General features: G+C 30.4%; 13 protein-coding genes and 1 long non-coding RNA gene across 28 annotated transcripts; 5 read left to right on the forward strand and 9 right to left on the reverse strand.

Annotated features, from left to right (window-relative positions):
• Positions 1-1,597: 1,597 nt before the first annotated feature.
• LOC130450865 (uncharacterized) lies at positions 1,598-9,653 on the reverse strand. Its single transcript, XM_056789542.1, has 3 exons — positions 9,296-9,653; positions 5,996-6,272; positions 1,598-4,024 (listed from the first exon to the last, which is right to left on the reverse strand). The coding sequence occupies exons 1-3, from the start codon at positions 9,567-9,569 to the stop codon at positions 3,520-3,522; spliced, it is 1,056 nt and encodes a 351-aa protein (XP_056645520.1). The 5' UTR covers positions 9,570-9,653; the 3' UTR covers positions 1,598-3,519.
• A 1,285-nt stretch (positions 9,654-10,938) lies between these two features.
• LOC130451368 (G1/S-specific cyclin-D2-like) lies at positions 10,939-23,966 on the reverse strand. Its single transcript, XM_056790346.1, has 8 exons — positions 23,576-23,966; positions 21,834-22,079; positions 20,812-21,111; positions 19,170-19,222; positions 14,898-15,020; positions 14,690-14,845; positions 14,121-14,285; positions 10,939-11,625 (listed from the first exon to the last, which is right to left on the reverse strand). The coding sequence occupies exons 2-8, from the start codon at positions 22,039-22,041 to the stop codon at positions 11,299-11,301; spliced, it is 1,332 nt and encodes a 443-aa protein (XP_056646324.1). The 5' UTR covers positions 22,042-22,079; positions 23,576-23,966; the 3' UTR covers positions 10,939-11,298.
• A 2,902-nt stretch (positions 23,967-26,868) lies between these two features.
• LOC130451369 (endoplasmic reticulum aminopeptidase 1-like) lies at positions 26,869-44,826 on the reverse strand. 2 transcript variants are annotated; one of them, XM_056790347.1, is made up of 15 exons: positions 44,528-44,826; positions 42,790-43,035; positions 41,932-42,120; positions 41,048-41,333; positions 40,312-40,492; positions 36,820-37,045; positions 36,359-36,519; positions 35,659-35,907; positions 35,165-35,323; positions 34,191-34,422; positions 33,787-33,967; positions 33,169-33,390; positions 32,825-33,097; positions 32,375-32,597; positions 26,869-30,476 (listed from the first exon to the last, which is right to left on the reverse strand). In XM_056790347.1, exons 1-15 carry the CDS (start codon positions 44,565-44,567, stop codon positions 30,333-30,335), a joined length of 3,012 nt encoding a protein of 1,003 aa, XP_056646325.1. In that variant the 5' UTR covers positions 44,568-44,826; the 3' UTR covers positions 26,869-30,332. The 2 variants fall into 2 exon arrangements, with proteins under 2 accessions (XP_056646325.1, XP_056646326.1); XM_056790348.1 differs by having other exon boundaries at positions 26,875-30,476; positions 42,790-42,945.
• Positions 44,827-47,336: 2,510 nt separating this feature from the next.
• Positions 47,337-68,008, reverse strand: LOC130451771 (transcription initiation factor IIA subunit 1-like). 2 transcript variants are annotated; one of them, XM_056790997.1, is made up of 6 exons: positions 67,554-68,008; positions 55,590-55,758; positions 52,551-52,754; positions 50,326-50,757; positions 47,993-48,300; positions 47,337-47,606 (listed from the first exon to the last, which is right to left on the reverse strand). In XM_056790997.1, the coding sequence occupies exons 1-6, from the start codon at positions 67,581-67,583 to the stop codon at positions 47,499-47,501; spliced, it is 1,251 nt and encodes a 416-aa protein (XP_056646975.1). In that variant the 5' UTR covers positions 67,584-68,008; the 3' UTR covers positions 47,337-47,498. The 2 variants fall into 2 exon arrangements, with proteins under 2 accessions (XP_056646975.1, XP_056646976.1); XM_056790998.1 differs by having other exon boundaries at positions 50,485-50,757; positions 67,554-67,999.
• Positions 68,009-69,595: 1,587 nt separating this feature from the next.
• On the reverse strand, positions 69,596-76,238 carry LOC130451772 (uncharacterized). Its single transcript, XM_056791000.1, has 2 exons — positions 76,112-76,238; positions 69,596-70,430 (listed from the first exon to the last, which is right to left on the reverse strand). Exons 1-2 carry the CDS (start codon positions 76,128-76,130, stop codon positions 70,180-70,182), a joined length of 270 nt encoding a protein of 89 aa, XP_056646978.1. The 5' UTR covers positions 76,131-76,238; the 3' UTR covers positions 69,596-70,179.
• A 93-nt stretch (positions 76,239-76,331) lies between these two features.
• LOC130451773 (protein unc-79 homolog) lies at positions 76,332-139,327 on the forward strand. 5 transcript variants are annotated; one of them, XM_056791003.1, is made up of 32 exons: positions 76,332-77,216; positions 89,349-89,468; positions 90,286-90,447; positions 92,149-92,319; positions 92,751-93,020; positions 93,619-93,848; positions 95,398-95,612; positions 96,127-96,404; positions 98,183-98,324; positions 99,055-99,355; positions 100,600-100,771; positions 101,688-102,007; positions 108,529-108,684; positions 111,405-111,519; positions 112,309-112,630; positions 113,696-114,035; positions 114,661-114,862; positions 114,960-115,151; positions 119,039-119,113; positions 120,399-120,898; positions 121,073-121,214; positions 121,933-123,054; positions 123,661-123,985; positions 126,503-126,657; positions 126,718-126,812; positions 129,829-130,191; positions 130,717-130,833; positions 132,423-132,587; positions 132,729-132,901; positions 135,276-135,519; positions 137,430-137,693; positions 139,110-139,327. In XM_056791003.1, the coding sequence occupies exons 1-32, from the start codon at positions 77,114-77,116 to the stop codon at positions 139,305-139,307; spliced, it is 7,749 nt and encodes a 2,582-aa protein (XP_056646981.1). In that variant the 5' UTR covers positions 76,332-77,113; the 3' UTR covers positions 139,308-139,327. The 5 variants fall into 5 exon arrangements, with proteins under 5 accessions (XP_056646981.1, XP_056646982.1, XP_056646979.1 ...); XM_056791004.1 differs by having other exon boundaries at positions 76,349-76,435; positions 101,643-102,007; XM_056791001.1 differs by having other exon boundaries at positions 76,357-77,216; positions 101,643-102,007.
• On the reverse strand, positions 139,297-146,309 carry LOC130451774 (conserved oligomeric Golgi complex subunit 2). Of its 3 annotated transcripts, XM_056791008.1 has the most exons (7): positions 144,979-145,162; positions 144,697-144,924; positions 144,174-144,437; positions 143,403-143,540; positions 141,925-142,367; positions 140,251-140,428; positions 139,297-139,477 (listed from the first exon to the last, which is right to left on the reverse strand). In XM_056791008.1, the coding sequence occupies exons 1-7, from the start codon at positions 145,021-145,023 to the stop codon at positions 139,412-139,414; spliced, it is 1,362 nt and encodes a 453-aa protein (XP_056646986.1). In that variant the 5' UTR covers positions 145,024-145,162; the 3' UTR covers positions 139,297-139,411. The 3 variants fall into 3 exon arrangements, with proteins under 3 accessions (XP_056646986.1, XP_056646985.1, XP_056646984.1); XM_056791007.1 differs by lacking the exons at positions 144,697-144,924; positions 144,979-145,162 and adding exons at positions 145,650-145,846; positions 146,160-146,309 and having other exon boundaries at positions 143,403-144,437; XM_056791006.1 differs by having other exon boundaries at positions 143,403-144,437; positions 144,979-146,252.
• A 6,852-nt stretch (positions 146,310-153,161) lies between these two features.
• Positions 153,162-166,906, reverse strand: LOC130450645 (N-alpha-acetyltransferase 35, NatC auxiliary subunit). The gene is made up of 11 exons (XM_056789150.1): positions 166,515-166,906; positions 166,388-166,461; positions 166,061-166,209; positions 164,640-164,863; positions 160,632-160,957; positions 159,371-159,552; positions 158,381-158,554; positions 158,075-158,215; positions 156,362-156,540; positions 155,083-155,290; positions 153,162-153,566 (listed from the first exon to the last, which is right to left on the reverse strand). The coding sequence occupies exons 1-11, from the start codon at positions 166,526-166,528 to the stop codon at positions 153,162-153,164; spliced, it is 2,076 nt and encodes a 691-aa protein (XP_056645128.1). The 5' UTR covers positions 166,529-166,906.
• On the forward strand, positions 166,811-184,606 carry LOC130450644 (catenin alpha). 2 transcript variants are annotated; one of them, XM_056789148.1, is made up of 13 exons: positions 166,811-167,645; positions 171,233-171,786; positions 171,851-172,054; positions 172,857-172,886; positions 174,913-175,028; positions 175,242-175,660; positions 177,294-177,595; positions 177,744-177,813; positions 177,988-178,055; positions 178,113-178,294; positions 181,870-182,110; positions 182,256-182,372; positions 183,484-184,606. In XM_056789148.1, exons 1-13 carry the CDS (start codon positions 167,360-167,362, stop codon positions 183,646-183,648), a joined length of 2,754 nt encoding a protein of 917 aa, XP_056645126.1. In that variant the 5' UTR covers positions 166,811-167,359; the 3' UTR covers positions 183,649-184,606. The 2 variants fall into 2 exon arrangements, with proteins under 2 accessions (XP_056645126.1, XP_056645127.1); XM_056789149.1 differs by lacking the exon at positions 172,857-172,886.
• A 3,513-nt stretch (positions 184,607-188,119) lies between these two features.
• LOC130451345 (polyadenylate-binding protein 1-like) lies at positions 188,120-202,626 on the reverse strand. 2 transcript variants are annotated; one of them, XM_056790310.1, is made up of 5 exons: positions 202,208-202,626; positions 193,473-194,039; positions 192,325-193,026; positions 189,191-189,427; positions 188,120-188,437 (listed from the first exon to the last, which is right to left on the reverse strand). In XM_056790310.1, the coding sequence occupies exons 1-5, from the start codon at positions 202,398-202,400 to the stop codon at positions 188,283-188,285; spliced, it is 1,854 nt and encodes a 617-aa protein (XP_056646288.1). In that variant the 5' UTR covers positions 202,401-202,626; the 3' UTR covers positions 188,120-188,282. The 2 variants fall into 2 exon arrangements, with proteins under 2 accessions (XP_056646288.1, XP_056646287.1); XM_056790309.1 differs by having other exon boundaries at positions 192,295-193,026.
• Positions 202,627-208,183: 5,557 nt separating this feature from the next.
• On the reverse strand, positions 208,184-222,819 carry LOC130451346 (polyadenylate-binding protein 4-like). 2 transcript variants are annotated; one of them, XM_056790311.1, is made up of 5 exons: positions 222,302-222,819; positions 216,422-216,988; positions 213,492-214,223; positions 210,138-210,374; positions 208,184-209,120 (listed from the first exon to the last, which is right to left on the reverse strand). In XM_056790311.1, the coding sequence occupies exons 1-5, from the start codon at positions 222,492-222,494 to the stop codon at positions 208,966-208,968; spliced, it is 1,884 nt and encodes a 627-aa protein (XP_056646289.1). In that variant the 5' UTR covers positions 222,495-222,819; the 3' UTR covers positions 208,184-208,965. The 2 variants fall into 2 exon arrangements, with proteins under 2 accessions (XP_056646289.1, XP_056646290.1); XM_056790312.1 differs by having other exon boundaries at positions 208,302-209,120; positions 213,522-214,223; positions 222,302-222,678.
• LOC130451348 (uncharacterized) lies at positions 217,040-220,969 on the forward strand. Its single transcript, XR_008910709.1, has 2 exons — positions 217,040-219,802; positions 220,143-220,969. It is a non-coding gene; the product is annotated as an uncharacterized LOC130451348 (long non-coding RNA).
• Positions 222,820-223,285: 466 nt separating the features above from the next.
• LOC130450745 (SAFB-like transcription modulator) lies at positions 223,286-237,386 on the forward strand. 3 transcript variants are annotated; one of them, XM_056789352.1, is made up of 13 exons: positions 223,286-223,364; positions 223,438-223,614; positions 224,319-224,391; positions 225,894-226,069; positions 227,198-227,243; positions 227,744-227,852; positions 230,411-230,687; positions 230,749-230,979; positions 231,080-231,187; positions 231,429-231,820; positions 232,865-233,211; positions 233,269-233,410; positions 237,118-237,386. In XM_056789352.1, the coding sequence occupies exons 2-13, from the start codon at positions 223,492-223,494 to the stop codon at positions 237,236-237,238; spliced, it is 2,145 nt and encodes a 714-aa protein (XP_056645330.1). In that variant the 5' UTR covers positions 223,286-223,364; positions 223,438-223,491; the 3' UTR covers positions 237,239-237,386. The 3 variants fall into 3 exon arrangements, with proteins under 3 accessions (XP_056645330.1, XP_056645328.1, XP_056645331.1); XM_056789353.1 differs by lacking the exon at positions 223,286-223,364 and adding an exon at positions 235,749-235,864 and having other exon boundaries at positions 223,375-223,614; XM_056789350.1 differs by having other exon boundaries at positions 223,337-223,614.
• A 16,742-nt stretch (positions 237,387-254,128) lies between these two features.
• Positions 254,129-284,093, forward strand: LOC130451462 (NGFI-A-binding protein homolog). Of its 2 annotated transcripts, XM_056790482.1 has the most exons (8): positions 254,129-254,613; positions 269,783-270,215; positions 271,761-272,210; positions 273,740-273,896; positions 280,337-280,345; positions 281,961-282,043; positions 282,378-282,465; positions 283,628-284,093. In XM_056790482.1, the coding sequence occupies exons 1-8, from the start codon at positions 254,382-254,384 to the stop codon at positions 283,820-283,822; spliced, it is 1,647 nt and encodes a 548-aa protein (XP_056646460.1). In that variant the 5' UTR covers positions 254,129-254,381; the 3' UTR covers positions 283,823-284,093. The 2 variants fall into 2 exon arrangements, 1 of the variants encoding a protein (XP_056646460.1); XR_008910736.1 differs by lacking the exons at positions 280,337-280,345; positions 283,628-284,093 and adding an exon at positions 281,528-281,600 and having other exon boundaries at positions 282,378-282,430.
• Positions 284,094-287,358: the final 3,265 nt, after the last annotated feature.

Below are 287,358 nucleotides of genomic sequence, written 5' to 3' on the forward strand. Positions count from 1 at the left end.
ATGTTTGCAATAAACTTTATTACTGTGCAGAATGCACATTTATTGGTAAAATACATGTTCTATTAAGACAACTTCATTTCACGAGAATCATTTTATACGTAAAGTGGAACAAAAAATGGTTTCTAAAAGCTACCAAAAAAATGCATCTGCATTCTGAAGTAGATAGTATTTCGAAATAAAATTGGATACAACATCGAAGTTGAAGAATCTAAAAGTATTGATTTCAAATTACATTCTGGAATCTGACAATTTTTAGTTAGAAGCCATTATATTCTGAAATGTTGGCAAAATATAAATTTGACATTGACATAGTATACGGTGCATTCTAAATAGGGCATATATCATATATCTGCCAATAGAATGGAATAAGTCAGAGGAACATACATGAGATTCAAAAATATTTTCAACCATAATTTCTTAAAAACACATTAATAAGATTATACATGAAGTCAAAAAAACTGTTAAAAAATATATAAAGTGAAAAACACATTGACTATCAAAATATAAAATTGAGAACATCTATTAAAAAAAATATATGAAAATATGCAGAAGTAAAAAAACCGAAGCAAAATTAAAAAGCATGTATGTATGAAAATTTTAATAAAACTATATTATCAAGTGGTTGTTTAGAAAAATATTCATTAAAAATAGAATTATGGTAGAAAATTTTAAAAAAGTCGAGACAAATTTTGAAAGTTAGTTATGTTTTTTATAAGCAAAAATTTTATTATTAAAGAAATGAAATAATTTATAAGGAAAAATAAAATAGGAAAAGATGAAAATAGGAGAGTGGAAACGGGTTCATAAATTGGAAAAATTATGTAATAAAAGCACAATTTGGAGGCCAGCTGGAAATTTGAGAATTCAAAAAAAATAACTATAAAGATTTATGGAGAAATTTTAGATTTCTTATATTTCCCCTAATTTGGTTATTTTTATATTATTGGAATTATACTTTTCAATAACAATTGGCGTACTCATATAAGGTGTGTGAAAACAAATTATTACTTAAAAATTTTGACAATTATTTTTACAATAAACTAGAAAATATATTTTTCCAAAGAATAACTGAGTTCACGGGGCAAAACATTCATATTTGAAAATACTTTAAATATAAGGTAAAATTTAAAAATATGATTGTGTCTGGAGTTAATTTTCAAAATTCTTTTCAATATTTTGAAGAAAAAAAATCAATTGACAAGTAAATTATATGAAATTAAAAACATGAAAAGCTGTTAGTAGTGGCAGAGACTGGAGATTTTAAATAGAATTGGAAAGATTGAATGTGGAGAAGTAGAAATGCGTCTATAGATTTATAGAATTGAATAAAATAATGAGAGGGGATATGGAGCAATAGTGGTGGTAGCAAATCGACATGAGCATTTTTTATATTCACTTGTAGAGAGTGTAAATACCAATGATTTTTGAGGAAGTTTTAAATAAAAAACAAAAACTCGGTATGTTTGTGTGGCCAGATAAATGGATATTCTAAGTTCAAAAAGTTAATATATATATATATATATATATATATATATATATATATATATATATATATATATATATATATATATATATATATATATAAACTAACGTCGACAGATCACAACGTGAAATATTTTTGCAAATTCTATTTTAATGGCCACAACCAACTAATCTGTAAGATCTCTATTTGTTCCTCTCACTACACATTTCAAGTCAATTTATCCATATTGTATATATTTTTGATAATTCCTTTATATCTCTCTGTTCGACGAGTTACTCGCACTGTATCAAATAAATAATTTATATTAGTACTAGAGAATAAGTAATTTACCTCGAATACACAGAAATTAGGATGTGTATTATTTAAATTGTATCATTTTATAATTGAGGCAACTAGACAAGCATGAATAGTGACACACGACATTACTTTTAAAAGAAATTTAGCTACATTAATACAGTTACTAAAATTATTTCCTGAAAAACATTAGAATTTATATATAATAAAAATTTATGTCAGATGTCAAATTATGCAAATAGCTGTTCAAAAAAATTTAGTTACAAGTACCGATTTCATGCCTCAATGCCATTATCTAAACAAACAGATTACACTAATCTATCATATTTTCATATATACATTGGTTTATGTTCTTAATTGATATTTTTCATTTCAAGTACTCCCTCAAATTCAAAGGCTGGTAATAGACATCATTATTTCAATATTAAATGTGTCTGCATTAAAAAAATATTGTTTACAAGTGCATTATAACTTCTCTTGCGTTTCACCACCAATATATTATTTTTTGCCAGAGATTTTCTTGGACAAGTAAAGTTCATATTTCTTGCCTCTCCTAATAAACCCCAAATATTTTATTTTTATTGTGAGCTACTTTTCCCGACAATTTTGTACTTGATGCTCTATCCAGAAATTTAATTTTACTTATTTAGTGTTGTTTCTTGCTTTTACACAGTACATTTAGTACAGCTTTCTAATGCTCCAGAAAAGACTAATATGTCAGCAATGAAGTGCTTATTCATTAAATTTCAACCAATCTCTAAACATCTCTTGCTTTAACTTTACTGACATTTATTTAGTTGTAATTCATATTTAAATCGAAATAGTCTTGAGTCTTCAGCTTCTCAAATTATTAATCGAAAGTATGAGATCGATACCGTAACAAAACTTTTAATGGAGCAAACTCCTACTATTACTAAAAACCGCAGTTTCAACCATATATAAAGTAAGTTATGAGTATAAATATGTAAAATTAGTCTCATGCTAATTATCAATAATACTTGCAAAAAGATGTCCAAGTCATCACTAAGTGATTTCATACAATTATAAATAAACATGCCTTCAAAAAAATATCATTGTTAGCAATAAGTTTCAGTGCCGCAGTAGATTCTCGTCGAGTTAACCTAAGTACGACAGTTCACTCGTCAATTAAGGTCCTTTTGCCTTGCGCTAGGAGTGTTCAATCTAGAGGCGGGGCTGTCAAAACGCGTAAAAAAGAAGAGAGAGTGTACACAGTAATTTCAGCATTGCTAGTGTCATTTTAGTGTAGTTTGCGTCTTGTCAGAATACTTTCGAATTAGAGTGAACATGATCGGCGCTCGGGTCATCTCGGCTTACTGCCAGGATTGTCTTACAAGTACTTCTCTTGTTTTCAATTTTACAATGGAACTAACTAACTTTATTAAACGAAGCAAATACTTTTTCAACTAACCTAAGTAAATTAGTGAAGTACTACAATATTACTTCGTGGAATCATTCAAATAAGTATATAGTTTTAGTTTTGGCGTGTTATTATATAGTTAAATCGGTATTTACACTGAGGAATGAATCTTTCACTTTTGTTTGTTTATTTTTACTACAAATCACAGTGAGATTGTTTAGGCAAATAATTTTAAACAATAAAATTTTCTCTAAACAAATGCATGCAAAAATTAAAATGGTAGTTTTTTAAAGACATGTCACCCTGAAAGTAACCTATAATATATCTCGTTAAATATCACTTTAGCCTGAAAAAATATTTTATATTAAACCCTATAATTAATGCTGTTCTTTAGCTCTACTAGGGCCATTGCTCCTTGAATTTCTTCACTTGAAATTTCCTTACTTTTTCCACCTTGGACACATACAAGGACAGATGGACGATTCTGTTTTTCACATTGCTCTTTCTTTTCAGTTTCTGTGCAAGGTTCATCTCCCCAATTTATAGGTAAAGCTAAATCATTGGTAGATTCCCAGCGAGTTTGATTTTGAACTGCTTCCCTTAACCATCGTTTTTTTGGTAATTCTGAAGGAGTACTTTTAGGTGATGCCTCCTGCATGTCGAAATCTGAATTACTAGAGTTAAAATTTGATATGTCATATTCGAGGTCAGACTTTGGTGAGTTTTCTATATCATCTAATAGACTGGATTTTGAGCAATGTGAAAAATAAGATGAACTTGCACTACTGTAGACTGAATCGTTTAATTTGAATATGGATTTTTTTGGAGTTGTATCTAAATTCTCATTGGAATTGGACGATTTATTTCTTCTGTAAATATAAAATAATCGAGGTCAATTATTGTTATCATTTTTCTTGGTATCAAACACTATGTGAGAGAAATGGTTTTACCAAAAATAATAGTAAAAGAAATAAAACTTGAAAGATATTTTCTGATATTGAAGAATTGATGTGAACTTTCATTGTATCTAATATTTTTAATCCTTATGTACTATATTTTTTAAAATTATAACCTTATGCATATTAAGATATAAACAGTCGAACTTCTATTAAATATATAAAATTTGATTTTCCTGCAAAGTGGATAACCAAAACAAAAAAATTCCAGTATTTGATATTAGTTATATGTTCATGACTGAAAGAGATTGAATATTACATTTGACTTTCAAACGAGTAGGAGCATTTTGAAATCGGAATAAGTTGGTAGATTTCTTAGCCCTATTCAAAAGTATTAATTCTCCCCGGTTTCTGTGTTATATAAAAGGAAAAGACTGCTAATGGTTAACGAAGCTGTGTAGAAGAGATCTCTCTGAAGCTTTGGTGATCTGGATGAGATCAAAGGTGACTAAATATCTATTCCTTACCAGTCTTTTTTTATATTCAAAGCTAATCTGGCATCTTATTTAATTAAAACTCGATTTCGAAAATATCGCCCAATTGCACTCCCTCTCACGTTATCTAAGATCATAGAAATATTGGTTTTATAATTTCTGTTTAAATATAAAATACTTACTACCCATCAACTTGGGTTTTTCAGTAACAAATGCACAAATGATGCTATATTCTCCCTCCTAAATAATGTCTACTCTAGCTTATACAGCCATCATTCCACTGCAACAACTTTTTGTGAGTTTTCTAAGACTTTCGATTGTATTAATCATAATATTTTAATCAACAAATTGTGGTACTACAGTTTCAGAGAAACACATGGTTTGCAAGGCAATAGAATGTGTAGTGCCCCAAGGCTCAGTACTAGGCCCTATTTTGTTTCTTCTGTTTATAAACCACATCGCCTATCTAGACATCAGTGGTAAAATATGTATTTTTGCAGACTACATTAGTTTCTCTTGGAGCAACTCAGATCTCATGGCACTTCATAGGACCATATCTAGTCACCTAATCACCCTTAAATGGGAGTTACATATTGCCACATTATCTAAAAAATTAAGTTCCTCCTGTTTTGCACTGAGATCGGTTACCAAAGAACTGAACTTATCCACCTCCTTAACAGTTTATTATGCCTTTATTGAGTCGCACCTTCGATATGCCCTTCCATTCTGGGATAACAAAACACAAAAGAGAGCTGTTAGATATTTACACGGACTAAACAGCAGAGCTCACTGCCGGGACTTCTTTAAAAGATTAAAAATTCTGACTCTTCCTTCCTTATTCATATTTGAATCTGTTTGCCTAATTTGTAAGCATGCTTCTCCAATTTCAGAAAGGTCGTCGCACAGGGAACGCGGAGCACAATCTTTATCTACCTACTACACGTTGAGAATTAATTTTGTTTTGTTTACAATTTTTTGACAATAAAGCATTTCTCTCTCTCTCTCTCTATTATATATATATATATATATATATATATATATATATATATATATATATATATATATATATATATATATATATATATATATATGAAAATAGGAATAGTTGATAATACATTTGAATACAGTATTTGTATAAGAAAATATGAACATGGTACAATAACGTTACATTTTCATTGGTTTTCACATAGTTTGAGACCAGCATGTTGAAATAAACGGGATAATTAATAATATATTTTCATGTTTGCAAATTTCAACAGGATTCTTGATATATTACAAATTATTCAAGCATTTAACAGTATAAGAAAATATATGGATCCAAAAGTTTTATTTATATTCCATTACTTATACACTAAATATTTGTATTATTATTTTACACAAATTTCCTCTTTATTATAAAAATGGGATAAATCATGTTTTATGTATGGTAAACTATCAACTAATAAATTACCTGTCCCAATTGTTAAGCCATTCTTTGACTTCGGCGTTATGAGCATCATCATACTTCTTATTCAGGTTAGGTTCATGTTTGGCATTAAATCTCTTAAGAGTATATTCAGGATGATCTGGGCAATGTCGATTGGCATGTGTGAAACTCCTAGTACAGTTTGGGGCTGCACAAACAAAAGGTTTCTCCCCTGTATGCAACCTTTGGTGGGTTTTAAGTTGACCAGACTGTGCAAATTTACGAGTACATCTGGGATAATCACATACATATGGTTTTTCACCTAGATAAGAAAATTTAGTTTAAATCATTTGAATGTCATACCACTTATCTGTAGATATTTTCAAGTTTTATTATTTTGCTACTTTAAACTGTAATTTTTTTTAGATACATGATTTAAGAACACAAATTAAAATTTATTCAAATTTGTTATTAACTAAATAGAAAAGGAGTATTTACTACTATACTTAAGTGTTGACATTAATTAACGTTCATTTCTTCTCACTATGAAGTCCTACAAGTTGGCCCCCTAGATCTCCTGACATAACTCTCCTAGACTTTTACTTTTGGGGTTTTGTCAAGAACGAGGTCTATAAAAGAAGATATACGAATCTGGCCGAACTTCAATATAGTTTCAGACACATTATAGCATCCATCAATTGCAAAAGAGTTTTAAAAGCTATGCAACATGTACTAAAGGAGACTCGAAAATGTATTGAACAAAACGGCGATATTTTTGCACATTTAATCTAGTTTGTATTTGTTTTTTTCATACTGTAATAAAATATTTAGATTATACTTGAGTTTTATCTCTGCTTACTTGTTAAAAAAATAAATGTCCACAGCCAACTTGTTAGAGAGATGAAAGTTAATAAGTTGGTTATTTTTAGATTTAGACTAATGCTGTAAAAGAGCTTTTATATCTGTGAATAATTTGGAAAAGTTTGAGCCAAAAATATACAGGGTATTCTATTAAAAAATTCTGTTTATCCGATTTACTCAAAAACGGTATAAGCAATTGTTTTTCGGTTTTCACCATCTTAATCACCTAAAAAAAATACTACTACTTCGCTAATTTAACTGACTTTGTATCTAGAATATTAAAAAAGTTAGCAATAGTGCGCACTTAATTTGAAACACCCTGTATATAGTGCGGTCCGTGAGTTTGTAGCCTAATATGAAAGAAAACTGTGATTATTTTTCAATATATTCTCCTTTTATTTCCACAAATTTTTCAAAACGTCTGACTAAAGCTTCTATGCTACTATAAAAATATGATGCATTTTTTGGCACCTTTCCTATTTTTGGCACAGGCTCTTGTTTCTGATGCCACTCATTGGAATCTCTTTTGAATGTCAGACCATAGTTTCATCATCCGTTCCAATTAGATTACACTTTCTTGGTTATCGTGGCAAAGCTCTAAAAATCGCTCACAACATTCTACTCAATGCTGACTTTACACTGAGCTGAGAATTTGAGGCACCCACCTTCCACTAATTTTTGTAATATTTGAATGCTCATGTAGGAACCTTAGAACACTTGTTTTGGAAATGCCGGTCTGTGCTGCAATTTCTTGGTTTTTAGATGCTGGTCCCTTAGAACAAGTTCTTCTAATAATTCAATGTTTTTTGGAATAGTCACCATTACACGACCTCCCAAAGACGCCACTAGTAAAACAATTCAAACCAATTCTCAATTCTGAAAAATGATGGACACAAGTCCACTCTGTTTTTGTATTTGTCAACATGACTGAGTGGTCTTTGAGCTCAAATATAATAAAATTGTGCTTGAAGAACTGAGAAAAAACATAAATAATGTTATAAATTTCAAATATACAGCCAGGATCATAAAAACTAAAATCAACCACATCTGATAAAATAAAACTTGCTGCACGGAAGAGATAATCTTAAAGACGACGTAGGTTTTCACCCTATTGCAATTTTGATAAAGAGGCATTATTATTTCAATATTGAAAGTGATGTTGGCTATGTACAATATAATGGAACAATGCATGCCAGTGAACTGGGATTGATTTTCCAGCCTGATTATAGTATAAAGCAATATTCTACTGCTCATTTATTTTTATTTTCCGAAAAAGTTTCGAATGATTTATCTTTGAAAAGTGGCTAAAAATAAGGGGGTTACAAAATAAAAAAAGTTTAATCTTCATGAAGGTAACATGTTAGATGTAATTATGAAGGACTGTCACACCCATTCAAATTTAAGATAAGACAGAAATCAAAATGTTATAAGTAAACATATTACCAAGTACACACTGGGAGATCAGATAGTGCACTCTAACAGCAATATAGTGAATTGGGGAATTGCATATAAGTATATGTCAAATAATTTGTTTAGGTAAATGGATTTCATTAGGAGAAGATAATTTAGAGATTTGGAATGAACTCATATCCTAGGTAAGTGATGTTGCATTTTACCACTTGTATGTTTATCAAAAGTTATATAATTGCAAAAAGTCTAATCTGAATTATGGTAGTAAACATTTCATTGTAGCTTCCTTCTCTTATCTATTTAATCCAATTCATTGAATGTTGGGCTTTTTTCTCTTTGTTTTGGAATATTCACCCAATATTTGTGTTTGCCAATTTTATACCAGAGTATTTTTATTTCACATGTAGTAAGAACATAAATTTTTGAAAAACCATGGTTTGTATAATTTATGTCAACATTCAATTTCTCAATTTGATTTACAAGTTTAGAATGTTACTACTAAGAGTTACATAATTCCATTCAATATTAGTTTATTAAATAGTTTACAAACCAAATTTTTTGAATATATTCAGAACAAATTGACAGAAATATATAGGCACATAGAATGTAAGGAAAAATTCAGTTTCCTCTATTGGCTAAATATTTCTGTTTTACCAATGAGGTTCATGAATGAGTTATTGCATGTAAAATTAATAAAATAAATATGCAACATGGTTAACTTCTAGCATTTATATAAATGTTCCAAACTTTAAAATACAGTAAGATATAAATGAAGTACTATTAACTTTAACTACATATAGGATTCCATGAGTCTATAAACAGGCTAGTCTTATAATAAAAGGGTTATTTAATTTTTAGAATAACATAGCAGTTTCAACTATACAGAAAATATGTTAAGATCTTATACAAAAATAATATCTTTATTAACTATATGCTTCAATTCGTCGATTTAAAGGTCATCTTTAGTTTATTAGAAACCAAAATATTGTTATTACCTGTATATTCATGTTACTCGAGACATTTAAATATGGAGTAGTATACACAAACAGGTATTTAAAGTTCATTTGCCCCTACCTGTATGAGTTCTTAAATGGGCCTGTAGCGACTTTTCTCTAGGAAAAACTCTTCCACAGTATTTACACTTAATAGAACTTGGAGACGTAGAGCCCTCTAAAATGAGAGTACTTAATAAATCAGCGTTGGGTCTTCCTCGTCTTGATTCTCCAGAAGTACTTCCTTTGTCTGCTGAATTCGAGGATTGTGATTTAAGTACACGATTGTCTGGTGTCAATTTTATACCACTATCATCCTTGGATCCCAATTTATTCCGTTTGGGTGTTTGATACATAGTTTTAAGTTATTCATTTAACTTTTTAACTCATTTTCTTACAAATCACCAACATCCACATTAAGTCAATCAAAACAAACAGACAGAAGACAGATGTCGCTCCAAAATGGAGGGAATTGCATGTCTAATAATTGTTTTAGAATATTACAGGTGGCACTGTACAATGTTTGTCAAATTACTAATACGGAAAATATAAGTTTCATTGAATTTTTGACTAATTTGTGAGTTTATTGTTTTCATTATGTTAAATAGTATGTTGATAGATTAAAATAAATAAAAATTGTAAAATACAGACTTAAAGATAAGGCTTCCGGCATCCGTTATTTAACTCTTGAATGTGGAACAGGAAGTCGATACAGTAGTAATCTGTAATTTATTGTTTCTAGTAATTGATTAATAATACTTTTTTGATATAGGTGATATAGAATAATAATTTTGTCATTTTTCGTCCAGATCATATACAGTTTGGCTTAACTTTTTTTTGGGAAAAATAAAATAAATATTCGTAGTATGAACACCCAATTTCAAATTAGTATAGTTTGTACTTCTGGAAGTTATTCGTTCATAAACGTGACAGTACGTGGGATGTAGAAAACCTTTGAATATCTTAAGATGTACTGAAAAAATTTCTTACAAAAGTCTTAAACAAACAAAAACATTGAATATGAATATGTAATCTTAAAATGGGAGACGACATTAATAAAGTATGTTTAAACAACTGTTTATGCTTATATATAAAATAAAAGAGCTGCATTAATTAAAATTATGTGAGCGAACTAAATTGCAAATTGCCGAATGGAAATGTCATACATATATCAAAATTTTTAAACATACTTTTTTACCTCAAATCTAATTTTTTTAACAACAGTTTAAGGAGTTCCTTATGGTATTGGGAAAATCTAAATCAACATTGATTTCCAATGGGATTTTGTCTAGTGTTAGTATTTCATTCAGAAATTGTTGCAATGGTTATCTAATGAGATATCTTTATATAATTGGAAAAAGAAAATTTATATAGAAAAGTAAAGTATGTTGAAAAAATGATTTTTGAGAAATATTCACCCTTGGCTCTTTTTATTTCAAAACGTTACTTACTTTAAAAACAAGACTAATACATAAGACTTAATAAAAACCTACCAGAAGTTTTTCCAAAAGTTTCACATATTTGGTTCGATTTTCTTTCGATTTTATTAGTATTGAAAATATTATTCTACTTTTCCGAAAGAAAAAATTAACCCCATTCCATGTTAAAATATAAACCATACAATATAAAACACACAGAAACATATTTTACATATTGTGTCATGTTTCAATTGTCTTGGTCCACTCTTTTATTTAGTAAATTGTTTGTGTGATTCAATAATAGGGATTCCAGGTAAGTCGACTTGAAATTAAGTAACGGAATAGAACACCGCTGTTATATAATTTATTACTAATCAAATTTATAAAAACAGTAATTAAATAAGCAATACATTAATCGAGTACAAAGTGCCCAAGATAATTTGATGAAGAGAAATGTCAAAACAAAGCTACAAAAAGAGTTTTAATAGTGACCAAAACTCCCGCACAGAGTTTCAAATTTAGATTCTTGATATAAAAAATTATTAACATTTGCAGTCCAGCTCCAAATAATTTTCCGTTGTATAGTGATTCGTTGAAACATAGTTAAATATCCTTGAAAACAGTAAATAATCAAACTTGAGCAAAGTAGTAGATAATAAAACATCTTTCATGTCTTTTTTTGATTTATAAGGTCTTCTCCACCAACAATCCACTTATAATGCTTATATTTATTGAAAATTGTTAAAGACAGTTGATCTTCCTTCAAACTTCGCAGTTGAGAAATAATGGGCTTTTTGATATTTCTACACAAGTGATATTCTTCTGGAGATATATTTTCTTCGAAATAATTTTTGGCTTTCTCAGACAAATCAGTGTGGAAGCACTGCAACGCTATGATTATACATGCTATTGCGACGATGCTGCATGGTATAGATGAATATTCATTTACGTGGACTGCGCAATCCAGGATGAAATATACAGATATATAAACATTCTGAAAAAAAAACACATTTGAATTATGTGGTATAAAAGTAACCATGATATAGATTTATTTAGCAATAATTTGATATTGAAGTACACATTTATTCTTTCTCTAAATTGCATAATGAATTTAATCTTCAGTTTGAGAGTACAGTAATGGGATTGATGAAGGTGTTAAAGAGTCACCTTATAAAGAATCACATTTCCAGATTTCCTTATACATGGATATCATACAAAAATAATTTCTCTAACTTCTTACTCCCTAGACCTTTTTATCTGTTTTTCTTGATGAATCATTTTTATTTTAGGTCTCTTTTGATAGAAAATGAGTTTGAAAAAACAGGTAAAAATTGACGTTTCGATATATTTCAATCTTTATTAAAATATATTTTTGATATTGACAATTTGGATAGTTATATAAATCAATACATCAACATGAATATTAAAATAGATATCTATTTTAAACACAATGAATAATTTTTTTATCCTTAGTTGTAATATCTCAAAAATAAGTAACAGTCCTCAATTAAATTATTCATATTTACATTGGAATTTCTAAAATATAATTATAAATTTTACTCAATTGCTTAGGTCTTTTTCGTGTTTAACAGCTGCTTTGTTTATATGCGTGGGCACCATTTCTAAAATTTTTTTTATTAGATTTCGTTTCAAGAATTTTTAAAATTCTATAATTGAATTATGCTATTTTGATGTTTCATGGTTTGTTAATGCAGTCTCTTTTTTCGTAATGATGACCTCCTAATCTATTTTCTAAATATTGGGATGTCTGTCCTATGTAGACAACGTCAAAATCATTACACAGTGCTTGATATATTACATAAAAATAAATACTAAATTGTCATACGTTTTAAATACTTTTTTGGAGGTCTCATTTTTCATTCGTCCAAATGGTATCCCTATAAAGTTCACTATAAAGACACTTCAATATTCTTTTGAGTGAAATGCTCAAGATATTGAGTGATGTTAGCTCTTGTTTTTCCTATATTTTTTTTCATTTCCAATATTGTTTCTATTCTTCAATCTCCCCATCTTACTTTCTAGTGTTTTATTGAATTTCGTTGTAGAAATCAAAGACTTTCTAGGTACACACCATTAAAGATAAGTTGCTCAATATTTTTATTTAAGCTACACTTTACTTAAAATGCAGTAAAGAATAAAAAATAACATTTTTGACGTAAATCTTACAACAATAAGTTTTTAAGCATGATTTAAATAATGTTAATTATGACGAAGTTAAAAAAGCGTATTGGGGAGTGGTTCATTACCCGAGCGCTTAGTTATCTCACTCTGTAACCTCCAGATCGGGGTTGTGATATAGGGATGGATAATTCAGCTTAACGGTGGCAAACGTAATTATAATAGTTATTATTTCTATTAGTAATGAATTGTTATGAATAAAAGTAGTTGATATGTAACGTAATATGTAAAAGTAGCTTATGATGTGGGTTTCTATCTCTGGATAGCAGCGCCGCGCCATTGCTAATTTAAAGACTTAAAACAAGAGAATCACGCCGCTTTGTAGAAATTGGTCTCGGATTTAAGACCTGTGTGTAATCTGATCGATACCTGATCCGGGGTATTCATAGCTACTTTTTTTTGGAAATTTCAAATCTCCTTTCTTTTATAACCTTTTTAATATCCTAATACCATACAATCAACTTAATCCTCTCTCGGGACAGCGAAGCGAGCAGTCTTGAAATCCTAGATCTCTGCGGAGTTACGCTGCTACAAGATTTTCGGCATGCGCCACTTAGTTAAGTTTTACGTTTTGTGTATATTGTTTCGTTGATGTATATATAGTAAGTTTAAGTAGATATTGAACATTTGAATATTGAACATTGTTTATTGTGCTTCAATTGGTGATTTTAGCGCAAGCACTTCATAAATTGCGTTCACATCCTACTTTTAAAACTTCACAAATATATTGGTCTAACCAGGTCTACTATCTACAGAACCACAGTTCATTTTCGAAAAACTGTGATGTAAACCGCAGGAGGAAATAAAGTCGGTCGTTTTTATTATCATCAGATCATTATATCAGATCAAGCATGTGCACAGCTTCTGCAGCAGAATGGAAAAATTCCGGATCCCTTCTAAGTTTAATTTAACCAACGTTACATTGAGCGTTGTGTGTTCAAGGAGATTCTGATCGATGGTCCATCTAAACCTACTTTAATTTGCAATATTCATAATCATGATCCCGATATTTTGATATTTATACTTTTTTATACACCTATTAGCCGAATATTACTGTTGTTCTCCCATTTCATTATTTTTCATCCCACGAACAAGTATTATCTATAAATAATACCGTCTACAAAACTATGTTGTGGATTTAGGTAGGTATTTACGTCATTCCTAAACGACTTTATTGTACTACATATATTGTTATTCAAACCCGTTTAAACTAAATTATATTAAAGGGCTAATTATTGCACAGATTCTCAATATCATAGCTAAAATAATATACTATCTTGCAGTACTTACAGATGTCGGTCCGACGTTCAGTATAGTTTTTAAGTAAGCATTAATATAAAACGACGGTTCTACGGTATGTATATGGAAGTCAAGTAATTTCAATATCTTTTGTTCCATATTCCTTAGTTGCTGTTCGATATACATATTTGAAGATATTTTTATCAATATTGCCATCTAAAACAAATATAAAATCAGTTTCTTCTTTTGCTGGATTTTATTTTCGAAAATTAATGAAAAATGGATGTGGTTTCGAAATAATTTTAGAACTGAAGTGGGGGAAACCATCAAATATGCCTTACAACTTAAAAAACTATTGAATACATTTAGATTACTCAGGCAATTAGGAACATAATAAGTCATATTATAAGATAGAAAAATAGAAATATTGATCTACAACCAGCTACCTCTGCGCATTTTCGGGTATCATTCACCAAAGTTTTAAACAAATAAATTCCATATTTGTAGATTTTATTTGATTGATAACAATTAATGAATTGTAATTAATACTCTATGCTCACATTTAAAGTAAGTGAATTCAATTAAAGATGTCCTTATACTATGAAATTTGCAATACTTACATCAAGGGTGTCAGCGCCAATAAATTTATTGGAAATCAACAAGCAAGCTAGGCTTACTAGCTGATACATGTTTTTTGGGACTGATATTCTAGATAAAACTTGATCCAGCAAATTAACTGCTAGATAAAATTCATTGTCGTCAAGAAATAAGACTTGCTAAAATGTACAAAACTGAAAAATGACAAAATTAGAAATATCGTAACGGTACCTGTGCATTTAACATCCAATTGACAACATATTGTCTATATAATGGCTTGGTATTAAAAGTTTGTAAGAAATTGTCAGGTAGGACTATACGTTTTTCTTGTGTTTTGCTGTTATTCATCATATCCTAAAATTGTTATAAGCCATTATATATCAAAGCGTTAACACATACAATATGTGAAATTTATTCATTATACATTATATATTATTTATTCAATTTTTCCAAGAGAATCTAATTAAACATTAACGGAATTGTTTTTAAAAATATAGTAATCAGATATTTATTTGCACCCTACTCAGCATTTATCAATTATTTTCTTTGTGTACAATAAATTTTTGGTCTTTTAGGAAATATATAGTTCTCTCCTTATTGTTTCGTGAGACATTTCTACTTGGCGTACCACACTGCGAAGATTTTTCTCTGTTAGCATCAAGACTAGTTTCATAAATGTAGGCACTAATTACAGCACATATTTAAATTAACGAAATGGGATAATTAACCGCCATAGGCTTAAGAAATCCCTATGTGAAACCACCTCCAAAATCAAAATGGATAACAAGAAAAATTTGTTCTGGTACCTTTCAAACCTGCTTATACAAAGGAATTGGAAGGAATTTATAACAGAGTGGCTTTTAAAATGGACTATTAATCCAACAATACATTGAAACGAAACGATTGTTGGGTAATCCTAAGGATAAAATACCAAATTTGGAAGAGAGTAGTATATATGAAATTAGCTGTATTGACTGAGACGGGAATTATATCGGACAGACTAAAAGATCTTTTAATATCTGGTTTAAAGAGCACATAACTCATTTAAAATTTGGACGGACCAAAAAATCGAATATTGCCGAACACGCTGGCTGTCATAATCTTGAAATAACTATAAATAATGTATCCAGTTATAACTTTTTGGATGAATTTGAAAGCATTGAAATTCCTAAATGTAAGAACAGTTTAAATGTAGTTTAGTAGTTAAGAAATAAATGTGAATATTCCGGCCAAGGAGGTTATCCCGTTGGTATTACGTTTAGCGGGAGAAGGTTTATTAGTGGGAAATTTAGTATAAAATATGTGAGTCAAGTTAATAGGTTTTAGTTTACTTTCAGTTTCTGAAGACGAAAATTTGATTATCCAAGTTGGTCGAAATTAATGAGAAAGAAGAAATACCGATTTGGATTAGAGCTGATATACCCATAAGAAATAATTTCTAAGCATTTCTTTGTCGTATCTACCACGTTTCGATGCAATAACAGGGTGCGATTACATCCCAGCATTTTTTCGAAAAGGTAAACTAAGGTCTTTTAAGTTACTGGGAAAATCGGTCGACTACCAGTTAGTATGTCAAGAGATTATAACTGAATATGGAGATAAATCTGAACGTATAATTTGCCTACTTGGAAAATTTTATATGTCACATTTATGGGGGTGTCTAATTCTTCAAATGCTAATGATGCTCGTCTCTATTTACTTTCCAGAATTTATCAATCGTAGAAACCCATTGATAATTTCATATGGAAATGTTGAAATCATTTACGGCGAGTGCGGTATCTAACAAATCCATTATCTTAATCAACCAGATAAATACGGTGTCGATTGGATTGCTGGTGAGCAGTTTCTATCGTCAGCTCTGATATTATTATACAAAGTAACGTATCATTCATAATATGATAAATCGAAATATTAAATTTAAATATTAGAACATGATAACCTGATGAAATTTTTGCTCCAGAACCAAAACTTCTGAAAAACCAGAAAATAACGAAAGATATTGATGATGCTGTTATTGATAATAATGGTGAAGTAGTAACGATGATGACGATTATGAAGATGCATTACTTTTTTGTGATACTAAAATGGAATAAAAATAAATTCTTCATAAAATTATTTTATTTACCTGTAATTAAATATATACGATTTTTGCGAAACAATATGTTCAAAAATAGATCGATCGACGATTTATCATTATTTCAATAAGAATTTTTCCGCCTACCTACTTGCAACTGTCTCGCTTAACAGCAGGCATAATACCGGGTATACCGCACCAATAATTCGGTCTGACAAATCGAAGTACTTATTTGTGTATATAGAAAATAATATTGAAATTACATACATCTTAAAATGATTTGAAATTATTTATTTTTATTTTAAAAAAATAGCGTCTGGCACATTATTTTCAATAACAAAAATGCCTGCCATTAATAAATTCATGTTGTTAATAACGTTTACATCTTGTAAAAAGATGAATGTCTTTCTAAACTTATTGAAAAATCAATCTTCTTAGCTATAAATGATGTAAATTTGACCAGATACCAAAAAGATAACGTTTTGGTGTGGTAAATTCGGCTAGAGAAAATTATGATGCAATATTTATAGATGTAAACTTGGCCATATTTTAGGGTGCTATTCTTAAACCAAAAAAATTATATACAATAAAAGTATTTCAATTTTGTAAGGAAAATTGAAATCAAATGGATATATGTAAATTTATATTTTCCAAAATGTACAAATTCATACAAATACAACAAAATTTGAAAAGTAATGGAAGGAATGTTGACTAAAAACTAAACATTGTAAAGTACATAACAAATTATTTACATAACTTTAAACCAAGTAACCGATTTTACGAACTGAAATTCAGTTATTTCATCATTTTTTAAGCTTGTTGACTAGTAATATTCTTTGCTTTTTATCACTTTTCGTAGTTTTAATTTTTCGTGTAGATTTCAAACTATTAATTTTTATATATATATATTTTTATATATACAGTTTGAATGTATTGAAGCATTTTCAGAAAATGAAAAAGGTGTGGCTGACTACACTAAAAAGAACTATTGAAATGACTGCGAAAGGATTCGCATGCATTTTTGTTTTAACGAGGGTTGCTACTGAAGTTTTGAGATATGGCAGCAATGATGTCAATATGTCAAATCTGATATTCTATGACGACGTAGATTAAACCAATAGCAGTGTGCTAATCAATTCGCTTCGACTTTTGGTGATGAAACATCATTTCGAGCCAGTGTGTTTTGCTGGTTTGCCTAAACTGATATTGCGAGATAGTCATGTGACTTACCGTGAGATTGAGGCCTACTTGGGCCTTAGTTCCACTCGAATACATTAAATATTGCATGAACATTTGGCTGTCAAAAATATTTGTTCGCTTGGATACCGCATAATTTGACAATCGCTCAAAAATGCCTCGTGTTGATAGGTGCAAACAAAAATTCAATTTAGGTGCTTTAAAAGAAGTCTGTAAGATCGTGACAGGCGATTAATCATGGAACTATGCATATGAACTCGAAACTAAACAACAATCGGGGTTGGGGAGGTATGGGGCTTTCATGACTAGCTAAATCCAACAAAAGTTGTTCCATTAGAGCAACGTAGAACGGTCAATTCGAAATGCTATACCATCATTTGTTTCCAGAAGTGTTTAAAATTATTAGGTAAGAATCATTCTTCACCATGACAATGCGAGTTCTCACATATCAGTTCAAACAAAAACATTTTGGAACAGTCAAAACATTGGATTGATGGATCATCCGCCGTTTGTCATCCAATGATTTCTTATTATTTCCACAGACCAAAAAGAAATTGCGAGGTTAATGTATTGGAGGTACCTCAATCAGAATGGATAAAATGCTTCGACAATTGGTTCAAACGCGAGCAAAAGTGTAGTGATCTCAAAGGAGAATATTTTGAGAAACAATAAAGCCATATCGAAAAATTTGTTTTTATTTGTCTATATCAAAACTTAAGTAGCAATCCTCGTAATCCATCATACCAAAACAATAATGAAGCCGATTTCGAAATTCAAAATAATGAACAATTTCGTCTTTATTAAAATTACTTTTTATCACTTAATCAGGTATACTCGACACCGATTTCACCAGTGAATTTAAAACTGTTTTTGTAATACCGTAGATCAGATAATTAATTTGGCCGAATTTACACAATTGATTTTCGTGTACCAATAAAAATAAATTTCAAATTATATAATCAATTACACATCATATTTTGTCATATCTTCTTTGCGTATATACTTCGGTATAGTTTCATATGATAAAATTTGTATCGAATAGCACGTCATGCGATTATGCCCCGGAAAACATTTACGACTTTTATAAGTATATATAAGTACGTAAGTTTTAGATGCAAAATGGAATGTTCGAATTCAAATTTTCTTCAATTACTCTTATCCGTTTCTTCAGAGCAAGTTGATAAGAGTTATTGTTTTATTTTTTATGAGTAAATTTAATGAAGATCACTTACGTCTAAAAATTCTTCAGAATAATCTTCACCCACATCTAAACTAGCTATGGAACCTGAAATACAAAATTTAGTGTTTATTAATGTACAAGTGGACATTAATTTTTCACCGCTGGTGCTTCTACCTAGCACATGAGGACTGGCGCGAGGACTGATAGTTCGCATGTCGGAATACACGAACCAGGCAGATGAAAAGCAAACATACTTGACTAGGTCTTCCTAGAGGCTTAGAGAATTCAGGCTGTAACTATCACTTCTGGCTGCGGCATTTACCTAAGGATGTAAGATTGTGATCTTTTGTCAAATCTTGAATTAATTGGAGGCTTGTAAACCAACTGTCGCAAGTCAGATTTCGATTTGTTTTTGTTTTTCGTATGGAATCACATATTCTCTTAACCACTTCGAGTGGTGAGTTGTTTTCAAAAAACGGGCCTTCAAACGGGTTCCGCAGATAAACTTCCAAGTTATAGATATAAAAAGTCTTGCTATCTGCAAGTGGAAAAATTTTTATACCGTATTTATTTGGTTTGCTTGGAATGTACTGCCTGAAATTTGTACCTTCCCCTAAATACCTCTAATTTTGCGTCTAGTGTCACGTATTCGAAAGGCGTTTTTTCAATTGGAGACAAACATTTCTTGAATTTGTTTTCTCTCCTCTCGTAAATCCATATAATCAAATCGTATATGTTGCAGTAAAAATTTGAATCTGTACGTGGACATTGTCCAAATAACTCAACATTAGTGTTCCAAAGTTCATCCATAATTACTCAACTACTTTTCAGTGAATTTCTATATAGTCACTTTCTTTGGTATTTCTCTCACGAATATATTATTGTTTTCAATACTCTTATACTTTTGTTTGTCGCTCCAACAAAGACATGTATCATGGTGTCATTTCAAAAATCTAGAACACTTTTTAAATTTTTAGTGATTGTGCAGCACCTGGCAAATGACTAAGTGTGTTCACCGTCCGCGTGCTTACATGTTTTGGGGGTATATGCTTCAACCAAACAGTAGTTTAATCTTTACCAGGAAAGTTAATCTTGTAGAATTTTTTCCATAAAACGTTGCAAACGCTTCAGCTCTCTTTCATAAGGCCACATTCTGAATTGTTAAACCAAATAGGTGATACCAGGGATGGCACGCGGTCTCTTACTAAGCAAACGCTTATCACTTTTCAACGATTGTCACAATGCTTCCGATATTTTATCTCAACTTTAGATATTACTACTAAGTCAGAGACGACAATCCAGCCGCGAAAAGTTAATATCTTTAAATAGCACGACGGTGTAGACTGTAGACAGACATCTATCAATGCATATTTTACGTTACTTTTTATATACGATATTTTGGAATCAAAAATATTTATACAAATATTACAAAAATGGAAATAATGTGAAATTTTTACATTAGCGATGTGCGACATAAGTAAAAACTTTGTATACACAATACGAATATTATGTTTTTCTTTCAATTCATTCAAATTTTAAATTAGGTGCTTATATTTTGTTCGGTAGTAAGATTTGGTTTTAACAATATTATTAGAAAATAAGATAAATTAATTTCGCTATTACTATCTACACCGAATAAAGCCGTATCTAAAAAATCATATGTACAATTAATGATTTTTACTTGTCTTACTTACGTTTAAAGGATCGTCTGGAAACTGCCACTTTTGTAATATATCCGGAAACTAGAGTTTTAATGGGAGCATACGGATTTGGTTGGATTGGGGAAACATCTTTTTTCAAAATACTGATGGATTGTACTTCTCCTCTTGGAATATGCTTGACCAATTTGTGTTCATTGAGATGATGTATTGGTTTGGTTGCATCGAGTTTAGAGGTCGGTAACACTAAATGAAGACTTTTTTTATGCTGTGTTTTTGAAACTGCTGGTTCTAGGTTTTCTTTTCCCGGGAAAGAATCTTTCTTTGAATGTAAGCCTAAAATAATTTAACATAATTGTAATATTTAAAAAATAAATGCTAATTTAAGGGACATAATGGTATTATTCTACATATTTGAAAATAGAAAAATAATACATATTTGAATGTACAGACAAAAAATATTTTAATATTATGCAGTTAAGAAATACCAAGAAAAAACTGTGGTTGGATAATACTTTATTACAAAAATTGAATATACGAGATGTGGCTATTAAATAATAAAATATTTTATTTTAAGTCTTCTCGCAACCCTTCAATCGTTTTCTTTATCAAAAATTCAACGGATCCCAATCTTGTTCCTTTTAATGAAGATTTGACCTTAGCACACAGATAGAAATCATACTCGCAGACTTCCAGTGACTGATGCAGATAGTATATTACTGGGATGAAGAAATTGGATAGAAACTTCTTAACAAATAGTGGGAATTTGGCACATAACAGAAGATTTCACGCTAAGAGCCGTCGGTTGTTGCCATTTGGCGCATTCGCACTTTTTCTATAGCACCGTAAACTTCGTTTATTAGTCATAACTCGTGTTTTAGTTTTCACATATAGTCTTTAAAAACATACTTAAAAACTAAAAATATTGTGATTCTAAGACAAACTTCTGGCAGATAGTGTAACTGAGAGTTTATATGTGCTGATCGATTCTTGTTCAATACATTTATTCACACATTGAAAAAAAATTTAAATGCATACTTAAAATAATCTAAACTCACCTTTCTCACAATTATTTCTAAATTTTTCATCCTTTATTGACACAGTCTTACATTTTCTGTCCTTCAAGACATCAAATTTGAATCTTTGTTCAGCCTGGATGCAATTAATCGATTTTGGAGCACGAGAGGCAGAAACTCCATTGTCTACATTCAACAAAGATTTGATATTTTTTTTACACAGTTCCTTCACGTTACTTGATGGTTCCATGTGGCTTAGAAAAATCTCATTCCTTATATCAGAATCCACTAGAAGTAAAATTATCCAATGTAATTCACTTGAAAATTAAAATACTTTCAACTGATTTCTAAGGAATTGTTCTGGAATATTCATTTCTAGAAATATGTGCATAATAAGCTCTAGATAATATTAATTCGGATAATTTAATATAATAAAAATTCTGTTTATTTAATTTGCAATTTTTTCATACACTTAAAAAGAAAATTCACCAAAAATAGGTACAGTTAATGTAATGGTAGCATAAATGAGGTTTTTTCTTTTACAATGGAGTTGCAGATCACGAAAAAAAAAATCACATGGGCCAAGTTTAGGGTAATTTTTCAAGAACCCAGGACGATCCAACCAAACTGTAAAGTACATCTAAATACGTTCCCTTGGGCCGTGGAGAAGGTTAGAAGTAAAATACGTCATCTATAGGACTGCTCTGGGCTCTAGGGAAAGTTCAGTTGCGGGCCTATGGACCGCACCGGGTCTCAACGAAACATAAAAAAATTATGTGACAGATTATGCATTACAGACAGGTCACACCTGATAAAGAATTTCGTGTTTCAAAAAGACAGCGAATCGATAAACAAGATATAGTTCGGTACAGGTGGATACATGATTCGAAAAACTATAGTTGTCAATGCACGTGTTATAAAATTAAGCGCTTAATACTTGTGCATGAAGCTAATGAAAATGGTTTTGTTCCAGCTTTAACTTCAGTTAAAAAAATTGAATTCTTCTCCGTTAACTCGATAATAATAAATAGTCAAAAATTTTTCTTAGTTATAGTTATGATTATAGTTTATTTCAGAAAGTTATAGAGTAATAAAACCTTATTAGATATGCAAAGGGACCACAAAGTGTCCCAACGAATATTTAAGCCACCTAAGTCTCCTCCTTAATGGCTTGATCAAACAGTAGCTTAACGTCTTTCATTTTGAATGTCGTGTTGTGTCTTGCTACAAATCCTTTCACTTGCGTCCATATAAGTTCTATAGGATTTAGTTCAAAATCTTAATTCGAGATGAAGAGAATTCATTATTTCTTTCACAATAATTGCGTATGACATCATTTCCTTATGTCATTATTTCTCATACTGTTAATCAGTATGAGTGTAGTGAAATCCTACATAAAGTACGTTGAATGGAAAAAAAAACAGAACAAATATTTTTCATGACAGATTTTCTGTGAATCCGTTTTTGCAATTATAAATAAATAATTATAGCGAAAAAACATTTATATTATTGAAATTCTAATAATTTATAAATGGTGCTTGAATTTAAACAACAAAATTCCTTTTCTTCCGAAAAGTATCAGTTACAAACAAATAACTCATGATACAAGTTATAGATAATAAAATTCTCTACACAAATGTCCCATAAAATTTTTCAATAAAATTGATGGTTGTTTGAGTAAAGAGAAACATGTAGAAATTAATTGTTGATCCAATTTTAACCTTGAATAATTTTCGAAGGAATGAAGATATGAAAATTTATAAGAGTAGGTTCTTTACGCTTACCAATATTTTTTATTAGTATTCCCTATCGTAGAACTTTAACAACACTTTTGTTACTCTTCTATATTAAACCAATGTACCAATGGCCCTAGTTGAATTCATAAAATTGTCAAGTTTTTGTGAATCGAGTTTTTGTTCAAGTAAAAATTTCATTATACAAGGTTAATTTAAAAACTTTATATTTCTTGGATCTGCGAACAATTTTAGTTTTAATTATTACGTTACATATATGTTTTGTGGCAAAAAAAGTAAAGAAAATTCTGTATGTTACATTTTTTATGAAGTACTTTGTTCAAATTGTGATAAAAAATACATTCAGTCTAAGAGGTCACTCATCAATCAGATTACCTCTCAATTTGTCAAGTTTTAACTGCTGAAAATAACTATTAAAATCGCCTGTTTTAAGAAAGAACATATATTGCTCTAATCTATCATAATTTAACGTCATTCATAACTACCTAAACTATAACTAACTTCCAATTGAACGGATTTGAATTTCAAAAAACAATTTAATAGCAACCGAAATCAATAAAATACATATTTGTGACTTATTTTTATTTGAGAGGCTGGACCAAATGAATTTAGAATTTTATGAAAAATATATTATGCCGCGATTCTCAATTAATGTTAGTAATTTTGAATTCTCTAAAATTTTCATATATATATATATATATATTTCTATCAACGTCAATTAATGCATCTAAATGTTCTTGATTTTAGGTGTCTTCTGTTTTAAAATTAGTTTTTTAAATAATTTTTGGAAGAAAGATAGAATTTGAAGTATCGACTTTTCTTTAAGTCTTTATCAAATTGACGTTGATAGAAATATATATATATATATATATATATATATATATATATATATATATATATATATACGAAATTTATGCATTATATTCCGACCATTCTGATGAAGAATACATAGTTAATGGAAAGTTTGGAATATATATTAAAAAGAGTACACTTTGGTATTTAATTGCCACAGCCCCATAACATATCATTTCTGCTGTATTATTGATTCCCATATCAAAAGGAATTTGAAAACACCTTACTCATGATTATGTTAAAATAGTAGTATCGAGTTCGAAACAAATTTTGTAAATTCTTTCTTTTTATTCGAAATTAGTCTTTTTTGTTTATTTGGGGAATAGAAAGAATAGAACAGAACGGATTTTTATCTGATCGTATTTCTAAAATATAAATTAAATATCTGTATGATCTAGAACATAAGCTTGGCTTTATTGAAAATTGTTATATTTACTTGTTAATAGTCTCCAACTGTACTCCAGCCCATTTTACTATTGAAATGATGAAAGATCATTATTGTACTTGTGAAATAAGAATTTCGACGTCATGGGGTGTCGAAAGTAATAGTTATTATCAATTTGAAGAGGTATATTACTAATGCTAAGCTGAATTATTTAAACGTGACTGTGAGACATTTTGCTTCTAAAATCTGGTTTTATTAATTTTTAATAGTGTTGGTAATAAACTCTCTTTGAAATTGTAGAATAAGGTTTGATTAAAAAATATGTAGGGTTTCATAAATTTCCTATTTGCAATATATACATTCAGTTGTTGAGTTTCTTGGAGAAATTTAACATTTTTTTTATCTCTTATATAGGGTCCGGAGAGTATCTCACATTAACGATTTATTGGAAGTGATGAAAAATGGATTGTGAGTGCTTTCTTCAAGTTTTAGTCTCTCAGAGTTTGATAATAATTCATTATTTGTTGCTTGATAAATGATAGTAGTAGCCCCGAATGCGTGGACAGTTCATTATGTACTATTCATTATGTACTAGTAAAATGAAAAACGCCTCATTAAGAGGGACATAATCGAGTAGGTAGGAACGTCGTTTTAAATACTGTTTCAATAATTATTTTGCTCAGATTATTATGGCTCGACCTACGCCTCAGAAGTAAACGTCTGAGCTGAACACATACTTTCTCCTACTAATAATATGATACTCGTATATTATTATTTAGAAGAAGAAATCATAGGAAAAACTGATTTCTTGATTGAATTAGTTATTTTATTTACAATTATCACATAATATATGGGTTAGTAAAAGAATATTGACAAGTTATGACAGTTCATACTTTTGTTAATTGAATAATATTGACAGTTCGCCTTCAATCATAATTGTGGTCCAAGTAGGTGGTTAGGTTAGGTTAGATTAGGGTGTTAGGATGATATTTTTTTACAAAAAATAGTTGTATCATTTTGTATATTTGTGTGCATTTATATCTTGAGTTCAGTCGAAATGCGTACTCCTTCTAACAAATTGGAGTTAGCCGTAAGCACAACAGAAAAACACCAAATCAAAGGAGAAGTATAATGCTGCATACAAGAAGTTTAGGGATAGGCAGTCAACACCAAAAACCACTTCTTGCTCCTTAAATGTATTTTGCTGAATTGAAGAAGAATTACAAGTCGTCCTCACCATGGATTTTTATTCGATGTTGAAAATTACTATGAATGTTCACCACAACATCTACCTGGAAATAATATAGAATTACAAGCGTTCTTGAAATGTCATTCCGAATGCCATCGAACAAAAATCAAAGTATTTTACAGTAACCGAAAAAAATCCTAAAGAAGCACCAGATCCTTCATTTCTTCCGAGTAAAGTAAGTTAACAAGAAGAAGAAGAAGTTATAAAGAAAATTTAAAAATACACATTAAACTATTTTTAAATGCACCATACACAATGTTAGCATAAATAAGTTGACTACTATGGGCAAGCAAATTGGTATGTTTCTAACTAAAAGATCAACCGCAGCTTCCAAAGGTTACATCAACGACAACATAAACGTTAGAACGTAGAAGAAAAATTGAAAAAATAATCAACAAAAATCTACCTGTAGTTTCTAATAAATTAATATTACTATTATTATCATTTTGACATAAATTTGTTTTTTTCTGATAATTGTAGATAAGCATAGAATTATATTAGCAAGTAAAGACTATTACTCATTCGGATGGGTTTCACTACTCGCTATTTTAAACGTTTCTTTATATTACTCATATTGTTAAGTTGGCATTTCTGGTACCATTGGTGTTATTCATACTGAACACACTGTTAATACTATCACTATACCAACACTCACAATTACACTGTCTGAGATGCGTTTCGATAACCAAGTTATCGTCTTCAGAGACTGAAGGTAAGTACATATTGTGTTGGTTTATTGATATTCATTTCACTGGAAATTGTTTAGTGATATTTTTCAAATTCCATAGAAATATAGGATGGTAATGGAGGAAAAGCAAATCAAACACAATACACTTATTAGTTTGTAGTTATGTATTTACGGAAAATATTTTAGTTTCACACAAATTTTCCAAGTTGATTGTATAAAAATAGGACGATATAATTTACGCCTAGAAATTTTTTTAAAATTCATAAAAACATTTAATCTAATACATAGAGACATTGGATTTACAAGTAAATGCTAGGAATGCAGCAATAAATGGTAGTTATTTTTCAAAATTTCAATGCAACATACCTCTACAGGCTTAGTGACAAAAAAAGTTTATTTGAACCAATAGAAATTATCACAAAACATAATTATATGTTGTAGTAGCTTTGAGGCATACTAAAGCTTTCTTGACCCCCGTGGGACAGTTAGGTGTAATGTTAGGCTTTAGATGAAATTGTTCAAATGTGATGGAGTATTGTCTGCTTGAAGACATTCGATAACCGTGTTTATGTTTGGTGTGGCTAATTTGACGTCTTCTAATTATCGTAGATTTTTTGTCTTTATAAGGTTCAAGAAGTAGATGAATAGATAAAGTTGCGCTTGAGATCATTTGCAAATTGGACTGTGCTTTCTGGAGTATTGTTTGAGATGGAGATATCTGCAGTTTCTTTTCTATTGATTTTAGAGTGAGATGGAAGCCAAATGAAAGAAACTGGTACATTACGATCATAAATAGTTTGGTAAATGTTTTTGCACGTTTTGAACTATCTGGTGGTAGGTGAAAATGCTTTTAATTGAATAAATCAGTACATATGCTTGTGGGGGTGGGAGATATATCTGGAAGCTTGGAGGAAGTTGTAATGTGTGCAAGCGAACACTTCACGGTGATGTTAAATGGAAGAATACTATAATTATTAAAATTGAATACGCATCCGGTGTTTATTGGAAATGGTGAGTGATGTATCGATTAAAGGAATTATTTTGGTCCGAGAAAAGGAAGGTAGAGTAAGTGGAAAGGCCATAGAAAGATTGGTTAGAGGATGGCACGGGGATATAGCGGAAGGCGCCAAGACAGAGGCATTATGATCAGATTGTAATGAATCAGTATTAAATTTGAAAAAAGACATGAAGACATAGCAAATAGGCAAGAATAGAACGGTTGACAGCTCTGTCATCTCTTAATAGGCAGTTGCTTTTGTGTTTATGAATATGACGTTTCCAATTGAATTGAGAGCTGAATGTCATATCGAGGATTTTACTCTGATTTACAACAGGTAGAGGAAAGTTTTTATCAAAAATTTCCGGTAAAAGTCTTTCTAAAATAATTTAAAATTTTAGATATATTTGAGGATGGAAATAGTAATGTAGCAGGTGTACTGCATTTTACAGGAAAGGAGACATAGAGTAGAACTTAATAATAATCCTTGGGGAATACCTGGACTGGGAGAGAGGAAGGGAGAGTTTACTATTGATGCTGAAAATTCTTCTTGCGAAATTATAGATAAATGAAAAAATTTTATCATCAAAATTGTTGATGCTTAGAAATCAAATGGACTCAAATATGATTTTAACAAGAAAAGTCATCCCCAAGCCTATTTCTGGTGGTCATAGTGACTTACCAGGTAGAAGAAAAATATATTTTCATACATAATTTTTCTGTACCGGTTCGACAAAAAAAGAACCAATATCTAATATATATAATGGAGGTTTAAGAATGAATAGGTTATTTAGTAATTGCAGCCTATGTTAGAATATCGCAAACTAACATCTATACAACTAGATACATTTTGAGACGAAATTTTCTACATATTTAAGAATATTCCGACAACTTTGATATTTTTTTCCATCCTAGTTATCTTTTTTAGCTATATATTTTACTGATTACGTTACTACAGTGAAATATAGGAATACAAATTTTTATTTGTTAGCGAACAAATTCGTTCATGTTTTTATTTTGTAAGAAAAATCACTCTGGGTATAAAATAACTTATAAAGAAATTTTATTGATCGAGAATAGTTTGTTGTGACGAGTCCCTAACTTCTGTTTTTATTTTTACACCTGTAAAAGTAATTAGCTTTTTTGGAAACTGACAAAAACTATTATATGATTACTATACAGTGTTGAATATTTTTAAAACCTTAAAATATTGATAATTTTCTGTGGAGAAGTGGTAATGGTAATGGTAATCTCATGTCATTTCTTATTGTTAGCATACAGGTCAACTGTATGGAACAGCTTGGGATTAATTGAGTATCTAAATATAGATACTTCTGACTTTTTCGTAATTATTGTGTAGATTCAGTATCCTGAAAGTAGGAGAGGAAACTTGCTATCAGTCAAGTATCGAAGGGACCGTCTCGGAAACGGTTCACAAACGATACCTAAGACGGTTGGAACACAAAACTGAATCGTCCCTATAACGGTGACTGCCCTGTTGGAACGCGTAATCTCTATTTCGCAGAATCGTCACCGTACCAAGGATGGTTCATTGATGGGTTGGAACGAACCTTATGTTTAATCCCAAGATTCAATAAACTTTTACATTGAAAAAATTTTTTAGTGAAACCTTCACCTCCCATATATTTTTTGTTCCAAGTTTGATTCTATAAAAAATGTGTAGACTAGTCGAAGACTTTGGCTAAGATTATAAGAGAGAATATTTAGATAAGTTGTAGACAAACACACCATGGAATAAAACAGGCTAGTATGTACAGCAGGAGTAAACTTAATACACATACACGTACAATAATAAAAGAAAGCCACGTTAAAACTATTTGTACATAACGATAACAAGTTTACCAATATCAACATATTACAAGGTTAAATTTTATTTAACAATCTATTGTATTAGAAAGTGTATCAGGAACAATAACTGTTCCAGTTTTGATCGAAGTTGATAGGACTGGAATAAAATACAGATGGTACAGAATATTTATTAATATTCTGTACCATCGTTTGAGTTTTAATAGCAAAATATCGATTTTCATACATTTTGATTGTGAATTTTGGTCATTTCTGATTTTATGTATAAAACATTTATACTGCACTAACATCATCTTTAAAAAATAGCAATAAATAGGAAAAATTTTATCTACTACTATTTAAAGTTAATGTAATATAATATGTATATACTTACCTCGAATAAAAATGAAGAAATAGAAATATATTTATTTTTAAGTTTCATTGTTAGTTCCATATTTATACTAAACTATCGTTGTTGTTAATGATTATTTCAAAATGTGTATGTTATTATTATTCTCATTATTTTTATCAATGCATGGTATATATACTTCGTCAAACACAAGAAACAGTTATTTTGTGAGATTATTGTGGATATGTAAAAATAGGAAATTTATCACAGAGTATATCATACTGATTGTAGCTGAGTTAAAGGAACTTGCATTAGTACTAGACGAACATAAAACTACATAACGAATATGGTGCCAAAGTCTTTACTCAGTGGAGTCTCAGCTTTACTAGTAAATCCAATAAATAGAGAAACACATGCAGAATAGTGCAAAATGTTCTGAATTTGTTTTAACATTTACTATTCTATTTCATGTTTTTACGAAGCCAGTTATTCACTTCCTCTGCGTTTTGGGATACCCAGTTAATATTTAACTGAATTATTTCCAAACTCTGTTCTAATGCTCTTGAAGCTGATCCGACGTCCATCCCATTAAAATATGTAGATACCTAAAAATGATAAATTTAGACTTCATTGCAAAATTGGCATATCATGTCGAATGTTCAATAGAAACAGAGTAAGAGGTCGATGAGGTTATATATTATGTATCAAACAAAAAGAAACACAAATATAAGAGAGCATACTTTAATTTTATAACAGTATCCGACCATTCAGAAGGCTTTCCTATCAAACTGAAAGTTTTTCATCGGATATAATCATGACTTGTTAGAGTCAAATTTTAAAACGGAAATTTCAATTGGGACGCGAGTATTAACAGATCGAATTCTTAAAAAATAATTGTAACAAAAATTTGAAATGGACACTGAACTACAATATGCCGCAGAAAATTCCAAAAAAGAAAAATTTGAGAAGCAAACGATAGAATTCGAATATCAAAAAGTATACTATTATTTTTGTATGATGGTGTTCAGCCAAAAAAAGTAGTTTAAGGAAGTAGATAGGTCTTTGCTGATACCGGCAGTAAATTTACCGAGTGACCGATCCACAGTTTAAATTTGGCGCCATAGTCAGAATTAGAGACTGCGTCCTGATTGGCCGGCACCGACAGAAAATTAAGTATGTGATATAACAGTTAATTTCTTCATGAGATTCATTATAATAGAGACTAGATGTTTAAAAATTGTTATTTAACGAATTATCCACATTTCGTAAATTTAATAACAATAATATATGTGAATTTGAATTAATAGTAGACAACTATATAAGGTTATCAACTAATTGTATTCGCCCACTAGTTTACCAGGGTAGGAATATGCCTACAACCCGATTAACTCGTTCAGTTTCTGAACAACAGTGAACGGTTTACTTTCCGAACATTCAGATTATGACCGGGTTAACCCGATTAGAGTAAATATGATTTCGATAAGAAGGTAATGAATAGAAGTAAATTAATACAAAATGTGAATATATCAATTAAATTTAAATCGAACACACTATTCACGCTACCACTAAACCAATACTCATAATTACACTGCCTGACGCGCGTTTCTATAAGTTGTAGCATGTCTATCACCAATGGTTCCGAAAATTCCAGATAAGTAATTAATTTCAAGTTCCGAGAGGAAATGAAATACAAAATAAGATATTAGTTATTTACCACCAATAAGGAATAAAGATAGTGAGAATATCGGTTCCAGAAATTCCCACTTAAGTCTGATCTACTAGGAAGGATGCAATATGTGATAATGTTCTTAGTGACATGCTTTTAAATGAGTACCAGAAGGTTCTGTACTTGGATCACTTTTATATTTATTTTGTGTATTATACTTAAGGTATGCAAACCTTTATGGCTTAAAATTATACCTAATCTGGTTTCACAGTAATAAACTGGAGCGTTATTCACTGCCGATATAGGATTTATGTTAAAAGATAAATTTCAATTTTGTTCAAATATATTTGAACAGAATTTTAAAATTATTGTTTCAATATGATACACTGAACAGTTCGGAAGCTTTATATAGTGAGCTACAGTCCCCAAAACTGGATAGTACTGCAGTTAGAGCAAAGTGAACAGAGTAAAACATACAAAATTATAAATAAACCAGTAAAATTTAATACAAATATTAGTATGTAAAATAATATTCACAGCTATGTCACTAGGTCTCAAGATATGTAGGTATATCAGTTAACTGTAAGAACAAAACATATAGGCTTGAATACTCCGTTTATACAAGACAATATGGGATAGGAATATGCAAAACTAGATTGTAGTAGTTATATTTAGGTAGATAAAATGTAGTCATGTTATTTTTCCGCTAACGGTGAAATGATTTAGGTAATCTCGAAACCCGAGCTCTAGGCGCTGTTTAGATAATTGTTTTTATTTGTTGCATCAAAAAAGTTATAAATAACGAATTATTAAAAAAGCTGAGGAAGTGTACTATACCTCGTATAAATCATATGGGGTAGACAAATGTGCTGTAACAGCTGATATGAGATTTCCCATTAATATTGTACTATTTCCATAAAGAGAATGCATGGTGGGCCAGTATGCTTTTAGATGTCTCCATGCAAGTAAACGACCCTCTGGATTCGCTGCAACTACTTCCAACACAAGTTTTACATCTTCTGGTTTCACCACACTGGTGTCCAGTGTTTCTATTAAATATCTAAAATGAAACTCTATTTTTAACGAATATATAATTTATTGAAATTTGTCTATTTGAAAATTTGGATTTTATTTTTGTGATAGTATTCTTGAAATTATCTATACCAGTTTATTACAAGTTTATAAACTTGTAAAAGAATTTGTTAAGTATGAATTGAAGATACGATTATACAGATTTCACTGTCTAGTAGATACAATAAATTATTAAATTCTGTGGCAATAAATTACCTCTGTAGTAGCCAAGGATCCAACGCTACCCCTAAAGCCTTTAATAATATTTGTTTTTCATTTGCCGAGGTAGAGTTTTTGTAGTAATTCCAGCAATACTGCCATTCATTCATACCACCATATTTGACACCGGCTGAGTATATAATTTCCTTCAAATTTGGATCAATTGATTTATTTTGAATCATCCAGTTTTGGAATTGAGTTTTTGCAACAGATATGGTTTCATTAAGTTCACAGAGTATGGCAGCTGAGAGAACTCGTGCTCTTAAAAGTCTGGAATAATTAATTATATAATGGAATTTGATTATATTTATTAATGCATCTCTTACAAATCAAAAACTTACTTTTCCATATGAGATTTATTTTTATTCCATCCTATAAATTTTGTAACAGGGGTCAATAATGTCCTCATATACTTCAAAAACGCTTTGTACGCCAACGATTCTGACAGTCTCCTTGCCCATGACTTCAAATGTTCAATAGCAGTAGCCCATGGAGCATACTCTCTTTCATTTTTCAAATAAAGGGACAATTCTAATGCTACACTTACATTTAACACACCGGCCCTAAAAAATTACAAATTTATTAGATTTTGGAATACCTATAGTTTTACCCTTCTGTGTTTGCTTATAATTATATTGGATCCATGAAACTCATTCTATTGACTTATTGATTGAAGTGTGAGACATGTAACTACGTCATTTCTTATTGTGATTCACATTTTATTTAAACGCGAATGAGACATTCAATTTGTTATACGTAACTATGTTTTAAAACATTTTGGAGTATTTGTGAGACAGTCACGATAAAACCAAAATGAAGTTGAGATAATCTCTTTAACAATACATGTGAATACAATGTGAAATTTGTTACTAAGTGAATTTCATGTTATGTACATAAATGAAAATCATTTTACCTTTCATAAGGCTACTTTAAAATTTCATAGATCTATTGATATATACCTGGACAGTGAAAAAGCATCATCTATCAAACTAGCTCTATCAGCGGCAGAAAAAGCTTTGTGGTCTGTTTTTAACGTTGATATCAAGGCTGCCCATATGTCATCATCGTACGTAACTCTATAAAAACCTGTTTGGTTGACATTGGCTTTTATCCATTTTATATCATCTACTTCAAATTTTGCTAAAAAATATGTTTTTTAACTATGGACATAGATATTGAGTTCATTTTATATTTTTCATATTGAATAGGTTTTGAAGGGGATCTAGAGTTTCTGGCACCAGTGGTATTATTGATACAAAACTGTACTGTTGAGTGTACGATAGGTACTTAAAATAATACTACCTCACTAATTTTTATCCATCTCTTATCAAAAATCACATGATATTTTCTAATTGTTCCTCACCTTCAGTCATATTCATCAAAACATGTTTTATTTCACTGTTATTATCAGTGTAATAAGTTAAAGGGATATGCCATTTATAATTGTAACCAGAAATCGGCAGTGTATGGTAAGTTGTGTTTCCTCGTTCAACTGTAACCAAAAACCTCCTCTGAGAAGCTATGATTGTATGGTTTTCACGCTTGATAATCACCAATGGAAATCCCATCTGATTTGTCCATGTATCCATTATAGTCTACAAATGTTCCATAGTGTAAATCATTTCATGCAAGTTCTTAAATGAAGACCACAGAAAAAATTAGAAATATTACAACTTTATCTTTTTCTCTTCTAAACTCAAAGACAAATAAACAATTATTATCTTCAGTCGTACTTATTATTTAAACTAAATCAGTGGGCTAGTATTCATAATATTTTCTTATTTCTTCCATGTTGATGTTAAGCCTAATTTTATATTCAATATATTACCTTGATAAACTTTCATAATAAAAACATTATATAAATAAATAGGCTTCTGACGATAAGTACAACAAAAGGTAGTCTCACAATTTGCAATTATTATGTGACAAATAAAAAATGTTTTAATTTAAGCGTTTATGTAAGAAAATAATGGAAATAGATATATAAACGTATCAAAATATACAAATCTATAAGCTGTGATTAAAAAAAGCAAGACATTTTAAAATTTTTTCAAATAAAACAAAATGTTTAATATTTCGAATTTGACCTTTTCGATATAGCTTTCCAATAAGGTTAATGGCATCAATCCATTACACAAAAAATTAAATAATATTTCCTTTAAGGAAAGATATTCAATGGAAGTCGTAAAATATATATTTTGAACTAATTGCTAGATATTTTTTCCTCAAGCATAATTAATAGAAATTAGATGTTATAAAATATATTGTTGTTCTTATTAAAAAGTATTTTGTGATATTCATAATTTTTTCTTGTGGTCTTCAAATTTTCTTACCTACATTTATGTCCAGCGATTGATTGGTGTTTTTCCCTAAGACATTCCAAAGGTCCTTCATTTCAGCATTTTGGTATTTATATGTACTTAGGTAGTCATTAAGGCCATTTTCTAAGTTTTCATTTTGTAAAAAATTTGCCAGCATATACAAAATTGCAGTACCCTACAAATAAAATGATTATTTCAAAACTGATGTGATTTGGTATGCTTGCAAAAGCTCTAATAACAGTATACTATACAATATACTGAATAATGCAATCTGAAGTACTGGAAAGTACAGGAATTATCATTCTCTCTGCAGACACCCTCTATAATCACACTACGCATCTTTCATTCTCTTTTTAAAAACAAAAATGACCCAAGTCTTAAGAGATCTGGTTTTTCTAATATAAACTCATCTGCATTATAGGGTAATGAAGCCAATTATTTTTGTTGCTATATATCCATTTTTTTAAAATCTAATAAATTTCGTAAGTATTTCATTTACCAAGAACTTACTTTACTAAGAGAAATAGTATCAAAAATAGCATCTATTTCAGACGGATCGGTCACATTTGCGGTAACAGGATGACTACATGCTAGTGCATCTAATGCTAGGGCAGGTTGAGTTTTATCTATAATAAATTGTTCCATCATTCTCCACTCGGGTATGTACTTATCAACTCCTTGGTATTCAAATAAAGTTGTAAAGCCTTCACTCAACCAATAATCATTCCACCATTTCATAGTAACTAAATTACCAAACCACTGAAACAAATATTAATCACATTAAACACATTTTACTCTAAAATTCTAATGAAGTTGAATTATAAATAAAAAATAGTAGTATTAGTTACGCTTTCTCAGATATTTGTTTTACAATTTTTCTAGACTGGCCCAGAAAAAAAAGCAATGAGACAACAAAGCACCTTCTGCCAGGAGAATTTGAATACAACAAAGGTATTATAATGATTATATTTACATCGAAATAAATTTAGCAAAAGTTAATAAATACCCAAAAATTAGTATATGATAAAATAAAAACAAGAACACAGAGTATTACAAATAATATAATCCCATATTGATAAAGTTCAGAGCAAATGCAAAAATAGTAATAGACTGAATTTTGTTCTGCTTCATAATAAAGATACAAGTAATAAGCATTCATTTGTATTTCTGTTAATTAATGAATATATTATATGATATTGACGGTAATTACTTGGTGTGCTAGTTGATGTGCAATGTTAGTGATTAACCATTGATGAGCAGTTATAAAGGTTTCATTATCCCTTGTATTAGAAAAAATAGCAGTCTCTCTATAAGTTATAAGTCCCCAATTTTCCATTGCGCCATAATCGAATTCTGGAAGAGCAACTATGTCTGAAAAATAAATAAATATAATATAATAAATAAATATTTAATCTTGAGTAAAAATTTCATTTACATACTTTCATTGAAATTGTAGTACTGCACAAATTTAACTTTGACTACTTTTCAAGTATCTAATTTATCTAATAAAGTATAAATAATACAGGAAAATAAAACAAACTAGTCGAGAAAGTACTTAATAACTAGTATCTCCTCTGCATACGAAATTTATTTGTACCAATTAATATTTAATTTATAATTTTTTCTAAAAACAATTTTGAAGTTAACTAATCAAAAGAATCATTCACTTACCTAATTTTGGAAGAGGAAAAGCAATTCCAAAAAAATTTTCATAATAATCAAGGAAAAAAGATGCTGTATCTAGAGTAAATGGCGCACGAGATATGAAAGGCTCGGGAGTGTAAATCGAAACAGATACGCCACTTTCTGTTTGCTTATTTTGTTGACTGAAGTCGCATATCACAAATGCTACTAAATATGTACTTATTTCATTAGTTTCTAGAAATTCATCGTACAGCTAAAACGATAATAATTTTTTGAAAATTGAAAACAATATATTAAGCATCCCTAACTAACTAACTAACTAACTAATTTGGAGAATAATCAATGAAATAGAATATTTCAGTTACTAAGAAATATGCCAGCTTTTATAATATACAGGGTGTTCTAAAAAGGTGATCCAGTCTCTAGGATAGGAAGAAAACTGAAAAATAATTGCAGTTTGCTCAGTAACACATTTTCGTAACTCCATCCATATTAAAGATAAACGGGCTTGGAGAAAAAAATTGTTCACATTTTGCCGCAACTATTGGCAACATTTTCATGAAGTTTTATAAAAATATGTTTTGGAAGCTGATACATTCCATGAAATTGATTTAATATCTGTCTCTCATAAGTTGTATTTGACATAAGCTTTTTAAAGTTAGATTTATTAATCAAAATTTCAAATATCCAATTTGACGCCAAAAAGGTTTTCTTGGTAAAACTCAATTATGTATACCGTTTTTAGCCTAGAATATTATCTGAGTCAATTTTCAAATTAGTCTTGACTAGAACCGTTTTTATATTTAATAAGAACGCAACAAAGAACAAAATGGACACTATTTGTTTACAATGTATACAATTGCCAATCACAATAAATGTGAGGAATTCTGTGTACAACCAGTTGCAATGTAACCAATCAAGAATCTACAGAATTGCCAAATTAAATGCAAATCAGTGCTCCTAGTTTAATCACAGGGTATATTGTCAGGGTCACCTGTTTGTGAAACACCCTTTATGTCAAAATGTTTTGATATCTATTTTTTGTAAAAGGATATTTGTGATAGAAATTTTTTATTTAGTTTACTACTCGTATTGAGAAGTTTATTGCTTTCTTGTAAAGTATAAACTTGAAAATATTTCTCTAGACACTATACTTTGTGCACAAATTATGTAGTAGGCATGAAATTATTCTACAATTTTTTATGTAATTAATTTTACTTATACAGTGCTTTTCAGATAAAAGTATCCACCTTTAATAACTTTTGTAATACTGGTATTTAGAAAAAATCCAAAAACACGTCAATTTATGTTGGAAGGGGCAAGCATTATGGCTTATTTAAACTTACTGGAAAAGCCACCCCCTCACCCCTAGCAGCATCCCCTTTATTTTTTAAATTACTTTTCATATTTTTTATGTAAAATTTGGATACTCCTGTTTGAGCTGATATCAAAAATGTATAATACTTGTAGGTTAAAGTGGTTAGTTTATGAGATAAACAATTTTTCTTTTAAGAGCACAAATTTTACTTATTTACTTTCACCTTATTTGCCTGTACTAAAATGGGTTGTACAACAGTTCAAACTCTTTAATCTTTTTAACTGTGCTATTTATTCTACTTAACAAAACCAAACAACAAAAAACTCTACTTTTTATTAAAGTTTGACATTGTCAACTAGAATTTGTAGTCACTATTGATAGTGTAATTTGATACATTATTTATTTTGTTTCTCTAAAATGGTTTACTCTTTGCAAGAAAGAATTGAAATTGTAGGTTTATACTACCAAAATAATAATTGTGCAAGAGCTGCTGCTAGAATATTTAACGAATTACATGACGGAAGACATGCAACTCATAAGTATGTAATTCAACTGATGGAGAAATTTACCACAACAGGGTCTGTTTGCAATAAAGTGCATAAGCGAGAGGGACTCGTAAATAACGAAGCAATCCAAGTGGCAATTTTAGGACAAGTCAGCTTAGAGGCTCAACAACCCCAATCGTTGTCAACAATAAGTAGAGCGATCGGTGTTTCATCTTCTACAGTTTTCCGAGTTCTACATAAATTCAAGTACCACCCATACAAAGTTAAGTTGGTGCACGAGTTGAATGAAGATGATTTTGATCGTCGTCTAGAGTTTTGCGAATCAATGACGCAAATTATCAATAACAATCCACAATTGTTAAACAATATTTGCTTTTCTGATGAATGCTCATGGTCATTAAATGGCTTAGTAAGTAGGCATAATTGTAGATATTGGGCTGAAAGTGATCCACATATAATGCGTGAATTCCATACACAACATCCCCAAAAGTTAAACGTTTGGTGTGGTATCCTAGGTGACCACATTGTCGGACCTTTCTTCATCAACGGAAATTTAAATGGTGAATCATATCTTGAGTTACTCAGGGAAGGGGTTGACCTACGTATTACAACAATAATAGAAAATGATGATAACCTTTCCGAAGATTTACTGGTATTTCAACAAGACGGAGCTCCCCCACACTATGCTATGCCTGTCCGACAATTTTTAAACGAAACATTCCCCGCTCGTTGGATAGGTAGAAGGGGGCAGATGATGGAGTGGCCACCTAGGTTACCGGATTTAACACCCCTAGACTTCTTTTTATGGGGGTATTTAAAAACAAAAGTTTATGCTACCCAACCAGAATCTCTGGATGATTTACGAGAGAGGATAGAAAATGAATGTCGACAATTAAATCCAGCCGTATTAAGCAATGTCAGAGAGGCATTTCAAAATAGATTATACCATTGTATGGAAGTGAAGGGTACTCATTTTGAACACTTATTGTAACTTCATAATAAATAGCACAGTTAAAAAGATTAAAGAGTTTGAACTGTTGTACAACCCATTTTAGTACAGGCAAATAAGGTGAAAGTAAATAATAAGTAAAATTTGTACTCTTAAAAGAAAAATTGTTTATCTCATAAACTAACCACTTTAACCTACAAGTATTATACATTTTTGAAATCAGCTCAAAGAGGAGTATCCAAATTTTACATAAAAAATATGAAAAGTAATTTAAAAAAATAAAGGGGATGCTGCTAGGGGTGAGGGGGTGGCTTTTCCAGTAAGCTTAAATAAGCCATAATGTTTGCCCCTTCCAACATAAATTGACATGTTTTTGGATTTTTTCTAAATACCAGTATTACAAAAGTTATTAAAGGTGGATACTTTTATCTGAAAAGCACTGTATAACAGTAGAATATTATAATTATTGGAATTATGTCAAATACTCTATTCAAATAGTATTGGTTAGGTTGCATAATACGTTCAAAGTTCTATATAAGCCATTCCTTATTTTTAATAATATTATCTTCATTCTATTGTTGCAATTGGCTTCATGTGTTAAAATATAAGTTTCCACATGAAGTTGTATACATTATTTCTGATGGAAATAGAGATAGTGGCTTTTATTATAGAATCCTTTATATTCTAATTGATTCTCAATTTCGCAGCATTGTCATCATAAAATATTTTAACAAATAGCCACTTACCAGCCCCGTTCCCATATAAAATCCTAAGACATCTGTTTTAACAATTGGAGTATTAAAAAGACTTATATGAAATCTATCTCTAAATACGGTTAGTCTAAACTTAGCTTTTAACTGGGGTTCGTCAAAACATGGGAAGGCAGTTCTAGCAAAGGTTGGTTCAAAATGTGTAGTTGCCAAATATCTAAAAATAAAAAAGAAAACAAACAAATAAAATGCTGAGTCGATTCTGGTCAGAAAAATATTTAGAGTGATCGATTTTTAAATCTGATTCATTCGGAATCTTCAACAAAGAAACTTTTATATATTATTTTAATTTAAATTTTATGGATGTAACTTTAAGATCGGATTCAAAAATATCAAACAATCACATAATAACATGTACATATATTGAAGACAATTGATAGAAATGCTTCTCAGCTTTGTATGAAAATTAATTCTCTTCAAATGCTGATAGAAGTTATTTTTAATAATATTCTTTTTCACATACCACTTTTTCTTTCTTACTCTTACAACTTTTGTTTAAAATAATTATTTATCTCAGTGCAGTTTGTTATTCACAGATCACTGTTTTTTAATGATTCCAACAGAGGATTACATTGTAATTAAAAGATTGATATTCAAATGAATAATAGCAACTCGAAATAAGAAAAACGGATAAAATGAACAATAACTTTTTTTTACTACGTGTTATCGGGTCTAAATAATTATTAATGAAATATTACTAATTATAGCTTACCTCTTCTCTCCATCTTTAGTAGTATAACTGGAAATATAAAAACCCTCAGAATCTGTATTCAGTTTAAAATTGTATCGGATCCTCAAAACGTAATTATGTCTCTTTCTAAATTTTTCTCGGATTTCTATGTACAACTGCTGTCCTCCTATATATTCCAACATTTTGATAATTGTTAAATTGTTACCATGACGATCTTGAATAATTTTATCTAGGATAGTAAGATTTTTACAGTGAAGTACCATGAAATTAGTATCTTTTTCTGCTTGAAATTCGATAGAGACCTGACCTGCAAAAGGTGTTTTAGAAATTGAGAAAACTTTCCCATTCAAATCACTGTTATGTCTCATGTGTCGTCAAAACAAATAGCTATTAGCCAGAGGCATTGTTGTTCTTCATAACAATGAAAATATGTGAAATTACTAAGAAAAAATTTTCCTGAAGACTTGTTATATTTGGTTTGAATTTTTTTTCTATATATACAATGCTGAAGTGCAATTACAATTTATCTGTGAGATAAGTCTTAATAAGCCAGTGAAGATAGCCCATAGAACAGCCATTTGAGGATTAGCGTCTAAATATTTTTTTGTGAAATATAGTTGGTTTCCTGTCTGCGTAAGCTTTAATAATTTTTACAGGTACTAAATAAGGCTTTGATTTGGGTTGAACAATTTCCATAAGATCAATATTCTCATCAGTAGCCAATAATAGTAATAAACTGTTGATTTAGTGTACTTTCATAATAAATCATATATTAACACATTTAAAATACACTAGTTTAAGTTTAGAGCCCCGTACATTAGTTTATAAGATTGTGTTTAGCAGACTGTTGTTGCTTTAGAGGTATATGCTACTCTTCACTCGTTATTCCAAAAAATACTACTTACTTCTAACTTCAAGGGTAGTCAAGTTTGGATGAATGGTTAAATTATAGCGATGTGGTTTCAGGGAGGTAGGAAGCCGTATATTGTTCCAAGGGAAGATCTGACCATTTGTAGCTCTAGGTTCAAACGTTTTTGTCATGTTGGTTTTTTCGTCCACATAACTTGATTTAATATCGCCTGCGCAGGGACAGTCTACAACGTCAAAAGCATTGAAATTATATTTACGGAAAAGACTGTTATTATTATGTTGTAGTATCTTATTTGACGTAGATTTTTTTGATAATGTGGTTAAATCGTTCGAAATATATTTACAAGGAGCTGATTACAATGATCTAAAATCTAACAAACTAAAAATTGAATTAGCAAGCCACAAATTTGGTACGAAAAAACATTTGAATTGAGGTGTCAATAGCGGAAGGATCTGAATTATTTAAGCAATTTTAATATTATTACAATTTGAAATATTGGTTTTGTTTTATACATTATGTTTTATACTATATGAATATAGATTTCTACGATGTTACTGTCCGTTACCTGTGTTACCAGCCCCAACATGAATCAATACTGGTAAGAAAATCTAATTCCTATATACGGTTTTACTCTTATCGAACGAGATTTACATACATTTAGATACTAATGAGGTAACTTCATCAATTGTAGTACTTAACAACATTCACGCTCGCTATTTTAAATGTAACATTATGGCGTGACACATAACTTTGTCAGTATCTAATATGTGTACCTCTAAGCCGACGTGACTTAGAAGTCACATGACTTCATTTTACATTAATAAAATTTATATTGATTTATTGATAATTACAAAAAAATCTACAAAATTCCAAATTTGTTAAGCATACTTACCAGACTGAGGTCCAGTAAAGGCAATAATAACAGCAAGAGTAAACAGGAACGCAAACACGATTGTGGCAATGCAAAGTGCCTTGTTGTGTGAACAAGCTGCGACACCATGATTTTCGTATAGGCTCTTTTTCGCTTGGTTGGAGTTGCTCTCATTGCCTACAACACCACCTGAGTCACGATTATGAATGAGTGGTGAAGACTGGCATATGGAGTGACTGATGGGAGCTGTGACTCTATGGTTTGTACCTAAAGTTGGATTTTGATTAGCGATATTTTCAGATGAAAGGTTTGCTTACACCATATTCTTCGGAAATGTATTGTCTTAAGAATGAAGGTTTGATTATTTAATTTTGTTTTATTGGTTTTTATAAATGCTTTGGATTTCAAACAAATCGCTCAAAATTATTACTCGTAGCCAGTAAATTAACTCAACTATTTGGTATTAGAACCGCTTCATCTATATCAGTCCCATGTATGGAGACGATTTTGAACTCTTTTTGGCATCTCAGTCCAGTTGCTATAGCCACTTAAGCGAGATCGTATTTGAATATCTGCCCTGAATATATATCTTGATTGATCATTAAGCTTTATTTCTAGTTGATAAAACATGGCAAATATTTAAATATGTCTATGGTCACTTGAACACTCTTTACAAGTAGAATGAATGATTTACATGTGGAAATAGGTCAGATAAGGACGAGGAACGGTCGAGAACATTTGCGAAAGGGTGTACAAAGAAAGAGACCTAAAAAATAGAGGCTTTTCTTCTACATCCTGATAACGTGCCCTTCAACGAGTTGCTTTTGATTCGCGAGTTTTTGACCGTTAAAAATCATTTTAAGACAATTTTTGCTATTGAGAGAGCCAGTACAGAGCACATTTAAGCCAATCTGGAAAGATTTCCAAAATTGCTTCCAATTAAATTACCACTTTCATTTGATATTGATACAATAGTTTACCGTTTTTTTTATCATACTTCATATAATTCAATTGTAATTGAATTCGAAGGTCCTTTATAAATTGGAATTGCAATATCAAAAATATGAATAATTCGTAACAGATCATAAATACATAATTGTTAAGTATTAATAATAAGAAAGCATGGATTGGAATTATTCTATATCAGTTTTTAGAGTATTTGTCTCTGGAGCCCTGGTTGGCGTTCTATTCTTATATTCCCATCTCTTAATATCACCTTGAGGGAACTTCATTATTGTGATTTCCCTTGCATGATGAAATTCATTTTAGCAACCTGTATCTATTAATAAACTAATTATGATATATTAGTTCAATAAGCTGCATTTGTCCAATTCTTCGTGTAATCTATAGTACATAATACCAATATTACCAGGTATATTCAAAGATGCTTGAACCATAAGTAAAATAGAGTAACTAACAGCTTGAATGCAAAATGTTACGGAAGGAACATGAATTTAAATTTGAGCCACACACTATAAACCGGACTATAATTCATGTTAATTTTCGCGCCTTCCGCAGTGCAATGTACATACATGTTGATTATTCCATTTGTAATAATAATTTCGTATATCAATGAAAGTATCTGGTGGTAGGTATTCAGAAGACTATATTAATTAAATCGAGAAAAGGAAATCGTGCAGCTTTCGATCTGAAATTGGAAAATATGTACTTGAATATGAGTATGGATGATATACATATAAACATAAATATGAAATGTATTAATGTATAACAAAATCATGTGGAAATAATGATCAAAGACCTGTAAGAAATGCGACATCGTCCACATCCTGTTCAGTCATCACCCTATCTGGTTCCCTCGTTTTATCTCTCCTGTTGTTAAATCCAAATGATCGAAACGTCAATGTTTACGTACAGCACTCAAAAAAACGCTGAATATGTTCACTAAACATCACTTTTGGTCGAACTACACTAACTACTCATATACTACAAGCTTATATGAAAATTGTTGTACTTTTTTGATATATTTCAGATAAAAAAGTTGGGTACAAAATATTGTATTGGAATTTGTGGTATCGACATTTAACGCGATTGCAGCATGGGGTGGATTTGTTCTTTATATTTACAGAAGGGTGCAAAGATTCTGCGCATTCACAAATTCTTTTGGAAACGCCCCTTCGTGAACGCATTGTTGAATTTAACTTCTAGATTTGCCATAGTTCTACAAAATTGCATATTTTTTTCAAACCTGAGGAGGAGGATCAACATTTTAGGGATATATCATTTGTAGGGTGACCATATAGAAGGGTTAAGGAGGTATTGATATATATGTGAGTGGCATTAAACGCTCGATCTATTTTTGATGATATCGTATGAAAAAATATTAAAATAACAGATGTTGGATTGATATTTTCTAATTATGGACTAAATTAAAGACGAAGAGGGAAAATTTTAGAACGGCAGTTTCAAAAATAAGATGGATAATAAAAATAATTTGAATGGTGATAGCACTTAAGAGACAATTTAAAATAACTCGTATCAATGTATCTTTAATTAATCTGATTATTTAATCCTCCATATTGATGCATCAAAAAAGATTCCGATGTCGATTGCGCGAATCATGAATTCATATGTTCCTTCTCCTTGTTTTCAACGTGTAATGTTTGCACTTGTGAATTTTAAAGGATTCCTCAAATATATCTCCCACATATCGGCATATATACTGGTTCCTTTTTATTGATATTGATAGCACCGGATAATAACAAGACAAGAAGAGTCACTCTAGAGTCCTCCCCTTGTTATGTCTATCTTACTTAAATATCAGATGCTACTCATTTTCGATCACTGGAAGTCACCATGCATAAACCGGTTGTCCGCTACGCAGTGCTGCAGAGAAAGTGTTTTGAGTGTTTTGAGTTTGCTACTGCAATAAAATGCAATGTGCTGTGCTAATGGTTGTTCTACCAGAGAAGGGACAAAACATCTATATTTCTCTGTCCGAAAGATAAAATTAGGCAAGTAATTGGATTTTTTCATATTGTGAATATTGAATAATTAACTATGTTAATAGATATGTATGTTATCTTTTGAATTTTGTGTAATATTTTTATTCCTATGATCATCTTGAGGTGAAGTTGTTACTAATATTTTTAGATTTCAATGTATAAATTAAGAGTGTGCGAGTAAAATTTTTCTGAATAAAATATGTATTACTTGAAGTGCTCGAAAAAACCAGGTGGGTTTTAATTATATGGGTGTAGTCTCACCTCAATGATCTAATTTCAGAAAATTGGTTGAAAAACTTTTCGAGTTAACACCAGATAATACTACTTTTGGGTAGATAAAATCAAACTTACAGATGATCATTCAGCACTAATGAAGACAGTTTACGTAAAATTTTATGTAATATACCTAGCTTCTCTATGGCGCAAAAAATTGCAAATTACTGACGGAGCGACAAACATTAGATGATTGAAGACATTGATTTTACGGAGAAGAGGGGAAGAGAGCTGACCCATTATCAAAAGCTTGGTTGGATAACAGTAACTAAATCCTAGGAAAATAAGTGTCTGAGAGACAGCAGCTAGTCATAGTTCTAGCTAGATAAGAATATGGATTCATAACAAACGCTTTGTTTTGAAATCAAAAAGCAAGTTTGGTTATTTTCATGGCGACTCGAACTTCAACTACATCCACATATCTGTTCCATAACCTGGGAAAATACTGAAATGCTTGCAATTGCCCATAGTGGTTACTTCATTCTGTTTGTAGAATTTGCTGTTGTACTGGAAATAGTTTTGTTCCATACATATTTTCGTTATTTGTAAATATTCCTCCATTATGTCAGCTCCCAAATTATCCGATTACAGTAAGTCCTCAAGGTACTCCAAGGTCTGCGAAATCAGCACGCTGGGAAATAATGAACTTAAATTTTTAGATAATCTAGTAATAGGCTAGAATTTGATGTATTTACGAAAACCACCGCTACGTGCAGGTACATCCCGGCTGATTCTCTCCTTTGTATCCAACATGAGATGGCAAGTCTCCATTTCCTGGTACATCGTTCAAATTACTTTCCACTTAACATCGAGAGATACAATAAGCAAAGGTCTTTTATTAATGATGTAGCTGTACTCAACGATTATGATAAGAGAATTGTAAATAGGTTAATTAACCTCATCTTTTACGAAAAATGCTGGAACCAAATCTTGATTTAGTTATTGAGGAAAACCTAATGACAGATCGATTTAATTTTCCAGTAGCAAATTTTTTTTCTGTGTACTAATATTTTCCAAGGCTCCATTATATATATATATATATATATATATATATATATATATATATATATATATATATATATATATTAAATTAAACATAAACGTTTTCTTATTGGGAATGTGAAAAAATTCAACACCAAAGAAAGTACTAACATTAATATATTATGTGTGGGAAATAATTAATGAAGATTTGGGCGGTTTTAAATTTTGTTAATTCTTGTAGAAACAATCAATTCATAGATTTATTTACGACTTACTCCAATCAGTACCACTGTTTCCATTTTCTGTATTTCTCTTCTACTCAATATTCACTGGGTATAAATAAAACAAAAATTTTCAAGAACAAACATATATAATGCCCAAAAACATTGCGGAAAATATTCTTAAATCTATTAACAGTCAACTCTGATTAAAAATAATAAACAACATAATTATAGAATAAATTCAACGCAAAATATATAAAAATATTTCTATCTTTGTATCTGTTTTAAACATCTACCATTCAGCATCTCCGTTAGCTTTCTGGAATATAAAATCTTCACCATTTAAATTCATAATACCGTCTTTCAGATGAAATTTCCACCTATTTCTACTTCGTGTGATCTAAAACAAATACAACATTATTCAAGGTTCCTAAACATATAACAGCTTTATTTTTTATTTTATTTTCCAACTCAAATTTGATGTATCATTATAAAATTTCTAAACTGAATAGCAAAATATAGAAGATATATTGTTTGTGGAATTAGTAAATCTCTTTTAATATATTTTATAGTTTTTCTCGACTTCTAAATACTAAATAGTTGAGTTGAACAGATGGAGTTCAATAATGACATTTGAAAAAGTCAGTTTATGGTTCCAACCCTTTCTATAACTACAATCTATCCATTACACATTTAATCTAAACTATTTGTTTCTCATTAATACATATTTTCGATAAAGTAAAATTATTTAGTACCCGAAAGCTAAAATTTAGAGGTCATTAGTACCTTGTCATACTGGCAAACTATCACATTTTCAGTCTCAAACGATTCCTCTGTTCCGTCAGCATCTGAAACATCATCTCCAGAGTTTAAAGGGTCTTCTTCAGCTTCTCCAGCTAAGTCGTTTTCAATTTCTTCTTCATCTTCCTCTTTATCGTCATCAATATCCTCAGATCCTTCGTCACTTTTGTCATCGTCTTCAGACGAGTCAGCAGGTCCATCACACTGTTGAATTCCTTTAAGCCTATTATGCAATAGTTGATCTTCAAGATCGTTTGTAAACGAAGAATTTAGTACTGGATCTGATTCGTTACCTGTAAAAGATCAAAAGATAAATATTTTCAAAATATAAATTTGTGCATGAGATTACGAAAATATAGTAATTGAGAGTGTTGTATGGAAAATCCCCAAGGGAATAACAATAGAATTAAAATTGTTGATAACATTTGATAGGTATTCTATATTATAACACAGGTAGGTATTTTAAATTATTTTGGCTCATAAGTTAAATCTTGAACTAACTTAAGTCCTGTGAAAAGCCATAAAAATTTAATGAACCTGAGATGAAATTGTTTTAAAGACTACGGCGGCAAATTTTAAGGAGTGGTCAATATGTTCTAATTTTTTTAATTTATTTATAAAATTAAAAAAATATTGTTCACATGGGGAAGATGAGTTCTGAATTTTTTATAGAAAGGAAAATAATTTACTAAAGACTTTGTAAAATATGGTAAGAATTGTGTTTTTGAATAACTCCTTGCCTTAAGAAAAACAAGGTTCTTACATTAAACGTTAATTCTCTATTTCTCTATATAAAGTTAAAATTACGTTGATTTAAAATTTAATTTGAATAATTAAGAAATAAGGTATCCAATTGCAGAGGGGACAAAAGAAGAATAGCCTACAAGCGGCAAAACGCAACTGCAACTTACTCTAAAACAATTTCGTACTTCTTTATATCTGGGATAAAGTCTTGATCAAACCACTATCCCAGTATCCTAGTTTGTGAAATTTTGTAGGTAATAATGGAACTTGTCGACGTGGATTTCGCGACATTCTTTATAATGATTTTAAAATAAGAGAATGTTTTGGCTAGTCTTTCTCTTCGCGAGCAACAGTTATTAATTGGTTTGCAGGATTTAATAGGAAAAGGAAATCAAATGGCAAAGGTTGCTCTGACCGATTGCCAGCTGCCTATAAAACATTGAAGGTGTAAAAAAATTGTTGACTAAAAATGGATTGATTCAACAGCAGCATATACAATTGTTTAAATCACGTAGAAACGGCGGAGGTCTTCCATCACGATTTATTGAACACATATTTTCTATATACTATCAATAGAATTCATCACATAACAACATAAGATTGATTGTCTTCTTTACAAGACCAAAAGCGTAATAGTTTCTTTAAATTGACAGTAGTAATCGTAAAAAGAGACAACGTTATAATTTACGGTACGATACATAAAAAACTGACAGTATTAATAGTTGAATTTAACGCGAGCTTTGTTTACTGTGTATATAGTTGAAATCAGTTCTTTTAAAAACTAATTTGAATTTTTATTTGATTTTACCTCGGTAAGCATGAAAATATTACAATGGTTATGTTACTACTTATTAATGGTGTATAGTGTTTATAATTTTGTACAATTTGTAAATATAAGGAGAATATTTTAAGAATTGCGTCTAACAAGTGCCTGATTAAACTTGTAACGGTATATTAACCAACAGTTATTTTCAGAAATGGCTGGAAAATAACACAGAGTTTGTTATAAGTTTTATTGAATATTTTTGAATTAAGAAAAAACAACGGCGGACTTTTTCAACCTTTTTCTGTTTATATTATATATTTCAGAAAGTAGCAAATGCGCTGAAAATATTTGCGAAAACGTTTTGTTCAGTTAAAAAAGGAAGGAAAATAATCCAACTTTTCCAACACCACTTCGTCGGACACCTCGGTTGAAACTGAAAATAAAGATGGACCCGAGAGAGCAGTACGGAATATACAAGATGAGTCATGGGGAACTTCACACACTACTATCATATATAGAGTCCCTCAGGGTGGACATGATTTGTAAAACTTTTAATTGGCTATAGTGTTTACAAAGCACATTTGATTTTTTTAAAATTTTTCATGTTACAGTACATTACTATCAAGCATTCTACGGGTATTAGCTAAACTTCCAGTCCTGGTTTTGGTAAAATCACCTTTTATGGAATTGAGTTACCAACAGGAAAACAATGATTTCCAAAAAATCTACATATTTTAGATGCCGCACATTTATGATAAATGGTAAGATGCGGAAAATGTTATACATATCAAATATTTACATTACTTACCCTTATGTCTAATATTATTATTATTAGTTGAAAGGGTGTTAATTGAAGAGTTAGTTAGAGACGCATAAGAGTAGTCTGCTGGACCGTCACCTTGAGGTATACCTCTGAGTCTACTTTCAAGTAAGCGGTCATGCATGTGATTCAACATGTGTGGGTTACCGTTATTCAAAGAGCTGAAATAATTTTGTTGGTGTTTAATGAATGCAGCGTTGACATGATCTTGAAGGAAAGCACATGCTGTTGGCAATGGTAATCCCATTGTTGTACTAATAGCTTGTCCAGTTAGGATTGATTTAAGATGATGGCCTTGTAAGAAAACTTCCGGCACATCTATAGAGAGAATTCTGTGACCTTCGGCTGATCCAAGGGGCGACGGAATATTAATTTGAATTGGAACTCGTCGCCATTCTGCAGGACCGTGGCCAAGAGAACCTGAAAAAGTATATAATTACCTAATGGTACATTCGACAATCATAAAAGGATGAAAATATAAAAATACATTTTTCTGTATCATATTCTAAATTATGATACGCCCTATGTCTACTTTTAAAAATTGAATTGGTGTAAAGTGAGTCGGTCCAAAGTGATGAACATATGAAATCATTTGTTTTTATTATCAATGAAATAATATGCGCATTGGTATTTAAAGATTTTTGGTCAAGTGGAATAATTGAATTGGATGACGGTGTGAATAACGCTATTTTGCTGTACGCTGACGTCAAAGTGATTATTACACAAAGAATCTGGAAACCACATTAAAAATATTTTATAGCTTTGTGATTAATGGAAACAATTAAAGGTCATACATATTATCTGATTGAAAAAATTTAACAGTAAGCAGTTAATATCTGCGGAAACTGAACAGGCTGGAGGCAGAATATTTAAATTCATTGGTCGCAATTTAGAATCACCATAGTTTTCAAAATGAAAAACATGTTTTTAATACTTCAAAATTTCAATCACATTAAACTTACAAAGCATGAACACAAAATGATTCCGCTAGTAGAAAACATGACCACTAGAGAGCAGAATAGTCCTAGAGCTAGTGATCGGCAGACCACATATAATTTAGGAAAGCCTAAAATTTCCTCAGTGAGTCTGTTATACCTAACAACCATGACGTGGGCACTAGATAAGCGTGGTCGCAGTGGTCCCAGCTACATTATATTTCAAATTGTATAATCAAAATCTCATACTTCTGGAGGCAGACCTAACAGACCTTTACGTCGGTTCCTTTGACCTGACAGACAGTAAAATATACAAAACTATAAATTACTAAAATTCAATATTGGTTCGTAATAACCCATTTTATTCTTATTCTTATTATAATATATATTATAATATGCAGCTAGTGATAGTATCATTAGTTTTGTGTTCATAAAAGAAATAGTACGAGATGATTAAGAGTTTATGGCTCCTACGATCCACTACTAGCTGACCCTTACAAATTAAGGAACAGGATTAATGTCTCGTACTGAACACTGAATGTTTAAGTTGCTCTTTCGCTAGATGCATAATTTATAATTGGAAATTGAAACCCTATTCTTCATTTTATAATAAACAAAGTCTAATATTATCACTATTCGACTTGTGTTTGTTTTAATATTTCAGAATTTGAATATGAACATAAGAAGAAGAAGAAAAAATTGAATAAATATCACTATTGACCTTGATGTCATATATGTAATACTTCTATACGGACAAGTTTCTATAAGTGGAAGCTGGTCCGACTAAGGAAAACAGAACGGCAACGATTTCTCTATCCTCCGAGGTTCCAGCTCGACTCTGCGCATTCTCAAGCATACACAGTGTGGATAAAGTGTCTCGAACAAGAGAAAAAATGAATATTGTCGGAACCGTACCGTAGGGACATTTTTTCCATACGAACTGTCCATATAGGAGTACTACAAATATGTTCAAAAGTGCCTTGGTTTGTAGCGAATTCTCAAGTTTTTATTAATATTGCAATGTAAAAATGCAATGAAATGGTTAAACAGATGAAACTTATTTGGAAAAAACTAATTTCCAGAAAAAATACAAAAAAGTAAATATTTTGTAATGATCTTTGAATTCATAGTATTCGATGTTATGGAAACGTTTCGTTTGAATTTTTTTTAATGTTGTCGATGACAGGAATTTCAATAGTAAACAGATAACATAACAAAAACGGATTATTTGTAAATTCACTCAAATGATAATGTTTTTCTAACCGTGCACTAACTTACCTTGCGGCATATGATTATTTGGTGCTACTTGGCCAACTATTTGTTTATTATTTATTAATTGTCGTTGTTGTTGTTGCTGATGTTGTTGTTGCTGGTGCTGTTGTTGTTGTTGTTGTTGTTGTAGGTGTAATTGATGTATAGCCGGTGGTAGTGGTTTGAGATAATTTGGATTAATATAGTCTGGCTTTGGTTTGTTACTCGGTGCTATAAAAAATGTATGATGAAAAAGTAGAGTAAACTCTGTGGACGAAACCATCCAATTTTTAAAAGGATTATTTATTAGAAATAATTGCCATTCACTCTTTTTTTTTTCGTCAGAAGCAGTATGAGAATCTAATCGCAATTGGGTAATTTTATAATTCCTAAATATCCTATATATTTTTCGTTTAGAACCTTTCCTATGAATATGAACCATGGTAGAGTTTCTTAGCATTAAGTATATTGACACTTAGTATAAAACTCACATTCTTCAAACACCATTCATTCTTTTCTGATTCTATTCTTGCAGGATTTGTTAATTTTAATGAATATATTAACAATCAATTAGTATTTCCAATCACTATTTTCCACATACAATAGTAATATATAATATAAAAAATACCCCAATTCAGAGATATGACGTTATGGTTGCGTTTGTAAATCGCAGCACTGCCATTCTGATGGCTATATTTGTGTGATGTGTGAAGTTGTACATAACTTTGGCAACAATTATAATAAAATGAAAAGTAATAAAGTTACGAAAAAATCAAATAATTGATTTTAATTATTTCAGTCAATCGAATGCTCATAATATTATCCAATGACTGTTTAAAAATATCTTAAACGCGATAAAAAGTCTTATGAAATGTGGAGGCCCTACATCTTGTTGAAACTATTCGGTATAAGACTCGGAAACAAATTAGTCAATCATGGCACTAATTCATCTTGAAAGAATCCAACTATTATTTCCCATTTAAGATTCCTCAACGAATACTGATTCTTTAACTTGATTTCCTTAAAGCCCTTCCCAAACATTTACTTGTTCCAGGCGGTCAATATGGACTTCCCTCGGCCAGCATGGATTCTAAGCAGCCCAAAATAGATAATAGATTCGGCAATAGTTAAACACAGTACAATACTTAATAATACGTAGGCATGCTGAAATTTGACAAAAGTTTTGCATACCTACATAGAGAGCGCTTTGTAAACCATCCAGGTTTGTCAGTGGTTCATGTCATTTTCAGAAGAACGAGTGTGGATCGAAGATGAAACACTGCAAAAACATTCCTGTTGCTGCTCAGCCTCCCTTTCCACGTCACATAATTCTCCTTGAGTTTTGCCTTCTTCCTAAATTGAAATATCATTGAACGGCATCATTTTGGAACTGCAACGGCAATCTTAGTTTTTTTTTTAATATATAGATAGCTGGTTTTTCATAAGATGATAATTTATACATATTTTCCAATTTCAATTCTGCAGTGTTTGGTAAGGAGTTAAAATTTTATATTTGGCAGTTATGCACAACTACACATGTCTTATAGAAATAGTAATCAAAATGACTGTTCTGCCATTTCAAAAATGATTGGTACAGTGTACATTGTACGAAGGATCCTCGCATTAAAAGAATTGTATTGGAATAATGAATTCATTCCAAACAAACAGACTCGTATTGTATACAGAGTTGCACGAAATAAAATTATTTTTCTTCAACCATATATTTAAAGAAAACCTTAAATACTTGAATTAATTTCACGTTAGACGTATTTCTGGCCAAAACAATGGAATTTTTTTTATTTACATAGCTGCAAAATTACCCAACTTTTTCTCAGAAGGCACGTCATGTATAGTCATTGAATAACGCACGAAAATGGGAAATAACCGAGCCATCGCTACTTTTTAGTGCTACTGACAAGTGAATTCACGTTACAGATGTTGACTACAACATGTCCTCCACCCTGTTCTTGGTAGGCGTCTAGGGCCCATTCACACAATTCCGAATAGCTCAGCTGATGTGATATTTGATTTATCTCTAATTTTTTTTAACATATTCAATAAGAGCGGGCCTACTTTGACGAACCTTTGTTTTCAGATGCCCCTAAAGAATTTAATTAAATTTAATTAAGTCTGTCTCGTAAAGATTTCATGGAGATATTCTCTGACAACAATATCAAACTGTGAGCAGCACCGTCCTATTGAAGAGGATATACGGATCTACTTCTTTAGGAAATGGACTAATGTAGTAAATTTAAAGAAATAAAGTTTAGCTCATTCTCAACGTATCGTCTCATCATTGCATATACCTGTAATAGTTATTTCCTAAAAGCTCTAGGGCAGAATATACTTTACGTTCCAATTGTTCATCTAGAAGCAGCATAATTTGAAATTTCTAATAAGTGCTACATTAATAGCGCGAAAAATATATTTTTAATTTTTTTGTCCTCGAGAGAATGTCTCTCAATTTCCATTAACGACAAAGGTGAAAGAACAAAAAAAGAATAAGGTGGTTTTGTATTTTTCTTCAGCTTTTAAATGTAGCTAATTGGTTGAAGAAAGAAATCAAGTATATTTTTTATGATATAATTTTTGGGCTTTAGGGTTGATTAACAGTCATTCACATTGTATTAAATTTTAAAGTTTCGTTCCTCACAGGAAGCATTTGGGAGCAACTGATTCAAATGCATATATATACTTAATTAAATAATGGTAAAAATTCTCTCAAATTGTCTATAATTATAAAAATACTGATTTTGATATCATTTTTATTTGACGTTTTTATTACCATTTAAAAAATAAATGTAAGTGTATTTCATTTATAAATGTGTACTTCAATCGTGATTTCATTATTTTACAATTGTATTCTTCGTTGGTATTTCCAAAATTAATAATAAATGTAGTCTTATCACTTTCAGTTATTAAAATGGAATATTTTGTATCAACACTGGAATATCAAGAAAAGATAAAATTGACTCTAGTTAACAATCCAATTCTCACTTTTAGTTAATACACGTTATTTATTCGGATTTAAATTAAGAATATTTTTTTTTAAATAAATATACATACTCAGAAGTTTATCGACTTCTCTATTCTCAGCCACTGCTTTCGTAGCTGCCAATTTCGCCTCCCAAATATTCTTAAGCTCCTGTAATACTGTTTCATCAACTCCATCTTCAATGAAGTGTTCTCTTACGTTCGAAATAACATCACCAATAACATCTTGATATGCTTTGTACTGAAACAGAAAATAATTGATATTTTCTATAATTTCACAGAAAGTTGTCAACACCCTGAAGAGTGCAACAGTTTTTGTTTTCTGGATCAATTATTATTTTTCCTATCGCGTTTAACTTAGATAATCAGTAATAAATATTAATATATCAAAATGAATGAAAAATACGACAAAAATACTGAAAAATTTATTTCATACACTAACCATCTTCTACAGTTTCGAGTTATAAAAGGAAAAGACTGCTGGTGGTTAACGAAGTTGAAGAGAGCTCTCTGAAGTCGTGGAAAACGGGATAAGCTCTCTTCGTAAACGGTCTTTTTTTATATCTTCAAAGCTACTTGGCATTTTATTAATTGAAATCCGATTTAAAACATATTTTCGGGTAAATTATACACACCCAAAACTTGTCTCTCTAGAATTGATCTTACTTGAAGATCGGCAACACCGTATCGCACAGTGCCATTATTATTTTCTTCTCCTTTAATGTAAAATTTTTTTCGAACAAGAAAGTTTTTTAGCGTCAGGCGGCGTAACATCCAAGCTATTATATTATACATTGAGTGCAATAGAACTACCCAACGAAATTCAGAAAATTTTTGACAAGCTATCAAAGACGTATGCTACCTGGCATTGTCGTGGTGAGATACAATAACCGTTCTATTGACCAACTCCGGGTGCCTGTTTCGAATTTTCTTTTGTAATTTGATCAATAGTGTAGTACTGAAATCGAACTAATGGTTTTCGATATACTACCACAAACACCATTTATTGTGAAAACTGGAAAATACTTTTCAAGTAACCTATTATATACTTGGGATATCTTGTTAAAATCAGCAATGAAACTATGAAGATAAAACAATGTATTAATAATAATAATGTCTAATAATCTTTTAGCTACTACATACAAAAGAACATTATCGTAAAAATCGGTAATTAACTACCAGTGTACTGTAGATCTTCACCTACTGCACCAAAACATGACATTCACATGAGCAAATATAGAGCAAACAGGTAGTTCATTAGAGACCTCAAAATTAATGGACAGTGGATTTAGTCGATGTCCATAGTTAGAATGTCAACCATAAAAGGCCACTCAAGCTTTTGAACCGTACAATTTATTTTTAAATAGTAAATACAATATAATTTTCCATTTTCGTTAATTATCGAAACACATAAAACAACTATTTTAATTTGTTTTTTGTGGCTCGGTATGTTATGGTTGGTATTAATTATGATAATGACAAATTAATTGTAATTTTGTTCAGTATTCTTAAAAAACTTATGTATGTATGAAATACCCATTACTATTATTTTTATTATGTTTACCAAAATAATGAAGGTTCGTTGATAAAGTCGTTGACAGGTCTAGTCAAAAGTCGGCCGAAAAAATGCTTCAATTAATAATTTTATATTTTAAGATGTTTTACAAACTTATATTAAAAATCCAAGTAATCATTTGGCAAAATACATTAGAAAAGGTATGTTAGTATTACTCCATATATAGTACATTTCATCTACGCAAAGTAACGTTCACAATAGTTGCCTGATGATTTAGATCATAGATTGGAATTTTGAGAACGTAAAGCAAATAGCAGTTGTTTTTGTTAAAACTACAATTCCATCAAACCTGACTGATAATGGCAAAAATTCCAGATATTGGTGTGATACTATTTTCCAGATGAAAAGTATAATTCTCATAAAAAATAGAAATATGGAGAAATAACTTTTTTTATGTACTGATAACATACATGTCTTTACGTTATAAAATATATGAAAACAGTTGTCTCTATTAACAATTGTGGAGGTCATCCAAGAGTTTTTCAGACCTTATATGATGTAACCGAAAATCTCTCATCGGACCCTTAGAAGCTAAATATCTTGTTAAAGGTTAGATTCAGGTATGCGGAGTGTTTAACGAAACTCACGACAAATTTTTTCATAACAGCATGGAAAAGGAGGCGACCATTTAAATAAATTAGGAAAATTTTCATTCGCATTACCCTAACCTACAATAGCAACTGTATTATTATAAAAATTTGGTTCTAGCTGGACACTTTAATACATTTTGGCATTGTAGTCGGAATTACCTGAATGAGGTGGATCGGAAGAAGAAAGAGAAACAATTGAACATAATCTCCAGGTTTTTCACTTCTAGATTTCTTTTTATGGTGACCTAAAAAATAACGTATACAAAGCAAAACATGATAATTAGAACAATCTTAGGTATGATATAATGGTATTCACGGAATAAATAACAGATAAAAAATGACGTCACTCTAGAAAAATTCATTCATTTAAAAATTACTGAGCGGCAGAATTAACCTTAGACATGTAGCAACACTGATTGATTTAGCCCTCATTATATTGAAAGTTTAAACAAATATTGCGCATAGATAATAATTACTTTCGATTGGGAATGATATAAATTATGAACTTCAACTGTTTTTTGATTGTTATTGATAGAGTCAGTAATAACTTCAACAACCATTCTAAAATAGTACAGTATATAGTTCTTCCATTTACAAGCTATTTGTATAAGGAGTAATGAATAACTCATTTCGCTAACACGAGCGCAAATGCCAAGTAATGTAACAGACAATAATGTTTATAACATTATTTACATTCAAACTCGTGGACTAGACTAGAATTAACGTATGTCAAAATAATTATTTGGCGGAGAGTATGGTTAAATGCAGAGTATTAGATGAAGGGCTTTTCAAGCCTAGAGGGTAATAAACATGACTATTATTGAAAACTTTTAAAGCCACAGACCTTGGTTTGTGTTGCGTAATATCTGTATGCAGAAGAAAATATCATGATTTATTATGTTGTGTTTTGGTGAAAATGCTTTTTTTCGACCCCTAGGAAAAGAAAATTACGCAGAGTAATATGAAATTGTTAACTGATATACTATTTGATTATCTTAAGAAGTGGAATATTTAGAAATCATAGAATTCGGTCATAGTCATACCATCAGAAACAGAAAAGGTGAAGTAATTGCATTATGTTTCAAAATAAGGTACGTGCGAAAGGTTCAACAAAAACTGAAGGGGTTATAGAAAATGTAAAAAAATATGACAGGAAACCGATGAGAGATTTAGAAAGATTATTTTGAACATATTAATAAAAAGGAAAATGAGTACGTGGTTTTATCCTCTGTCTAATCCATTATATAATTTTGATGGTTTTAGTTCAGATGAGTCTGACTGTTGTGATGTTTGCTTATGAATAACCGTTGAAAGTGAAAGGTTTATGACCACATTTATTTATTTTAAATAAATTATGATTTTGTTTATGGTTTTTACTTTGAACTTTCGTTTGCGTGAAAAAAAAATGAAGAAAATAAAAACATCGAACGTGCCAGAAAAAGGCTATGTTCACGTCTGGTACCCTATTTAAACAGAGCACCTCTGTAGTCAGGTGATTTTCACTCTACGTTTTCCTATTTACTTGTTTTAAATAAAAAATTACGAGGAAGATGTTAGTTACTCATTTTGACAATAATTGCGTTTGATCTTTTTTCGTGTCCAATTATCCAACTGTCTAAAAATAAACTTACTCTCTTATGACAAATTTTTTCAATTTTAAAAAACATTCAAATACTTAAATGTAATAATATAGTAATAATTCATAATAGATGGATATTTATGCTGTTCACTCGATGATGCTTTCAAACTATTACAATTTTAAATGGAAGAACTGTATTCCATGCTCGTATTTTCAATTAATAATCAGTGAAGCTTAGGATTCATGCAGTTGTAAGGATCCAAGTAGGAAATATTAAATATTTAATAGACTTCCATTTAAGGGAATGTTTTCTTTATTTGTTCTTAAAATTTTAGTTTTAAGTTTTTTAAGTTAAGTTTCAAGTTTTTGTTTTCGAGACAAAATGTCCGTGATAGTTGTTCCAAAAGAAAATACTATTAATCCATTAATATCTACCTATAATCCATAAGTTGCAGATTATATGTGACATTATTCGTTGTGTGGTGTTCATGCACAGTAATCCTTTTATGTAATCACAAAACTTCTACAAATTTCACTGGTACGTAATTAAAGAAATACTTAAACATGACAGGGAAACCATATCCATTAATTTCGTTGTTTGGTTTGTTACAATGACAATAATATATAAAATAAGGATATCTTATTCGTTATTATTATGTTATTTCTCTTTCTGTATTTCATATAACGATAATCCTAGAATACACATCAATTTATTCAAATATACTAGATTCCTTCGTATATCAGCGTCAAACCGTTTCTCTCGACCTTTGTGGAGCAGAGGCATGACCAATAACTCTTTACTAACGCGTTGGTGTGTTGTTTATAGTGTCTTTTCGTTCGTTGCATTTTGTTATTGTAAAAATTAAAACTACGAACAATAAATACCCGTCAAAGTTGGAAAAAAGAGGGGAAAATGTTAATTGTGTTGTGCACTACGAATATACTCTAAGAGCTCAAACCAATAAAAAAATCTAAGTTTTGAAAATATAGATCAATGTCCCTGCGGATTCACCGAACCTTAAGCAGCATTTGATGATAAAGAATAACACTGATGTGAAGATATGGACGTAAGCTCGGTACTTTTTGACAAATACTCATTATTTTTGTATTTTTATTTTTTGTTTTTGGACCTACCACAAGACTAGAATAAAAAAGTAAGGAACAAAATAATTTGACGGAAATAACTGACCGATATAAAATTCAAAAAAAAGTGTGGAATTAAAAGAAGTAACATTCTAATTCTTATACTGATGAATTTTTGGGAGTTTCATTATTTGGTTATTCCAATCATTGGCAATTTAGTAGTCGATTGAAGTATTTTATATTTTTATCTTTATAGCTTCTCTTGATACAATTCCACATATCAACACGACTATACCTGTAATAAAAGCAAAATAATTCCGATGCTGATGAAGAAAATGACAGCAACCGGATAAGGAAAAGCATATAGGTAATATACAAACTCAAAAAAAGTCTATTGGTTTGTATGATGTATGTATAAATTAGATGACAATATAAATAATTCAATAATAAATATAAGATTATTGCATTATTTTTTCCAGCTGTAAAATGTGAAATAGAAAAATTTACATGAGCTTCTACAACGAAATTCACGCTTTTTGTTAAATAAATCGGAGATCTTGTATGAAAAATATTAAGTTAACAATTTACCCTAGTTAAATAATGAATATGAGAACAGAACAGAACAGAACAAAGAACAGATTCTTATACTTAATGATATTTAAATAATTACATAGTTAAGTCAGCAAAAATAGCTTAGATACTTCTTTAGTGGACTGAGACAATCACTTCTTATTTCTTAAACCTTTTTATATATTAATGTATCTAAATGTTCTTGATTTTAGGTCTCTTCTGTTTTAAAATTAGTTTTTTTTTGATAATTTTTAAAAGAAAGATAAATTTTGACGTTTCGACTTTTCTTTAAGTCTTTATCAAAATATGATATTAACACTGATAATTTGCTTATTTATATTGATTTATAGATCACCTTCATATGAAATAAAATAAAATTAACTTAGAACTTTGTTCTAATAAGAAAAATTAATTTTTTCTTGGTCCCTACATCTCAAATATATAGCAGTAATCAATCAAATTATTTGTAATTTTATTAGAATTTACAAAATAGAGCTATAAATTTTACTTCAATTATTTAAATCTTTTTTATCATTTATAGCTTTGTTCGTTCTTAGGAATGTGAACCATTTCTAAAAATCTCCTTTTTCGGGTATTCCGTTTCAAGAATTTTTGAATCTTTAATTGAATTTATGCTTTTTTGACATTTCATGGTTCGTTAATGCAGCTTTATATATATATATATATATATATATATATATATATATATATATTTATATATGTATATAATTACAAAAAAAATACAATAAATTTTATATATACCAAATATCTTGACCCTTGACCGATTATTCCTAAATACAAGAGATATTATAACAATATTTTGAATATTATTTTGATAACACAGAATTTTTCAATGCAGTAATAAATAAACAAAATATATATCAACATTTAAAATGTCTTACTTTTACTGACGCTAACAACAAAAGTTCTACTTCTACTAACACAACCAACATTAACAAAATGCCATTGTTAAGATCTAACTTTTTTTTTAATTTGTAATCCAATTGTCCAGTATAATTGAATAATCGGTACAATATAAACGGTAGCTCGGTTTGTCGAATATAAACCGGTGTGATAAATATTTAAAAAAAAGTTGTAGGGGTTTTTCATTTTATAGCAGTAAAAATAACATTCAATCACAGAAATAATCAAGAGAAAACATCAATAATAACGTAAATAAGAGCATAGAAAAAGTTATTATAAGAAATTATTATTTCACAATATCGTGGTCTACTTTATCTATTAGTGAGTCAATCTAAAAGACCCTGTCAAACGTAGATACTCAACCCATCAACCCATCATTGTTTAATTTACATTATTTGTCTGCTACCGCATAGTTTCCACGAGGCTGGAAGGAATAATATTAAAAACGAAATAATCACTTACTTTAGCCATAGCTTTAGCTAGCCTGATAATCAACTGTTTCAAATCTAATTTATTGTTATTCGATTCTACGCGCAATTGTGCTAATTTAGAGTATTCTGTTAATGATCATTAACAATAATGAGCTATAAACGTATTATTGCAAATAATTTAGGTATTCTACTGATGATTATTTACGGCTGAAAAACATATTAGCCATCTTATACAACAGTCATATTAAGCCCTAAAATTGATTAATGTTTTAACGAGAGTTTTTCGCAAACAAACCAGTCGCTCTTTTGTTTATTGGCAGTTGAAGGATCTCATTATAAATAAAAACAAGCGAAAAATGTATATTGTCTGTCCAAATAAATTTCATCGTAACATATTTTAGAGTATAGTTTTTGAGTCCACTCTGTTATATCTCTTATCAAATTTATTGAGAAGAATTGATGATGAAAGTACCGATCAGTGATTTTTTTCAATATTCATTAATTTATAAAACTTTCCAACAAACAATACACGTTTGTATATTTATGCGATTTTAGCAACATATCTTAAATGTTTTACTTACAAATACTACTGATAATAATGTAGTTACATAGCAAAATTCCACATTTTTTTTCTTATTTTAATAGTTGGTTTACAGAATTTTACCAATTTTACCAATTGTCACTTGTTACTATGGAGAACGAAAAATTCGATTTAAAAGTAGTGTTGCTCTTTTTTTGAATTGTTTCATACAATTAATAATCCTTCCTTCAGATAGATACCTTCTTTGCACTTTATTATTTCTATAAAAATCTCCTCTCCTGAATAACTAAGAGATATTCTATTTTCTATTGTATAAATTACCTGACGGAGAAAGCTTCTAGATTGTCATTTAATTCTCATTAATAAATCCCATCATTTCTTTATGTTTTAGCTTTTAATACCAATAAATAATTCCATAAACTGCTTTTATTATCCTTCGCTATACCAATTTAGTATTGTATTGGTTTCACCAAATTTAACCATATTTAACTTCTATTATAGTGAAACTGTGTTTACAATATAGCTATCTGAGCTCTCAAATTCTAAGTATCAGTGATAAAAAACAAACTAAAACAACTATTCGCTGAATATATCAATGTATTCAATTTACATTAGTATCTGTTGTGTACATCAGTTTTTGTACATGTGATAAACACTTCACAAATTCAAATATAAAGAACATCCCATTTCAAGTGAGAGTGTTTTCAAATTTGTGTAATAATTTTCGTGGAAATCATGTAATTACTCCGGCAGGGGAATATAATTAATATACTCAGTGATATTAGAAATGTTACATCTAGAAAAAATAATTTCTCACTCTGGTTGTTAGTAATGTGATAAGCCTTTGTTAATATTTGCAAAAAATTTTATTATCGTGTTTGACTACCACGAGAAAATATGAAACTTCTGTAATGTCTAGACATCCACAAAATGAATTGTCGATATCTACACGTTTTAAGTTAGTTAAACTGTATTAACGTGTGCCAGGGTCTGTAGACTGTGGTAAAAATGGTCAGTCTCTTCCACATTACATCCCAAAACATTAATGCTTCTTAGTGAAACCGACAGTGCGATGTTCGTTGTCTTGCTGATAAAAGTTTGTAGACTAGTTTTTAGAAAAAGCAGTCAAGTGGTTTCTAATCAACCTAACGCCCAAAATTTGTACTACATCGAATAAACAAGCAATTGCAACGGATATAAATGTTTAATTATTCGTTTTAACAAGGTAAATCAATAACATTTTTTTATAACAACTCACACAGAATTGAATGATGCCTACCGTATAAAGTTTTACTTTCGCTTAGAAGTGAAGCCAAGTAGGGAATGAGAACATTTTTAACTTCTACTACGTTAATTTACACGCCAATAGCACTAAAAGGATGTTTTTAATTTTTTTGGTTTAAAGATTTTATTTTCTTCCGGACTTTCGCGCAACTCTGTAAACATGGTAAAACATAACACGTTTGTATTATTATCACAATCTGCTATAAATATGGTTCAGATATTACCAAAAAATTATTACTTTTAGCTATGTTAGCAATCTCCTGAGAGATAATACTGAATATATTTATAACCTATCGAGGTATTCAAAACTTCGTTTGTATTTAAGTACGAATAATTGAAATTCTTTTTATATGAGTAGGAAAATGCAGCTCTTGATCAATTTGTAAAGTCATAAAATCAGCAAAATAGTTTCATAGGTCTATGAAATCACATTTGCTTTTTTTTTCTAATTTTCGATTCATTTTTTGCAAAAATGTACACCATTTATGTAGTAGTGCATACACCTACAAGGTTAATTAATACGACATTTACTTTAGAATATGGTCAAATGAGTTTTTAGTGTAGAATATTGAAAAAAAATTATTGAAAACTATTGGCAATACTGTCAGACGATATTGGCAGTATTATTACAGTTGCAGCACGGTTCCAATCAACGAATTTTTTTAATATTAAAATATGGATTTACAGATTAAGGATCAAACTAGGAGAGGAGTATGTCATATGTGAACAAAAAGAAGAATAACCAGCTAAAAAATGGGTGACAGATGGTATATAACTGAAAAAACTTATTAGATAATAATAAAATAGATAGGAAATATGAATATACCATAAGAGATTAAAATGTATCGAAGATTGAAGGAGGCATACTAAATGACAAATAAAAATAGTCAAGAAATTAAATAATGAAAAATGCTGTGTACTGGGAATATACCTTTTAAGATTTACAGTCCAAAGTTTATATGATTAAAAGCGATAGCTTGCACACAGTCAATAATAATGCCCGATTATTACAAATAAAATCTGAAGTGTCTCGAGGCACTATTTGTACACCTGAAAATCCAACTAACAACAATACTATTATCACCATGTTCCCTAACGTGGCAGCTCCATCGAAGGTCCAATAGTGACTAGTGAAAATGTAAATGTAATTCATCTGAATACATTTCAATAATGTTTTTAAAGGGGCAAATATACATATATTACGTTCGTCAGATAGTATAATTGTGAGAGTTGGTGTGGTGGTAATGTAAACAGTGCAGCTGTAGCTGATAGTTTCAATAAAAAATATATCTGATGCGGCAATAACATGAACCAGTAATCGAAGAAGCAGCAAATAGTGATAAAACAAATGAACCCTTATTGATAATCACAGAAAAACAAACTGATTTATCACTCATTATTAAAAAGCAATCCGGAATTGAGTGGCCATTCCAAAGTTTCGAATAGAAAATTCCTCCAAGCTTTACTTTGCTAAATATTTTATTTCAAATCAAACAACGATCTCAAGATTTAAGAGCATCCACAATCTACAAAGGAAGATTAATTAAATGGAAATTTGTTCATAATGAATTAAAGATTAAAGGAATTGCAGTTAGATGAAGATAGGAATGTAAAAATGATGAGGAAAGTCAAAATAATAAACAAATATTGAATTATAGTGAAAACTAGTAAAATCCTAACTGAAACTGAAACCAGAAAGGGAGAAAATCAAATTGGGTAATTCATCTTGCACCTTTAGCTGATATAAAATTTAAAATATATTTTCCGTTCAATTTCATCAAACATAAAAAGTATGTTTATCAATAACCATAATCCAATAATCCGTACCATCTAATGTATCTTGGAAGTCCTCCCGAAGACGTCTTCAAAACAATGAATTATATTATGTTACGTATGACGGAATTATAATTATATTTGATTTGATTATAAGTATGCTTATAAGAAAACTCCTATGGTAATGTAACGTGTCTTATAAAAAATAGCATTTATAGCAAGAAAAATTACTTTAACATTTTCAGTGCAAATTGGTAATAACTATTTTGTACATTACAACAACCTCAAGTGAAGGAATGGCTTTAAGCAAAAGACTTAAGTTGTTAGAATTATTAAATAAATAAGCACTCTTTACAAACGGTACTTTTTCAAACTCCAAAAACATTTTTTGGCCAGATAAGATGCAATCTATCATTCGATTTTTTTTTCAATTGGGATATTTACTTCATATATACATATATACACGTTTAGAACTAATTTCAGTCTTTATAAGAACATAATTTAACACTGGCAACTAGCATTATTATAGCAATCAGTAGATCACCACATGAATATCAAAATAAAGCTGGTGATTGAGAAAACTTAAATAATTTAAGTACAATTTATAATTTTATGTTATAAAATTGAACGTACTATACACAATTAAAATTAAAAGGTGCTTCTTCTTCTGATATAAACTGAGGATAAAAAAAATGTAAATGTAATTTCTTTCAAAAAATCCGTTCCAATTTAGAGAAACCTAAAATCCAGACGATTCATCAAAAAATAATAACAGAATAAATGTTGTTACTGGTGAGTCTTTAATTCTCAATGTAAATGATGGTACTGGAATGTTTAGCTTTTTTTAGCACTTTGTGCTTAAAGCTTCCGAGATCTTAATTATTACGGTAAATCGCTTAGACGCAAAGTACTCTACTTTACTACTACTAGAATTTTGGATAAAAGTCATGATATAAATCTCTGTCATTTTATCATTAAACATGTTTACTTTGAAAATAATTTGTTAAAAGATATCGGTCACTAATTGGTGATATTTTGAGATATGCTTCTTTTAGGTGAATTGATTTCTGCTTTAATATCTAATTTGTAGTATTTGTCAACAATTAAAGAATACAGAGCTATTATTCTTAATGAATAGAGAATGTTTTTATAATCAGCAAAGCCTCATGACATACTTTTTTCTATGAAATAAAGTTGTTGATAATGTTTATTTATATTTTTTTGAAATAAAATATGTTATCACATGTGCGTCAATATAAAAATTAACTTGATTTAATGACTTAAGCAGTGACACCAATTCACACAACGGTAGAAATTATACATTAGGTAAAGAGTAAGTACTTATTTCAATATAATGACAATAGAATACAAGTTCTACAACATTATCTTCTAATATCTTACGCTTGAAAACCGTAAAGATTAGATAAATGGGGATTTGTTAAAAAATGTGAATTTATAGGTATCTATTTATTTTAACGACTCTGTTGCGAAATGTACTTCATAGAGAACAGTACGTTTGTCGAAGGTCATTTAAAACAACTACTGTATTGCACTAAAATAATGAAAATTCTTCTATTGTCGCAAGAGCTCTAGATATATTACTAAAAACTCCAATATCTTTTCTGGGAATTTTTATATCGTGTACTTATTAATTTAGACTCAAATTCAAAAAGTTGTACACTTACCACTGATGCTTTACATATCGAACTGGACATTTCAAACACAGTTATTCGTAGTGCGTTATTTAAACTAATTTCAGCGGTTGTATTTTTAACAAAAACAATATTTCTAAACTTTCTCTACCTAGCTTTCCATTATAATTCGACGATACGAACTCGCGATTCACCAACTTGTTCAACTGTACTGACTAGTTACGCGAAGTTGACTGGCATGATGATGACGTTCCACAGGTACACAACAAAACTCTACCTCGTTTTGAATTATGGTTATACCTCGGAATTAATTAACTGATTTTAATTTTCGTTGTTTGTTCGGTTGGCTAAAGTGTGGTTGCTTTACCGCCAAATTATACTACAGCGATAAGATAAATGCCATATATTTACAGTGATTGTTGTGGAGATACTAACTTTTGTTGATTAAGGCTATTCAATTTTTGTTTACGTATTCAAATCGTTTCAATGTAATGATAGTTGATAACAACATAAATGGTTGCAGTAAAATCACAGTAATGTTGTATAAATAAACGAATGTTGTCGAGAGTATTCTTTAAATTCACTCAAAAAATTATTATGATACGGACGTGGTTCGTACAGAAAACCGTAAATAAGTCCAAATTAATATACATGTATAATTAAAAATTTCTGTGGCGATAAAGGGGATGTGTTGAAAAGTAAATGGATGATTTTTATTCATTTTACACAAGATGCTTAATATGTGCAAAATGACCAATGCTTTATAAAAACTTTTTATGTGACATCTAAAAAATGTGGCTTTGGATGTAGTGTTTATTATATTAAATGGAGGTTGGTAAATATGTGAAATATACCGATATAAACGAACTTGTTACCATAATGATTGTGTATTTGTTTGATCGTCTACAATTAAATTTGGAAGAAATTATCTAAAACATTGTTTATGTTCATTTACACCACTGTGTGACCTTTTAATATGTTTTTCGTGATGATTTATCATGAGGTTTCATTTGATACAAAATAAGTTCAAAATAACATTTTCGTCTTCATTTTAAGTCTCTTTTATTGAAACTTCGTTTAAAAACACGTGAAATTTTTATATCCGACCTTTTTCGGTCTTTATCAAAATATGACTTTACATTGACAATTTTCATAATTATATTAATAGATCACCTACAATATGAATATAAAAATAAAAATCTATTTTCAATCTTGCTAACTGTCACAAACGAGATTAGTAATAATTAGTTTGACTGCTAGAGCTATCCAACTATCAGGTCCTGAATTAAGATTCAAAGCTATTGAAAAAGCAAAAGCTGCATTAAGAGAAAATAATGATACTGAGAAAATTATAAATAACATATTCAAAAAAAGTATAAATAAATACTACATTTAATTAAGAAACAAAACATCAAAATGTAGAAGACATTTCCTTATCATATGTACAAGGACTTCCACAACAGCTAGCAAATTATTTTAATAAATATATTAGAACAAGTCACGAAGGATAATAGATAATACATTATCGAAATACTTCATTACAATGGAATCTAAAACACCCAAGCACAACATAAAATAAAACTGCATCAACAAACCATGAAATTCCAAAAAAACATAAATTTAATTATAAAGATTCAAAAATTCTAGAAACGGAATCTAATACACGAAATACACGAGCATTTTTAGAAATAGTTCACATACATAAAATAGAACAGTTATCAATGATAAAAAAGTCAAACAATTTAGGAAGGTTTCATATATATTTCTATTTTATAAATTTCGAGGTCACTATTGCTACTTATTTTAAGATATAACCTAGAATAAAAAATTATTTAGTGTATAGTTGGAAACATATTTCTATGTTGATATTGATGTTGTAGGTAAACTATTGATTAATATAATTATGAAAATTTTCAATATATTTTGATAAATACCGCAATTGGTGGAAACGTCAAAACTTTATCTGTTTTTAAACGAAGTTTCAATAGAAGAGATCTAAAATCAATAAGAAAATGAAAAGTTATTGATTGAATTCGCTTGGAACAAGATATGAAAATAGTTAGTATAAGCTTTTACCATAGAGCAATGTCAGACATTTCGGATGTGCTGACGTAAATACAGTTCATTTATTAGTAATAGGAAACATCAAGTAGCAGCTGCAGAGAAAACCGAAAGCAACCAATAAAATTGTGAAGTGCAACATATCAGTGATATAGAAAAACAGGGTGACACAGGAGACCAAGAGTATCTCACCACAAATCTGAGAATAATGAACGAATAAGACAATGTAGAAAAGGTGTGGATGCAAGTATACAAATTAATGGAAATGTTGGCAGAACAAACTCTAGGTTTGAAGTATGGAACAAGCAAGAAAGGATAGATGAGAAGTGTAAAGAAATTAGAGGAGAGGAATTTAGATGACTAAGCACACTAGGAACAGAAGCCAAAAAAATACTCAGACGTCCACAAAGATGTATATTCTAAGTATCTGCCTAAACCTCCTAAAAAGAAATATTAACACATAATCAAAACAAAATTTTTTTTGCTTAAAGAATGTTACTTTAAATGAAATTGACTATCAAAATTAATTTATATTTTTTTACAAAATTTTATTACAAAAGGCGTTATACTATTATGAAAAAATATAAGTAGTTATCACTTATAATTCATCGTGATTGTGTGGAATTTTCTTTAATATTGCGACATATAAGTTATAAAACGCATAAACGCTGACGGATATAATGACAACCAAAGCTGCACCAAAAGTAAAACTCATAAAGGTGCCGTCAATTAATCCTTCATTTGTGGTTCTTCTTCCCTCGTTGTAGTTAACAGGAGATATTCTTTCCGCCATTAGTCTTCTCATATTATTTAGTCTCTGTCGAAGTTCGTCGACTGTTTCAGTTGTGGCTAAAAAGAAATTCTAATTATAAGATAGTCAGGAATATTACAAAAACGACACTTGAAGCACACTATCAAAAGTAGAAAAAAACTATTTATAAATGTGTAAGAACTCTCTTCGAATAATAAACCACTATTCCTATATGTATATGCGTCATCTGCAAATCGAACGGTTTTCACGTAGAAGAAGAGAGATATATTCAAAGATATTTTTTTGGCATGCTATATGAGGTCTTGTCGGAAACTATGATTGGGTCAACCCGATCAAGATCTGAATGTTCAGAAATTAACACGGATTACGTTCATTGTTGTTCGGAAACTGATCGAGTTAATCGGGTCGTAGTCATATGATATATTCTGCCTGGTAGACCAGTGGGTAAATGCGATTTGCAGATGGCTTGTTTCATTTGTCTATGATTTTTTGACCATTAAAAATCATTTTTCCCCTCATATGGTTGTTTACCATTAATTCACATGAGCAGCGTAATTTATAGGTTATTGAGATTTGCGGCTTTCATACTTTTCAACATACAAATAGATGATTGTTATTAAACTCAAGTGCAAAATCCGTGTGAGTGGGTATATCGTTGATAATTACTTAATTACAATTACTATATATCTAGAATTTATTATATAACTAATCTCAGAGTTAACGCGTAAAAAAGTAAAGAAAATAAAAACTTCTTGTAATTCATGTCTTAAATTTGAAATTTGCGGTGTTTGTAACTGTGATCTAAGTCTCGTTGTAGTTTAGGATCCGCAATTGCGATCTACCTAAACCCGAAAAGACCTATGGTTTCATATTTCAAAAGTTTGTTTATTTCCTATGTAGGATCTTTGTTAGTTTAGGTTTTCAACTTTTTACAGAAAAATTTCAATAAATTTTGGTTTGTATTCACATTTTGACGAGACGTGCCTTTTATAGTTGTGATTGTAAAATAAGGAATTAAGAAATATACAAAATTCCAGCACATGCACTTAAGTGTTAAGTTCAAGATCACAAAATCCACATATATTAGCATATTCGGTCTATAGTTAAGGGATAGTAGGTCTGTGAGAGATCTTTAAATAATGTGAGCATATTTCTTTTATTGTTTCAACACTTCAGATGAATTAATTTACTGAAAAAATTGTGAAAACTATTAAATACTGTCTCTTCTTATCTCTTTCCTCATAATAAAATAACTACAAATTATAATAAACTAATTTTTAAAACATTAAAAATGAATTTTTTGGTTAAAAGGGAAACAGAGGAGTGCCAAATTGGCATATTGAAAAATAATGAAAAAATTATTACGCATAAGAGTAAGCTAAACAAAAAAATTCTAATGGGGGAAGCGAATAAATGATTGAAAAAGTGTAAGATAGAGAAGAATGGATATAGAAGAAAATAAATGCACTGGAAATGATGAATATAAAAATATGGGCATCGATACACCGACATAACGATTCAAAATAAATATCTGACAGAAATAATAAAAGATTAACGCAACACGTTTAATATTTTTACTATCAAAGATTCTTATTCTAATGCAACTGGGTGAAATGCAAGATTTGAATTCAAGATATGTCACGTCTGTCTGTTAATTGTTCGGATATGAATTCCTAAACTGTACAATCAGCATTTTTTATCTATATGACTGATTCATCGACTTGTTATGTAATTTATCCGTTACTGGAAAATTTTCTTTAGCCGACACATATAGAAATAAATTTTTCTTTGTTGATGTAACTATTTGTAATTCCCTTTTGTTGATTAACCCACGACAAATAACTGACATATTTGTCTGCTATAAGTTGTGACTACAATAAACGTCAATGTTGATTAAAGATGAATTATGTAAACCTTATCTTCTGAAAAGTTGCAGTCAAAACTGCCTTTTTTAGTATGTGTGTGTATATTAACTCTTCAAGAAACATCGGCGCTTGCCTTTCATTTTTCTTATTTGTCAAGAATATACCTGGATGGTTCGATAAGCACTCGGCTTGAACTAGGGACAGTGGCGTTTTTTGAAAAATATTACTGAATTAGAACGTACACAACCTGTAAATCGTATATTCCAAGTTTTCAGGTGAATATTAAAATAGAAAAAATTTGTTATCGTTATATGATAAAATACTTTTATTTGACCTCAACTCAACCAACATAAAAGCTGAAATGGGTTCTACTTTGTTGCCTCTGGTAAGAGATGTAGTTGGGTATCAACAAATTAAATTCTTTCAAATGTTGGAAGTAGCTAAACAAAAGAAGTTATTACTACGCCACAATTATTAACAAATAATAAAAATATGTGCCAAAAATCGTTACAAGAGATTATGGGGATTATGTTTTGGCTTCGACTACATCTGGGTCTATCCTCGTCATATTTTTATCCTATATTTCATTTTGCTTTTCACAATGTTTTTTCACATTCAAATTGTTACAATGAAATTATATATATTTATTGTGTTACCAAAATATATGAAATCTCTTTATATCCAAATCTATTCTTGATTTTGGAATAGTTTGGCAATTTATTGTGATGCCTTATTCATACCACCTCAATTTGTATTTCTCCAATTTTTTACTTCTTAGGCCTTTTTATATGTTTTTCTTGATCGTCTTAATTTTAGGTCTTTTGATAAAAAACAGGCTGAAATAGATCGGAACGTCAATTTGCAGTCAGATTTTCTATTAAAAGACCTGTAATTAAGATGATTAATCAAGAGAAGCAATTAGTATTTATACCATTTAAACTTGAAAACATTATAATAAACGATTCTACTGTGTCCAAAAAAAAGTATCGGTCATTAAAACAAAAACTTTATATTCGTCATACAAATTTATTTCGGGTCTTTGAAAGTGAGCCCCTTCTAAAATTAGACTCGTACTTTGACGCTAATGAATAATTTATCGATCAAAACAATTTTTGAAATGCTCTTCTATATCTCCTCTAAAGTGAGTACGAATTGTAGAAGGATAATTTTTGTGATTAGCGTGATAAATATATTTTATGTTAAAAACAATAGGAAATTACCACTTTTAAGGAATAATGTAGTATCAGTAGGTATCTAACAATTAAGTACAAAAAACCTTACTAGGCCGTTTAATATTTTGTATAACCTTCTTTAGCCTTAACAACCGATCTATATTCCACCAATGCTAATAATTGGGTTATCAGTTTCAATTTCATGAAGTGCTTCTCATTGATCTTTAGTCCAGTCGTCATTTTATCGAGTACCACCTAATTTAACTTCGCGATTGCCACGTGATAAAGGTGAAAGTCTTAGTCTCCTGGCATATAAATTGATTTCATGAAAATGTCTTCATACAGTTTGAGCATTTATTAAAATATTTTGACATCCTGGAAATCAAAATTGTTGGGTAGACAAATGTGTGTTGTGTACACTTGTATTACCAGTGTTACAGTTTGAAAAACTTTACAAAACAGATATATATATATATATATATATATATATATATATATATATATATATATATATATATATAAATATATATATATAAATATATATATATATATATATATATATATATAAATATATATATTATTTTAGATTTATGCACTTTTTGAGGACATTGATGAGTAAACAAATAAATTGCATATTTTGCATCTACTAAATCTTGAAGCTGTGTTGATGTGTGCATTGCAGAAGTTGTGAGAGGACACTTGGATCCATCGATTAATAAGCGATTTTGCTAATTATATATATTTTTGAAATTTGAAACATCAATTTGTTGAATCATTGAAAACCATCTCAATATCTTATTTTTGTTTAATATCTATAGTGCATGTTTTCCATGAGATGATAATGTATACAAGTCATCCAAGTATGAAGACGTAAAATTTCCTGGTCTAATTTCTCTCATAATTCGTAAGAAATTACATACTTTACAATCTTTATCAAACAAATAAACGATGACGTATTCTATCAAAATTAGGACACTCTGTAAACATTATCAATGAATGTAAAAAATCACGATTAGGAAAGTAATAGTATATATATATATATATATATATATATATATATATATATATATATATATATATATATATATATATATATATATATATATATATATGTATGTATATATATAAATGCATCTAAATGTTCTTGATTTTAGGTCTCTTCTGTATCAAAATTAGTTTTTTTTGATAGTTTTTAATATAAAGATAAATTTTGACGATTTAAACTTTTTGAGCTTTTAGGTTGGTTTTTATTTGGATTTTATTTTGTCATTTTTTAACAGTCATCAACATAGCGTTTAAAAAACATACATTGAATTTTAAGCAGGAAGAAATTCCATATTATAAATGTAATAATTTCCTATATGTCTCAATATATTCAATCCTAAAATCTAATTCACAATAGAAATAGAAAACAATAACTAATATAAATTTTCTAGATTTAACTCTCATCAAAACTAATGATAGTAGAATTGAAACTAAGTTATATACGAGTACAACAGAAACATAATCTGAACAATACCTAAATTATAATTCACACCATCCAACAACACAAGAAAACAGTGTCATATTAGAATTAGCAGATAGAGCTTAGTTTACCCGAATATCAATTCGAAGTAATTGGAAATCTTAAAACTTCCTTAATAAATTATCAACATCCTTCAAACCAAATTAATAAAATTATTCAACAACTTTTATATAAATTTTATAATAATAATAACTTAAATCCACATTCACAAACATATTCAAACCAAGAAGAAAAAATACTATATATATAGCTTTACATTATAGCAATCAATTATATAAAAAATTAAAATATATCCTATCCAAACACAACATCAATGTATATCATAAATCGGGAAATACACTGTCCCCATTATATACAAAATTAAAAAGCAAAATACAAAAAAAAGAATGTTATTTACTTAATACCATGCTTAAATTGTCCAAAAAATTATATAGGAGTGACTATGAATTATCTGGAAAATAGGATAAATGGTCACAAATATACTAAAAATGCATCAACCTCATTACATAAACATAGAAAAAATGAAAAGCATGATTTAGATTTCAAAAATACCAAAACATTAAATCAAGATAAAAATTAACAACAAAGAAATGATCTTTAAAAAACATAATAAATTATTAGTTAATGATAAACAAAACATAAAAATATTGAGTAAAATTCATTATAATTTAATCAATTAAATTTTCAAACTTATATATCGTTAAGTATCTAAGGTAGGTAAACTGATATCTAACATTACTCTTCTCGGTCACATTATGGCATTACTTTTTGACATTAAAAAAAAATAATTATTACAAGTTTTTTTTCATTTTTGATCATTGTTAATTATAAGTTTTATGATATATTTCAAGTCAGAAGCGAAACGTGAAGATAAAATAAAATACAAATGTTTTGGATATCCTGACTTTCTTTTTATACGGTAATGCAATAAATGTAATAACTCACAACTATAATGAAAAATATGTAATGAAAATAATTTATAAGTATTGAATATATATACACATAAATTTCTGTAATATTTTGAGTTACTGTATCTGTTACAAAACAACATAGTTTACAGTTTCCTTTCGATTTACACTCGTATACTTAATGTGAAAGCACTGATGCGTCCACATAAAACTTTTAGTAGACTGTCTATGAATCCTATCTGTATAAAAAAGCTTTTTTAAGGAAATGAATATAGGGAAACGACTTACGTGGTTCCACTTGATCCATTCAAGGGAAGTGAGGCACGCGAAAACGTTGAAGGACGCTGTCTTGTGTTAAGAGATTATGATTATATTGATTAGTTAAGGGATACAGAAGAAGAACATGTGTATAACTAAAACTGGACCAAATGGAAGCAGATACTGGATCGAAAACAGTAAATCCCGCCCTCGGTAAGGGAAAGCATGCGCCGTTTACAATTTTCTCATCATTCACTTGCCAATTTTGAGAAAAATCGCGTAATAGTTAGTGATTTAATGGTAGTAACGAAAAACTGAACAAAATTATTAGTGAATTTTTATCTAAATTTTGGTGTAAGTTGCAAACATCCATGTTTTCCTTTGATTTTGCACTAATCGTTGTCGTAACACCTTTCTCCTCGTTGTGGAAAAACATCAATTAAATGTTTAATTTTATTGAATACAAAATTTGTTTACATTTCCATGTTGATGTGTTTGAGTGTTAATAATTTGTATACAGAGGATGATTAGAAGTGTTTGATAAATGTTCAGTAGTTTCTCAAAGTGTTAGATGTTATATTTGTTGCTGAGTCAGCTATATTTAGAATCGTATTTGAAAGTGGAGGACGTTACTGAAGACAGCTACAGCTACGGAGCGCACATACTCTGAAGACATTAAATCGATTAAAAGACTCTTACGTGTTGTTGACTCCTATTTAATTGAATCGAACCGAAATATTAAAACGAATGTACATCACGGCCGCAGGTTTACTAAATATGCGCTCTGTTCAAAATATGAGATGTAAGTAAGCATCTTTCTCAAGTAGATATCGTAACTAAATGAAGATCGCGCGCGAGTGTATATATACTTATACATATAATACCATATATTATATCTATAAAGATGTTATTGATCTCCAGGATGTTGGGGTCTAGCCACGTGTTTGTGTCCTTATGTTATTGTAGAATCTTTCAGTTATCCTTTACTTTCTACCACTATTGATCTGTAATGGAATAACGAAGCTGCCCCCAATGTTGAAGATTCCCGCACGTTTTAAACAATGTGACCTCAGTGTATCCCTTGCCTTTGATTATTGTGACTGCATTGTCAACATGGGTACAAGGGCTGCTGCATGTAAGAGACTTTTACCTTCTATGTTACCACATTTCTTATAGTTTTTTATGTTTGTTTATATGTAGATGTTGCATGCTAAGTGTCGCCGACCACAAGTTTCTTCACAAAAAAAATTATTTTTATGTATAAATTTCTCTAAATTTGTTGTGGCGATAAAATACCAAAGTTACTCTTTTTAAGTTATATGGCATCTGGGACCTAAGATATATTCCAAGTAAATTGTTAAAATAAATGTTCTTGATTTTAGGTCTCTTCTGTTTTAAAATAAGTCTTTTTTAATTTTTTAAGAAAAGATAAAAATTATTAAATAAAAACTATTTGTAAAACAGAAAAGATCTGAAATCAAGAATATTTAGAAGAATAAACATGTATAAAAGGTCTAAGAAATAAGTGCTCTTATAGCGCACAACCATCAATTTGTTTATATATTTCATTAAATATCAAAAAAACATACAGTCAATTGTAAATATTCAAAAATTCTTGGAACGGAATCAAAAACATACGAAAAAGATATATATATATATATATATATATATATATATATATATATATATATATAACCTAAACAATTTGAGTGTTCATAGTTTTATTATATAAATTTTAATGCAACTTCGAAGAATTTAATTAAGGTCTGCCAAGGAAAAATTAATTTTTCTATTTTGCTTATTTTGATATTCAGTTTATAGGTGATCTATTAAATAACATAATTACGTAAATTGTAAATGTGAAGTTATATTTTGAAAAATAGTTCGAAACTTCAAATTTTTACCTGTTACTTTTAACTGACTTCCTATTCACGGAACACAAAATTATCACGAAAAACATAAACTTTTTACTTCTTAGACCTTTTTATGTATACTTCATAAAAAATTACTTATCTTGATTTATGGATAATCATGATAAAGATGTGAAAAATTATAATAATATATTATTTGTATATTCCAAAAAATTATTATTATTATGTTTAGTTAATTTCTTCGGTTATTGAAATTGAAATCCGTCTAGCTAAATGTCGTTACTAATGACGTTGTATTTTAATGTAATTAATTCAAGATGTATGCCCAGATTACATTAAATTTATTTAAATCATTTTTTATACATTGATTATCTTGAGCTATATCCTTTTCAAAAACAGGCGTTTTCCATTGTTAATTTTTGCTGTTAATTCTCTGGATTATTTGAAATCCATACAAATATATGGATTCAATCCTCAATTGTTTCATATATGTACAATGTTCCTATTTTTATATTATATTTATGACAATAAGTTCTCTTATGATAAATATATGAATATATATTGGGTCTATCGTATTTTTTCATGGAAAATGCTACATCTTGATACTCAACACCAAAAGGTAAAGAACCTTTCTTTACCGACAAGGATTTTCTTAACAGCTGTTGAATTATTTTCGTTAATAAAAACACAATACATTATCAAAATGTTTCAGTATTTTAAAATCTAAATCCATAAAACATAAAATGATATTATTTATAAGGTAATAATATTAAATTCATGCGACAAAATTCTGGAGGTAATTGCTCGTATGAAATTTGAGTTCTTATTTTTTTTTCTAAAATTTCTAAAAAGCTAGAGACATCAAATTTTATAATTTTCGTGTAACCACGGGCATTTTTTCAATATTTCTGTTAAATTATACGGGAGAGAAATTAGCAAACCTTACTCTATTTCATATCAAAACATTCTTTCGAGATGCAGTTTTATGAAATGAAGTTAAACTTAAAATCTGTTTTATTTGAAAATATTTTTTTTGTTAAATTTTTTTCCCTCAACTAATAGCTGCAGAGAAAGTAATAAATACCATGATTTATAATTTTTTCAATAAATTGAATAGAAAACATTAAAGATGTAAAATATAATACGATTCATAATAAATGCTTAAAAGTGAGGGCTGCTATTTCCACCCGAATAATAAGAAACAGGAAAATTGAAAAAATACCCGAAGCTAGTCCTTTACGAGTGCACGAAAATTACAAGTTTCAAGTTTCTAGCTTCACCGAAATTTTTGGAAAAAAAAAAAACTCAATTTTAGTTACCACTTGTAAGGAAAGACTCATCTTAATTCCATAAGAGCAATTACCCCCTAAATTTTTGTTAAAATCAACTAAAAATACAAAAGTGAAAACGTTATGGAATTGAATTATCAAACAAAATAACATTTCTTAAATCTAATAAGTTCTACATCTCGCACACTCATTTCAACAGAGCGTTCTCTATAATATAACACTATAAAACTTTCACTATGAAAACCTATAACTCTCCTCATGATATTTATATATTATATATTATAATATAATATATAATATTAATGCATCTAAATGCTCTTGATTTTAGATCTCTTCTGTTTTAAAAATAGTTTTTTTTTGATAGTTTTTAAAAGAAAGATAAATTTTGACGTTTCGACTTTTCTTCTTTATCAAAATATGATATTGACACTGACAATTTGCGTATTTATATTGATCTAAAGATCACCTTAATCATGAATATCAAAATAAGGATAAATCAATTTAGAACAATAAGAAAAATTAATTTTTCCTTGGTTTCCACAAACATATTAAATTTATTAGAATTTACAAAATAGAGCTATAAATTTTAGTTAAATTATTTAGATCTTTTTTATCATTTATAGCTTTTTCGTTCTTATGAATGTGAACCATTTCTTAAGCCATTCATAAAAACGAAAAAGCTATAAATGATAAAAGAGATCTAAATAATTTAAATAAAATTAAAACCACCGAAATATATTTTCAGTGCTTTTGAATTGTATTAATTCTTGTAAAAATTTGGATGTTGATTCAGAATCAATTAATCAATAGTTCTATCAACGTCAATTTAAATATTGAATTTTGAAACCTATGAATTTAAAAATTGATATATATATATATATATATATATATATATATATATATATAATATATATATATATATATATATATATATATATATATATATATATATATATATATTTAGCACGTGTTACTTCATATATACTTATATTTGATTGACCAACAAGTCCAAGGTTGGATTGGTTGGTGTATCATAAATAATACGAAGTATTGAAAAAAAATTATATACTTCTATACTATATTGATTGATTCTGTTAACAATCCATCAATTGGTTTTTGTCTAAAATTTCTAGAATTTTGAGATTTTTCTTTCTAAAATCCAATTAATAATTTTATCCGTAGTGGTAAAATTTGCGATTTTAGTGTATTCAGATATTTTGAAATTAAAAATATTTTCCATTACTGTTGACCAGATGCTATTTTGTATGAGAAAAAATAATTAATCCACTTTAGTTTGTCTTCAATTCTTGAATTATTATACTGGTGAATCTATATGTAATTACAAAAACAATTCACCAGATATTAATTTGGCTCTCTACTCAAGATCCATACCGATTTATCGACATAAAAATAGTAAAAGAGTAGGTATTTATACCAGACTATTCAATTTATCACTGGTGTGTGGTAAATATATTTGATATTGTTTGTGGATCAGGCCAGTGGTGTCATGGCAAATTTAGCAGTGTCGGAACGCTGAAACTGACTTTGATGGCGCCGCCCGGTGATATGGAGAGTTGTGGCGGCTGCGCAGCAACGTTAGTGCCGCGCCGGCTGCAAAATCTAGTTCCCGCATATTTAGTCTACCTTCTTTGAACCTTAGTTACTTTAATAATAAATTCATTACATATTATATTTAATACTGCTCTTTTGAGACAACAATGAGAGCTTTGTATAAATTAGCCCGTATTCAAATAATACCGTAATTCATAACTGAAAATTCTTTTGTGTTACTAAGTCGTATGAAGCCATTGTACTTTGTATTTATCACTATTCTGTAAAATACATTTGAAATTCATATTGCATTAAGACAAAAATGAAAAAAAAAAATAGAACAAAGCTGATAGTAAAAAACATGGTTTATTAATTTGAATCATACAAAGGACATTTAAAAAATCTTAGCATATGTTTTTTCCTCGTCCAGTGACGGTTTCGCCTGGCGTGTTCTCGTGTCGTCTGCGCTACGGTGCCTCCTCATCCAAGTTTTGACATAAGGTTCCACTTTCCAGTCTTTGATATTTGGCCCATGATGTTTTATAAACATAAGGCTCGAAACGTGTTTTGCCAAAATCCTTGACCTCAAATCAGTGATTATTCGATTCATGAGGCTGAACCCATTCTGATGAACTATATGGTATCCATTTCGTGCAGTTTAATAAAGGTGTAAGGTCCTTAGGTACTCTTGAGCTATCCTCAGTAAAAACTCTAATCTACCGATTTTTCAGCCCGCCACTGATCAGTTTACAGGACTTTTAAGTCTGACAATAGTGAGTCATATTCTACCTTACTGGCTGAGGTACCATCCGCTGACGCTGATGTTGATTCATGACTGGATTTGGTAGAAAACATTTTTCTATTAAGATTGTTTATTACATTGGTTATAAGTTGGCTATGGTTGATGACCTTAATCTTTTGGTTGTTTGTGAGGGGAACATTGTTAAAATGGCCCTCTGTCGCAGCAACATAAGCTTCAAGAGACTCGGTTCCAGGTTTTTCTTTGAGGAGTTCAAAAAATTGTATACTTCTTATTAAGTTATTCGCATAAACAACAGTAGTTTTTCGATTTTGCAAAAATTCTGACAGTATTGAAAGTTCTGCCAAAATATCGTATATAACGGCAAGATTTAGTAGGAACTGAGATGACGAAAACTGCTTGGAGAGACCACTGTACATAGCTCTTTCTGTTGAAGTTCTGTCTGCGTCTACTTTAGCCTTTTCAAAATGGTTGTGTATAGCAGAGTATCCATACCATACTGAAGAAACTGCTCGGAAATAACTTGCTACCCATCTAGTTCCCAGAATCTTTCCTATTTTCTGTATTTCTTTTTCTAGCTTTGAGGCACATTCAGCTGATTTTTTGGTGATTTATTATAAATGGAGTAGATTTTATCCATAAGACAATAATGCCTGGATACATTTTACTCAGCCTCTCTGCAACGCCTGTTTTTTTTCCCTAACATTACGCTGGCACCATCACTTAAGAGGAGTTGTCGTCTATAAGAATTGAAATCTCTCCAGAAATTTCTAAAATTTCGTTAGAAATCTTCTTTTTCATTTCATCCGAAATGTGGTCAATAATCTCTGCTGCCGTATTCCTCGAGTGTAATACAACTCCAATGGCGATACCATTAGGCTTTTTCAGTTATAAACGATCAAAATGGTCGGAATAGGGCCTATTTTTCTTGGCTATATAATATGCCGTTCTGAACACAGTTTTTGTTGTCTCAAGATGTGTAGAATTAATTGAATCACTTATTTTTTCAATTGACTCAGATTTGGCTACTTCAGTGATTCGTTCTGCTGCTTTGTGGCTGTACGATGTTTTATGGTCAAAAAATTTTTTTCTCAGTGACGTTAGTTGAGCAGTCTCAGTTTTACCACTAAAGGTAATTAAGTAAGAACGCCATTCATTAGATATGCTTGACCGTTCTATCTTATAGGTATCTAAATGTGAAACATTTTTACATGTGATACAGCCAAGTTTTCCGTCTTTGCAATCAAGCCATAGAAAAGCTTCTTTTTTTCGCTCCCACATTTCTTGAGTCCAAACAATAGGCCACTTTAAACCGGCAGTAATGGTTGCTTCCTCTGTACAAAGAAACCAAATTAAGCAAAGGATCGGGTTGCGAAATATCATCATAGGGATTACCTTTATTTTTATCGTGAAGAAACATTGAACTCACTTCTTCTGCAGCGACACTGGTACGGGAAACTGGTAGTACACTCTGTATTGCCTCGTCATTTGAAGAAGGAGAAGAATCAGGTTCAGGTTCTATTTTGTCTCGGATGAAAAATGAGGTTAAAGTTTTTTCCTAATAGGTTCCATTACATTCCTTAACCAAACTCAATAAGAAAAGTGCAAAAAAAAATAAACCAAAAATAGACTCGATTAATAGCAAATAAATTCACCGAACACAAGAAAAATACAACGAACACTGTTGACGCGTGGGTAGGTAACAAGTTACTGAAAAAAATAAGGCGAGTACTGAGGTTAGGTGCGTACTGCGTAGTGTGGAGGGAGGTCATTGACACCGTGGTAGCACGTGACTGCGCGCGCAACTCTCAATTCGGCCATTTTTATAATGGAGATCACAACAGAAATATTCGCGATAGCAGCGGTGGTGGAGGGAGAGTATGATCGTTTACATTAGAAGTTCTATTGCACTTTCAATACGGACAGAGTAAGGGATTTTTTAATTCCTTTTCTAAAAATTATCATTTAGTTTACTTTTTAAATTTATGTAACAGTAATTTTGTCGTTACTGGCTGGAACAAACCATATTTTAAAATATGCAAAAATCAGTGCCGGAACGGCGTTCCCGCGCGTTCCGCCACTATGACACCACTGGATCAGGCTTGATGTAGTTCACAAACCATAAATACTATATTACCTAGTATATATGGTTTGTGATATAATTGTTCATTGTTTTCTCAATATTTTAATGGTTAGGCTAGATTTCATTTCTTGTACTATATTTATTGCTATAATGGAGAAAGCTAAGTATATTTTTCATTTTTATTATAAAACTAAAAAAAAAACTTTTTTATACTAGGTGTAGGTGCAGGATCTATTTTTGTATATAATTTTAAAAGTACAATTATAATTATTTATAGGTGAGGATTGTGCTATTAATATATAAACAGATTTATACGCAAAAAACTGAACCTATTTAATCGTGAAAACATTTATTAGGTAGCTCCACCAAGTCGGAAAACTAAGATGTGAGGTAGATTTAGTTACTGCCTAGTAGTAACTTTCAGTATACTAAATGAAAAATCAATTAATCAATGGAAAATAGCTGTTTACATCTCAATAATCTGAAATAGCTTCTTATTTCTCTCGATATTTTAACCCAGACAAACCTTTTGGATATCAAATGGTTTATAACAGAAAGTATTGTAAATCTATTTGATATCTTTTTCAAACATCCACCCTACTCGATTCTAAAAAATCCAGTTTGAATTTCTACATATTTAATTGAAATTTAAAATTTATACTTAGCCTACTTATTATTATACTGATGCTTTTTAAAGAAACTGGTAATGAAATTAAAATCGAATACACAAGCCTTTAGAAAACGTCCATGCACAAGCCTACTTAAGTTATCTAAACTGAATATTGACAAAGATACAATTACAATATTTTTCGTTTGTCACAAGATTAAATTCCATAAAGAGAAGTTCTTACGTACAGGTGATAAGTATAGACTATTATTCTTGGCGCAAGATAATTTTATAAAAAAATTAAGTTTACTAATAAGCCCACATTTACTACTAGTGGGGTTCTAGCGTATCAAAATTGTAGATATTGAGGCACAGATAATTCTGATTGTATTATATAAATTATAATATAATCCTCTTAGAAAATAAGTATGGTGAAAATAACTTTAATAAATAAAACTAATTTAATTATCCTAAAATAAAATAATCATTGTTTTGTATACATGACACATTAGCAATGTGGCAAATATTTTTAATAAATTTTTATGATATATCTAACGCAAAGCAAAATATTTATATAAATTTGACAGCTGGTAGTAATCCGGGTATAAATTTTAAGTTTCAATTGATTATTATTACTCTGAATGGTTGTGTAAAAATTAAAGTCTAAATATCTTAAAATAACAAAAACGTCTCATCTCATCTCAAATCCGACTCAATCCATACGAAGAGGTTAACTCAACACTAGGTCATCAGCATTTATTACTAAACAATGTATGCAATGTGATAACAACTAGAACCATATTTTTCTATACTTTATTCGTTCTTCCTTCTCTGTATATATCAAGATTCAATAATTTCAAGCCATATACAATCTATGAAAGTTGGGGCGTTGGGTCTTTTCACACCATCCCATTCTATCATAACATCACTTACCTTAATTTTATTATAAATAAAAAACCAAATTGTCCTATAAAAATACCAGTTCTGCATTTTAATTTAGTTACATATCAGAAACAAAAGTTTTCCGTCAAATATTGCATCCCAAATGCTAAAATTTTTGTTCTAATACTACAATCTACATTTCAATTCATTAAAGTGGATACCTAAAAACATAATAATAATTAATTCACGTGAAAAATAAGTTAATTAATTTTAAACGATGATTCAATCAAGAGATAACTATTTAATTATTACTGCTCTGAAAAATGTAGGAAAGTAGAAGTCATTTTGATTAAATTTCTTATTTTAGGATTATTATACATATTTAAAGAGAAGTTTTGAAAAACTTCCAATTCAAATTATACAACATTTATAAACGGAAATATGATTACCTCTTGCCACCCTCTTCGAAAGATAGGTACATCCCCAATTTTTTTAATGGAAAGTATAGACTTGTGGTATATCATGCGAAAGGTCTCTTCCAGAATATATTTAGAACTTATTTCTCGATTGATAATAAGAATGTGAGCAGAATATATATTAAAATGTTACCTTGACTATTTGTTAACAACGCGTCAGCAATTTTTGTTTGTCAATTTAAGTGATCATTTTTATAATTGTCAACTGTTGGTATTTCACCGACTTATTTCTAAATCGGTGGAACGGGAGGCGAGGATCGGTAAAATCGTTTAACCCATTAGATTTATTTGTATAGAAAAATGTTAAGACTATTATTGTATAACTAAACTTCGTAAAGAGACAATTTTCTCTTAGGATTAAATTGTTGCATTGAGCGTTTTGAATATCTACTCTATTAACATTCATATTTCCTTCTTTTACTCTATGAACAACTATTACATTTTATTTTTTGAATGTGTTGTACAGAATTTGAGTAATTATGTGATTTTATCTTCTTGTGTTTAATTTTCCAATAAAATTAAAAAATTGAGGATTTTATTTCTCATTTAAATGGGGTTGAAGGCTCCCGTCAATGCCAATTTTTGAGTAATATTCATTCGACAAATCTGATATCTTCAATTTAACTGAGAATCTAATTTCGAAAGCAAAGAAAGACTTTGGCCAAGATCCCATCTTTTTTAAGCAGTACCTCAATTCAATAGAAAAAAATTATGGAGCATTTTATAATGAATTTCACTATAGTAAATGAAATCCCTGTCTGGAGGTCAGAAATTTTCAATTTGAAACAATTGTATTGATTAAAAAAAATAACAGTTCAAAAACCAATCAAACGAAAGCAAAAGGAAAATAAGTGGATATGTGGAAATAACAGAAGAGAAAATAGTTAGCTTTGGCAAATTGTTTAGGGAAAATGAAACCTGAGTTTAATCGCTGTTCACACTTGTTTAAGAAAAAACTTGATTGTAGTACAACATTGCTCTAAACTGTGATGCCCTATTTATGTTTTACTCAACAAAAATACAATTTTATTACTCATATTTATCAGCTATACGAAGCTGAAATTCGGACTAAGGAATTGGATTGCCAGATCTGCAGTGTTGCCATTACCACTACTTCTCTCATAACTCTTAGTGGCAACTCGTTTCCTTTTACTGGTAACAACATCTGTCAAAACATTACTTTTTGTTCCACCTAACTACTTTGGTTAAATAAAACTATTAGCGAGATAGGTAAGTGATGCATGATATTCACATTACACGTAGGTATCAATTCATTTGGAACCGTTACATAATAAAGTAGAGCGTTTAATCAGAAAGAAGGCACATCAGTTATCTGTTAAAAGAAACAATAAGACCTTGTTGTTCTTTTAATATAAAAATAAATACGTTTTCTATTGAACCAAGTTTCTCGACTAACAAAAGTACGATATACTTTGTAAAACCGTATTCTCTAGTTGTGTAAATAAATATTCAAACAAGCCTACCCTAGAAATTTAAAAAATGTGTGCTTTGTTTGAATACTTAAAGTAGATAACAAATAACATGTTAATCACTAGACCAGGAGAAGTACATTAGCTTATTCAGAGGTAATAAGTTTAGAAACAAATAGAAATACGATTGAAAGTGGACACCATTGATATTAATCAATTTAAAAGTTTTATCACATATACGTTCTTTGTTTAAACTTTGTTTAACCTCCTTAGAGCTATTGGTCTGTTTATTGTTTTGTGCAGATATAGCTTCGTCTTTCTGGAAATTTTTTTGGAACTTATCGCATTCATCCCCTTCTAGATTTTCTTGTAACCGTCGTTTTTGATAACTACCCCAAGATATACATAACTTTGAACTTGTTGTAAACTCATTATTTTTTCTATATAAATTTTTATCGAAAAACTTTTCATTACTTTTGTGGTGTTGTCATTATCATGAACTTCGATTTATCTTCGTTGACGTAGATTCACTGTCGCTGCCGTTTCTATGAAAGCTCTGCAATTTTCTTTAAGCTCGTTAACAAATTAAAAAGATTACTACATCGGCTGCGTATTCCAGTAATTGTTTTGTCGCACTATCTATTCTAATACTATATTGACCAGCGAAGTGGTTAACGTTTTAATCTTGTGTTGGTCTGGAAACATTTTGATATTCTTTGGTTTGCGTTTATCTTCGTTTTTGTATGTTCGAGTGTCATTTTGGTAAGATTTATTAGCTGTTTTGGACTTAAGATCGTCCATAACAAATAATTTCTATTGATAGTATCATGAATTTTTTGGAAATCTATGAGAACTGAATAAATTGGCAGATCATATTCATATCATATTCCTATCATTTTGGTCTCATCCATTATCATTTCCACATTTTTATTTTATATTTGCATGGTCCCCTGCGCAGCTTGCCTTCTATTGTATTCTATTTCTTTATTTACACAGTTTTCTTCTATACGCCTTATTCTACTCTCCATTCCTTTTCGTTTCTTTGCCCTACACGTATTTTTCATTATTCTTTTTTACTCTTCGTACTGTTTTTTGTCTGTACCAGTGTGTAGCATTATCTTATTTTTAACATTAAAAAAAAGGAAAAAAGTCAATTTCTTCTTTATATTTACTCTCTTCATTGATAGTCGCTTTATTAAGTTATGATCGATTTGATTGAAATAGTGCCCGTTTGGAGATAAGTATGTTCCTTTGTGGATTTCTTTGTGTGCGAACTTTGTGTTGGCAATAACGAGTCCCGTTGCAAAATTAACAAATCTTTTTCCATTGTTGTTTGTTTTTTCGTGTTTGCTATATTTCCTATCCAGGGCCGGATTAAGATTTATAAGGGCCGGTGCTAAAATAATTCGTTGTTCTATTTTTGTGTTTGAAGGTTTTGAACACCCCACAGCTGGATAGAATAGGTCCAGATTAGTTTGATCATGGATTTGTACAAAAGGACTGTTATATACCTGCGCAACCGACTAGAATTGGAGGGTAAAAACACTAATATTATCATCATCAACCCACAAATATTTCTAAATTAAAAATGGGTTTCTAATGAATAAAAGTTTTTAGTTCTTGTAGGGTTTTTCATTCAGTAGATCAAAAGAAAAAAACTTGTGCTTTGCAGATAGTCTATAAAAACAACTTACTTTCAAAAGTACACTCGGAAAGTTCTCATTCTTTTCCTTCAAGTATATGCACATTTCTAAACCTGTTATCTCATACCTAACTGGAATTCCATATCATGAATATGATTTCTTTTCTATTAGGAACAATTTTAATTCTCTCCAAATTCTAAATTTCTGAATAACAACTCAGGCAATTATTTTGCTCAAGCTCCTTTAAATTATTCAGTATAATTACTGGACATTTCGACTTAAATTTTTTATTATCAACATAAGGTGAAACCTGACAAATTAGTCTTTGCGCACGACGTATTCTTATTCAGTGCTGTACACTATTTTTATTTAATATCTTTTTACTTTGTGTGATTCTAATAAAAATTGTTAGAGATGATAATTGAAAGCATTTCTTATCATCTCAATGGAAGTTAAGCTTTTTCGCTATATAGTTACATAAGGTATAAATACATAAGATTTGCATACACAAAGTGTAATGAAAAGGTTCGTTAAATCATATATTGTGACATCAACTTTAACCAAAATACGAATCATTAAACGCCCTACTGTAGTTTTTTTTTATTCTTAGTAGTTGATTTTGTCGAACTAGGTTGGTGCCATAAGTACTCAAATAATAATTTATATTATATTCAGTTACAGCCAAAATTCGCAGCCTTTATGACTACCAACTGCGGCTTATGCAAGGAGTCATGCCCGCTCCATCTGGGGTTGACATAGCAAACACAATCAAATACTTCTCTCAAACACTTCTAAGTAATAATATCATATATTTCTTTGGGTCAATCCTACCAAAATTTCTTACTGCGTTATTGTTAATTTTATAATACTAACGTAATGCTTGTGGATAAATAAAATCATCATTAAAATAATTCATTGATTTGGTTAGGTTAGACTGATTTGGAAGTTACCCATTTTTTGTTCATTTATATGAAAAAATTAATTGATGATGGTAAAGGTTTATGAATATAAAAATAACTTCCAATAATATAAGTCGAGATAATCGTGTTCCCACAATATGAAAGGATATTTGTAGCAAAGACCAAATTTCTACAAGGAGACTTAGTGATTTTCCACTATAAAAACTCGCGAATTATAATAATATAATACAGTAAATCTTTTCAAAACTCAAATCACTACTTCGAGTGCTTTTAGTGAATAAAAAAAAATAAAAGAGATTTCGTAGTAAGTACTGAATTCGCTTCCTGAAAATGCTTAAACAATATTTTTATCCTTTGTTAGCGTATTGGTAATTTATTTCTGAAGAAGCATACTTTGTAAGTGATAAAAATAAATTTGGATGAATAATATATATTTCGTGCTCCACTGATCGATTGTATATTATCATGATCGTATAATATGTGATTTTTTTCAATTATGATAAAAAAAACAGACTCATTCTTGTAAATTAACAGATTCATACGTCAAAAGCTTTTTTGAGTTTTTTCAATCCTCAATCCACTGTGGTATAAATAATAAAACTAATAGTAACGTTGAAAACGGTGAAACATAAAATGTTATTTTGGTAAGAATGACCCATTAGAGAACGTTTAAATTAACTCTGAGTTTTTAGCTGTTCTAAAAGATGTACCTAACTCTCCTTTTGACCTCCTTAAAGATCCAGATATGGATGCAGTTAGAATGACACTTTTTCCAAGCTTAGATTACAAAGGCCTTTACAATTCGTTAATTCCTTTACTAGAAGTCGCACCACTCATCAATTACGGAATACTACGTAAGTAATTGTCATAAATTGTGTATCGAATTAACAGAAAAGCAATGTTACTTATTAAAAAAGTTTACTCCATTAGAACCATACTATCGAAGCATAGATAATGTTTCTAAACTGAGCTATCAATTTAAACTTTGTTTAATGAACGTTTTAAGAATTTATTTTTTACAACGAAGTTATTCATATGATTCTTTCATAGTTATGGCTTAGAGTGAAAAAGCAAAGATTGCAAAGATAGAATTTCATGGTTACACAAAAAGAATTAATTGTTTGTATTATGTGAATAATGCTCACCACAAAAAATAACGCAATCTGTATTTTTACAATGCTATTTTCAAAACCTAGCCTTATAGATTGAATAGTAGTGGTAATATTTTAAAAAGGCCACAACATATTCCTGAGTCGCCTTATATAGAATATAAATTGTCAAAATATGACAGTTTCTAAAGAAAATTAATTATTATGTATTACTTTGTTCGTTTAGAACATATGCAAATTATTGATATGAAATCAAATTAAATAATATTATAGATGCAAGCAGAACTCACAGATTTTGAAACAATTAGCTACCGCGTTTGATTTTGCCACTACAGAAGTTTCTGTAGAGTGAAGTCTCCGGAATTTCATTATTTGTTTGAGAGCTTCAATGCATAGTTATCAGTTTTTTTTACAAATACGCGAATGTTTTGGAGGAGCAATATTGTCTCTAAATCGCAATTTCTGCTTTAAAAGAGTTTTGTTTGTCTTTCCAAAATGTGTGTCTTTTCCGAAAAAGTTGGATATTTTCTTCAATTGCATGACTTCAAAACAGCTCCAGAACTGCAGTAGAAGTGATAGGGACAGAGCCAAACCCTCTAAAACCTTAGGCAATAGACCAAGTATTTTTCTGGCAGAAATACACGAAATCGAAAAATGCATTTAGGTCAATTAGGAAAGGTATTACCGCTAACAGGAGAATATGTAGGTAATACTAGTCTTGTCTCCATTCTCTCAAAGTGTGAGGAGCTACGGAATTCTAGATGAATAGATATTTGCCAGATAGGGCCATCCCACATCTTGAACTTTTTGCAAGAAGTGAACTTTTTGCAAGAAGTAGGCTTTATAGACCAGCTATAAATACTGAGAGTGCCACGGAAAGAAAAGGGGACACAATAGGCCGCAGTGTACATGACATCTCAAATTATACAGAAGTACATACATTGGAAGAGCGTTATTGTCATACGAATTGCTATTATTGCTTTAAGAGAGTTTTATTTGTCTTCATTTTTATCTAAAGAAACCTGTTTACAAAAATGAATTTTACTATTTTTGAGGTGAGTGGCTGTATCTCTGATTGCTTTTGCCTTGGGTTTTGTAGAATATAGGTTCGAATCCGATATATTGAGAATCAAATTTTAGATTTCCAATTTTAGATGAGTGAACTTATTGAAAAAATGTCTATTATTACAAATGTTCATAACTTTTATTAGAAAATTTAGGACATACATTGTGATTGATTACTGCGAACAATGTTGTGCTTTTTATCAAAATAACCTGAAACGCATCTGATTTGTGAATCCTTATGTTATCGAAAAATTGTAACTTCAAAATTCGGATCCATCCGAAAAATTCACATACTATTTCCACAACAGAACAAACTTAATTTTGTTAAAACCATTATTCTCTGGATAGAACTCTAAAATTGTAAATGTTTTTATTTTTCAGCGTTCGGTCAATCGATGCTCCAAATTCTTGGATGTTTATTACCGTTTTTGGAACATGATTTGATCGATAATTTGCCTTATTTAACTGCATCCTCCATATCCGTTCTTCCAAATAATCTACATCAAGAAATTATTAACACTTTGTGTTTTTACATTCTACCTTTCACTATATGTAAGTAAAAAAATATTATTCTACTCATACCTTTGCCATCGGCCCCATTGAAATAAAGATAATTTTCAAATAGGAACCGATTGTGTGTCGAGCTAAAACGAATATTTTGTGTTCTAAATACTTAAAAAAATTCATTCTTCTTACTAACATTTGCCAGAAACTTGAAGAAGAAAGTTGAAGTTTCTGGTGATGGTGTATGATGAAAAAGTGTAGACTTTCTAATGAAGGAAGAAAAAAAGTAATTGATGAAAAACGATCTAGACAACCTAATATCATTAATGAAAAATGTTTATGGCTTATGGTTTAAAAGTGAAATAATGATCATATTTTCTCTTTTCATATTCCTATAATTTGTCATTCAGTGTGAAAATACTCAGTCAGTAATATTTCCCGTAGAGAGATTAACTGTACCTATTTTTTTTTAATTTTAGCTAGGCATAATGATCGTGATAGTGACATATGCCAATCTGTTTCTGCTGTTATAATGATGGTATTTCAATATTCAACTAATCCTGCACTTCACTGCCAGCTCTTGGAATGCCTAATGACGCTAAAGCAAAATATTTTAAGAGATATTCTAAGTGTTATAGCATATGGAACATCAACTGCTCGTTCTTCCGCAGCAAAATTATTGTTTTATTACTGGCCAACATTTAATGCTAATTTATTTGATCGAAAAAATCTTATCTGTAAATTTGCAGGTATGGTTACTATTGATACAAGATTATTGCGAACAGTTGTACTAATAATTTGCTTAAATCATACTGTAGTTAATAAAATTGAGTTCGGTTTCATGATTTTATGGCATGTATTAGTAGTTTTTTTTTAATATGGGAGGAACAAAATTCATTATATCACCTAGCACCTAGAGGTTGCCATATAGAACGTTCTAATACTACTTTACGACTTATAATAAAGAATATGAACTTACATATTAATTTTTTATGTTACAATCCGATATTTTCTCTATTTTGGTGAAACTAAACTCCATTTAAATTTTGAAAAATATTAACAACTAAATGTATGTTTTTCATGTTTACTTATATAATCATTAATGAAGTTTTATTATTGTTGTTAGGTTGTTATATGTATATATGTATATGTTAACAATTACTAATATTTTTTCCTCTCTCAACTGTCAAACATTCCCATTATTAGAGCCTACCTTAGCGTTCAATTTATCTTGTAATAATAATTTCTTGGTTTATCTTAACATCACCTACATCTAGTTTAACATGATAATCACAAATTTTATTCGATATTAATATCGTGTATTCGTAATACTCTCTGAAATTTTAGATCCAACACCTTTTGTTTGCCAAAGGGATATGTGCCCAAACTCTGGTAATGCAGAAGCCGCAAAAGTTTGTTACGATCATTGTATCTCCATAACATATGCTAGTGATACCCCTCCTCCTCTATATTTATGTATTGAATGTGCAAATGAAATCCATCGGGAACACCCTAACCAAATGTTTTTTGATATTCTCCATCCCATGCAGCAAGTTTCTATGGTTTGTGAGAATAAGGTAAGATATTTAGGAACTTTCTAGTTTTTATCGTTTTTAATATAATTATCATTAATTAAATCAATATAATTAAATAATTAAAACTATTAAATAATCTTCCATATCTAATGGATTTATTATAAATATGCCATAACGATTAACCCTTATCCGGATAGTCTGCGCTAGCAACGTAAACAGATAGTTTGAGTCCGTTGGACTCAGATATTGTATGCCTATTGATATGCATATTAATATGCATATGCTATATTAATAAAAGTCAATGGTAATGCAATGAAAAATTTAATAAGATAACACTAACTTTATAATACTAGGTACAAAGAATTATATGCATGCACAAGAGAAAATTATAATGTTTCTGAACAACAAAAACAAGTTCATTTGATATGAGAATGTTCACAACAAATGCTTTTCTTGCAATTAGTGCAAATTTATTTCTGCATTCTACCTTTTTTGGGCGGTCACATATGACACCTTTTTTTACGAAGCGGTGAAGACTCTACACTCCTTGATGTATTTGGTTGGTCTTGCGTTTCTGGCAAAAATCGCTTCATTCTTGCTTTGATTTCCTTTGTTAGTCCAAAAATTTTTCTTCTGCGTATTTGGGGTATTATTAGTCCTTCTGCTAGAGACACAAAAAATAGGCGTCTTTTGTCTTTTGTCTATATTACATAACCAGCTATCCTAACCACATCTAACATATTCATAAAAAATGCGAAAGGTCAACGGTTTGTGCGTCTTTTACACATGTATTCGTGAACCATCTGGTATAATGTGTCCACGCCGCCTTTGGTTTTATTATATTCTAGAATGATTCGAGGTTTATTTTTCACATCACTGAGTTCTTTGGTGAAAAGCATTGTCGTCAACAAAATTACGCTTTTTCGAGATTTTGGTACGCACGATACCAGTTTTGCTTTCTTGCTTCTGCTTGTGGGACGAATCTTTTGTTCTTTTGAATAGGACTCACCATAATAGGAACAGTAGTTCCTATCTCTTTACAATAAACGCTTGAAAAGATCTCTCGCCTTGTACACACTTTGACATATCTATCTTAGCATGTAACACTAAATCACGATTCATGAGAAAACAAATCATCCTTTGTCCAAACAAAGTATTCTAGTTCAAAACTCAACCTTACAATCTGGTGTTCACGGCAAAGCAGCGGTCCAGTAGCTCTATTTCGAGAAGATAATCCAGCGGCATGTCACGCTCACCTCTTCATTGTCCACTTACTTATGTTAGCATTTCTCACCTCTTGTTTATGATTTCAAAAGGAAACTTCCGTGACCGCTCAGTTCCTCGAAGCAAGCTGCTACAATACTTACTAATCTTGAAACAGGTATTCGAATAAGTACTCGTAGATCACAAAAGTAACCACAAAATTTTTTATCAAAATAAAACCCCGGGATTTTTATTTTTAAGAAATCATGACTTTCAACCAAATGAACATTGAACATCAAAAATTTAAAAACTGGAAACTGGAGTCTCACACTCAATAAATTTGAAAGTGATTATTTTATTAATTCAAAATTTTTATATATTTTTGTAGAATTGTCGCTCAACTGATAAATCAGCAATATCTATATGTTTTTCTACTGAGTGTGCAAGCTACAATGGTAATCATCCTATCAGATACTGCGAACAATGTCACAACAACAGACATAACAATCGAAGGGGAGGAGATCACATCTTCCATAAAAGTATACCACCTACTTGGAATATGGAACCTGAAATGCAGACTTATATGGTGGAAGCTATTGTTAGGTAAAATTTTTTTAATTTTATTACGGTAATCCCGGGCAATTAAACCGACAGACAGAACAAAATTAGAACCAGAAATAAAACTGTTGCAGAAAGATTAGTGATGTTACTATATGCTAGTATAGTAATATAATCGAATTGCTAGCTATCAGCTGTTTTAGTAATAACCATCTAAATATTTTGAGTGAATATTTATATTTTCAAATTAATGTTTCCATCTAATAAACTAAAACTCACGCTCATTTATAGAAATTTCTCTGAGCTCCCCTGCGAAGCCTTCCTTTTTGATTGAATTACAATTATTATTAAATAACAATTCAATCATTGTTAATCAGATGATTGTAGAACAGAAATATCTTTGCCTAAATGATATGCTATTTTAAACTTATGACTAGAAGGCTCCGCTACGAAAGTATGTATTTTACCGAACTAAATTACAAATTGTATTTCATTTTTCTTTTATTCTTCAACGGTAGATAAATTCGATATTAATTAATATTACCGCAAATTTTTCCAGTTTACTCAAAGAAGCCAAAATACCTCAATTAGAATCAAAAGAGGAGAAACGTGAAGGTGATAAGGAAGGAAGAGAAAATAGAGAGGGAAAAGAAGGTAAAAGTCCAGTTCCAGCTATAGACAACATAACAATTGAAGAACGGCAACTATTGGGACGATATGGTGTATGGCTATTAGTTGGTAGATGTACTCCAACTGAAAATACATCAGTCGAAGTACTCGGGCGCCTGCTGGCTATGATTTTTCATTGGTTTCACATGACAGCTCTTTCATATGATGGTAAAAATTTATACTTATAAATATCATTAAATGTTTTAGGTAATTTTTTAAAATTGTTTACTTCTTATCTTACCTCCAACAACTCAGCTTCTAACCAACAACTCAGCTCAATCCTGCTATAGTATGATTTGTGAATATTTCATACACCGTCCGTCAATTCTACTGTGCTTTATTGTAATTTGTCTCATTTTTTAATCATTTCAAACATGTTCTCCTGACATTTTAAAGCCAGTTTAGATGTCTTTATCAAATTAACTAATGTGTGCACATGAATCTGATAAACTAAATTTTAAACCTAAATCTCATAACTTTCATCGGCATCTTTGGGAAAATAACATTTTTCGCATATTTCAAGAAAATTAATTGGCTTTATATAAAATAGATAAATTCATCCCACCTTTAAAAATAGTTTATATAAATTATAATAAGAAATAAAATATACACCATTGAATCCAACTTCGATTTGGAACAATGTGAGCCACAAATACGTTTATGTACGAGGATATATTGAAAAATTCTTAGCCTACCATAGAACCGAACAAACTTTCAATGTCAAAATATTGTATTACTCAACATATTCTCCTCTCAATTGGATACACTTATTACAGCGAACGTGCAACGTTTCTAGACCTTTAAAAAAAAAATGTTTCTTATTGCTCTGCAAACCAGACCTCCACAGCTTTTATTACTTCCTCGTTGGAAGAAAATTTACGACCACCTAAACTTTTTTTAGTTGAGGAAAGAGATGATAGTCGGACGGAGCCAAATCTGGTGAATAAGGAGGGTTTCTAGTAGTCCAAACCCTAAATCACGAATTTATTGCATGGTAACATGAGATTTGTGTGCAGGGGCGTTGTCCTGCAAAAACAAAACACCTTTGGATAGCTTTCCGCGTCTTTTCTCTTTAATTTTTTCCCGTAGAGTGGCCAGTAATGTCGAATAGTAATCTCCAGTTATTATTCCACCCTTATCCAAAAAATCATGATTACTCCATGGCAATCCCAAAAAACTGAACCAAGAACTTTTCCAGCAGATTTTTGGACACGAAACTTAGGTCTTGGAGAACCAGCGTGTCGCCATTCCATCGATTGTTCCTTTGTTTCTTGATCGTAGAAATGTACCCAAGACTCATCCATAGTAACAATTTGGTTTACATCGTTTTCAAATCGAGCACAGATCGAACGCGATGCGTCTACCCTTGCACGCTTTTGGGCAACATTCAAACATTTGGGGATCCATTTTGCAGCAATTTTCTCATGTCCAAATTGACGTGAACTATATAATAAACGTATGAAATATTCAGTGCTTCAGATATCCGTTTTATCCCAATTCGACGGTTTGATAAAATCATGTCATGAACTGCATAGATATTTTCGGGAACTGACATAGAAACTGGCCTTCCGGATCGGTTATCATCCTCAATGGAAAACTTACCTCGTTCGAAGCTTGCAGTCCAATTTTTCACGGTGGCATACGAAGGACATTGATCACCGAGGGTATAAAGCTTACCCCTTAACCCTTTTAAATATAGGTACTTGATGACGGCTCGATACTCCAATTTTTCGATTTTCACAATTTCGGTGGATATCTTTTTTCTTTTAATTCATTGCGTAACTCTGGTTTATTTTTTTGGCATCAAACTTTACACTGACACTTCTAATAACTTATTGTTCATTGCTATAGTAACGCAATATTTTGTTTATGCATGGAACTGGTCTAGGCTAACTAGATATTAATACATCCTCGTATACTGCTTAGTTATACGTTTATGTTTTTAGGTCAAGAAGAAAGTACCTTAGAGAAATTAAAGACTGAAATCGTATGTAACTGGTTACGAAACATTAGTCGAAGTCATTACAAGCTTTTTATTTCCTGTCTTTTGCCTCATCCACCTGAGTATGCTCGTATAGGAGGCCATTGGTAAGAATTATTTATAAAATTGTTCATTTGTAATATATAAATATCCTAAAGTGAAAATTGTCTAATTCTTCAATAGAAACAAAGGATATAGTCAATACATCTACCTTTTCAATTGCATAATAAAAGTTTATGGGAATAACCTGAATTAGGCATGAAAAAAGTAAGATCAATATGACAGACCTCGAAAATAATGGGGATTTCTTTGATAAATAACAATCACGAGATGTCATTAATTCCCAAAATCAGATATTCTACGTAAAATTGATACACATTGGGGGTTCACCGCAATAATTGGCAGTATTCATTAAATTCTACTGACGTACCAAATATGTATATTTAAAAATAAGGTGTTGGGGATGCGGCGTAGGTTCTTAAAAAATCGACATGTTTTAGCATATTCTTGTTATCTAATAGGATGTATTAGATAATATCCAAAATTAACCAATAAATTATATTGGTTGAAAAGAAACTTATATAGTTCTTAAATAATAAATAGTGGAACTTCATAGAAAAACCATTAAAATTTATAAAACTGATTATAAGTCAGTACTGTGATGCAAAATGTAATAAAAATTATGCATAATCGATGAGAATAATTGAGAAAATCATAAAACGAGATATTTCAATTTATGTTGTTGATAATTGTGATGTTTTTTTAGTTTTTAGTATCTTCATAGTTTTTCGCTAGACCATGAAAATATATTTCCATTGTAACATTATCAATTTCTAGGGACACATTGTCATCACGCACAACTCATTTAAAAGATGGTTTAAACCGTCTCTTTTGTCTGGTACCGTACGAAGTAATTACTCAAGAAATATGGAATTATGTCATGCCTCATTGGATGGAAGCTATAGTAAACGATGTACCTGAAAAAGAACTATTTGAATTACGCATCATATTAAGTAAAATCCTAGATACAGACATGAGTCCACTAGGATTTAACGCTAAGAAAATGTTTCAATTCGTATCATTTAGGTTTCAAAAAACTAGTGCCAAAGTACAACAACAGGCATTACAGTGGCTGCAGGTAAGACATATTCTAAAACAGACCGGAGACATATTTTAAAGCAGACCGGAGACATATTTTATAGCAGACCGAAAGATTCACTTTTTGTAACTAAATTTGGAATTTGTCCAAATTATATTTGTCGAAACAATTTTTTAGGTAGAATAATTGTAACAAAAAGTATTTTAGACAACATATATGTCTGCTAATGTTTTGCTGAACATCATATGAATGGATAGAAAAATCGGTTATGCCGAGCATGCTGTCAATATTTATAAGTTTAATTAATGTAAAAATTGTTATACAACTAATGACAAATTTCTTATGGTTCTTTCTTCAATTTATTAGAGAGAATAGTAGAATGTTAATAATGGAACATTTATCCTTGTATGTTCCCATTTTTTTGTCTATTGTTCTAATATTTTTTCCAATTAAAGTGGTATCTGCAAATTGAGCACTAAAGATGATGATCCTCTCTAGATACGTATGAGATATTTTGTTGTCACAACCGATTAGGTTTGCGTTCAATTAAACATTTCGAAATGTGTCTTAGAATATGAATAATGGTTGACCGTTTAATCTTATATGAACAGCAATGTTATTCAAAATCCTAGACCAGCGAAATAAGTGTTCCAGTCTCTATGTTCCGAAGATTGTAGTCGGTATATAGTATTAAAATCAAGGAAGTTTATGAACGCCAGTGTATTTGTTAATAAATGCATATATACGAAATCTCAAGGCAAATCAAGAAAAAAAGCAATATGAAAAAGAAGCGAGATCAATTAAAAATGTTTCAATTATAACCCTTTTAATGGAAAAACTAATAGATGTGAATTATCCTTCTGCTTCTGGGAAACCACTATTTGTGGCGGTAAAATCTTTTCAAAGTCTTTTTGAAGTGGGAAAAAATCAAGTTTACGAATTCAGTTATATAGATACATAAATACCAAGTTAAAAAAATCAAGTAGATACCAACATAATATTAGACCTACTCGTACAAAACTAACTAATAAACTTAAGATAACGTGAAATCTTATGATGTTCTTCTGCCTGCCTTCCTCAAATTCCTACCGATATATTACTACCTTAGTTTTAAATTTCATAAATAAAAATATAATTGTTAAACAATTTTAACTTTTTTGACATTCACAACAATAGTGCTACCACATACAACTATAATTATATATCTTCTATATAAACATTATTATATTTTAATCTATAGTTGTTAATGAAATAGAATATATTTCCAATTTTATTTGTTGTAGACTTTAACTTTATTGGAAATAATAATTCCTTTGAATTTATTGTTCACTATATTTGGAGAGGGCGTCTCTTTTATGAAAGAAGGTATAGTAGAAAGCAATGGTGATCCAACAACGCCACATGAACTAGAAATACCAGGAAGACCAGAAAAAGAACAGAAAAGAGGCTCAATTTGTAAGTTATATAATTTCGAGTCACTCTCTACCGAAACGCTTTCTGTTAATTTGAAATTGATCCAATCATTGTAGAATAATACTGAAGCGTTGTTAGAGAATGACTCAGTTGCTAGAGTAGAAAATGTAGGGGTTGCCACTGTAATTAAATAGTTAGAGAAGTAGAACTTTAGAGATAGACACTGTACTTAACTAGTGTTGTATAAAATCTATCTCTAGGCTTCCCTGGGTTTTACTGGAAAAATGGTACAAAGTAATGCCCAAAAGCATCTTTAATATATAGAGTTTTAGTTTTTGACATAAAATGATGATGCTTCTCACCTTTTATAGGTTTGGAAAGATAAGTAGAAGGAAGACTTCTTGCTATTAAAATTTTGCGCAATAGAGTGAAAAATATTGTTGATTAAGCGGTATTGAAAAGTGTGTTAGACTTCTATGACCTTATCTATATATTCCTTTTAATCTCTAAATACACAACATTTCGAGTGTGCTAAGTGTTCATGAGTGCTTGTTGTCAAAGGAATATTTCATATAATGACATTAATCTAAGTTGTGGAATCCATATACATATTGTTAATATGGTTGATATTGAGTCTGAAATAATACTGAGAATAATAGTAGAAGTACTAGTTTTTATTCAAATTTATTTATATTTAAAAAAAGGAAAGACTAACAAGTCGTCAGATCGACCTGACATATGTCAATTTCCCTTCGTTAATCTTAACAAATGTAAGCATTATAAATGCAGCCTAGTATGCAATGCATGTTTTAGTGAACTGTAATTAGAATAATCAGAAAAGTAGTAGGAATTCATAAAAGTGGCAACTCTGAAAGTGTGAACAAGTTTCACACACCATTTTTCACTCTTGCAGCATCTCTTATTGAAGATGGCGATTCAGGAAAGACATCATTTTCAGATGAGGAAAACCGTCTATCTCCTCAAGCAGAATTTGAAACGGATGCAGAACACAATCTATTCTGTTGTTTGCTAATGTTAGATATACTATTGAAGCAGATGGAACTCCAAGACACTGACAAACACACTGGCTTGAATTCATCACTTTGTAAAGATGTCTGTTGGCTGTTGAAATGTATGATAACGGCAGCTTGGATAGGGAATCACTCATGCTCGTTAAAGTCTGAGTGCACGTACTGTGAATCTAGTATCATGTGGCATCAACTCTCATTACAATTATTGAAATATCTTTCACCAATTCATCCAGCTCATCCGCCTGATGTAAGTTTTACAAAAATACGGGAGCAATCTATTTTTTTTATGATTGCGGCGCAATTTGACCACTATTCTTATAAAATCTAGGCTTATGGGAACAATAATCCGCCATTGAAATAGTTAGATTTAAAAAGATATTTCTTGTATTTACGTTTTAATATTTACATAATTTCTAATATTACAAATTCAAGTTGCATCAGAATGTTGATATTTAGACTTTTCATCCACAATTATAAGAACGCGAAACTGGGTAATGTGTGTAATGTGCCACTAAATGTAAGAGACACTAACGTTATGTATCCTACAGAACGTTTATCGCGTTATTCTAATGCCATTCATAACAACGAACATTTCTATCAAGATATTTTCATAATTGTTCCTTTTGATCCTTATATGGTTAAAATTGAAGTTATGGTGCTATATTTCCCTAATTATGCAAAAAAGTATATTTACTTTACAACATAATATTCTTTTAGCTCCATACATTTTTCCCAGCGATGTTCAATAAGTTTGATACACTTTTTCTTATAATAATCATTAAATTCTTCGAACTAGCCATTAACTACCGACATTACCTATTCATTGTTGGGAAATCTTTGACCACGGAGCCATTCTTTCAAGTCTGGGAACAGAAAATCCGAGGGGGCTTAATCTGGCGAATAGGGAGCATGAGGTAGCAATTCAAACTTTAATTCATTAATTTTGCCAATTACAATAACGGATGTGTGAGCTGTTACAATAAGTTCGCATAATTCTCACTGTTGAAAGTTTTCCCTTTTTCAAGATAGTCAATGAAAATTTTCCCACGCACATCCCAGGAAACCGACACCATGACCTTGCCTGCAGATGGAACGGACTTTGCCTTCTTTGAAGCCGGTTCTCCCTTTTCAGTCCATTGTTTTGATTGTTCTTTTGTTTCGGATGTGAAGTGATAGACCTCGTTTCATCCAAATCTACGAAACGGCGCGAAAATTGGTTTATTTCTGTGAAACACTCGATTGAAACATCTTCACGACGCTGTTTTTGTTTCATTATGAGCAAACGCGGCACAGCTTTCTTATGTGATGGTACCGCACTTTTTGAAATGCCTACTATGCTCGCGCACTTTCAGCAGACAATCATTCAGTATCGCTTTGTGGATTTTCTCCAACATTTCTGGAGTCGTCCCCTCATTTGGTCGACCACATTGCTGCTGGTCTTGGCAAGTCGTACGGCCTAACAAAGTCTCACCTAGAGTACAATCTAATTCAGCTTTTATATTGGTTGGGCTAATGCCTTTCAAATAAAATTGTATCACATAACGATGACTAATTTTTTCTCACTGTAAACGTTCATTATTGATGGCTACCAAACAATACTAAGCAACGTGGTGTCTTCAAACTTGAAACATATGCTGTATAGATTGTGTACTTTTTAAAACAGTGGTATTTTTCAAGCAAGTACCGCCGTCTCTAGGTCAGGCCAGGTACTTCAGGGACCATCCTCGTATATGTGAGGATTGGAGACATCTTTAGGATAATGAATAAATAATGTATTTAAAATGAAAAGAATAGAAAAAAGATTTTACCATATTGGTATGAGTAAAAATGCTTCGAAAAATAATCGTCACTTGCATAATATAAACTTTATTACGAAGGTTGGTTCAGAGGAAGAGTCGAGATAATCGCAACGAAGGTAAAAGAGAAAGAAAATTTGAACAATACTTAATATCATAACCATATAGAAATCGAACGAATCGCTAAAATGAATTGGATTGTACAATCAATCAATATATACCTAACAATAAAAAAATAACATTTTGAATCCTATTAAAGAATTACAAACCGCATATATAATAAAATCATAAATTTTAAAGTATTGTTTGAGGGTGATAGTCTAAGAGCCAGACCTTTTTTTGCATCGCGATAATACACCATCTCTTCTACCATCTCAAGCCCATTGTGAACGGGAATCTAACCAAAACCCTTTCCTCATTTCAAAACTCAAATTATAAGTTAAACGCATCCGTTTTCAGTAATTGAATTATTCGTTCACATTAGTGTAAAGAAACCTTTTGGAAGTAACACAGTACTGTTACGAAATCACACTTAAGTCGAACTCCAAGCCGCCCCTGTCTAATAGAACACTGGGGAATGATCATGCAGGTTAAAGGAGTCTGCCCACTACACCGTATCATACCATGACCGTAATAGGAACGTGTCAGGCAAAAAAATATTCTTTGTATAGAAAAGCATGGCACTATGTCCACTAGACCGTTCCGTCACCGATCCGTACCGTCGCGTGCCATGCACGGAGCGTTAATAATTGTCGGCGAGAATATTTTGCCGGTGCCGATACGCTCCGCGCATGGCACGCCACGTTGTCCAACCGATGCGCGCAGGCATCAAAAGGGTGATTATACGGGTTACAACCGCGTATGAGGACCGTTATAAACGCGCCTCAAATGCCTTCACTGAATTTTCTTCATCTTCAACTAAGTGCCTGTACAACGTCCAATATTCTCCTTCAGTTTTCCGATTTTTTTATAGTCTCGTGAATCCAGTAGCGTCGAGTGGGTTTTTGATTCTCACACTTAATCTTTTAATTGCCATATAATACCTTTTTTATTATTTTAAAACTCGATAACACTCCCCAGAGGTCTAGGCAGTACTGATACACATGCGAGAATGAAACGACTTCTTATCAATTTTACGTCATAAAAATTGCGGGGGGGCAACATACGGGTTATATACGGGTTACATACGGACACCAAACCGGCATCATACGGGCATTAAACGCCGTCGATTCGTTTCAGTGGGCAAAGCAAGCCGTATCGTATTGCCTTCCGGGCTTGATACGTTCATAGCACGGTCATGGTATGATACGGTGTAGTGGGCAGACTCCTTAATACGTGTAGTGAACAGTGAACAGATAACTTAGTATTTAGTCAATAGTGCATTTACAACACAAATTAGTCAAATACTAGTAGAGTGTAAATAAATTAGTGGTGAGACAGTGTGTTTAAATTTATCCCACCAATCAGGGTAAATTGTAAATAGATAAGAAAACCTTACAATACAATTATTGAAAATTAAAATTTAGGAGTAATAAATTATCAAGACACTGCCATATAGTAATCTTATCAGATAGTGGAAGAGTATTAGCATTGGTGTTGTGGCGGTGTAAAGTATGTTTCATAAATTATGTCGCCAACGATTCAAAAATATTCATCTTGTGATTAGTATTGGCAATAATTAAGAGTATATTTGCTAAAATTCACACAAAACAGTGACAATAAATATTTTTTGTGTTTGAGATTATATTCTGGTTGATGATCTGGCTTCCATTCCCAGAATACTTCCATTTTTCTTTTCAAAACTAATTAACAATAAATTATCCCAATGATGTATCAATTTCATAATGACATAAATAAAATAGTTAATTATTGATTCCACGATTCAATGGTATTTGTCATGGATCTACTTATAATTGTGAGGAATGATGAGTTTTCATATCACATAAAAACTGATATTAATGTCATTTTTTCATTCCTTCATAATTTTAGGTTTTATAATGAATAAACGGGAAGCTTTAAATCGGAAATTTTTTCAAGATTTCGAATCTAAGCAGCATAGTATGTCACATTTAGTGGCTTAGTATGAGGAACATGCGTTTTTTATTTGCTTTACACAAACATTTTGTTTATTTGTTTTAAGCAGTTCATCAAACGTTAAACAATATTTTTTTCGCGCTTGAATACATGTAAGTGTGGCCATGCTCATGCTATTACCTCACTCAACATTAACACAATTATACAAGGATATTTTGGTAATATTGAAAATATATTTATATATCTACGAATACTTCATATTTATTCATTAGCTACAAACAAATACTATATAATAAAATCCTCATTAAGCTCCCATCAAATTAATGAAGAGACCACAGTGTTTTTTCTGCCTTTTTTCAGCAAGTCTATCAAGAGTAGCCGAAATATTACATTAACTGAAATATTAACATTTTATGTCTTTAATTAGATAGCCCTTTCCAACATTCGTAAACAAAGTATCTACAGCTTGTTAGTTTCTAAAATTATTTTTACAATATTATTATTAACTATTATACATAGACCATTGAAATTTGAACAACTAAATTTTAAGGGGTTTTAATTTCTCTACTAACCATTCAATGATTCTTATTTCGTTTATGTTTATAATAATATTGGCTGGCTGCAAAAAAAACAAAGCCAATCTACGGACCTGGAAATTGTTAATCATTAAATAATCATAGTAAAATCAGCATTTATTCCATTATATATAATTACATTTGAATATTGAATCCATATTTTGATTGTAACTTTTGTTCAGTTAATATTTTATCGTTTTTTGTGTTAATAAAGTTGTTTAAAAAAGTGTTTCGACGTAATTTCCGTAATGAGTTATATTAGTTATCAAAAACATTTAAAATCCAGTCTTTGGATTGTTGTCGAATCAGTTTTCGCAATTCTCCCGTCTGCTTGGAACTAAGTGCCACAAGCAGACATCGACTACTTGCTTTGTTGATGCCTAGATGTATATAGTAATATATGCATGCACACATGTCAACATATGGAATATTTTTCAAAAAAAAAACGAAATTATTACATCCTGTAAACATAATGTATCCTATTATTTATGCTTTATCACTTTTCACGCATTTATACTGAAGCAAGTTTGGTTAAATCAAGTTGCTTTGGCTCCAGAATATGTATAAATTTTATTATAAAGCATTTCATGAAATTTTGATGAATGGGAATATTATTTCGATTAGAAAGCATTGACATGACGAGGATTTTATTATATGTGTAGATTTAGAACACATTATTTTACAGATCAAGTACATATTATGAAAGATTATTGAAAGTAGTTTTTCAAATACAACTACTCCCAAATTTCACCATTGATGTTGCACACCTCAACAAAGAACAAACAGAAGGTTGCCCCACTATTATTACGAGTACTTCAATTTGTATTTTATATGCAGCATCTAAGTTGAATTTATAATGAAAGCATATAATAGAGATCATATGCCGTGGTTGCCGGCCTCTTAGTTTCTATAACGTATTGAAGTGCAATTTTAAACAAAGTATAACGTTAATCTGAGGGAGTAATTGATTTTTTACTTAAACATTAAACATTCATTTTCTAATTTACTACTATTATCAAGAAATTGATTATATCAACAAAATTCTTAGCATTTTCATAAATTTCTACGAAAATGTTGGATGTTATATTATAAATTAACTGAATAAAATACATCTCAAACAAATTGTGCATTGGAATAAAAACACGAGTTATTCTAATGAAACCAAAAGTAAAAGAAAAATTTGCGTTAATCTTCAAAGCACTGTCCTTGGCTAGCAATATACTTTTAAAGGCTCTGTCTGCAATAGTACCAAAATGTTCTACTTTAGCACATGTTTCATATTTTGAAATTGCCAAATGTCTCAAGGAGCTGACTCTGGTAGTAAAAAGGATATGGACAGAAGACTTTTAACCGGCAAAAACTCACGACATACAGACAAATTTTAAAATTTTGAAAGATTCTTACGTCAACTTAAAACAAAACTTGTCATCGTTTATCCCAGAATCGCTAAAATATCAATCTAAGTTAATACTAATTCATTATATTCGTTACAATATGAAATAGTTAATTATTCTAGAATGTACGTACTCTCAATATTTTCACCTAAATCATCTGGTGAATTATCCCTAGAATCCTTTTTTGTTTATAAATGATATCATTTAGATGCTGGCATATGATTTAATTATATTTCCAACATCAAAACATTTAGCATGATTATTTAAAAAGCCTATACTCTATTCTATTTGCTGGAGGTCTTGATTATAAGTTGACGAATAATCTTAGTTTTATCAGGTTTTGTTAGTTATATTATTGACGGGTTAACCACTTTTGTGTATACTTATTCATTTATGTCTTATGGTAACTTTTTTTTAAAGAAATTGTAGATCCCAAGTTATTATAGTCAACTGTTTCATCCTAAAAACACGGCTCACAATATCTAATAGTATATCTAATCTAATGAGATTGACGATCTTGCATTGTATTTCTACTATAATTTGGTGTGCTGCTACTTCAAAAATAATAATATTGTTATTGCACGATACCTATTCCACCGGTCTACAAGAAACTTGACGAAGACGTATTACTTCTACTTACTACTTTGAGAAAACTAAAGTAACACACTTGATACGAACGACAGAACTTATTGAACAATCGGTTATTACATCACCTTAAATTCACGTTCCTGCTATTACTATTGTTTTATACCTATTGGTTAAATAATAAAACATAAACAGTACACGAAGATTATTTAAAATTTTGACTCTTGATGCGAGCCCACTACATTTATCTTGAACAAAATTTTGGCATTTAACAATGATTTTATTGTGCCGCGATGAATTTTTAATGCACAATTTTTGAGTATTATCAGTTGGTTTAAATTTTCAAAACAATTCCAAAATATAGTTATTATGAAACTGTTTTAGCCTCCTCTAGAAGAAAATTATGAAGACGTACATAGCAGAAAAAGTCCGCCGGAATGCGACAAGAAAGAAACCAAAACGGATGCTGTAATCACCATGTCAATACCAGAAGCCCATTCAGTAGGAGGAGTTATAGTACACATGCCACACGTGTGTTCTGTACGAGGAGTATTAAAACTCAAACCAACAAATCATTGGCTTGAGTTCTCCCATAATTTCTTTGAATTTAGATATTTACCGCACAATATTATTATGAGAAAATTAAAATAGAAAGCAGATTTGTTATTGATTAACTACTCAATTATTTTATTACTAAAATTACTATTTTCTATTACTATAAAATTGTCCTTCGTACACTTATTTACGTTACATTTACTTACAAAATTGAAATACTTGATAGAGCGCCGGTATCCTCCGGATTTAAGGACTACTGGGAAATTATAAAGGTTCCTTGATTCTATTCTCATAAATATTAATTAAGCTCTGTTCAAGTGATTTTTGTTCAATATTTAAGACGTATCTAATAAGTTGAAGGGGTAGTGGTAATTCACAGAACGAAAAAGTCATTTATCTTTTCATCAAACCCATCTTACCGTGATATGACTAATTGTTAGTATTGCCGCTAGGACCTTATCATAATATAAGGGCATAAAATGTAGAAATCCTCTAAAAAATTGAATAATAAAAGCAAATGCAAGATAGGCAGAATATTATGAGAGTAAACCATAGAGGAAAAGCAAATGCCTAATAATCAACTTATCAAGAATTACTGTTAACTGATACACTAGTAAGGCTTTAAAATTATTAAAATGACTTTTTCAAATGACGATGCTGACGATATGATTGCAGAATATTTTGAATGTCTTCAAAATGCGACATTTCCTAGAAGATTTTCAATTCCCTGTTCTTGCATTGAAATCCGCGCTCTAGCAGTAATACTGAAAATTGTATATTTCGCAGATAAGATGCTTTTGGTTGAACAATCAATACTGTTTCCAGCAAGACTAAGTTTCTTCGTGTTTAGTTTAGAAATTACAGTTGTTTATTCTAAAAATTGATCTACTTCTCATCACTTTTGTTAGATACGTCACAAAAATTTCTCGAGAAAAATTGAACATACATATTTTTGGTCTCATTTACTTAATAGAATCTATTGAACAATCACTAAGTTTAAAACAACGTTTTCGCCTCTTGGCGACCATCTAAGGAATCTCAAAACACTTTCCACGGTCTTCTTTTGGCTACTTTAGTACAAATATTTTGTTACCATATGTTTAGTAGTAGTTTCCAAGATACAGCATTTTGGATTCTTATCTGGCCAACATATATATATATATATATATATATATATATATATATATATATATATATATATATATATATATATATTATATAAGTTTTTAGTCCAACTTCAACTTCTTTTTGTTTTCAATCATATAATTTCATATAATTTTTCTAATCATCAGTTTCATGTCATTCCTAGTTATCACGAGAAGTTCTTCAGACTTCTTAGCTGATATGGTTATGAATCATTTAGATTTTCTTACGCCTGGAGGGTTTCTCCAGTAAGACTCCATCTGATCCTTCAACCATTCGCTCAGTTCGTTATTAATGTAGCATATCGTGAGGCCACAGTAGAGTTAGCTAGTGCTTTTAGAATTTATATATACTTCCACACTAGTTTGGATGTGCATCCAATAGCTTTCAGGACCTTCAAGGCCGCTCGGCTATCTGAGAAAATGTATATGTATGTTTTAGAGGTTTCTATTCAAACACTCTTGAGCATGTTTGTTTATGGCTAGCAACTCTTCCTGAAAAATGGTGAGTGATGTTCCCATAAAGAGTTTGCATTTTGGTCTAGAAATGCCCAGTCTAAGTTGCGCTAACTTCGAACCGTTTGTGCACCAGAGAGATAAATTTCGAGCTTGCGGAAAATTTTTGTTGGCCCATGATTTGCGGTCGTTAATTATCACTTCAAATGGAGTATCTTTTTCTAACATCCTATGCATTTGCTCCATTGGTTTTAGCCTGTGGACGTCGCTAAATGCCTCTTTCTTCACTATGAGGTGAAGAGGAGACAGATTTAGTAGCGCCTCTAAAGCTGCAGTAGGGCAGGTTTACATAGACAGAATCTTTTTCATTTTTTTCTTAACTATTTATTTAGTTTTCGACCACCAAACAAGTAAGAAAATAGCAAAATTACCTAAACGTTTTTAAATATTGTATTTGACAAATTTTATATTATTGATAGCTTCGGACCAAAAAATTTAATAGTGATTTTTCAGTAATCAACCACAGATTACGTATTTTCTAAGGAATTGGAAGGTTGGATTTCGGAGGCTCCTTAGCTACTGTTATAATTCTTTGAACCTATGTAGCAGGTTTATTTTATTCAATCAATATCCGGTTACCCATAAATGTACTATATTAAAAACCCGATATATAACTATATATCATTCAAATTCAATTTACAATTATTCATTTTTTCTTGTACATACTGCTTCCATACATTCCTATTAGTGTAATCTTTTCGAAGACAGAAACATAGTTTTACTTTTTTCGATATTTATTTTCATCCATTTTCTTCAGCTCTAGTATATATCTAGATTATGTTTTACTCTGTCTTCAGATGCGTAAGATCATTGGCGATTAGGAATTCTAATAGTGTATGTCATTTTTTGGGTCTATTTTATATATGAATTCTCAATTTTATTGTTATATCGTATCATATATCATAATTTTACAGCCTTTCTGTTGATTATGAATCGCTATAATAGTTTTGGTTTAAAGCTAAGTTTAGTAGATGTCTTAAAAATTCAAAGAAGTATGGCATTATCAAAATTTGGATAAAGTACTTATAACATTCTAGTAATTTTTAGATAATGACTGCAACCGTGGAAACAGTCTCAGAACAACTTGATCTACCCATAATACCGGTTGAACGAGTACCTGCAGGTATGGCAAGGGCTATAACTTTATCAGAATCAGATGTAGGTAAGTAATAATACCTACTCACAATCAAATTAATTCATTATATATGTTTTGGAAATTACCTAATTTGAAAAACGAATGGATGCATAAATAATAATAGAAGTCAGTCGTTCGCCCAGTTTGACTGGACCAGAAATTGAATTCGTCTGCTAACGCCAAGTGGTCATATGCAGCAGCGGGTTGACCAAAAGTGTCTCAAGCTAGTTAAAATAAATAAATTGATCTAATTTATATATATAATATTCTTGGTTTTAGGCTTCTTACTGTTTTAAAATTGGTTTTTATCAATAATTAATTTTAATTATTAATATTTTATGATAATTTTAATAATTAGTAGAGTTATTATTAAATATATTAATAATTATTAAAAAAAACTAATCTTAAAACAGAAGAGACCTAATATCAAAAACATTTTATTTCATTTCATACAGTTTTTGCTTTTTAATTAACTAAACATCTAAACTAAGGATCTAATATTTGGTTAGATCTATTAGCCAAACTTATTATTACTGATCTTTTTTGTCACATATGAAGGCACGATTTGAAGTTCAAATATCTTGAGAACCAAGTATATATATATAATATATATATATATATATATATATATATATGTGTGTGTGTGTGTGTGTGTGTGTTTCAGAAAGTTATTACCCGAAATTATTTAGAAATGTTTCCAAAACTACTTTATTTTCTAAATGACTTCATTTGGATTGAAATTTACTAATTTATCATAACTAGTTTAAATACAGAACCTCAAAAAATAAACTTTATTTATCTAATTAATTGTTTTAGCTATGGCTAAAGCACAAATAGTAAAAGCTCAAGTGATTGGTGAAAATGATGAACCAGTTGAAACGGATTCAGGCGATGACATCGATAACTTCTGGCAAACATCTATTGGCAAATTTAAGTTTTGCGTAGAAGAACTGCCACAACCTTTACAATATCTCAATCAGTTGTTACAAGAGTTGTCGAAAGTAGATAAACCGGACATTTTATATTATATGTTACAATGTTTAAACGTTTTGATTTTGCACGGAGACGCTTGTACAATAGCCTCGAAAGAACATCGGGGATTTTTCATTTGGTGCCAAGAGAATCTTCTTATCAAAAAGTAAGTGATAATTTGAATAGACAAACGACATCAAGATAATTTCAATAGCATTCCGACCAGAAATCCCAAGAGCTGTTAAATTTCTAATGAACGTTCTACAATTTTGATTTTCTTGATAACATATTAAAGGAATATTTTAAATATAAGAAGTTCTCAAACCTATCATTAATTTTGGAATTTTAAACATTAATGTATTCATGTATTATTTAAATTTGCATAGTTTTAATATAGCTTAAATATATGAGACGACCATCATAGCTTGCATATGCGCGAATGAATAATAAGAGATAATAAGTACCTGAATAATTATTTTACGACGCACAGTGAAACTACTCGTTTTTATAACCTCAAAGAATATTATTACAGACAATGAACTTTCTCTCAACTACCATTTCTGACGATAAAATAGAAACGGAGATCATAACAGAACCGAAAAAAGTAACCTGAAATTTTGATAAAATGGTGTTTGGCCTTGTTCCTCTCTACGTAATACACTTTTAGAGCCTATTTGAACATCCAAATAATAATCGCATCGAAAATTGATTATTTGCGTCTAAAATGAAATTAAAACACTAAATCTAAAATTGCCGCTAAATTGCATGAATATCCTAATTACTTAATGTAATCAAAAAGTCTAAACAGGACATAGTTGCGAAAAAAAGGGCTATCACTATCATTACCGCACTTCTTCAAACCCCAGTATTTCCGAGGATGTTGAGGGAAAATGTCGAAAATAAATCTATTGGGATTGTAAAAAATAATACCACAAACCTAAAAATAAATTTATTTTAGTATCCACACTTAAAAAACTATATCCTAAAAATTTGCATTTAGTTCCACTGTGTAGTATGTTACGGTTCCTTTTATAAAAAAATAATATAATATATAGGAATACTTCTGATATTAAATTGTGATGCTGTTTATATAGGGAAGACATCTCAATTACTAAACTCCTGGAATTTTTTAATGAGAAATAGTAATATCAAATGAGCTTTAAAAGTTTGAACATTCTGAACGTCTAGTGCAAAGATTAAACGGTGGAATTATACTTAATTCTGTTTTCAGTCTTTGGGAACTGTGCAACTCTGAACACTCCCACATTTGTCAAGCTGTAGTACCTTTACTTCTTCATTGCATTACATTACCTGCTGGATCTGATGTATTTTGGAGAGTGATTCAAGAAGCTTTCCATAGCTCCAATTGGTGTGTAAGATTTACAGCTGTTGAGAGGGTAACGGTTATTACAAGATTCATGAACTCAAGTCCTTTAAGAAATGTCCACCAACTTCAAGCTGCTCTGGCTAATGCCTTCTGTTATTTAATTTCCAGTATGGATGACAGCAACGTATGTGTAGCACAAAGAGCTACACTGTATTTAGGAACCATTCATGACTCTGCTATAAAGGTAATTTTTAAAATAAATACCATTGTGACACCATTGACTAAGATACTGATGATGTATGTAAGTCCAGTCAAAATTCTTTCAATATGGTTAGCATTCACATATTGTACGTAAATGTGATGTAATAAAAAAAATATATTTTTTCTTTGTTGGTGAGAACAAAAAAAAATTCGTCAAAAAATTAAGATGAGCTCCTGCATATGTAGTGATTTCAAGCGAAAATAAAAAACATCATTGTGTGAAGGTGGGGCTGGAAAGTAACAAGACATTGAGGTGATTTTACACCAAATATGTGTGTATATCTTTATTAACATTTCTTATGTCATAAATAGAAAATATGTATATAGAAGTTTTATGTATGTTATTACCAAACCAAATTTTTAAGGGAATTAAAAAAATTTGGACATGTTACAAATTTCTGCATTTTTTGTTTGAATTTATATTTCAAAAAAATAAATTGGGTCTATCCTACACCACCGACTGTTCATGTATTTTTGAAGCATCTGAGTATATTGTGGTTGGAAATTGTAATATTTCGATGTTTCTAGTTGAGAACCTGAATGTGAATTAACAATTTTTAATTTGTGTTATTTGAGAAAAAAATATCTAACGTTATTTACTATTTCAGTCTTTGATTATGTGTTTGGAGTCTCAGTTTGATTCTGTGATAGTGGACAGGCCGATGGTCTTGCAATCGTTGTACCAGTTACATAATTCGCTTAGTGAAAGAAAAATTATAACCTGGGATTTTTTTCTAAACCGTTTCGATACTTTGTTCATTGAAGCACAAATAACTTTGGAAAAATCGGGTGAAATCACGTATTTCAGAGGTAAAGTAACATTATTCGCAATAATTGTTCATACAAAAATCAGGCGATGTCTCCAATGTTACGTTGTATTTTAATGTTTCTCATTGTATTGTCGTAGATTTGCGAAATTCTGATGCAAACAGCGAAACGTTGCAAAGAAAAATTCAAAGGGCACATGATGCTCTTTCGCAATGCGATGGGAGTGCAACAAGTTCAATAAAAACTTTGAGCGCTAGTTTTGGAACGAAATGGCCTTATAAAAGAACAATGTCTGCACCTGCATCAATAATAACTAGACATGAAAATAAAGGTAGGTGCTTATAAAAGTTTATCTGTTTATCTGAGCTTTTAAGCTATTTGCTAAAAAGAGTTTATGTAAATTGGCCTCATTGTCTTCAGCTGCTCTGAGAATTTTTCAAAAATGAATTCTGCTTGGTTTCCGACACATCTGAGCTGAAAAGCTTGTTATTCTCCAATATTTGCTTAGTTCCGATTTTTCCTTCTAGTTCAAACGGTAAAGTAACTTTTTAGTTTTGTGAAACAATGTGAGTTAAACTAATTTTTGTAATGGTTGTTAACACTTTTTGAAAACATCTTTGGAAAATTTATAATAATTAAATAAATATGTTACATTATACTTCCTAGTATTTTCAGAATGTTAACTTTGAAGTGGCTTGTGTTGTAATTATCTAACATTAGGTAATAATACAATAAGAAATTGAATCTGTTATTATTTTAGGATTAATACGTCGTTTATCTCTTGTTTTTCCAGGCGGTATATCGAACAGTTAAGTATCAAATAGTATGCCACACGCCTTTTAGCACTTAGAATAAATACCTCACTATTAGAATGGAAAAATGGTCCATAACATTAAGCTTTGTTGTATCCTACCTCAACTTATAATTCGTGCCACTTAGAAAAACAAACATATTACATTGCAAATAAAATTCGTTAACTTCATTATATCTAGTTTAAAAACAGAATTTTCGTACTGGTAATTATATAGGTACAGTGAAGTCCTAAAGTAATGTATAAATTAATTTTTCTGCAGTCGTCTCTATAATGATATTTTGGATGTAATTTATTAAATCAAAAGTACTGCCACGAACATTCCTATTTCTGTGGATATCATATTATTATAATAGGTAATTGTGATATATGTGTAATTGATACGAACTATTTTCAGAAATGATGGTTATATGTATGTTAAAATCAAAAGAAAAATATTCAGACGTCATCAATTACTTATTGTCTACCTCACTTTAACACATGCACATTTCTTTGCGCTGGATACATTCAAGCAGTTTATTTATTACCAATTAATGTGAATTCAAATTTCTTTAATATTTTGTAATTCATATGAAAACTAAGTAACCAAGATATGTATACTACAAAAAAATTTGATTGATTTTGAAAGTGAGCCAATTTTGAAATATATTCATATTTGCGTAGAGCTCACTTTAGGACCTCACTGTATGTTTCATAAACATTACACCTGAAGGCTTTCTGTAATGATTTAAGAATATGTCAATATATCTTCTTAGAAAGGAAGGTTTCTCAAAGGACCAACAAGTTCAATGATTTAATGTAGCTGTAGTTTTGTAGGAACTGTGAAAAGAATTTGCTTGCCGCTCAGTATAAAAAAGACAAATTCTTAACAGCTTATAGATATTTTCGTACTTCTGTTGTCAGTTTCTTTAACATACTTTGTTTGAGCCATCAGAAATATTTCCCAACGTGACAACGCCGCATCGCTGTTAGAAGTCCATCCCACAACCAAGAAAAGATGAGAGCGTCGATACAAAATATCTCAACAACGAACACATGTAGTGAATATATAAAACTAGAGACACCATTATTTTTTTTTATTTGCATTATCATGTTAAGTTTATTGAAATCATTTATTGTGATAATAAAATGAACTTTATACAGTCCACAATTTATTAATCAAGATAAACGTTAGTCATAACATACTTTACCCTATGTTTCTCATTTTTATAATTAGGACCATGCCGTTTGCGTATACTATGATTTAACTTCCATTGTTTGTTAAGGTTCCTTTATTTATATTTCTTGATACGTACCTTATATTACTTTGGGAATTACTGTTTTATCTGATTGAAACCTAAAGATAAGTTAGTGTAGTTAAAATAAGGAGCGGTGAAATAGATAAAGATCTCTCAAAGAGTGATCCTTCCTTGAGTTAATTGATTTCCAGTTTTTCATGGATCTTGGTTTATCCCACACAACAAGTTTTGCTGATGTTGTAACACAGAAGCAACACATTTACTATTTGTTTTAAGTATTATACTCAGTGTAATATCCAGAAGGAATAAAACATTTGCAAGAAATCAACAAAAAAATTGATAAAGTGTTCAGCGACTTCGTAACATAATACACTCCTGTACTCGTCTACGCATCGAGTATGTGGAAGGTAATATAAATTGGACGCTCTGCCTCCATCATATCCCGCACATGTCTGGGAAGAATTCCATAATTTTATGAGCAACATATAGACGTGTGTCTTGCTGAATAAGTAGTTGTTGGTTTAGATAAAGCAGTACATTAGTGGGTAGAATATAAACAAAATAATGTTGTTGACGATAGGGGTCCTTTCATAAAAGGTGCACTAATGGCAGATAATATGAAAAATCACCAAAGACTCGAATACAGCGATATAGTGGTAACAAGTGTACCTTCTTCTCTAAACCATTGGTCAGTAATTTGTTATAGCATAACGGTCGCCTGAAGTGCGTGTCTTGACGCTTGGTAGTACGTCTCGGTTTTTTTTATGTAAAAAGCAAGCACAAGAGGGTAAACACTATTACACTCGAGTAGTTCGAGTGGTGTCTGCCGTATGAAGATACCTGGGGTTATTGATCTTAAACTTCTGTAGGTTATAGTATTCGGGAAGGTGGGGATTATCTCCTTTTCGTGTTTGTTCCAGAGAAGTTTATTATTTAGTGCGAGTCCCAGATAGTTCCCCTCTGTTTTCCACTCAATGAGCTTGATGGACCTTTTTCTTCATTGTGAAAGAAATAAGATAGGTCTTATTCAGGTTGGCGTTTATTCTCAAAGCATTCTCTTGCGTAGATGACTATGTCGTCTGGATATCCTTGACAGGACGAGTTAAGGCAGCCTGCATAAGAGTTCGCCTTCTACTAAGCTCCACATAAGTGGAGATGCGAGAGTAGGTACCAAACTTTGCCTTCGATATGTCAAGTGCGATTGCTCTAGATTCCCCATATTTCCCTATAACTTCAGTCCATACATTGATGACATAGCGCCGGTTGATCTATGTTTACGGAAGCCGTATTGATGGTTGATCAGTTAGTTTTCTTCTTCTTCCCATATCTATTTTTGTCCACACACAACTAACACTCAAGACCTTCAGTGCAATACGCTTAACACAAATGAAAAATAATAATGTTGACATATTCGAATTTGAGGCATTGTGTGATGCTCAATACAAGTAGATAAACTTGCATAATTACCAATATCTGCACTATTCCTTGATATGGTTATCACAGCCTTCTGTAAATACAGTCATAATGTTATGAAAAAATAAAGGCCAATAAATTATTCCTTCTCTTTGTAATGTAGGCTGCTTGATCATAAAAAGTAGCGCAGGATTCTCTGATCAATAATATGATTATATTCATATTTACTTACTCATAGCTCTGTTTTTGATTGAAGTTTGTTATCACTGGCAGTTTTTACGACCACCTAGATTTGAATTAATATTTTTCTTCAATTTCGATATGTATACAACATTAATTTCTCTTGAAATCAATACAGTAATTTCAAACTAATTTGTGAATCTTAATATATCATTATACATATTTCTGTTGAAATATTTATTTCTATTGTAAGAAGTTCCTGTTTTACAATTTCTAATATTATTTATATTGTAATAAAATAATGCTAATAACATTATTGTATATTAATAGAATTGGAAACTTATGAAACTTGCTTCAGTGGCATAAGAGCACATTGCTTAGATAGTTGTCATTTTCAAAACTCCTGAATGAACAATGGCAATTTTTTCAACAAATTACTCAAGATCAACATTTCTTAGAAATGATAAGCTTGAAATGCATTATTAAATTGTTTGGTGCTTTTCAAAATGAATGTGTTAAAACGGTTTAATATAGTTTTTTTCATAAAATATTGATTGCATTTCATGTTTTTTGTAGAAACGAAAGAAAAAGTGTACAATCGTCAATATTCGGCCCCGATATTAAAGAGGAAAAGCTCGCGTTTTGGACTTGGTCAGTTTCTAGGCACTAGTAACAGTATCTCAGGTAGAAGAAAATAGATGTAGTGCCTTGCTGTAGTTCTGCATGATTGTCAAAAGCTTTGATAAGTACTAAAGCTGTAAGGAAAACATGTGGTAATGAACCTGTAACCTTAAGTGAAGTAAAGTTGCCACCTAACGAAAAGTAACGGTTAGATTAAAATTTAGATAGAACTGTTAATAACTTCGTTTTCCATTGAAAGAAAGTTGTTTCTCAAATCGCCTGCATATGCACGAATGTTCTTAATTTTAAACCAAATATAGATATATTACGTTTATTTTTCTAAATAAATATTTGCTAAAAATATCAAGCTAATATTATTTTATGTTCACTCAGAACTCATGTTATTTATCGTACATATCTGTTACATGATAGTTTACTGTTTTTTTGCTCAGTCTCTTTTCCTTCTACCAGTTAATTACATATATTCGCAACATCTCATGAGGTTACAAGGCAGAAAATCAACCTACTACCAGCACTTGCCGGTATGTAAACAGCTCCTTGCACGGACTAAAAGATTGTTTTATCAAAAGCATTGTTATTTGCGATGTGAAATGGATTTATCTACGCAACCCAAACATGTAAAATCGGTGGTTAGACAAAGAACAATTATTAGAACTATCTCAGTAAGAGGTCGTTTCGAACGGAAAGTCTTGTGTGTGTCGAGTGGAATTATGAAGGTTTAGTCTACTTCGAAATGATACCAGATGGTTGAGCTATCAATGCTGAGGTATATAGTGAACAACTTATGCAAATAATCAATGCATCAATTTTTTGCATCTAAGACCAAATGTCTGAAATAACTTGCTGAACGTTGATTTAAAACCATACGATGGAGTATACTTCAATTATCAATGTTTTCTTTTTGTATGATTATTTGATAAACGAAATAAACATTGGAAACCGACATTATTTATGAGGCACCCTCTATACTTTATTGCACATCATATCAAATAATCTTTAATAGTTGAACCTTTCTAAAATTCCAAACTTGGTTTTGGAAACACACCACAATCCAACCCAATCTTATTTATTTTTTACTTTAAATCATTTCATTCCGTGCAAAAATGTTTAGGAATAATATTAAATGTTGAAATTTTGAATTATTATGATGAATAATTTTTTTATGTACTAAATATTTCAATAAAATAATGTTTCATACTCAAATACATAATCGAACAAATTAATTAATATTTTATTATTATTTCACTAACTTTCCGGTCTAAGAACGTTTTACTAGTAACAAAAATTTTTACAGATGGTCATATGCACTCTTTAAATATGGTGGATGATCAAAACATTACAACGTTTCTACAAAGGGTTATAGATTTAGAAGAAGCGGATAAAGAAACCATGCATCTCCTTGTTTTCCTTCTAATGCAGTTTTTATCTAGATCTGATCAAGCATATCCAGCAGAAGAAAAAAATCTAGTCAAAACACAAGGAATCGTATTGCGGCATCTTTATCTTTTACTAGGATATAGTCAAAACGACAGGGGATTATATCTACCACCACAAAGGCTGCGATCCTCTCCAGCATTTAGCGCATTTTTGTCAAATTTACCTCAACTGATGGATCAGAATCATATGATGGGACGGTTGTTACTTCCAACATATTTGATTTTGCTACAGTATGCACCTTCTCCTCATTATATTCCCAACGCAATGGAGTTTCAACAACCTACATATAGTTTGTGGGCACTAGAATCACACTTTCGAAAAAATTGGCTGATGTCTTTGGTTGTTTTACTATATAAGGTAATATAACCTAATCTAATACTTAAAAAAATCCTCAACAAACATTGGTTATTATATTCAATGAAAATGTGAGCATACTCGTCTCTGTCACAATCACAATTTTTATACTCCACTTTTTTAAATATATATTATCAAGCTTTGAAGCATGTTCAAAATAGTTTATGTATTTTTTAGTATCAATACAATCAACAACCTCATTGTATGCAGTTAACCTCTTTAATTCAAATAGTATTGAACACTCTTGACTGTCAACATCACCATTGCAGAAGGATACCTGCAACCATTATAATGGGACAACCTCCATCTAGATCAAGAGGTAATCCTTTTAGCTATCCCAAAATTTGAAACAAAGCTATGGTACATTACATAGTTCCTATATGCAAAATAAGTCTTATTTTTGGTGCTTACACCCAAATAGAAATTGGTACGTAATACTGAAACAAGTGCGTGAAATTTCGAAATATTTTCTGGGATTTTAAATTCAACAACTCTTCCCTATCTTAATCAAAAAGTCTTATATTCTATGTTCATTCACTGCTACATTCCTCAAAGTCTTACTTAAACTCAAATTATGAAAAAGATAACAAATATAAGTAAACAATTATAAAGATATTCTTCAAAAATTAACTTTTTACGTTTGTGGTAGTACTTTAAGTTATGATTGATGTTAAATTTATGGGTGAATAAGAAGATATTATAGTAGACAAAATAGAAGGAAGAGTAATCAATTTTTATGATTTAAATAAAGATGTATTCGAAATGAAATCAATTTAAAACAAAAATTTCTATTTTCTATTTCTAATACACAAATTAGTTCCTACTTATTTCTTTATCCAGATATATACGACAAACCTAATATCATTATACTGATGGTAGCTCAATAATATATAAGATACATGCGTTTCAAACGAAAAAATAGGTAACTTGATAAAAGTATTTTATATTCAATGTTCACACGAAATAAATCCATCTTTGATATAGTCTAAAAATTGGAGACTATCAACTTTTATATTCACTAATAATTTATTTTTTAGATGTCAGCCAGCCATCTTTAGGTGCAGAAATTGAACATACTGAGCGTGCTACCCCTCCACCTTCACCAATATATTCATCTGATGGACAATCAATTCAAGCTGTGAATGCTTCTAGATGTGGGAAAATTCAAGTAGTTTATGTGAAGCCTTCTTCGACAACAAGCATGGAAACTCACTGGGAAGAAGCTATCCACTGTATTCACCCAGAAAAAATATCTTCCAAGAAGCACGCTGAAATTAGTATGGATGACGATACTGAGTCAGAGCTGATTGTAATACCAGACAGTGATATGTCCGATAGTACTCTTCAGGGCAGTGTGCAAGGCTCCTTCGATGAGGGAGTCAATGATAGTTTCTGCGAAAAACATATTATAAAATCTCCGAAAGAAACATATATTAATCAACTTGTTAAGTTACCCAATAAAGGTAGACCAACGTGGACCATAGGTAGTGAGGAGGATTCTTCAAAATCTTGTGACAATAAATTTTACCAAGAAGCTTTAAGAAGCCATTCTGAGTTAATAAAAAATTGTTCTAGGTTAAATTCTTCTTCATCGATTAATGGAATTCAACTAGCTAAAACTGTTACTATAGACTTTCATAAACAAGTTACCTCAACCTTTGTAGATACCCATCATATGGGAAAACCAAAACATAAAAAGATTATAGAACCAAGTATAACTCCTGTTTGTACGCCTGTGTCTGACTGTGAAGATTGTTACAAAAACAATCATACCGTTCTACCAACTCCTTCTTTAGAAAGATTGTTACCAATAGGATCATCAAGAGTTTCTGATTCTCCTCTACATGACGATGTATTTTCTCCGATATTAGACTCTCCATTAGAAATCCCTAGCCAAGAAAGACTACTACCCATTGGCCAGCATCCAACGCCTCAGTTAATGGAAAAACTGAAACAAGCCTTAGGTATTAACACACAAATCATCAAACTTGATGGAAATAAAAAGTCTGATAAGTTACCAGAATCGCACACCCAAGGTACTTCTTCTCATTCTCACAGCCCTAGAAAATTAACCAAACAAGTCGCTCTTGAAAGTCCACCCACTCAATCAGAATTTGATGAAAACGGACACTTCAAATCTATGAAAATTGAAAATCAAAGTAAGTTCACACTTTCAGTTTAATGAGGTAGTTTATAATATTTTCTCAATATTGCCAATTATTTTGCAAGTTTCTGAATCCTATATTTCCAAAATAATTCTAAACACACAATGTATACAATGGAGATTCAAAATAATTCTCCTCGCTCCTATATATACTTTCGTTTTCAAAATAACCACTATTCAATTATATTGTTAGCATAACTTCATTGATATGCCACAATGATATTTTAATAATCGTCCGAAAGTTTGAAGACTTCCTATGCATGTCTCAAATGCTGGAGAGTGACTCAGTAGATCGCTTCAAATAAATAACAGAATTAGACAAAGAAAAAGAAGAGAACTTTCTACGTAAATAGGCTTAAATATAGGCTAGAAAAAGGAAAAAGATAGTAGGGTGGTTAGGTAGTTAATTAAGTTCCGAAATTGAAGAAAATAAAAGGTAACACAATGGGCCGGATGCCTCCCAGTTAACCACGACCAGTCTATGTCGAGGTTTCCCTTACTAACGTAACCTAAACTTTCCATGTTGAACAATCTTGGAATGATTTGATAATAAAATTGTAGATGAAACTTGTTCTATCTATCTATTAAATTTCTTTTTTAGGAGACATAATGTTGAATCATCGACAACGTATACGTAAAGTGGGTCCGTTTGCAATGAATTCGTATTCATTACATGAACCTAGGAAACCTGGTACCTGGCTCAGCCCTCAAATGTCTCCAACCTTCGATGGAATTGATATAAAACAGAGCTCTTTCAGAATTGGTGATGATTGCGTAACAGAACGATGTTCAGAATGTGGATTGGTGAAAGAAGAATACAGTGATGAAGAAATAGGACTCTGTATTGTTACTTTAGGAACTTTTATACACCGGGAACCTGCACTTGCTGCGCCCATGCTACCAGATATTCTTAGTATTGTAGCAAAGTAAGCCTAGCTTATTAATTCAATTTTTAATCCATTTCATAATTATAAATATAATTGTTAAAAATGTCATCAATAAGATAATTTAGCAGTTCTATTATTTAATTACTAATTTTCATCACTAGCTCACTTTAAAACTGCGAATAAATTATCTAGATCTCAATACTAAAAGACGGGCGGCAAAGATTCAGATCAGGAAGGTCCTACGTAGATGCGGTATTTATCTTACAGCAACTGGTTGAGAAATCTATAGAATATAACAAACCGACATTTCTATGCTTCTTTGACTTCATAAAAGCGTTTGACCATATTAAACTAGAATATGTTCAATAGAAAAATGCCTATCAATATAATCCAGGCCATCGAAAATATATACTCATGCAATAAAGGTCAGGCTCGCATTAATAGTAAAAAATAAACAAAGCCTAATCAGTCCACAGCGGTATTAGACAAAAAGACTCACAGGAAAACAGTATAATATGAATATCTCGAATTAAAAAATCATATGGATGACAACATCAAAAGAGCCCATTAGGTACAAATAGATGTAGATCAAATAATACAACAGAGAAAGAAATGAAGCACCTTTGAAATTACATAACCAGTTATGGATACATAGACGTCAAAGTAAGAAGACAAGTAGGCAGAGCAAGTAAGATCACAATTTATTTTCAGAATGATGTGGTATAGAAAAACAAATACCTAAGACAAGAAACAAAGATACGAATGTACAAAGCAACAACTATAATAACCTATATATCAGAAACAAAACAACTCTTGAAACATTTAGATATAAAAATTCTCAAGAAGATCTCGGGAAAAACACTACTAGACCGAGAAAGAAGTGAAAACATCAGAAGATCATATGACGTAGATAACATTAATAATTTATCACAGCATAAGAAACAATAGAACCAAGAACCAAGTCAAATGACAGACGATAAACTGGTACATAGCAAGTGATAAATCCCCAACTGTAACACGGAGTAGAAGTCGACTAGATAAGATGTAGAGTAACAACCTAGAGCTAGGATGAGGAAAGATATCGAAGAAGGAACAGGCGATTGACCTACTATGGAAAAAGAAGGAGAAAAAGATAATCTTCAGGTACCTAAGATAAACTGTTGAAGTGGTAGCTGTGTGTATTTACTCATTATCATTATCAACAGTTCCAGGAATTCCATTGTACCTCTGCTGCAGTTCCAAACTGGATGATCTATGGCTTATCACATAAAGTTGTAACAGTTAATAGCAGACGCAAAATTGAGTAAGACTAAGAGAATTGTATATATGAAGGCATGTTATTTAAATCAAGTGGAAACCAAAACTAAATCTTCACAATAAAATTCTTATCTAGATAACTTAATATCGACCTTTCTTACAGTAATTAAATATATACATACAATGGGTAACATATATTGAGAAATTACATGTGAAGATTCTGTATTGAATTTATGTTATCACTTTAGAAAATACATGCTACTGGTCACCCCTAAAAATGAGAAGCGGTAACCACTGGGATAACATAATATTCATCATATCTATATGATTTACTTTTATATTTGAAAATGAATTAAAGATTAGAGGCCTCAATGAAATTCTTAGTTTATTCTGTAACAACATCATCAACTTTTTTTTGCTTTAATAAAAAAATTCACCATAGGAGCAGACACTGTAGAGACAAAAATACAAGGCACACTCATTTAAAATTATTTTACTTAGTAGTTTTTTTGTTAAAATTCCTATATTTTCTACATTTATGACTTCCTAAAGCTCCAATTCCTGGATCAATAATTTTAGCAGGAATTATATTAAAATTATGGGGTTATGAACTTGTACGTTTTATACTTATAATCAAACAATTTTTAATTAATTTATAATTTTTTTATGATTTGTTTATTAAAGGGATTTATTGTTTCATTAATTTGTATTCGTCAGAGAGATATAAAATCTTCAACTGCTTATTCTTCTGTATCTCATATAAGGTTAGTTTTAGCAGGGATTTTATAACTTTGAATTATTGACGTTTATGAGGATCTTTAATAATAATATTAGCTCATGGTTTATGTTCTTCTGGTTTATTTTGTTTAGCTAATATTTGTTATGAACGTATTAATGGACGTTTATTTAAATAAAGGCTTATTAAATATTATACAAAATTTCATATTAATTTTGATTTTTATTGATTTCTTCTATACCTAAGAGTAAGTGAAATACAGAATAGATTTTATGTCGTGATAACATGACAGTAATGCTCAAGTTGAAATAAGTTCCTTAGACATTCAAACAACTTCTAGTCTAGTAAAACGATTATTTCCTGATATTTTACTGTTCCACATTCATATTCTGCTCCAGCTTTTCACATAAAATCTCAGCAAAATTATAATTTCATCCTAATTTTTTCCTTTATTGCCATCATCACTTTTCAAATTTCTTATAATCTCTTTATTATTTTTTTTTTTTCAGTTATCATGCACAAATTTCTTAACATCTGATCTACATATTATATTTATATTTCAGGGTAGCAACGAATGTCATGTATCCTTGGCAAACCGAAAGCAATATTCATCTACCTGGAGGAGCAATAAGTGTAGCCCATCAATTTTTACGATGTGTTCTACATCAACTAGCGCCGAATGGAATTTTTACGCAAATGTTTCAAACTAATGCTCCTGGTATACAGTTAAAACGTACTTAATTTCGTAGTAACATTTATATACTATTTTTTGTTGCAGAAAATATTAGAATGCAGTTTTTTAAAAGTGTTATACAAGCATTAATCGATTTTAATGAATTGAATCCAGTAGCTCCCCTTCAACTTCTATTAGAAGTTAGTGAAAATATTTAATATTAACTTATTGATCATATAAATTATGCATTGAGAACCGAGAGATTTTTATCCGAGAGAAAGAAAATAATGAATTATATTCTACGTTGAACTATTTTCGAAAAATTTCTAAACGATACGTATTAAATTTTAAAAGAACTTCATTTGAATATAGTCAATTTAAATACGTACTACACTCTACATTTCGGCTCCTACAGAACAAATAATTAAAGTCTCATCATACATTTTTTTGGAAGGGGACAGTTTGTATCCTGGTTTTCAATTAAATTACATCAACCCTATAGTAGCGGTTGCAAATAACCCTAGAAGTATGGTTTGAGTGATAACTTATTAATGTATCAACAGTTTTGCAATAAGACGTAAAAAAATTCATAGAAATTAATGAAATTTTTTAAATGTTCCCCATGACTTTCTAAGTAGTTATTTCTAACCTGTCTAGTATTTTGAAAAACTTCTGCCTGAAGCTTTCCACACGCAATAATCATTCTTCTCTTGAAATATTCCAAATAACGAGGGTGTGTTTTATAAAGAATCAACCTCATCAATATCATTTTCCAAACTAACAAAATTTAAGTAGTGCAATATTTCCAAGAAATGTTCACTTCCTTTTAACTTAGCCTCGCTCCAATTGCGACAATTTTGCTTTTTAAAACTAACTCTCATCAATAAAACCAATATTCTGATTCCAATTATGAAATTATAAATTCCAGCATAATGTCACAAAATTCCATTCCTTTGTTGAAATCGTTGTGAAAAATCATATAAGGAGTTTGCATGTTAAAGATATTGTTACTCGGCGAGCCACACTGCGGGTTCTATAGTGAGATGTCTAAAACTTCTTGTATTGCTTTATCCACAATATGACGGTTATTTCTTATTACAATGTGTTTTTGATACCTTGAACTGGTTTATATTTGTCACACCCCGAACTGCTATAAGAAGGTTGACTTGAAAAACTAGTTAAACGACCGATAAAATTGGCTGCCTACAGTGCCATATGTAAGTTACATATTTACATTTTATTTCTCTTGAGACCGAAATCTCCATTGAAAAACGATATATGCATCCAAAAAATCAAACCACGTTGCGTATAATAATTAAAAAATTAACAGGCACAGCCTTCTCATTAAAATTGTAATTTTCATAATGTAGTGTTGCACCTACAATTACATATTTTTTTCTTTTACCTGTGACCCCACGTGAAGCAATCCACCGGTTGTTGCATAATTTATTCAATCAAAAGCACAATTTTATATACGAAACTCCGTTCGTGAATACGTTTTAACAATTTCAGTTGATTGATAGCAAGGTATGAAAAGTGTAGGAAAGTTATTTATTTGGGCAAATCCACTCGAAAAGTTATGATGGGGATAAGACTTTCAAATTTGTATCGCCAGGCACAGGCACTGGCGTAGTCAAACCATGTTAAGTTGCTTGAAACGGGGTGTTACAATTTATTGATCAATTGTTACCTTTTTTCTGGAAAAGACATTTTAAACTGATAATAAAAAGGTGCATTATGTCAAACCCATTTTCGCTAAAAATCATATTTTATATGTAAGTATATGTATATACACTACAGGTCTTTTTCCAAAATCTATATCAGAATGTCCGTTTGTGTCTATTATTTCTTATTATGCCTGGGGGCTGTTTTATGTCTAAGATGCCCTAGATTAGAAATAAGAGCATTGAGATAATAAAATGATTTTATTATCAAAAGAATTGTACAAGTCAACATAAAAAAAACTGCTTTTGTACTATCGATTCCAAAACATTGGTACAATTTAAGGTACTTCATTTCCAATTTATCCTCTGCCACAAATATTGAGCACATACGTAGCGGAAGGCCAAAAATTTATCCTGATTTTGCATATTAATGCCATAATAGGCAGATAAGTTTTTCACAAAGTCAGAGAAAGTTTGCCTGCTTTAAAAGTATTCGCCATATAAATAACAAATACATTGGGATGATTTACACAGGCTTTGTCTCTTGATGAAATTGTTTTAATTCAGTGTTTTCATACTATACTTTGAACGACGAAAATTTACACAGCATGATAAGACTACCTCACTTATGAAAACCTAATAGTGTAGTGTTTTTCTTATTTATGTAAACAGTTTTTAATCACAAAATGGGTGGGATAAAGTTATACACACGTAATTTACTTATACACCAAACTATTTACTAATATTTATGTACACACTTAACATTCAATTTATTTATATACACAACTTAGTTCACTTGTCATTGTCCCGATGTACTCACTATGATATCAAATCGTTGACTGACTTACGGCTACTAAGCTTTCGCTTTATATACTAATACTCTATGGAACCTTCCAAATCTCTATAATGACGTTAACAAACAAAAAGGTCTCCTTAGAAATCGCAAGAAAAAATAAGATAAAAGGTTCACAAAAAATAGCCGCTGCAACCGCCAAAGTTTAGCTTCGACTAGAATTGGAACAGTACCGGCTTCACGGTCTATAACAGTGGGCGAGTTCGTAACAATAGTATACAAAATGAATACTACCGTGCAACTTTATAATTAGAGATAGTATGAGAAGAGAGGACCATAAGTAATTCCAAGAATATAATGACTAACAAGTCTGAATTAGGTATAATTCCAGGTAAATGATTAGCTAATTAGATTCTAATTTTCTTTGGGAAACTTCTATTTTAGCAACTAAAGGTAAATTTCTTTTTTTATTTTGCTAACATCAATAACTTGTGTCTTACAAACTAAAAAACTAAAACAAGGAATATTTTTAAAATCAGCATTCCAAAAAATTTTAAATCATTTTTTGGATTACTAACAGCAATTTTTTGTTGACCAGTGTAATAATTATTAATTGTCAATCGCAAATATGTGAATTTATGAAAAAATAAATTATATAACCCATCTAATACTATTTGGTAATATAATAGTAAAGCGAATGAGTTGCCAGTTGATATATATTTATTGTCCGATACATAATATTCTAAATTTCTGTTTCAGACATTGAACTCAAAGAAAACCTTACCTGTCGATATTTTACCAACTATTTTACAAAATATGGCGTGCTATTTTAACTGTCTGCCTCTTGAAGTTGCCTTAGGTGCAAGTACTCCCATGTGGGGTACTGTTTTACAACAAGTAGAAATTTTGTATAGGAAACTAATTTTTTTGTTAAACACTATGGAAGACGTAACTCCACTTTTGAAAATAATGTCATCTCTTTTTAAAATACCACTAATTTCCCAGTTTAAAGGCCTTTTAGAACCATTTTCGAAAGTCGTTAGCTATGCAGTACAAACACAAATTATTAAATATGGTTGCCTTATGGAAATTTGTTATTTATGTTATAAAGCTTTTACTAAGGTAAGTTTTTATCTGCAAATATTTTTAAAACTCATTCTGATTTTCATTTAATCAAAAAATAGGGCGTAATGTTTTTTTAACACTAAATTTGAATTTATCTCCTTATTCTCCTTCAAATTACTGACCTCGGATAGTAATGCAATTCTCCAGCCTTTAATCAAGTGTTGGAAGCATTTCTGGAAAGCTTTTTTTGAAATGGCTTTTACCTGCTCTGACGTGGTCTACTCAATAACAAAATAGAGCCAAAACTTTTCCTTTTTTATTATTTATGCTTGCAAGCCAGAAATTTTACGGTGTTAAATTTGAGGAGTAAGGTGAATGTAGCCAAACAGAAAGTCTTCTTCTTATTCAACTTCAAAACATTTCCATCTGATTTTAAGGCCGCGTGCATTTATTTTATATTTATTTTAAGTTATTATTCAAATTTATGAAACAAAATTCGCAAATCAAAGTTTGTCTTATGAACCATTGTAAATTGTTGTATTATTAAAGTTGACTCTAGTAATAATTTTTTTTTTATTTTAGGAAAGGGATAAACTGATACTCAGTAGAATGGTTGTATTTGAACTTGTCCAAGCGCTCAAATTTAAAACTTCTATTCCTGATTCCAATTTATTGATGTTGATCAACCTCATTTTACAGGTAAGATCATTACTATAATTTCTGGAACCTGATACTCATACTGGATCGGTTATTTCTAACAATATATAATAAAATCATTTAGAAAATGATCAGTGACTAAATTCGTTAAACGACTCAACAATTCTGATTGAGTTACTATTTAATAACTCTCTTATTATCCTGTAGATGTAATTATAGATAATAACTTGAAAGATTGAAAACTTAATTCCACATATATGATAGTAGAAACCATATTCTTGGATTAGACCCCAAATCAACCACCTCCTTTAGATAGCCAACTCGAGTTCCCGTTTCAGCTAGATCTCTTGGTTCATTAGTACTAAACGAACGTGGAATCTGTTTCTGGAACTGTTTCATTTATGCTTTTGGTGGTATATTTCAAGTACAATTTTCAAATTCAAATCTTTCGTCCAGTTATTTTTCGAAACATTTCATTGAAGTGATATCAATCAAAACGACAGTAAAAATACGATTACACCACCTCAGCTGAGAATAAATCCTAACGTAGAAAGGTGGAGATTCCAAATTTAAAATTCATTCTACCAAAACCTTGTAGGTATTTTTATTACTTTAATATCTTGTATCATTTTTTTCATCGATTTTTCATCTTTATATATTTATAATTTTTCCGTGCTTATATACCTTTATTCGATTATATAATTGATTTTAGGTGTTAATATATATTATTGACCATTTATCAGCAAATTACACACAAGGATTTGGATACCATCAAAAAATTCAAATTCTTAAAATATATCATTGATAACCATATACGGAAAACTAATAACTTTTAAGTTCAAACGAAACAAGCTGTCAGTTGATAGAAATCGCTGATAATTACACAATAAACTACTATAAATATGGAAAAAAATATAAGAATAAACCATAAAGAATAGCTAACAAAACTAAAGTAATAGAAATCAAACGTTTGTGTTGGTTGATTTTCACCGAAAACCTAACGGGACATTCGGAAACTCGGATGAATCTGTTTTAGGTTAGGATCAGCTGATATATGAGCTATTGGACCTATAATTATAGTCTTAAGATGCCCTACTAATATGCTGAAGAGACGCTTATACTGAAAATGTCAAGGACGCAATGTTCTTAATTATTGGCAAGCAAAGTGTTTGTTTGTATGGGTTGGAAATTTAAATCTAATAGTATCGTATTATTTTTCCCTTAAGCACAACACTGCCACGTTTATCTTGCCAATACTAATATAGCAGTGCAGAATACAGTATTCTGTAAATAGGAATATAAATACAATAGTATCAACGAATAGCTCGTATCTAAAACCTTGACTCATCCCAACTGATGCGCGCATTAAAATCAACGTATATATTTACAATCAATTTATTCCGGCATGTTATGTTAGTTTATAGTGAAACATTGAGCTAAAAGATCATAAATTTATTTAGTTGACTTTGAAAAGTTCCAAAACTAAGTCCAGTTTTTTGATGACCGGCCCTGTATTTCAGCCCGGCATTTCATAAAAACATATGATATTTTGGAGTCAAAAATAAATAGACCAGTATATCTGTATATTTGTTATTCTTATAATTTATATTAAGGTATATGTTATGTTATAGGACATAGGAAGTTCAATTCCATCAAATGTTGTAATAAAAGACTGTTCTGCGGCAGCATTAGAATATGGCCCGGTATTCACAACTGGTATATCCGAATGCATGAAGTTAAATCTTGGCGACATCTTGGAATTTTTAACAGATTTTCACGCCATATCGAAAATGAAGGTACTTTAAACGTTTCGCTCTGGAAATATCTTGACTTGACTATATATTACACTTTGACTTGTTCGAATATGGTAAAATGATGTGACAGCAATTTCTTTACGCTAATTGACTCATAAAATGATTAAAATTTTTATCTTTCAGAGTTACTGTAGAGGAGTCAATGTTGGTTTAAACGATGATACATTAGGTGGTATAATAAAATGTAGTATTGCTCAATATTTAGCGTTAGAAATTACGAAAGGTAATGGTAGAGATAACAGAGCCGTAACAAGATATTTTCCTTGGTTGTGTACCACTTCAATGGCACAACAGAGGTGGGTACAAAATTACTTTAATATATACTAATTTGGTTCGATTCATTGAGAATAAACTAACCCAAAAAAATTTTAACCAATGTTAAAAAATTTCGCAATTATAGGTGACGTCACTGATGTCTTAAATAATTCATTTTTGAATATTTTCTGATAGAATTATTTGAAACTTTTTAAAAACTTTCCATTTTCCATTTTTCTGTTATAAATCCCGATTGTATAACTACAGTAGGATCTACCATTGTAAAATGTACACCATTTTTCCACTTCACCTTGTCCGAAAGTAGTCATATTAATAAGAGAATTAACACAATATTACATGTTCTAAAATGTAATTAATTGATGTCTCATACTAGAACAATCTTTGATTGACAGCCATCATATCAAATTATGAAACACAGTCTTAGAGAGATATTAAATTGAAATTAAATTGCGCTGCTAAATTAAGGTTTATTATGACCACTACCTGTCGTAACGTTTTCGATATCTAAGGCTGGCCTTCCAGTTCCAGAGTTCATATAAACTCGACAATATTTGTGATGGCTTTGAGAAAGTTAGATCTTCATTCCTTGAAGTTTCTTTTGTGTTTGACTGCGGTATTCTAGACTAAGTGAACTGAAGTTTAATTTTGTCTCCCCCAGAGAATACGTATTCATCGGTTTCTGCTAGACTTAATCTTATGAGTGCCCTATAAGGAAGCTAGCGAGCTTGTGAAACTTGTTTTTGCTGAGATCCGAATACTTTTTTGATCTAACTGCATCAAAATTCCGAAAGAACTTTTTCTAACGATTCAGCCCTGGAGAACACTGACTTTCAATTTCCTCATTCTTTCGAAATTCTTATGAGGGAACGTTCCTACTCCATTGCCATAATGAATAGTTCATTTTCGGTGGATATTCAAATAAAGCTCATACAATCAAATGATAGTTGATACTACAGACGTACAAAGAAATGTAGAGCAGTACCTAGTTGGTTTAGAAAAGGAATACGTTACATTACCCTTAGTCACCATTATGTAATGTCAATAGTTTCGTCACAAAGACACACCATGAACCAACTTTTTCCATGTATGTATGTATGCTTGGTGGTGTGACGATTCACAGATAATCTCTCCTCCTTCACTCAGGTTCCGGGAAATGTCTATGAAACTAATGATTCTTCTAATTCTGATCCTTTAATAAATTTTAAAACATCTGCCGGTTTTATTTTAGGTGAGCCTTCCTGTTCAATCCAGTATGCTCCCAGGTGTGCCTTTGTTCTATTTTATCGCTAATTTTTCTCACTTCCTACTCTAATGTGCTATGGTGCCCACAACCTTATTCTTACCTAGTTCGTTGATGTCTAAAACAATATTGGAACTGATTGCAAAAGAGCTCAACACTCAAATGGCTGCCTGGCTATCCATCCTACTTCTATATTTCTTATTAATATTAAACTTGGTATATCCAAATAGCCGCTTGAAATGTACTTGTGCTTTTTGCAGCCTTTTTTATTAAATAACACCACCATTGACGCCGTTGAATCTGTAAAATTTTTAGGGCTTGTTGTGGACAATTCCTTGAAATGGGAGTTACATACTGCCGCCTTATCTAAAAAATTAGGCTCCTCTTAATAATAATATTTAATTCTGGACATGATGCATACTGCAGTAATTTTTGCTATGGACTTATTTACTAATTATTACCTATAATTTAGTTACTCATTATGGTTGTATTCTGTATATTGAAATCTTATTTCATTTGTTTTATCTTTAGTTATTTTTATGTTTGTGTCTTAGTTTTATAAGCTTTTGTCTACAAATTGTAACAATTGTAATATATTGAATATATTGAAATATATTGAAATAAATTATTTATTTATTTCAATATATACTATAAATAAACGAAAGGGTCAGCAGAAGGATTGAGGGTGGATTCCTTGTCAGCTGAACATTTTATTGAATTGACCTTAAATGGCCAACCTGACGCTGTTACATCCCTGCTGACGACCTTACTACCGAGCAACAACTTACTGATTAGTTTTTTTATATATTATTTGATATAAAAAGTAATTTATATTAGTTTCATGCGGCTTGGAATGAATCTAATATAATTACTTTTAAATAAGGTCTATCATGCCGGCTGACGTGGAATCCACCATTATCTAGGCTGCTGACTATTGTAGTAATTTTTTGTATTATATAAGTAGTCCCTGGTAAAATTTTTGAGCGGCCTGATAACAGTTTTGGATAATTTAATTTTTACCTGAATAAAAATGTCTACCTCGCTCACCCACCTTGGGTAGACCTGCTGACCCACCATTCTATTATCAGCCTGAAATTGCCACGAAAAATACAACGCTGCCTCCCGGACTATAACAATGAATGTTCTTTTTACAGCCCAAGAGAATTTATCGAATGTATAGGACATATAAGACTTTTGTCATGGCTACTCTTAGGCTCATTAACACATACAGCATTACAAGGTAACAATAACTGTCAGATATCAAGTCAACCAATTCCACAAGAAGCATCTTGTCAAATAGCTGACCACATTCAAATAATAATGGCAGGGTTCGCCGAACAACCAAAAGCGTCGATCTTGCATATGTCTTCTTTATTTCATACATTTATTTTATGTCAGGTAAATATTTTTGGATACATGCTTAATATGGCTTATCTTTCATACTCAATGGGCATGCGTATTAGATTGTGGCGTTGTTAAAAAATAATCAAAATAAATCTATAATTTTCTTTACAAACTGAGAACTTTACACGTTAGTTAGTTTAAAAAGATCAATGCATAAACTTTTACGCTCGCGTCCGCGTTGGCGCCCTCGTTCCCGTAACATAAATTAAAAAGCTCGCGTTCCAACGCCTAGCCAACGTGAAGTCGAACATAATGACAAGAGCATCATCGCGGCCGCGATAGTAAGAATTTATAAATCCAACTTAATAGGTAGGTTTTGAGGTGTGTAAAAGTTTTGAATTGCGTTGTTTTATCTGAATGAGGAAAAGCTCATTTTACATTCCACAAAAGCATGTTCAATAAAAATATCTGCATACTCTGAAAATCAAGAACCATTGTTCAAAAATTGTGGTTTTAATACAGAACAAATAGAAAAAATATATTTTTATATTTATATGCAAAATAGAAAAGTGAATAACAGCATATAAAGTCCTCAGATTCGCCACTGTGACTACTACTATCGTCATTAGTAACGTAAAAACAACTGGTTTAATATTTTATTTATTCTGGTTATTTAAATCCTACATTTTTTGTTTTTCTTTGAGAACTTAATTGATGAGTTTCTTACAACCTTCAGCAGTGACTTTTTGAATAGCTTCTTGCTATTATAATGTTATTCATCCGCCATTTCAAATGTTCTGTATGTTCATAACGCATGTTTTTTTATTTGCGCATATATTAACACCATAGGGTTTAATTAGCAATGTTAAGGATGTAATCTTAATACTAATGCCATTTGATCCACTGCGAATTTTTTGATATTAGTGAGTTACTAATGTAATATCCATTAATTCCATCTTTAGCCTCCCTCTTATGATTATTAAATCATTGTTGTATCATACTTTCTTTGTCGTATGTCATCGCTTCACCCATTTCTTATCTATGTAATAAATTTTTGTGGCAAGCTTCCAAAATTCGATAACTTTTTTTTGCTATTTATTGGGACGTTCAACTAGAAGGATAAAAATTCTGTAACAATACGTTAATTCGTCTATTCTTGTAAAGTTTATAAGAATAGTATGTATTAAATGACTACCGTTTCTCTTGAAGTTCCAACAATAAAGCTGTTTTATGAAAGCTTGGAAATCGGGTAGAATAAACGTTTATAAAACATACATCGTTCACCGAAAGGTACAATAAGCTAATATGTACTCGAAATTACCCTTAAAACGTATAATGTTGCTCACGTAGTAGTTATATGATATTTATAAAACAATTTGGTAATAAAAGGAAGTTACTTAGCTTGCGATTTTGGTATTTTTTGGCTTAAAAATAGTTTATCTGTATTAAAATTTCAAGTAAAATTCTTATGTTTTGCTTTCTGATCACTGCTCAATAAATATTATTGAAATACTTAAAATCTATAACACAACTGAATTGGAGTCTATGAACATAGAAAAAATATGAAGTTATAAATTAAGGTACATCGCAGAAGTAATAAAAATACAAGTTTTCACCGAAAATCGAACACGACAGTCGGAATCATAAAATTCTCTGTCTGGGTTCGATAAGCACCAGCTAATATGTGATATGTATACATTTGATAATCCATTATTATTAGTAATAAGATAGATAGAGGTGCCATAAATATTTCGTACAGTGTTTCCACCAATTTTACCCTCATAAATAAGATTTAATTATTGTGTATTATCCCTAATTTGCCACAACTTTTGAACCGATTGTTAACATTTTGATTATGTTATACATCAATAAATAAAGAATGAGATATAAAGGACAAAGTCAATTAACTTTCGTACATGGTCATGATTTGACGGTTGTTTAATTTTGTATCAATATATTTTTAGCTCTGGACTATCTACTTAGAACAAGGTTTGAGTAATAACATACCAATAACAGAAGCATACAACGTAACAATGAATATTCTTTTTGATTTTTGGGGAAAGGTAACGCCATGTATATTACAATTAATTCAACAATCTAAAATGTTATGTGAAATAGTGAGTCTACATTTTCTGAGTATGTTAGAAGCACTATTGGAGTGTCAGTCGACCTTTGTAGGGAAGTTACTACCGCTTTGGACTCCAGTACTCTGCTCAAACCAGTTACAGGTATATAAATGTACTCTGTGCTACACCCGGAAGGAATAATTTATCCATCTTGTTCTTTTCACAATGCGATATGAATTTATAACATTTACAAGACATTTTAATAACATGTACCCAGAGAAGAGATGAATAATGTGTTGCATATCCCATTGATGAATACACTTCTGTACACAGAAGAAGTCTAAGCAACTTCGTGGAAACTGTGATAAAAATCTGGTTCTGGGTTATGATCTGCAAACAGCTGATAGGTGATCTACCCAATCAAGAATCTTGGTTTTCCAAAAACCTAGACCTACTTAATGAAACTGTTTCAAGAAAATTAAAGTCAAGAAAATATTCCTTCTGGGTGTAAAATTTCTATGTCAATGAGTATATGAGTAAATATCATGTATTTTAATACTATGCCAATCACTCATGTTTATTGAAACAACAATTGAACAAAATAAAATACTATTTGAGATCACCTAAATCCCTCAAACTTTGTATTCATCACAATAAAATTATTATTATGCGCATTGTTCTTGGAAGTGTTTCAACTCTATTTATGAAAATTCAGTTTTATCGAAAAAATGTCCATTTTTCATATACTTTTGAAAAAGTATAGTACTAAAAGTATTTAAGTAGATATTTATAGCACTCTTGTTGCAACTCATAATTTTTGTCCACAATAACATAAATATTACCATATTAAAACCACTTATTGTAGTGTGCACAAGATTATTAATATAAAGGTAATTCACCAGCCGAACGATTCTTTCTTTCTATTACATCATTCGTGCTAAAGTTCATTCAAACTGAAAGGTAATTCTAGATAGATAACTACCAACCAAAAAGAGACTATGGTCCGCTAGTAGTCGATGACATAATTATAAAATGATATTATCGCCCTGATTCAATTTGATTTAATTCATTATAATCCATGGTTATAGAATTTGGGTTCAATGTTTGAGCAAGAATTGTCAATAATAATTCAACACTCGGTTTGTTTGTACTATAAACAACTTCAGAAAATAATAGTAAAAGTTAGAATATTTTTGAGCAACACCCTCTATATTGGATTGAAAGTGGCCCTTATTTACTAATTGTTTATGTCTATTGAATTTTCCGTTTGGGGATTTAGGTAACCTGTATCATATGAAAATTATGAACGAGCAATGGGAATAAAATTGTTGAGTTGAAATTTTTTCAAAATAAAATTTATAAAATATTCAAGTTTTCTTATTAAAACACTGTCATATATATTCAAATAATGGCGTCTTAATAATAATTCAATAGTGTGCCATACAAATAATTGTTAAATTCGCACTTTTTTTCTTATTTGGAACTATATTGTTAAATTAATATCTTATTTATTTTATCATACCACAATAATTGTATACACCAATAAACAATATTAGCCTACATTTTCAACTTTTCCAGTTGCCAGGTCATTTACAAGTAAGACTCCAAAATTGTCGTAACTTTCCACCGACAGTAATTCAAGAAGCTATACCAGAGAAGCTGAAAGTAGTGAATTTATATAATCCAATGCTACTGAAATGGCTACAAAGATTACAATTCAAAATGGGACAGATTGAACTACAATCATCGACAGCGACACAGTTCTATTCATTATAAATAAACAGTTTATTTGTAAAGTATATTTTATTTAAACAAACATCCAGAGTTGTGATAAATTAACTAAAAACAATAACAATACAATTTTCATTTGATGACGCATCTTAGTGTGTCTCTTTTTTTAAAACATCCATTATTTGTCTGGATTCTATTGATCCCAGTGGTTGTAACTAAAAATAAAATACATAAAATTAATAGGATTAATATCGAAATTTGAACGTTCTCACTCTCCTACTCTTACAATTTAAAAGAAATTACTTACAATGTAGTTAGTACAAGACAGATGGTTTATTCATGAGGACAACAAGTCCAATTATTACTATATGTTATCAAAAATACAAACCAATAACAGATCAAAAAATAGATTAACACCTGTATAACTGGAAATGTGGATAATTCCCATGGCATATTCTAGCAACACTTTATATTATTTAGAACTTAAAGAATAGAATACAATAAAGTAATAGAATACAATAAAGTAATAAGTTATTGAAAATGGTACCTGGTACAAAGAGTAATTTTAATTACTAATTTTTAGATCGTACGCTACAACAGAGTTGAAGCCATAAACAAAAATGTACTAAGTATATATTATTTCTGGAACCGTTAGTGATATTCATACTGAACACAACACTCACAGTTGCAGTATGTTCACTAAGAAATATATAGTTTGTTAACTAAACTTGTTAAAATGAATAGAGATATGTTCTGTTAAATATAACTTAAATGGCAAATTATTCAGGAAAATTATTATGAGACAAGAATTACAATGCTTTCAACAAGTTAAATAACGTTAATGTTGTAGGAAATAATGCAATAAATAACGATGTTGTTCAAATTTCGATTACTTTTGAGCCTTCCCTTTCATATCTATATTAAATTATTTTATGGTTGCTTAGAAGTAAAGTTTATAAACTACTTTAGACAAAAATACGAAAGTTACCTTATTAAGAAAATAAGCAACATCAAGCTTAATCTGTTCTCGAATTTTCTTTTCATCTGATCCCGAATCGAGTTGCGGGGAAATTTCTTCTGTAGTTACATTTCGACTTTTTAATCTTCTCAAAGATTCTTCAGTTTTGCAAACAGATCTTAACACACCTTGCACTAACTCCAAATACCTAAAAATAATACAACTAAATTTAATACTCAATCTTTCTTCAAACATCAGTCCCATGAATTCAAAAAATTCATTAGAAGATTATAAATTTGTATAAAAATATCTGGATGCAGAAAGGCTAACAAGAAATATTAAAAATATTAAAAAGACTTAGAAAGTTTTGGCGGACCACGAAATTATTAGATTGGATGTTAAATATTTTATAAGTAGTGGAATGTAATTTTACCTTCACAAATTCAATGTTGGTTCATGAAATAGTGTCATATTACATCACAACATTTGAATTTATCTTTGTATAATTTATTTGAAAATGAATGATAGCAAATTTTTTTGACCCCAATATAAAATATAACGTTTAGCATGACTTGGTTCCAAAACAAAATACTTAATTTTCTTCCTAAAAACGGGTAAGTATGTAATATCTAGATGTTTAAAATAACAATTGAAAGTTGTTAATTTTTTAATCAAGATTTACATTTCTATTTGCATAATCTTGTGATTGTAACATGTAGAGTTGTGAATTTTGGAATAATAGGCTATGATAAAAAGCTATATTGATCAATTGATTTGTGCAGTGAAAATGATTACAAACGTCTAATTATATTCATGTGAAATTAAAGTGCAATTTAACCGTTCATTGTTATACCTTATATATCCATATAAATTTAGTGATGTGTATACTCATTTTTTATTTATTTTAGTAAAAAGAAATGTGGGTACTTAATATCGACAGTTAATCATTTTTTATAATGAAGTAATTTCGAGTTCTTGATCACTGAGGTATAGAATTATTGGTTACTACCGTATGGTTTGCTCATTTTCAGTTTAATAAGTATTAAAAGATTTTGGCGGTAGTGAAAATTCAGAAAAGGTATCAAAATATATATACTCGTATTTTTTTCTGTTTTAAAACCTGATTTACACTTTACCATAAAAACTGCTATCATGCATTTCCAAATAAACTATAGTAAAAAAGGTAGATTGTAGTGAAATTAACAATAGTAAATTAGAAGCAAAATTACTTCAACAATAATCAACACTTGGTGAATTCTTTACCATCTTGAAGCTCCATTCACTAGTTAGCCAATTCAATCTAATTGTGAGAATGATAGGTCATTTGGAACAGAGTGAACATAGGTAGACATTTTTTGGAGAGAGACATGTCCACACAGTGTGTTTTTAGTGGGTTTAGATAGAAGGGTGACTTTTGTTTTAAATCTTTTGAATTTTCTAGGCTAGAGAGGAGACCTTTTATCAATTAAACTTAAGTGAGGGTAGCATGTTAAAGTTAAAATTATCAACAAAAAGATATGAATAATTCTAGATGACCAAAGAGAAGTTGCTTATTTAAGAAAATTATTTATTGTTTGTTGGTACATAATGCAATAAGTATCTAGACTTACCAATATACAAACAGAAATTACATCCATTATCTTTGTACCTACACTCAACGAATTTAGAATTTCATAATCAAATGTAAATTAAAAACAAACTTACTGTTTGGTCACTTGTAGTATAATATCATTCAAAATTTCAGTGGACTTATGACTTATAACATTCTGGAATGCACTATGGAATGTGGTTATTGGTTTAACTGCTTCCACCATGTAAGGACTAGCTTCTTTAGGAATGCTTCTGTTTGTTCTCCTGTATAACCTAGGTATAGCCTCAACATGTTGAAGCTGATAACAAATTTCTTCCACTTTCATTTTAACTAGACTACTTTTCATAAGGTTTAGAACGTTTGTTATTGACTTCAAGTTAGCTTTAACTATCTTGGGAACCAAAATTACAACTGAACTATCAAGTATTTTATAAACTGTATTGTTGATGTCAGCTGGAGTTTCTATTGCTGGGCACATAAATTTTTCCACAATGCTAAAGTCAATTAAACAATTCATTATAAATTGTTCTGTACTTTGATGTGTACTGAAATTACTCTGAAATAAAAAAAATATCCTTATTGAAAGCTTCAAATATGCAAATAAAATACTTGTAAAGAAATAAGAAATATTTTGAAACATTTACAAAATGCATAAAACTATTCATATCCTGTTTTCATATAAACCACAAGCCATAAATTTTGCCTATTTAGTACTGATGCAATTTATATGAACATACCAGAGACTTCTTACCCCACTTATCTATATATCCAGAAAGATAGAGAATAATAACTACTTAAATTTGATACTGATACTAAAAATGCAGATGCCTCCTTTTTTTGTCTAGGTATCCTCTTTGTCGCCCTAACCCAAGGAGACTCTCCAGAATTGCAGATAATATCGTAGTTTCCTCCTGGATCAAAGACCTTGAGATAGTCGAGTTCCTCGTGTCCTATGATTAGGTTTCTCAAGTCTTTTGGTAAATTTTTTATGTATCAACCTTTTTAAAAATTTTATGGTGAATTAGAAGTCTCTAAGATATTCTCAAAAAAAAAATACTCATAATTGAAGTTGGTATTATGCTCAGTTGTGAAAAAAATAAGATTTTTGATCAACTTAATTTAATTTCCTGAAAAAATTGAAATTGTAAACAGCAAGAAAATTACTGAATTTTGTAACATATACTCGAGGTGAAGACCACTTGCTGCAAAACAAATAGAATCATGCATGTCATGAAATTCAAAACAATCTCAGAATAATTGCATTGCATATATCATAAAACTGGATAATTTTTGTTGTTGATATTAATAGTTCTTCAAAACTGAGTTGACAAAAACCAAATCGATCTTTCTGTAAATACTAGTGACTCATATATTTGGAAATACCTCATAGTTTTTGAATTTGCTATTAAATTTGACAAAAAGAAATGACGTGGGTTTATAGTAAACAATTTAACTCAGCAGTTAAAAACTGATTAAACAGTAACACCTGTAGGGTGCTAGCTAGATAAATTAGGTTATACAAACATAAAATTACATTAGTATCTACATTTGACATGAGAGTATATGTATAAATCAATAAATTTTAACTTACCTGTAAAGTAGTTTCACACCATTTTAAATATCTAGATAAGGTTAACATGGATAACTTGACAAACTGATCAGCAAGTTGGTCCAAATAAATATCTTCATGGAAACATTGAGAAACGGCTTTCCAAAGAGCTACAGTAGGCTTCAAGTAACAAGAAATTTCATTATTGGGAGAAACAAATTCATTATTTTCAAAATAAATAGCAGTTTCAAAGTCTCCTGCTATTCTTTGATATCGAATTTCAAGATAAACAGGTAAGTTGAAACGTTTCAAATGTTCTATAAAGGTGTCATCTTCTATTACAATGTTTTTATCACCACATTTTGTTGCAATCTTCAATAATATTTCATACGTACTTTTATATCTTTTTTGGAACAATTCAGGATTGCCCGGAGCAGTAATATATGGTAAACCTTCACGTGATTGCTTATCAAACTCTTTCCAAAAGCTGTTATAAACAAAATTAATTTTCTTAAAATCACCATTTGATTCTAATACTCTATTAAGAACATCCATTTCAGTATCAATGAAATACACTACTTTATCATAAATTTGATCTAAGTTTTGGCTAGACTTTTCTGTACCTTTTTGATTGAATAATTTTCGCAAATAAGGTTTTACTACTTCAATTCTATATATGTCTTGTGCTTCATCTTGTTTTTTTAAATTTTCATACATTCTTAAACATTTTGTAATAGTAACAGTATCCTCATTTTCAACAGCTTTAAGAAACTTCTTATTAATAATATTTACCAACCGATTTTCAATATTTACCATTATATCTTTCATATCTGTTGTTATAATATTCAATTCATCCATATAACTTCTCTGGAATGAGTATTTAGCAACTATATGCTCCAGACTTATTATATCCTCAAAAGAATCTGCTGAAGATTTGAGCATTTTGTCTATGTATACAGATGAAGATATAGCTCCAAGTTTTAAATTTAAATTATTCTTGTTAGTATTGTTATTTTTTATACCATACAACATCATTTTGTAGCTCATTTCAGCTGTTTTTATCAATTTGAGCAGGGCCTAGAATAAAACAGAACCTAATTAATAACTTCACATATTATTAAATAGATGCTATTACATCAATGCTACAAAATATCCATTGTTAATTTATTGAATCTTGAACTTTTAATATGTAGAAGATTGTAATAAGAAAGCACAAGTAATATATTCATGAAATGATATATCTAATTTTGTCTAAAAATAATTGGTTTAGAATATAAATTTCAAATTAGATGAATAGCAAGCACTGATTCTTCTCGTAAATGTTTATAAAGGTTACCATGATCTCCTCTCTTAATTGAAAAAATGGAAGTGATAGATGTTCAATCTTGGCATTTAAATTTGTTAAATACTCTGCTAAATTTACGATTGCTTCTGTTTCATTCTTAAGAATTTCAGTCATTTGCTGCTGTAATTCAGTGCCATAACTTTTTAAATCCCTTTTCAATGTTTCTAAATCGGATTTTAGGGTAAATTTTGATAGGCTGATATCGACATTAAAATCATCCTAAAAACATAAGTGTTCAAAGTCTTTAACGATGATTAGATTATATATAATTACTTTAAAGAACGATTCTTTCCAGGAAACTACTTCATTCAAAGACATTTTTAGCGTTTTAAATTATTTTCATATCTAAACATAAAACGTCAACATCATTCAATTATTTGAGGTTAATTTAAGCGACATCCATCGACCTATGATAAGTTATGGACGAGGCCAAACGATTTTAAATCGATGCCAACACAGTGCAAGAGGGACAATATAAGGAGGATGGAGCTAAAGAGGACAAAATAAAAGAAATTTATAACTGGAGCTTGGAGTTTATTTAGTGTGCCTATGGTTTATTGCAATAATTCATCTTTAAGTACCTGGAGGATCTTTAAGTGTTAGTGTCTTATTATCTGCCACTCATTTTATTGAAAATGTTATGTATTGAAATCCTCGTAACAATTTTTTTTAATAAATATGATTTTATTGTCTCATTTACCATGCATGTTTTGAAAACAGAATGCTGGGAGCCAAATCTGAAGAATATAGCAAATACTCAACTGATACAAAGCTTGTTTGAGATTAATATGGCCGTTGCAATATCGACCTAGGTTATCTTAATACAAGAGAACACCTTTGCGCACCACCCTTTAACGTTTTACTTTTATAGACTCAAGACTTTTATAGACTTCGATAATATACTGAAATTAAGGCATCTCAAAATACGATTAGCATGACCTTACCTGATGAAGCCGGTGATTAACCTTGATCTTCATACTCCTTATTTATTATTTTGGTTTCTACATCATAGCGAGTACAATGTCTGCTTAATGTCGAAGCATTTATTATTGAGATAATTTATTCATAAGAACTTTTTAAAAAATAATCTGGCATTCTGGTTACACATAAAATGTAGTCATCGGCATTAAGAAAATCAGTCCTAAACCGGATATTTTGAAAATTATACTCAAAAATAAAATACATATATAACTATTTTATAACTTAAAAAATAATTATCAAGAAAATATATTTAGATTTTAAACTATTATTTCATGAACAGTAGAATAATTTGTTATCAAGTTAGTCAACTTCTGTGTTGCAACATTTTGTTGATGTTCACAACATTTAAAACATATCTTCAAATTATTTCACAATTTAACATGAATAGTGATAGATAATAATTCAAAAATTTTCGTAAAAAAATTGTAGATAAAAACTTTTCTTTCAAATGAATAAGGCCTCGATGTACCTACTTTCTATTTCAATATAAATTTCCATTCTATGACAATAATATCTTAACACACTTCTAACGGAGCATTTCACTAAGGCTTTACGGCACCTGAAATATTCTTTTCGGAGTTCCACATGGCAACTAAAGTCGTTGTGGTCGCGACGAGAACGTCACTCATGACGTCATGTCTAACGTTCACGACGACCATTGTCCAGAATTAGCAGAATTTTCAAAACCATGCAACCATGAGAATATATCTCATTATTTGATGCAGTATGTGATATTATAAGTTCTTTTGAAGCATTGTTGTGACGCACCATCAAATATTTTACTATTACCATAGAAGATATTTTGATTTTCCTTTAATGGAAATTAGTTTACTCCACGAAAAAATTTCATAACTTACAAATTATAACATAACCTCTTAAAGCTTTCGCTTCATTTTTTCTGTTTTGTCATTAGTTAATATTTATCTCAGCGTTCAAAATGCCTTATAAGCCATTCCTTTCGGATTTACGATTGTAACGCTCTGGATCAAGTAGAACGGGAAAGATCGTGGTCGTGAACGTGATTGTCGTTAGTGCTTAGTGGAATACACCCTAATAATATTGGACGTATGTCAATGGCCCTTAATTGTATACATTATCTTTTAATCGATATCCACTAAGCCCTCGAGACGAACACGTTCAGTTCACGACCTCAGTATTTCCCGTTCCACTTAGTGTAAAGCGTTATAATCCTAAACTAAAGTGGAATGGATTAGGCAGCGTTATGAGTGTATGAGTAAATAATAACAAATTGCAAACAGAAAAAAAAAGTAAAAGCTTTGAGATGTTATGTTACAATTTGTAAGTCATTGAATTTTTTAGTGGGATGTTTAACTAATTTACATTAAAGTAAAATTAAAATATCTTCCGCGGCGATAGTAATATATTTGGTTAGTGTAGGTATTGCGTCACAAAAATGCTTCAAAAGTACTTATAATATCCCATACCGCATCAAATAATGAGATCTGTGTTGCTTCAGTTTTGAAAACTCCACTTCTTATCGTAGTTTTTAATTTTTAATGTGTGAATAAATTTCAGTTTGCCTACATTTTGGAGCAGCATAAGGAGAAGAGGAGAATGTATGGGATTTTACATCATAGATATATATAATTTGCAACGGTTTTTTTCAAGTTGATTCTTGAATGTATTTTCAACATTTGCATATACTTGGAAGTTTTCATAATTTAATGTAGTTATGAATTATTACTATTGTAGAGTTAAAATTAGGAAAATGTACAAAATAGTCATTGTAAACATTTGGAGACATAGTGTATACAACTAAAAATTTTAATCGTCGATAGCGGCATTTTATGTTTTATACCATGCAGAAATTTTGAGTTTTTCATATGCTAAGTGGAACCATTGTATATGGTGATATTAGGTGTTAATTGAAAAAATAAATACGTCCAACAAAACTGTTTACTAACAAAAACGGGCGTTTTACAGAAATATAATCTAGCATAATGTTTTTTTCTATTTTGATTTGTAACAGTGCCTTACTTGACTAGATTGTTTCCAAATTAATATAATGGCTTAAATATACAATAAATGTCTATATGTTTGAAAAACTTAGATAAGGATAATACATACATATGGACATCTGGACATCGCTAAAGCTGTTAATGTACTTACATTTAAAAGTTGCAACTCTACATATATAATTCAGCTAGTGCCGATTAATCATTGAATCTTTGAAGTATGTTCTCGTTTATAAACTTCACAGAAGCGTTGATACGAGCTACTAAATTTTTGATTGAGTAAAGTTCTCAATTGTCTACTATGATATGCTGGATTCACATTATGTTGGAACCAACAACTCAATTTGAACTTGATCCAAACATGGATTGTCATTTGAGAAATTTAAATATTACATTTATTAACCGTATCCTTTAGTGACATTTTTCCATTCATAAAAAGTATGGTTATTTATGATTCCTGTTCGAGTCTTCCCTTAGCTTTTGGATGAGCTTGTCTTTGATATGAAAATTTTACTGCATAGTCTCTAGCTACAGCACTGGCATATGATGGATTAAAATTATTCATAAAAGTATGCAGATGATTGTTTGTGAGCTGACTTCAGTTTTACTAACGTTTGCATATTTACAGAAATTTCGTTGGTTTTAGTCCTTCGATTCATGTTTAGAAAGAACTGGTATCAATTTTAAGACAGCTTGTGAAATGTAGCTTTGTCTTAACATTTTCTTGGATGGATGATTTTGAATGAATTAAAAAATACCTTTCAAAGTGAAGGAAATTATTAAATTGATATTAAATTATTATTAATAGGATACAAAATTTGGTCCATACATTAAATTATTATAAATAGGTCATAAATTATTTTTGCAAAAAATATTTATCTGGAACACACATATAAAGCATACTTATATTCACAAACATGATAAATCAATAAATCAATACAATTCTGATTCATAATGAACACACTGTTTATACTACCACAACAACAACACTCACAAATACACTGTCTGATGTGCGTTTCAATAACCACGTTACCTTCAATATCAGAAGACAATAACTTGTTTATCAAAACGAGCGTCAGACAGTGTAATTGTGAGTGTGCAGTGGTAGTGTAAACAGTGTGTTCAGTACAGTTTGCAATATAAATTATTACGTAAACAACCATATATTTCAGAGATATACGAAATGAAATCCCAATAAAGTCATGTTTACGTTATTTTATGTTGATAGTAAGTTTGTCAATACTATAAACTTTTTGAATCTCACTATAGATTTAAACTATTTCTCTCAAATAAGTTCTATATAAATATATCGTTTCGAAATATCTACTTTGTCCTAACCAAAAACGCTTCAACTGAGTCTAAGGCCAAGGTTTTTTTTTGTTTTAAATCATAATTTCTCAACGTTATATTTAAAAAAAATATAGTCGTAAACCTTTACTTTTTTGTTTCCGTTTTATCTTAACCCCCTTCTCTCTCTTACACTCCCAATGAATTATGCGATTAAATTAACCCATTAGCGCCCAGTGTACTCGAATGGGTACACCTAAATTATCTCGATTTCAGCGCCATACAACGGCGTATTTCGTAAATGTAACATAAAAACATTGTTTATTAGTGTTATTTTAATAGAATTGTGGCAGAGATTATCAATAATTTTGAATCAATTAGATTTGGCTGTGAATATATTTACCGCGCTTCTACGTATTGCTGATGTAATTAGAGGTGAGTTGATATTATACACTACAACCGCCATTGTAAATAAGTGTGATTGAATATATGTGTCACAAATGTTTTAAAGGTATAATATGGTCATATGTAAAAAGTCCTACAATATTATGTTTTTTTTGTTATTCTGATGTAAATCTAGGTGTACTCATTTGAGTGCACTGGGCACACGACTATACTGGGCTATTTTTCCAGGAACATTCTACAATGCACATCAACGGAATTGCAAGTAGCTCTTTTAATGGTAAAAGATTCAAAACCTTAGCTTATGCAATTGATGCTGTTGAACAAGCAAATAATGCTAATTTGGAAGTTGATGTCGTTATAATTCCGCCAGAAGTGGATTATCAAACTGACGAGGAAGAATTTGATGAAGACGATTTATTAGCTGCAGATCTGCTAGCAGATATTCCAGGTGAGGTAGAAATTGGTCTCGATAGGTCTGATTTTGAAGACGAAGATGGCCTGCCACTGACGGAACTTCAAAATGTGCAACCAACTAATTCAACCGAAAATTTGGGTAGTATGCCACTGTTAGAGAGATGGCATCTTCTAAAGGGGAATCCTAATTGGACGCAAGTACCTACAGTATTAGAGATGGACAGCACAGATGGAACCGAAGTTCGGTTAGAACAACTTCGACAAAATCTAATAGGGCTGAATGCTGTACAGATTTTCGAAAAACTATTTGATGACGAAGTGGTCCAACATATTGTCGACCAAACCAACATTTATGCGGAATCTAAGAACAATCAAAATTTTGTAACAACCAAAGAGTTAAAAATTTTCGTTGGCGTTCTTCTCTTTTCTGTGTACCATAAATAACCTCGTGAGCGCCTTTATTGGAATCTTGATGAGGTTGTTGGAGTTCCAATAATTACAAATGCAATTAGTTGAAACAGATTTACAGAAATAAAAAAATGTACAAAATTCGGCCGCTTATGAACATTCTCAACTCAAAGTTTCAACAACGGGGAATTTTTAATAAATTCTTGTCTATAGACGAAGTAATGGTTAAATATTATGGTCATCACTCTGCGAAGCAATTTATAAGAGGTAAACCTGTTCGGATACAAGGACTGGATGTTGTGTAGCTCGGATGGATTTTGTTATTCATTCGATAACTATTGTGGAGCTAAACCGTCATCTGTTCAAGCACCACCTAAAATTAAAACCTCGCTTCAACTAGGTTCACGAGTGGTTCTTGATTTTGCGAAAATAATTGATGCCCCAAGTGATCATGTCCTATTTTTCGACAATTACTTTGCATGCCATGATCTTTTAAATGCACTTAGAAAGATTAGAATACGAGCTACTGGAACTGTACGTGGCAATCGTACAAAGAAATGTCCTCTTGTACCCGCCAAGACAATAAAAAAAAGAGAAGGCCGTGGTTTTTTTGATTTTCAATACGACAAAAGAAACCAACTTTTATTTGTCAGATGGAATGATAATAGTGCAGTAACGATGGCTACAAACTATGATTCAGTCGAACCTTTGGCACAAGTAAAGAGATGGTCTTCGAAAAGGAAGGAGAAAATTTCAGTGCCTCAACCGCAACTTTTTAAAAACTACAACCACCTCATGGGCGGTGTTGATCTGATGGACCAAGAAGTCAATAATTACAGAATTGCCATCCACGGTAAAAAAATGGTGGTGGATTCTCTTGAGTCACATGATAAACATAAATATTGTAAATTCCTGGGGATTACATAAAATTATCTATCCTAATGACAAAACGGATCTTTTGCAATATGTTAGAAGTATTACTCGTCACTACATATAATAAGGCTATACAAAGAAGATCTGCATCTAATAGACCTTCTGGTTCATTACCAAGAAGTATTTTGGATGATCTGATTGGGCATTTCCCTAAAAAAATTGAGAACCAGTTCAGATGTCGTCAGTGTCATATGAGGGCTAGATGGATATGTAAAAAATGTAATATGACTCTGTGCATTGAACTAGACTGTTTCAAAATATTTCATTCTTAGTTCTTATTTTACAGTGTTATAACAATTTACATATAAAATAATAAATATAAAGTTTAACATTTTTGGTAATACTTATTATCTCATTTGGATACACATTTTTTTTTCGAAAGCATAAACAAAAAAAAATAATTTTATTGCAAGTACAAGTTTGAGGAGGACATTTTTGGTAAATAAAACCTAATTTAATATTTGTTTTCTGCTAAGGCACTGGTGGGCACTAATGGGTTAATAATTGAAAAAAATTGTTTTGCCCATTTGGTGGAAAGATGTAGAACAAGTTATAAAAAGTATCATACGTTCGAAACATTTAGATCAATTTTGTATATTAACACATTTTTTAAATTATATCATTTGTACATAGTTAACAAGAAATGGAGCAATTACTACGCTCCATCATATCCCAGCCAATGCATCGGAGAAATTTTCAAGAGAATGTCAATTCAATGTAATATGTGCAATTACTGTTATTTATTTATATATTGTAAGGATAATTCAACAGTAAAGAGGTGAAAGGAGGCCAATATGACCAAATCAACTACAAATATACAATTTATTGTATCAAATTATCCATAGCCATAATTATTTTATAATTGATGATTTATCAACCTAAGTGTTTGGAGATCGAAAGTGACTGTAACATAAAATTCATTTCGCTTTAGATATATGGAAATACTAATCGTTACTTGTGACAATGTCTATGAAGCTAAGCAAATGGTATATTAACTAAACGCCACTGCATATTTGGTTAATATGATTTGGAAATGAGTGTTGGTCTTTGGATTATTGTCGAACTTATTTCTTTTATACGAATCGTTTTCAGGATACAGCAGGGTGGTCTGATAAATTTAAATTTTGAGAACGAAAAAAATTGTATCCAATAAGGTTTGATTGAATTATGTTCCAGATATACAGGTATTGGAAGGAAAACTAAAAGTAAAGAGCCTGAGAAAAATCTTAGAAGAGCAATACCCAATCATGGTACTGGTACATGGTAATGATGATACAACTTTTCGCATTAAAAACATTGTGTTTTCAAAATAATCAACCCACTTTTTAGAATAATTCTGTCTCGTTCGATTGCTTGAGTAACACTACCGGCATAGAGTGAGTTAACAACATCCCGTATACAGATTTTTAAGAAAGATTCTGTGTCGGGTGATTCATAGGTTTAATCATCAAATAGGTAAAAAAAGAAATGTTAAAAAAGCATTGTTGGCAATAAAACTTGTGTAGAAGGGTTGTATTAGAAATTATTTTATACAGAATCGAAATTGCGACAATAAAACAAAAGAAAGTATAGTGAGCTGTGTATAATGTGCAATAAATACGTTTTATGTTTTGTTATACATATTACCAATAATTTGGCGAACAACTATTCTTCAATTAGAAGAGATAATGAAATAAATATCTCCAAAACGATAAAATATTCATATGGAACTAATTAAAGACAATTGGTGTAAAATGAATCCTGAAATTATAAAAATAAACAGAACGTTCCATTTAACACACAAATTACATACCTACTTTCTATATAATTGAAAATTCTGGTGAAAAAAAAATATTATTTTCAATGTACAAAAACCATCTAATACAAAATTTCCTAATTCAATATTTTGTAATTTTTGAATAACATGTAATTACCCGTCATCACTAAAATCCCCTTATAAATCTCAACGATTGTTAGAAAGTTAGAGATAAGTGTATTTTTACTTTAACAATGATCTCTGGTGAACTGACGAATCTTCCCTATCTGCTTTAACGTTTCTGTTAATTGCAAAATTTAACTGATTTTTATTATAGAAAAATATTTACTTCTAGAAAAATCAAATTCTGGTTGTTTCAAAGAATCTTTCTTATGCCCCCCTGCTAAAAGTTTTAATACAATAAAATTCGTTTTACATATTGTTAGTAAATCTGTAATTTCGTTATCGGGTATTATACTTTCTAATAATTGTCGAGCTTGATGGAAATGTTTACAACCTGCTATATACAAAAAAACACTATCAACAGGTTGTTGTTGGAATCTCTCGAATGATGTCATTTCTCTAAATTCCGAGTACACAACTGGTGGTGGCGTCAAAAGGTTTTGGAACGGAGCAAACCTGTGCTCGTAGCGTATTTGCTCACTGTCGAATCGAGGATGTGGCATCGTCAACTTTCCTTCTAGACGAAATCCCATTAAGGCCTAAACATAATATGAATATGATATAGTATCTATAATAAATATTACTTTCATTTACTCAATATTTTCCAATTATTTTAAATAATAGACATGTTTTGGACATGAATACTAGCATGGTGTACATTAATTTCTAGAGCTGATAGTATATCCAAAAATAAGTGTACTTCTTTATGTAATTTTTAACACAACAATAAAAGTCATACCCTGTGAAGGAGTTACTTGAGAAGTTTTTTTAAATATCTACTAAACGGTTTTGATTCTGATCATTATTATTGTAATGACCAAAATGAACAACATATCAAAATATTAGATATAAAAACACAACCATCGGGAATAAAGAAGATCTAAGATGTAAAAATGAAGGGTTAAAAACAAATAACATACAAAACAAACAAACACGAAGAGATAAGAAAAGAAAGCGATGGAACAATTAAAAAACTAGTGAGGGGATTGATGACTTTTGTACTCACCTCATTGGTGAGTACAAAATGTTGTTCAGACCAGGTAGATCCACTATCGATCATTTAAAGTCAAAGAAACTTTTAGGAAGGATATGGGTATATATAAAGTAGATATTCACCAAATAGCACCCAAAAAATGACTATTAATCCCGAAACATCCTGTTGCAGGTTATCGCAAATAGCAGCATATGCAGATAACATCAATATAATGGGGAGATCACTACCAAAAGTTTAAGACGTATATGGAAATAGAACTAATAGTCAACATAGAAAAAAACGAAAGTATTAATAAAAGCTCGTACACACAATATGTTCTAGAACGTTACAATAGGATACGATAAACTGGAAAGAGTAACGGATTTCTCATACCTGGGTGTACAGCTTATCAAGGATGGAAACAAAAACACAGAAATCAGAAGAATAATCCATCAGGCAAATACGGCATACTCTACTTTTCTGCACATATTTAGATAAAGAGATGTACAAATAAACAATAAAGACAGAATATACAAAAGCATTATAAAACATAGAGAAAATAATGCTAATAAGTACTTTTGAAAGGAAGATATTAGGAGAAATATATGTAAATTCAGATATAATCATGAGTTATAATAAAAATACGAGAAACTACCCTCTCGGAATTTGTTAGAGGGCAGAGACTAAGGGTAGTCCATATGGTTCGGATGGATGAACAGAAAATGCTAAGAAAAGTACTTAGTTCAATTTTCAAGGGCGTAGATCAATTGAAAGACATTTGAAAAGGTGGCAGAATTCGCAAAAGACGCAATCAGTCTTTCAAAGATACATAATTGGAAGAGGGCAGCTGTGAACGGGAGCAACTGGGGACGAAATGTTAGGTCAAAGCCCGCAACGGGCTGTAACATCATCAAGAAAAAAGTCTATTGGTTTTACCAATAATTCAGTAAAAAGAAAAGGCAGATTCCCAAATAACAAATATATGCTGTTTATTTAATTGTGTTCGGAAGAATAGTAGGTTATCCCAATCAGACACCTCTGTTATGCTAACATATATGTAATAAAAATTAATAATATCTTACCTTGTAGTAGCCTCCACACATGTTCTGCAGCGCTTGTAGGTAAATTATATCTTTATTATATGGTCTAGCTTTCTTTTTATATTTAGGTTTCTTCTTAGAAGTTCCTTTATTTTTGTGAAGTTCATTTAGAAGCTCGTTTTCAACTAGGAAGCTATCTGCTCTTGATAAGGCTGATATAAGCCATCCATACAGAAATTCGTACAAATACCTTGAAGAATACAAGTATTACAAAATTGCAATTAGTCTGATTAATTTTATATATAAACAAAAATATTATTTGGTACGTCCAGAACGTTAATGGAATTTGATATATCACGATTACAGCAAAATATAATAAATCTCATGGTATTGGATCTAGACATGACAGGAAATGTAAGTTTATCTTTGTGAGGCAGCATTAGAAAAACCTAATTACAAAATTGGTGTTGTTACAGCAAAATATAATAAATCTCATGTTATTGAATTCAGACGTAACAGGAACTCTAAGTTTATTTTTGAGGTAGCATTAGTAGAACCTAATTACAAAATTGGTATTTGACATTTTCAATACCGAAATTTTTTGGAAATTTGAAAGAGACACCGGAAAGTACTGTCGCTTTCTTAAATTGAATTTAAACAAAAAACTTTTAACAAATTTTTATTCTTAATCAGTAATGAAAACATTTTCATTATTAATAACATTTTGGTGGTGCACATTTTCAATTCCGAACCGATAAAATCGGTTTTTGAGTGCAGTTTTGATTTGTCGCGTTGTAGAATAACGCCTCTGTTGACAATCGTCGGATATTTTTCGATTGAAAATTGATTCACTCAAACCAACTGTTTACAATAAAGATCTGTATTAACAGTTTGTACATATTTCAGTACTTCAAAGTTAACAATTCCGTGTATACTTCACCAAACACACATAGAAAGCCCGTTGCTTTTTATTTTGAATTTAATTTGTTTGTACTTCTATTCGTAGCATTCCGTTGTCTGATGTTGTTGGTCTCTCTGATCGATAGGTGTCAGAGAGGTAAAAATTACTGGATCTGACATAGAGAATCATATTTGGAATTTTTAAATGCCTAATGCACTTTGAATGAGAAAGGGTGTTACCTAAATCTCAATGAATTTGATAAAATATGGAATGACAGCATACACAAACCCAATATTTGTAAGAGTGTCAAGACGTGGAGACATGATATACTTTAAGAGGGTAATACGTAATTAGATACTGTATAAAATAATGATTTGCAGTGAGTTAATTCAAAAATAAGTTTACATATTTTTACCTTACCAGTAGATATAATAAAATTCGTGTACGCTATATAATTCCAATTCAAATCCAGCCAGCAGGTACATAATCATTATTCTTAATGTGTGATACAAAATCCAGGTTCCAAAACATGCTATATGTGGCCTAGACAAAGAGGAATTAACTGACAGATTGTGTAAGTACGCATCTACCCTCTCGGCCTACAATAATTTCAGAATTACACAATTTTTAAAATTTGAATACAATAATATCAAATTATACATTTTTGGCATTGTAATAAAGCCTATCCTCGACATTCGACGAAGTTGGTGGCTCTGTATGACAGAGAAGGAAATTATTGAAGAATAAATACTGCTTACCAATTTAAAGCAATTTGCATAAGTTAGATATTGCTTCTTTTATTGTACTAAAATAATGTTGTTTCAAGATAGAGTTTCCGCCGAATTGAACAGCGAAGTTGTCGAGACCGTGGCGGCCAGGGGCTAGCCACAGGGCAAGTGGACAGGTGGTTATAGTCTGATTGGCTAAAAATTAACCCAAAACGAGCTTTTTTGACCAGAAGTCGCAATATTAGCACACCACAAAGTATAACATTGGGATACGTGACTTCTTTTGTTGTATATTGGGTCTTTCATCGAACATTCTCCACTGGATATACACCCCTTCTCACATACGGGGCATCATGTGGTGTACGGAGCTAGTAAAAACCACAGTGCCAGTGACAGAGTTCAGCACCTTGCGTGTCTTAGTATCACAGGATCCATGAATATGGCCCTTAAGTTCCATTGGACCTAGCGATACAATTCGAAGCTATGAGGACAGTATACAGGTTAAATTTCTTCAACAAATTGCAGGCTAGAGCAAGTTGCCGAATCTATTATTTATTGCTGGAACTATTTGATTCATGAACAAATCTAAATTGCCTTCTACAAATAATTTTCTTTCAAAGGCATTCGTATTCGATATTCTCACATTCATCTAGAATTACTATCACTTGTGGCGATTAGTTGTACTATATAACATTTGTCTTCTTAGGATGTAAACTACTTTTAACTTTTGCATTATAATTTCACACATCATCATCAAAATAATGTTGTTAGTATGCAGTTTTTTTAATGCATGTGGAAGGATGTTCTAAAAATTTTACGTAGCATCCGGAGATTTTTCATCATGAGTTATGATCTTTGATCGGCCAGTTTTAGGACAATTTTTATTTGAACCCACTCAAGTCAAAAATCTACAAACTACAATTTTATAATTTAGTTGCAACCTGGATACATATTATTAAATTAGCTTCTTCGATGCCTTAGATTCCATAATTTCTCTTCATGAGAATCGAAGTTTTTCATATTCAGCAAACAGTTAAACTTTAAAAGTAATTCATGACATTTAAACACAATTATTGACAACAAACGTACTATTATGACAGAATTTTTCAATAATTCTAATTCCAAACTGTACCTTCCGAACCATTAAATTTAGAATTATGTGGTTTTAATGGCTGTCTTTGTAATTACAATACGAAAATTGCAAATACATACAAGATGTATTGCTTAAAAAATATGATAGAAGTTATTTTGTAGTAACAGTGCACACTGTATACTTAGATACATAGCCTGAATTATTTAAAAAAAAAAACTAAATGTTGAAAATTACAACATATACAAAATATAGCATAAATTTAATTTACAGCAAAAGTATTTAATTCTAAAGCTATATATATTTTGTACATACCTCATCCTGTAAGGATGTGAATTCTTCCAAAATATGTGCTAATTTATCTCTTTGCCTTGCTCTATTATGTCCACACAGTTGCAAAAAATTTATAAATGGCCTTGAACAATGGGACAAAAATGTATCGACATAATGTTTTGCCTAAAAAGTAGTCACAAGTGTTTATCAAAGTATTTCTATGAATTTTAATGAAGCTTGGCTTTTTATACGTTACTTCTTTTCTCAATCACTTCAGTTTCATCAACAAAATATGTGTTAAAATAATTACCATGATTGCCCTATTTTATGCAGATCACTCATTCTTACCTCTGGGTTGTTCAATAGAGTCTTTGATAATAATGCTGGAGGACAAATGAAACTCTTTACAGATTCCCGTAATATGTCTTTTAAATTGGCGGGGAAAGAACGCGAATACATCAGCTGCAATGCAGATCTTGATAGTATACAGGGGCTAGATTTACTGAAATCAATAAAGAAATCCTGAAATAAATAATAATTTAGAATTAGCGTAAGCCATTGTAACAAATTTCAATTCAATGTAAATATATTAAAATGATTTTTTTTAACTGAAATTATAATTTAAACAAACCTCATAATTTTATTTGCAAACCAAGTAATAAGTAAGTATGTACGAGGCGTGATAGAAAATTACAGTAAATGAATTTTAATAAAATCAATCACTTAAAATTTCAACTAGTATATTTTGGCTTGTCAGTTTACTATTATAGCCACTTTAGTAAGAACATAAAACATGGATTTTGAAGAGCGCATCAACATGAAGTTTTATTTCAAGTTAAAAGAAGGTGTAAAAGAAGTTCACGCAATGATCAAATCTATCTAATGTATAAGACCGGGGAACTACTGTAAACTCCAATGTTACTAAGTTGTACAGTGACGTTTGCGAAAAATATTAAAAAAAACCCTAAAAATGGACCAGGCATAACAATGCACGCGTCATGAGTCGCTTTTGATTCGCAAATTTCTGACCACACCATGTAGTTCTTCCGAAAATAAAAAATGTGCTTAAAGAGAAACATTGAGAAGGATACAAAAAACAAATGAAAGCTATTCTGAAAACAGTTTTTCAGTAATGGATTGGGATACGTGCAGCCTAGCTGCTAGCCAAGAACAGTACTTGGAAGGAAATTAATTTAATGTTATGTTTTCACCTTGTTTCTACAAAAAATTCTTGGATCACATCTTGTATCTATGATTTATAATAGAGAAAAATGTGTGTTTTTATTCTGTAGTACTAGTAACTACTTTCCTGATTATATATAATGACATTTTACTTACCAATGCCTGATGTAATGAGGTAATCAGCTGAATTTTACTAACTATTTTAAATCTCTCAGCCATTTCAATGAAATAAGTAATAGCTTCATGTCTTGATTTAATTTTAGTATATCTAGGAAAAGTTGGAGGCAACAGTCGGTGGTTTATAGAAGGTTCAAATCCCAGTATATATTCATTTTCAGCTAAAAAATATGAGAATTGTGCAAATATCAAATAGCAAAATGTGTGTTCATAATTTATGTGCTAGTTTATTGGCAACCAAAATTCTTTTGCATTGTTTGTCTCTGAAACTTTTAGGATAGAGTAGATTTGGTAAATTCGTTTGTGTAAAAAGAAATATGGAAGCCACTATTCAATTTTTAAAGCTTTAATTTATAACCTGTCCCATTGTCTGTAATCAAATTTTACAAGTTACATTTGATCCACTCCCGGTTTCCAACTGAGCTATTTTGAATGCATGTATAAATCGAATAAAAATGTAATATTATTATAACATAGAGATGATCTGATGATGAAGCTGGAAGGTGGCCATAGAAACTCCGTAATTAAACAACGCAACCCCATCGAGTTTTGGCTCATTTGTTTCGTCTTGACTAGTACTTTGATACTATATGGTAACCAAGGTCTGATGATGGAACTGAAATATGTTCAAAGGAACTCCGTAATTAAAAGACGCAACCCCATCAAGTTTGGGCTCATTTGATCCGTCTGAACTAGTATCTCGATTGGCGCGAATGTGCAACTGATTAGAGTGTGAACCCTGTTGTACTGAAGCCCTTATCCCTCTACAATGGACCTCTTGGGGATGGACCGGTTTGTCCTATAATCGTGGGAACAACATGAACAAAATGGAAACTACTTCACAAAGAAAACGTTTAAAGAAGGCGAAATCAATGGAAGGAAATCAACAGGAGAAGATTGCTAATAAAACTTATGTTCACAAGCGGCAACGATTATAAATAATAAGTTTAGCAGGGGCTAAACATAGAGAAAACGAATCGTTAGAACGCTTAAATTGGCAGGATACTGATAGAATACGTACACAAGAGAAAAGGTCAAGGAGTCTGCTGCTGCTACATCAGTTGTGGAGCAAGTTCAAGTAGCACTTTGGTTCATGATAACACAATCTACTCTGGCCAGAGCAATGACAGGAATTTTGAATTTATAAAATATTTAATCGAATTAATATTTTTGGTTCATTAGAGTCAATTCGAGTATTTTTCCTAAATACGAATTTGATCAATTCAAAAAAATAACTTACGATCTTCACTTTTTATTCCCAGTCCTACAGTGTTTTGTATTATATATAGCATATCAAGACAACTGTTCAATAATCTATGAGATTCTGAAATTGGAGGTTGATCCTCCTTCCTAAAACAAGATATTAGCACTTGCAGAAATATTCTTAAAAATTTAATTCTTCCAAAAACTGCATGAATTTCATGATTTGGTTGACTTCTAGTTTTCCTATGAAGATCTTCTTCAACTTCTCGAAGCATGCCAATCATTCGTTGTTCAGAAATATCTGGATTTAGATGATAACCATATTGCATGGGTTGGAAATCTTCCTCTTCATATACCATCCCACTACAAAAACAAACACTTATGTCACAAAATAATAAATATTACGAGGATATATTGAAAAATTCTTAGCCTACTATAGAACCAAACAAAATTTAATGTCAAAATATTTTATTACTCAACAAATTCTCCTCTTAATTGGATACATTTATTACAGCGAACCTGCAACGTCTCTAGACGTTTCAAAAAAAATGTTTCTTCTTGCTCTGCAAACCAGAACTCCACTGGAAGAAAATTTACGACCTTTTCAACTTTTTTTCAGTTGAGGAAAGAGATAATAGTCGGACGGAGCCAAATCTGGTGAATAAGGGGGGTGTTCTAGTAATTCAAACCCTAAGTCATGAATTTTTTGCATGGCAACATGAGATTTGTGTGCAGGGGCGTTGTCCTGCAAAAACAAAACACCTTTGGATCTTCAGTTATTGTTCTACCCTTATCCCAAAAATCAATCGTGATTACTCCATGACACTCCCAAAAAACTGAAGCAAGAACTTCGCCATTCCATCGATTGTTGCTTTGTTTTTGGATCGTAGAAATGTACCCAAGTCTCATCCATAGTAACAATTCGGTTTAAGAAGTCTACATCGTTTTCAAATCGATCACAGATCGAATGCGATGCTTCTACCCTTGGTCTACCTTTTGGTCAACATTCAAACATTTGGGGATCCATTTTGCAGCAATTTTTCTCATGACCAAATTGACGTGAACTATATGATGAACGCGTTCGTATAAAATATTCAGTGCTTCAGATATCGGTTTTAGCCCAATTTGACGGTCTGAAAAAATCATATCATGAACTGCATCGATATTTTAGGGGACAGACACAGAAACTGGCCTTCCCGATCGGTCATCAACTTCAATGGAAATTTTACCTCTTTTGAAGCTTGCAGTCCAATTTTTCACGGTTGCATACGAAGGACATTGATCACCAGGGGTATTAAGCATATCTTCGTAAATCTGGTTACATCTTAACCCTTTTAAATAAAGGGACTTAATGATGGCTCGATACTCCAATTTTTCGATTTTCACAATTTCGGTGGACATCTTTTTCTTTGCGTAACTCTGGTTTACTTTTCTGACGTCAAACTTTACACTGACACTTCTAATAAGTTATTGATCGTTGTTATGGTAACGCAATTTTTTTTTTTTTGTTTATGCATGTAACTGGTCTAGACTAACTAGATATTAATATATCCTCGTATGTTCAAATGGAATTAATTTAAGATGGGTCGACATAAACCCAGCAGGGTGAGTATTTTTAGTTGATACACATTCGCCTAACAGATATGATTAGTGACAACAAAAATCAAGTACAGCTTTCTTATTATCAGAAATTACATTCACTACATACAATTGGTAGTAATGGCAGTGCGTGTCGCACATAAAACAACATGTGCGAGTGCGGACTGGGATATGAGCGAAAACCGAAAATGAAGCTCGAGTAAGTGCGTCTGTCGTCGAAAGCGCTACCCATTTGAAGCAACTATTTTTGAATACAAGTAAATTGGAATTTTATAAGTTTTTATCTAGGACACAATACCCAAATATAGTTGCCCATGTCCAGAAAATAATGGCTACGTTTGGTACAAGCTATTTGTGCGAACAAACGTTTTCAATAATGAACCTAAGGATAAATTGTCTTCATAATAGGCTTTCGGATGACCACCTTTTTTCATTGTTAGCAATTCAGCATCACAAATGGAGCCGGCTTATGATAAAGTCATGCAGAAACAAAAACAGTTCCATATGTCACATGTTCCCACAAAGACCAGCACTCCTCAACCTTTTATTTAAACCTAGACGTAATCAGGAAACGTTACAACTCAAAGATAAATAAATACAAAACTGTCTCAAAAACCTGTCGGCCACGCTAACAAGCGATTATTCAGTTTGGAACAATGGATCAAACAATGTAGCATTAAAATAAATGAAGAAAAGTCCGATCACATTACTTACACTCAGAGAAAAGGTACATATCCAACTGACCCATTCAATTGTCATTTCTCACAAAAACAGGAGCACGTCAAATACTTAGGGATTCATCTGGATTGCAGACTTAGCTGGAGAGCACACATATTCGTAGTATTGTAAACGCCACTTGATATGTACCTAATAATGTAATTGCTAGAGACATCCAAATGGAAAGTGTGAAAAATTAAATATCTAATCTATCCCAGAAATACGTTCTAATACTTAACAACCATTCTAACAATCTGGCAGGGAACCTAATAGTTACACATGTGACTTGTCTAATAGATTTTAGAACTGTTAGACTTGGAAAGTCGCATAAATTTAGTAATTAGCATTTTATAGGCACCATCATCCCATTAATGAGTCCAAAATAAAATACATGGTTACGTCAAGGAACAGAAGAACTCCCCCGGGAGCTTTCGAAGTAGGTCTGTATAAGTTCCAAAAAGGTACCGTCGTCTAAATACCTGGGATCACTAGTGACCGAAAATAATGACAACTCGATGGAAATAAGGGAAAGTGTGAAAGTGGGGAATAGAGCATACATACTTCAGTCTCTAACGACTACTAAAGTAAAGTTTACTGAATTGGAGAACGAAAAAGCGGATCTATCGCACAATTCTCCGCCTGGTTGTCATGTACTCTAGCGAGACCTGAATATTGAACTGCGGCGAGGAGCGGCTACTCTACCGGTTCTATGAAGACCTCAGCCTGGTAACAGAAGTCAAGAAAGGTCAGACTCAGTCTATATGCAAAGTTCACATTTTTTATCAACATATACGCAATTTTATAGAATTCTATTTTTCTTGAAGTATATCAACTTTTCTTATATCACAAATGAGTACTGATGTTTTTAAAACCATCCATTATTTATATTTGTTAACAAGATTTTTCCTTAAATGAAATTTTATATCACTGACAATACCAAAATCAATATCACCAAGTAAAAGTGATTTTTTTGAATTTATCTCTAAAAATAATTTGAGTATTTTGAGGATGAAGAATAGTAATTAGCACTTCTTTAAATAATTAGAATGTCTCAGTAGCATATTTTTAGTAGTTTCAATATATTCATACTAAGTAAGAATTACATAAAATTGGGAACAGAAAAGAACATCTTTCTATTAACCCGGAACAAACAATGAAACCAAAGATGTATTTAATAATTATTATTATCAGATCCTGATCAACACTGGTACTTTTAAAAATAGAAACCTATACAAACTATCAACTGTGTAGTAATGACAAAGATGAAAAAAGGTGAAAGAGTGAAGGGGTGATAATTATTTAAACAACAATGAACAAAATATTAAACTGAAAGAGAAAATTGAACAAATATTGGATCTTATCTTTAAATTTGCCTTGCATTTGTTCTACAAGTGTAAATGTTCCGAACCTAAACAAATAGAGTACATAAATTAAAAGTACCGCATAAGATTTGAAACAGAAATAGATTACGATATATAACAGGTACTTTTTTTGGTTCAATCTAGTTCAGGAGACATAACTAATAAAACTAGTCTTTTATACCCATAATTGGATGAGGGCAGCTAGATAATGGTAAAATAAATAGTTTGCACAACAGTTCACAACACCTACTCAAGTAACATAAAAAATATTAGTTTGTACTTACGACTTTGCATTTATAAAATAATTTTAATTCACATATGCATTATAAATAGTATAATATCAAAAAGTACATCAATTACCTACTTACTTATGAACCAAATCCTTGATAACCTCTAGTAATTTATACATTGCCAAACAAAAAGCTTTCAGTGTCCTGTCTCCTATCATATAAGGCTTGTGTAAATAAAGGTTAATAAAAACAGTTTGAGCCAATGAATGACCTTCCAACCATGAAACCAAACAAGCAAAGGTGCTATCTATTATACCTATTATTTCCTTATAACTAAATCCTTCTAGCTTTAAGATATTATCCTGAAAAAATATTTATTACTTTAGAAGAATGGAAAAGAATATCACAAATTTATCACAAAATTGAACATTATAAAGTCTAGTCTATCCACTGAGTTGCCAAATTCAAACTTTGGGAGTAAGTAATTTACATACACTTTATATATAATCTAGATAAAGATTAGGGTTGCATTGCATTATAAACTTAAGATCTGTTGTGCTGCCTCTCAGCTTTGTTATTAATATGTACAGCTTGCCTTACAGTTCCAAAGTTCTAGTGTATTCCAGTATCGGTAATCTGTAATAGGGAGACATTCTAGAACTAGATTGACCAAAATTTCATCCTTCTGCCCATAGAATCTACATTCTCCAATTTCTAATTGACAAAGCTGGTGAGACAGTACAGCTTGGTTTTACCGAGATCCAAATAAATCCAAATAAATAAATATAATAATATATAAAAGTGAATGAATATTTATTTAAATGAATTAAGTTAGTGTTCTAAAATTGGGAATTAGTTTTACCGCTGCATATTATATTGAGTTCATAGTTGATCATCAATCAAACACCAACCCATTCACCAGATGTAGATGAAGTTAGTTAATTTTGAAGAATAAATGGTGCTACAATAGAGCTAGTAGCTAAAAATAGAAATAATTAAGTTTGGAAACAATTTCAATACACTAGCAAGGAGAAAGTTAGTTGCCCAAACTTGGTTGCAACTGATAGGAACAAAATTTCACAAGTGTATTTCAATGATTATAATTATTTTTATATGATTCTTTTATTTTCTGTTCAACTGTGACCTTAAAATCACAGATAATATGAATGATCAATGTTAATTAGACATCTAAGCAAAAAATTTAATTTTGTAATTTCAAAATTCTTAGAATGCAATCTTAGTATAATTTTTCCATTAATATTTACCATATCACATAAGCTAAGAGTTAATGTATAGAGTGAATATGAGCTCCAGAAAAATTGTTGAACTAGAAACTAAACATTCTCCTGAAATCGCCAGAAGAAGAGCAACAATGCTAAAATATTTCCTATTTATTTGATAAAGGATTATAAATGAAGTTTTTCATTTTTAAATTTTAGTATACTCAAAGCTGCAGATACAATATATCACCAAATACTTTGGATTTGTTTTCTTGACCTCTACATTATTTACAGATTTCTATGAGACTCATTCATTAAACAAGTAGGAATCATACGAACCTGTACAGCTTGATCAAATGATACAATTTTTCTAATTCCTCTATTGCACAACATTCCAGCATCCATTTTTGGATCCATCATCTCAATTGCAGTCATTGCGTCAAAAAGTCCAAATAGATCATCATGAAGGAGTTGACCAAGTTTTAAGTCTAGAAAGATATTCAAAGTTGAAAGGAAAAGACCAAAAATATATTCAATATTTGTCAAGAAATCGTTCTTGAAATGTTTGTAACTATATTTATGTTTTAGTGGAAATGGAAAGAGAATAAATGGTTTGATGTTAACGTCGAAACTTTCTCACTTAGATATACTTTATTAAAATCTTACCTTTTACTGCTTCTTGAAATTTTGGGGTGATATCAATCCAATTTCCAAACAGTTTCCAAGAACAAGAATGAGAACTATAGAAACATCATGATATTATTTTATACTTATTTATTTATTTTAAACTCACCATTCATTTTCCATTTCTAAATCACTTTTATTTTTTTATCAAATGTTTAAAGGAATTGACACATAACCTTACTTCAAACTAAATTTGATCAATTCAATAAAAAATGTTTAATGTAGTTGCTAAAGTTGTCAATAGATGGTAATAGAGGACAGTACAATGCCCTTCGAATATGTATATTAATATACTAATAATTATCTTACTGAAAAACTGAAGAAATGACTTTCTGAATTCTTTCTGACTGTATATAAAACCCAAATAATGTCATTCTCGAAATACCACCCCTACCAAATAAAGTAGAATGGCCTCCATAATGTTTGTTATTATATTAACGTTATAATCTTATTATATCAACATCAAAAGTTTCTGAGTTTGTGTGAGTTATATTGGGAACTGGTTTTTTGTTTTGCAAAACTTGTCCATGTTATATAATATTTATGGGAATAATTAAGGTCAAAACAGCACATAACAATACATATAATAATTATACATTATTGAATAAATACAATTTCAATAGTCTGAATTTTTTGGTATAAAATTATTTAATTGAGTATGATAAAAAAAAGGAAAAATTTTGAATTTTAGTACACATCAAACATCAATAAATTTAATCATAAGGGCTCCTTGCAGGCATACCAAATGTTAAATTTATCGAGGAGTGGTTCTTGCCTTTGACAGTTGACAGTTTGGCACACCTATGCAGCTATGATTCATATTAGAGATAAACAATAAGAGGAATTTATTTTTCTTTCAGTCAGAACTGAATAATTTTCTGGTGTGGTCAGGAGTGATTCATTATAAAATTAATTTTAGGATTGCATTTATATACTACAAGCTCAACTACAAAGATGATGACTGATCGTTTTGGTTTAAAATGGGACCCCAAAAATTTAGAAATTAGAACTATGTCTGTAGAAAAAACATTGGAGCCCTTAGTTTTGCAAGTTACAACTCTTGTAAATACAAAAGGACCAAGTAAAAAAAAGAAAGGAAAATCTAAACGTGCCAATGCATTGGTTAGTACAGTAGAAAAAGCAACTGAAAACTTTATTGAAAAAGGTGAACAGATTGCTTACGAAAATCCAGATATTACAGATGAAATGCTGGCAGCTGTGGACGAAGTTAAGAAAACAGGTGAGCATTGAAATATCAATTAATAAAACGGACAAGTATTCATTAATCAATATTCGTATCTCATAACTTTGTAAGAAGAAAAAAATTCTTATATATAAGTATAAAATTTTAATCATACATCAATTTATGCGACAAACAGGTACAGTTAGTTATTCTTAAATTCGTGAATTTGAATAAAAATATTTAATAGTGAATTCTAAGAAGTATTATCTGTCTCAACATTATTCATTTATATACATTTTAAAAACTATAAACTTAAGTATGAATGGACATTTGAACCAATTGAACTTTTGAAGGTTTTTGATTTCTGGTTTATTATTCAAATAACATGTTAGTTGATTGCAAAATAAAAGGTTTTAATTGATCTAATTAATAAATAACTTTCCAACATTGCGTTATTTAGGTCCCTTTTTTATAGCTTTTGCTAAAAATTAAGTATGTATATCAGATACATTTGAAAGATAAGAAAAGAAACCGTTTCTTGAAATAGTCATAAAAATACTTCTTGGATTATAATGGACAAGTCAATATCTTGATTACCTAGTATAGTTTATTCATTTAATTCCACTTTTATTACAAAACATAAGAGTACTATACACTGATGTGAATATGTGAAATCTGACATTGCCTTCAAAAAGTTTGACATTTTTAATAGTGAACGTACTCATAACGTGTTGTCATACAAGTGCTATTTGAGTTGTTTTTACATACTTGAAATTTCATCTTGTTAAGAAATGGGATTAAATCGCGAAAATTTTCTATAACTTTTGTCGATTTTCGATGAATTTTGGGAATTGGTTATTTCGTCAGAAATCATCAATGCTGTATGTAGACTGGTATTGCAAGATCGTCGTGTGATATACCGTGAGATTGAGGCATACTTAGGAATTAGTTCCACTTGCATACATTCAATATTGCATCACCATTTGGCTATCGAAAAGATTTATTTGCGTTGGATACTGCATAATTTGACTATCGCTCAAAAAAAGCTCGTGTCAATTAGTGCAAATAAATGTTGAAAAAATTCAATTGCGGTGCATCAAAAGACGTCTATTAGATCGTGACAGGAGGCGAATCATAGATCTACGCATATGAATCCGAAACTAAACAACAATAAACTGTATGTGTCTTTCAAGACAAGCCAAATCTAACAAAAGTTGTTCCCCCCGAAGCACTTCGAAGCAATTGATGTATTTTCGGAATAATTGGACATATCACCACTGTTTCATTAGAGCAACGAATGTAGAACAGTCAATTCTGAATGGTACACCAGCAATTGCTTGCCAGGAGTGTTCGAAGAAATCAGGGAAACCATTTGCAGGAGACGAATCATTCTACACTTCGACAATTCGAGCTCTCACACATCAGTTCAAATAAAAACATTTTTTAATAGTCAAAACATCCGCCTTACAACAAAACAAAAAATAAATTGCGAGGTCAACGTTTTTCAACACCTAAAGAAGTGATTGACACATTCAAATCAAAAGTTTTGGAGGTACCTCAATCGGAATAGAAAAAAAACCTTTGACATCTGGTTCAAATGTATGCAAAAATGAATTGATCTTACTGAAGGATATTTTGAAAAACAATAAAGCTATATCTAATGGTATTGAGGTAAGCAGAATAAGTTTGGCCCCATTCCATCTTCTCAATATGCTACTATACCGGTATCTGTAAAGAAACAATAAAAAAAATGTCATGAAAAGTGAAACCTATCTCGATAGAGTTTTAAAATGGTCCGTCAATAAAACCAAACAGCAAGGTAATGGTTATCTAAAGGACGACGAGAGGGCGTTATAAAGAGAACAACTGTAAACTCCAAATATGACAAGGGCATACTAGAAAGTTTGTGATGTATGAAGAAAGAGATCATCAAAATGACGCACCTTGCCACAAGTCGCTGTTGGATAGTAAGCTGTTGGCCAAAGTAATTACCACCATCCACCACCACAGGAAAATCCTAATTTCTTCCCGACATTACTTCCAGTAGCAGAGGCAGTGCAGAGATTGAAGCTTGGACAGTTAATTTCACTGAATGTATTCAACTTATTTATCTTATCATTATGTTATATTAAATGATTTATTATCTATTTATACTACCACATCAATTATAAAGTTATGATTTTTAAAGATAAATCATCTTCATATTTACTGTTATTTATTTAATACATGATGACTGATACTCGACCATAACATTTAAAATGCATATTGAATATAGTAACTATATATTCTTCTACTATCCTGATTGTTGGCTCATGATTGTTTTAGTTTTTTAATTCTTAAATTCACCAATGACGATAATGAAAATTTCAGCAACAAGTAGGGTTTTTCTGAAGTCGAAGCAAGTCCTTGTTTTTTTTTGGTGGGTGCAAAAAAAATATTTACACTAGCATCACAATCATAATATATATCTTATCTTTTTTGTCACAAATTGATGTAATATATTTTAAGTGCTTTCTGCTCTAATGTTGATAGAGACTTTTTATTTTCAACCATTTTTCAACTGCATGTTTCTCATTATTAGTCTATCTACCCTGTTAATTAATGAGTTTTATACCATTTTTATAATTTTTATCAAAATTACTACTATCTTCTATTAGTAGATTTGTAAAATCCTTATATATATCCCTTCCTGTTTTTTCTCTTTCTCAATCTGGTTTGTCCTTAATGACTGAGTTCTAGAAGTTCATCAGTAATCTCTAGCAACTTAGGCAAGCCATGCAAATTTCCTTAGCACTTCCTTTTACATTTTTTAAATTTTCAATCAGTTTCCACACCAATATAAAGTACCATTAAAGTCATTATGTGCTGCATCATTTTTTACCTAGTATAATCCACAAATAGCCAATCTTACTCAAGTTTTGATTTTTCTCATATAAATATTCATTGAGCATTGATTAGACAATAATATATTATATAAATTACATGTGGTTGCTCTTGGAGAGAATGTTTTTCAATTTTTTGTGAAACTTATCAGATATTGATGTGTATAAGTAAGTTTGTTATTTTTCCTAACATTTTGGTCAGTATTAATTTATAGACATGATTTTAACTCTGTTTGATTAAATATTTTTTCTTTTGAATAGCTTATTGTTTATTTTAAAGAAAATATAAATTTTACAAAAATTGTTTTATCTTGAGGACTCTTATCTGGAATTATAAATTTACTTTTTCAAAAATTATTAACCAAAGGCCAATATACATAATGTAGTATGTTTTATATTCATCTTGGTCTTGTTAAGCTTTTGTTGCTTATTTCAATTGAAGTGAGTCAAAGCATTCACTTTTTTTATTGAATTTTATACCATACTTGATGCACCAAGAAAACAAATGTGGGTAATCTAATATTTATAAGGTGTCTTCTTTTTTGTCTTTCTCAATTTTTACCTATCTTCAAACTTATTAGTTCTTCTTTGAAATAATAAACATAAACAATGTGTAATATACCATCGACAATCCATCATTAAAAAATTAACCAATTCTTGCACTTGCACCTGCTGCTACTGAGATAGAAATATTATCATTTAAAACTCATATTGATATAAAGAAAAAATTGGATAGGTTCATTCTATTCATAAATTTTTTAGGAACAGCAATGAGTATAGCTGCAAGGGAGTTTTCTGAAGATCCGTGCTCTTCTTTAAAAAGAGGAAATATGGTTCGAGCTGCTAGAAACCTTCTATCTGCTGTAACCCGGCTTTTAATTCTTGCTGATATGGTGGATGTTCACCTTCTGCTCAAATCTTTACATGTAGTTGAAGATGATTTAGAAAAACTTAAAAATGCCTCAAGCAATGGAGAACTCTTGGACAATATTAAAGCTTTTGGTCAAAATGCCAATGAACTAATGAATCAGGCAGCTAAAAGACAACAAGAACTGAAAGACCCACAACTTCGTGATGACTTGGCAGCTGCTAGAGCTGTACTTAAAAAACATTCCACAATGCTATTGACAGCTTCAAAGGTGTATGTACGCCATCCTGAATTGGCAGCAGCAAAAGCAAATAGAGATTATGTACTAAAACAAGTATGTGAAGCTGTCAATACCATTAATGATGTAGCACAGGGTAGGACTCCACAACCTGCTTGCGGGCCCTATGATGGTCCTGGAGAGTTGGCTGCTGCTTTAGACGACTTTGATGTAAGTGTTATTTCATCAATAGATGTAATTTGTGTAAAAATATGATAATATGTGCTTTTTAAAGGATCACATGGTGATGGAACCTTTAGCTTACAACGAAGTCCACACAAGGCCTTCTTTAGAGGAACGTTTAGAAAGTATTATAAGTGGAGCAGCACTAATGGCAGATTCCAGCTGTACTAGAGATGAAAGACGTGAGAGAATAGTTGCAGAATGTAACGCAGTGAGACAAGCTTTGCAAGATTTGCTTTCTGAGTATATGACTAATGTAAGTATTTGTTAAATTATATTTTTTGTTCAAAAGTTTGGTAGGCTATTACAGAAGCGTTATTTATTTAAAACATGAGATGGATCAAAATTTCAAGAAAATAAACTAATGTACTTTACACACTTTCAAGTAATCTTCTACTTTGTTTTAAATAAATTTTAAAATATTTCTTTTGAATATCCTAGGAAACAGACGTTTAGATATTTTAAATACCACGCTATATAAGATGAAGAATAATGTCTGATTAATGATATTGCTGGATTTGTAAAATGGCGATGGATTAAATTGTTATGATTTTAATGTAATTTTGGTGATTTCAATAACTGGGAAAAATTTGCACTTTAACTGTAACGATACTGCTACAAATACTTAAATATTATGTCTCACAAACCTTTACATACAATTTCTTCTACTTCATATAGAAATTCTCGATTGCCTAACTGTGTAGAGAAAGAAATTCATTCAAACACTACCTTGTAATAGTAATAAATATTGTTTATTGAATTCATTTCCATAAAGAGTTACAAAAATTTAAATTGAAATATTCCATTATTAAATATTTAATTGGAACAAATAAATATTGTTTATTGAATTCATTTTCATAAAGAGTTACAAAAATTTAAATTGAAATATTCCATTATTAAATATTTAATTGGAACAGCTTCTAAATTACTAAATATATTAGGATCATTTGTTGATATGATAGAATAAAATGTACATAAAAACTACTAAACTTTTGACAATTCACTTGTTTTAAGGACCTTGTAGTTTTAAAATATCTTTTACTTTATATTTTGTATAGCAATTGGAAGTTTTACGTGGAATAACAAGGGTAAATATTATGTATCCCATAACTGTTTTCAGTGTTCACTTTTTCAATGTAGCCCCTTTCCGCCACATTTTGTCTATGCTGTTGTAACAAAACATTTATTGTTTTTTCTCAGCATGAAATTCTAATACTTCTAAATATCCATGCATTTTTGATTGTTGCAATCGCTTTTCATAGCAGCCTAGACCTGAACAAATAACCCGTTTTTTTCAATGTTATTTTAGGTTTTTGCAACTGCCAAATATTTCAGATATTGTTGTATGTGGGATTTCAAAAAATCTACAATTTGATTGAACTATTTCAAAGAACAGTTTTTTTTATAAAATTTGAAAAAAATAAATATTTGAGAAACCTATTACTGTTAATTTTTATTATTGAGATTTTAGCCGAATTTTATTGCTTTCCAAAACTCAAATTGTTACTTCTAAGCCCCCTTTTTTAATTTAAATATAGACAATATTAAAGAGATGGCAATAGAGTTAATTTAAGTTAAAGCTTCTATAGAGTCTTTTGTAAATGTATCAGAATCCTACTGTAAATAATTATATTCTTTGAACTTAATATTATTCTGAAATAATGACTTTGGATGCAATTTCTGATACTAAACACTTGTAGATTTTTTGAAATGGCCTAAATTAAATCTTACTCTTTATATAAAGAGGTTAAGTTTCTTTTCTGAATAATCTTCACATCTAAATTTCAGCAAATTATATTATATGACCTCTGAATATAAAAGATTTATTATGAATAATTTTGTCGACTTAGCATCTATACAAATACAAATTAAAGAAACTAATAAGTGGAATAAAATTATAAATATACTATCTTACCGTTATTATCAACTATCAAGTCAATTAGTTAGTATTTGTATAAATGGGAAAGTCTAACATCTTCAATAATATAAACAGTATTGGCAAGTAAGTGTGTTCCTTATTACCAATGTTTTCCTTTATTTTTGGCCAATAATAATGAAAATACAATGATTATTGAAAACTTCTGCTATAATGTAGAAAAACAACTAAGATTAAATGTCTATATAAATCACAAAGTATTGCTAAGTACTACCCAAATTGCACCTCTAATAGTATAAATGCTGTCGTTCATACAAGGAACATATTCTTGTACAATCTAAATATAGGAATGAAGAAATGTCCGTATGGTATAGTGGATTCAACAGGACCCATCATTAACGTATAATGAATTAATCTAAAATTGTTTTTATGCATATCGACATGCTAGATGTTGGTGTTGGGAATTAATACATCAAAAATTGAAAAGGTGATCTATGACAAGTGCTCAAAAAATATTAGGTTCATTACCAGAAGGAAATCTTCAGAAAATGTTTGTTGTGAGTAACATTAGAACTAAATCCATTAATATTGCATTTTAAAGCAATTTGAACCCAATCTTCATATATTATCATTATTAGCTAATTTTTCAGTTACTTTGTCGAGATATTTAAAAGCAACTCTTCCTTGAATTCATTATAGTGTAACAAAGAAGTCACAATCATTATTAGTTTATTCATGTAACTGATCTGTTGAATCAATTTATGTTTATACCTTAGAATTTATTATGAATTAGAGAGTCCATGAATTGAAGACTTTCATTTCAATATATCTAAATATATTTTTTAGTTGGATTATTGTCTAAATTTTTTGCATTGTTGTTTGTTGTAAATATTTGTCAATACTGTTTACTAGGGATCATTCAAACCACCTTGTGATATTTTCTTGTACATAAACTTCAAGTTACATCCCAACATAACAATAACATAACAATCATTTAGATTGGCTGCAATTCACTTAACAGTTACTATAGAACTAATTATGAATTGCATTTATTTCCATTCAATAAATTAATTGTCATTCAAAATCCACATCAGCTCTAATACCAATCCTGAGTTCCTCGTCTCAGAAAATGGCTATTGTCATCCACAAATACACATCAATACATCAATTTTTTTGTTTTATTTTTTTATGTTTTGAATTGTAAAATTAAAATTAATTAAGCAGCAATTCATTTGTAGATGGGAAATAAAGATAAAAGTGAAAGTCTCAATAGAGCTATTGATAATATGGGAAGAAAGACTAGAGATTTACGAAGACAGCTCAGAAAAGCTGTTGTGGATCATGTGTCTGATAGGTAAACAATAAAATTATACTTTAGTCAAATTAAGTTATATAATATTAAATATTTCAATGTAAAGACTGTTTTCTTAACACTAAAAGCTGGTATATCCTCCATTATAAGGTATTGCATATTTTATAAGAATGTAAAGTTTGCATATTAGTATTTGCAGTAAACAAAATATTTTACAAATAATTTTTTGGTCAATAATGTATGTTCTTTTTTTAGTTTTTTGGAAACCAACGTACCCTTATTGGTTCTAATAAAAGCAGCTCAAAATGGCAATGAAAAAGAAGTAGAAGAATATGCGGTTGTGTTTACTGAACATTCCAATAAGTTAGTAGAGGTAGCAAACCTAGTTTGTAGCATGTCGAACAATGAAGATGGAGTTAAAATGGTTCGATATGCTGCTGCTCAGATTGATAATCTATGTCCAGAAGTAATCAATGCAGCTAGGATCTTAGCTGCTAGACCTCGCAGTAAAGTTGCTCAAGAAAACATGGAAGCATTTAAGCAATCTTGGGAAAATCAAGTTAGGATTCTAACTGAAGCTGTTGACGATATTACTACTATTGACGACTTTTTGGCTGTTTCTGAAAATCATATTCTAGAAGATGTCAACAAATGCGTCCTTGCATTACAAGAAGGTAAGACTATACTTGGACAGTTTAAAAATATAGTCAATAAAGTTAGGTAAACATAAGATCTAAATTCAGTATACGAGGATGATCACAGAAATATCTGGCGTGATCTAGAGATGGTGGTAGTTGCTTGAAAAATGCCACTGTATTAGAAAGTACACAATCTATACAGCATATGTTTCAAGTTTGAAGACGCCACGTTTAGTATTTGTTTGACAACTAATCATTATGTGATACAATACTTCTATTTGAAAGGTCTTAGCCCACCAATATAAAAGCTGAACTAGACCATCATCGCAGTCGTCGACTCCAGAAATTTTGAAGAAGATCCACAAAGCAGTACTGAATGATCGTCGACGGAAAGTGCGCGAGCTACCAGACATAGTATGCATTCCAAGAAGTGCGGTACATCGCATATTAACTGAAAATTTGGACATAAGAAAGCTATGCGCAAAATGGTTGCTGCGGTTGCTCTCAATGGAACAAAATCAGTATCTTGAGTGTTTGGCAATATTTCACAGAAATAAAGCCGAATTTTTGCGCCGTTTCATAATTATGGATGAAATGTAGGGCCATCACTTCACACCAAAAGATCAATCAAAACAATGGACTGAAAAGAGAGAACCGGCTCCAAAGAAGGCAAAGACCGTTCCATCTGCAGGTAAGCTTATGGCGTCGGTTATTTGGAATGCACTTGGAACAATTTTCATCAACTATCTTGAAAAAGGGAAAACTATCGACGGCAAGCATTATGCGAGCTTGAGTCAAGGAATCAAGCAAAAACGGCTAAGAAGAATGTTTTATCAAGACAATGCACCAGCTCACACATCTGTTATTGCAATGGCCAAAATTAATCAATGAAAAGTTTGAAATGCTACCACTACCAGATTAAGTCCCCTCAGATGATTTTTTGTTCCCAGACTTGGAAGAATGGCTCGGTGGTGAAAAATTTTCCAACAATGAAGTGATTTCAACAGTTAATGAAAAAATGGGATAAATGTAAGGAACTAAAAGGTGATTACATTGAAAAATAAATAATTTTGTTCCAAAATTTTTGTGTTTTTTTGTGGGACAGGACAGGAGCATAACTAATAAATATTGAATTGGCGGTATTTCGGAACAAGTGTCAAATGCCAGCAACCGACAGCTGTTACCGTGAATTCTTTTGTTACAATTGCAGTGCCTCTCGCTATTGTTAAAAAATTGGTATAACTAGTACCTTCAGTTGCTGAGTGTAGCTTAGGTTTAAGCGTTTTCAATACTCCAAGATAGAAACAATTAGCAACTGACTGTTGTTTGAGTATTTACACCATTGCCGAAAGGGTAAACATTATCTTGGATTCTCCACATACCAACTCATGTATGAATTCAAACTTGTTTTCTTCGTCCAACTTAATCTGATAAACAAGTATTTCTACAAAACTGTTGAGATATTCTAGTATGTTCTAAGATAAAATATGGTCTGTTATTCATCTCAGTTTTGGGAATATTAAAGTGCTTTTGATAATTGGTAGCAGAAAATATGAATATTGTTCTAGATGTTAATTGTATTTTTATACATTTAGTTTTTAAACAGTACATGTACTAAATAATTTGGGGTAGTTTATGTTTAAACTTATATTTGGACGTAATGTTTTAGGTGATGCTGATACTCTAGATCGCACTGCTAGTGGTATTAGAGGCAGATCTAATCGAGTATGCAATGTTGTGACAGCTGAAATGGATAACTACGAACCTTGCATTTACACTAAACGTGTTCTTGAAGCTGTTAAGGTATTGAACGATCAAGTAATGCCTAAATTTACCCAAAGAGTGCAAGTTGCTGTTCAAGCATTAGGAAATAGTCCACCAAAAGAAGTAGATGAAAACGATTTCATTGATGCCTCCAGACTTGTTTATGATGGTGTAAGAGAAATAAGAAGAGCAGTATTAATGAATAGAGTAAGTAATTCCATATATTATGGTTTTTTGAAACAAAGTATAGTGTAAACAATCAAGAAATGATAGTCTTGTCAAACCTATTCGGATGGTATTGTAAATAATACATATAACCAGATTCATATTAATTGTAAAATTGAATTTTTTACAGGCCGATGAGGACTTAGATCCTGAAGATGTTGAATTGGATGAAAATTATTTGATTGAAACAAGAAGTAAATGTAAGTAAACTATTAGTAATATATGAATAGAGAATTGATGGAAGTCCACTGCTGATACAATCTACGTGGGGTGGGAAGAAACATCATAATGTTTTTTTTTTTATTTTTAAACAAAATTTATATGAATGTTTTGAAATTGTTGGACAAATTATTGATTATTCGTATTTTTTGTAGCAAGTGCCCATACAGGAGAACATGGTGTTGATGAATATCCAGATATCAGTGGAATTACAACTGCCAGGGTAAGAAATGTTCATGTTCAATATGCGTACTTTTTGTTCATGCTTATTTATTTATAGGAAGCTATGGGTAAAATGCCTGAAGAAGACAAACAAAAGATTTTACAACAAGTTGAATTCTTCAGAAGCGAAAAGCTCAAGTTTGATCGTGAAGTTGCCAAATGGGACGATACTGGTAATGATATTATTGTACTTGCCAAACATATGTGTATGATTATGATGGAAATGACAGATTTTACAAGGTACTGCTTTATATTGTTCATTAAAATGTTTCATATTAATTTTGATCTTTCATATAAACTAATGGTAAAATTAAATCAGCACTGATAAATTTGACAGTTTATTTCGTCCCCTCAAAACCACAATATCAGAATTTACGAATCTCTCCAGAAAAATAATATCTTTATGTATTATTTCTCCTAGGGTTTTGAGAATTTTTATTTTTTCTCCGTTTACTGACTGCCTATTTTTTAACTTACCTACAAATAAAATCTCTGTCTTTCATATGAGCCAGTTTTCCATTAACAAAGGTTAATTATTTCTATAGCTTCTTGAGTTAATTCATCATTGGACTTTAATTTAAACTAGCGACAATTAAACAATTGTGATTTTTCCTGTGGAAAGACCTTTTTGTTACACTAATATGAAAACACCTTTTTTCATTTAATTTCACAAAGGCGTAAAGGTGGCTTATTCAAAACAACGCACGGAAAATTTTTTCCGATATCCAATTTTTTCTGTGCACTAAATAATAAAAACCAATTGAAATTAATTATAAGAAACAACAATTATTTATTTATAACACTTTTCTGAAAACAACATAATTAGTATATTTAGGAATCGTTGGTCTTAATTGTAACATTTATTGTACAATTTGAATTATTGCAGTTCAGTGGTTTCAGTTCGCAGATGTTTTGATTTTCCTATTGAAATATCGCAGAGCTTGTATTTTGCAAGTGAGAAGGGTTAAACAATTTTTGTGACTTTTTGTTTTTTTATGGATTCTTCTATGTATCAAATCAGCACCGCTTTCCACCAACATGGTTACTGAATAACGCCTTAGCCCATGCCCGTTATATTCTTCGAGATTATTCGGTTTCCATTATTGTGCAACAAGTTTTGGGACAGCGCTGATAATATGTCATCAAACACCTACGATTTAAGTGTGCCACAAATAATCTTCTGCTGTTCATATTTTTAGATCTTATTTATGGTAAAGTGTTCAGGGTTCGAACGTACATCCCTCATTGGTAATGGTAAAATATATGATTTTCCCATCTCGCAAAAACACAACAATAAGGCGTCAATTATCTTCCACATTATCCAAACTCGAAATCATCTCTACGACATGCGTCAAAGATCAAAGATCCCAAACTCTTTTGCCAGTAAATATTGTTCATCTGAAGCTTCACATACGAATATAGTTACTTGTTATGCAATTTTTTGATATATAGCCCACAACCCAACACTTCAAAAAAAGCAATTGTTTTTGAATCTTTAGTGTTGCCAGCAATTTCTTTAGCGTTGAGAACCGACTCCATAACGTGGAAGATTTCATATTCTTAGCTTTTTCGACAAAATAAAAAAAAAACAATATGATTATATACAGATTTAACTTTTACGAGATTTCGCCATTCCAGAAAAAGTTGTTACTCGTGTACCTTGACCTGCGTTTTGCTGGTAACAAATCAGCACTGGCTTGTGTCGCTATCTCTAATATGTTTTTAGAAATATCTGGATTTTCTTCCGAGTACATCTTTTAAACCTAGTATGAATCAAACCAATAGAAAATTCTTACTTTTTTTGTGTTGTTTTCAGAAATGTATAATAAAAAGTATCGTTCATTACACGTCCAAAAATAGATTTTTCCGCGCTCAATACCTTCGGCGTTATAACTAGAATCACGGTTTTGCTCTTCTGCAAATTCAACTATTCTAGAATTTCATTTAACATAAGTCCCTTTTCTAGTTAATAATAATACTAAATAAATGATTATAGTCTCCAGGTACGAGCCCCGTCCCATTTCAGTTGGCCCACTTAGAAAAATTCGAAATTATTAAAATTTATTTTAAAATGCCAAAAAGTAGCTGTAAGTAAAATGTTTTAAACTTTTAGTTTTACGTTTAAAATAAGTTTTATTTGAATATTGTCAAATATGTTGAATGATATTTAATATGATGGAAATAGATAGATACTGTTGATTATAATTTTTTATGCATATACAAGGGTTCATTATTTCCAAAATTGTGTTTCATTAGATCTAAAATACGCAAATAATAAAGTAGGCTGTAAAGTCATATTTTCACAAAATGTTTTTTTAAGTGAGATAGATTTTTGAAGTAATAAGATGAGTATAATTTTTAAAATGGGTAGAGGAAAAGTTATTGATGAAAAAATTCAATTAATCATAATAAACTTATTCAAAAATGGGAAAAAGAACTCAGAAATCGCGAAAGTTGTAAACATGTCAAAATACAGTGTTCGAAAAATATAGTTCTCTTGTATAAAGCAAATGGTTCGATTGACCCTAAACGCCGGTACGTAAGAAAATCGAAATTGTCAGACAAAGATAAACGAGCGTTAAAAAGAATAATTCAACAAAACAGACGTGCTGACTATGGTCAATTAAGTGTACTTTGGACTAATGCAGTGGATAGGCAGGTTTCAAGATCCACATGTCACAGAGAGGCTAAAAAATTAGGATTTCGGACATACAAAGTGATTTTTGTAACACCTTAGTTTAATGCATATTTTTCTAAATTTAAATTTTCTTTACATAGGCCAAGGAAAAGCCATTATTGACTCAAATCCAAAAGAAAAATAGACTTAAATGGGCCAAAGAGCATAAAAATTGGAATTTTTAATAGTGAAGCTGTATACATTGGAGTGATGAGTCTCGTTTTGAAGTTTGCGTGGGTGACGATCGAAGTAGAGTTATTCGACAAAAAAATGAAGCTTTTCATCCAGATTATTTGAAGCGGAAAATAAAATTTCCGGCATCTGTGATGGTGTGGGGCTCGATATCTGCAAGAGGAGTGGGAAAACTGCATTTCATAAACGGAATTGTCAATACTGAAAAGTACCTGGATATTTTAGAAGAATCATTATTGCCAACAAGAGAAGTAACTTTAACCGCTGGGAAAGCCTTTATTTTTCAGCAAGATGGAGGAGCATGCCATTAGTCAAAAAAGGCCTTATAATGGTTCTCAGACAACAATATTCCACTTTTAGAGTGGGTTTCAAGTAGTCTAGATTTATCACCAATAGAAACACTTTGGCATGAAAAAGCAGTTACGTACAAATCCAGCTAGAACTGAAATGGAATTAAAAGAAAGACTACAAGAAATAATTTTACTCCCGAATACTGCCAGAATTTAATAAACACCATGCCTCAAAGAATTACGGCTATTATTAAAAATAAATGGGATGTTACGCAATGGTAACTTTTAAAAGTATGTTTAATACTTAAGCTTTTCTGATTACATTTGGTTCTTGTTTTTTTTTTGGTTTGTAATTATAACATATGTTAAGACTTGTAACTCCTGAAAAAGTATCTAAAATGTTTATAAACAATATAAAGTGCTCAAAACGAAACAATTTGTCGGTTTTTAATAGCTGAAAATGCAATAATTAGTAATTTTTTTCAATTGGGCCAACTGAAATGGGACGGGGCTCGTATAAAAATATTATTTTTATAAATAATGTAACATATGACTGGCTTTAAGGGGACGTTTTAAACATAGGCAATTCATGTTATCATTTGTATTTAACAGATGTGAGGTGATGAGCTGAACTGTTACTAACTAACTACTTTTAGGGGTCGGGGTCCTTTAAAAACAACCATGGATGTTATCAATGCAGCAAAAAAGATTTCAGAAGCTGGTACCAAATTGGATAAACTTACTCGTCAGATAGCCGAGCAATGCCCCGAAAGTTCTACAAAAAAAGATTTAATTGCTTATCTACAACGTATTGCCCTATATTGTCACCAAATGAATATTACATCCAAAGTTAAAGCTGATGTACAAAATATCAGCGGGGAGCTCATTGTTTCTGGGGTAAGTAAAATTGAATTGCTACACCCAGTTAAATTCAAATATATTACAAATTATTTCTAAATACTTGAAGTAAGTGTTTTGAATTGAATGGTTTATACTATAAACATTATTGTTTAAAATTTAGATTTCTGTATTATTATTTTAGTTGGACAGTGCTACTTCTTTAATCCAAGCAGCTAAAAACTTGATGAATGCTGTGGTACTTACCGTGAAAGCTTCTTATGTTGCTTCTACAAAATATCCGAGACAAGGAACCGTTGCTGTAAGTATACTAGTGATGGAAATTTGCAGGAATTTTTGTGTACCTATTTCAATTTATTTGTTCATTAGTATTTTACAGATCTACCTCAATAAACTGTCTTTAAATTTATGAATACTGACATTTGTTACTTGAGGGAGAATATATTTCTATATTTATTCTATATATAAATGCCCATTTAACATTTAATGTTAATTAGTGTTTTTCTTTTATTTAGTTATAAATTCTAATTAATACTTCACACTTTACAAATTTTGGTAATACTTTTCACAATAACTAAGATGAAGGCATAGATTTTTGAAGTCATTTGTAACTAGTAATTAATGCGTATCACTATTGGTGATATTGTGGTGCCAGAAATAGGTTTATTTTGAGAAATACCTAAATTTTTTTATTTATCAAAATTAGATTGTTCTATTGAAAAGTACTTGAAACTGTTTATTAGTTTTTGAAAATTGAAAGGTTAACTCTGTATCTAAGGTTCATAAAACAAATGTTTTGAAATAAACAATGTGGTCACGAACTAAGTACATTGATTTTAAAAACAACCTCGTGAAGGGGTGATTTGAGAACTTTATTGTTTCAATATCTGCCAAATGATTTTGATTGTGTAATGATTATAAAAAATTGGGATAAGTGAGTCCCCTAGAACAAATAAGGTATCAGTGCAATATTCACTGAAATATAAAACCAAAATAGCTAGTCTAATCTCTGACAGATTGCACACAAATCGAGGAATTCATTTGTGTATCTTTAATAATGATCAAATATGAACTGAAATTAATTGACTCATGTCTTATAATCACCACCAAAACGTTTACCCTGTGATTTAAACTGAATGGCAGATATTAAATAAAATAAATTTATCCCTCCCAGGGAATTTTAGAACAAAGTATAAGCAAAGAAATGCCCTCATGTTTTAGACTATTATCAGAAATTAATGTAATCTAGACCTACTTATATAATCAATATTTATCAAAATTAAAGTTTACATCGCTATTTAAGTTAATTTGTGATAGTTCTGCTATTATTTCATTCAAAAAATGAGATGAGTGATTTATTATATCCACTATAAATAAACTATTGTGTCCCATTCCATCAATATTTTTTGCAGTCACCTATTGTTGTGTGGAAGATGAAGGCGCCAGAAAAGAAACCCTTAGTAAGACCTGAAAAACCAGAGGAAGTTCGTGCCAAAGTACGCAAAGGTTCACAGAAGAAAGTTCAAAATCCAATTCATGCCCTTTCTGAATTCCAAAGTCCCACAGAATCTGTGTAAAAATTATTTTCATTAACAACATATTGAATAGTATGTAAATTATTATTTGCCTGATTTTTCTGTGACTTTTATATGTGACTAGATTCTTGTAATTATATAGTCTGATAAGGGGTTGACTAATTATGTCAACATCACGTGAGCTAGTAGCATTTCATGTTTGTTTTAAACGTATTCACAGTAGAAAAAAATTTCATATGTATTTTTTAAATTTCGTATTGGATAATGGGTTTTTACATTGAAGGCATAGAATGTCATTTTTACATAAAATGAACTGTATATTTTTGAATGTGAATCTAACTTTGAATGACATGTGATTACATTCTTGAGCTAAAGATATTTATAATGATCACGTGATTTGCTTGGTCTACTCCTTCATGGGGTTTTTTTAGTATTAAATATGTAGACTTGTTGTTTCGGGGGATACATATCAACAATCTACAGTATATTCCATATTATTTTTGCAATTTAGGTTTATGAGGGTTTTGAAAGAATTATAACTATGCATCTTCATCATTTAATTAGCTACATTAGTAAATATAGTTCAATGCAGACCTTTTCTAAAGTATTAGAATGACGTTTTTAATTTAAATGAAAAATTTATATTATATACAGGTCTGGGGTTGTATGTTTACATTGTCCAAGATTAGTACAGGGTTTTTGTATTATTTGTATCGTTCATAAATTAAGTGAAAAGTTTATTCGTGAACTGACATGAGAACTATTTTTTTAGTGTTTAGTAGGTTATCAATCCTCCAAATTTGCCAAATACTGCCAAATTGCGTAAAACTTAAATATCATAAATATAATCACATTCACCTGTGTTGCGAGTTTTTCCAAAACCCTAATAAAATTTGTATTAATATTGTCAGTTCGAAATAGGTTGATTTTGATAGTTGAAGCTTTATTTACATTTATGTATTTTACTTACTCTTGATACCGAATAAAGCATTTTAATATATTTATTGATGCTTATTTCAAAATATATTTTATCCAATATTTATACAAATCGAGAGGATCTACACACAATCTGGTTATGGTATATGCTATAAACTTAAACATTGAACATAGATGCCACATATGTCAATCAGAGCTACATATTTAGAAATAACCGTTTATATTTCGTAAGGTACAAAATTTTATTTACGCAGTCTTGAATCTTTCAATATCTGACCATACTCCAAAGAATTGAGATTCACCAAATCCTTGAAGAAGTATTTCCAAGGACTTTTCATTTTTCAAGAGAACAGGGTGGAAATTATAAAGATCTATAAATTAAATTTACAAGTACATCGAGGTACAGTCACTTCTATGAACTTTTAATAAATTAAACCAAACTTCTGCTCAGCAGGAATTATTTTCACTTCACTCTAAATTATTATCTTCTGCTCAACTGGATTTTAGTTTTAGGAAGAACAATTTGATTGAATGTTGCTAGAGAACCATGAGCTACTGAAATGCCTTTGAAGGAACCACATATTTCTTAAGGCTTTCATTTTTAGCAAAAACAAGTGATTCAAATGTAATGAAATCTCTTTATTATATTTTAACTTTATAAATATAAACTTAAAGTAGAGTATGGGCCGCTTCAGACGCCCCCCAACACTCCACCGTTCGCTAACGATGATAAACAAGAAGTGAATTTATCACAAAACTGCAACAGTATTAATTATCAGCTGGGGTGACTTGATCACTCAATGATTTGCTATTAATCTGTTAATAAACCGAAGAATATTTTTTTATAAATTATTGTTTCAAAAAGAAATATATATTTAAAGTTAAAAATTCTAATACATCGATTTGATAGTGTATCATCTCTTTTCACGTTTGTTTGCAGGCGGGAAGTGACGCAGTAGTATCGGGCGCCTAACCGCAGCATCGAAATACGGGGGGTGTGTTAAAAATATGTGACTTGTGTCGACGTAAGGCGATAACGGCAAAATTGGGGTTGTGTTGAAAAAAAAAACATAAGGGGTATGTTAAAAAGATGTCACGTGTTTTGCAAAGTGATAACGACCGATGTACGTGTTTCGTAAGACGTGTAAGATGACAAACGTTCCAAAAATCATTTTTTCGTATATAATAATAACGATTAGTTCAGGCCAACTGATCAAAACACACAAATATATTTTGGCTTGGAGTGTCTTAAAGGTAATTCACAAATAGGTGTTGTTTTCCATTCCTTTAACCATATACGCATTAGATGCATATTATTAAATTAATGTAGAAGTGTCGCGCGATCTTGTTTGAGCCAATCGATTTAGTGGGTTGCAATGGTTTATACAGCCTGAAAATGCGTATTAATACTGTTTTACAGTCTTCGAGAGAGGGTGATATAAAAATTCTTTTTCATGTAATATAAAACAGTAAGCTGAAACGTCACTTGATGTTGCTTCATCAGTCTCAAATTCTATTCTCAAAACAATGCTACCAGATTGGATAATTACTTTCTGTCTTGAACAATCAATATGTACCAAAGGAGAATTATCCTTAAATTCTTGGGGAGTAAAAATACGTTGGTTGATTTGAAGATGGTAATAGGACTCTTGAAAATTGGCAAACATCTCATACAAGGAGTCAAATCTATTTGTATTGAGATCGTGATATGGATATCTTTCCGAATTGAGAAATATACGCAAGTTTGTCAGTTTGCAATGATCAAATTTACTCATATCTTTTCTAATTTCTCTTCTTCTTTTGTGTTGAAAGGCTACGATAACATGCCTTGCAGTTTCAATTAACAGCTCAAGTATGCCTAGTAGAATGATGTAATGAAAAATATTCCACAATTTACCAGGAGCGAAATTTGATCGGTAAATATCCATTACTTTGTATTTTATTCAGACGTAGTTGTTGGCTTCTACTTGGAAGTGCCGTGTGGTACATTCCAATATAATTTGCTTATTTCGACTCTTGGCTTCTCAGTTTCATCGGAACTTTTATTGCATCAGTATCATCACTTGCACGAATTAATATCAGATCCTGTTTCATATTGATAATTTTTTTAAAATCTTCAAAAAAACCAGATAAAATTCGTAATAGTATACAAACATTGAAATTTCCAGTTGCGTCAACCAACACCTTTTCACTCTTCATTTTTGGGAACCATCCCGCGTTTTGCATGAGAATATTCTCATTTTTATTCAGAGATAGGTAATTTTTTTATTGTCGAAACAAGCCCTACATCACGTACAGAATCTATTAAGACATCGTTCAGCTCATATCTAAGCTCACGTAATAAGAATGCGATAGCGTTGTTGATAAACTTAAATTTAGTTGGTATAGTGCCTGTAGAAGTTTGCAGCTTTCCTTCAATGTATAAATAACTGTGAGGGTAGTGTATATGCATCTCATAATTATAGTTCAATTTACCAGGTATGAAGGGCTGATATGTGTTAAACTGAAATTGCTCAATAGTGGTATCATTGAAGGGCTCATCAGTAACATGTAGGATCTCCATTATATGAGTACTTTGAATCCAAGATATTTCAAAAATTGTCTATTTTTGGTTGTGAGTAGTGTCTTTGCTTTTATCAAACTGGTGCCCCTACCAGAAATGGGAATCTTCCAATTAGAATTCTTCCAGGTGATATCAAAGGCAAATATAATTCCATTATACGACCAGTATTGGAAAAGCAACGAGTGAGAGAAAGAACTGGTTCCATACCATCTTCGTTATTGAAAGGAGTAACAACCCGAAATTGAATTGAATTAATATTGAATAACGTAGAGTCAAGGTTTGTTGTCGTTGTTTAAACTTTTAATTCTAATTTGTGTGTATAATTTTACCATGTGCGCACCGGTGCCGCCCTGCTGTGTGTGTAAAGGTATGTATATCTACTAGCGAACGGTGGAGTGGTGGGGGCACCTGAAGCAGCCCATTCTCTACTTCTTACCTTCAATTTTGAAATCAAATATTTTCTAAAAAATTCCATATCAAATTTAATTTCCAAATCAACTTTGCTTTTATTTGAGATAGGAGATTTCAATCTTTGAGGCATAAGTCACAATTTGAAAGGGCCGAAGCCATACAAACTGAAAGGAAGAATTGAATATCACATAGACTTTGAAAACTAGTACCATAAAGGTAAATTGGTTTTCTTAGAATTTCACATTTACAACGAAAACGTATTAGATTGCACCTGTTCAGTTCTATAATCACAAAGCGCATCCCTCACTATACAATCATACAAACAATCCATTCAAGTACTCAGAAATATGGTCAATTCTGGAATACAAACGTTCGCTAACAAGCACAAAGCTAGAATACAACTATATACTACAATGAAGAGAACACTTAATAGTTATTTTGCTAGTTTTAAGGCATACTTTTACAAATTTATTATTCTAGGGTAGAATATAATTGTTGACTGAATTGGCATAAGAATAAGAAGTCGCAAGCCATTATTCAAATTAATGTTTGTAAAGTAGTTAGAAATAAAATAGAAATAGGAGTTAGGTTACAAAAACAAAGTTATTTTCTTTTATTATTTAATTTGAAAAGCATGTGTACAGGAGAATCTAAAAAGTAATTTCATTCTTTAAAAAGTAACGCACCAGATCTACCTAGTACGATTTAGTTCTTCCTGTGCATATACATTCAATATGGGCGAGATTTATAAACCCACCAACATACTTCAATCTTTTTTTATTTGAGTAGCAGCTTGTTTGGCTTGATGGGCTTGTAGTACAGCGACTGCTTCTTCCACTTTGTTCTTCAGCGATTCTTGATGTTCCAGCATGTGTAGCAGTTCTGTATTGTCAATTTCCAGCAACATACCAGTTATTTTACCTAAAAAAAATTTTTACATTACTTCATCAATAAGAATCTGAATCACTTATAACTAATAAAAATATTCAAATCACAACTTTCCTCACAAATCAAGGACAACGGTTCATGGAATGCTTCATAAATAAGTAACTATTTTATGTTGAATTTCTAAAAATCCAACTGTCTAGATAGAACTATTTCTAATTCCTTCCACTTTATTTCATACTTTCAGTACAAGTCGAAAAAACTAGAGAGGTGGTCCTTGTGCTCAATTCCCACTCTCGGCGGATATTCACATTATTATAAATGTTCCAAGTATATACTCGCCATACCATTCACTGTTGTGCTTTTATGTACAGTACTGTTAACAAGTCCACCACGTGTAGCCTGTTTGTCTGGTTATAATGAAAATCTAAAATTTACGCTGAATCGTTTGATGTTTGTCGGCAACTTTGATGAAGATTTTTTTATGAACATCGGCGAGTAGTTCGTAATTTTTTTTAGAACTAATTTCTAGGAACTGTCTAGAAATGTCCATTCTGATATATATTCGAGCTTGTTTAACAGGAGTTAGTTTAATTGTAGTGAACGGAACAAAATACAAAAGTAACTGGTGAATTTAAATAAATTATAAAAGTTAGTTAAATCATTACAGTACTACTTTCTCCATGCAGCACAAACCAGATATGGAATGTGTCTAGGATTTTTTCGAAAAAATGAGACTAAAAAGTCTGAATTACATTAAACAAAATAGATTATGAACATTTTTCTTACCTGCCAAATCAGGGTACATCCGCTGAATAAGTGGGAACAATCTTTCTCCCAACATTTGTTTTTGTTCCTGTGGTGGAGCTGCAGCCAACATAGTAGTGGTAAGTGGTTCTTGGCCTTGAATATGTACTGCTTGTTGTACGGGTGGCGCCGCTCCTTGTAGACCCATAGCTTGTGGTGGATTTCTCATATTAGAAGTATATTTGAAGTTTGCCGTTCGGTTACCGGCTGCCACAACACCTATAAATTATGAAATAAATATTTAACTAAGTACCTATTTATTTTTGTGAATAACTGAATAATCATTTATTTTCTGCCATATTTTTTCAAAAATGATTAATTTACAGTTTTCAACTGAAAATCGTGGTAATCACTTCGGGTACAGCTCTACTTAAGTATATTTTGTTTAAACATATACCTTTAGAATAATACTAGCAGAACAAATCAAATGAGTTATCAATTATTATTATCAATTCATAGCAACCAACCAAAAAGCTTAATTCCAACTAGCCTTTTAAAATGTATGACTAGGTATTTGAATTTAAGTCAAAATCCCAAAGTAGAATATTTATGCAAAATACATAGGAATGAAATATACAATCGCTATTAATTCTAAATGAGAACTACTTAATTGAAATATATCAGATTTTTCAGGAAAAGTGAGGTATGAACCAGTTGCATAATTTTCAAGTTCCACATAAACATTTTGTGTAGATAGATATCAGCGCTTCGACGGTTCAATTTGGAATTTCAATAAACAAAAATGTAGACAAACAGAACATAAGTTTTGTAGAGGATATATTTTTATTAATCGGAGTTTACTTGAATGTCATATAAAATTGGTACAAGAAAGTTTTGATTCTCTAAAAGATAAAATGATTTGTGACTTGCGCTCTTTTAGGGATCAAACTGGCGTTATAAGGGTGAAAACCAAGATTGCTCAAAGACATGATTTCGTTCATGAAACAAATTCTACTTTCCTACAAACATCCTGTTGTGGAGCGGTTGATTGTTGATCGTCATAAACGACTGGGTTATGTTGGATCGCAGACGGATTATGCAGAACTGTATTACCTGTTGCCATCATGGCTGTAAAAAAATTTATACAAAATCGCCTTGTCTTATGATTTTGTTTTTGAGGTCTGTGGAGCAGATTATGCCTTTATGATGACCAAAAGGTTTGGATTGCCTCGGTCAGCTAGATTAACTGGGATGAAATTACCAAATTCTGTACAATTGAAAGAAATTCAAGCCCCCTTCACCTTCTTGGTGAGGCGGTTTTTTCGAGAGGATGGTGCAAATCGTGAAATGAGTATTATGTCTCCTTGACACACTCACACAGCAGTTTTTGAAAAATATTCAAGCAGGGGAAATCCAGACTGTGACGTCTTACTGTTATAACATCAATCAAAGGTTATAATATCGTCAGTTACTGCAGATCACTTTGGATCCAAATACCTTGGGAGGACTCATAGAAGAGGAACCTGTGAACGTAAAATTGTCTAAAATTAGTTCGTGAGACTGATGGCAGCATTTGTGTACTGTATTTAAGCACATTCAAAGCAATATGGGTACGACCGCTTCAAAGAATTTTCCCATTAAAGATTGACGTTGTTGCGCTATGTATTTCGTATTCTGTCATTCTGTTTCCCAATTTGTCACAATTAGTTAATTTCATAGTTTTTTTCACAGGTTTCATAATTGTATATTGAATAAACACAACACATCTTTCTGCTTCGTTTTTCTTATCTTTTCAAATTAATAATAAACTGTAATTTATCTATATATAAATAATCCGTATTGGAGAAATGCAGTGACGTCGTTTAGTAACTTTCACTTCTTTCTTGACCTGTTCTCCAATTTCAATTTCAAACAGGACATTTTTCTTTCAACGAGTTTCAACTGCATTTACAGTGAAAATTTTTGAGCTTGTATAAATAAGATCTGAATACCTTTATTTTTGTTTTGATGCAATCTAATTGCAACCAGATATGTCATAAAAAAATTACTGTCATTTCGAGGATATTGAGTACTGGAAAGAAAATAAAAGGAAAAATCTAGCTCGAATCCTGATGAAACTCCAAAAATCTGGAATAAATTTGACTTTCTACTTTTTATGCATATTATTGGTGTAATTGCAACTATTTCATTCCTAGCCAAACCCAAGCATGATGTAATAGATTATTGAATATATGTTCATAATTTACAATCAAACTACAGAGCTGAAAAAATCCAACATACAGTATTTTGTAAAATATCACTACAAAAGACATAGGCTAGTTAATGTGGATTATAATTATAAAATAAGAGCAAATTATCATCAAAAAATAACATTTTAGATACTAAATTTTTATAAACCGAATTAAGTTATCTTGTATGTCTAGATTTTTCCAACAGTTCTTGTTAATTACCAAAATTAGAATAATAAAATTACCCACACCAATGTAGAAACATGTTCATTTATGCTAAAATAAAAAACGTGCTTCTAAAAATGTATAACAATTTTTGGGTACTTCATTATTTAAAAAAAAAAAAAAAGAAATAATCAACAGTAATAGGCAAAAGTTTAGAAAAACGTTTTTAAATGAGTACATACTACATTAAAATGTAAGGTCAGATACTTTTTTCCTAGTAATTTATTCAATAGGAACAAAAACAAAAGAATGTGTAATTAGTTAAATCAATCAATTAAAAATTAGAATTTTGTTAAATAAATATCTAACCTTTTGGTTCAGGTTGGTTTGTTGGTCTTTAAATACACCACTATATTAAATATAGTTGTTAAAATCTAAATTCTCTTCAATATACAAATGATGATATATAATTAATGAAGATTTAATCTATATTCAATAGTAAATAAGCCTGATATCACCTAAATTTCTATCTTTTGATTAGGAATATAATTGTAAGGATGGTAAAGGAATTTTTCAATCTTTTTTGCTGTATTATACGATGTAGAGAATTCAAATTGATACAGATGAATAGTTTATGTGAAACTACAAAGTATAATAAACAAAATTTCAATCCAATAAAGTTACAGAATTCCATCAATAAAATTAAACGAACTACCAACAAACTATACCTGAACACCAAATCCCTCCCATTACCTTGCCCAGCAAGTGGACGGCCTTGCATACTTGGTGGTTGTTGTCCAGTGATAGGTCTAGGTACACTTATGTTGCTGCGCATTGCTGTGGATTGATTTGGTGGACGAGCGGCAGCTCTATATGTGTTAGGCATACCGGTATATGCTGTAGCTCCACCTTGGGCGCCTGGTCTTACTGGAGTTTGAGCTGGCCATCTGGGGCTCGCACGAATTTGAGTCATTTGCGCAGGTCCATAGAAGCGCTGGGTAGTTGGAATAGTGGGAACAAAGTAACCGCTGGACGCTCCTGGTTGAATGAATTGACCCATCTGGTGCATGCGCATATTTGCCATACGCTGCATGTATTGAGAAGTTAAATGGGCTTTACGATCTTCTTTGCGCTGAGCTAAGGCAACATACAAAGGCTTAGTACCGACGATTCTACCATTCATTTCAGTTACTGCTTTCGTAGCTTCTTCTGGAGAGGAGAAGCATACAAAACCAAAACCTTTACTACGACCTTCTTCCATCATTACTTTTGCTGAAGTTATGGTTCCGAATGGTGAAAATTCTTTGCGAAGACGTTCGTCGTCGATTGTGTCATCCAAGTTTTTAACATAGAGATTTACACCCTGGTAACGATTAAGTCTCTCCATTTTCAAAGCTTCAAAACGACGTTTCAGTTCCTGTTGTCGCTCAGCCTTCTTTTGAGCCCTTCCAACATATAAAGGTTTACCTTCTAACAATTCTTTACCTAGAAATTAATCAAAATATTGGTTAAAAACATCTCTAGTTTTAAAATTGAACTTAAATTACATCTATTTCATCCACATAAATTAAAGGAAATTAATAGAAAGGTTCATTACCATAGTATAGTGAGTAGTCAACATAACGTAACTAGTCTTGTCTTTACAATAATACTTTCAAAATAATTAACACTTGATGTACCTTACAGGAGAGTACATTATATGTATATATATTATATTTAATACTGAAAATTGAATGAATTATTAGACATTTTATATTTTCATCCCTCGTAAATACTATGTACTCCAACAAAGTACTCATAGTCAAGAATATATATAAATATAATTAGAAAAGTAATAACTTACAACTAAATCTTCTCATTGAACTAATAATAACCTCAATACTTCACAAATTACTATAGCAGTAGACTATAGAAAATAATTGTATACTCACCATTTAGAGCTTCAACTGCAGTTTCGGCTGCTTCTGGACTTTCAAAAGCAACAAAACCAAATCCTTTTGATTTGCCATCATCTTTACTCATTATTTTATAACTTGTTATTTTTCCATATTTTTCAAACATAGAACGCAATTGTTCTTCGGACAAATCTTCTCCAAAGTTCTTAACGTAAACGTTAGTGAACAATTTTGCTTTCTCCCCGAGTTCCTTTTCTCTTTCTTTGCGGGGAATGAATCGGCCTACATATACTTTTTTACCGTTCAACAACATACCATTTACTTTTTCAATAGACTTATTTGCCGCTTCTTCAGTTTCAAAGTGAACAAATCCATAACCTTTACTTGTACCATTTTCATCTTGAGCCACTTTACAGCTGAGGATATTTCCGAATGCCGAAAAAGTATCGTACATTGCTTTGTTATCAATAGAGCGGTCCAGGTTTTTGATAAAAACATTTCCAACGCCAGATTTTCGCAAGGAAGGGTCTCGTTGGGACCACATAATGCGAATTGGTCTGCCTTTTATCAAGTCAAAATTCATAGTATCCAGAGCGCGCTCAGCTGAAATAAGAAAATTATTTTGTTAAATTATTAAATTGGCTACTTATGTAATCCCTGCAAAAAACGTTTTTGCTTAAAATGGATGTAGTTAATGCAAATAGGCCTGCATTTTGTAGGGACAAAATTCACAGTATCTAGAGCTAAAATAAAAAATCGATTTAACGAACATCCTATAAAACATATTAAAGAGGTTTCAACTATGATATTATCATTCTCGTATATCCTGTTGGGTGGTTCTATTAGCATCATCTACAGATATCAATCATTAAAAATGTTTTCTTTTAAAACATACCATGACCTTGACAAGAATGCCTCAAAAAACAGGCGCTTCTTTAAATGTGCTACTATACAAATGCGACAAATATCAGCACCATATAAAACCCTTCAGTATAAGGATTCAAGACAGAACACCAGTCCCTCGGCAAGAATTGTATTAACAGAAGTATGACTTTGAAACTTTTATGCAACTTTCTTCTACAAGAATTTTAGTTCACCTTGCCAATCATTTTCTAGGTTCACCTACTAACCTACAATTATCCTTATGCTTAATGTATCTGGCAAAAGTAAAATTCTTTAATAAATTCATATATATATATATATATATATATATATATATATATATATATATATATATATATATATATATTTCTTAGACCTTTTGATATGTTTAGGATTCTAAATTTTCTTGATGTTAAGTCTCTTCTGTATCAAAATTAGTTTTTTTTTTTAATAATTTTTGAAAAGGAAGATAAATATTGACTCGACTAATTTCAAGTATTTATCAATTATATATATATATATATATATATATATATATATATATATATATATATATATATATATATATATATATATATTTGATATATATTATATTACTTTCAACTTCATTGTTTGAAATTTGACCTGAATATTTCTGTAATGTGTAATTTCACCGAATGAGCAGGTTTGTAATGGAAAACATTTAAACAACATTATCAATAATTTGTACGAATTCTATTCAAGTTCTTCTTTTATTGGTGTCTAAAAGATTAAGTAATTATAATAACACTAGACAAATCTTACAATATTTTTTGTGCTTGGTATTAAAAATGCAATGAATAACGTTTTTTGTAAGAATTAATCTCTAGTGAATATACACTGCGCCGCTAAATTAATGCAAAATTCAGAAAATTACCTATTTTTTTTTTCAAACTACCGCCAATACAACAAAATTATTGTTTTAGAATTACTTGAATGTGGCTATCAAATTTATTAGGAACATTCTTAAAAATACAGGGTATATAAAAATTCAACAAAATTTTTTCACCTTGATCCATCTTATCCTATATTTATACTAGAGTTAATGAAAGCGAATTTACAGCTCCAGGCGGAGGCAGTAAGGCTCTAATCCTACAGCACATATTGTCTCATACATGATCAATGGACAACACTTTTTGCAGACCAAGCTAGAGTTTCAATTTCTACTTTCTGAAGATAATTTTGTAATACTCTAACCACGTAGGGGCGTATAAAATCATGCATTAATAAAAATTCCTCTTACAAAAGGGTATCAATATGGTACCTCACGCAGTTCTAAAACAACTGTAAAACCTTTCACAACCAACTTTCTGATTCAGCGTTTCAGTGTTCCTGGACAATCTGGAGACACTGTCATCGATAATATGAGTTATAAAGAAAAATTGACTGATGGCTCCGATGCCACAATATGTCGATCTTCTCCAGATCTTTGGTTATTATTGGTTACTAACGTAACCCGGAATCGTACCAGTGCTCTTATAAATTTTGTCTTTATACTTATTACTGACCATAGGAATCATAAAATTGTTCTTCTGAGAATGTTATCAACCTTATATCAATATTATGAAATAGGCAGCTTCTTATGTACTAAATACAAAAACAGTGACTCAAAACATTGAAAAGATCGTCAAATTAATATCTTAAATCCATTGGTATCAGTTTAAAAATTTGACAGCAAATGTTTTAGTTTCAAAAATTATACGATAATTTTTGCGCAGCGTATTTACACAGAATACAAGTTCAAGAACAATGGCAGTACATATATTACATAATTTTTCACATATTAGAAACTTATAACCACCAGCAATATAACTTGGTATGGTACTAATTCAGAAAAAATATTGATTACAAATTTAGTACTGTAACTATATCGCAAATGGACTAATGCAAAGTATCTCATCATGTAAGTCGAAGTGGTATTAAAAGTGAAGTAACTTGAAATATTCAGTAGTATCAAATACTCCGCCACATTGGTTTTTTATGCTTGATTTAAGATTTTGATAATAATGTGAAACACACAAGGCACAATCAACAGTTTTGAATTTGCACTAAAGAGTCGCGCATGAATTGATGAACATAGAGTAAGTGTAGAAGCAATTTGCTCAATATTACAAACTCCAAACTACAACAATTATCAAACGCGTTCATTTGGTATGTAAACCTCAGTCCCTTAGTCTAATTTCTTAATTCGTTGTCCACCATGCAACATTCGTACTTAAAACAAATTCAAAATTCTTACGAATCGAATACTAAAATTTCTACTTCCTAATCAGATCCCTCAATTCATCAACTTAAGCTCCTTCAGTATTCAATATCAGCAGCAACGGCTAGATTTTTTATTCCAGTTAAATAAAATTTATAGAACCAAATTTGTTCTCCAATAGCATATTGAATAATTAAGACGAAAAGATCGTATATCATAGTCTTTGAAATCAAAGACTGCAAATATATATAAAAAAATAGCTTTTGAAAGACTTATGACACACACGTTCTCTATACCGGAAAGGCAACCAGCTAAAAATCGAAATTCAATGATTTTTTTGTGCGGTGTAATAGACTTGCATGTATGTGTCAGTCGTTCCAGAAAACTGCAGATTTTTGGATAATTCTGGCTAATTCCTTAGGTAGGGAGCATCAATGCTCTCCCTTATGGTAAACATTTATCCCCTTCAAGCTTAGGAAATCTTAAACGACCCCATCCTCCATATAATGAAATATATATTAACCGTAGATGTAGATGTAATATCGCACTATTTTACAATGTAAATAAAATAAGGATTAAAGAATACGTACCCATTCATTTCATAAATTTTATTTATAATGATTGAAAAGTATCAGATCTTTGCGACCCTTTTTCAGTTGTCTCGCGACCCCCCTGAGGGTCGCCACCCACGGTTTAAGAAGCCCTGGTGTATTCTATTCATTTGTTAACTCGCCGTTCATCGATTGAGCTAAAATTTCCCAGTTTGATGTAACGTGTATAGCTCTAGTCGGCACAATATGTCAGCTTTACCAGGAATGTGGGTGGCCGGCTTTAGGTACTAACTTTATTTCTGAGTGATCCACTGAACAAAATTGTACCAATTTACAAATAAAACAAACTTCTTAATAAATTTTAAAGTATACACCTGTGTTCAGGAAAATCAATTAATTTGTTAACTCATTGGCGAAGTTTTTGGCTGATTATTTAGTATAACTCGTCATTATTATCATAATTATGTCAGAGCACAAAATAAACCGAAATGTGATAATCAAAGATAAACTAGACCAGTTCCATACAGGATCATCAATTTGTGTGATAAAAGCCCGTTATATGTGCTATTAAAATGGTATATCAAGTTATTTATAAATATAGTAGGTAGTTTTAAGCAGCACCCCATATTTTTCTTACAATGACCTTCACATCATGTTTAATATAATTTAATTGCAATATGGTATAAAAGGTATTTAAAAAGTTGACTAATAGCGGAAAAAATTCAGAAGTTCAATGTCCTATATAAGTCGAGTGAACATTTTGAAATCCATTGAAAAAAGCGTTATTTTTCATTTATGATAGAAGTTTGATACTTGGCAGTTATGCACAACTTTACACACCCAATAAAAATGACAGTATTTATAGCGATCTAAACCATCGATGATTCATAGTTCTAAATTATATATACATTCTATTGGAAACGCTAATCAATGAGTCCGAATAAAAAACATATTGTATTTGAAGTATTCAACTAACAAGTATATAGAACATGAGCTTTGTTCGCGGGACTGATTCTGAATCAGTTGGTAACAAATTTAGAATCGCCGTAATGCGCATGCTTGATTCCTAACCTATTCAGGATACTGCATTATTATTTCTTTTTATGAGGGTTTATTACCACTTATTAATATTAGGAACTTATTGTTAATAAATTCTAATTCATTTTGATGTTACCACTCTTGTTAATATCACTTCTGTTTATTGCATTGTTTAAAAGTTTTTGATACAATTTGATGTAGAATTGAATATTTTGTGAAGCTTAAATCAAGCTTGAACTATATGAGAAAAAAAGAACCATCAAGTTTTTATCTTTTCACTACAAAACAGATTTTTTAGTTAAAATCGACAGATACTATCTAAACTTAAGATATCTTATTGTACAATAAATACAAACTGTTATTGAAGCATATATTAATCCTCTAACAAGATCCGAGAACTGCTATAACTGATACGTAACTGGAAACGGTGTGACCCGCGAATACGGAACTTTTACTATAAATTCAGAACTCATCGACACGCGAACGACAATTTTGGAAGTGCGATTCGGAATCAGATCCGCAAACAAAGCTATTACTCGTCAGTTGCAGTATAAAGTGCGCATCACTTAAATTGACATAATACCGATTGAAATAGTCAACCGGAGCAAGACGTCATGGTAGTCATATTTGTCGCATTCAGCGGACAAAACGTTTTGCAACTATTGTACAACCCTAGCGGAATCGTTTGGTGACACATTCGCTACAAACTCAATACGTTTTGGAGCGGACGTCATGTTTCGGAGCGCTTTTAATTTGTGAGAGGTAGCGGAAGTGAAGTTTATTAAATCGACCTTGTTCTGTGATCAAACGTCAAGTTGTACCATTCTCAGAAGAAAAATGATTGAATTCATTTATGAAGATAAGAAAAATGAAACATAGCTGCATGAATTATTCTATATAATTTCGTTTTGAATTATAATGACAATTTTATATACATATAAAAGTGGGTGAATTGTGAATACACTTTGTAATTTTTTGAAAAGGAACTAGACAAAGTACCTCCACATTTACCACTTGTTAAGTCCAATACCAGTAACCAAAATATCGTCTGTTTTGAAAAGGTAACCGTGATAAACTAACAAGACACAGAAAACAAAAAGTGTTGACAGCGAACGCTTAACATGTTCCCGATCGTTACAGTTATCACAGGTAACGGTACACCCGCTGAATGCGACCATTGTTATAGTTCACTTCCCAAAAATTTTTTGTGAGGTAGTGTGGATTCTTTCAAGTTATTTAAAAAGTGTTCAATTAGTTTACTGTTGCATTGTGCCAGAAGGTATTTTTTGCAAAATTCATCAAAGAAAAAATAACAAATTACTAAACATATATAAGATCGTCAACTAAGTTAAAACTTTGTTTAGGAAGTGCCCTTAGAATGACTGTGTGTGACGTCAACTCTCCTGTAGTCTATTAACAAATATAAATGAAAATATATCAAAAAACTTCAAAATTGCCATTAGCTGAATCACTCATTTTTTTTAAATATCAAAATTTAGTTATATAAAGATATATTTGTAAAAATTTTTGGAAGAGTTCCAAAAAATGGAATTACTGATTTAATGTTAATAAATACTTTTATTAAAAATACATTTATGATAGACAATTTTATTGTCAAATAAAATTCAAAGATGAACTTGTTGGGTTTGTGAGTAATGCTTTTCCTTTGCAGTGCGTATGTTTACTTGGAATTCACTGGAAAGTGTGCATTTGTTCTGTTTATAATTGTGTCAACAGACGTTTTTCAATATATTGCAGACAACGACTTGCATAAATTAGATAATAGGTAAAGTGGCTAGCTAGGCAACGTTCCCATGAAACAGGAAAGATGAATCTTGAATAGGGCAAAAGGGCAAACGACTGTCAACAGGCATCTGATGGAGTTTGTGTTTGGTAGTTATTGATAGCACACTATATCATGATTTGATGAGAAAATGGACAATGCAGTGGTAAAAGTACGAATTTTCTACAACAACGGAGGATGCTAAACATTCTGGATGCCGTTAAGGTCTACAATACAGGTGTCATTTTTGGTCACTATCAACCACAAATGAAATTGTGTGATAACTTCGCACCAACTTATTGTGTCAGTTTAATGAATATTTGTGGAAAATTACCAATTTTACCAAGAAAAAAATTCCTTTGTTCAAGGCAAAAATGCAATTTCCATGACAAAAATCAACGAATCGCTCACCCTACGGTTTCAGCCCCAAGTGACTATTTCTTGTTTACAAACCCGAAGAATGTCTTGGTGAAATAATGTCAAGCAAATACCTATTTTGAAGACTTTGGAAAAAACGATGAAAATAGTATATTATGAAATTATGTATTAAGATTCTCGGTGTACAACATGAACAAATCAGGATCAATCGGTACTTCATTGTAACAAATAATACACAAAAAAATTCAAACTGAACAACTGCTTTCAATTGTGGTAGTACTTATTGATACGAGTCGATACTTTTAGTTATGAAAGGGTCTTGTTAGAAACTGTATATACCTTTTCATTACATGGTGAAAGTAAGCAAGGCTGCCATATTGAAAAAAGCTAATTCAAAAAATTCCTACTGATTTAATATCCACGAAAGCATTATCTATACAAACAAATGAATTAATTTAAAAATTGTTGATGGTTCTCCACTAGTATAAAACTCTATAGAAGCACATAATATAGTTTAAGTGCCAAGGACATCTGCAAAAAGGATAAAAAATGAGATGATAGAGAAGAACATTTAGGCGCTTGAGGCTGAATCGTCCTAAGTTGGATTATGACCATTTTCAATGTTTAATGCCGCAAAAATGTTTAGCAAATCAAGAGCGGGAGTGAAAGCAAAGCCATGCTCGCAGGGGAAAGTATATAAACCATGTGGGTAAGAAGTTTACCAGAATATTGAGTATTTTCCAATGTAACTGGAGCAGTAAGCAGCTTGATTCGTTTCATAAGCTAGTTAGATGCAAGCAGCAATTTACCTTAGGTCAAGTGTAAGTTGATAAAGTTAACCTAATAGAATATCATAACATAATTTATACAGAAACATTTATTATTTATATATTTTAAATAAGACGGGCAGATGACCTATTGGTGATAACTACCCAGCATAAAGTAATATTTATGTTGGTAGTAATTCATGTACATAATATAATAAATGGTTGAACTATATATGTGTGTAAGGTTAAATCAGTTGCAATCAAATAGGTTCCTAATATTTCAAATAAATTGTTTATTTTTACCCTTTACCTTTATGTAACATTAAAATGTTTTGACAAGCCAATAACCTAACCCCTTTCAGTTCAACACAGCCTTCCTCTTTAAACAACTTTGAATTTTTAATTAATTTATGTATATCTACAGCAGACCATTTTATGAAGCTTCTACTATTTATTACTTTTCCTTTATTTATTTGCAGGTACAAAGACTGAAGACTATTACAATAAGATGAATCCTCAAAATTAAGTTAAGAAAGCAGAAAAACTACCTGCGAGGCCTTATTTTATTATTTACAAGATACCCTTTAAAATGTACAAATAGAAAATATATTAGAGTAGGTTCAAAAAAACAAAAAACTCAGAAACCAATTGAAAAGTCAATTTTCCTTTTTCATAAAATACACAAATTGATGAACTGTTGGAAAATGTAGCAAAAAATGAAATATAACATGCAGCAACCTTTTGATCTCTGCCTATATCCTCAAAATTTTCTGAGACTATGAGGTTATATGAAGGAAACAATGGTCCATATAAAATATAAATAGTTAATTTTTTGTAACAATATTTTATATTGTAAAATTATTTAGTAATCTTTAAAAGTAAATAAATAATGTGAGACAAACGATGAAGTCTATTTCTTTCTAACACAACGTAAAATTATGATAATTATAAATTTTATTAACTGTTCTATGCAGAGACATTAATAATTAATCTTTAAATAGAAAACATACACGTGTTTTACTTTATCACTATGAAAACCTGTTAATCATCAACCAGAAAATTGGTATAAAAGACACAAGTAAATATTTGGATATCGGAAACACAATTTTCCATACGGACATTAAAAAATAAAACTGAACTAATTTCCTTACCATCGGCGGGCTGTTGGAAGTTCACATATGCATATCCCAAAGATCTGCGAGTTATCAAATCTCTGCAAACGCGAATCGAGAGAACAGGGCCAGCAGTTGAAAATTTTTCAAAAAGCATGGCCTCAGTAATATCAGAGTGCAAATCCCCGACGTACAAAGACGCCATGGGGTAATTTGGGGCGCCTGGATTCATTACGTTTTTTACTTTTTTACACTATTTTTCGATTTTTTTTGTATTTTTTTATGGTTTTTCTTATATTTTTTTGTATTTTTAAATTAATTATTTCACAATTTTAAGTGGGTTGTGAAATGACCACAACACCACTCACGCTCACAGACTAATTTATAACAAAATGGAGCAAAGGAAATAATTTCTCACGCATTTATATATTAAGGGGATGTGACGTGTTGACATTGACAAAGTCAATTTGACAGTAAACTGTAATTATCACGGTCTTACAAACGTATGTTAACTGACGTTAAACTCTTAAGAACAACATACAGACTTTTAAGTTTATTTTTGTATACTAAATAATTCACTGTATAAACAAGAAAGCATTCTATGAATAATTAGTACATTAGTTTTGAAATAATAACAGAAGCTCAGTTAGCTACTAGAGGTACGTTTGTTACTATTGTTTACCAATAGCTGTTCGGAGCTAAAGTTTCGACAAATCAAATGAAATTACATATTCAGTTTTGAGACATGATACAGTGAATTAAGCAATTCACAAAAGAAGTGGTAGTAGTAAACATTATTAATTTGATTTTATGAAATTTTGTTGAATGTGTCTGAAACGACGCAATATCATAGAACTAGAGTTTTTAAAATTCGTAATTGTTCGTTATCAATCATTTTCACATGCTGAGAAGCTATATGTATTTTAATTTGTTATTTTCGTTTATAGTAGGTATTTTATTGTCATTGATACCAATTAAAAAAAAAAAAATTAAAGCAAACGTACGGAACGCCGCTCATGAAAGTTATAAGGTTAAGGGTCAATTTTACAACATCGACTTATTAAAGGTTATGGGCCAGCCCAAACGATTTTAAATCGATGCCAACGCAGTGCAAGAGAGACAACATAAGAAGGATAGAGCTAAAGAGGGCAAAATAAAAGGAATTTATATCTGGAGCCTAGCGTTTGTTTCGTTTCCATATGTTTAATTACGATACTTCATATTTGAATTCCTAAAAGATCTTTAAGTGCCCTCTGTTCGTTATTATCTTACCAACTGTCACTCATTATATTTTGGGATATTGATGATTATAATAATGTTTTCAGTGATTTTCCTAGGAAGATAATTAACATCAGTATTAATTCTTTTTCTCCCATTAGAAATTAATGTTTTCTAATCATTACAATGTTAAATTTAAGGATATCTTGTTATCTTGTCTCTTCATTGTACTTTTATTTATAGACTTAATGACCATTTCTATTATTATTTATGAATCAGGGTTTTTATACTCCATACAATATACTAATATTTCTCCAATTTCTTATACCTTTAGATATATTAATGCATCTAGATGTTTTTGATTTTAGGTCTCTTCCGTTTTAAAATTTCTTCTTCTATTTTTTTTGATAGTTTTTAAAAGAAAGATAAATTTTGACGTTTCGACTTTTCTTTAAGTCTTTATCAAAATATGATATTGACACTGACAATTTGCTTATTTATATTGATCTATAAATCACCTTCATCATGAATATCAAAATAAGAATAAAATCAACTTAGAACTTTGTTCCAATAAGAAAAATTCCTTGGTTTCTACATCTCAAATATATTAAATTTATTAGAATTTACTTAAATTATTTAGACCTTTTTTAACATTTATAGCTTTTTCGTTCTTATGAATGTGAACCATTTCTAAAAATTCTTTTTCGTGTATTAGATTCCGTTTCAAAAATTTTTTAATCTTTATAATTGAAAACTGCATTGAAAGAAAATTATTATCCGGAAAAAATGATAAATAACATATTCAAGAAAAGGATAAACAGATATTGCAATCAATTTAAAAACAAAACTGAAACGAAACATGAAAACATAAAACATTTTTCCTTACCATATGTACAAGGACTTTCCCAACAATTATCGAATTATTTCAATAAATATGATATGAATCATAAAGGACATAATACATTATGCAAATATTTCACTAAATTTCACTAAAAAAACACAAGAAGTAATATTATATATCAAGTGCCTTGTACTAATTGTGACGCTGTCTACATAGGGCAGACTTCTCAGTATTTAGAAAATAGACTATAAGGTGATCAATACGATAAAAAAAATAAAACTACGTCAACAAACCATGATATATCAAAAAAACATAAATTCAATTTTAAAGATTCAAAAATTCTTGAAACGGAATGTAATACACGAAAAAGAGAATTTTTAAAAATGGTTCACATTCATAAGAACGAAAAAGCTATAAATGATAAAAAAGACCTAAATAATTTAAGTACAATTTATACTTCTATTTTGTAAATTCTAATAAAACTACAAATAATTCAATTGATTAAGTACTGCTACATATTTGAGGCATATATGGGCGTAGTTCTGGTTTAGAAATTGGCAAGATTTTATAGAAAAAATTATTTACTTCACACCTTTTGCCTAATTCTACTTCTTCAGGTGCCATCTCCATTTAATGAAGATTGGCGACAATTTCGGAATACTTATTTCGGTCCTGAGTGGTGCGAATTAAAGATAATGTGTTCACACCAGTCCAATCGTGTATTTTTTTTAACCATGAATGTTGTCTGCAACCAGGTCCACGCAACCTTTCGATTTTTGACTTATAGTTAGTTTAATTACCCTTATTATTTATATATCACTTTTTAATACAACTAAAATAATTAAATTATCATTAGTAACCAATATTAGGTATTAATTAGTATTCAATCTAAAATGTTTAAGGAATTTCTATTTTTTCTAATAATTATACTTATTTTATGTTGTCGATTCACACTTATGTCTTAACATCAAATATTACTTTTGGAATCAAAAGAAAACTTTAAAAGGTATAAAACATATATTATACTTCACATTTTAATTCCAACGTGACGTCACATTGTTCGAGAGAGATGGCTCATGCCTGCGCATAAGTATACTGGTGTATGTGTATCATGCTCGAAACTACTTGTGAAAAGATAGATAAGGTGGGTCCATAACCTTTAATATGTCGATGTTTTAGAACCTAGGGTAAAACTGAAGATTGAACTGAACTATAGTTTGAACTCTAGTTTAAACCTAGAATAAACAAACATTTTTCTGCCAGTTGTCACAAATATAATCAAAATTTTTGTTGATTTGTTTAAGAAAGTTTTATAAACAAACATTATTAAAGAACAAAAAAAATCGTGCAATTTTTATAAAGTAGTGCTTGTGAAGAAATACAAAGAAACAGAATCCAAAAAAGGGATACGGGAGCTTGGAAGAAAAAAAAAATTTTTGGCAAGGGAATTTAATGATGAAAATAATAAAAACGGTTATGTTTTCGATAGAACCACAACAAATTTAAAAAATAAGTAAAACGAATAACTTTTAGTTTTTTCGGCGTGTCGATAATATTGATAATTTCTTCATCATCATCGAGTTCATCAAATATAAAGTGCAATCTTCATCATTCTACCAAAACCCTAGGCCGCATATCCTAAATCAATACCTTGCACTTTTTTGAGGTTGCAGAATAAACCATTGGCATGTTTTTGAATATGTCTATTGTATGAATAGGAGTGCTTTGAAGAATTTCGCGTACAACGAACCGCATCATTAAGTTATTTAGAACCGAACTCAGGTCTTTATGAAGAAATGGTCTAATTTACAAAAATATATTTATTTCTTGTGTTCCACTCATTATATTTTTCTGTCAGATGTGAAGCTGTTTTTGATGTCCTTTTAATCGCTAAAAATCCCTTTACAACTAGGAGGACTAATTTGAATTTAAGTTGGCCATTCCGTAGATTCTTGATTGGTCATATCGCAGCTGGTTTTACACATCACTTTTGACATATATTATGATTGACAATTATATTTGTTGCGTTCTTATTAAATATAAAAACGATATAGAAACAGTTTTTGTAATTTGAAAATGGACTCAGATACTATTCCAAATACTAGCAGACATCATTCACCCTCTAAAAAAAGTGTTGCTAGATCGACAGCGAATATAGAAACACTGGAATAATCGTTTCTACTAACCATTATAAAGGTCGTCCAGAAATTGTAGAAACCTTCGACGATACGACAAAACATAAAATTCCATGCATTGTTCAGAGTTTATTTTAAAAAAATAAAACACCAAAAAAATACCCAGTTTTACCACAAATTTCTCGCTCATCATTACATAAAATTATAAAAGATAAATTTTAAATAAGCTACAAATTATACTCTTATATGAATTAATATTTCATGTTACTGATGGAATGGCACAACAAAATAATAAAATTGTACGTGGGCTACCACCGTATCATTGTTAATTGAACTCTTTAGAATTAAGAATAGGATTAACTATAATAGGTTGTCTATTGGAAAATAGGCCCTTTTTCATACCATTTGGAAATTTCCTGTTCTATATAGGTAGGTAACTATTTTTACTATGATATGCTCCAAATAAAACATCTATGGAAGGAGTGATGACAAATACATTATTCTGCTACCACACACAGATATTTTTCATGATTTATTTCTACAAGTATATAGAACAAAAAAATATTTGTTGTAATTGTAAATTGAATAAGTTCTTGTACTTGCAAAGGAATATTTGCTTATATTTCATACTCAAACAATTTTTTATTCAATTGATTCTCAATTTTCATATAGCTTGATTTTCGAAATACCAACATCCTCTGCTCTATAAATAGTGATCAGAAACGACTCAGATCTTATCATTGTTTTGAAATTTGTTTCACCAATAAATTCAAAACTACATGTGCCACCAAATTTGTCAACTGCTATTGACCTTCTTACAAACGTAGTCACCGACCTTAAAATTCTTTAATTTAATTTTACAATTCGTTGAATTTTTTTTCTTTTTTAATAATATGTATTCTCTATTTTACATTGTGTCTACCTATTAGTTTCATTATTATTTAGTTTGTGGTCCATTATTTCCAGACTGCATAATTTTAGTATGACTAGTATTCTATGTCATCACTGCCACTCTAGTAACTTTTCTAGTAGTGTGATTGTTTTCTAAAAGAGTGGAAGAAGATATTTTTTATAGTGTTTTTTTATGTTTTAAACAACTTTTTAAAAATTACTCCTGAACTAAGTACATTCTCAAAATGTTTATACCCTACTGTTTTATTTAAATACATTTTTAGTATAAGAATTGTTTATGTAATGAATTGCTGAATTTTTACCAATAATATTTTCTTTATAGTACAGAATTTGTGAAAAACGCCCTTAAATATTTTGAAACGCGTCGTTTTAAATTTGTAAATAATACTTTTAAAACAAAACAAACCTGACCTACAACACCTAAAAAGTAATATGAAACAAATAACATAATATTCTGTAACTTACCTTAATCGCACTTCTCAAATAGTCTAAGTTTCACTTTAAAAATGAAGTTTTGTAAAAACAACATAAGATCCTAAAAGCTTCACGGAATATAGGGAGATATAGCACTTGCACTGTACTGGCTGAACTGACTCTAGAATCAGTGCAAGCAGTACAGTGAACTGGGTGAACCAGTTCTTTTGCGCTGCTACTAAGAAGAGCGACACTAGCGCTTTAGGGTACACTTCCTAAACATTTCTGCCAGTACAGCTACCAAGAGCAAACCTATTGTTTGTATTTAATGTTGCGAATTTCGACATTAGTCGGAAAGCTTTTAGCTATACAAACACCAACTTGCTATACCTCATTGGCTCATTCAAAATTGGTGTTTGAAATACATTTTGTTCAATTTCATTTTTAATTCATAATTATTGATAAAAATCAAAATTTTGTGAATGAAAAATTTTTTTCAACATTCCTATATTTTAATCATAAAATTTTCATAAATGTCATATTTGAATTTACCCTATAATTTGATTCATGCTTTCCTAATATATTTCATGGGAATAAACTAAAAGTTATTTTATATTTTACAAAAAATTTAATAGTAATTCTGGAGTCAATTGAAGGACTAAGACTTATAAGTACAAGGTACTGTAGAAAAACACTTTCACAATAAAAAAGCAACTATAAATATTAAGTAAATAAGTTGGATATTCAAACTTAACATTTTTTACTTTATAGGAAGTCATATATAATTATTATGGTTGTATATTAAAAATTGTTGAGTTCGAATCAGACATTAAGAAATTAAAGATTTGTATGTTATTCCAAAATATCAGGAGTCTAAAGGATATTTGGTTTGGTTCTAACCTGCTAATTAAATTGAAAGAATAGAAAAACATAATTAAATTGAAGAGATAAATGTATTTGTATAATTTTATAAAGATTTTAAAATTAAACCGCTTTTGATAAAATAGCTTATCTATCAGTCTAATACAATTAACAATATCACAATATCTGAATTGTATTCATTGATATATAAAATTTCAACATCCCGTTTGAATAATATAATATACATATACATTTCATTGCTTTAAAAGAACATGTTAATTCCCGATTTTCAATTTAAATGGGCAAATTTAAATCAATTATAATGAATCAAATAAAATAATTAAAAAAAAAGATTGAGGCGTAATATTAGTTTCTATTTTTTTATTTCCAGATGCTGTTGGTTCATGTAGAAAAGTTTAATCTTTTTTAATTGGGGCTGTGGTTTGTTTGGCTTGATGGGCCTCTAAAACAGCGACTGCTTCTTCCACTTTGTTCTTCAATAACTCCTGATGTTCCAGCATGTGTAACAGTTCGGGATTATCAATCTCCAGCAACATACCAGTTATTTTACCTGTGAACAAAAATTTGAATTTCATTTATGTATGAGTTTTTCATTTTGAAATAAACCTAACCCAACCAATTGTAGGAAACCACTTTCTGTTAACATTTATAGCAGTATAGTCCGATGTTTACCCTATTCTAGCTGAAATTAATATTTTTGATAAAGCTTGCTATTCAAGTGACAAACAAAAAATCACTAATAAATCATTTGCTACGGTCTCTGAAGAAAATGCTTACAAGCAAAGAAACAAGAAACATTGCCCTTCCTAATATATACGTCCACTTGATGTTTTTTCAACTAGAAATATTTAATGATAAGTGAATATTTATCTCGTATGATAATGGACGAAAGAGGACCGAAAAACAATCGGAATTATTTTTTAAAAAATATTTAATCTCAATTTTTTTTACAAAACTACTTTTACCCTTCAAAATAGTTTCTATTACAACTAATACATTTATCCCACTCATGCTTTCACTGTTTGAAACATTCTGTGTAATCATATGTAAAGATTGCTGGCAGTTCCATCTTCTTTTGTATCTTTTTTTTATTTCGACCATGTTGTGAAATCGGGGCCAGGGCAAGCAAGAAAGATGTGTGGGACAGTGTGACAAAGCCATTTTTAGCCAAAATCTGTTGAATGGAAATGTATGTAGAACCAGCTTTTTGTCTTCCACAAATAGAGTCTGATAAACACTGTTGCGCAACAAACAACGAGGTTTGTTATCAATCGACATGACGCTATTTTTAAGTTGTGAATACCACTCGTTCACTTGGGTTTCTACTATAGCATCACCTTTGTAACTTACGTTAAACATGAAAACAGTTCCTGCAGTCTTTTTGCCAAGTAGAAAATAACATTTCACAGCTGCACGTTGTTAACTTGGCGTCATAACAAACGAACAAGACAGCATTACTGCCCACATTAATTTTATTCAGGTTATTTTTAGTATATTAGAAAATACAGCAAACATAATTTTGAAATATGGACAATGTTTATATTGAAAAAATACTAATGCTCATTACCTGCCAAATCAGAATACATAGTGTGAATAAGCGGATACAATCTCTCCCCCAACATTTGCTTCTGTTCTTGTGGTGGAGCAGAGGCCAACATGGTGGTAGTAAGTGGTTCCTGACCCTGGATAAGTACAGCTTGCACAGGTGTGGATGGTCCTTGTAGATTTATCCCTTGTGGCGGGTTTCTTATACTGGAAGTGTACTTGAAGTTTGCTGTTCGATTGCCAGGTGTGTTTCCAACGCCTACAAAATTATTTGTTAACCTTTACTTAACTATAACTTACTTAATTATTCGCAGACGGCTGTACCATCATTTCTCGACTTAATTACATTTTGTTACATATTTTTGAGATAAAAATATTTGGTATAGCCTTATTATTTTTTATTCAATACAATGCACATTATTAGTAAAAAGAGAATTATTGAATAAAAAATATCAGTTTTTATTTGAAAACAATATACAAGGTGTAATGTAGGTAATGTCTAGAGCCCATAGAACATCCATAAATAGTAGTACTTCTTGATGCACACTTTTCTCTATAGCTGAATCCTATTTTTTGTCTCTTCCCCCTTTCTCCTTCAGGTCTTATCCGGGTCTTTCTGTACCCATTGTTTCCGTTTTTTCAGTCTTCTGTTAATCTTTTTGATAGAATCATGTTTTTTCTTTCATTATTTCCTATTTCCCTTATTTGGTCCATCCACTGTTTAGCTTATGCTTCTCTTCACATTACTTCCCGCCTTCCCTCTATCAGATTAAATTCTTAGGGAATGTTTTGAAACTGCCGGTCGGTACTACAATTTTTTTTTTGTTTTCGGGCGCCAATAATTTCTTCAACTAATTTAATGTTTACTGGAATAGTCGCAGAAACTCCCGCTCGTGGGTCATCTAATGATCCTCGTCTCCAGCGAAACAAGTTAAGACAAATTTTAAATTGATGAAAATGATGGGAAACAAATCACCATAAACAAGCCTACATTCTGTTTTTAATTTATGTTGGTGTTGATCCTTCTTCAGTCAAACTCAATTTGGGACATTTTTCTAGTTCGAGTGGTCGTTCAAGTCATGCTATAAAGAAATTAATCGAAGCAGCAAGTTGAAACTTTGTGTAAAGCTAATTAAGATTTGGCATTGACGCGTTAATGAAGATTTTTGCGAACGCACTACATATAAGTATATAAAAACAATTTGAGATTCTCAACCCAAAAAAACTGCGTGGTAAGCTCTAACCCCAAAGTACAATGCGGTAGGCGGGAAACTAGGCACGCTTGTGACACTTGCACCCTTAAGCATATATTACATATTAGGGACTACTGTGAACTGTACCATTTACTACATTATAAAATACAATTTGTTCGACTTGTATTTAAATTTATTTAATATGATTAGTTGTCATTAAGATAATGTTTGGTTGTATTTATGTTCCTTCCTCCTCAGGATTCATCATTTTTGAAATTTTTTTTATTTGGTGTTCTACAAGTTATCTTCTTTTTATAATGGTAACCAATTATTATGTTTAATTTGAATGAAAATCTGTGAAAAAATATTTTTTAAAAAACATCCCATTTTTGCTTTTTTTCTAAAACAACATTTTAACAAACAACCCATATAAAAAAATTCCTAGTAGATAGATGAGTAGATAAAATAATAGTCCAAGTACATTCTAATCACAACAGAACATATACACAAGTGTAAAGGGTTAATTTTGCAAAAATTATTAAATTACAAAAGTTTGTATTTTAAAATTTTGAAAATTTCAACATCGCGGTTGCATAAACTGATTATATATTTTTTCAATCTTATTTACATATTTCTTTAACGCCTAAACTGAATAAAAGAAGAAATAAAAAAGTAGGCCCTTAAAAACCATAATCAGAAGCCGAGATAACAAAAGTCAAAGTAAATTTTTTTCTAGGTATCAAATCCAAAAAAGTACCAAATAGAACAGTTTTGTGGAACCCCTGTTCACAAAATAAATCGAGAGAAATGAATTTGCAAAACTTTCTGCAGTAGTCTACTTGGGAGGCCTTGTCAACCAATTCTGCAAAAATACTACGGAGCATAAAGACATTGTATTTCCCATTGCTACACCATGTGCCTATAAAAAAGTTACTCTAGTTCAAAGGTCACAACGAACGGTTTTCGCGATAATCCCGTTAACGGCCACAGTTATCACTTATCAATCTAACCTCAGTAGTTGGAACCTTCAAGATTCCCTAAAACTCATTAAGGTAACGAAACTAATGAGTTTTAGGGAATCTTGAAGGTTCCAACTACTGAGGTTAGATTGATAAGTGATAGCTAGAATCTGAGGCAATAAGCCTCATGTTGAAAAACAAATGTTAACTGAGAAGTATCATGAATATTCATAACAAAAAATTAAAAACCATAAATTTGACAAAATATGCCGTAAAATTTGAAAAATTAGTCTAAATATGCGAGCAATGGTTAAATATGGAAAAACATCTAAAAAGCCAAAAATGCATTTTGCATATAATCTGAGCCTTAATAAATCATAATTTTACATCAAATTCTAAAGAAATTTGAAAGGTGTGCTATAAAATAGTGTTGTTGACACCTGTTATTACTTTATGTATGCTATGTGCTGACAAGCCATGCATTAACATTGATTTTGGACTTTTTAAAAATTATCATTGTACAATGTATATTCAGACCAGGTATACACTAACATAGTTTTTTCAAACTATATAAATAAAGTACGTATATGTGAAGATTGGATATACGTTTAAATTTTCTAATAATTCAAATTTGATTTGTGCAATAAAAGCTTAGAGAAATATTTGCTGTTGTCAGTAGAAAGCAAAAGCAACAATTAAAAGAAGTACCAGATCAGATATATTGTAACATGCCAAGTCTAATATCTGCGCAAGTAAGTGTCAGGCTTTTTTGTTGGTTCCTTGATTACTCTAAAAACAAAATATAATACAAAAATTAGCATATCAATAGGAATCTGAAATTGAGAACTGCAATAATTCTTTTCCATACTTCATTCTGTCATTTAAATACATATTCTAGAAATGTTTCATAAAAAGTTATTTTAAATTGTTGATAATATTTGTTTGCTAGAAAATTGAAGAGCTTCTAAGATTCAGATGGAAACTAATTGAAATAATACCATATAAAAATGAATTTCATAAACTTGTTTCAATACATCAGATAAATTAATTAAATTAGGTTTCAAATGTAAAAACCTCAGAAGTATGAATTTATGCTTATTTTAATTAACTATGGTGGTTGAAACTAGATTTTTTAATCACAAACATACAGTTTGACTAATTTTTTAGCTGAAATTAAGCTAGTTGCAAACAAACCAAATCTGAATACCACAGCCCACCCATTACCTTGCCCAACAAGCGGACGGCTTTGCATACTTGGTGGTTGTTGTCCAGTGATAGGTCTAGGTACGTTGATGTTGTTGCGTATTGCTGTGGATTGATTTGGTGGACGAGCAGCAGGTCTGTATGTATTAGGCATTCCAGTATATGGTGAAGCTCCACCTTGATTACTTGGTCTTATGGGTGTTTGAGCGGGCCATCTGGGGCTAGCTCGAATTTGAGTCATTTGTGCTGGTCCATAGAAGCGCTGGTTGGTTGGAACAGTAGGAACAAAGTAACCGCTGGACGCTCCCGGTTGAATGAATTGACCCATCTGGTGCATTCGCATATTTGCCATACGTTGCATGTATTGAGAAGTTAAATGGGCTTTACGATCTTCTTTGCGCTGAGCTAAGGCAACATACAAAGGTTTGGTACCGACGATTCTACCGTTCATTTCAGTTACCGCTTTTGTAGCTTCTTCTGGAGAGGAGAAGCATACGAAACCAAAACCTTTACTTCTGCCTTCTTCCAACATTACTTTTGCTGAAGTTATGGTTCCAAATGGTGCAAATTCTTTGCGAAGGCGTTCATCGTCGATAGTATCATCCAAGTTTTTAACGTAGAGATTTACACCCTGGTACCGATTGAGTCTCTCCATTTTCAAAGCTTCAAAACGACGTTTCAATTCTTGTTGTCGCTCAGTTTTCTTTTGAGCCCTTCCGACATATAAAATTTTTCCTTCTATCAGCTCCTTACCTGAAAAAAAAAAAAATAAAAAGTGGTTATTACATGAAATTTATTTCAAAAAATTGGGACAGATTGGATTTAATTAATTTTCTTCAATAAAACAAATAACGATTGAGTCAAATTCTTTAATTTACTACTAAAAAATTCGAAGGCATCCTAAATAAAACATAAACCACACTTTTTGAAGATGTATCAACAAATTTTTTTCTTCAGAAACTACACACCAAGAGTTGATAAATGTGACTATTTTTCAAATATGATTCACGAGCCGTAACAAATGGTATAGAATTTATCTTTAAAAGTGAGTACCTATATAAATAGAGCCAAAACACCAATTTCAAAAATTCTCAATTAGTCATAGAATGTAAGAAGTACTGTAATACATTTTGTTAAAGCCATAGAAATTAGAAATTCTATGAAAATTATTGGAATTATTGGAATATATTATCCCGCATAACAAACTATACAGAACAGAGGCCAAAATATGACGATTGAAGGCAATCCATAACAAGTTGCATCTTGACGAATTATAGGGCCCCAAAGGAGGGCCCAAAATTTCGAAAAAAATTAACTTCATTGCAACCAGATAAGGGCATTAGGTAATTGTAAGTGGAATGCAATCAAATCATTCTAGGAAAATAATTAGGGGTGACCTAAACTTAAAATTTTGATTAAAAAAAATTATCTTCATACCATGGATAATTTAATTCTAAACCTTTTTTCACTCTTTTAATTTCAGTCTATTTTAAAAGAAAATATTATTTGCACCTAGCGTTAGTTATGAATTTTATTTCAGATGTAACAATTAATAGATACATTTCAATAAGAACAATTTTATGGAAAAATAAATTGATAATATTGTAAAAAGAAGATGAACATTTATAAAATTTAAATAAATTGCTGAAAATGATCATCACTTTCTCTTAGACACAAAATTATTCTTTGCCAAAAATTGAATTCGACACTGGCCAGTAGCTGATGATGAAAAGTCTCTTACATTTACACTAAAATGAGGTGATGCTCCATCCTGCATAAACCAATGTTCCAATATTAATAGTAATGTCAAAAAATCAAAGTATTTTGGAGAAAATCTAAATAAGTTTCAGCAGTTAGCTGGTCGATAAAGCCGACCCAAACATTAATCTCTGAGCAAAGTTTTGAAGTAACAACTCTTGCACTTTTTGGGCACGATATGAATGAAGTGAATTACATCTAATAATTCTTTGAACACATGATCATTATACGCCACTATGTCTAGATAAAGTTTCAGAATCAATGGTATCCAAAATAAGTTCTTCATTTCATATATTCATTTGAACAGTTTGACGTTCTCGATCAACACTATAAAACTTTTCTGTTTATCGAGCCCGTCTTTAAACATTAGGGGCTACTTGATTAGAAAACCTCCCCCGATATTCTCCTATGCTTCTTCCGTGGCTTCCCTCACAAAAAACTAAAACCGGTAATATATCCACTTGTTCGCTAAATGAGAATTTTCCACTCATCGAATTTTTTTACACACACGAGGCTAAACCTATTGCACTCGGTGTTCATAAGCCACACCTGCCTATCGAGGAGGTCTTACAAAAACTGCTTTAGGTGGTATTATGTTGGATAGCTCGGAAGAGCATTTGCCGTAATAGTATCGGTAAAACAAAGTCATGTCGGTGACCAACTGTGGATCGCCTATAAATCGAATTGCTCTTTTCTGTATTGAATCGAGCATCTTCAGAGTATGCTTGGGAGCCGAGCTCCAAATGTGCGACCATTACTCCAAAGATAGACGAATATGGGCATTGAAGAGAATCATAAGCTTTTTGGTCTTAAAGAGAGCTCGAAGTTTTTGTGAAGCTGCCTTAATTAATTCGGCTACGTGACTATGCCAGGACATAGTGCTGATTCAATGACTATAAGAGCAAAATTGCAAATTGTCTAATGTGTAAATTTTTAGCAAAGTTTTTTGTAACTTTTTAAATAATATTGTAAAAAACATGTCTTTGGTTATCTGTTGGTTACCTGTTTATTCAACTTTTTCATGAAAAATTAGGAGGGTAAAAAAGTTCTATGTATGGAGGAAAATTCCCCTCACATTTTGGGCTCCTTTATAAGCCTCTGCTCTGTCGGTTTTTATGTGATATACCTAGTATAATAAATTTGATTTTTTTGTAACACTTCTTATATCAAAAAATTGGAATCCATATACTTACCATTTAAGGCATCAACTGCAGTTTCTGCTGCTTCTGTACTTTCAAATGCAACAAAACCAAATCCTTTTGATTTGCCATCATCTTTACTCATTATTTTAGAGCTCGTTATTTTACCATATTTTTCAAACATAGAACGCAATTCTTCTTCAGATAAATCTTCCCCAAAGTTCTTAACATAAACGTTAGTAAACAATTTTGCTTTCTCCCCAAGTTCCTTTTCTCTTTCTTTGCGGGGAATGAATCGGCCTACATATACTTTCTTACCATTCAGCAACATACCATTTACTTTTTCAATGGACTTGTTTGCAGATTCTTCGGTTTCAAAGTGAACGAATCCGTAGCCTTTACTCGCGCTGTTTTCATCCTGAGCCACTTTACAGCTGAGGATATTGCCAAATGCTGAAAAAGTATCGTACATCGCTTTATTATCAATAGAGCGGTCTAGATTTTTAATAAAAACATTTCCAACGCCAGATTTTCGCAAGGAAGGGTCTCGTTGGGACCACATAATGCGAATTGGTCTGCCTTTTATCAAGTCAAAATTCATAGTATCCAGAGCGCGCTCCGCTGAAATGAAAAAAATAGCATATGTAAATAAAATGAGGAAAGTAGAAGTTACTTACATTATTTAATAGGAAATTATGGTAAAAATTATAATAAAATAATCATTTGTATATTACAACAAACAATTTGCTATAATTATAGATTCCGATGTACTTTGTCATTTTTTTTTGTTTGATACTGATAGATTGACAATCCATAGAATTGTCGTTGGATGGAGGAATATGTACTCATTAGTGAGCATCTGTCAGGGTATAATTTGGTAACACTTTTGTGAGATGTAATCCGATTAGTGAGTGACCGTTTACATTGACTAATATATTTTTTTGGTAAGGTTTAAACAAGAAATTTCATTAATTTGTAATTTTTATATTGTCGTTGGAAGGTTCTGGAAAGTATTAAAGGAGTAAAGATTTATAGATAGGTAAGATATTATTGTTAGATATAATATTTTCTGTTTTATGTCAATATTAATATAAGGAGTATCATATAGAATTCGTTTCAAAAGATATGAGTTTTCATGGAAAAGTTTGTACAATTTTTTTCGCTTCGGTCGTTTCTGTCAAATATGTCAGCAAATCGAGGATAAAATTTATCAGTCTGGTGATTTTTTTTTAGAAATTCAGAAAACCAGTTTCCTTTTTTTACTTTCAAATATTAGCAATGCATTTTTAACAAATCTATGTTCAGATCCCGCATAAAGGATTATTAAACGTTTGCCTTTTTAGATGGATTTTTCACACCTGTAGACAATCTTTAAAAAAATATGACTTTTATCTTGAATAGATGTATGTATCCATATTTTAGAATTTGTATGACCTTCATTTAGCCAGATTTCATCAAGGTAATTAGGTAATTTCTTCTTCATCTCACAATATCGTTGCGTTCTATCAAAATACTCTTTCTATTTCTTTTCAGTTATTAAAAAAGGAGCTTCCAATTCATATAAAAATTAGTATAATTTGTGGCTTACCTAAAATTTATTTCTTTATATACTTTATATAATGATTAACGAGAAATTTGTGTTAAGTCCGGGCATTTTTTTATTTCACCTACAATTTTATTCAAAATTTGTATTTTATTTAAAAAAAAAAACTACGAATAATGCGTCGAATTATATTTTTTGTTGTATAATCGAAGGTTTCTTCAATTCCTGGAAACCTCCTCGATGATTAGAAAAGACAATTATACTAGTGTTTCTATATTCTTTAATAATTCGAAACAGTCGATCTAGCAACTCCTAGAAAATAAAATTTGTATCTTTTAATTTAATTGCCCGATGTTTTAAAATTTGAAACACGATGGCATTCACCTTTTTTTCTGATCCATCATTTGATATTTGTTTATACTAATTCATAATGTTTTGCTTCACTATAGCTGATAAGTGCCCTAAAATTACAGATCTCCTTTTTTAGAGGGCGAATGATGTCTGCTACTATTTGAAATGCTCTCTGAGTCCATTTTCAAATCAGTCCTGACGAGAACTGTTTTCATATTTTAATAAAAGAATACTAAGAGACCAAGATAGAACAAAATGAACATAATATATGTCAAATGTGCTGTGTAAAACCAGTTGCGATTTGACCAATCAAGAATCTACAGTTTAAATTTAAGTTTAGTTTAGAAACAGGGTATAGTTCAACAACACTAAAAAGTAAGACCGCATACTACAAGAATGAGGACTGAAAAACTACGCCAGTACCAGAGCCTGCACGCACATTCTCCAGATTATCCTCTCTCTGATTATTCTTAGTTTCAAAACCAAAACCTTTTAAGTATCGCAGTTTTTCGAAAGTCTATTTAAAATGCACACCACAGCAGTTGCTTATGGCGGGCCATAATGGACACCACAGCAATAAAACGTTTCCAATTTCAAACACTAGCTATAAAATATGAAGGACCATTTTCTTTTTTTCCTGAAGTGTGGACCAATTTAATATTAGCTGTATCGATGAAATGTAGAAATAGGACCTGATACACTATTGAAATAACATGATGTTAACCTTGGAATTCTTATGTAACTTTCTTAAACAATTCCATTAACCTTGTGACTAATATTGATATGCAGAATTATCCATATTGCCCATTAAACTTTAATGAAGTGAAAAATCTAACCTTTAAAGCATATGAGTAATTATAAGGTTAAAAAGTAGATTAATTAAATAATTACACCTTATTATTTCTGACTAACCCGAGAAGTGAAATCTCATTTGTTTTACTTTCATATTTGCCGTTTGAATTTTGACCTGAATGTATAAATTCCTTGAACAATCTGTTTGTTATTAAGAAATTGGACAAAGTTATGTCTTCAGTCTTCTTAATAGTTTGATATTTGTCTTACTTTTATTTTATAATGATATGACCACAAAGGGAAATGTCCATATTTCACATTTTTTGAGTATTATATGCATTTTTAAAAACAATTGCATAAATCATTAGTAAATAGCATATTGTGCATAATTGAACAAATTTTAAAAGATGTAGAGCTTTGGCGAGCGTTTCAAGACAAATAAATCTGCCATTCTGGAACGATTACTTTTATTGCAGTTCTCAAAAAACTACTCTTAAAGTAGATAGTCAAAAGGTTCAATGAAAATGTATGGGTATTCCCAGCCTGAATTTCAAAATTATTCGTTTCAACCCCTTTTATTTATTTTATACTTATGAAAGAATAACATCAATTTCTGTTTTTTACTGTTGAAGTATTTCATTAATTTTTATCAGTAAAAAGTCATTTCTGCTTCAGTATAGATTAATCCATACAAAGAAATACTTATGGATATGGGAAAGAAAAGTGGACTGCTCTGGGAAGTTAAAATAGTGAGTATAATTTTTGTATATTCAATACAAAGGGTGGTGTGAAATCGGTCGATATGTGTTATGTTTTTGAAAATTACAAAAACAAATAGAATGCAAGTTCTTTTTTAGCAATATTCACAATGAAAATATAGAGAAATGTACAGGGTGGTTCAGCTTTGATTTGTTTTTCTATCTATGTATATTTTTTTAATCTCAAAAATAACAAATTTCAACTGATTTCAAATCATTTGGACACTCAAGGCGCTTTTGGTTAAATTTTGAATTTATTTGTTAGGAATTTATATCAAATACTGAAATTGTTGCTTGTCAATTTGATATTTCAATTTTTGTCTTATTGTAGATACCATATGATAAAAAACTTTCAAATGGACCAACATGTGAAAACTTTTGGACATATTGCTAAATTAGATAATATTAAATTATCAAAGCTTCACATATTTCCTCCAAAAGCATTGCAAATTCGATGTATCAGCACTACGAAGGAACGACCTTAGTTCCTTATATTTGGAGGTAGTCGAGGAAATTAAAGCTATAATTCAGAATAAACATTTTTTTTATGTATTGATGAAACCATCGATTCTAGAGAACATTATTTTACTAATTTATTAATAGCTGTTCTTAGCCACGACATTCTGCCAATATCTTACCATAATGCTTCTAAAGAAAAAACAAATACACTGACAATGGCCAGATTTGTAGAAGAGACTCTTTCAACATTCTTTTTTCCTACGCTTGTTTCTGGAGATAATTTTTTTCTCATTTTATCAGATGCAGTACCGTACACGAACAAAGCTGAGTAAAATTTCAAAAATTTCCTTTAGACAAAGTTAATACATGTTACATGTCTTGCCCATGTTTTAAATAGGGTTGCTGAAGAGATTACTAAACAATTTTCTATTGTAAATAATTTGATATCTGTCTAATAGATTTATTTATATATTTATATAATTTATGAATCTATTGATTTTGATCCTTCAATAGTGAGCAATTATTAAAACGTCCCTAGCCCATCAGTTAATATGGAAAAAAATGTTACAGATTCTCAAATTCAGACAGGAGACAAAAATTTTTAATTCCAAACATTAAGTAGTTTACTGTTTTTAAAACAATGACAATTTGTTTTGTCTGTTTATTTTAAAGAGAATAAATAAATTGATGTACATAAGATTTTTTTTGTATTTTTTCAATATTATGTGTATATTTTGACTAAATGATTTGCATATTTTGATTTTTTCATATGCATATTTGGGTTTCCTCAATAACAACTTTAGTACTATACCATATAGAGATTAATTTTCAAACATTTTTTCTGTCAGTTATATAAATTAAATTAGCCTCAAAGTAAAATCGATACTAAATATAAGGTACATATTAAGTGTCATATGTATTTGTCTAAACACATGTCTATAAGTTATCAGAATATGTATAAATTACATGATTAAAATATTTTTATTCTTTGTACTAGTAGTTCTGAAATTCGATAGTTTGCATCAGTGATTGTTAGAAATGGAACTCTTCATAATTGTACAAGGTGTAATCATTCTGAAAATCATAAACATAAGAATATAGTGAACTGTTTGATAATAAAAGTGAAGCCAACGTGCCAAAAAATTTGGTTTTTATGAACAGGTAATTGTAACTAACAAGACCTTCACATATTTAGTGTAATAAAGTTTTGTGATAAAACCAAGCATAAAATTATTTCAAACAGACAGAAAAATACTTTGGAGAAGTAGTGTATTCATTTTCCAAAACTATCTAATTCAAATACCGAATAAACCAAGCAATTATTCACATTTACACTAAAAAATTTGAAATCAATTCAGAAATGATTTTATCATATCTATTAATATAAACTTTAATTTGTCATTAGAAAAACTAGTTTCATTTATAACAAATTATACTAAAAATTGAGTTCAAGAATGTGAGTGAAACCTGCTTATAGAATAAAAAACAAGAGTCAATAAAAAGAATACTGAAATTTATTTTTTTGGTAGTCTCCTGAAATTGAGTCTGATAAGCAATTTAGAAAGCAAATATTTTTTATGTTGATGTTATATTGAAAAGCATCTTCATTAACTTCAGTCACACATGTTCCTTTGATAGACTACTTCCAGATTCCTATACTATACCTAATAACTTTGACAACTAGTTGGCGATTGAAAAAATCACCATGAAGATGGAAAAACATAGAATTAGATAAATTGAACATATATTTTTTTTGAAATCAAATACATTCAGTTTGGTAATGTTAAAATTAAATGAAAAAAATCAAATCAGAATAATTATTATTCTATTAACAGTAGTTTATCACTTATTTAAGATTAACGATATAACGTATTTTCCAAGAATTTATAAAGATTTGATTATAATACAGTAATTACTCCATAATCTTTAAAACTTGCAAAAACATTTCATTTTTTTGTTTAGCGATGCGAATTTAACATGCATATATACATACATAAACGCTTTCCATATGGAAGTTTAAAATTTACTTACCATCACCAGGTTGCTGGAAGTTCACATAAGCATAACCTAAAGATCTACGAGTAATCAAGTCTCTGCAAACGCGAATTGAGAGAACGGGACCAGCTGATGAAAATTTTTCAAAAAGCATGGCTTCAGTAATATCAGAATGCAAATCCCCGACGTACAAAGACGCCATGGGGTAATTAGGAGCGCCTGGATTCATTCTGTTTATTTTACTTTTTTATAAGATTTTACGATTTTTTTGGTTTTTTGAAATATTTTTTATATTTTTTTGTATTTTAAAATTATTATTTCACAATTTTCCGTGGGTTGTGAAACAACACAACACCACTCACATTCAAACACTAACTCAAAACTAAATGAATGTATACAGCCTACTTATTTATATATTATCCGGAAGTGACGTCCTAACGAACTATAGCACAAAACCATAGAACTGACTTTTCCTCTTACCATCAAAACTCACGGAAACAGTGATAATTCATTATTATGACAGTGAGACTTTACTACACGAAATCAATACTTAGAGTATAAATATATGAATGTGAATTAGGATTTCAGTCATTAGATTAATTCATCCATAATTCTTTTCATTTTAATTTGATATTACAGCTAAATACTTTTTTGCACTTGGGCTGATATAAAAAACTGGGTTAAATTTTATAACTGCTTTAATATACTTTAATTTACTCTCAAAACTAGTTTAGTTTGGAGTAAAAAATGTTGTGTTAGTGTGAACCGGAAATGATGTAATTACTGTGCATATTGGAGGGAATAATTCAAAATAATATTTTTCGTATCTGTTCGATTAAGTTAATTTCTGATGCCAAATCGATTTCACAACTATGGGTCAAAATAATACAAAATCATATTTCTCTGAGTGCCCTGAGGTTATTTTAGCTATTTACTAATTGTAATTATTAATCTCTCATCTTTTTTTCTAAAGCAATGGATTTGGAATTGAAATTCAAATCGACCTAAGAGGTAGATGATAATCGAGAGCTCTCTTCGTTCATTTCAGTTCATTCACGTATCATCCCTTCCACTTGGCGTCTTGTTTCTTGTTAATCAGGTACGCGGAAGCCATATTCGTTTGCTTCCAAAATCGTTGTGTATAGTATTAATGGTAAATTTGTTTTTTATAGAATTTTAATTGCTTGGAATTTATAAAACCACACTAAGACTTCTTCACACACAAAATGTCAGACAATGATAGTAAAAAACTGTCTGGCCTAAGAGTAATAGATTTAAAGATAGAATTGGAAAAAAGAGGTCTCGACAAAAATGGCACCAAGCAAGTTTTAGTGGAAAGGTTGTCAAAGGTGAGTTTAGTAAAATTAATTTTCTAAAATCCTTTTCCAAGAATAAATATTGTTATATCCTAACAACTAAATATTGTATTGAAAATTTTTAATTAAATTAATTTATTCTTATCACCAACGGGTTAAGCGTCAAACATGTGTGTTATGTATAGATTTGTTTTTCTTATTTAAAAATTTTCTTAACGATCATAGGTCTATAAGTTGAAAGTGACATGCTAGCCGCCAATTATTATTATATGAATCAATGGTGGTAGAAGAGCAGCATTTTGATGTTGACAAAGCTGCTTGGTTGTGTAACAAATAGAAAAGTTTATGATGAAAGGACTCCAAAAAAAAACAATATAAAAGTTATGAGTGTTTGAACTTGGAAATATCACCAACAAGTTGATATAATGCATAGTTATGCTGTCTGACTCTTGAGTCAAATACAAAGTACTTCTTAAATTCATTAGTAGATTAGGTTGTGTTTAGTAAGAATAATTGAAATAGCCACATCACTCGAGGGCGTAGTCCCTATTATCAGCTTAAGAAAATTTAATAGGACCACACATATATCACATGCATTTTCATAAAGACATATCCTAATATTGGAAGATCAACTTCTCAACCATTCATATCCATCCCACATTAAAGAAGTTATTGCACATTATTGTAATCATTATTCAATTTTTTTTTTAAATAACTCAAATAATTCTTATTTTTAGGCAATCTCTGATGAAGGTTTTGACCCCGAAACATATGTGTTTGATGATTCTGAGAAGAAAAAAGATTCAACTCGTAAGTATTATATATTAGTAAATAGGTAGAAAGGCTGACTAAATGACACATTTATAGTTCTTATTGTTGGCAATTTAAATGAAATATTTACAAAAAATTTGTATAGGTTTGTTGAAATCTACATGTCCTTGTCCAATTTTAATATGTAGTTGAACATTCTTTACTGGAATATTTAGTGTTCATTAAAAAAAAATATTTGATTATACACAACCATATAAATACTTTGAAAGAACTAAGTTAAAGCTTAATTGCATGTTTACTTATTGAATAAATAATAAAAGCAGTGAATATTTTATGATAGCCAATTGATTTTGGTAGATTTTTCAGCAGTTGGCTATTTAGCTAACGCGTAATTATCAGGGTTGAAATTTTTTTTATAAATATGTTAATTTTCTGGAGGAATATAGCTGTTCCTGCGAATCACTATTAACTATGGCAATAAGATAATTTTATCTTTCAAAACTTTGTCATAAAAAATAGAACTGCACAACACTGCCAGATGCTTGATATTTTCTTCAATTGCATTTCACATAACTATGAAATGTTTCAAAATTACATTGAGGTTTTTCTTCTATTATTATTACATTTTATGTTTCTAAGGGTAATGACATTTACTATATTTTTGTTTTAATCATGTGAAAAGTAAATTATGCTAGTATTTCATGTATGATTATAGAAATTAGAGTGCTTCTTTATTTAATGAATAATAAGGTAGACTCTTTGAATGGGCGAATTGAAAACCTTATTTTTCAAATATCTGCCAAACGATTTTGTTTGAGTTTATATTTTGGGTGATTATAAACATTACAATAATTGATTTCCTGTCACTGCCCACGCCTTCCCATATGAATGCAGGGTATTTTTTTAAGGTAAAATAAGGTTATTGAGATTACATTCCATGGAACATGAAATTAACCTCATGTCTTATATCACTGTAATGGCAGTCATGTGTTTGGTAGATATTTGAAAAAATAAGTTCTCAATTCACCCCTTCACAGAGTGTATCTGTTTTCCTATTCAGATTTTGAAAAAATGCACATAAAGTAAAAACCTTATTTTTACTTCTAAAATATGTAAAATGCATTTTTAAATTATCTAAAAATATGCATATCAAATTTCTCATAATACTACAACATGATAGTTATATTTTTTAAAATGCATATTGCTTCAAAATAATTGTGAATAGTTAAGTAAGAAGTAAAACCAAAATAAATAAATGAAATGAAATAATAATTAATTTTGATAATATTACTTGAGTCCAATAGAAGGTAAAAAATTGATTAATTACTTTTCTTTGTGCTTCTTTGTACAATTTATAATCAATTCAAAGCAACATTCATTTTTAGAAATGTTATAGAAGAATATTTGCAAATGATTTTGAAATATGGAGCTTAAAGCCATTTACTATTTTTTGATATCATCTATAATATTTATGATAATGGACTCTGTCACAAAATTTAATCATTATTTAGAAATAAATACTATATTCTAATTAAAACTAGGTGTGTCAACTGGAAATGATGAGAAATCAGATAAATGTGATGAGGTAGGGAGAAAATCCGAAGCAGTGAAGAGTAATGATGGTGATGCAGAAAATAAGAAAGATCTGGAACATGAACGACCTGAGTCACCAATTCGTCTTACTTTAGATGATGAAGAAGCTATAAATGAAGTAGAGGTAATTGAGATTTTTGTATTTTGTCATTAATGAAATTGTTTTATTTCTCAATTTTCAAAACTATGATTTGTGTGAAAATTACTTCCCAATACAGAAAACAACGGTTTTAATATATACAGGAGATTTTATATGTCAATTTTTTTGACCTTCAGCTATCTGAAGTATGTTTTGTGGTATTAACAGTGGATAAATCGAAAATTTAAGTGAGAATTATGATGGATTGACTTTATTAAATGCAGTAAACAACAGGCATCTGAATATTTGAGAGGTTTGAGAGAGCAAGTTTGTCTATTATTCATGGATTTAGCTTAAGTAGTGTGATCAAGTGGCCTACCAGATCACAATATTTATCTCCAATTTTTTTTGGGATAAATTAAAACAATGTTTAATGTTTATTCACATGGCTACTATAGAATTACAAATCTTTATGAATGTGCTAAAAATTAATTAACTTTGAGATTTACAGTTGAATAGGTGAGATATATGATAATAGATTTGAATATTAATTAGTCGAAAGAAGTGGATTATTTGAGTCCTAATTACAATAAGATTTGGTAACAATTGTTTTTCATCTTCTCATTTTTTTTAATTTGTCCTCAAGTTCATTTTGGTAATTTTTTTATTCAGTTTTTAGAATCTACCTCATTTCCAAATTATTCTGGTGGAAACAACTATTTTTTTCTATTTAAATTCTGTCACAAATCATTTTTTAATCATTTTATTTCAATAAATCCACCTTGACCCAACCTTCCTTTTATTTTGTTATTGATCTATTTCGTTTTTAATAACTAGGATATTCAATGAATGGATTGATAATCCAGTGAAACAGTTGAGTTTATTATAATTTTCCGTACTGTTGAATTGAGAGTTGCAATAGCTGGAATTAAGTCACTTAGAAATTTTACTTTGAAGTCCTACACTCCACAATATTCAAATTTCCTATTTTTGTATTTCATGAACATTTTCAATAATTTTTTGACACTTGTGATTCTAATGTAAGAATCCTATTCAATAAAAACATCTAGAATTTAATGTTTACATCCTCCATCTGTGGATAAGGTTTTTATACATTTAGGTTTTAAAACATATTACTCAAATGATTCAATTAATATGAAATGTTTTTTACAGAGTGAGACATCTGACAGGTCTAAGGAAACTATAGGAAAAGATGAAGGTAAGTTTTTTTTTCATTATATCCCTTTGTAGTATTGTGGGAGTTTGTCAAAAACTAATTGCATATATACATATACAACGAATCTAGAAGATAATGGAAGCAACATTAATGTGAAGAAACTATGTAAAAGAAACCTTGAAGAATGAAGAAGGTGAAGCTTTATTTTCTACAGAAAAGAAGAAAGGAATAGTGGATGATACAAATACAACACTTTTTTTATGGACATTATACATGGTTTCCAGAAACGTCCTTGAAGAGATATATTTGTATATGCAATTAGTTTTTTATACTTTGTGTTATAAAGAAATGTGCAAATGCATAAAAAATCGTGATTAAATAAAAAAGTGCAGTGATCTCGAGGATTTCTTAATCATTTAATTATTATTTTTCATGTACAAATGAATCCAATTGTCAAGTTGTACTACTGCTAGATATCGGATTGGATGAATAATTGAAAGTTTATTATTAAATATGACATCGAATTTCATTTCTTCCTGTAGATAAGAAGAATGATGACGATAGTTCGCAGCCTACTGAACAGGGAGAGAAGAATGCTGTAGCCAATGGAGAAACAAAAGATGGAGAAAAAAGCGGATCGGCAGAAAATAGGTTGGTTTTTCAACACTTCAAAAGATCTCATCAAATGCTGCCTACTAACTTACGAATAGATAAATTCGTAATGATTTAATCAGTTTTCTAAAGTAACAAAACATAGACATGATTTCCAAGTCCAGACGTCGCTCCTCCTCCAGTTTCCGCAACAGAAAATTTAGGACATGGAGAAAGAAAATTGATGCTGTGATGCAGTTGAATCTGCTTCGCTTTAGGAAGAAATGATGAAGATAAGTTATGGAAGATATAAGAATGAAGTAAAATGTATGAATCTGTTTTCTGTGATTATTTTGGAATAGTAAACTAAATCAGTAAGAAATAAATGTTATTTCAAAGATACATTTTAAAAGGCAGCATAATGATGAGTCTTTAATATATAACCAAAAATGATATAGAGCATAATTCAAGTCTCTTGGTAAGGCAACAAAGGTAAAACATAAGAAGTTCTTCATGGAAATCTCATGGAAGGTTGTTTTATAAATATTACATTTACTGATTTTTAAGTTGATCATAGTTAGAGTCATTTTTATTAGTTGGATGGATGCAAATATGATTAGAGTATTGTACACTGAAACTTCATGATTATTGGACGCCAAATTCATAATATCTTTTGAGTTAAATCTACAATTTTGAACATGAGTTGAATTTTTGTTTTGTTGATATATTTATAGAAAAGAGCTACTGACTTGAAAGAAGTATCTAAAATGTTTTTATTATATTGGAACAAAATACTTCACTTTCTGCACAAGTTGACTTAAGGAAAACTTTTGTAAAACTACCTGACGCTGTTAATTTATTTTTAATCCAAGACAGATACAGACAATTGTTATTTACTTATTCATTTTATACTTACTAAAATAAATTTGTGAATAAAATCTTAAATTTCATACATACAATTACATCTTTATTTGTGGCAGCCAACAGTTTGGATTTAGTGTTGGAAATTATTTGCTTTGTCAAGTTTCTACCTCTTGCTTTCTTGACCATTAAGAAATAACAGCTTAAGAGGATATTAATATTTCTTAGTTGTCAGTTCAGAAAAAAAAAACATTTTACTGGCTTTTATGCTTTATATAGACATTACCTGTTTAGATCATTTTTAAATGTGTATTGAAAATTCTTAAATTTCTAATTCTATCACAGATTGTTTTGTATGGATTGTTAAAATTAAACCTTTTTTGAACATTTATGATTTTATTGGATATTCTATGCATATCTGAAAATAAAACTTTTTTTTTACTTTTAATGTTTGAAAAGTATTTAATCATTATGAACTTTTTTTTGAAAGACAAAGTATCAAATTCAAGAGTATGATACAAGGAGAATAGGGCTACAAATTGTTAAAACACCAAAATACATAGAATGTGAAATTTTGAATTTGTATCTACATATAATTATGATTATTTTGGAATCGAATAGACTGTTTAGAAGTTAAATATGGTAAACTGTTAAACCGATAGGGCGCATAGGCTTAGAGCTAAGTTGATAAACCATAATTAGATTGTGGACTTCAACCAAAAAGGATTTATTCCATGATCAGTTAGTTCCCATGCTATTTTTGCTTTTAATCGAGAAATTATTTATTGTCAATAATTTTAATATACTACAATTATAAAATTGAGCGATATTTATATAATTAGAAAATGAAAAACCCAATTAGAGATGTAAATCATTTTGAGCTTCCCAATTCTCGCCATATATTTCATACTGATATGATTTTTTTGGTGATACTTGACGGTATATTATAATTTACTCCTCTGTTTTAAAGCTATAATTTGAAATATCTTTGATTTTGAAAGGTTAAGTGATTTTTTTTTCAAAACTATATCATAATCAACTCTTGACTTCAAGTAAACTATAAAAATTTGAATATGAAGCAAACCATTTTTTCATGAATAAATGCTATCAATTATTCCATTTCGATTTATTTATGTTTATCTCCTGGTATATTTTCTTTGTTTCCATAATTATTTATCATTTTTTCCATCCACTTTCACATAAGTCTCTATTGCATAATTTTATTTAGTATAACTTTTAAACAACAATACCAGTTTCTTATACAGAATTTTGCGTCAGTGGATTTGAAGTTTTCTCTCTTAAAATATGGTATAATGTGTTTATGGTCTATCAAATACGAACATTAAAAGAAGAAACTTAAGATTCGCTGAAAATTTTGTGGCAATTGAATGTTAGAAATGACTATATTGGTGACAAGACAAGACAAATAATTATTATTTAATTATATAATTCACATTTTACCAAAATTTTGAGGTTTTGAGTACAAAGTGTACAACTATGCTGAATAAATTTGACTGAAAGCTTAGTAAAAATATTCTTAGTCAATATGTTACATAACCAATATACCAATATATAGAACATCCTGCAATGTCAATGCTACAAATTAAAAGAAGAAAGGGAAATACTTTTTTATTCCATCAATTTATCAGTTAGCACATTTAACTGTATTTTTTGGGAGAACAGGGTACGATATTGTCTCTAATTATCTCGAGTATTCTTTTGGTTCAGTTAATAATATTTTAATTTTACGTTTCTAGCAAAACGTCGGAAAAGTTGCAGAAGAAAGTAGGTATTAAATCTAATCCAAATGTTGTTTGGATAAGTAACGTAGCTCAAAATACTAGAGCTAGTGAATTAAAAGCTGCTTTATCAACCTGTGGAAAAGTGACTGGGGCAAAAGTTGTCGTGAATGCAAGGTTTCCTGGCTCATGTTGTTTTGGTTATGTGACTATGAGCTCTGTAGAAGATGTCGAGAATGTTATAGCCAAGCTCAATAATACTGAATTAAAAGGACAGATAATCAAAATTGAAAAGGTATATCGAACAATATAATATGTATATATATATATATATATACAATTTTTCATATTTTCAGTTTGATCTGGTTCGAGCGGAACAAATGAAGCAAATGAAGGCAGAGCAAACGAGAGAATCAAGATCCCGAAAAAGATCCAGGTCCAAATCTAAAGCAGATGGCAAAGAGAAAAAAGAAGAAAAGAAAAAAGATAACGAAAACAAAGAAGGTACTGGGGAAGGCAAACCAGAAGGAAAAGAAAAGGGTAGAAGTCGAAATACATCTTCTACAAGACCAGATAGTGATAGAATGGTTAGTTTTCCCTCAATTCTTATGAACGTTCAAATTATTCTAGATTTTTTTTTTTTTCCATTTTGTTGGGTTACGCTACTAGAACAAATTTACTTTCCAGAGATCCAAAGATAGAAGAAAGTCATCTAAAGAAAAAGATAGGCGTCCAGCCCATTCTGGTTCTAAAGGTCGCCATGAACGTGATGTACTAACTTTTGACAAAATTCGTGTAAGTTGATTAAATTTTTTTATGAACTTGCAACTAAACAGCAGGTTTGTTTGTCTTTTTCTTGACAAAAGTGGGAAATTCAGATTTAAGTGTTGATAATGAATAATGTTAAGGGATCTATTGAATTGAATAATAAAATACGCTTTCTATGAATTTGGAAATGCTTTTTATTTTTAAGCAGGAAATAATATGTCACTATAATAGTATTAAGTTTTATAAATCATATCGAAAATATTTGTAGGAAGAACGTGAAAGACAAAGACTCCGTGAGAAGGAAAGACAGTTACGAGAAGAACTCCGGCGCCGTCAAGAAGAAGCTTCACGTCAAAGAGAAATTGAAAGACGTCAACACATGGAAGCTCGTAGATTGGAAAGGGAGAAGGAAAAACTAAGAATGGAACGAGAAAAGATTGAACGTGAAAAGGTAGAATTGGTGAGAATGGAACGTGAAAGACAACGATTAGAAAGAGAAAAACTTGCTATTGAAAAACTTGAGCTTGAAAGAACTTTAATCAGATTAGATGAAGAAAGAAGAGCTGTCAAGAGACCAGCTCCATACCGCAGGGATGACTTTGAAGACAGAAAAAGATCTGCTTCTGACAGACATTATAATGAAGCCCCTCCTCCACCAAGGTTTGTGTATTTTTTGACATTTGGATTATTAAAAGTGTACAAAATGATAAAAACACTTGATTATTTCTAACAAGATGGTGTAATATGTGGTCATATCTATACCCAGTATTTGTGATACTAAAAATATTCTAACAATTTTATTGTACTCTTTAGTCGGAGGATTTTCGTATTCTTTATATAGTATTCCTGTGAAGATATTATGGTTTAACAAAGTAAACTGTATTATTTTGTTGAATTATATAATACTGATTTTATTATGTAGTCAATTGGCAGATTGAAATTGTAAGTACATAGATTTTGTGATTTTGTCCCAAGATTATTTTCAGAAAGATTTGAGTTAGTGTGGGACTTAAGGACATTTTCATAAGATGTATGAATTTAGCAACATTTTAATCAACATATGGATATAGGTCCTTGAAAACTAAGACCATACTTTGAATTTCAAGAATGTTACAATATTATATGTGTTATTATTGTACTACCCCTGTACCACTTCATATGGAAATTCACTTCCCATGCCCTTTCATTTCTTGCAATCTAATTGATTTTTTGTAAATTTTGATTAACTGGAAATATTTCAGATTGTTGATTTTTTCCCCACTTATTATTGAAATAAATTTTCAACAACTTAAGTTAAAAGTGCAAAAACCATTTTTCTATGTTTTAGATTCCTTATTTTATAATTAAATATATTTATAAAATGAAATTCCTTCATGGTTACAACTAATGCTAGTTGGCCAATATCATTTGACCCGTTTTTTTTTGTTTTCTATAAAAAAACTTTCATGTCCACCTCTTCAGGTCGTTTTCTGCTTCTATTAAGGAACAGTTGTCAAACCCGTTGAAGACTCCTTTGGCAGAGCAACTGTAGGGGTATATGGATTGATTGTAATCGAAGCAATGCTTTTTTGTTTGGGAAAGTTCACTTGTATTAAAAAGTTGCCATTTAGTGAACTTTACCAATATTGTAATACTTTTAAAATCACACTGTAATATCTTACTCTACGATGTATCAATATTTAAACAATATTGGTTTTTAAAAAGTATAAAACAGAGAGACTCCAGTCCAAAGAAATTTGTCAACTCTCCTAAAGGTCGCCCACCATATGACACAAAACGTGATATATCTTATCCCGAAAAACGAGGAAGAGATTATGACATGAGCCGTGCCGCTCCAATCGGTAGACCAAACAGTGGGCCAAGTCAAGGTGGCAGACCTTATGATGGTAGAGATGCTAGGTCGGATATAAGAGGAAGAGAACTGCCATCTAGACCTAAAGATGTCCGGTACGATGACCGTGAAAGAGGAGGTCGGGACCGAAGTCCACATTTCAGACAAGAAAGAAGGCCTATGGGAGACGGTAAACTGGATATACAAATGCCCTCAAGAGGTAAAATATTAACTGCTAAAATACACGTTCATTAGTAAGATGTTGCTTTTATTTTAGACGCTGGCCCAAGAAGTTTTGACAATAGAAGTGGTGGAGCTGCCGGTCCATGGCAAAATCAAATTCCAAAACCATTTGGAACTACTAATTCACCAAAATTTTTTGAAAAAGAACCATGGAGACCCAATCCCGGTCAAGACCGGTAAGTCGAATTACATTTGATCAGTTTACCGTCGGAACGTTTTTACCACATAGGAAAAATGTATATGAAGATAATTAATTTGAAATTAAATACAGAGCATATTTATGAACTGAAGACTTTTTCTTTATAAATAGATTTAGATCTATTAGTGAAAACCAAGATTTTCATACATCACAATTACCAAAAAGATGGTGCTATTTTCAATGGAATATAAATAAAGTATCCGGAACATTCTTGTGAATTAATACTACTTTGTAAACAATGGTACCGGCGGCCAAAGCGAGCAACTTTTTCCTTCTTTATTTTTATATGTTATGAATGTGATTCACATATAAATAAATTTGAACTTGGGTATTTATGAAGTTCTCAAACCATTTGAAATCTTGTTATTTGAGTTTCATCTTTTTTTTTGTCATTCATACTCTTAATATATAATTATATATATGACTGAGATTGTTTCTATGAAAATTCCAAAAAATTGTTATTCAATAATATGTTTGTTGATACAAATATTTTGCATGTGCTAGTATGTTACATTTCATTGAGTACATGTATTTAGCTTACTTGTGTAATAAAATAACAGTTTTTATACTGTTGTCTGTATTAATAATTTTTGCAGAATCAGACAGGAACGAATTTAAATATTTGAATAAACTATAACTCCATTTTTGAACAATATGATCAAAAATCGTTGAAAAATCTTAATTGTGACATGCATATAGGAAGTTAGAAACAAGGAAAACTACCTACCTAGCAAGCGTATGAGTAGAACATATACTGTATTCACAGAGTAGTATATATACTAGATTCGCAAAGTAATGCTTTCAAATTTGTTGATAAAAGCAATTTTATTCTCTCATACATTTGTTTTTTGTTAAAAGTGGAGATAAATTTACCCAGGATGATGGGAGTTTTAAGAATCTATAAATATATTATTGTTTATTGGTAAAGAATACATATAATAATAAATATTTAGTTTTAAGTATGTATTTGCATTTCTATATTTTTAATGAACGAATTTTTTTCCTATTAGATAAAGATGTTGTACCCAATCCTTCTGATTCACTTTCTTGCATTTTATTTCATTTCAAAAATGGTGAGAACAAAAAAAAATGTTTCATCTTATAAATCACAATTTTGTGGATGTACCAAATGCGACATTAACAAACATATTGTTTGTACAAACAACAATCAACCAAAACAAATGTAATAATAAATTGCATCTTAATTCAGATTAATGAATTAAGCTACTCAATTGGGAATGAACAATTGCATCCTGAGGTATTTAAATCCGTAATGTTTTTACGGCAGTTATCTGGTTGTGAACGTACTTTCTACTGGTCATATACACAATATGATCTGCAGGCTGCAGATCTATCGATCAAGTGGACGAAGAAGATTAATCTAGAATTTTTTGAGTACTATTTCAATGTAATAACTATCATATAGTAACAGTCATTATTCTCCAAAATATAATATTTTAAAAATTGTCTCGTCCACGGGTGAATCCAAATTCTGGTCCCTAAACAAAATAAAGACACTCCTTAATATATTCCAATTCTTTCTTTCATTGCACTATTTTTGTTTGTAGTTATGGTGGTTATTTGTTAAAAGGAGAATTAACCTTTGGCTATAATATTGTAGCACATTGTTAGTTTATCCAATTTAGGCCAACCAAATATTTTCTACTAACTTGTACTATTGAGTTCCCTGAGAACTTGTGTCCTCATGATCAGTTGTCTCCGAGATTGCCAGAACTCACCTTACATTTCCAATTTCTCTATCAAATACACTTCCTTTTTAAATGTCGAGCGATTGCTTTTTTGGAAAAACTTGCCATATTTTGGCTAATAATTTGACCCCTTAAAAATTAATATGATGAAAATAATTTAAATATATTGATAAATACAGCATAATGTGTTTTTTAGTTAGCATGTTATAACGAAGTTTTAGATCATTAATTATAATGCATTTTTTATTTTAATGTTGCTATTGTAACTGTGTGTTTTAAGTTCTCAAGAAATTGAAGATGGCAAAAATACTGGGTATACGTATTTCTATTTGATAAGCCATCTTGACATAGAATGTTTTAAATCATATTTGTACAATTTAACTATTGCTGTAAATACTAAAATAATTGCTTTCGCACTTGAAAATTTCGAAAAATGTGTCATATTCATCTTTAATCCAGATTTTTCTAATTCACAAATATATATGTAGAAGATTCCTGGAGAATTCGAATACAGTAGTTTTTAATTTATTTTTGGAATGAAATAAAATCAATATATACTTGATATATATAAATATATATGTATTTTGATTGACACTCATGACACAGGCGCAGTAATTTCATTAATCGTCCGTTTCCTCCTGTAACCAGTCTCAAATGGAAAAATCCGAATTTAATGTAGTGTGGAATTTCATGTGCTAAGGAAAATGGGCCTAGATGTTTATGTAAGTTCATTTAAATCATGTGTTGTATTGCAGTAAAAGTGAAACCCAATTAATTTATTGAATAGAAAATAGCAATATTCTTATAAAATGTGTCTGAAAAGTATTAGAACTGGGAATCCAGTCATAAAATTATCAGATGCATAAGTTATGTTACGGTAATTTGGTGTTGAAATAACATACTTTCCAAGTCTTAAATTACCATTTACAGGCACTTTCATGTAGAAACATTCGTTTTAACATATATTGATGCATACAAAAATATCTACATATTAGATTTGAAATTAGGCAAAATCATTTTTAGCAAAACAGATCATTAAGTTTAAAACAAAATCACATTTTAGGTAAATTAGAAAGAATTCTGACTTAATGGAAATTCCTAAAACCGTTGGTTACATTCATACTGATCACGGTTTACTACACCAATCCTAATGATTATATTGTTTGACGTTCGTTTTGATAACCTATATAGATTATAGGTTATTGGAGCAGAAATCAGGCAGTGTAATTGTGTGTTTGTGTGCGGTGGTAGTGAATGATGTTCAGTATCATCTATAAGATTATAAAAATACTTATTGGATGATTTAATATAGCCCCAATCTTTTCATGCATATTTTGTTTGTATTTTTCTTTATTTGTATAACTTAATTTTAATAACCACTACAGAAAAGTCAAAATTTTTTACATTGAATAAAAAACCTGAATTCTTTTCTTTATAAGCTATAAAAAGCACACTTCACTTCTTGTATATTTGATACACTATGCTATTGTCCATTTCCTAGAAAGTATTCATATTCAATTTATTGTATAATTAATAGTACATATATTAACGTACATCCTAAAAAAATTACTAATTACAAATGAATTGTTTGGTAGTGGATAAGTAGACGGGCTATAAAGTTTGAATTTGGTTTATTATTTTATCAGTGTCATAAACGCAAAAATGAAATATTGACTTTTTTGTTTACTATAGTAGTATTTTTAATTACAAAAAAAATGAAGATAAGTAGATCAAATTAGACGTTAAATGAAATTACTGTGTCTGAATACAAAAAAGTCGGTTTCTCATTCGCCTTGTACTTAAAAACTTTCCCAAAATAATTATTAATGAACCATGTTTTGGATGTTGTTTCTTATTGGTTGGAACATATTTCTCACACAGGATCTAGACTATTCAAGTATATAAACATGAATGGCTAAAAAAATTGAACATCTGCTGTTAAAAATATATTTTACTTTTTTTTCTTTCTATTAAGGTGGCAACAACCTGGAAGACCTTTTTCTGGTAACTCTAACTTAGGACCGGCTTGTCCACCTCCACCCGGCTTGAACAATTATCCTGAACCAAGATTCAATTCCAACATGAGAAAATACTAATTGTGTGAAAGAATTTTCTTGTGATTTGTATTTTATAGTTCAACATACTTTTAAATTACTTAGACTTATATAATTATATAATAAGGCACTAAATATACACAATTTACAAATGTCTTACACTGTCAATGTAATAAAAAATAGTATATGATGAAGTTTTTAAAAAGTACCCATTCCAGTGGACAGAATATGCTCGTTGAAGCGGCCAAAGAACGTGATTGCAATAGATTGTGAGTTTAAATGTAAAAATTAAAAATGAAATCGAACAATATATGAATATACCAGTTATTGATGTTGAAGAAGATCCACTGGTAAGATCCTAACGCAAATGTATTTCCTTTTCTTTCCCAGTGAGCAAAAAAGTTTCTCTGTATTCAAGCTTCCAGTGTTCCATCTGAGCGAGTATTTAGCAAAGGAGGCCAAATAGTAACTGACCTAAGATCGTCACTAACTGGAGATCATATTGACCAGCTTGTTTTTTAACTATGAATAAGATGTTTGTTAACATTCCTAAAAATTTATAATAAACATTTTTCAAGATAATAATTTTTTGTTTTGCTTTTAGTTGCAAGCCTAAATCTAAGACTAAATAGTTTATTTTGAAAAAGCCCATTAAGAGCTAGTGACAAATTATCACTTTTAATTAATAATATACAAAAGAGGTTGTTGTGTAAGGTGGAGGTGAGAATTTGGTTTTATAAATTACAATGTTTCTTGCCTATTTTCATTCTCAAAAATGCATAATGGTTTTGGTACAGTTTAATTGAATTTAGAGGAGAGATTTTAAGTGACTTATTACAAAGTAAAATAGTTATTGTATGCTTAGGCCGCGAACTACCTTTTTAACGTACCGAAAGAACAGTTATCGTCGAGACCACATGCGGCCGAGTCAAGATAATCTTGACGTCGTTAAAAAGTTTCGCGGCTATGGCATACACACTATTTTTCGTACAATCGTTAAAATAATCAAATAATATAATAATCAATTTAACGATTAAAAAATTTATTTTCTGAATAATTATTTCAACATAATTCAATATCAGAATCTTACTTTCAAATATCTTCTGTAGGTTCATTATTTGGTTTGTTATTATTGGGAGTCAAACCATAATGTCATCTGTATGTTCCTAGTAGTATACTCGCTCTTTATCTTGTTTTTTGTAAGAATCAAACCACAATCGTTTTTTTAAGCTTTATTTCCGATTTTCGAATAATTTTCTATTAATCGAAAATAATCGATTATTTTATATAATGGATAATCGATTATATTTTTTGATAATTGCCCAGCCCTAATAATAATCACCTTTATTTGAAATACATTAAATAAACCGTAGTATATATGTATTTTATATAATTTGATGTTTATATACAGATGCTCACAATATTCTCTAAATGCATCTTCTTTACCTTCACATCCAGAAAGTATATATATTCAATTATCTTGATAAGATTTTACCCAATAAATAAATTTGACGGATAAGTCAATGTCCACATAAGCATGGATTGATTTTTGGGGTTATATTATAAACTTTTATGAGATTATACAAAACCATGCCATTTAACAAACTATGCAATGGAAACAATGACGATTAATAAAGAAAAAGAGAAGGATCTAATAGTAATGAAAGAACTAATAGGTTATAGTATTCGAGAGAAGATTAATAAAAAAGAAAAGGATAAATGAGAAGAAGACCAAATAGAAAAATAATGAGCATAAGCAGCGCAGTAAGATATCAAGATATTGGAATTTAAGCAAGCAAAAGAAATTATTAATTATCCAACGAGGGTACCAGTTATTTAATTCTCACCTACCGTGAGATTTGGGCTTTTCACAAATACATCATAACAATTAATTGTTAAATGTTAAAAAAATCACAATATCTCATGAACTAATAATTTTAGCTGTAGGAAATGCTTGATAAAGAAAAAAGTATGTTGGTAGTACTTTTCGATACTCACATAAATACAGGTTGATTTGTTTAAAAAAAAATCGAGAAAATAATGTATTAGTATTTTGATTCACCCTATATCATATTCTATGAATGTTAACGAAATAAATAATTTTCCAGAAATTTACTACTATTCGAATGCTTCTGCCGGAACAGATCTTCATTCTTGAATTTATCTTACATTGTACAGCGTATTGAACTTGATACGCTTTTTATGGAAACAGCCACTTTTGGGTGCAGTCTGGGTTGTTGAAATTTTTGACTCAACATATAATAAAGCTATATCGTTCGTTTTTCAATCATTGTTTATGTATATTACAACAAAAGGAATTTCGGAATTGGGATATTACTAGTTATGGGATCTTCCAACCTGCCGAATTAAAAAATTCTACAAGACTGGATCGCATAATAATAATATTAATAGTTTTTTTGGTGGTACTGATGGTATGTGCAAATGCTGATTGTATATTTGTACCATTAATGTCGGCGAAGCAGGGAGAATAAGTGACAGGTTAGTTTTCCTCATTTCCATTCTTGAAACAAGGAAAAACTTTTCATATTTTGCAGAAGAGGTATTCCCTCTTTAAAAATTCGGTTGTGATCATATTCACAAAAGTTTCTTGATTATTAAAAAATTAATATTCAAATACGGATAATTAAGATGGCATGAAGCGGATATGTATTCGGAATGCTAACTTACAAATTTGAAATATCATGTCAAGTAATATCGGTTTATAAAAGTAACAGAAGATAGGTGTAAAACATCAAACCAGACGTAGAAATTTGTTAACCTATGATCTATTAATCCGTCTGCATACGAATTACGTGATTATTCGAAATCTTCATTTTTCAAAAACTGAAAAAATGTTGGCCAGCTTATTATAACTTGTAATAAAGAATCGTAAATAATAAAGATTAGATAATTTCAATTCACTTTTAACTGCACTCCACGCCTTATTATCATGTTCCATACATTTAATATTAGATACTTGTTACTCACACATGTTGAAAAACTAAGACAATAAAAAAAGGAATTCTAGAATCAACCGTTTACAATATAAACAAATTTAACTTGCTTTAAATGCTACGATATGAGCAATACAATAATTTAATACAATTTTCCCATTGCTAGATATAAAATTGCGCAAGCGATAACGTACGATTTCCCATATAAATGAATCTGATAGACGTATTGATAATATTGCTAGTTACGTATTGCTCTAGTCTACGAGCCGCCTAAAGATTAACTTAAGAGGTGCGAAAGGGAAAAAACAAAGGTTTGGGACAAACCTGTCAGACTGCGCGACGAAAATACTGCAGCTAAGTAGAAAAAAAGACTGATAGAGCTAGCTCATTACAGATATACAGATTGGGTCACTGATCCGTACCGCCTGGTTCTAACGAAGGTTTATAACACACAGAAAAAAAACATGAGACTAGAAAAACTTCCCCGTTCTTAATTATAGTAATACAGTAACAGGTTTAAAAGTGTAAAAAACGCGCTCATGCCGATAGTTATTCCATATTAAGCTCTTGGACCGTCCTGTGCCACGAATTCACGGCAAAGTTGCAACCGTGGAAACAGGTAAGTTGAGGTGAGGTGAATGCAAGTGCAAGTCTAATATAAATATATATATATATATATATATATATATATATATATATATATATATATATATATATACAGGACTTAAATTAAAATTTTGTAAAAATACCATAGAGGTTAGTCATTTTGATATTAATTGATAAGAGCAACATTGCAAGATTTATATTTGTAGAAAATTTGAAAGTGGAGCAGTTGTAAAAGAATAGTTTTTACTGCATTATTGTTTCTATTTAAACTGAATACTACCACTTTGATCTTTGAACATTTTAATGATTTACTTACAAACTTAAGACATTATAATTTATGTAAACAGTGGAGAATGGAACGTTAAACTCCTGAGCTACGTAAATGTGGTCATGCACACATACTTTACCTCCAACAATGCCTTTCTTAAATCATTGTCACTGTATTTCATACCTTGGCTTTATCTTTCAGTTTCTAACTATGACACCTGCAAAATAAAAACTAGTAATTTTAATAGTTATTGGGGCAAATGTGACGTGTTACATTTACCAACTAAAAATATTCACCCTAACAACAAATTTATTATAAAGTATCTGAAAATCATATTTATCTGCTAATATTTTGATTATGATGATACCATAAATATCTGGCACCGAATAAAATGAATAAAAAAGTATTTATTTCACAGCAGTTCGCGATTAAATGGAGAGGAAACCTGTTTTAAAAAGGAAAAGTAATGTACTTTTTATATGAAATATGTCAGAACCGAAATATAAAGTATAAGAAACTTATTCACTTTAGAATATAACTGTATTTTTTATATATTTAAATATATTTTTAAATACCATGAAATTTACTTAAATAATCCAGTCAAAATAGACAAAAATAAATCATAACTGAGCCAAAATTCGCATAGAGCTGAAAATTGACAGAAACGTTAAATATATCATTATAAATGAAATGTCAAAAGTCCCCTTCGATCCTACTTTTATTCAAGGTCAAAAGTACAAAATTAAGGTTTTTTTCATTTTTCTCGAAAACAGTAAGTATTATCGCGAAAGTGGGTGAGACAAAAGTTGTAGATCATACAATTTTCTACAAAAATGGTCCAGTCACTTTTTCTCTTACGACTCACCATTCGTGAAATATCGCGGTTTTAATCATTAGAAAATTCATATTTTACATAATATGCATTAAAACGCAGCCTATACGTCACCGGACGTTAAATATAAATGAAAATAAGAAACTATTGGTTTGTGTTACTTACACAATAAAACTTATAAATATTAAATGAAGATTTTAAAATATAATTGAAACAGCAATAGAACAATGGCAAAGTTCAAATACAACTGTCGTTGTTGGGGAAGATGTTGATTTGTTGATATTACTGACTGCACGGACTCCAAATACAACAGATGAAGATATTTATGATATTAATGAAGAGACTATTGATGCATCCCTTTTCTTAGAACAGCGAACAGAAATTGTGCAAGAAGAAGAGAATAAAGACGAAGAAATAATTGTCAAAGTAGAATTAGACAATCATGTTATATAATGACATGTAGAAAAAAAGAACTTTAAACATTAGCAATATTACTATTCTTTCAATTAATAGGATACGATCTGATCAAACTTTCTTTATTACAATAGATCGTGGAGTATACCTACTGGGGAAACCACGTTAAAAAACATGCGCCAAGTACATTACCCCATATGTGGTGCGGAAATATGTGCATATTATGTAAAATATGAATTTTCTAATGATTAAAACCGCGATATCTCACGAATGCTGAGTCGTAAGAGAAAAAGTGACTGGACCATTTTTGTAGAGAATTTTTTCACGATAATACTGTTTTCGAGAAAAATGGGAAAAACCTTAATTTTGTACTTTTGACCTTCAATAAAATTTTTTGCAGAAGTAGTATTGAAAGGGACTTTTGACATTTCATTTATAATGATGTATTTAATGTCTCTGTCAATTTTCAGCTCTATGCGATTTTTGGCTAAGTTATGACTTATTTTGACTGGACTAATGTACGACAACTTTCGCACTGAACACATATGATTTATAAACTATCGCCAATAATATTCAGGTTAAGACACATCTATATTTTACAGTGTTGCCGAGAACAAGAATTTGTAATCACCAGCTACGGTCTCCCCTATTGTTATCAGTGGCAAGCGTTTTCTTTGACTTATGATTGAAATTCTTTCTACAAACTAAACCTCATAAATGAATATAAAATTAAGAAAGCAGCTATTCAAAATTAATACATATTCATATTGTACCAATGTATAAACATATAATGTACATTTCGACAAATGTCAGTCTATCATAGAAATTGGATTCTGGTGCTCAGTAATGGAACTATTGTACTCAGACCCAGGCAGTTGAATGGTATATGGAGTGAGAGCATTTTACGTAGAGCCCATCGTTTTGAGATGTTATGCCGCGTACCATTAGTCAATAATCAACCCGATCAACAGCTTTAGATGATTTCTTTCGAGTTGAATGAGACTGGCTCCCGGTACCTTGGATGGCCTTCTAAAGAGTGTTTTGGTGTATAACATGTCCATTGTTTAGATCAACGTGTTTAGAAAGCTGCCTCCAACTTTTCTGCATATTAGACTTGTGATTAAACCATCGGGTGCGGAAATTGGGAGACCGATAGCATATTCGTGACAGCATTTTTCGCTAATTCGTTTTTATCAAAATTAATTTGTTGCATTTATAACCAGATTAATTGTTTAATATGTACTTTCCTCCTGTCATATTTCTGAAATAAATTACACTCAACATTTCATGCATTAAGAGCATGTTAAGAGCAAAAGAATTTGTCCAACTCAACCCACATACTTTTAGTTGACGACTACAAATTTCATCATCAATGTTTGATGTTTTGAGTGATTGGGTGAAAATTTCCAAATGAAAAACCGCATACCTGGTAAACACACCCAATGACCCATCAAATCTATAAAAAGAAGAAGCGTTACCATATTTACATATAGAAGGTAATTAGATGTACTTATTTTATATATCAACAACATTTTACCACAATTCCATTTGATTCTCGATGCTGTGAATTTTTTAACTCGGTTCCATTGTTCGAAATTATTTGTTTAGGTATACCGTGATGTGTAAAATTTAATTAGGCTATTTGCTACTTCTGTTCCTACTAAATTTTACTTGATACATTTGACCATATTTGTTCTAGCTTCATGGTATTTTTGTTAGTTCTTTAACTTCATTTGTTAATATTTTATCAAGGCAATTTAAGAATTTCTGAAGTAATTTTAAAAAACGTCATTGAATTTTTCTTTAATATGAACTTGAAATAAAGAAAAATATTTTGTTTTAGGTACTACGTGTTCTTTCACACACTCAATGACATTTTGCTTCAAATTATTCTTAAATTGTATGACCTATTACTGGATTTCCTTGATTTTTGTGAACAAAAATTCCACCATTATCTCTTTTATTATTATCATCTGTTCCAGATATTGAAGATTTGTCACCAACAGAGAATTTTAGAGTACTTTATTAAATTTATCCATGTAGTAGTATGACAAACATTTAGAACACTGGAGTTGTTGTAATTATTTTAGTTAATATTCATTTGAACTGGGTGTGTTGTTGTGGTATGGTAAGTCGATGAACTACCATGTGGAGAAATCATATTTCGATTAATACTCTCTCTTTCGTATGAAGTGTCGGCAATATATATGTGTTTTCATTGCTATTGTCTACTCGACAAAGCTGGTATTTTTTACCTCTAATGAAAGGGAACACCATCTGTATTTGTTTCTACTGTTTTTAAATTACTTCGAGTAATTTTAATAATTTAAAACATAAATCTTGTTATGACCTTTTCGAGTTACGTTAGTTCCTTTAATAATAATATCTAAATTATTTTATGAAATTGTTAAATTACTTATCAATTATGTAATTAATTAAACATATGTATAATCAGATATGGATTCAGTACATGGGGATAAACAATGACTATTAGTAGTTAAAACAAAACAGGTTTGGGGGAACAATATTGTCATCATATTTTCAAAGTTTCAATATAGATATTTTTCTTTGGAATCCATATGTTTAGCCCCAACTTTCGAAATAACACATTTGATTTTGTTTGTTTACATCGAACGTCTCAACGTACATGTTCACTTTTGCGTGTGCTCATTAAAAATTACAAAATATCGTTTATCTGAGAAATAATAAATTGCCGACATTCAGGAATTGAAAAAATCCCTCATACAACTTGTAAATAGTCTTCAAAGTCACTAATATTCTTTGTTACTTTTTTTAATCAAAAGTGTTAATACCTTGTTGTTTGGAACACGATGGTACTTAGTAGACTGAAAATATTAGAACGATGGAAAAATAAGACATATATTATCCATCGTCATTCCGTAAGACACACTTCTCACACTCATACTAGTCTTCATTTAGTTCAACACTCGATATTTAAATTCAAACGAATTATCAACGTGACTGGTATCATTCCAATGACAATAGTCCAATGATTTCTATTCAATACTTGAATGTTTCGGTTAGAGCGATTTTGATTGATTTCTATAAAGAATTAGGAAATTAGCTCATTAATCCTTCCATTTATAATTTTCCAAAATTGAATTATATCATTTAAAGTTAGTTACTTCATTCAATATTATATGTTTTTATTCTAAAATTTGTCATTGCATGTCATAGTAATCAAAAGTTCAGGTTGATAAAATTTATTTGAAAAAACTGATAATCAAGCAAAAAATTTATTCAGTTAATACACATGTGCTGCAAGGTATACGTACCAAAGTGAAACGATTTTTCACTTCCCCTTCTAAAATTCAAGATTAAAATCCACCCTGTTGAATTGTAGAAAGGGTCAACGTTCGAGAGAATATACTTTAAATGACCGAATGAGATCCTTAGTATGTAAATTCATTATAAAAAGTATTACTCGAACTCCCTTTGCCCTAAGCTTGTTTACCTGTGCGGTGTATGACTAGGAATGATCAGTTTTTTGTATCGTTTGGAATATATTGTCTCTCGATTTAACGTAAGGGGTTAAAAAGTAGAAAAAAACACCGAAAAAAGATAACTACGATTCAGATTGGATGAGAACCTACTCACACAGGAATTCTCGCTGGACTTTTTTGCTTTTGGTTATTTTTTACTTTTAGACTCAACAATTTTAATAACAAAGAACTAGATAAATACAATTCAGTATAAATTTGATACATCTTTTTCTCATTAGGATCTATGAATATATATTTATTTGATAAATGTCAAACATAAAATGAAAAACCTAATTAATCAGAAGTTACATTTCAATTTCGGCCTTCACTAAAACCCTAGACTTATATAACCCTTCTTTAAAAATCCAGCATAAACTGCATTAACTTATACAAGGTGGTCCATTAGTATGTGGAAGTGCAATAACTTACTTAAGATAAAATAAACAAAAAAAAATTTTAAATAAAAGTTGTTATACAGGTTTCTAAAATATTTTGAGGTTCAGTCTAAGCGTGAGAAAATTTTTAATAGGACACCCTGTATATTTGTTTACCATCGAATTTAGCGTAAAATTCTGCGTCTAGCCCTGTCTTTTCTTTTCCCATAAATTGTGACGTCGCCAATTTGGAGCGAAAAATAGGCAGATTTGACGAAAATTGGTGCACTATAAATGCTAAAGGTTATTAGTGAGCAGTAACTGAACTTGTTTGGTAAGTACGAAGGTAAATAATGGCTGAAATGTCTGAATAGAGTAGAAGTTTCGTTTGGGGTTCGGGATGCTTTTTAGATAAGCATTAATTCAGGAGATTTCAATTAGCAAAAACTTTATTTTTATAAATAGAGCACCCAGTATATTATTTTACCATCTTATAAAACTATTTTATCTCTTCAAATTATGTCTGGTAATGTACACTCTAAAATTGACAGTTTTTAAGAAAATTGCATTTTTAGTTTATGATTTAAAAATATTCACCTTTTTAACAAGTAAACACTGAATGTGATGTTTAAAATACATTGGTAAATTTGTTTCAACGATTTACCAGAACTGGTAGTGTAGCTTACGAAAAAAGCGAGAGGTTGAAGAATGCAATGTCACAGGACAACGAGATGACCTTAATGTTAAAAGTTATGGAAGATCCTGATATCTCGAGTCGGGAAATATTAAAACAAACTAACATAAGTCGTACTGTCGTCCCAAAAATTCTATCTAAGAACAAAATGCATCCTTACCGTATAAAGCGAATGCAGGAACTATTGGATGAAGATTTTGAAAAACGATTAATCTACTTTGAGTGGGCTCAAGAACAAATTCAGCAACACAGAGATTTTTTTAATTTTGTATTATTTGCCGATGAAGCAACATTTCATAAAAATGGGTTTGTTAATAGACACAATTTCCATTATGCAACCAATAATTGGGAATCATGTCATAGGCCCATATTTCTTTGACGGAAATGTTAATGGGCAAGATTATTTAAATTTGACAGGCGGCGAATGTGGTACCTACATAACGGTGCACCAGTTCACTATACCCAACTGATCAATACACATTTAAATAATGAATTTCCCGGACGATGGATAGGTAGACGGAGGACACCATAAGCATTGTAGTGATGGAGAATAAGTCTGCGATTGGTATCTTTGATTTTTCGAAACTTATGCCAAACAATGCTAGTGTACCAATCAGAATGGATCGTTCTAAGTTGCTCTAATTGAAAGGTAGCGACATGTCCAGTTATTCCTAAAAAACTGGTGACCATTTGCTTCGAAGTGCTTCGAGCGCGAGCAACTTTTGCTGGATTTTACTCTTCTCGCCAAATGTTCCTGCAATATTGAATGCAATATCAGTTTACGATGTTTTCTGGCACAACAGCCGATTTTGGATGACCTTTACGAAATTCATACTGTAGCGAAGTGCGCCACGATTGAATTCGGAAAACCAGCTAAAGACGGTGGCTTGAGATGGTGCTTCATCACCCAAAGTCGAAGCGAGTTGATCAGCTCACTGCTGTTGGTTCAATCCACGTCAAAAGTCATATATAATCATCACACGAAAATGTTCGCGATTTAATTCCATTTTTTGACCAAGATATATGTTTCAAGTATGTTTTATGATGGCAATGTCATATTTGACATATTCACATTACTGTTGCCGTATCTCAAAACTTAAGTAGCAACCCTCGTATAATCCACACTTATCTTCCCAAATATGTACTGTCAAGTAACAGGAGTTGATCATTAACAAAGCCCGCTTGACGAGATTATAGAAATTTTTTGTCGCCGAGAAGATAAAACTCTACTATATAATAAAGAGTAGTTAGATCAATTATTTTTTTTATTCGGAATGATATTTTGTGTCCAAAAAGATAAGTGGAAAAAATAAAGCACAACCTCACTTTTCTAAATAAATTTCTGGACAATACATTAACTGCATTCATCTGATTTGGATCCTGCAATTTTTTTGCAGTTTCCAAAACGTACATCATCATTTCGAATCATCCTTTTTCGGTAAATAGAATGCCTAAAAAGAAATTCGCAGGGAATGCTGAAATCAATTCCTGAAAATAGATTCAACAGACATTTTGGAGTGATTATTCACTAACGTTACACTTTTATTTCGGAGGAGGTCTATTTTTAAAATTATATTAGAATGTATATTGCATTGATTTTGTATTTCATTGATAGATTTCCAGACATCTTTTGATATAATACGTTCAGGCAAGGTAATTTAGTTTATTCTTGTATATTAAAGGGAGTTTATTTTTATTTAGAATTCAATCACTAATCAAGAAATAAATGTCGATCTGATCGACGAGCTTTTACCACTTTTTTGGTAAAACCATTTTTCTGCGGTAAAGAACTTTTGAGTTTTCTAGGCGGAAAAATAAGCCACCCGATTTTCCAAGCTGTTTCTAAAATCAGCTTTATACCATGAAGAGGATTTTGCAAAGTTCAAACAAATTATCCGATAGAGCAGATCAGGGTTTCCACCTAAATTTTCACAATTTTTAACTAGTCACTAAATATATGTGCGGTCTGTCGTTTTGCAGTGAAAGGCGACACATGCTTCAATCTATCAGTTCTAGATAATACTTATACAAATAGTCAAATTACTAGTTTTACTAGGCTTAAGCATGGTAAGCTTCACACATTATTGTCGTATAAGATCCAATTCTCATTGTCTTTATTCATTAGTTTCAAAAATGAGTCAATTACGTTTCAGCAGTTATTTACAAATGGAAACTCGTTTTATCATGTGGAATTTCTTTTGCTATCCAGTCTTGCATAAATGGTTCAAAATTCAGTCATATAATTATTTAGTTCCGTAACGAGGTCGCCAGATAAAATCTTTTTCAACTATTGGCCTATTAAGGCGAGGTGCATTTTTAAAATTGAAGTAGCTGAAACGAAATCGATAGACATGCGCTCAAATCTTTCCTCTTTTAAAGTAAAAAACCTTCAGGAGTTTCCATTGTCAAAACTAGTCCACTGCGTGTTCTCAACAACTTAAAAATCCTCACTATACATAAACCTACATATAAAGATATTCGTAATTTTGCCATACTAAATTCTCCATACGATAAAAACTGTATTAAAATACAAAATTAATTTCATTCAAATATCAATCTTTTCAAAGTAATTGAGAGAATCCATAATAAATTAAAAGTTGTTGTAAAGCGACGATTACTTTTTTTATTGACAATGAATATCATAGTAACGGTCAAAAGCAAACAAAGGCAATTTGTTTTTCTTATTTTGAGGGGAATGTCTAATGCGTATGTATGGATGTGCAATATATAAATAAAGGCGCTAAAATATCACCCCTTAAGAATGAGAACAAGTACAACCCCTACGTAGAACGTAGTTATTTGCCGTTAGAGAAAGGATTTTTTTAAAAATATAACGTGAAAATTCGTCATAACTGACATAAGGATGATGAACATTAAAAATATATCGAATTTTATGACAAATGGCTAACTAATCGAACGACTCTTTACAAATCAACATGAAAACAGAAGGCAGTAACACAAGAATTCTCTCATATTTCGTAGTTATTAATCTTTCACTATAACTAAATAATTTAGATCAACGATTGGACCCTTTAATTTTTTATGAAATAGGGACACTTCTTCTGGTATTTGAGAATATAGTATTTTATAAGCTAATCAATTATACGAATCACCCTAAATAATTAATAGTTATTTGATAATAAAGTAAAGTGTAGTTTAAAGCCTGTTGAGATTTTCTTTATGTTTTGGAAGTTAAACCAACAGATTTACATATTGAACTTTAAATCTGGTTAAATCAGTTGAGAATTAGTGTTGTTATTGTAAATTTATTTCGCGTTGATGAAAATACGAAGTAAAAGCATCCAAGAGAAATCGATGTTTTTTTAATTATCGGGGAGTACCATTTCTTCCGCCTCTGTCTTCGTAAGACAGTTACAAGATACCTATATTTTATACTTCGCTTAAGCACGTTGCTAAATGATAAATTCCTGTTACTTCTTCATTTGAACATAGGATGATGAGCAGCCATTTTACATGGTTAGTTTGTTTTTGAAAAATATGAAGACTTGGTGATTTTTTCCTACCGAAGAATATGGATTAAATTTTGTGTGACTAATAAAATTTAGTACTAGAACTAACGTAAAGTGTGGACTATGACATATTTTTGAGCTAGGGATGGTTTCTACGTCTGTTCCAAGAAATAGCTCCCGAATAAATTATGTGTATTATTCAAAATGTTCTGCATTGCATTCGCATTTTTGAGAACAAACAACGGTAACTATTATTCGACATGGCTAATTGACCAGCCGCTCACGGCTAGTAAATTAGATCAATTAGTACTTTATGGCATTTTGGATGTAGAATAAGTTGTACAGTATAATAATTAAATATGCTACACATGTGAAATAAAATTTTCTCTTATGTATTATAATCATATTAGAGATTGAAATCAAAAAGCAACACGATTAATTGGATCTCAACCTAATAACTCAGATACTTTCTTAATTGACACTTGAGACTTCCCATTATGACTTTTGGTATCAAATAATTTTATTCTTCACGGTGTGGTAAATTCGGCCAGAGAAATTTGGGATGCAATATTTGTACATGTTAACTCGACCTGATTTAAGGATGCTATTTTAAAACAAAAAAACTGAATTATTTATTATTAAAATATTCCAATTGAATAACGAAAATTGTATATAAGTATACAACTGTATATGTAAACTTATATTTTCTAAAATATACAAAGTGATATGAATACAACAACAACTTAACCTAACCTAACCTAAAATATGAAAATCTCATTTAGAAACGGTTTTAAAGTTTTAAGTATATTATTTTATTAACATGTAAATTAGACTATACCGATTTAGTGAAAACCATTGTTTCTTTTCCGTTTTCGGATACTTATCTGCTTACTGTACTCAGGACCTGTGATACTTTTTGGCCAGATTTCCCGTCAAGTTGAAACGACCTTTGTGAAACCGTAGATCAAGGAATTAATTAGGAAGCTGCCTAGTTATATCTCAATGACTGATCTTCATCAAGGTTGTACTAAAGATTAATAGCTAATCCAACCTTACCTAAGGAGTCGCATAATTTATTTTTATCTATTTTTTTAATATGTAAATTAGAATTCACAATAACCCAAATGACACAATAAATTATTTATTTTTAAAAATATTCAAATTGAAAAGAAAAAAAATATTTTATTACTCCTAAATGCCGGGAATCACACAAAATGTTCCATAATTTTTTGTAGGCCAAAATGGAGCATCTATCAAGTAAAATGGAAAGACATTTATTGGGTTCCCAAACCAACGAAAGATAGCTGAAATGGTTCAAAAAATACGTTTGTAGGATAAAAAGGTAACAACAGTATATTATGTAATCTTAGGAATTACTCTTGCTAGAATCCATATTAACTGATGACATATAATAGATATACTATATATTACTAGAATGGTAGAAGTACTACTCCAAACATTCCAGGATTAAAATCCACTGCAACAGTTAATGGGTAATATAGTAAACATCATAGCTCAAAGTAAGCTTTATGATAATTACAATAATATAATGTTCTTGTTCATTTAAATAGTACCTAAACGGTGGGGTGAATTTATACATACGGTGTATCTTACTTACGTAATTTACTTATAAACTAACACTAAATGCACAAAGTACCTACCACAAGAGTATATTTTTTGCCATTCCCTCCTTCATCCACATATACACTGCCATCGCGATATCTAAGAGAAGCTATCAATATGAAAGGGTCTATGGAAAGATCTTGGGTCGATGCAGCACCCTCGTAGCCGACCCATTCTAGCTTTCCTGCAACTGGGGCTTATCGTTCGTTATTGAACTCAAGTTAGCCGCGAAGTAAAAGGTTGAGGAGTGCTGGTCTTTGTGGGAACATGTGATATGTAGAACTGTTTTTGTTTCTGCATGACTTCATTTGCCGGCTCCATTTGTGATGCTGAATTGCTAACAATGAAAAAAGGAGGTCATCCGAAAGCCTATTACGAAGACAATTTTTGCTTAGTTTCATTATTGAAAACGTTTGTTCGCACAAATAGCTTGTACCAAACGTAGCCATTATTTTCTGGACATGGGCAACTATATTTGGGTATTGTGTCCTAGATAAAAACTTATAAAATTCCATAGAATAGATAGTAGAACAGTGATAATGCTAAAACCATTTGAGGCAATTTTGCAGTTACTTTTACGCTCGTTCTTCATAAAAATGACCCGTAGTTTAGTGTCATCTGAAATAAACAGCACTATTTTCAACAACTAAATTTTTTTGGAAAGATCCCAACTAAATATGAAGTTTTCTTTATCTTCGAAATTCGAACCGACAGTACATTGTTGCCGATTTTACTTTTTATTGCGAAAGTGACACAAATTACCTCTCGATAGGAATCTTTACAATAGATATTTTGAAATATCATGTTTCTAATAACGTTATAACATGTATTCATCTCGAACCGAAAATGAATTTAATCTCAGTACTAATTATTTGTTACCAATTTCAATGTATAAAAAAAAGATTTTTGTAATGAATTCGTGTAGCACTAGCAAATAAAACAATTTTTCATTAATCTGTTAATCACTTAAATTTGGGATAGAAAGAAGGATCCTTGCACAAAGGTATATAAAATATATATTTTCCTCTTTCTTCCTGGGAAAAATATTTTTGATTTTGTTCCGCTTCGTACTGTATTAATATATTTGATAAAATCAAAAACAATAACTTGTAAAAAGTTTAACTATACTAATATTTTAAACATAATGAGATGAAATATACTAAATGTATCATAATACAATATCGTAGTAATATTTCAATTAATGACAATGTAGAATTCTTCAATTGTGCAATATGTCCTTTCTTGAAAAAATGCCGTCGTTGATATTCGGAACTTACTAAATCTATTTATTGCTTATAATTCTAAAGATACCTAGATGATAATTTTTTAGCATGGAGGTTCTAACAGGTCAGAGGTCGGTTGGGCAATAAACATCTTTAGTGCATTACCTAATGCTTGGACTTTCAGTTAAATTGTAAACAGACGGATTTCAACATAAATAGAGTAGAATGAGTTAAAATTTTGTATTTTCAATACAATGTGAAGTTATGAAGTACATTATGAATAAATTGAAATAAATGAATGTAATAAAAAAAATGTTAGATTTTAGCATAAACGTCAGGAATCACGGATTTTTGCTCTGAGGTAATTGCATCCTTCATATTAGATAACTAAATAAAACACTCAAAGCTTTAGTAAATGAATTTATTAGAAAATATCGAACAGAAATATTAAATAATGTAACAATAATAACTACACTTTTTATGAAATTGTTGATATAAAATCATAATAATTGTAGACTGAGGGTTTGAAAAAATTATCAGAAACTACAAGTAGTACGGTCCTGTATATATTGTGCATTTTACAGCTACAACATTGTTAGTGGGAAATTCGAATTCCTATTCTTTATACAATATATGCGTTCTTGAAAACAAAAGTTCTATGTTATTTGCTTCAAATAATTATTATTTTATAAAATAGTAGCAATAATGTGATCTATAATAAAGAAAACGCGCTAAATTCGTTTTTAAATAATCTACCCCACATCACCGTTAGTTTGATAAATGCAAACGAAAAAGCAAACGAATTTAAAGTCTTAACCGAAATTATACAAAAAAATGGTGTTGCGTACTTTTCAAAACAATTACTATAGCCGAAAAAGAGTGGGGTTAGCCCTGGTGAATAGTGAGTAGGGTGTATGGTAGGTAAATCGAGAGCGTCGAGAGTATATCGCGTAAGGATATAAGAATATTGGAACAAGGATGAAAAGGATAAAGTCCGGTGCCGTGGTCGGACGAAAACCCTCAGTCAGAATCTCGAGCTTCCGCAAGTAGAGGGGATGAGAGCGCGTAAAAGTGGGGAGTAAAACAAAATAAAATCGTCTTTTGGTGCAGTTCAAGTTTCAACGGTTCGTCAGTTTAATACTGCAACTGAAAACAACGAATACGGAAAAATATAATTATTGTTATCCTTATGGTAAAATTTTTAAAAAAATATAACAAATAATTATGGATGGACTATCGAGTAGCGAAGAGAACGGCAATGTTCCCGCGCCTATTTCGAGTAGTTCGGGTAACTCAAATGTTCCGGTGGTGTTGGGAAACTGTGCTAGTGGTAGTTTAAGTGCTAGGCACTCACCAAAAGTGTGCGTAACGCCTGCTTCACAGATTCTGCTCCAGAGAAATTCTCTTTCTCCGAATGTTCCAAGGAAAGTGATGAGCAAGAACAACAACAACACAAGTTAGTTTATTTACAAACATAACTGACCTTATTTTTTTACATAACCCTAAAAATTTCTATTTGTTAACATAATTCAAAACAAACTTCAGTTGATCAAATATTAAATGATTTACTACAATACCTAAATTAACTTAGTGAAAAAGTGAGAAAATTTCTTTTGTGATTTTGCGTTGAATTAGACTTTCCAATTTCAAATAGAAAGAAGTTCTTTAAAAAGTATATATATGGGGGTTACTAGTTTAGATTTCTAAAAATACGTACTTTTTTTTAATTTTTCATACCATGTCGAATTGATTTTATTCATATTGAGTTTAAATTTTTTTAATTATAAATATTTGTTGGAATTGTACGTAGTTAGTATTTGCCATATTTATTAGTGATTTATAACAAATTACATTCGATTTAATACTCTTCCTTTGGCAGAATTTTGATCATTATATGTACCTATAAAGAAATTTAATATGGCTTAATATATATTTTCTAGTAATATTCCCACTGATTTTTCATTGTATGTCAGTTTTTTCTTTCTTATATCGACATTTTATAATAATAATATGATCGTTTGCTTTTTCATATTTTATCATTCCTGTCTTTGTCTATATAATTATGATTACCTAATAATCATAAAATTTCCAAAGAAATATACATTTCTCATTCATATGTTCCAGTAGGCTTTTTTGTAGAAATAATTATAAATTATAGCTGGGAACGTACTTTACACCCAATGATCGTACTAGAACTAACCTATGTCTTTGCAGGATACACCGATTGATATTCACATACTTTTCTTCACTTTGCTTTGCTCCACGTTGTTTGTTAGGGAATCCGCATTCTCGCCGCACAATTTTGAATGTGGTATACTTTTAAATACCTCAAAACCTTGAAACTTAGAACATTAACTAAAAACAGACGTTTTTTCTTCCTAATATCCTGTTTTGATTAAAAAAAATTAACTTTAGTCATAATACTTAATTGAAATGAGCACTAGTATTTCCACGCAAATGAATATTTTTTGTATAAATTCATACCTACTTTAAGGTTCGATATTAAACCTTTTACATTTGACACTTACTACATATTATAAAAATCATGTTGAGTATTACTTTGAACCTGAGGCGGATTTAATTTATTCAACTGACGTATTGGGGTAAAGAATGTTCCAAAATTCGTTTTTATATTGAGTTATTTCAAGTCTTGGCTAAAATTCACTGATTGTTTTATTCCAAGGAATTTCCAGTACTACGTCTCCTAATTATATTGCAGAAATCGAGTTTTTGGATATAGCATCATCGATTAGTTTGAGAATTACGACTATTACTAGACTAATAGCATTATATTATTCTCTGAATAAACCACTTTATAATTATAACGAATATGAGGATCTCTTTGGAGTTCTAATCCCACAACAGAGGCACTGATTAATATTTCTTAAAAACCGGCCACTTTCTTTCAACACAGGCAAATATGATTTCAATATTGTTTTAATGTTCAGTATATTCAATGTATAACAATTCCAAATATAATACCAAACAGTAAACCGTCTTACTTGACTTTAAGACTTAAGTTCGCAGCATATCAAAAACTTTCTTATTATTAACATAAGAAAAAAAAGATATTCTTTATAAAATTTATGTGTATGTGTAAAACGTGAATAAGCAATGGAGGTCGTTAAAAAATATAAGCTATGCTTAGAAGCAAAATACCGACCATTGTTATCAAGAAAATTTATTGAAAATAGTTAATTCTTGTATTATCTATTTAATAAACTTAAACTTAAAATAGAATGCTAAATAATAATTATGCAATAAGTTGTTAACAATAGTTACAAATAAATACAAAAAAGTATGTAATATCTTTTCTATCAAATCACTATTCAACGTACCCATTTCCTTTTTCAGTACGACAAAATTGTCTTGAGTCATTTTTTATAATGTTCTTCTGAATGGTTACCGTATAATTATTTCCTAATGCTAGACTTTCCTAAATCCCTTGTTTGTCTACATTCTTTTTGAAGTAAATCCAAAACTAGAATTTAATATCTAAAGACCCGGATGATTAAAAATTTTTGAATATATATGTATTCATATTCATTTTCTTTAAAAAGATTTTACTAAATATTGCTTTACTCACAACATGCTTTATAACATGTTGCATCGTCTTGCTAGTATGTATCATAACCCTTTGCCGTTCATATCGCCATTGGTAGATCATCGAGTGAATCAAACAGTCAAATATGTGAAAATTATTTTATATTTGCGCCACCAAATATTTTTTTTGAATTAACATTGATCATAAGTCGTAATTTTGAAGTTAGTCACTCCATCATCGACAATTTTGAGAACTCATCTTCAACTCTAAACTTATAGGATAGACATCTTTATAAGAAGTAAAGGTAATTTTACGTTTAATGCAAGATATGTAAATATCATGGAACATCTATTTAAAATGTACTTAAGCTTACTTATATACTTAATAATAAAACATTTTCTCATATGCTGCGGATTTAAGCGGATATATTGTGCAAGTTCAAATAAATATCCCTAATATTCAATAATCTACGACTAATAAAAGAAATATCACTACCTGTGTGTTGCGGTTATATTTCAAACAATACGTTGCGAAACAACATTTTTCCTCAAACTGTATTTTATGAAAAATAACGATGGTTATTTTTTATTTCATATGAACTGAATAGTGCACTTTTAAAAGTTTGCTGATTTGTTTAAGAACATTCCATATTTCTCTTCGATTACTCTTCGTTCTCGCGTTGCAACCAGTAAATTTTTTGATCGCACAACAAACAATTCTAAAATAACGGTTCTGATTACGACTAGTTGTTTTTCTATAGCAATAAACATTTCATTCATATTCGATACAATATTATTTAAAAATATTACCAAATTTACACTATGCAACTTGTTTGATATTTTCTGAAACTTTTATGAACTCTTTGCAGAAGCTAAAAGACGGTTTGGGTGCATTATTCGTTGGAAGCTAGGAGGAAATATATGGTAGTGATTTATAGCTAGATTTTGAAAGAAATGACAGAGAATTGTTTGCAGAGAAACAGAGACTAAAAATATTTTGAAAATCGACAGTACAGTATTCGAGTGCTAAGTAGGAGGACAACATAATTAAGCTCAGCAAACAGAGGCACACAGATTTAACCTCCGTCGTGGGTAATAAAATACTGATTGTCTGTGATCATTACCGACAGGCTAAAGCTTATAAAACACTTATTTTTGTTGTTAAACATTTTATATTGCTTATTAAGACATTTTGTCGTTTTTGATCACAAAATGGATGATGAGTTTAATTCTCCTAAAACCGTTATTATCAACGTATGTTGATACGCATCAGTTTTGATTTTAATAATGTGTCTAATATAAAACGACTGTTGAAAAATGTTGAAAAGAATAATTAGGATATTTTGGGAATACATTATATTGTATTTATTTACAATTCACAATTATTTAAACATTAAATAAAGGGTGATACGAAAATGCAGAGCCACCCAAATCATCCTTTTTTTCAACGATAACATAAAAATTGATGCAGTAGTAACTGTACTTGCAGTTATTGAAGTAATTTAAGGAAGATTACTGACAATATTTTTAAAAATGCTCTACTTTCTATGTTTTTGTAATTCCGCTCATGTCTTTCAAGTATTTCATCTTGCTTCTTGTTACTTTGTATTTTAGTTTTCACATCTGAAATTGACTTGTATACGGTTTGTATATAAATGTTTATCTTCACAACCAAATTCTCTTCATGTTTTAATAATTACCTTTGGTTAGCATCATTAATATCTCTGATCAGGACCATTTCTCTTTAATCGTATACCAATTTTCACGAAAGTCTCTATGTACTACAATATTTGAGGTCATACAACAATGCTTATGATTTTTTTCACGCCATTTTATCCTTCCTTTATCTTCAAGTTGCATATCTATCTAAATATATTTTTAAATCAATATAAAAATAAAACATCTAAAAATCCAGTCTGTATATATGTATATATATATATATATATATATATATATACATATATATATATATATATATATATATATATATATATATATATATATATATGTATGCAAAATTGTAGGTATGTTTTGTACAGGAAACGGATATACTTTGGTTAACGAATAATCTACCTGAATATCATATCTAATCATTATGAAGACAAAAACTATGGTCATTGTTAGTATCGCAGCAATTATGAATTATACTGAGAACAAAAAGTTTTTTTTTTAATTTTTGTTCTTTCAAATTATTATATCTATCGTGACAAGAGTATAAAAAGATCATTTTCTCGAGATTGTGTATAAGGGGGTAAAAAGCGTAGCATTATACGTTGTGGCATAGCTGGACTTGTTTTATTTCCTGAATCAAATACAGAAGTTTTTTTGCTGAAGTGCAAAGAGTAAGATGAAATGATATGAATACTATTTTGCATTACATTTTACTTAAAAAAACAATATTTGATAGACACAAAATGTTCTCCAATTTTTTTCTGTTAAAATAAGGTGACCAAGTCATTTTCAGAAAAACCGGGACTCCGCCTATAATGTCCCGGTCTCATATATCCAGGAAAAATAACAAGAATCGCCTCGTAATAAAAAGCAGACTTTTTGATACTATCAAGACTTTCCTTTAAACTCTGGGGAGCGATAACTCCATTTACTATAGCTGTTACTTTAGTTCTTGCCGAACTAAACTTTTTTGCAATAGATGAATCATCAAACATGACGCTATTAAGCTTATTAGTACTATCACTAGATCTGAAAGTTTGGTGATGTTTTACCGTGTGGTAGGCTAATGTAAGCTCGGCTGCTCGAACTTTGATGCTTCACTTGACTGTGGTACAACAAAATAATTTTGTAACGTCTTACTGCTGCTCGGAGCACTAAATTTTTTTGACTTTATGTGATCAACTATGTCCGAACGCCCACCTTGACTAATACTAATAAAAGAGTTACACACAGAACACGCTGCTTCATAATCGAAACGACCTCTCTTAATAAAGTTACACTCCTTAGAATAATTGTCACTGAATTTGCACGCACGTTTTGGCATTGCGATGAATCACTATTAATAAACAAGAACAACCGGTATTGGTATTACTTTTACCTGACACTTGACTGCACTGACATAACCTCAACCACTAGTATTTTGGCTGCAACAGCTATAACTAGGTTAGTGGGCGTTGTTAGTTCACATGATTGCCAACAGTTGTAGTGATTGTAGCACCACAGCCAATCAAATGCAGATGTGAGTCAAAAGTAACCAAGCAAAATCTATGTTAAAACCTAATGATAAACTTTATACGAAAATTCTTTTTCAATCTAAGTTTTACTAATAGGGAATGCTGTATTTTATTTAATAAAAACAAACAAGTATCGTAGTTTATTCTTTTGTTCTAGTTAAAAATGTAACGGAAAATCTTAAATTATATCTAATCCTGCTAAACTGTATAAGCTTTGCAAGTACTTAATTAATTATATGAACATAAGTCTGAAACATAAAATGAGTATATTTGACGTCATTATAAAAATGTTTTCAAATAATCCTAGATAATTGCATAAGAAATTTCATTCCGTAATTTCATGCAAGCTATTATTCTTATTTAAACGAAGTAAAATAAATGAAGAGGAGTAGTACATAGTGAAATAAAATCTGTAAGTTCAATAAAACTTTTGTCCTCGACTGTACTTTGTGAAACTCCAGTCCGCTATGAAATTGTCTGAACCGGTGGATGAAAAACTGTCTCGGAAACTTTTTACTGGTGGTTTTTTTCTCTAGACCGACAAACTCGTTGCCGACTAGTTTTTACCCTAAAAATTTTTCGAGCCCGAGAAAAACTCTAAATTATCGATTTCATAGCGCTACCGAAATTGAAGTGGGCATTCCACTCTACAAAAAATGCACACAAAAAGTTGTTCGATGTATAAAGAGATACAGGACCGAACTTTAACTATAATTAAGAGAGATAGACAACTAAATGTGACAAAATTAAAAATATAATTAAATCAAAACAATAAACACAATTGAAATGAAGGAGATATTATTAAAATCATGTTCAAAACACAAATAAATTAAAATTATAAATACGGAATCCAAGGTAACAGAGACATGTAACAGGTTAAATAAACGAAAGTAATATCGGAAATATTATTGAATCTCTCGTTTGTTTTTGAATTACTTTCTTGATGACTCTCATCCTTCATTATTTGTATGGCTTTCCATAGCATATATTCATAAATAGAGCTCTAGACTTTCAATTAAAATAATGTATAGTTTTTCGATTAGTGACAATTTCTTAAAATACATGAGATGTCAGTAGAAGTTACTTATTGGACCATGGTATATCCGTAAGACTAAATTAAGAGACATTGAGCAATGTTAAAAAGGGTAGTCAACCACATATTTTACCTAAAAATATTTGAGAACTATTCACTAGAATTTAATTTCAATTATTCCTATTATCGAATTGTCATTTTAAAATTTTTTAAGCAAATCATTAATTTAATTTATTTTAATAATTTTGAATGTATTGATTGAAATGTAGAAACTCAATTGTACATAAATACAATGTGTCAATTTTCAGCACTTGATAATAATTTTTTCATGGATCATAATAAGCTTACCTAATTCCGGCTTACCTATATGTGTGTGAAATTGTGTTCAGCCCAGTCCTGAGAGATCTGTCTACGATATTAAAAAACTTATCCCATTTGCTTGGCCTCGATAATACCGTACGATTCAAAAGACGAAAGCAAGTTTTTGTGACAGAAGAAATATTTTATTTTCTTGCTTCATATCATTTGTTCTTCGTTCTTTTCAGTTAACTATATCGAATTTAATAAATAAACGTAACATTGGTTTTTTTGTTTTTCTTTCACCTGAGTTCAGTCTATCATATTCGTTTTGGACCTCGGATTATACCGAAGTTTTCTCTTAAAAAACTCGAGAAATCGATATTAAGTTTACTTAGGTTTTCCCAGTGTTTAAAAATTGTATATGAGCTGTGACTAAAGGTGCAAGTGACTAAGTATTACGTATTGGTGTTTTTTGTTAAAGTGCTGAAATTGAATATGTCTTTGGAAGGGAAACTTTTTATAAGGTAATTGGACTCCGGAATCTGTTGTCGTTCATGTTCAATATTAACTAGGTACTCTCATTCATATTCCGGTTTACTCTCTTTATATTTACAAGTGGTAGGTATGTAACTTCCCGAAAAACAGACATACTTTTTTGATGACGTTTTTGTCTTAAACCGTTGTTAATAAGTATACAAAATTTCATAAAGATTATGAATTATTGCTCCGGTTATCATTGTAAGTCATTCTATTATATCAACTTACCTACATGAACGTTTCTACATACGCGTTTTCTTCTATTATAAAGAAGTTATTACATTCATAACGAAATTAAGAGTATATAGGTTTAGGCCACTTGACATAGAACAAAACAATCAGATCAAATTGCATATGATGAATCTTGCACTCACAAACTTTCGTCTTTTTATTCAATATAGAAGAACAGATCCCACGTAACAATGTATAGGTTTCTATCAAATATCGTGGCGTTATACGAACTTGATGAATGAATAAATTAACGCCTTTCTTTTCTTTTCCATTCTAATTTCTATGTTCATGTTTAGAATCATAGCAATTTAGGTCAATTGATTTCCAAGGAAATTGGGCCGCTCCTATATTTTCCAAACTAATTTTCATCTCTTATAGGTATCAACAAAATTGAATAAGTGTTACCAAAACCGTAGAAAAAATTAAGATCGTCTACGCCAGCAAGTAAAAATTCTAGTAAAAATTTGTAATGGGAAACTACATTATGTGCCATTCTAATACTGTTATGACTGTGTCATTATGTCACTGATTATAGGTACTTTTTAGCAATGTAATCTACAAGGAAAAATATTCGAAAGTTCGAAATGGGACGAAATAGTTAACAGTTGCCTCTTCTCTACAAAAATAATAATAATCATCTATTCGCATTCGAGAGCATAAAATGAGAAATCTGAATGGTAATGATTAATTTTTCGTAGGTTACTCGTATATGCGGCTTAATATGCATGAACATATTATTGAACATAATAAGGTGGATGTTTTCAACAAAGCCTCTCTTAATATTTTCTTCATTGATGTAGAATGATAGAAAATTCATATATTTATATTTTACTGCATTTTAAACATCATATATATATATATATATATATATATATATATATATATATATATATATATATATATATATATATATATATACATATATATATAAACAAAAATTAATTACTTTTTGAATGAATTCATAAATATACGAAAATAATTTTGCTCTACTTGAAACTTTTAGTACAATGATTAATCTCGCTAGTCATCTTTCTGTAAATGTTGAAATTTGTCACCGGAATGTACAAGAAGCCGCTACTACACTGAGAAGCAAGACATTTTTTGTATCCGCCTTGATCTTATACCTCTAGTTTTTTTGACAGATACCTCAACTGAAATTGGAATTGAATTGCAGCCATATTGCTGGTATTTATAAGAGTTTCTCTAGAGAGTTATATATTTATGTGCATTCTCACTATAAATAGTTTTTTTTCCAGAATACCAAACACAAGTTATACCGCGATAATGCAAATCACTTGTTATACTTATATAAAAAATTATTACATTAAGAAAATTACAAAATTGCGATATTTTATTTATACAAGAAACAGTTCACTAATAGGACAAATTAAATTAAGAGGATCGGCCGAAGATATTACAATTTACTTACATACAAAGATTATTGAAATGAAAAAAAAATACTTCATCATTAATGTGCAATAGGTCAACCTATAAGTTATTGATTAAATGAAGTGGTGCAAAATTATTTAAATAGTATTAAGATGACAACAACAATTTTCCAGTTTAGCAACAGAGCAAATATAAATCAAATATATGCTGCTTGCTGCAGGACAAATTTTTAACAAACCATATTTATATAAATATTAAACCATGAAGCAGATTAGATAGCTTTAGCTTATTTTAGATAACGTTTATGGTAAAACATAAAAATTTAAATATTTGTTTGTATTTTCATAAAATTACCTATGTACTAAATTGGTCATTTTAAAATGCAGTAAAATTAAACGAGTTCCGTTCTAGTATTTACATAATTAAGTATTGCTTTCAATTTAGTGAACAGATTATGTCTTCATTTATAATCAATATACGATCTCTTATGATCAATAATACAGTTTAGAGTAGTAAAATAGCATCTAAGATGTACGATATGTTCAACGGTAATCAATTCTACCCTCTAACAACAAGCACACAAAGTATTCCCCTCAAATACGTTTATTCTTTGTAATCATTGGCAAAAAACTCTCACCCCCTTTTGAATCGAAAAATATATATAGTAAACGGGTGGTAACCGTCACCCTATAGATTCTACCCCCAGTTGTTTACTATAAAATGGCCTAAAAAAGCTAGGGGTAGGAAAATATGGCGACCAGTTGTATACTTCCGTTACGAGGCGTGTTTTGCATTGTACCAAATTTGGTAGGTACTACTCGATCTAGGATTGGGTGTTAAATGTAAGGGGGTGGGTCAGAACGTATAGGGTTGCTGTTTAGTGTACCGACTACAGGTAAATTGTTACCTTCAGAGAAAGGCGTTTTTTAGGCACTAGATTAAAAAAAGAAGCTACCTCGTCAAGAGTGGATATTCTTTAAAGAATGAGATGGAGGTACATACTCATCAGGTGTGGGATTCTTGTTTTTTTCTCTTCATGATGTAGTGGTTGTACTTTTTTAACGTCATAAAAACTACGTGAGAATATTTTTTAGATAATTAAAAATTATTTTGCATGTCCGGTTTTTTTATAATAACTAAAAAATGCATATGTGTGGGAATATGATTCCATGCAATTTTTTATTGAAATTTTATCGATATGCTAATTTTCTTTTTCATTACTATAAACTTTCAGTTTAATTTCTATCTATATTAAGTGGAGTACAAATGATTTTTTGCAGCTCTCTGTTTTTTAAATACTGGATATTTACAAAGAAATATACTTTATACTGTTCGTTGTTTGACGTGGAAAACTATTTTTTAGTCAGTACAAATAATATTTCTAGAACTTATTAATTAACTACTTAAATAATCAATTGATTATTTTATTTCTAATTATCCCATGTTATTATATTGTATCTATACCAAGGGAACATAAAATTTGGTTTTGATAATCAGTCAACCAGAATAGTAATAATATCATATTATCATTTTTACATAATCGATAATTAACAGGTTTTATTTACTTTTACCTACTAGGTAGGTATATAACAATAATAAAATTATGGGGACTATGTTTAAACGTTTGATTAGAAATATTTAGTATATCGAATATTTGAGGATTAGCAACTTAGTCTATTCGCCACTTTAAAAAGTAAATATTGGGTGTATTGAAAGTCTGTAACGCGGAAGTTGTCTGGTTGGATAATTAGTAACATTAGAGATACAGGGTAGGACTGGAAGATTAGAAATCATTTCCCCAAATTTGAGTCTGTAAAAGTTACTCTTCATTTTGAAGCAAGATATAAATTTGTAAAGATACAAATAAAGGGAAAACTCTGTCAAACTGAAATATATGTTTCATATTGGGGCTAGTTCTTGGTTGTGCTCCACTTTCTCGGTTTTATTTTATATATTGGGTCGAATAATGTCTTTCAAATTTTGTATTGACCTAAAAATATTTTGATCTTGTGATATAATTATTCGATAGACCAATACACCTTATCATTGTGAAGTTTTCCTTGTAAATCCTGGTGATATAATCATTTAAAGAGGCTACGTTACATTCAGTGCAATTTTGTTTATTTATTAATATAATATAATAGTGATAATAATAGTGATAAATAAAGTTAAATTCATACATTATTTAATTACTCGCATTAATTAACATGAAATTGCTTCAGTGAACTTTTCCACAATTTGTGAGAAATTATCATATTACAAGAACAAACATCGTTTTCTAATAGCATATATATATTAAGTGAAATGTATTAATATATGTGTATAAAAAATATTTTACATGATACCTTGAAATATTTTTTACAATTAGGTATGTGCATGACTTCAAGGTTCCAATTAAGAAATTTATACTTATTGGCAACATGAGATTGCGAATATTACTTAAAAATAGAAAACGGGTCGTGATTCAAAAAAGGTGGGCAACTTCTGTTATAAATAATAGTTTCAATATTAGTAGATCTGAGTTCGTAATGTTACATTGTTCTTTTCATGTTATAATGATCCAAGTTTACAAAATAATTAACCTTCTCACAAACCTTCAATTATACTTTTATATATATATATATATATATATATATATATATATATATATATATATATATTTATATATATATTTATATACAATAAGAGACCGTCCTGCATGAATTTTATTTAATCAAGCGACCCTTCGGATTAATAGTTTTTTTGTAAATCTTAACGTTAAGCAAAAAACGAATATAATCCTCTTCGTTTGGGCCATCAGTTCATTTGCGTGTGAACTGTACAAAAACCCTCGTTGTTATCTATCCATTTAATATGCGAGAACACGGTGTGTCAACATGCCTATTTGAATAAAAGCACCCACGAAAAAAACCAGGTACATCATCTTTTGTTTTTTTTTTCGGACCTTCCAAGACTTTACCCCTTTTCTCACACTGGGCGATCTTTGAAACTTTTTTAGGAATAAAAAAACTCAAATTTTAGATATGCAAGGAAGTGGAAGGTAATGTATGCGAATATTAATAAAAAAAGTACTCAGGTATCTCGTAATGGCGTGTTCCTACCAAATAATAAAAGGGCTCGATCCTTTCTGAAGCGACTTATTATTTAAATTTACGTTTGCCCTTTTATAATGAGAATGGATTTATTCACCTGGTCATTATGATCTGATAGTTCCGTTTAGGACATATTTTAGTTTTTATGGAGGTATTAAAAGTTTTGTTTTGTTTTCAAGCTTCAGGGAGAGTTTTGAATATTGCAGGCAATAAAATATTTTTAATATGGGATGTTCCTATTTTTTTGAGAGCCATTCTCATGTTTGTCAGTTTTTTAAAAATTTTTAGTACTTATTATCATAGAAGCGTATAATTTTGCTTTAATTTACCATTCGTGGAACGAAATCGATTATAATTAAAAGAGAAACTCATCCGGTGTATGTGATGATTGTGAATTTGATTGAACTAATTCATTTCATTATGTAGTCTATGCGTAACGTACACAAGCTGTATAAAGGGATGAAACACTTAATACTTAACTCTTAAAAAAGAGCCTAATAAAAAAACAGATCATACGTTTAAAAATGTAAAACACCTTGGCTTACCATATGAACAGCTATAAAAAAATAAAAATTTAGTTCGTTAGAACAGAGTCAAATATAAGTTAAATAGAATTTTTAGAAATGGTTCATATACATAAAATTGGGAAATTGATAATAAGGACCTAAGCAATATGAGTAAACTTCATAATTCTATTTTGAAAATTTCAATGAAACTATAGATCATTTGAATTGATAGTTTCTTATTTTTCGTATATTAAAATTTGATAATCCCTAAAGTGTTAAAACAGATAAAAAACAGGTGGTGAAAACTTTGAAAATATTTTCTACTAAATAATACATTATTTATTGAAATAGATCCAACATAAAAATATATTTCCTAGAATTACCTCTGTCGTTTCAAATTTTAAGTCGAAATATGGTCTGCCGCGTCGAGTATTGAAATACATCTCTTCGGATGAATCTAAATCCATTGACCGGTTTGTATGTTCTTTCATCTCATCAGAGCTGTTGAACACACTTAAGTTGGGATTTTTTATCGAATTGAACTCATCACCAGCCAGCCTTGCTATTTGGTCCGTGCAATTGAAGCCGAGGCATTTTGCTGCCTTCCTAACTTCCTAACCGTCAGTTGGGTATTTCGACTTGTAGTTGTCGATGGTAGGGAATTAGCCAAGAAAGTATGTAAGTGTTGTATCCTTTGAAATAATGCGGGCATCAACAATTGTAGGAATTATTTCAAGTATTTCAATATATTAGGCGTACCTCGTACAATACCAGATATTTAATTTATATTTATTTAATTATTTAATATATATATATATATATATATATATATATATATATATATATATATATATATATATATATAATGCCAAAAATGGTGTGATAGAAAGACCCAACAAGCTTTTTATTGATTGTATCTTCCAGAAAAATTTTTACAGGTACATATAATGTTTGCCTAAACGCAGTTCTCTATATGTATTTTTACAAAATAACTAAGACAGTGGTTTGTATTTCAATGTATTATGAATTGGCTCTTTTTATTCAATGCTGTTAACTACTTATGAAAAGTTTCAATTTTTATTTTATAAAAGTCTTTGTGCCACACCTTTTGTTCACATCAAATCGAACAATAGATACTGCAAATAAAATTTAGGAAAATAACCAAATTTTGAATATATTTTATTTATGTTAGATTATCGGCATTCCTTTCCACATAATATTTTTTAATAAGGCTGAAAAATTTCTTTGAAGATGCGCAGGTCTGAAAAAAACTACCAAAACAGAAATGCAGACACTGGGTGCAACGACAATTGAGAAATCGATAAAAGTGCAGGTCAGGATTAAATTAGAAATATAAAAAATGTTTTGAAATAATTCCTTTGTGAACTTGAATATTATAATGCATATTTGGCATAAAATTATCATATATCTATGATGTATTATAATGGTTTATAGGTTTCTCCACCACCTGGATTTAATTTTGTTATGAAAATACTAATATATAATACAGTTTTTTATATTTTTTTTAAAACAGATAAATATCTACGCTCGATATATCGAAAGGTCCAAGAAATTAACTATATTAAGTATTACTCTAATACATATTTTTGTATTGTACTTTACAATAATTTCAGTCCCAGACGATGAATACAAAGTATTCGAAAGTTCGGAATGTATTAGAGTTAGTAATCTTTGGTGATTACTTTTGCTACATTGCCATTAAGAAAACGCTCATAATCTAGCTGGCAAAGACTTCGTTCCCAAATCCATATATATATATATATATATATATATATTTTCTGAATGTTCTTGATTTTAGGTTTCTTCTGTTTTAAAATTGGTTTTTTTTAATAATTTTCCAAAGATTCATAATAAATTCATGTTTCAAATATTTCGTTAAAAACTGATGTTAAGTCGAAACGTCAATTTTTTATTTAATCTTATTATTATTAAAAAAAACTAATTCTAAAACAGAAGAGACCTAAAATTAAGAAAATTTAGAAGCATTAATATATGAAAAGGTCTAAGAAATAAAAAATTTGTATATATCTATATATATATATATATATATATATATATATATATATATATATATATATATATATAAATTTTTAGTCTGACTATTTTTCACGTTTCAGGAGTGTAGTGTAGGTTTCATCTTAAGTGAAAAATCCGACTCATTTTGTTAAATCGCGTTAATAAGGCGAATTGAATGAGGAAACGCGGTGCCCAACGCGCGAATAGCTAAAGCATGCATAATTCTTTAGTCAGTATAATATGGCAAATATCAAAATACGTTCGCATTTGATCAGATGTCCAAAATTTTATGGTCGTAAATACTGGTGCAAAGTTTTCATACCCAGTGTTTGAATCCTTCTTTTGTGTAGTTGTATTGCCTTTCAGCAAATATTCAATGACATACTTTATTTTACCCATTTTTAGAAAAATATCCACAACGTTTCACTCATACAATTATCAAACAGAAACTAAGTTTCCAAATGGCTAAAAGTTTAGTGCGATTCATTCAACGCATGCGTAAATATATTTCTCAACTTATATTGATAAGTGCTGACATCTTTAGGTGAGGGTCGGAAACTTTTCAGACAATCCTCTTTGTATGAGTTCTTACTAACACATTTTACTTTTTAGAATAGTTTTTTTCTTATTTTTGATGGGTATAAGAATTAGGCATTCAATAATTTGCCAGTTTCAATCATCCACTCTATTATAAAACTTGTATATAATGCAACAATATTCAGAAAGAAATATGTACCTACTGGAATCTGCTACCAATATTTGTTTGTTTCAGTATTTCCTACATCATATCCAAACAATCAAGCTGAGCTCCAGTTATTTAGAGTGATGCAAAATGCGTCTCTACTTCTCTATTACGATACCCTCCTAGAAATGGGTGGTGACGATGTCCAACAGCTGTGTGATGCAGGAGAAGAAGAATTTTTGGAAATAATGTCATTAGTAGGTATGGCGTCCAAGCCACTACATGTCAGGAGGCTGCAGAAGAGTTTACAGGAATGGGTAACTAACCCATCAAAGTTTAAAATACCTTTAGTGCCGGGTGAAGACTTTGAATTAGAATTGTCAAGTCCTAGAGTGACTAGTAATCATGTGTTTTACTCTGATAGCGGTGATAATAGTAGGACAATGTATTCTCCTTCTCCTGGTGGTGATCTATGTGCCTTACCTCCCGTATCTAGCCCTGGCTTGACACTTAGCAACAAAAGGTAAATAATTTTCTCAAATCCCTAATCGTTTTTTAATTCACTCTCTATATTTGTTTTCTGAATATATAATAATATGTCCCATTGAAGATTTCATTGTTAATTTAAATTATAGAAGAAATTGGATGTTACCCATTTTCTGCTGCCAGGGTAAAAATCTATTCAGTTTAGTGCATATAAAAGAAAGAATTTTTTGACAATAAATCCAAATTATATAAATAGTCTACTGAATATTATACATAAATTAAATATTAGCAGCATTCAACAATTTAAGTTTGGCATTGCTGGAACTGAACTGGGAGGACGGTACATTACTAAAGCGTACCATTCATGTCTATGTGACAATAGTCTCAATCACCATTAATTGGGTATCCTTTCTTTAATTCCTCTTCTCTAACTTAAATTTGCTACCGAAGGATGAAAAACTAATCTTTACAGAAAATGAATTAAAATAAAATCAATTAGTTAGAAAAATTTCTCCACGATAGTAAATCTAATCCACTTATAATATGATTCACACTTTGCTGACACATATCCATATTCTGAACAAGTGCCAGTTTTTACTTGAATTATTTAATACTTAGGAGAGTAGTAGCTGCAGATTGAGTAACTAAGATTGCATTCAATTTATTAGTTGTCTAAAATTAGAAATCCAGGTCAAAATATCTTTTTAAATTTAGTTAATAACTTCTAGTAGTTGATCCATTTTCAAATGGTTGGAAAAAAAATCAAGAGGTTTTAGAAGTTTGGAGAGGGAGTTCGACATGAATTAGCCAATGGCAACCTTATCAAAAGGTAACAACCTGAAGTTGGCTCGTTTCTCTCAAAACCGATGGCCGTTTTTAGTGCAAATTGTCACCGAAAATGAAAAATTGAGAAGAATTAGAGCTTTGAGAGAAAAAAATTTGCCAGTTTAATTTTTAACACGTATTTAATCAAGTTAGGATATCATTACCAATAAGTTTACTATATCTGGAAATCATTTGTCACTAATCTTTGACTTATTCGAAGTTATCAATGATCTTGTATTATTGTTGTACAGGAAAGATATTTTTACATAATTTGTACTGAATAAGTTCATTCCATTTGATAACTTCCTGTCTCTATTCTATTTATTTTAAGGTTAATCAATGATTCAAAATTAAATTAGTTTGTTACTATTCCTTTTGGTCTATTTCCATAAAAATTTCAAATATATGATGATAACTTTTACGGCTTTGATTCAGCTACATACTTTTTATAATCATGGTTGGTTCAAAAAATTTCAAAAAACTCTTTTGTCTCCTACCAAAACTTTTAAAAGCAAAAGAATTATTGGAAACATATCACACGAATGAGATTTATGAAATGCTATTAATTTCATTGACCAAAATCACGAGGGTATAAATTTATTGATTTATTGAAAGTGATAAGTTACAAAAAGAATTTATCATTATTCAAATCTGTTTGCGGAATATTTAATTATAATTCATAAGAAATTTTTATAACTTATTAATGTCAGAAAGTGTTTCCTCGTTTTTTAAACAAAGAAGTAACATTTCTTCCCAGGCCTTATTCTCCATTGGATCCAGCGTGTCCTCCATCTTCAAGTTCGAGTCCAGGAGCAAATATATCCGTGCAGCTATCTCCAAGTTTAATGGAAAGCCAAATAGCAAAACTTGCACAAGCTGCGGAACGTTTAAGTAAACAGTTGCCTCAGTTTGAACCAAAGCCGCACAACACCAAAAAGAAAGTATGTAAAGAGTTAGAATTCGTTATATCAATGCCAGAAACTGACCCTAGACGAATGGATGAAATAAGAAGGTACGCTGCAATATATGGAAGGTTTGATTGTAAAAGAAAACCTGAGAAGCCTTTGACGTTACATGAAGTATCGGTTAACGAAGCTGCTGCCCAGATATGTAGGTTTATTCCTGCTCTACTTACACGTAGAGATGAGCTTTTCCCTCTTGCTAGACAGGTTGTGAAAGATTCTGGCTGCTATTATTCCAAAACTCAGTAAGTATTTTAATTCAGATTCAGAAATATTTGTATGATATGGTATCGTTTTTCGTTTTTATTCACACTCTTTCTATTCGAGGAATGAATCAATGAACACTGTCTGTTACATTCTTAATTTATTTATATACTGTGATAAACCGCCTTCTATAATAAAAAGGTTCATCAAAGGCGCGTCCGCCTTAAAAAAAACAAATGAAAGGCGCCGTGCGAATTCGCCGAACTTTAAACTTGCATTGTTGCTGGACAGGGCCGGCTTAAGGACCCATTTTGCGAGCTTGTTTGTAACAATACGTATACATTAAATTTTCCTAATCTAGTGTGAATATTCGACACACATCATTAGCTTGTGTCCGTGCATTGATTTTAATCTACGGTCCGTACAATATTGAAGATACCTTTTTAATTTTTGAATCGATTTTTTATTTATTGAGCAACTAATCTTCATAATTCTTTAAACACAACGAGGGCGTGTGTCAACTAATGATTTGAATATCCGCCATAAAATTTTAACTGTTACAATGTGCTAACTCGTGATTGTGGCTGTCATGAAGATTAGACAACTGGTGATGGAAGATTATGCAACCTAACACAACTTTAGGGTGGTGACAATATTGTGGGTATAATTTTAACTAATGGCAGGTGTGCATTATTATGTTATATTGAATTTTACAAATGATGGCTTCCACAAATTTTAAAAATTCATTTTTCTATTGTATATGGTTTAGTACCTGTTAAAATGCAATTTAAATGATTCAAAAATTCTAGGTTTTAATTTTTGAATTTTACAACTTAACAAATTGGATTAAGTAGATACTAAATTCCAGGTAATACTCTTAATGAATCCGTCATGAGTTGTATTAAGTACTCGGACTACTTTTTTGTTTATCTGAAATATCCTCGTCCCGAGTTGTAGCGCACCCCATAACGAATTTTATATTACGCTTTGTACTGACAGTTAGTACTTAATGGAAAAATGGTATGGAAATAATTTCTACAATTAAATTAGTAATTTAATTTGGTATAAATTGTATACATGAAAGTTTGAAATGACTTAAGTGTAGGTATAGGATGAAAATAAGATGATTTAACTTGAGAACGATTTTCATAATTTTGAGCAAGTCGTATTCTGATATGGATTTGATCATTATAAGTAATTTTTGCTTCAAACAACCATCTCCCCATCAAAATTTGTTGATAATTTTTCAAAGATTAGGCTGGAATCATCTTCATCATATTTAGTAGCTTCTTCTGCGTTCCAATTCTCATCCAAATCTCATTTTCTGTAGAGAAGAAGGATATATCTTGTCATGTAAAAATGCAACTCTAACATCAATATATACAAATTAATGATGATGATATTTAAGAATTTGTGAGCAAAATTATTATTTTTTCGAAAAACTTTACGTCTTGTACCAACTTAAAGACACTTTAGGAATTCTTAGGATTTAGGTAAGTTGAGTTAAATTTTTATTCCAAGAGTCTTCAGTTCACATGATTTTGTTATTTTATTTGTTTTGCTCCTGCAGGTTGTCAAGTGTTTACATCAATAAAAATGTGAATATGGGACATGAACGTGAAGCAGAGATATTAGCAAGAGCTAGCCCAAGAATGGGAGGTGAAATTGAGGGACCTCCAAATAAAAGGCCAAAAATTGAGGCTACATCGGATTCGGATGACCGGCAGGTCAGCCAAATAAATCGACTAAAACATACTTCTCAGTCAAATGTCATTATTAATTTAGAACACTAATGCTTTGCAAAATCGCAAAAGAGAGATAAATAAAAGTATGTAGGTTGTGGCACTTTTAGAACTAATTAATTTACTAATTAGTAATCATATTTATTTTATTATTTGTTCTAATTTATTGGCAGCTTTGATATTTTATTGTATAATTATCTAATTTAATGAAAGTTTCTTTATTTTATAGCATATTTGTCTAACCTTTATTTGCGGGAACTTTGCAAAGGAAACGGTCGGTTGAATCTAATTATACTGACGTAGTTTTAATAGTGCTTACATAATGGGTACTAGCGTATGGGAAGAAAATTTATCTTGGCACCATTTCTATTTATAGGATAAAGAATTATAATACAAAATAATCAACAGAGCAACTTTGAACGTAAACCTCGATTCCTTTCGTATAATGCCTAGGCATCTAAACTTCAATACAAATCTCAACAAGAAATGAAATGTTAGAATTTTCAAGACTTGTGCCGCTTTCTTTTTGACATGTTAGACCTACTCAAATCTCATTCCTTCTAATATAGATTTCACCTCATCAAACAGATAGGAATCGCTCGACCCAATTGGGATACTGAACTTGGCTAGAAACCTCTTTACAAACAACACGAAAGAATTTTGTTTTGCTTCATATGTTCCTTTACTCGCTTATCTTTGCCGTCTATTTTTTGAATAGGTCCCACCAGCTTAGTGATTGTTGTCAATCCCAATTCTTCTTATATTTGTATTTTTGATTTTGTCTTATTCTGTCCGAAATTTTTCTGAGGTAATTTATTTCTGCTAGGTCAACGAGTGTTTTTTATTGGCATAGGAAAACTCAATTATTCTTAAATCATTTCTGTTTACATCTTGCTCTTATGTTTCTTTAACAATATTCTGAAATATATGTAAACCTTCACTCGTTCTTTTTGTAAATTGTCTATTTGGCTGCATTATAGTTCTATTTGTATTAATTTTAATGCCATCTTCTTCCATTACATCTTTTCTTATTTATATTCATTGTACTTACTTTTCATTCGCTGTTATTAATACTACATCTGCAAAAAATACTTCAGCTATTTCGGTTCTTTTCTCTGTTCACTTTTCTTATTGATGTCCATACATACTTTGAGCATTGTCCCGCCTAGTCTTTCTACTTGTTCTAATCCTAGTTATATCAAATATGATTTAAATTTATTTTACAGAATGGAATTTTTGTTTGTTTCATATATATTTCGATTAATTTTGATGTTTTAATTTTCAATTACTTTCTCTCGGCTCTTTTCATATTTTCTGAAAGCATCTTCTCTAGAAACATCATATTCAGTTATTAATCATTTGCTTATTTATACATTTTCACAATGGTTTTTAATAGGGTTATTCCTAGATTATTGAGTATTTGTGCTCTGAAAGACATTAGAATAGAATAATCTTTTACTAACTATTCAAGAAAATCCTAAAATCTTTTTTAGGTAGATATCTGATGGTGTAGAAATCGGCCAATCATTAGTATAATGAATTCTTAAAGCACATCCTCACATACTTACAATCTTCCAGAAATTACTGGGAGATGGTCGTGTAAGATGACTGTGGTTGTGTGAACTTTTGTGAAATTTTTATGAGGCTACGTGAAAAGGAACATTTCGAAAACCAAACTGGCAAATGCTGAGAAGCTATGTGCATCAATAAGAAATGGATATTTTAGTATTTAAACTGTTGAATTTATCCCAAATAACACTTTTTCTCTGTATAGATAAATACGCATAGGTACTCATTAAGTTAGAATATTTTCATATATCAATTAATTTATCGATTGTTTTGTTTTGAATTTTTTTATTCAAATCATTTAAAGAGAACGTTTAACTATATATTTAATTTGATTTTATTCATACTCATACGATTTATTTTAAATAAACACTTATATTTGTATATTTCAATGTAAATGGTCTTTTATAAATAGTTCTAAAATCGTCCACACATACTTATATTTATTTCTCTAAATGCTTTATGTACTACAGGAAGCGCTTATATCTACACTAGTTTCAAAAATTACCAAATTGCATGCTGCATATAATTAAAACATGCTTTAGCGGTGCTTTTAGACTTTAATATACATACTAGTTATAATTTACTATAGCAGGGTTAACCATAAGTCTAATTTTCAATGGATGATATAGCAGTCATAGCAAGAACATATCTATGTCCTAAGGCTTGAGAAGATTATTAGAAACTTGAATTGTCTCATCAAAGAGATCTATTACTTCACAACTTTCCTTGGAGCCTGTGTATTAGCCTGATTGACAAAACCAAATATATTCATTCATCAAATTGGTTCAAGTTACTTATAGAAAGTGTTGTTCGATATATTGCTGGTGCCACATTGCCACAAAAAAATTGCGAAATAAAGTTTTTTTCTTTCATTATCCGATTCAAGTGATTTGCAAGGGAACTTTTAGGTTTGCTAGTACAGAAAGTAGATAACAGATAGGACGAAATGTAATAGTTAATAGGACGTAGAATACATGAAAAAATTGTGAAGAGAACTTATATTTGATTTATGCAAAGCAATGCATCAAAGGAGTCACACACAATCAATATCTAGGGGTATTTATATCGTGGGCCCAGTGCAGTGCAAATATGAATTGATCTGAGAAGATTATTATTATTATTTTGTCGTTTATCGGGTTATTTCATAATTCCATCGATTTGGAGTTGTAGTGAAGTGGAAAAAAGATGATTCTTTTTATCGTCCAATTTTTTCCGTCAAGACATTTTGCAAAGATCGAAACAAATGATAATTTGACGATACAATATCCGGGCTATACGGTGGGTGCATTCAAAGTTTAGTCAATTTGAGACTAGTATCCAAAGATGTGTCTGGCCTGGCATTCGTGCTAGTATCGTGGAGGAACACAATGCCAAGTCTGCGCAGTCATTTTGAATATTCTCTTGTAATCTGGTCAATTGTTGACAGAGTACTGAATCAACCGTTTGACCGAGTTACAGAATTTTATAGTGTACAATTCCCTCCAAATCCCACCATACACACAGCATCACCTTATGTTCTATCAATGTGGGCTATGCAGTCTCCTGTTACCAAGCCTCGACAAACATCATTTTCCTTTGTTAATTTAAAATTCTATTTATTTTGCATCGCCCATTATCAATAACTTGATAAATGACTTTGCATTTTAACAGAATATTGCAGAATCCATAATTAAGTTCTGTGCAAACATTTAGTTTTTTTTGTTACTCCATTTTGAAACGTTTATAACTAACATTAAAAATCTCTCTTTACAAAAATGGAACCTCAAAGCCACATGTGAAATGTGAATGAAGTTTGTCAATCGGACTAGTGATTCTCAATACACCAAACATGGGAAAATAGTTTTTATTATATAGAACAGATCTCATAGTAGTTCTAGACAGATTCAATGGTCAGTCAAACAATCGATCTCGTTATGGATGATTTGACAGCTTATAGTCTAGGCCCGAATTTCCTTTTTCTGTTAGTAAACGCAATGGCGCGTATTTGTGGTTATCAGTATGGGCTCTTGGGCTATTAGTATAGTTGTAATCTACGCGCTATCTCTTTCTTCAAACAAAAAAAATCTTACTAAAACCTAAATAGTTTTATTTATACGATATTTTAATTTTCAATTGTTATGGTAGACTGAACAAACTTTTTTGATAGACTGAAAGACGTTTTTGCGTGGTCACTACAAATTACTCGTTTTTTTTGGCAAACTAATACACAAATTATTATTATTCCTTACTTCCAAAAAACAATTATTAACATTTCTGTCACTTCTTTGTTTGGCGCTGTAAGGTAAAAAAGTAACAATTTTGCGGTTTAATAATTTTATAACCATGACCCAATGTTATATTGCGTTCATTTTCATAAAAAAATATCCTCAAGTATTTAGCTAGCTAGTTTCATTGAGTTTGATCTTTATTATCTTGCAATAGAGGCAGAGTGTGAACTAATATTGAACAATCATTGTCAACCTGTACTTCTGTGGACCACTTTTAATAAATTTTTGTAGTTGTATTGTTGAGAACGATAAACGTTACATTATTCCATAAACGTTCTATTTTATTGGTCAATCTACATTCAAATTTTATTGTTTGTCTCTAACCATTTTTGTATTCATTGTATGTGAACTACTCTAAATTTTCTTCTTGGTGTTCATCGTATCAATATCCTAAATCAGATTTATTAGTATTTTACCACAAGACGTATCTATTTATTGCACTTAAATGATTGATGATAGCTTCAGTTAAAACAGCCAAACAGTTTTCACATAAATGAATACGTTACATTGGTGGAACGCAGAAAGTTAGTATAGGTCAGTGTCAGTGTCTCAATACGTAAAAAGTATGATTAAGAACTATTTTTGAGCACTTACCATTTGGCGCAGTAAAAATAATTAATAGTTAACCCTTGCGTTTGGTTTATGATGTATATCTAGTATGTATAATAAGCAAATATATTTTCGTAAAAAGATCTAGTCATAAATTTTATATAATTCCGTAATAGTTTTGTGATATAATCTTTTTTTTTAAATTTGTTTAATAAAAAATGAAAATTTAGGAAAATTATATATTTATATTTTTTGTTGGCTTTAAATTCAATGCAATAATTATCTGTTTAAAGCGGTGTATAGAAATCATTCACTAAAATGTAACAAAGCATATAATGTCTAGATATTTGAAATTTCATTTTATTAAAGTGAAAATATTCGTCACTAAATCAGCATATGGGGTAAGTTGAAACTTTGCATCTATTTAATATTTGTATAATCATATTTCAACATAAGTAGGTCTTAATCTTAGGAGATATTTACATCAAAATATTACAAATATTTTATAAATCTTTTCTTAGTATGTATATTGGTACGGATGATGTTTCAATTTAAATTGGTATATGGAATACTAATTTTCAAGAAAAAATTATTCTCAGTGGTATTAGGAGTATTACATAGAGAAGGAATAATTAGATTTTTTGGGAATGTGTAGATTAACGTGCCAGAGTCCGTGACGTTAAACATTAGTTTATAGAGAAACTTCAGAGGTTCACGTGCAATATACGGGCATACATTATCTTGCTGAAAAAGGATTAGTAGAAGCCCAGAAACCTCAGATATTCTATAGTGTGAAATAATGGTTTAAACAAAATTGTCAAGAGATTGTCGATTAGAACAACACATATTTTTTGAAAAGTGATTAAGCTTTATAGCAATAAATTAACTTTGGAAATTGAAAAACATGAACCATTCGAAATTACTCTTTCCCGAACCCCGGGTCACCAAGATAGATCTAAAAAATCTATGTTCAATCAGGAAATCAGAATCTTTCTCTCTCTCTATACAAAGAGAGAGAATTCTTTCAATTAATTAAGATGAAATTGCACTAAATCTCAATATTTCCAATCTGCTTCGACTATTGTCTAGTAAGTTGATTATGGAACGAAATCATAATTTATTCTAATACTGTTAGTAATTGAAGATATTAAGAAAACCTTTAGGGGTCTACTTCTAGAGTAAAAACATACTTTAGCTTTCTTTTCTTTCCTACATAATTCGTAATGTTTTAGATCGAAGTTTTCCTCAGCCCACCTCTTTCTGAGATATCACCCTTAAAAGGTGGTGACTAAAATTGTTATATATATATATATATATATATATATATATTTAATAAATTTTGTGGTAAATAGTAATGATGCAAAATGCAAAACATTTCATAATAATTGCTGGAAATAACTACTTCTAGTCGAAATACAAGAACATAGCCTACATGTCATGGATTGCCTTACTCGTTCGAAGATTTGCAGTGTATTTCTTATGGTGTTATTTGAATAAGATTCTTCAAGTCATTGATATTAACTATGGGTGTCGTGTAGACCAATGATCTAGGGTAACCTCATAAACAGAAATCACAATGATTTAACTCAGGAGATCGAGGAGGCCAATGTTGGAGCCCTCCTCGACAAATCTAACGGTAGCAGTCCGACGGAAGTGTACTGGAGCACCATCGTTCATGAACCACATGTTTTATCTGATATTGGGTGCGATGTCGTCAAGTAGTCAGGAAGATAATTCTCGAGAAAATTGGCGTAAAAAATTCCATTTAATGGCTGAGACAGAAAATGTGGCCGAATTAAGTTATCCCCTACAATATCCATCTATACAATGAAAAAACATTTTGAAAATGGTGCTCCATAATCTCATAGGAATTATCGTCTGCCTATACGTGATTATTGTGAAAATTTATGATAGATACTCTTGAAAAATGTACCTCGTCGTCCGTAAACAATACAATATTTAAAAATTGAGGATTTTGTCGCATTTCGTGTGTTTAACCATTCACAAAATCTCGTTGAGGAAAATCTCTACGTAAAAGAGCTTGAAACCGTTGGATTTACTGAGGATATAACTGCTATTTTAAAACTCTCGACACATATGAATGGCTGATATTTAGGTTGTTGGCAATTTTTCTAGTGATTGTTTCCGGGACATAAATTTAATCTAAAATTACTTGCTCTACCATTCCATTTCTAATTATCGGGAAACGAATAGCGTTGGTTGAATTTCTTTTTAACATTCCAGTTTGAAAGATGAGGCGTCATTCGTTGCGGATATTTTTCAGCATGAAGATGTCTAGCTTGTCGAGAATTACCATTCTCCATACCATACACAAAATGCATGTCCGCCAATTCAGCGTTTGTATACATGTTACAATACACAGATAACGCGAAAATAACAACCTACAAACTAAACCAAAAATTTGTAATTAAAAACAAGGTAAAGGTGGTCATTACCAGCATTTATTATGAATCGTATTACATTTTACATCTTTACTGTTTTCCACTAAATTTATATAAAAAATTATGAATTATGGTGGTGTTTATTTTTTATCTGCAGCTATTAGTTTTGGAAAACAAATTTAAGAATAAATTTTTTTTTTAAATAAAACAAGAATTTTACCTTATAATTTTATTCCATAAAACGTCATCTTGAAAAAAAGTTTTGATATGAAATGAAGTAAGTATTGTTAATTTCACCACCGTATAATGTAACAGGAATGTAGAAAAAATACCCGCGGTTACTTCTTTGCGAGTGCACGAAAATACGGAATTTCAAGTTTCGAGCTTTTCTAAAATTTTAGAAAAAGAAATAAAAACTCAATTTTAATCACCTTTTAAGAGTGATATCTCGGAAAGGGGTGGGCTCAGGAAATTTTGTTATAGGGTAGGTCTACCCACCCATGTTAATTTCTTACGAGCAATCATCTCGCGAATTTTATTGCATAAATTTAGAAACACCCTGTATATCGCCCATATCGCAAATATTTAGTTGCTGCATTCAATGCGATATTTTAACTTGACAGTGTAGAATATTTCCAGTTATGCGTTATCTAACATCTATCATCAACAAATTAATGTCCATTTTGTAGATGTGTATATAGAAAGTTGTTAAGTTAAAGGAATTATGTTCATAAACTGATAAATATATTGCTCACTTACTTAGCATAATGTAAATTGGATGATTTATTAATATACCCAGAACAATTGATATGCATAGTTTGTTTTTCAGAAAATCTATGGATTTATAATATATGTTCAGCTGATTTGCCAATATGGCTTGCATGTCCGCTTTATTTATTAAGGTAAGCTTGTAGATTATTGCTTATGCTTTGCTTAACCTTTTTTCAGTATTTAATTGGTTAGTTTTAATTGATGTTAGAATTTTCTGAATGTATAATATTGTGGAAAATCTTAATGAAACTTTTTAACGCCGGTTGATTATTCTTTATAAAGTTTTTTATCCGAATAGCTGCTCTTTAAAAATAGCTTCACAATTTTCTTCATAAACTTTACTTTCGCTTCATTTTATCTCTTTATACAAAAGACCAAAAGTTGAACAAACGAAAAAATAGATAAAAGTTCTTTGAGGACGCCACAATATATAACTCTTGAAACTGACCCAAAGTTACAATTTTTTAAAATGAATTTTCATATATTTGTAGGACTACGATGACGCTCTTGTCGTAAGAACTTCAATTCATTCACTCTTCCAACAAAATTCAAAGAATCATCAATCAAATGCAAGGTAAGTTCTTTTTATTTCTCCACGATTCTTTCGGTTTTGCGGTTAACAATGCAAAAGTACACAATACAATCGTTTTCTTTTTTAACTTCTAAATTTTTTAAACACTTCTTAGGCTGCATCAAGCTTTATCGTTTTCTCTCTTAAAATGTCAAACAAAAATGATATAAACTACCAGGGAAAATTTTAAACATACTAACTGAAAGTCTTGAAAAAGCCATCCCAATAGTGAACATGCCTTTTTATCATTGGAGAAAAATTGATTGAAGCATTTTTTCTAAAATGATTTGTGATTCTTTTATTACCACTATATTTTATTATAACATTTTTATTATAGAGGTAACACATCACGAAGGTCGTCAGTAGGAGGAGACGTAGAAGAATCGGATTCACAATTCACTTACAGCAATTCAAGTAGCCCTCAGGTATCTATTTCTGGATTTTTAGTTTGTTAATACAGGGTTGGCTACTGATAATAGCTCACTCTGACATTTGAAATTTCTTATTAAGCTTCGAGCGAACGCGCTGATTTTTGTCCGATTATAAAATCGATGTGGGTGGCGTGTGTTTATTTTTATTTGTTAGTATACTTTCCTTATAATATAAGAAATATGTATAAATGTATAACAATAATAAAATTTTACTTACAATAATTAATTAAGATTTTCAGTGGTTTGGATTGTATTAATTCTTGTAAAAATTTTTAAGTTTTTATTAACTTTGAAGTCTTTGCCAGCTATATTATGACCGGTTTCTTATGGGAACGTGGCAATGAATCACCAAAGTGGACTAACTTTAATATATTTTCCGAGCTTTCGAATACTTATGTATTCATCGTCTGGGAAATTATTAATTGAGATTTGTGGTGGCTTTAAGTTCAATATTCAAAGTGACGTTGTTGAAATATTGATTAATTCAAATATTCTCGCAATTGTAAGGAGAGGGTGTTAAACTGCTCTGATGAGACGTAATAACATCGAAACTAGTCAGTAGTTACACCCTCTCTTTACAATTGCGAGCAATTGGGGATGTTAATATCGACAAAAATGTCGATTTACATCACGCTCTTCAGATGGTTGTACTCGTCGAAGCATTAGCCAGGAAAGTAGTTGTTTCCCCCTTTGACGAACGGCGGAATACATTTTCGAAATTATTTTAGAGGTGAATAGTAGAAATCCCCAGCGGTTCCAGAAACTTAGTTGCTCGGTGGAGGTTTTCTATTTCCTTTAGTTTTTATTTGGTGAAGAGCATTATACTAATAAAATTTTGATTGATTTCTTATGGTACACTTGGTATTAAAAATACGACTTATTTTTTGAAAATTGTTCTTTAAAAAAACATTCAAGAATTATGCCAATTTGCAACAAGTAACTCTCTATTGAATGGTTTCAAGATACTTATAATATTTTAAGGTTATAATGTCTGTTATCACTAACATTCAGAACGTTTACGTTATATTGATAAGTTAGATTTGCTGAATAATGAACTTGTTAAGTAACAGTAACTTGTCAACTTTGTGTTACATGTAGCTACAATACCTATATATGAATCTCATCTTCTTTTTTCTGGATATAATTTACTTTTTAGAGAAAACTTGAAGATACTGGAGATAATGAAGAGGACGCTAGTAAATATTCTCCTAAGGTACAAATAATATCAGCAAGTGGAGATAACATTATAGCAGTAGCTAATCCAGCTTTAGCCATGTCGTCGGCGATTATTCCTCCTATTCATTCAAATGCCATAATGGAAGTTAGAGAAAATCGGACAGAAATAGATTGACCGGATAGCTGTATCTATATCTCATTTCATTTTATTGTTACGATGTTTATTATATAATACTGTGATTTCATATGTTATCTGAAAATCATTAGAATTGACTGATATGTTGTAAGTTATATTTTAAGAGACAACTGTTGAGATGTTTTTCGTCGCACTGTAATCAAAAATCTTTTATGTATTCTAATGTTTTTATTTATTTCTGAAATGAGTTCATTTCACTAATATTTAAATTGCTGAAGATTCAAGTATATTTTGATAAAGTACAATTTCATGTAGCTATTGTTAATAAACTGTTTGAATTAATCATTTTCTGATAATTAGTTTTTTATTTATTTCAGTCTATAATATATCTCTTACATCTGTGAGAGTTGAGATAAAAAATAATTTTTTCTTATAAAAAATCCATACGAAACATTGATTTTACTTATTTTTTCCTATTTCTGCACAACATATTAAATAGCTAATAAAATTTGAAGGTTCGATTTAATCTTGTTACTGTTAATTTTATATCTCATGATGTAAAGACTACTGCCAAAATAAGTGCAATAAGATTTAACTCGCAATCACAGGAAGGCCTAACTATATCAATGTTCCTTGGCCACAAAAGAAAGAAAAAAATCGTACTAAATATTTCTGAGATAAATTTTTTAAGAAAGTAAAAGAATACAACCAAAATAGAATAGAGTTAAAAATATTTCCAAACCATTCTTTAAATATCATTGGATTTATTTATTTGTAATGGACTGTCGTTTTTTTGGATCTGAATAATAGAAGGCCTATGAACAAATCCTTGTATGTTTCTAATATATAAAATATTTAATCGGCGACTTTTCCCAGAAGTAACTTTTAAGCCTGAATACTAATTATGACCAATATTTGGTACTTGTTCTTGTTTTGCAAAACTTTGGAAATGGAATCGTCTTCACTTATCCAAATAGCATATTTCCTTTCCTTCTGGTCGAAATTTTCGTACTCATCGAATAGGTTTTCTCCGCTAACAAATATTTCATCTAATTCTACTACCTTACGTGGCGTTATCCGTAGAATAGCTACAAAAACAACAATTTTTTTTTCTTCATAACAAACTTTTGGAGCAAAAGTTGATTTACAGTACCCTGGTATATATATTTTTTATTAATAAAATAAACACTTGACTAAATTATTTTATGTAACTACCAGTAAGAATACGACTAATATTCGAAGAAAGAAAGTTTTGAAACAATCAATAGACACAAATTTAGTTTGTGAATTATTAATCTAAACGTTAAAAATAAAAAGAAACGTAGTTTAAAAGCGTGTTCTAAATATACCAGGTGCATACATAGTTTCATTAATAATATTTTTGGAAAATAAAATCGACAAAATGAGACGTTTAAACACGTGACATTGAACACCAATCAGAAAAGCGTGACGTCACACCTCGCGAAAGACTATGTTGTAACTGTCATTTTCGTATAAAGTAACCAGGTTATTTCGAGTTTTCAGCAATTATTATGAAATTAATAAAGTTCGTTTAATTTAAGACAGGTATAAATTGCCAGGGAATCAGGATTTAACAAAGCAAAATTAACGCCATTATTCTTGACAAATTTTTTTCAATGAACACCTACTTTTGTTTATCAGAAGTCTGCAGTGTTAAAATTTATATGTAAGTATTATGTGAAGAACAAAGTCTTATTTAATTAGCAGTTACCAGTCAGAGAGTTGTATTTACCCACTGCGGAATGAAAATAATTTACTGATTTTGAGGTTAGCGAATAACTTTAACTTAATTAAATCATAAAATTTGATATGTTATGTTTGGTATATTATGGTAGATTTTGGAAAATTCATTCTTTTTACTATATATTTATAAATAGATACATCAAGTTTTGTTTGATACTTACATCAAAATAATCTTCACAGAAATATTTTGTGGAATTAGTTGATAAAGTAAGAGCATATTTCCTATTTGCCATTTTCAATCACTTTATTCGTATTTCTTTATTGTTTGGAACGTACATGAATAATTTGTCTGGCGTTTTTATCGTTGTATTTTCTCATTGGGGAACTATACAGTATTTATAATACGAGGAATTTATTATTTATTAAAAAACACAATTGACTGTTATAAACTAACACAGCTGTTTCGCGAGGTGTGACGTTATTCAAGATGCCATGACAGTTTTGGCCTTTTTCGCGGTCAGTTTCAAGTTCCTTTCTAAAAACTCAAAATACTAACGTAAAAAACCTATTTTTTTTAAAATAATATATTTTTGGGGTGAAATAGATGCTAACAGTGAGAAATAATATATAAAAGTGATTCCTTCTTATACTTACTATTATATTTTAATAACGTTGAGTATTATAAATTCTGATGTATCCTTCAACATGTAACATTAATAATATTGTTAATTTCAATGTCTTAATGTATCCGTAACAACGACAATTGTAGATTGAATGGATATTTAATACTTAAATTTTTGTGGCGATAAAAAACGCGTTAAGAAATACGGAAGTTGGAGAATTATCCGTTTAGTAATTAATATTGCCACGATGATAATTAATTTGTTAGGTACTTAAAAATTTGGTGGATCTTAGGGGATCTCAGGTGTCAATAAATTTTCACGGATTGTAATGATTCTGTAATTCTTATTATGAAAGATATCAAATCATTAAAAGTCACTTGTCCATTCTCATCATAAATTTTTGGAAAAGTAGTTCAAATTCGGTAACTTGTAACAGAGGTAAGGTATGTTATTTTTGACAATAGAGTGTACGATTTAATTCATGATCTACTTAGTTAATTAGTTTTTTTAATACCAGTTAAATGGAAGGTAGTATAATGAGGTTTTCATCAATTAGAGTTCCTATTATATTTTAATCAAAGAACGAATTTTCAATGAGACGCATGGTATTTTTAGTTAAGAAAATAAGTATCGAGAACTTTATCTTGATGCTAAATTGATGAGAAATCTTGGAAAAGGAATAGACCACTCAAACTTTCAAAATAGATACCTTTTAATGGTACACAGATGGATTAAAACTAATACAGGAGCTGGCGGTGAAGTGGTTTAAAACCAACCATATTAGCTCGTTATTAGCAGTTCATCAACGATCTTTGAGCAGCACGTAACACTTGCCTTTTTGTCCACCCGGTATTTTCTAGTTAAGCCAGTCCGGCATAACTGTAAAATAAATAAATCAAACCCCGATTTTAATTATTGAGTGACGTAAAAATAAATCAAGGATTCCAATCCGGCGCATGCTTTGGGCGGAACGATGAGTGCGGTGTCGTCCGCATACAAATGAACCTTTACTGTGGGGTCATGAGGAACTGGGGTATCATACGTATAGAAGATGTATAAAAGTGGGGCTAGGATGCAGCTTTGTGAGATGCTGGTAAGAGGATTTCGGATAGCCAATGAAACTTGGAGGTAATTTGGAGAGGATGTCAGTGATAGATAAAATTTGAATATTGTGGGAGCAGAGAATAGATGACGTTTCCCGGCTAAACCTTGACAATGAACGGTCCATAGAATTTCATACTTTAATGG

The sequence above is a fragment of the Diorhabda sublineata genome, chromosome X, assembly GCF_026230105.1.
Source record: "Diorhabda sublineata isolate icDioSubl1.1 chromosome X, icDioSubl1.1, whole genome shotgun sequence".
NCBI classification, from domain to species: Eukaryota; Metazoa; Arthropoda; class Insecta; order Coleoptera; family Chrysomelidae; genus Diorhabda; species Diorhabda sublineata.

What these genes read in the sequence shown, in the direction of transcription:
- LOC130450645 (XM_056789150.1), bottom strand. An exon ending in CATTTGATCAAGCTGTACAG is followed by an intron (nt 164,864 to 166,060) that starts GTTCGTATGATT and finishes ATATTTTTTCAG; the next exon opens with GATAATATCTTAAAGCTAGA. An exon ending in ATCAAGGATTTGGTTCATAA is followed by an intron (nt 160,958 to 164,639) that starts GTAAGTAGGTAA and finishes TTGTTTTTGTAG; the next exon opens with TGGGATGGTATATGAAGAGG.
- LOC130451346 (XM_056790311.1), bottom strand. Translation starts at nt 222,494, where the DNA reads ATGAATCCAGGCGCTCCTAATTACCCCATGGCGTCTTTGTACGTCGGG. An exon ending in TGCAGTTGATGCCTTAAATG is followed by an intron (nt 214,224 to 216,421) that starts GTAAGTATATGG and finishes TTTTTTTTTCAG; the next exon opens with GTAAGGAGCTGATAGAAGGA. An exon ending in TATGTATTCTGATTTGGCAG is followed by an intron (nt 209,121 to 210,137) that starts GTAATGAGCATT and finishes TTTTGTTCACAG; the next exon opens with GTAAAATAACTGGTATGTTG.
- LOC130450745 (XM_056789352.1), top strand. Translation starts at nt 223,492, where the DNA reads ATGTCAGACAATGATAGTAAAAAACTGTCTGGCCTAAGAGTAATAGAT. An exon ending in AAGCTATAAATGAAGTAGAG is followed by an intron (nt 226,070 to 227,197) that starts GTAATTGAGATT and finishes TGTTTTTTACAG; the next exon opens with AGTGAGACATCTGACAGGTC. An exon ending in AGCGGATCGGCAGAAAATAG is followed by an intron (nt 227,853 to 230,410) that starts GTTGGTTTTTCA and finishes TTACGTTTCTAG; the next exon opens with CAAAACGTCGGAAAAGTTGC.
- LOC130450865 (XM_056789542.1), bottom strand. Translation starts at nt 9,569, where the DNA reads ATGTATCAAACACCCAAACGGAATAAATTGGGATCCAAGGATGATAGT. An exon ending in CCATTTAAGAACTCATACAG is followed by an intron (nt 6,273 to 9,295) that starts GTAGGGGCAAAT and finishes TTTCTTATCTAG; the next exon opens with GTGAAAAACCATATGTATGT. An exon ending in TGGCTTAACAATTGGGACAG is followed by an intron (nt 4,025 to 5,995) that starts GTAATTTATTAG and finishes TTATATTTACAG; the next exon opens with AAGAAATAAATCGTCCAATT.
- LOC130451462 (XM_056790482.1), top strand. Translation starts at nt 254,382, where the DNA reads ATGGATGGACTATCGAGTAGCGAAGAGAACGGCAATGTTCCCGCGCCT. An exon ending in TGCTATTATTCCAAAACTCA is followed by an intron (nt 272,211 to 273,739) that starts GTAAGTATTTTA and finishes TTGCTCCTGCAG; the next exon opens with GTTGTCAAGTGTTTACATCA. An exon ending in GCAATTCAAGTAGCCCTCAG is followed by an intron (nt 282,466 to 283,627) that starts GTATCTATTTCT and finishes TTTACTTTTTAG; the next exon opens with AGAAAACTTGAAGATACTGG.
- LOC130451773 (XM_056791001.1), top strand. Translation starts at nt 77,114, where the DNA reads ATGTTGAAGATTCCCGCACGTTTTAAACAATGTGACCTCAGTGTATCC. An exon ending in TGAAATCACGTATTTCAGAG is followed by an intron (nt 114,863 to 114,959) that starts GTAAAGTAACAT and finishes GTATTGTCGTAG; the next exon opens with ATTTGCGAAATTCTGATGCA. An exon ending in CCCTTCAACTTCTATTAGAA is followed by an intron (nt 126,813 to 129,828) that starts GTTAGTGAAAAT and finishes TTTCTGTTTCAG; the next exon opens with ACATTGAACTCAAAGAAAAC.
- LOC130451771 (XM_056790997.1), bottom strand. Translation starts at nt 67,583, where the DNA reads ATGTCCAGTTCGATATGTAAAGCATCAGTG. An exon ending in AGAAGTCGATAAACTTCTGA is followed by an intron (nt 52,755 to 55,589) that starts GTATGTATATTT and finishes CATTTTTTATAG; the next exon opens with CACCGAGTAACAAACCAAAG. An exon ending in TAGTTTGCCAGTATGACAAG is followed by an intron (nt 47,607 to 47,992) that starts GTACTAATGACC and finishes TATTTGTTTTAG; the next exon opens with ATCACACGAAGTAGAAATAG.
- LOC130451369 (XM_056790347.1), bottom strand. Translation starts at nt 44,567, where the DNA reads ATGACTGAACAGGATGTGGACGATGTCGCATTTCTTACAG. An exon ending in ATACTATTTCTCTTAGTAAA is followed by an intron (nt 35,324 to 35,658) that starts GTAAGTTCTTGG and finishes TTTTATTTGTAG; the next exon opens with GGTACTGCAATTTTGTATAT. An exon ending in CCCCATATGATTTATACGAG is followed by an intron (nt 30,477 to 32,374) that starts GTATAGTACACT and finishes TATCATTTTTAG; the next exon opens with GTATCTACATATTTTAATGG.
- LOC130451774 (XM_056791006.1), bottom strand. Translation starts at nt 145,023, where the DNA reads ATGTCTTTGAATGAAGTAGTTTCCTGGAAAGAATCGTTCTTTAAA. An exon ending in GGAAAGAATCGTTCTTTAAA is followed by an intron (nt 144,925 to 144,978) that starts GTAATTATATAT and finishes TTATGTTTTTAG; the next exon opens with GATGATTTTAATGTCGATAT. An exon ending in AATTAAGAGAGGAGATCATG is followed by an intron (nt 144,438 to 144,696) that starts GTAACCTTTATA and finishes GTTTTATTCTAG; the next exon opens with GCCCTGCTCAAATTGATAAA.
- LOC130450644 (XM_056789148.1), top strand. Translation starts at nt 167,360, where the DNA reads ATGATGACTGATCGTTTTGGTTTAAAATGGGACCCCAAAAATTTAGAA. An exon ending in GGACGAAGTTAAGAAAACAG is followed by an intron (nt 167,646 to 171,232) that starts GTGAGCATTGAA and finishes TAAATTTTTTAG; the next exon opens with GAACAGCAATGAGTATAGCT. An exon ending in CTGCTTTAGACGACTTTGAT is followed by an intron (nt 171,787 to 171,850) that starts GTAAGTGTTATT and finishes TGCTTTTTAAAG; the next exon opens with GATCACATGGTGATGGAACC.
- LOC130451368 (XM_056790346.1), bottom strand. Translation starts at nt 22,041, where the DNA reads ATGGAACCATCAAGTAACGTGAAGGAACTGTGTAAAAAAAATATCAAA. An exon ending in ATTGGATGTTAAATGCACAG is followed by an intron (nt 14,846 to 14,897) that starts GTACCGTTACGA and finishes TGTACATTTTAG; the next exon opens with CAAGTCTTATTTCTTGACGA. An exon ending in TTGGCGCTGACACCCTTGAT is followed by an intron (nt 14,286 to 14,689) that starts GTAAGTATTGCA and finishes TATTTGTTTTAG; the next exon opens with ATGGCAATATTGATAAAAAT.
- LOC130451345 (XM_056790309.1), bottom strand. Translation starts at nt 202,400, where the DNA reads ATGAATCCAGGCGCCCCAAATTACCCCATGGCGTCTTTGTACGTCGGG. An exon ending in TGCAGTTGAAGCTCTAAATG is followed by an intron (nt 193,027 to 193,472) that starts GTGAGTATACAA and finishes ATTAATTTCTAG; the next exon opens with GTAAAGAATTGTTAGAAGGT. An exon ending in CCGTCCACTTGCTGGGCAAG is followed by an intron (nt 189,428 to 192,294) that starts GTAATGGGAGGG and finishes CATAATTTATAG; the next exon opens with GTGTTGTGGCAGCCGGTAAC.